Below are 243,793 nucleotides of genomic sequence, written 5' to 3'. Positions count from 1 at the left end.
TGGGAGGGATTTCTCATTCTGCAGCCTGGAAGGTATTTATGAATGGCCATGAGTTAGGCTATCAGTTTGTCAGATGTTATATAGGAATCCCCAGAGCCGAAATGGAAGACTGTAGAGATAATTTGATCCAACTACCTAATTTATAGATTATATTAATCTTCTATTGTGGTGCAACAAATTCCACGAATTTCGTGGCTTAAGAAACACACATTTATTTGACTTACAGTTTCTGTAGGTCAGAAGTCCAGGCATAGAGTGACTGGGTTCTATACTCAAAGTCTCATCAGACTGAAATCGAGGGGTCAGCTCAGGCTGTGATTATTGGGGCTTGGTGTTCTCTCCTCAGCTCATAACTTGTAGGCAGAATTCATTCCCTTTGGTTGTAGGACTGAAGTTCTTCTTTTCCTGACAGCTGTCAGTCAGGGACTACTATCAGCTACTACTGTTCCTTGTTATATAATCTAACATAATCGTGAGAGTGTCTCATCATATTCACAGGTTCTACATATACTCAAAGGAGAGGGACAGGGTTGCTGGGGGTCAGCTTGGCCATCCTGCCTACTCAGTAAGTTGAGAACACATGGCCCAGAAGACAAGTAGACTTGATTTGTCAGGAGCACAGGGCTTACTAGAGACAGAACTGGATTGATGGCTGTTCATCTTGCTGCAAGTTCATCTCTCTACTTGTGGTCTCTATAGATCAATGCTTCAACTTTTTATATCTAAAACTCAATCATCCTGATTTATAATGCTATGATAGGATACAGTTGGTCATGAGTGACACAAACCCAAATCAAACTGGCTTAAACAGAAAAGAGCATTTTTGGCTCTTAGGATCAAGTATCTTTCTATGATTCCAGGTCTCTCTGGATCTACTTTGTGGTTCAGTGTTCCTCCATGTTGCCTTCATCCCAATCTTTTCCTCATTTTGATGGAAAAGTGAATCACCAGAACTCCAGTCTTGGATTCTACCAGCTAACAATGCCCATTATTACCACTTTATTTTTAGGAATACTTTTTAATAATGGTTCCAGTAAATATTCTGGGGCTGACTCTCATTGTACCCGTCTGTGTCAATATCCATCTCTATACCAACCATAGTGACCACCGGGATAGAACACCCTGACTGACCAGCCTTGAACATGTACCCTAGCACCAGGGGCTAAAATCAGCACCTGTAGAACCAAAGGAACTGAAAACAAAAAAGGCTTGTTTCCCAAAGGAAAATAAAGGCGCTGTTAGCACAGGCAAAAAATGGATGCGAGGTAGTCAAATGCTACCAAATGCCTATGGAGGGCTCCCCCTAGTGGGATGTGGCAGAGAGTGACAGCTGGGGTAGGGAAAATAGAGTAGAATGGATTGATCGTTAAGCCACCAAAACTGTGTTTAACAGAGAAGTAAAAAGAGAACCAGTACACTAGCCTTGGTTAGCTTGAGTACCTGAGTTCAAGTCATGGATCCATCATTACAAAGTATTATTCATGCGAGTCATACTACCTGAGCCTCTTTCCTTTTCTGTAAAGTGGGGCTACTTGCTATGCCTACCTCATATTTCAGTCATTGCAAAAAGTAAGGTTCGAAAAAACAAACCAAAACACGGGAGAAACTGAGATTTCAAAAGGGCTTGTATGTGCTGAATTATTAATTCAAGTAAAATACTAAAATTTGCAATAGGGTTATTCCTTGAGCCTAAGCCAACAGGATAGTATTTTTCTGGACACCTTTTTTTAAAACCCTTTTTAAAAATCATATGTCACCAGGGTAATGGCTTTGGCAAGCTCAGGCCTAAGAAAGCTGGAACTTTAGCAACATGGAAGAAAAAGGGAGGAAAGACAGAAAGCTGGGCATATCTAGTGAAACGAGTCTGCATGTGCTCATTTCCAAATAATACATTCATTCTCGTGGCTGTGGGAGACTTTGGGAGATGAGGGAGTATGCAACTCCTAGTCAAGATATATTAACAGTTGATGGCATGGCTACAGGATATCTGTGTGTTTGCTGAAGGAACACAGCCAGTAGCTGGGAATGTTAAGATCAAGGTTCACATGTGCAAATAGGCATCATAAAAGGCAGAACGTGGAGTACCGATATTCTTCAAGATTGAAGGGCTTCCAGTCAACATGGTAGAGTAGGTTAAGGCTGTGCTCACCTCCTCCCACAACCACATCGAAATTACAACTAAACTACAGAACAGCCATCATTGAGAATTACCTGAAGTCTAGCTGAATAGAAGTCATATAACTAAGGATATACAGAAGAAGCCACATTGAGACGGGTAGGAGGGCCGGAGACACGGAACGGGCTGGTCCCACACTCATGTGTGGTGATTAAAATTTGAGAGAGATATCTCAGCTGAGGAGATCCCTCCTGATGAGCAAGAGGGTCCCAGCCCCACACCAGGCTCCCCAGCCCAGAGTTTCAGTGCCAGGGAGAGAAATACCCACAACTTCTTGCTGTGGAAATCAGCAGAGATTGTGACTGAGATGGAGGATTGCTGGAGTCCCAGAGGTTCCTGTTAAAGGGCCCACACACAAAATTACTCACTGACAGACTCACTTGCTCTGAGCTTCAGTGCTGGGTCAGCAACTTGAAAGGCATCCGGGACATATGGGGAGGAACTGAATTGCCTACCTTCAGGGTGAGGGCTGGAGGGGTAGCATTCTTCCAGACAGATGTGCTGGCAGAAACCATTGTTCCTTTGTTGAGCCTCATCTAGCCCCTCACCTATCCTATACACCTGTCCTATATAATGCAATATAATACTGGGTATTATATTGTATTATATTATATTACATTATATTATATTATATACCCAGGTCTTATAGTAAAATAAGACCGGGTCTTATATTAATTTTTGCTCCAAAAGATATTAATTTTTGCTCCAAAAGATGCATTAGAGCTGATTGTCTGGCTAGGTCTTATTTTCGGAGAAACATGATAGCAGCTCTATCTAATACATAGAAACAAACTCCAGGAGGCAGCCAAAATGAGGAGACACACATATTCCAAATGAAAGAACAGAACAAAACTTCAGAAAAAGAACTAAACAAAATGGAGACAAAGAATCTACCAGATGCAGAATTCGAAACACTGGTTATAAGGATGCTCAGTGATCTCAGTAAGAACTTTAATAAACAGACAGGAAACAGAAAAATGGAGAGATAATATATAAAAATAACCAGTCAGAAATGAAAAGTACAATTACTGAAATGAAGAATACATTAGAAGGAAAAAAACAGTAGATTAGATGAAGCAGAGAATCGAATCAGTGATTTGAAAGATAAGGTAGCAGAAAACACCGAATCAGAATAGCATAAAAAGAAAAAAAAAATACAAAAAATGAGGATAGTTTAAGGGACCTCTGGGACAACATCAAGCATACCAATATTTGCATCATAGGGGTAACAAAAGGAGAAGAGAGAGAGCAAGGAATTGAAAACGTAACCTGGCAAAGGAAATAGACATACAAGCCCAGGAAGCTCAGTGAGTTCCAAACAAGATGAACCCAAAGAGGCCCACACCAATACACATAATAATTTAAATGCCACAGGTTAAAAACAAAGAAAGTATCTTAAAAGCAGCAAGAGAAAAGCACTTAGTTAAAGGGAGCTCCCATAAAACTATCAGCTAATTTCTTAACAGAAACTTTGCAGGCCAGAAGGGATTGGCAATGTATTCAAAGTGATGAAAAGCAAGGGCCTACAACAAAGATTACCCAGCAAAGCTATCATTAAGAACCTAAGGACAGATAAAAATCTCCACAGACAAGAAAAAAACTAAAGAAGTTCATCACCACCAAACCAGTATTACAAGAAATATTAAAGGGACTTCTTAAGAAGAAGAAAAAAAAAGATAAAAAATGTGAATAATAAAATGGCAATAACTTCATATCTATCAATAATTACTTTAAGTGTAAATGGATTAAATGTTCTAATCAAAAGACATAGGGTGACTGAATGGATAAAATGAGAACCTTACATATGCTTCCTACAAGAGACGAACTTCATATAGAAAGACTGAAATTAAAGGGATGGGAAAAGATATATCATGAAAATGGAAACGAAAGCAAAAGAGCTGGAGTAGCAATGCTTATACCAGACAAAACAGACTTCAAAACAAAGACTATAATAAGAGGCAAAGAAGGGTCCAGTAATCCCAGTTCTGGGTATTTATGCAAAGAAACCCAAACCATCCACTGGAGAAGATATATGTATTCACATGTTCATTGCAGCACTATTTACATCAGCCAAGATATGGAAGCCACCCAGGTGTCCATCAATAGATGATTGGATAAAGAAGGATTGGTACATATCTATACAATGGAATATGATTCAGCCATAAAAAAATGAAATCTTGCCATCTGCAATAACACGGATGGACCTAGAGGATATTATGCTAAGTGAAATAAGTCAGAGAGAGAAAGACAAATACCATATGATTTCATTTATATACAGAATCTAAGAACAAAATAAATGAACAAACAAAACAGAAACAAACTATAGATACAGAGAACATTTTTATGGTTGCCAGATGGGAATGGGTTAGAGGAATGGGTGAAAAAAGGGAGAGGATTAAGAAGTGCAAATTGGTGGTTACAAAATAGTCATGGGGATGCAAATGATAGCATAGGGGATATAGTTAATAATATTGTAATACTATTTATGGTGTGAGATGGGTACTAGATTTATTGGGGTGATCACTTTGTAAGTTATATAAATGTCTAATAATTATGTTGTACACCTGAAACTTATGTATTATTGTATGTCAACTGTAATCGAAAAATTAAAAAATATATATTTAAAAAAACAAAGAAACAGAAAAAAAAAATTGAAAGACTTATGAAGAACTCCTGCTTATTTAATAACTGTATCCTAGGCTCCTCCCATGTAAAGGGTTGGGTAACACGGTAACTATGGGCTTGTCTTCTGTAAGGCGGTGGCCTGGGTTTGAATCCTGAAACTGGTGTGATACTAGGAAATGCACTTAACCTCCCTTCATCTCAGTGTTCCTCATCTAAAAATGGGGATTATATTCATAATAATACTACTGACATCACAGGACTATTTGAAGGATTAAATGAAATAATATTTGCGAAGCACACAGAGTACTTCCTGAGACATAGGGCATGGTTAATACATTTTCACTGTATTTTTATATGTGAAGGTCTCATTATGAATATATCTTTTATGCCTTTGAGTTTTAGTTCTAGCTCAGGAAACATATATTAAACAAATAATATCACCGATAAGTGTTTAATTACAATAATGACAGACGTTATGATGGAGACATTAAGGGTATGACAGAGCAGAAAACAGGAGACCTACCTTCATCTGGAGATCAGGGAAGTGACATACACCCTCATACTTAGAGGGTAAGCAGGACTTGGCTAGTGGTGGAAAGTGGTTTCCGACAGAGGGAACAGTTAGCACGAAGGTTTGGAGGCATAAAGGAATTTTGTAAACTCTAGTAATTGGAAGAGGGCCAATTTGGTTGGCGTGGAGGGGGAGACATGATATTAAGGAGAAATCATGCCTTGTGCACCTCATGTGAAAATGTGAACTAAATATGTAGGGTGGGGTCAGATTTGGTCATGCAGAAGTGAAGAGTTACTGGAGGGAAAAAGACATGGCATTAGAGGGACCAGTCTAATCAAGGCCACAGAGAGAGGGACAGTGGGAACCATGAACCAGTTAGAAGTTAATTTTTGTTAACAGAGAAGGTAGAGAGGTGATAGCTAGGTATAAATAATATGGTAAAGAACATGGGGGCAGATGATGGAAGGCACTGAATTCTGAGCAGAATGGTTCTGACTTTGGTGCTTCGGTATGCAACTTAAAACCCTCCAGGTTTTGGATAAGTAGACCGATGGGTAAGAGTCGTGTTTTAAGCATATTGCCCCAGCAGGTTTGGGAAAGAGTAAGAATGAAAAAGGGAAGAGAGAGGGGTACAGGGAGGGAGGGGGAAAGAAAAGGGAGAGAGAGAGAGAGAGAGAGAGAGAGAGAGAGAGAGAGAGAGAAAGACAAAATGGCATATAGCATTTTTATTCAATTCAGAGATGCTCATAAAAGCCTAGATGAGAGAGGCATGGAAGGCTAGAATGTTGCTCATACATAGTAACCACTAAGTAAATATTAATTCAACTGCTTTTAAAACAAAATAAAAATAGCTCTTGATTGGTGCAAAATGCTGTGTCATATAACAGCACAGTTTCCCTCCTCTTAGCTCTTGTAGCATTTCCTGTGGACCCTGCACATGCCAGCTACGTTCTGTGGTGCATGGTGATTATTTAGAGATAAGGGTGGATCAGCAATGGGCTGCAGACTCCTAGAAGACAGACACCAGGGAAGATATTTATTTCTGAATCTTTCATACCACCTTCATTCAGTAGGCACTTAACAAATGTGGGCTTCTTTCTGCAGTTCAATCTGTTCTGAACCCAAAGGACTCCAGATTAAGGGATTTTAACTCCTTTGAGATTTGACAGGAGTAGTAAACTTAAGCTTTTGAGACAGTGGCAGGTGGCTCAGAGTCCTGCACAAATAGGGCTAAGTCTTATTTTTATTTCAGGAGGGGGAAGTGAAACTTCTATTTCATCACTGAACATTTATATGTATTTATTGTCTACATCTAGAAAAAAGACTGTGTACCTGCTTTTTGATTTCCCTGTTGGCTTCCAGTTTCCAATTTCTTAAGCTCAAATCTAAATGAAGCAACCTGTAAAATCTCGGGTCAGGCTGGAGGCCATAAAATTCATCTACTCTAGAGTTTCTGAAGCTGGAGGTCCAAGAAGAGACATCCATGAATGAGATTGGCGAAGAGGGACTCAGTGAAATGCCACACAAAATTTTGTGGGTATTTTTGTAACTATATTTTTCAGAAGAGAGAGAGTCTATAGAAATTGTGAAGTTCTCAAAAGGGTCTGTGACTCTGAACATATGATCCAATGCTTATCAAACTATCATAATGGGAAGACTAAAAGGGAGCCATGACTTTGTCTCATGAAATGTCCTTGGGAAAAGGTCCCATTCCAATTATCTTCCAAGATCTACTGACAGAAAGTTCTTTCTTCAGTCTACCCTAATCCTTGGCACCTCCTCCCCATGCAGGCCCTTGGTAAATTCAGTGGAAATAGCAAACAGCTGCTCACCAACACCCACCCCAAAGAAAGAACAAGACATTTCTCACATATCTCAAGCTGCCTTAAATGTGCTTTCTTTGGCAAAGAAGAAAAAAAAAGAAATATATTTTTGGCCTCTAAACCTTTTCCCACCGTGTGTATTTCTGCAGAAATGTTATCCATATGGTTTCGATAGCTTTCTCCATAAGTCATTAGGAATGCTTTGAACTGAGAACTTTTCTGATGACCACGGAGTCTTTGGAGACTTTTTAAAATGGCCCTCATAGCCTTTCCTTCATAGAAACAGGGACATTAAACTGAGTCAAATGCAAATGAACTAGCACCTGGAAAGGGTGGAGTTTTATTCTAAACTCAGAAACCATACGACTTGGGTAAGTCTTATCTGTCCATGCAAAGCTTTCACCTCCTCCTCCAGGGAAAAGAACTGGTAAATACTCCATGGGTACAGAGGATGCAATGGTCTCAACCATTTAAGTTGGTATTTAGGTTTGGTTGTGGTGACCCCATTAAATTGTAAGCTTTTCAATCACTCCAATGCTTCTGCATTATTTCCAGAGGATGTAGTGAGGATTTTGGATGTAGTCTTTGGTGTGGAATTCCTGAGTCCATCACCTACCCGCTGTAGTTTAGCATGCTACTCACGTTTCCCAAGCTCCAATTTCCTATGAAATGGGATAGTATTACCTATCTCATACCTCACAGCATTTTGAGAATTATAAAAGATAATATAGGGAAGCCCCAAATGAAGTGCCCAGTGTGTGGTAAAAGTTCAAAAAATATCTCTCTCCTTAATCTCTTTTTCTTTATCTGACAGTAGTTGGAACTTGGAAGGGTTCTGTGTTTCCTGAGGGAAATATTAGCTGTGTGGGATGGAGGAGAGGATGATAAGAAAATGTTCCATAGAGTTAAGTCCTCTCTTTCTAATTCATCTGGACCACAGCCCATCTTGGGGGACTGACGAAGATAGCAGAGTTAAGAGGAATTAGTCTCTGCCTTGGTCGTCCTGTGAAGCTGCGTAACTAGGTAATTTCAGACTGATTTCAAAACTACATTCCTAGCAGGGCTCCTGCTGACTGCTCTCACTCAAGGAGGGATGATGGAGAAACGGAGAGAAAGGAGGAAAGACTAAAGGAAGGGTTGGGGTAGTGAGAGACAGAGAGAAAAGGCAAGAGAGAATGAAGGAGGAAGGAATAGGAGATGGCAACCTAGGGCTGCATATTGAAATGGAGGAGAAACAGCGTGTGTGGTGAACATATTTCTTTGTGGTCGAAATGAAGGTCAGAACTGTCTCAGTAACTACTGCCCAGGATCTAAACCTGGGCCAGAAGCCGAGGGAAGGAGAAAATTGTCCAGGCAAAAAGGGAGAAGTTTCCACTAGGCAGAGAGAGAAACCAGTTGTGGCTGGAGAACTGTCCGTGGTGCTGACTACCCTTAGATTGCATTAGAGGGAAGGAGAGAGAAGCAGAAAGGAACTTTGAACTGGCTACTGCTCCCCTCTCCGTTCCCCCTCTCAGTCCTGGACTGCTGAGACCCAGGGTCATTCCGATTAGTTCTCTCTTTCCTCCTCTCTTTCCCCCTCCATCCGTGTCAATTAAATAATTTTTCTCGAGTTCTCAATTCCTCACTTAGTAATTTCTCTTCTGTTTTGTTTCAAGATTCCTCTTCTGATTAATTCAGTAGCCCCTAGATCCTTCCAGGCCTCCTTAGTTATCACGTCTCTCTCCCATGACCTTTCGAATAATAATGACAATAACAATAGCAATCATAATTACAGATAACATGCTTTGAGTACTTACTAGGTGTCAGGGAGTATTCTAAATACTTTTACATACATTAACTTACATTTAATTCTTACACCAACCATGTGAGATAGGTAGTCATACTCTCCTATTATACAGATGATGAATTGAGGCTTTAGAAATAAGTAGTATGGCCAAGATCACATAGTCACAGGATTCCAACCCGGCAAGACCCCGCACTTTTGCTGAACCTGGGCTCCTTTAAATTTCTCATCACTTTTTCCTTATGGCTCTCTGCCCCTCCATCTGGTAGCTTCAGCGATGCTACCTACCGTTGCCTAAGCTTCCAGGGACTAGGAATTTTCATTGCTGGTTTAGTTTAAAATTTAAAAAGGATGCAAAATAAGCAAACATACTGAATGTGCACTGTGTGAGATTTCAGATTGTGCTCTGGCCTGCTTTTCTGCTTTAGGGAGACCCCCCCCCCCCCCGCCCAGGTCAGCAGCCCCAGCCTGAATCTCAGGCTAAATTCCGAGTTTCCGACTTTCTATGTTAATGCCTTAGCACCTGGAACCGTCGTCCCTTCCCTGCCTCTGGTTTAATCGACAGAACTTTGCGTCCTCTCAGCTTCTCACTTCTACATCCTGCCCACGTAGAGAAGCACTTGCTTAATTCTGGGAGGTTACGTGGGCTCATGCCTACACATACAGAGAAACAAACGTCTTAAATACTCATAGAGAGGCACCCAGATACAAACGGACCCACACGGCACTTCCAGGCAAAATCACCCTCGGATAGATACACACAGACGCACAAGCAGCCGCATACCCAGAAACGCTCAGATACTTGCGACACAGGCAGCTACAGAAACACTTAGCAACACCGCCATGCGGGGCTTCACAGTGCCTTTGGGTGCTCACACACTGAGACACGCCACCCTATCCTCAGACCCACGAGACTCCCCAACGGCTCAGCCTCAGCCCACCCCTCCCCGCAAGGAGGCCTCCCTCCTCTCCTCCTCTCCCTTCTCCTCCTCCGCCGAAAAATGTACAAAACACTCCTCAGAATAAACCCCGGCTCTGGGCTCCTCCCTCCCCGCCCCCGGCTGTCGCTCCCCCATTCATTTTCGCCCGTCGCCGGGTAAGTCCCTCCCCCTGTGTAGCCCGGCCTCCGCTGCTCCCCGCCCGGAGACCGCGGCGCTCTTGGACTTCCCTCTCCATTCGCTAGCCGCCTGGCTCCGGGTCCCCACGGCTGCGAACTGATCTGGCGCGGGGGAGGAGGAGGAAAGCGCAGGCGAACGAACGAGTGAGAGAGGGAGAGCGAGCGAGCGAGCGAGCAAGAGCCAGAGCGAGAAAGCCTGGGGGCAGAAGGAGTAGTGACTGCCTTCGGTTGCTGGGATTCATGCCTGTCCTCGGGACCAGCCAAGGGGACTTTACGGCTGAGTATGAGCCAGGCTGCTAGGAGCCAGGTACCCCCACGCCTGCAGTCCCCGCGCCGTTCCCGGTATGCGAGCTGGACGCAGGGCTCTCCCAAGTTCCCACCGAGCCGAATAAAAAGCGTCCGCCCGCAGCTCTCCGCCAAAGACGGACATTGACTCCAGGTAAGGCGGCGCCGGGCGCAGCGCCCGCGGTCCATCTGCCCTTGGAGACGGCCCCGGGCCGCATTCCGGGTGCCCCTGCCCACCCCGCCCCCCTTCCTCCCGGCTCTTCCCTCGCCACCCCCGCGGGCTCCAAGTCCTCTCAGATTCTCGGGAAGCAGGGAGGTCTCTGTATTTTGGGGTGCGAAGGGTTAAATGCGGGTTTTAGTACGTGGCCTGTGTGCTCCCGGCACGCTCCCAACGTGTGTACCGTGGTTGGAACTTGATGTGGTGCTAGTGTGTGTTTGCGTGTGAAGCGTCGTCTGCGTTTGATGTGTGTTTGTGGTGTGTGTGTGTGTGTGTGTGTGTGTGTGTGTGTAGGGGAGGGTTGAAGAGAGGTTCTATAACCTATTTAAGGTGCGATTTGTGTGTGCATGTTTGTATGTATGTGTTTGTATGTGTGCGCTTGTGTGTCTTTTTAATTAGGTCTCTAGCTTACACGGAATGGGATCCTTTACTATAGGATCACGTAGCCATGGGGAAACTCACTGTGGACTTCCTCTTGGGGCTCTGGGATTGGGGTTTGGGGAGGATTAGGGAGATAAGGAGGGCACCTTATTTAGCCCAATATTGGTACCCTGGAAGGAAAATTCCTCCAAAGGATGGAGACCTTACCACCGTTTAATATGAAAGAGAAATGGCCAAACCTTGAGGCAATGAGACACTGTCACTTTAAATTCCACACTAGGCAGACTCCAGGATTCTGATGGGAATTTGGAGTCACTGGGCAGTGGGTGACAGAGAAAGGGGGAAGCCAGCGGTGAGCTCCTTACCTGAGGCTTGACAAGTCTGGGATAGAGCTACCCTGCTTCCCAGTTTGCAATTGAAACAGCGTAACGGCACATTCTGCTTCTGGTGATTTTGGGGAGGATATGGGCAAGTTTGCATGGATCCCCCTAAAGGAAAAGGAGAAAGGGTCCTCAGGGACTTGCTCATCTATCATAGTTACACAGACTCTCAAATCCCTACAGATTTCTTTTGGGGGAAACGCTGGGTAACATGGAAGGAGATGGATGGGGCATTTCCCTAAGACAGATTCCTTCTTCCCTTTCCCATTTTAGACGGGCTTGGGAAGCCTTAGGAAATCTTTCCCGAAACTGTGCCTCCTCATGGCTCCCCTGGAGTTAGGAGGATACTGAGAGAAGGCAGAGAGGCAGTGTGTGTGTGTGTGTGTGTGTGTGTGTGTGTGTGTTGCGCGTTTCAGTACTGAAGGAGACCTACAATTTGGGAATGGGTTGTGGGTGGGGAACTCACAGCAGGATATGGCCGTAATTGACTTAAACTGCTGTCCTGTGGATTTCCACCTCACATCTCTTGCTTGGCTCCAAAATACTGCCGAGGGCACTGGGGTAGTGGGAAGAATCTCGGTAAGGAACAGAGTTCAGGTCAAGTCCCTCTTCCCTCCACCTCCTAGGAGGCTCTCTTGGTAAGCCCCATGCCCCCCTGGCTAAGTCTTGCCAGGCTTGGACTATGGGGCTAGCCATTGATTTGATTCCTGGCTTCCTCTTAAAGGCTTGCCCTACTCAGCAAAAATGCTGACTTTTACTGCTGTTCATGGCTTCCAGATTCGGCAGCTGTTACTTTTCCAAGGTAAGAGGCAGCTGTTCATTCCGCTCTCAGGCAACAAGGCTGCGGGAAGAAAAGGGCTTAGATGCTGGGACACAGTCTCTTGTCTACCCTAAATGGAAAGTGGCCATTGAAAAGACCTTTTGGGAAAATAAAAGTAGAAATATCCTTGTCTTAAAAAATATTTATCTGCATATATATATATATATATATATATATATATATATATATATATACATATACATATTCATATTCTGGGGGAAATAAAAGCGAACGTGTTTGCAGGAACCTACCTTGGCCGTGGGTGATGGTGCTACCTACAGGCACTTGCAGACACACCATTCTCTGGCCAGAGGCTGATACCTCAGACTGAAGCCTTCAAAAGGACCACAAGAAACCTGCTTCCAGAAACTCACATCAGCCAAGTTCATTTTGGGTGGGGGTGTGAAGGCAGAGGAGGAGACCCCGATGTGAGGTACTGCTCTCATTGTCTCTCTTTCAATTCATAGCAAATCAAATCAGGAAGGAATATTGAAAAGCAGCCAGGCAGGATGTGGTGGCCCAGAGAAATGATAATTCCCCCCGATTCTCTAGCGAGTTGGTGGTCTGCCGGGGCTAGAACCCGAGACGCCTGACACCCAGATCAACATCCTTTCCACTCTGCCACCCTGTCCAGGACCTGTACATTGTTCTCCACCCCTATCCTGCCACTTTGCTCCCACCCAAGATAATCGCTTGTCTTCCCTCATCAAACTTTTCATTTCAGAGATGCCTTTTAAAGCTGCTCCATCTGGAAACATGACCCTGGAGAGAAAGGGTCCAATGCCTCAATCAGTCTCCTCAGTAGACACGCACACGCACACACACACACACACACACACACACACACACGCACACACCAGACATTCTTTCTCCAGTGTCTTTAGCAGGGACCCAATGCTGACTATGACTGGTAGAGTCCAGCAGAGCACCTGAACTATACCTGAGCTCTTTATTAAAGAACACCGTACTTTCCATAGGGCCAAGTGTGCACCCATCCACCGATGCAAATACTTCAGGCAAATTCATTTATTTATATTAACGAGAGTCTTGTCCTTTACAATTATCAGCCTCTCAGTCACAGGACCATGTGCAGCACACATGCATGCAGCATGCACTCCTCCAGACATGTGCACACACAGATCCAGAAACCTTTCCTACTGGCTGTACTCTCCAAAAGGGAATTGCGGTCTCCGCACCAAATTGTGTTCCCCTAGATAAAGGTATCACCCACGTGAAGACCGGGACTCAGAGTGACAGGGAAGGAGAAATATAAAGCCCTACGAAAGATAGGCTTTTGAGAAGTCAGAATCAGGCCCACACTCAATTTGTACCCAGACTTCTAGATGGGCATTTCGGGGTGCAGGCGAGCACTGAGAAAAAAATGGGGGTTTCAGGCCCATCTGCAATAGAGTCTTTTCCTTGCAGGCTTTTCCGGGGCTGGATGGCACTTCAGTTCCCAGAAGGGGGAGCTGTGACTCCATTTCAACCAAGGAGAAACAGCTCGGAGATTCCACATCAGTTACTGTGGCCCGTTGAGTTTCCAAGGCCCAGCTGAGGCCACAATGTATTTATTTGAAGCAGTACAGGTGGGGACCTTAAAAACACTCTGCCGTGGTCAGTCCAAATAAAACATCTTCTTGGTGCTTGCAAGAGTTTATGCTATTGACCACAAAGTCTTCTATGTGTCTGGAAAGGTCTTTGCACAAGGGGCTTTCAGTTGTGTAAAGAGACATTTTCTGATTTGCATCCTCTAGTTTGTCCCCTTCTGGTTCCTTAGACAAAATTGCCGATACGTATTACCTGAACAGGCCACTTGCCCTTCTCTCCCTGCATCCCCCTTGCTAAAATCCAAAGATTAACAAATTGGCCCTGAACTCCTGGAAATCATGTCAAAGAAAAAAATGGGGGTCATGTAAAGGGGATAAGCCTTCAAATATCATTCCCTCATTGTTTTCCATTCTCATTCCTCTGCAAGGAATACCTTTATCTTTCCTCCATCTCCCCACTTCAGCCTCTACTTTTAAAAATTATACCCGTATTTCAACATCCAGTTCAAATGACCCTTCTAAGAAGTCTTCCCCAAATCTTATTTTGGAATGAATCCCTTTCTCCCTGTTCTTTCATGTAATTTTCTCTGAAACTCTATTTTAACTTGTATCTGTTTGCATTGTTTTATAGCTCTGCAGGTATATGTCCAGATTCCCCTTTTCCATATGGTCTTCTTAGGAGCGTCTTTTTATCCCCAAGGACTAACACATAGTAGTTGGTCTACAAATGTTTGCTATTGCTGTTTTCCAGTCTCAACAGAAGCCGTAATCAATCTCTCTCTCTTTCTCTCTCTCTGTCTCATAACTGTTTCATATTCACTCAAAGCAATGCATTCTTGACTTCAAAACTGCACCTCCTATACTTACGATATACGGATACCAATGATGATACAGACAGGTAAAATTATGTCCTACTTGAAGTGAGCATTGCCCTACTGTGTTCCAGGTCTTTAGTTTTGTTCTCGTTTAATCTTTCTTCTCACCCAACAAGGCAGATACAGCTCCTTTAACAGGAGAGGAAAGTGAAACTCATTTTGGCTAGGTCACTGGTCCAAGGTCCCATAAACATCAGAGAGAAGATAGGAACCTAAGTCCTTCTTGCTTAAACATCTCTGCTCTTTCCAGTGTACCACTGACTTGATAACCACTGTGGATGGCCAACAGGGTTGAGTTGGTTGTTCACTAGATGCTGGGGACATATATTAACTCTTTGAAATGGATGTTATGGAGGAGTCAGGGAGTCACTGGATCAAAGAATCTCAGTGTTTTCAGGAATTTCAAGAATCTCAGGTTCCTCAATAGCCAACCCTTTCTCCTCATTCTAGAATCAATAATCCTTTTTGTAATATCCATAACACATGGCCACTCGGTCTCATTATTAATGCTTTTAGCAACAGTGAACTCATTACAACACCAACCAGTGTATGCTGTATAGAAAGAGCTTTGTTAGAAACTTGACCCTAAGTCTACCTTTTATCTATGAATCTCTGAAATCACACAACACAAGAATAATTATTTTCCAATTATGGGCTCTTCACGTATTATGGGAGCATGAGCATATCACCACACGTATTCCCTTTAAGACTAGACGGGTACATTTTCACAGCCTCGTCTCCTGTAACATTTGTTAGGTCCCCTCATCAAACAGGATGTTATTCTATGGGCATTATCTAGTTTATCTCACTTTTAGGGTTTGAAGCTACAAAAGGTGGAGGTGATCTGAAATCGAATGAGGATTAAAAAGGGACATTCATTCATTCATTCATTTATTCAACAAATATTTATTGGGTGTCAATTATTTTTTTAAGCATCACTCTAGACCAATACTGTCCAATAGGATTTTCCGTGATAGTGGATATGTTCTCTGAGCTGTCAGGTATGGTAGCCATTAACCACATGTGGCTGCTGAGCTCTTGAACTGTGGCTACGTTACTGATAAACTGCGTCTTTAATCTTATTTAATTGTTATTAATTTTCATTTCATTTACATCGTTATATGTGACTAGTGACAACTGTAGTGCACAGCACAGAACTAGACATTAGAAATGTATTGTGAACAGGTTTGCATGGAACTCATAGTCTGGTGGGGAGGGATGGGTAATAAATGAGTACACAAATAGATAAGCCCAATAAATTTATATAATAAGTAAATGTCATGCAAATAATAATCTGGGGTAATAGGCTAGAAAGGAATGCAGATGGTATACCTTTCAGATAGTCAGGAAAAAAACTTCTCTGAGGGGTGAAATTGGTGCTGAGATTTAAGTAGAGGGAACCAGCCAGGTGCTTATGTGGGGGGAGAATGTTAGAGGCAGAGAGAAGAACGAAGATGAGGTCACTAAACAAGCTTGGGCAAGCTTAGGAAATGCAAGGGAGAGTGTGGCTGAGGCTTCTGAATGAGGAAGAGAAAGTCATGAGATAAAAATAAGAAAGGTAGGCAGGGGCCAGATCCCAAAGACCTTGTACAAGATGAGGGAATGGAAAGTCAGGGTATCTCCTTCAAATCAAGGAGGTGCCTTGGTTTGAAGCAAGTCGTCTGAGGACGGAGCTGAGGAGAGTTTGGAGAGTGACAGACGCTCATCATCAAGTTCTCTCGAAAGGTTTTCATCACGTCCATTTTTTATCAGTCATTTCAATGAATTAATCGAAGCTTCATCGGTTGTCCTGCTCTGAGTGCTGCAGACGCTGGAAATACTCAAATCTAAAGGGAGAGGGAGAAACTGCAGGAGGGAAGATAGATAGAAAAGGAAGAAGGGAATGAATATCCAGGGAGAAAGTAATTGCACAAGTCGGTGGGAAAAGGATGAAAGCTGAAATCATTTTGGATCAGCAAATATTTATTGCATATCTTGTCGGGGAAAGGCCTTGAACAAAATGACTGAGGGGGCATGGTGATGCATCCTGCTAGATGCTGGCAGTCTAATAGAGGCATTCATAAATAATGGTCATTCACAGTAGACTGATACTTGTCATTTCAGAAGGTCCGTGAGAGTTTGGGGGAAGTGTAAGATTAGAGTACGATCACCACAGAGGTGAGGGAGGAGGAGGAAGATGGCCTTTCCATTTTATATCTTTTCATTTGGTATCTCTATTAATCCTAAATGTCATGTAATAAGACTTCAGGGGCTCAGGGCACCTGATTCGAGTCCTGGTTCCTCCCACTGGATGTCTGGACCACCTTCTGAACACATCTGCCCCTCTCTGGGCCTACCTTCTGCCAATTGAGGTGGCCTGTCTCACTGCAGGGTTTTGCTCAGCTCTTTGGAAATGTTGCATGATGATTGTAAAAGCCGAGAGAGACACACACAGGTTGGCCAGGCTTCTTCATAAGGTTTACACATCCTCCCCCAAAATGAACAAATCTGAAAGAAGCCATACCTCAGGGCACAGATGGTGGCTCAAGACAGGGTGACTGAGTGGGATGGACACGCTGTTATTGTAACTCTAAGTATCAGAGTGATTGAACGGTAGCAGGAAAATCACTGTCCTTCTGGAACACAGCAGCCTAAAAAGGCTGCCTGGAAATCCGTAGACAGTCCTTCTTACTGAGGGGGCAAAGAATACAATTAAGAAGATAATGAAGCTGAGGAAAAGTGAAATTAATTTCTTTCTTTTTTTTTTTTTCATGTGTGGGTGAAGGGGATCTTTGTCTCTCAAAGGAGCTATCTTTTGGAAATTGCAGGTGGACTTAAGGAGAACAAACTAAATAGACTGAGTGTGAGAAAGTTAAGAGGAGCAAATTACCCGGCCTGTCTGCTCTCCTTCTGAACAAATCCCATTCTCCATTTGCCGAGATTTTTCTCACGGGTATAGAGCTGTGTACAAGGATGTTGGGACCATCTTGGGAACAGCGAAGAGACTATATCCCCCCAAGGGTGAGGAGATAGATTCATAAGGCAATTAACAAAAGCAAGATGCAATCATTTTTGTGTAAACTGCTAAGGTCGCAACAGCAGGGCTCCAAGTAAATGACCCATCTGAACAGCTAGAACCCTTTGTAAGGGTTAACCCAATGCTGGCCTGGAAGAGTTCCTGAGATATAATTTATTTCACATTTTAAAGGTCCTGCAGATGAGCCAGTGGGAACTTCTGTGAGAAATAATGGGACCTGCACATAACGCGGAGCAGCTGAATTACAGATTACAAGCTGCTTCGGGTGGAGGAAGGGCAGACATCTAGGATATGATCGCTTTTTAGAGAACCTACACTTCCAAGTGGTCAGTTCTCAAAGCTCCATTCTAAGAATTAGCAAGCCACAAAAAGAAATGAAACTCTGGTGCACTGTGGAATTCCTCGAGATTCCAGAAACCTCAAAATAAACCTTCTGAGAGCTGTGACAGAGACATCTGCCTTAAGTAAGTATGTCTCAGTTTATATGGTAGTGGATGAGCGAACGTTCTCATGGAGTTTGACGGGCTGTGAGTCTATAGGCACCCAGGGCCTGACCTCCAAGGAGCCTTGGCTGGCACTGTAAAAACATCTGCATAGAGCACCGGGGCCATTCAAAACAAAAATGAAAACAGCTTTTTGGTATGTTTAGGAATGTAGGGGAAAGACTGAAAAATAGATTGCCTGGCGGGGGCGGTGATATGTTTTTTCTGCTGGGAAAATATTTGGAGGCATAACTCTTCAAGCTGAAATGGTCTTCATCAGATGTCATTGCCAGAGATGGCTGAGACAAGGGAGAGCTGAGAGGGATCAAAAAGTGGTCATTGATTCTGAATGCACATCAACGGGACAGCATCATTCGAAGTCCAATGAAACCTTACAGGTGATTCCTGAAAATCCTAGCAGATCTGCCACAGTCCTACCTGCCCTCTCCTCTCTTTCCTGACAATGGGAAGTCAACATTTCGGCAGAGCATAGGGTAGAATTTGAGGGGTTTCTGGAAGGATCTTCACTCACAATCTTTAGAGATGGCTGAAAGGTCACAGTTACAAAAACCATTGTTGGAGTGGGGAAGTGCATGTGCCAAGCGTGACATGTATTCTTTGTGCTGAAATGGGTGTTTGGCATAGATCCCTTGTTCAATATCCTCATCCAGCTTGTGCACAGGTGGTACATCCTGCATTCTAGAGGTGAGGAAACTGAGGCTCGGTGCAGTGATGCCACGTGCCCAAGGCCACACACTCAGTCTGTGATGTGTTGGGGGTTTGGACTCTTCCTGTCTGACTTGAAAGTGTAGTGGATGAAAGCTTGGATGCTGGAGTGTGGATGGCAGCTCTGCCACTGGCTAGTGCTATGACCTGGGCCAGATTACCTGACGTTCCTGTGCCAGTTTCCTCATCTGTAAAATGCCGATGATGATAGTAATTCTTCATAGAGCTATTGTGGGGATTCAATGAGTTTATATGATAGGTGCTTTGAACGATGCCTGACAGGTCGTTAACATTATATACATGTTAACTGTTATTACTTTTTATTATTATTATACTGTGTTGCTTTAGAGGAAATGTTGCCCATGACCCCAGGTATGTTCTCCACCTGGAAATATCCTCTGGGAAAGAGACTATTACCAGGTTGGAGGCACTACCTTGCAAATGAGCTTGCTCAATCATTTTTACCAATCGCTCCCCCCCCACACACACACACGGGGCAATGTGATTGATACCAACAGTTAGTTAGGGGAAGAGATTGAGAGAGTGGAAAAGGCACAGAAAGATTTCAAATGGCTGAGCTAAATTTCTTTATTGTTTCTATTACTATGGGTCAGGAACCAGATACAGATATAGGATGGTGCCCATTGGAGCTAAACGTTATCTTTATCACAGTCCAGTTCACCTTTCTCTCATTTTTTTTTAAAGATTTTATTGGGGAAGGGGAACAGGACTTTATTGGGGAACAGTGTGTACTTCCAGGATGTTTTCCAAATCAAGTTGTTGTCCATTCAATCTTAGTTGTGGAGGGTGCAGCTCAGCTCCAGGTCCAGTTGCCATTGTTAGTTGCAGGGGGCGCAACCCACCATCCCTTGCAGTCAGGGGTTGAACTGGCAACATTGTGGTTGAGAGCCCACTGGCCCATGTGGGAATCGAACCAGCAGCCTTCGGAGTTAGGAGCACGGAGCTCCAACAGCCTGAGCCACCGGGCCGGCCCCTCATTTTTTTATATAGAGATTTTTTTTCTCTTTAGCTCCGACTGCATCTGAGTTGGTTCTAGATGCCCTCTGCAGCCCATGTCACTGTACCTCTTGATTTGGTTTTCTAGTCTAAGTCCGGGATATTCAGTAAGTGCCAATGGGAGAGCGGCTGATTGACAGACACCATGCTGCTTGCTCTGGGGTGAACAGTGTTACAATCAGCCTTTCCTTTCCTACCCCTTCCACATTGTTATCATTTATTTTAGCAAGTGCTCACGTGTCTTAACATGTTGTATCTCACTTACCCTTTACAGTCACACTCTGCAGTTGGAATTATTCTCCCTTTTCTCCCGATGAGGACCTTGTGGCTCGGAGATGAAAGGATTTGCCCCAAGTTATACAATAAGTGACAGCATCAGGTCTCAAATCTGTATCATAGCACACAAAACATAGCATTCTTTCATGGAATTGCCCTCCTTCCATCCACGCCTCTAAGGCATTGTCCAGCTCCTAGCAGCTCAGTGGCCTCCCCAAAATCAAGGTTGATTATTGTTGTTCCGTCTGTATTGTCTTAGTCAGGTCCATTGGTGCAAATCTTCAACATTCTGTCCTGTAATCCCTGCCCTCAATCCTGGTCTTGTATACGTCTAAATGAGGAGGGCATCTAGGTTATATGTTTCAGGAGACATTATAAATGGCTTTTTAAATCTCCTTAATAACCTGCATTTTCCTTTGTTTCCTTCTTTATCTGTCAGCATCACGAATATCTTCCCCTATTCCAGTGCTTTCTGGTTGCCAACTTCATAGCTTCTTAAAATAGCAATTGAACTTCACAGTGACTCGGCAGGAAACCTTAGCTTCTCAGGCTTCTCTGTACCCTTAAGTTCTGGAGGTTCAAGTGCTGCTGAAACCAGGACCAGTCGTCATACAGTAAGCTACTTTTTAACTCTGGGCCAGAGCTGAGATCTTACTTTTCTTGGGAATGGAATCACCAAAGCCATCTCTGGTAACGGTAGCTCTTTTAGAATCAGCTCAGGAAGTAGCAGGTGGAAGTGACATGAATTGTGACAGCCAGGTATTTCAAGAGAAAATATATATGTATGTATCTAATATTTCTACACACACACACACACACACACACACACGTATGAAGCAAGGGATATGAACGTGGTGGAGAATAAATAGGGAGAAGAACAATACAAAGAAATGTTCAAGGCAGAGGTTTCCTTCCCTATTAGTGGAACACGAGCCTAAATACAGTCATAAAATCATCTACTATAAATTCGAATGTGATTGTTGGTGGGACATCCAGCTAAAAATGGAATGGGGGACACACTTGGCCAATAAACCTATAAAAAACACAAAATATTCAGGTTCCCCTAGTACTCGAGTAAATGAAAATAGCAGTGTGATGCCATATAGCATCCTCAATTTTGTCCCCCCTTAATTCCAGCATCTAGTCTTGGCAAAAAGACAGTCTTGTGTGGCATTGGTGAAAATCTATATTGAATGCAGCCTTTTATGAAATGTGACTTTCATTCTTTCATGTAACAAACAAACAAACAAGCAGGCAAACATTGTTTATCGAACACTTATTCTGTGCCAGACGCTGTTCTATGAAGGCTGTAAATATAGCAATGAGCAAAACTGACTTGTCCCTGCCTTCTTGGAGCTGAAATTCTAGTGAGGGAGAAAAGAATAAATAAATAAACCGGTAAACGTACAGGGAATCAGATGAGGATAAGTATAAGAGAGACAGCAGGTGGCATCGTGGGGGAGGGCTTCTGTTTTGTGTAGGTGGGAGGGGAGCCCCTCACTGAGATACTGCCATTGGGGCAGACATCTGTAGGAAGTCAGGAAGAGAGCAAAGTGGCATCTAGGGGACGAGCACCCAGGTGAAGGCAGCAAGAAGAAGGTTGCTGAAGTGGGGCTGCAGCCTGTGAGTGAAAGGAACAGTGAGGAGACCAGTGTGACCGCAGTGACCTGTCAAGGGGAAGTAGCAGGAGAAGAGGTGACGTTTTAGAGAGAACAGGGCTCAGCTCTCCATTTTCATATCTGACACTGCCATTATCCCTCTTTCTACTTTTGTTAAAAGTGCAAATCCTTCCAATTCAAGAAATTTAATTCTAGAAGTAAATCCATTCTATGTGTGCAGGTGTGTAAAGAAGGAACTGTATCAGAATAGGGAAAAAAGAAAAAAGAAACAACAGAAGAAAATGTGTAATGGAAGATCGAAGTCGTTAGGAATGGAGGAGCACTTTTATAAGTTAGAAAGTGGAATGATAATAAGGAACGTGATCTGTAAAGTGGGGCTACCAGCAGTACCTCCCTGACAGTTTTGCTGGGAGAATGGATATCACATACGTAAAGCACTTAGAACATGCCTTGTATATAGTAGGTGCTCAATAAATGACACTCATGACATTTATGAATATGGACATATTTTTATTGAACTATTAAGTTAAAAATATATGATGTATAAAATAGTATGTATAGCATGGCTATTTTATAAGACACACCTGAATATTTGAATGGTTATCTTTGGATGACAAGTTGGGAGTGAATTTCATTCTCCCTTTTATGCCTACTTGTATTTCCTAATGTTTCTCTAATAAATATGTGTTACTTGGGTAATTAACATTTTAATAGTAGGACATGAAGGATCAGTGACCAATTCTTGGTAAGAAAAGGACCCGAAGCAGAGGCCCATGCTTTAAAGCAGTTTGCTAAATTTCTAAGCCACTTGTCCTAAATCAAATTTAAATAAACTCAGGTGTTTTTTTTATTAATTTGACCTTCACCTGAGTAATAATACTCACAAAAATTAAAAACGAATGATAAGTGATTTATACTTTTGAGTGCACATCTATCACATCCTTAAAAGAAAAAGCTGTTCTACCTTGGTATCACCTAGAATCATTCCATGTACCAGAAGTAGCTTCATGATTTGGAAAGCGTAGCTTTAGTGGCTACCACCTTGGAATCAGAAAAGTTCAGTTCTGACTGTATCTTCATTTTAAATTTGGGGAAATTCCATCCCTTCTCTGGACCACGCCCACTTCCCTCACTTGTAAAATAAGAGCTTGACATTCATTGGTGGTTCTAAGTAACCCTCCCAGGCTCATCACAGCAGGTAGGGAGGAGTCCAGCAGGTGACAGGAGATCCGTGTCCCCAGCTCATCTCTACATCAGAGCAGCTTCACTGTACCTGCTCTGCTTTATTACTCTTTTGTATCAGATTTGAATAAGGGGTTTCAAGGCTTTAAAATATTGACTTGAAATCATTGGCTTAAACTTTAAATGGTGTCTAATGTGGACTTACACATGGCAGATTTTGCCCTAGATTATGCCATTGACTGAGCACTTTGGGAAACCATGTGTAGTAATGACACATCCCCCAAAGGCTTAGTGCGAGGAGAAGGCATAGTTAGGTGGTGTCTTAGCCATCTTTGGGATCCCAATGCATGGCATATAATTGCCATCAACAGATTAAATGAATTCAAGAAAGTATGAGCTATATTCAAGTCTGTCTGTCATAGAAATCAAATGTTCCGTAAGGAACCTCAGAAGTGAAAGCATGCTAATTTCAAGTTGCCCCAGAAAGGTGTGGGACAGGCAGTGGCATTGGAAGGAGGGACCTGTACTCGTAGAAGTGGGAAACGTGGCATTCCAGGTGAGGAAATGGTAGACACACACCCATGACTCCCAGCTTATGTCTGTTTTACATCACAGAACCATAGCATGTGAGAGCCGAGCTAGAAGGGTCTTAGGAGCTATCGTATCTGGCCTTCTTTCTTTTTTTCAGATAAAAAAGTAAAGCTCTGATGGGGAGAGTCATGGCATAGGCCAAAGTCTTTATTAGTAGGGTTGCTAAACCTCGAACCCCAGACTCCTGACTCCCAGACAGCAATTATTCTATTGGCAGAGCATTTTCATTTCGTTTTTCTATGGTATACTAGTTCTTCTAAAACTCGGAGGAAACTATGTTGTGTGGTCAAATAAATTTGGGAGATGCTTCATAGTCTACCCTCTTCTTGCAAATCATATTATATATAAGCAAATTCAAGGTTCTGACAACTTCTGTAATAAAGGGAACTTTTAAAGTCTAATTCAAGCTTTCTCAAAGTTATTTGACCACAAAATTTCAACTTTCTATGTTTTTCATTTAAATCTTATTAAAATCCTATGTAGTTTACTTTAGGAAACTCAACACTAGACAAATATATCTTCCATAGAAAAAATAAGAGTATTATGTGCATGGGAAATTTATATATAAGCAATTCTGATGGTCCACGTTATTTCAGAGATGATGGTCATATTAAAATTTTTATCAAAGAATAGTAAGATGGGCAGTTGCCCAGATTTATTGTAAGTTTCACCTTCCTCTTTCCCTTTCTTCAGCTTTTTACCATCCTACTTTCCTGATTTTTTTCTGTCCTTCCTTATTTCCTCTCCTCTATCCTTCTTTCAGTGTATTCCTGCTTTCTTCTCATCCCTTTTGCCCAGTTTTTTGATAAGTTGCTCTGATCCATATTCATAGCAATCTCTGATTAATAGGACATTTTTTTTTCTGATCTGAAGCTCTACTCATCTGATAAGGAGACAGATGTGCAACCTGAGGTAAACAGAGTAGCTGCTGCTGAAATTGGAGCAAACACAGCATGGTAGGGAGCAGAGAGGAAGTCTGCCTGTGTGACATATGAAGGCTGAGTAGCCAACTGGATAGATGGAGGGTGGGCATTCCAAGCAGAGTGGGAGAGGAAGTGGTTCCGTGTGACGGGAGAGCACGCTATGGGATGAAGCTAGAGAAATAATCTAGGGATGAAACCTATAAAGCCTTGGACCTCAAGTAATCTGTGTTTAGAAAATTGTTGGTAGCTCTTAAGAAAAAGTTTGACTTGATTAGATCTGAGATTAAGAAAGACAAGTAGGGCGGGAGGAAGGGAAAGGGGGAGTCTGGTGGCCCTTTAACAGGTTGTGGTAATGGTTCAGATGAAAGATAGAAAATGTCCTTCTAGGCTGGGGCAACGGCGAGGGAGTGAATGGATTGGAGAAATACTGTGATGGTGGGACTAGGGAGGAAGAAGGGTTAAAGTTGACTTCCTTCAAGGTTAGGCCAGATCTAGGCCTGCTCTCTCTAAATAGTGCTTCCAGAAGCAGCAGGGTCTCAATTATCTCACTATGGGCTGTGAAATTCTAAAAAAATAAATTCTCAAAACAAAATTAAGTTTAATTTGCTTTAATTGAAAAATAAACACACACCAGGTACAGCACTCTCCAGAGAAGGAGAAAAAGCTAGAACGTGAAATGAACAGTTGGGTGTGGTAGGCCCTCCATTATTGGAAATCCTGAAATGAGAATTTGTACTGATTGAGAAAATGAATTCAGAGTTAAATTCAGGAATAGAGAGTATAGGCCTTCTCTCGAGACATTTGTTTTCTTAATCTCTCATGAAATTGTTATTTGCATTATTATTAAGAACGTGATAATGCAGCTATGGAATAAAGAAAGGGGCACTGAAGTTGGGGTCAGAAAATTTAGGTTTGATCCTTTCTCTCTCACTTTAATTGTGTGATCTTTGGTAAGTTGTTTCATTTCTTAGCCTTAGGTTCTTTGTCTGTAAAATGAGGTCAATAATCCAGACACCACTGGATTCTTATGAGGATTGTATAATTAACATGCATGGACATTCTAACGTCCTATTAAGAGATGATGGAGAAAGAGGAGGAGGATGAAAGAGGAGAAGGAAGAAGATTAGAAAGACGCAATGGAAAAGGAAGAGGAGGAAGAGTGAGACTAATTGACTCATTCGATCACACATTATTCATTGAGAACCTTCTAGGCTCAGGCTTTGTGCTAGATGCTAGGGGATAAAATGGCAAGCAACAGCGGAGCCTTGCCTCTGTGGCACCTATATTCCTGCGATAAATATTCTCAATCTCTAAGCCATAGAATGGAGTCCAGGAGGAAGACTGGGCTAAAGGAGTGTTTGGAAAGCCCTGAGACGTGTTTTAGGAGCTCGTACTGGGCATCCTTCTCTCTTTTCACAGCCACTCTGCCTTACCCATTCATGTACAGGTACTCTGACCCTGACTTAACTTCCTCCTGTCTCATGGAGAAGAGTCTGATATCCACATTTGCATCCCGGTGTTGGTGGCTTGGAATTGTAAGCTCCAAGTATCAGATTCTTATAGTATTGGCATCTTAGAATCATAGTGGTAGACTTTTAGGCTCTCTTAAAACTGGGAATCAGAGAATCTTAGAATAATAAAAACTCAGAGTCAGAGTCTCATAGACTCACAAAATGTTATATTCATAGAATATAAAAATAAACTCTTAGTACCACCAAATCTTAAAAATCACAGAATCATGAAATTAGACTCATTTAGAGAGAATGGCATTTTATGATTACCGTATCTGGTCTACCCTCCTTCCCACTCCATGGAAAATACTAGTTTAGCATTAAAAATACAAGCATTCTTGAGAATCTTGATACAGGAAAAAGGTGGCCATAAAGGAAATACAATGCTTAATAACACTAATGGTGGATATATTGGACAAGGGGCCCTGACGGTAGAGAAAGGTGGAGTTTCTGAATATTATAAACGTTCTTAGTGGGGTCATTGTTGATGTTACTGATATCTAACACATTTATTTTAAGTAATAGAAAGCTTGAATCAAATTAGGAATTAATGACTTTGTTCCCTGACCATGCCATATAATTCTTTATGTTGGCCAAATTTAGGCATACTGTCATTTTAGAAAATAGTCCCCTAAATACTGGTCTTCTTTCATTGGACTAGAAGGTCCAGGAGGTTAGTAGTGATATGACTTCTATAAGGTTCCCGGAAAAGGATTTTGCATAGTTGGGCTTTTCAGGAATTTCGCCTTGTTGTCTTTTCCCTTAGAGCTTCCTCTTTTATACACATGGTAAACTATTGTTTACCTGTGTCCTTGCTTACGTTTCCTCTGAAGTATCGGCTTATTTTGCCAAGACTTTTTTCTTTTTCCTCAAATTGTAACCTGGCATCCATTTTGTGTGTAGCAGTTGTTTCCTCCACCTTCTCTCCCAGGACCTCAGATCCGGTGGCATGCTTTGACTGTTACAGGAGGTACCTGGCTTAAAGAAGTATGTAGGGTGTGGAGGGCTCTTTGCTTTATACCATGGAAGCTGTGTGTGTGTGTGTGTGTGTGTGTGTGTGTGTGTTCACACTCAGGCTCCTGGACATGTGGGTATGCATGCATTCTTTTTTTATATGCATTCCTTAGCATGTATGGGTGTGTAAATATATCAATAGATATAAAGCAAATATGTAGGCACCAGCTACAATGATAATCATCCAGCAAAGCAAATCTGTGTGATTGGTCTTGGGAGCCAGGGGAGTGTGGCCGGTGTGAGCTGCAGGGGCAGAGCATCCAAGAGGATTTGAACCCAGCTTTTCCTGCCATGTGCTTTCTTCCCTTCCCTTGCACTTTCCCTCACAGTTTCCTATGCTGGGGGTTTTTCTCAGGCTAAGATCTGAACCCACATAAATCTCAAGCAGTCTGACACCCAGCCAAGCCACATAAACATTCTAAATTCATTGCACTGACGCTCCAAGGGGCTGAAATAGAACTTTGAAATTTTCCTTCACTTTTAATTAAAAAAAGATTTAGGCCAACCCTGGGTTCCCAGTTCTATTTAACTGCAACTGCTTTTAACTGTTGTTGTAGTTCTATTGTTGCAAATGTGACGCACCAATCCATCTTCCTTGTAACGCTTCTCGATTTCTGCTCCATCTGTTGAAGAGAAAACATTTGCAGAAATCTCTCGGCTTCTCTCCAAGGGCTAAAACTTCAGTTGTAGCAACGAAGGAAGTACAGGAAATGGGGTTGGCCATCAGTGAGATCAGGAAATTGGCAAAATCTGTTTTCAGTATCTTTTTGATTATCATTTCCCCAAACTAAAGATTCTCCCATGTGCCCAGCCAGTGCGAATGTGTCCCCCTGTGTATGCTGGGCACCCCACATTTAGGTTGTTTTCACTCTTCTTTATGATGGAACCGTCAATTCTGTTCACATTATTGAGTGCTGCCTCTCCTAAGCTGGATCCTACATTGGGGTTTTTCTAATAAACTATCATTAGTTCTTAATGATAAGGACTGTTTGTTGTGGAAGAAGCGTTGGACTCGGCCTTGGGAGACCTCAGTTCAAGTCCTCACTTTGTCCTGTTTTAACCTGGCAAATCACTCAAACTCTCTGAGCCTGGATTTCTTGGGAAAGCCCCAGCATGTTGTGAGGATCAAATGGTTTAATTAAAACACAAATGCTCTGCAAATTGTGAAATGCTGCACTCTTGCTATACATATCAAGTCATGCTGTGTCTCTGTCAGTTCATTTTGTTTGTTCATTTTTCATTTATTTATTTCTGGGATGTTCACTGATGAATGCTATGCACGTGGGTGATACTGACATGAAGAAGGCAAAATCCATACCCTCTAAAAGCCCCCATGTGTGGCAGCACAATAACCGTTGGCCTAGAATCAGGAATAGGCTGTGATTTCCTCTTCCTCAGAATCGGGGGATTCTTCAAAGAAGGGATGACCTTGAACTGAATATTAAAGAATAAGGGGCTTATTAGGTTTGATATGGAGGTAGGGTAGAGAGAGCATTCTTGGCAGAGGGATTGGCTTGGGGAAAAGTAACAGAGGGGTAAAGCAGGTTGGAGCATGCTGAAAATATCTTCAGGGAATCTAGAAAGCACAGGGAGGTAGGCTGGGAAGAGGCGTGGAGAGTGACGTGGGTAATAATGGGATACAGTGACAACAGCTAGTATAATAGTTGACGTCTAGAGGTCAGAGGGAGCCATTGATAGATATAATCAAGGAAGTAGCCCAATGTGATATTGTGATTTATAATAAGAAATACATATTTGGTCTTTATCCCCATTTCTGGCACCAAGCTCCTAAAACCCTTGGAATTTCCTAAGTGATGAGAGTGAACAAAGTGTCTTTTGTTATGTCTGTGAATAACTTTTGGAAAGCATGGATGGGAGCTGATTACCAGTACAACCAACCCTGTGATTAGCAGGTTGGCACTTTCAGCCCCACCCCACTGACCTCGGGAGGGGAAAGAGGCTGGAGGTTGAATTACTCACCCATGGCTAATGAGTTAATCAATCATGCCTATGGAATGAAGCCTCCCTACAAACCCAAAGGACAAGGTTCAGAGAGGTTCTGTGTTGGTGAACAAGTAGAGGTGCTGGGAGAGTGGTGTCCTCCAGGAGGGCATGGACGCTCTGAGGTCTTTCCCCATCGCTTGCCCTATGCATGTCTTCTATCTGGCTGTTCTTGAGTTGTATCCTTTTACAATCAATCAATGATCTAGTGAGTAAAAGGGTTTCCTGAGTTCTGTGAGTTGCTCTAGCCAATTAATCAGACCACAGAAGTAGGTTATGGGAACCTCTGATCTATAGGCAGTCAGTCAGAAGCACAGGTAATGACCTGGGCTTGAGAAAGCCATCTGAAGGATTGTGGAAGGGACAGTCTTATGGGCCTGAACCCTTAACCTGTGGGGTCTGATGCTCTTTCTAGGTAGATAGGTCAGAATTGAGTTGAATTGTAGGACACCCAGCTGGTGTCCAATCATTGTTTGTTGTTGGTGTGGGAACCCACCGCCCTGGCACACACATTGAAATAGGGTCTCACAACACCCAAAGACGCAATAATAATGGTAGCTGTCTCTTACTGAACACTTAGTCTGTTTGTGCCAGACACAGTGTTAATGATTTACATTCATCATTTCATCAAGTACTCAAAACATAAGATGCAATGGAAGAGGTCCAATTTGACTGATGTGGGAACGGAACCAAAGTTAAAGGAGTTGACAAGAGCTACCAGCGTAGGTAGTGGGCCCCCCAGCTTGAGCCCAAACTGGGTCTGTCTGCCTGTAATGTCTGCTCTTAAGCTCTTCACTCTCCAGATTGGCATTTTAGGAATATCTGGGTAGCTCTGGAAAGGAGCTGGGAAAGAGGGAGAGGCTGAGCAAGGAATAACTGTGGTTACTTTGAGGGGAAAATAATCCCTTAGAACTCGAAAAAGAAGTCAGTCCGGTGGTAGAATTCCAGGCATAATTCCCAGACTTCTCAGGGAGACGTTTTGGAGCAAAGAGAGGAGTGTGTGTGGCCAACTGCTGGGTTGACCTCAGGGCGCAGATGGGAATCTGGGAGGAAGTCAGGCCCTCTGGCTTCTGTTAATTGACCCTGGTGGGTTCTTAGGCGATACTTCACTTTTCTGGATAATGTCATGGGAGCTCCCTTCCTTGGCAATACACTTCAGAGACAGAGCCCTGAAGTGAAAAGGCCGTAAAACAACCCATACGATTTATGTTTTTGTCCTTCTGTAATTACATGTTTATACCATTTTAAAAAATTCTTGCAAGGAGATATATAGAATCACAAGCTCTGTGATTTGAAATGTCTCTGAGATGTGTAGCCCATTTCTAAGTTCGTGACTGCCAGTGGCCGCACCCATTCTATTCTAGCTCCACGTTGCTCTATCACTGCCGTCACTGCCTGGTGGGCTTTTCTTTTCTGCATATGCCTTTCTGTGCTAGTCTTGTAGATTGATGGCTCTCAAATGCTGGTCTAAACTTTGTGTCTAAATTTGACAAGCAATCTTTTATTTTGAGATTATGTTTCTGGGTAAAATGTATGCTCTCTTAAGAAAAGCTGGTAATAGTGATTGCAATTTCTGTTTACTTAACTGCCCTTTTCTAGAACAAGAACATGTGGATAACTTCACGTTGGTCCAAAAAAATTGGTTTTATAAATTCAACTTGGCTATGGAGTTTGAAAAGTTGATGATGATGCCATGGGCCGCACAGAATAAGTCTGTTTCTTATTCCACACTCAACTCCAGAATGCTGTTATCAGATCTTAGTGTATTTCATCATCTCCTGTAATACCTTGGTAATATATTTTCCATTGTAGGTCATCATTAAATGTGTAATAAAGTAAGTGAATCTCCAGGTAATCAAAAATGTACCATTTCTGTGTTCAGAGCTGCTTGATATAGTGAAACGTGCACATTTGTGTAAAAACATTTCAATCTGATATGAAGCTTATAGTCAAGACTTCCGAGTTGAGTAAGCTTAGTGGTTCAAGGCTCAGGCTCTGGAACCAGACTGCCTGGGTGTGAGCCCACTAACTAGCGGTAAGACTTCAGGCAACGTACTTAGCAATGTACCATCGCACTTACCCTGTCTGTAAAGTGGGTGTAATATTAGGTTGGTTCAAAAGTAATTGCGGTTTTTGCAATTATTTTTTAACCTTTTAAACTTTTGCACCAACCTAATAAAAGTCTCATAGAGTTGTTGTGGAAGATTACATGAGTTTATCCAGGTGAAGATTTTAGAGCAGTGTCTGCCATATAGGAAATGCTCCATAGATGTTAAACTCTCATCATTAAGACTTACATGATCAGAAATGATGGACTTGGGAGCCTAGGATCAGAAGACCAGGTGTACTCGTATGTTTTCTTCTCCACAACTTATTAGTTGAGTAAACTTGGAGGTCACCTAACCGCTTTGTATAAAACCAAATTCAGAACTAACAGAAAGACTTCAGAGAGAGCTAATGTGCATAGGAGGGTGAAGTTGAAAAAGCCTCCATAAGAACAGACCTTAAAGGATGCTCAGGTTACTGCTCTACCCAAGGCAGTGGAATGGGTGCCCCAAAGGTAAAATAGCCCATGGAAAAGAGTTACAGCCACGGAGTTTCCTCTTTCTGGAAAGTTATTTGAAGAACTAGTAAGATTGTTTTTGTAGGGTAGGGGATATTGAAACTATTGCAGTTGATGGGACAGTGTAGTTAATGGGACTATTGCAGTTGATGAAAATTTCCATTCTCCCAGGAATTTACTACCATGATGAAGACCCTTCTTATCATAAGGGAGTTGAGGAAAAGATGAAATTAAAGTTGAAAATGGAATTAAGGGAACTCAAGTTGTTAGAATGGTGTTCAGGGTCGGGAATTATTATCAAGTATACTTAGGATGGGGTCAATCTGGAAAGGACTTCTGCATGACGTGAGTGGCATCAGATGTGTGTTTGTGAATATTCAATGAGACAGAGGTTGGGGGTGATTCTGGCTCTCTGGATTTTGCTTGTTGCCAGAAATTAGACTGCCATCTGGATAATACCTGCCTCCAAGATGTTGCATGGATTCTTGCTGATTTTCAGAAGTTTTCCACAATGCCTTTTGTTTATTTTTGTGCAGAGAAGAAAAATTGCTGGAGCATTAAGGTTATTAGAGGAGACTGGTCACGTGGAGTGGGGCCAAGAAGTCTGAGGCTCTGTTTTTTTATGTGCTTGGGGGAGCTTGGTAAACCACAGCAGGGACTGAGTTAAAATACACACACACACACACACACACACACACACACACACACACACACGCACACACGACAGGAATAGAGCATGCTGAATGGATAATCTGATTGAGTGCCCCTTTTAGCAAAACAAAGGAATTTGCACAATTGGATGGTAGCTGTACTGTTTGAGGTTGAATGTGTGGCCAGAAACTGGGAGGTGGGGAAAGGTTCATAATCTCAGCCCTGATATCAGGTGAGCATTTTAACTAGAGCATCTTGGAAATCCATCCATCAGCTCACACATTCACCTCTTCATGCAATGAGCATGCATGGAAAGGCCTCTCTTTGTGCTAGAGGCTGCAGTTAAAATTATAAAGTAGATATGACCCTGCTCTGGAGGAGTTAAATCAACTGATAAATATATGGTATGCACCTACTGTGTGCTACACGCTGGTGATAAAATTAACAGTATGACCTTTACTTTTAAGGGGCTTACAGTTCAGGAGAAAGATTAATATTAAGCAAACAGAGTATAATATGAGAGTGATAGAATATGTATGTGTATGTATGTATTCCAGATAATAATAGTAATAATAATAATAATAATAATAATGTGTCTTTATTAAGCATTTGCTATGTGCGAGGCACAGTACCAAAACACTGCATATGTACTATCTCAAATAATTCTCCCTTTCAGTCTCTGAAGTAGGCTGAATACAGTTATTATCCAAATTTTACCAGTAAAACAATGGATTCAGGGTGTTAAATAAACTGCCCACCAGGGATGGCCGGATGGCTCAGTTGGTTATAGAGCAAGCTCTGAACAACAGGGTTGTCAGTTCGATTCCTACATGGGCCAGTGAGTTGCGCCCTCCACAACTAGAAGAAGACAACGAGCTGCCAGAATGGCTTAGTTCGTTAGAGCGCGAGCTTTCAACAACAAGGTTGCCGGTTCAATTCCCTCATGGAATGGTGGGCTGTGCCCCCTGCAACTAATGGTTGAAAACGGCAACTGGACTTAGAGCTGAGCTGCACCCTCCACAACTAGATTGAGGGACAACGACTTGGAGCTGATGGGCCCTGGAGACACACACTGTCCCCCAATATTCCCCAATAAAAATGAAAAACAATAAAAATAAAAATAAATAGCCCATGGAAACAAAAGAATAGAAACAGAATGAGGAACAAACTGAGGTCCTGACTCCAATGCCCTTCCTCTTAGCTTCTCTCCATCTGTCCCATCGCCCCAACATGCGGTAGGGACTCTGGACGCAAGGTCACCCAACATGATTGGGTTCTGAGATGGGGCGGAGGCAGGAAAAATGCTTGCTGGGTACTGTAGGTCTAGTAAGAGTTCCTCAGGAGGACACGTCTGGGTAGAGCATTTCAGGGAGTAGGAACAACGTGGCGGTCGGAACCATCCCAGAGCATGGAGTAAGAATAATGAGCTCAGAGTAGGTTGGTTAGGGCAGCCAGGGAGTCTAGGCAGGGGAGGAGTATTCCAGTCCTTCCACTCCGCACAGTCTTGGGCAGGTAACAGTGTCTCAGACGTCAGTGTCTGCCAGGGATCGCTTACTTCTCAAGGACCCCGAAGGAGGAGGATTCACTGACCTGAGAAGAAGCCACCCTACTGAGTAGAGACAAAGAATGAGGAGGCAGGTCTGAAATGCAGGAAGATGGGCTTGGAGGTTTAAGGACTCCTTTTCAGGGCAGGGCGGCTTTCAGAGAGTACTGTGCAAGAAGAAGAAACATTTCGAAAACAGCCATATCCATCAAGTTCAATGTAAATGCAGTGAATGTGATAAATGCCGGTGGATGAGTAGGGGAGAAAGGCTGCGAGGTGCCCAGCCGGGAGAGGAGCAGTTGTTAAGTTCAAGGTTTATGACTTCAACATGACCCAAATAGCCAGCTTTCTCTTCCTGATGTGTTTTTAATCGGATGTTCTTCTAAAATTCACCCTTCACTGACTCTATAGCTCATTCCCCGGAGGCAGTGCAGAGCTGTCTGTTTGCATCTGCTCTTCATCCAGCTGTGGGTCCTTCTTCCGTCACACCTGGTGGGTCACATCATGGACACAGCACAGCAGCTTAAGCGTCATTGTGCTGAATGACTAAGGAAGCTCGGCTTGACACTCTGTCCCAACAACAGGCACACTTCCTCTGTTCCAGGCTCTCTGCTAACTGCTTTCCATGCATTAACTGATTTGATCCAGGAAACAGCCCCGTGTATTATATTAACCTCTATTTTATAGATATGTAAACTGAGGCAAAGAGAAATAAAGCAACTTGCCAAGGTCACATAGTTAATTAATGGCAAGCCTAGGATCTGAACTGGGTAGAAGAACCTAGCATATTGTTTGCTTGATGCATAGATTTTTCATCACAAACAGGGGCAGTTTGGGGTAGTGCTTTAATAATAGTCATGTTTGAGGAATAAGAGTGAAAGTAAGTATAAGGGCATCACAAATACCACTGAGTTCGTTTTCCTCACAAATCACCCGTCACCCATAGGTGGGGTCTTACTGGTCTCGAGTTTAGAGGTCTCTCAAGTACTGAACATAGTAACTCTGGGTCTATCTCCAGACTGGGATGCAAATGCAAGTAAGATTCCCATTTTGTGGATACACGAATGGAGGCGCACACAGGCCGTGTAACATTCCCAAGGTGATCGTGGGAGCTGGCAGCTTTGGAGTTTAAATTGAGGCTGATCTGGTTCCAAAGTCCTTGTTCTTGCGTGATTGTGTGTGTGTGTGTGTGTGTGCAAGCCGTTCTCCTTGCCTTTGTCTGTGTTCCTTTGTCCCTAAAACAAAGGAATTGGATTAGATCAATGTTTCTGAAATGTCAGTTTTTCAGGTATGACCTTAATTTCTGCTCTCTTTTTCATCCCATCTGTACTGCTTAACATTTTCCCTTAAATTAATCTACTTGTTATATAAATGCATACATTTACAAAGGAAACTCCCTATCACTACAACCAATTTTTTTTTTTAAGAAAAACATTGTTTGCCAAGCAGATGGTAACTAAATAGATGGTAGCTGCACAAATAATACAATTAAAACAAAAACAGTGCAATGACATTGTAATTTATAGTCTCGTTTATATGTTCAGCTATAGTCTTGCCTGTCTGGGTATCTAATCTTTAGGCTTGCCCTCTTTAAATAAAAAGGAATGTTTTTAAATGTTTACAGAGCAGCTAAAGTCATAGTAGCACCAAAATGTGTCTTTCTTTATAACTTAATCAGGATTGAGAGAGAGTTGAAAAGGGAATTTTTTTTTTTTTTTTCACTATCTGACTTAATGTTACTTTATGAAAAACCAGGTCTCCACTTAAAGGCGTGTCTCTCCCAGCCAGTGTAGACAGCCCTGATTTTGTGAAATTCCAGACCTGGGGATCTGTAGCATCTCCCCAGCTCTTGCATATTTTTAACTCTAAGAATCTTTTCAGCATCCTTCAGCGTCCTCAGATACTTAGAGATCCAGTTTGAGAGAAGTAGGCTTGACTAGATGGTGAAGTGAAAGGTATGAGTCTACACTGAGATATAGAAGAAGGAAACAGGAGAGCTGTTGCTAGTCTATGGCAATACTGAAACACCTAGAAGGGAGGCAGGGATCAGAGCCGATAAAACCCCCAGCGCTAGAAGTTTGTTTCCGCAGTCACCTCCTCCCATTCTAAACTTTTCACTCTTATCATTTTGCCTTGATGCCCATGAGCTTCCAATTCTCTGCGACCCTTCCCATGATTCTTACCTAATTGTTTCTCCCTTTGTCACCAGAGACAAATTGTAAAAGAGCTGATACCAATTTAAAAAACTATGTACGTGAGAGTAAATGGGATCAAACATATGGTGATGGAAGGAGAACTGACTCTGGGTGGTGAACACATGATATATAGATGATGCATTACAGAATCGTACACCTGAAACTTATGTAACTTTACTAACCATTGTCACACCGATAAACTTTAATTAAAAATTCTGTAGGAGGAATTAACAAGAATCACAAATTTATTCTCTCCCCATCATTGGTTGGGCATTTGTCATATATATCATTTCACTACCTCCAAACAACTCAGCGAGGTAAGCGGGGGTTAGCGTCTCATTCGACACTTCAGAAAGTGAGACCTGGAGAGGATCAATTAAGTCCCTCAGCTTCTGAGGCCTACAGAGTCTGACAGTCTCAAAACCTGTGCTTTCTTTTCACTGTGATGTGTTGGAGATTTCCCTGCACTGGGGAAGAAGCAGATCTTGGACTGGGGACCTGTCCCAGCACCCCGGGGGTGGAGCACACTGTCACACCTCTCAGCTCAGCCTTTCTTTGTTCACTGGTGGAGGGATGATGCTAATGAGATCTTACACAGGGATTTGAGCCCCTTGGGGGCCAATTAACTTCACTTTACTTCAGCTGCCAGGGACCTCAAAACTAAATCCAGATCAATTAGCTCTTCCCAGGTGTCTGGTATGTCTCTCCCTTCACTCATTTGAACTATTCTTTGTTCCATTTTTATTTTTAATTGTCCTGATTTATATCTTATTTAACTTCGTAATATCACTTTAGCTGTGTCTGGGGGGTAGATGGGGTATGAATTCTAAATAAATAAGTGAAATCACTTTAGTGTCATCTCTGGAGAGGGAAAACAGCTCAGGGATCCTCTTCTGGATGAAAAGCCAAGTTGTTTCTGAGAGGGTGGTTTAGGGAGGTGAATCCTTTCCGGAACACAAGGGCACTCGGGGAGGGGCCAAATCTGGCCCACCACCTGTTTTTGCCAATAAAGTTTTATTGGAACACAACCAGACACATGTTTACTTATTGTCTATAACTGCTTTCATGCTGCAATGGCAGAGTCGAGTAATTGAAACATGGACAGTATGACTCATAAAACCTAAAATATTTATTACCTGGCCTTTTAAAGAAAAAGTTTTCTATTCCTGATCTAGAGGGAAATAAGATTCGTAGAAGGTCCTATCCAGGTAAAAAGAGGTAGAACGCTAAAGTTTTTTTTATCTCCCCCTTTCATTTAGTGTCTCATTTTTCCTTTCATCCCTAATTTTTTCTTCCTTCTCTTTCTCCCTTTCTTTCTTCTACTCTCTTATCCTCCCTCCCTCCTTTCTTCCCTCCCTCCCTTCCTTCCTTCCTTCCTTTTTCCCTTCCTCCCTCTCCTCGTATTTTGAGCTGAAAGATTCTTTCTAATCCAATCTTGTCTATTTAAGAAGAGGACATTGACCTCTAGAAACTGGAAGTGACTGCCAAGGTAAGGTGGCCAGAGAGTGGCCCTGAAGGGACAACTATTTCCCAGTTGGTGTTTTCTTCCTGCGTCTTTCACTGTGTACACAGACCATGGTTAAGAGTGAAGAGGAGACAAGAGATATAAAAATACAGGAAAAGCGTTTAACACAGCGCCTGGTACACAATAAGTGGTCAGTGAAGCTTAACCGAGTTCAAGAAAAGCCCGTCTATAACTGCAGAGGCAAAAAGCACACACTGCAATCTGAATGCCAGAAACGAGTCAGCGCCTTAGAAGTTGGTGTTTCTCAAGGTAGTAGCAGGACGACTGGAAAGCCTCCCCTGTACCTTCACACCACTCCCTGCATCATGGCCACCTCTGAGCCCACTTTAAAAACTGCTACCTTAAACTAATATTCTTATTGCGAAAGTGGCGGAAATTGAGTCTCAGAGAGAGGACTTAACTTGCCAAGGCTGCACAGTAAAGTGGGGAACAGTCAGGATTAGAACCCAGGTACTCAAGTTCCCAAACACATTTTTCCACTGCAAGATTCTGTTAAGTAACCATGAAATTGTGGCATACGTTTTAAGGAACAATCATATCTCTTCCTAGCTATAGGGTTTGAGAAGGGGCGGATGCAGTCAGGAGAGGCATCCTGGAGGAGGCAGGGCTTAGTTGGTAAAACAGGCAGGAAAAAAATGTTCTACAAAAACAGCAATCTGTTGGGGTGGCCAGTTAGCTCAGCTGGTTAGAGCGCGGTGCTCTTAACAACAAGGTTGCCTGTTCGATCCCCACATGGGCCACTGTGAGCTGTGCCATCCACAACTAGATTGAAACAATTACTTGATTTGGAGCTGATGGGTCCTGGAAAAACACACTTAAAAACAAACAAACAAACCAAAAAAAACAACAACCCAGCAGTCTGTTTCCCAAAGTGTTAGGAAATTGGACTTACAGTGGTTACAGGATCTGTACTGTTGTATGGCAAGACTAGGGAATTAGGTTAGATCTAGTGTGTTTAGGCTTGTGTGTTTAATTAAGATACTTGGACTTATCCTAGAAGCCCAGGGCCACAAATAGATGTATCTATTGGCAGGTGGATGTGTTGTATTTGACCCTCATCACAGGTCAGGGGTGGAGAGATGATTTGTCAGTGCTTAAAAAAGGAGAGCTTTCATATAAAAATCTAGATTCCCTTCTGGCTTTTCCTGAACTGGCAGCCGAGACACGTCATTCCAGTATGGAGGCAGTCTGGTGTCCTGGGCTGGGTCATGTGCCTGTTATTTGTCACCCTTCTCCCTTTTTAAGCTCTATACCTGGCCATTTCATTCCCTCATGTTTATGGCCTGGACTCTAGGTTTTTGAGTTTACATTTCCTGAAGAAATGGTGATACGCTACAAATTCGTCATCACTGATATGATGAAATCAAGGTCAGAAACTTTATTTACTCATCAAACGTTTATTAAGCATCTATGTCCTGCAAGGCTTTAGAAGGGAAGGATTGAGTTCAGGAGATAAATTAAGAGGCTGGTCCAGTGGTTCAAATGAGAGAGGATGCAGTCAGCTTAGGAATAGAACCACCTGGATGGGGAAGAGGTGGGGCCTGTTCCTTTGATCCTCATTGTCTCCTTTTAAAGGCGAAGTGGCCTAATCCCACTTCCACAGAATCAGGTACCTGTCCTCTTAGACTCCTTCACTTGGTTTCTTTTATGTTACATTCATCCGAGAAGAGGGATCCATCCTCTTTCATTCTCATATTCTCTCTCCCTCCGTCTTTCTCTCCTCTCTCTCTCATCTAGTCAAGTGGGCACATCCCATCTGGTCCCTATTCCCTGCACCTCACCCCAGGCATACAGAGTAGATGGCTGTGAACCTCCAAGGGTGCGTATGTGCCTTCCCAGACCTGCCAGGAAGAGCCAGGCTGGCAGCCTCAACCTCAGTGAGCCGTCTTTTCAGATCAATACAACTGCTTTGTCTCCGTGTCTGCATTTGTCTGCAGCATTCCTGTTCCCTCTGCTCCCCAGCAGGTGCGCTCTGCTGCATTTCCTGCCCACCCTCACAGCCCACCCTCTCCATCACCTCTCCAGTGTTTCCCAAAGGCCCAAATGTATGATTGCTTTTAGAGCAATGAGTTGCCAAATTTTGGGAAGTTGGCTTCACTGGAAATGGTCCTTATGCTAAAACAAAACAAACCTTACAAAAAGGAAGGAAGGAAGGAAGGAAAGAAGGAAGGAAGGAAGGAAGGAAGGAAGGAAGGAAGGAAGGAAGGAAGGAAGGAAGGAAGATGCCTGCAGGAACGGGAAAGCATGCTTAGAGTAGTAAAAACTGTATGCAGGAGAAGGCACAGAAACTTGGTCTTTACCCTTGGTTTCTACCATTAACTAGCTGTGGGACCTCGGGCAAGCCTTGGTTTCTTTCTTTAATAAAACGAAGCCACTAGACTTGATCCTCTTTAAGGACCATTCAACCTGAAATATTTCAGAGTAAGAGGAGTACATTTCTAACGGGCTATCTTTTCAACCTTTTCATGGCACGTGTATGGTGATGCCAGTAAGACACCTTGGTGTGCAGACCAGGAGACTTTTTCCCATTTATTTCAGCCTTAGTAAGAACAACCACCCTCAAGAGCAGTCAAAGCTCACCTGAGACTCAACAGAAGAACTTCCTGACTGCGTGAGAGCTTAGTGGTTCTTCAGGAAAGCCTTTTGCCTTTCCTATGAATCATCAGGGGTAGTAAAACAGACCGTGGTAAGATTCTGCACTTCCTGGTGAGAGCAGGATAGATCGGATGGCACCGTTGGGCCGTTCCCCACTGTAGGGGAGTGTTGATAATCTCACAGAAAGCCGCGTTTAGGTTTATGAATGTCAGTTGCTTTATCCCCTAACATGTTGCCTGACGTGTGACAGGTGTTCGAAAGTACTTGTTGAATGAGGGAAAGTCACTGGTATTTGACCATAGTATGTCATGGAATCCTGAGTCAGAAAGGCCCTTTGAGATCATTTAAAACCTCTGACTGTTTTCTTTTTGTTGTTCTGCTTTTGTTTCCCATCTCTTTGTTAAAATTCTGACTGAGATAATCTATTCTTCCCCTAAGTTCACTGAGCATTCTCATGACCACTGTTTGGAAGCCTGCATCTGGTAGATTGCTTGTCTCCATTTTGTTTAGTTCTTTTTCTGGAGCTTTGTTCTTTTCATTCATTGGGGACATGTTTCTTTGTCTCCCCATTTTGTCCACCTCCCTGTGTTTGTTTCTATATGTTAGGTAGAGCTCGTATGTCTCCTGATCTTGGTAAAGTGGCCTTATGTAGTAGGTGTCCTGTGGGGCCCAGTGGCACAGTCCCCCTGGTCACCTGAGCCAGGTGTTACAAGTATGTCCCTTATGTGGGTTGTGTGTGACCTCCTGTTATAGTTGAGTCTTGACTGATGTTGACACATCAATGGGAGGGATTGACCCTCAGGGTGATTGGTTGTGAGGACAGGACATAACGATAGTGGAGGAGCTGTTTTACATGGGCTGACCCTACATAACACAATTTGCTTTAGCGGGGCTCTGGTGCCTGTCCTATCTGCCCTTTGGGTGTGTCGTTTGTGGTTGGGTGATGCTCTGGTGTGGTCTGGAGTTGTCCACCAGGTGTATTGATTCTGTGGCCTCTTGGGAGGGGCTTCCTGTGCCTTGCCCAAGGCCACTTGGTATGAGCTACAAAGTGATCTGCAAATGGCTATTACTTGTGCTGGGTATGAAGGTGCCTGGGAGAGGCTAAGCTGTAAGCTGAGGCCAGCTGCCGCTCATGCCAGGCTTGAGGATGCTTAGCAAGAGGTGTGGGGTATGCTGATGCCAGATGCTACTTGTTTAGAGTTTGTAAACCTTTGAGAAATTTTAGGAAAGTCCACAGCCTGAGCCACAACAGGTCATTTGTACGGAAAAGCCACTGGAAGCTGCTTGAATGGGCCCGCAATTTGCATGGGTCAGTGTCTCAGGGAATCATCAGGGTGGGGTGAAAGTTGTTAGCCGGATTGATGCAGACTTAGATATGGTGCCTGTTTGCCCCTAAAGGCTGGGTGGTGGGAGGGTTCAACAAAGGAACAATCGCTTCTAACAGCACTTCTGTCTGAGAAAAAGCTGCCCCTCCAGCCTTCACTCTGAAGCCAGACAATTCAGTTCCTCCCTGTATGTCCCTGGTGCTTTTCGAGCTGTTGCCCCAGCTGTCGCTCAGAGTGAGTGAGTTTGTCCGTGAGTAAGTCCATGTTCAGGCCCTTTAAGGGGAACACCTGGGACTCCAGTTGTCCTCCATTTCACTTAGCCCCCACCCCTGCTGGTTTTCACAGCCAGAAGTTATGGGGACTTCTCTTCCTGGCACTGGAAGCTTGGGCTGGACAGCCTGGTGTGGGGCTGGGACCCCTCACTCCTCAGGGATGGGAGGACTACCATAGCCAAGATAGTCCTCTCGATTCTTACGTGCCACACTTGGGTGAGGGACCAGCCTGTTCCGTGTCTCTGTCCCTCTTACCAATCTTGACGCCACTTGTTCTTTATATCCTTAGTTATAGGACTTCTATTCAACCAGACTGTTGTCTACCTGGACAAACAGAGGTCCATGGACAGGATGAGCCTGACCCAGATCACATGGTGAATTAGAGACGAAGCTGGGACTGGAACTCAAGCCTCCTGGTACCTAAACCTGTGCTTTTCACACTGATCAACTCTCATTGCAGCCCACATTGTAACGTGGCTCAGTCTTAGGTTAACCATTTCTAGAGGCCCTTGTGGGTTTTGTGTAAATGATCTGAGCCCTTTGGGGGAGGCCCAGCTGGCATCTTCTCTCCTCCTCCTGGGCTGGCTCTTTCTGTTGGTCTCTGTCAGAAGAACATTATAGTTTTCTCCCTGCTCTCCCGCAGCACACAGCCACCCCATCACTCACTCTAACAGAGCCTGCTGAGCTCCCACAGTATATCTGGAAGCCATTTTCTGTTTGGAAGTCAGTGGCGGTCAGCCAACATTTCAGTAATATTTGCTTTCCTAAGGCTTAGACAAATCAAATCCATTCACTTCCTCAGATTCAATCTCTCTCGTCTGGCACAATTTCCCCTCACCAAGACAAGCCAAAATTGAGCATGGTTCTCTCTGCTTCCTTCCATCCCTTCTTTTTGTCCATCAGTTCTCCCCTCTCTCCTTCCTTCTCTTCTTATCTCTCTAGTAATAAGTAAGGTTCTTCTTTATTTCACCAATGTAGAATCATAACCTGAAACAATATTAAATTTGGAAGAAATTTAGGAAAACACCTAAGCCAACCTTTCTGATGCTAATAGGTACAGAGACCAAGTTCTAGAGGTGTGGGGTTATCAGTTACCCCGTCTTGCTTCTGCAGCGGTATTAGGCATGGGCTGGAATTTAGGCAACCTGACTCAACCTAGTCCAATGTCACTTAAACCTCACGGGTTTCTCTCCTTTAGCCTCCATAAATAACCTTGCTTCAGGCTTTATCTTTGCTGATTTCCCCAGGGCTGGGGTCTATCCAGGAAAGAGCAGGAGACTATGTTTGCACAAGCTTAGGCTCAGGATTTCAGTTTCCTTGTCTATGAAGTGAGGACTCAGTTTCCCCATCCTGCAGTCACCACAGTGTTGTTGTGGGGACTGGATGAGGTCACGTGCCCTCTCAGTTGTAGAGAGCTAGACGTATGCCTACCCTGCTGCTTGGTGTTACTGGGCCTCTTCCTTGGGAACGTTCACTATTCCAAAGTTGGGTTTATTCTATAATAAGCATTTGGGGCATCCTGGCAAGGAAGCAGGGATGATATTTTAGGGCAAGGGTCTTTACAGGAGCTCTCCCAGTCATCTAACTGCCTACTGTGTGCTAAGCCTCCGTCCCAGCAGGGACTCAGCCCTCCTCTGGGACCATATTTAAAGCTGCCTCTGTCAGGTTGTATATCAGCTAGAAATAAACCAGTCCTTTCCTTTGGAGTTTCACAAAAATGGATCCTTTGGGTCAAAGGCTCCTTAATCTGCAAAACACAAGCTGTTTGTGTGACTTGAGGCCTCAGCAGACTTCCCAGGCTTGAAGGGGCTTTGGTATGGAAAAATGGTTTCTGTTTTGAAGATTAAGGGTCCTTTCATCCAAAAGATGCTTTTTTTTTTTTTTCTTCTTTCCTCAAGGTCCCAACGAAACACTATGTTCCTTTATGGCTTAAAACCTGCAGCCTCCTTTTGTATGCATAGATGGGTTAGGTTATACTACACATTCGCAGCCTGTGAAAAACACCCCAGTGAAGCTCAGTGCCCTCTTTCTTCAGGACTAGCTCTCCTCTCCGATTCCCACTGTGGGCCAGTCATCCCCACAAATGCATTAAATCATTTGGGAGTGTTTTAAGACTACAAATTCTGGGACCTCACCATCAGAATTTCTGATGAAGTCTGGAGGTGAAAATGCATTTTAAAAGCAGAGGATGCTTGGGACTCACTAACTTAGACACCTGGCTTGGGGACCCCAGTCCCCAGCTCACGGACAGTGTGGTGTGGTGGTTAAGAGCCTAGACTTTGGAGAGACCTAGAATCAAATGTCAACTCTGACTCCTAGCATCTGTGATGTGACTTTGAACAAATTACTGAACTTCACTGACCACCAGTTTCCTTACTGCCAAATTAGAATAGTCATATGACTTAGTGTGTCTGTTAACTACCCTCCCACCATGCCCACCACCAATTCAGTGGCTTTAAACAACTGGCATTTATTATGACAGCTCGTGTGTCTGTGGGTCAGTGAGAGGCCAGTGGATGTAACACAGTCGCACTGAGTAGGCTGGGCTGCTCTTAGTCCCACAGTTCAGCTGGGGCTCTGATCTAAGCATGGCTGACAGGCATGTTAGCTGGATGGTCTGCTCTACATATTTTTCGTCCTCCTTCTGAAACTCCACTCACATCCTTCTTGTGGCAGTAGAAGTGCAGAGGTGAAGCAGAAACCCACAAGGTCTCTTATAAATGTAGAGGCTCAGACCTGGCATTCTATCACTTCTGTCTCATTCTAATGACCAAAGGGAAATTGGATATGAGCCTAAATGCAAGGAATGGGCACAATATTCTACCTCTGTAACAGGAGAGCTAGAAAGCTACGTGACAAAGTGCCTGATTATTGGGAAGGGTGGTGATTTGGACCCATCCATCTACCATACCTATTCCATAGGTAGGTGTGCAAATCAACCAAAATAATATTTGTAAAGTTCTTGACCAGTTTCTGTCATACACTAAATGTTCATTAATTATGTTCACCATGACCATTATTATAGTAAGGAGCTCCAACATGGTGGCTAGAATGATGCATCCAGAGTTCCCCAATCTAGCGGCAGAGACAAGAAAACAGATGTTCAGAGGGGTGAGGAAGCTTTCTCAAAAATCACACAGATGGGGCAGGTGGAGCCCTTAGAAATCAGACACTGTGATTTTTCATTTGGGATTTGAAAGCTAACAGGAAGTACACTGGTTGTAGCTTCACGATACTTGACGTGCCAACAACAGTGAGGCATTTCTTAGAGTTAATGGCCTCAGATGATCCCACCCACGTCCCTCCCCTGCCAGGACGGGGGGTCTTACACTTTTGTGTGCACAATATTCAGCATTTATTTAAAATGCAGATCCTTGTACCTTTCTTACTAGAGGTTGCAATTCGATAGGTTTGGTGATGGGTCCTGGAGGTGAAATATGCATTAAGCATCTCTAGTGATTTTGTCCTAGGTGGTCTGTGGCATACTTTTCTTGAAACCTGAGGGCGTCCCAAAGGGAGGGAAATCCTGAATCTCTTGCATTTTTGGTTGATTCTCACATTGATAGGACTGGAAATCTGGGGCAGGTGAGAGCTCTAGGATCTGTGGGGGCTTAGAGAGTGTTGGAAAGAGACAGTGGTGATGGAGGAAGACAGACTTGGCCATGCACATGTTTACTGAGGAACGCCCATAGCAGCAGGAACGTCCCAAACCAAGAACAACAGGCGAGTCAATGAAATAACACTAGTTGAGCAAATCTTATGTATATATGCAGGCATGTGTTGAAAAGTTGCTGTTCTCTGATAGGGCTTTGTGAGTTGCTAGCAGTAGAGAACCAAACTCACGCTGCATTAATGTTAAGTAAATAAAACAAAAAAGCAAAACAAAGCAATACACTAGCTGTGTGAGACCACGGGTAAATTAGTGAACCTTTCTGGCCCTTGTTTCCTCTCCCATTAGATGGGAATAATAGTCATACCTCCTTCAGAGGAATGTTTGAGGACTAAGTTAGTTACATACGTTTTATTAAAATAATTTACTAGTGCTACCGTGCTGAATGTTAATCTTCTCATCTCTGGAATAAGAGGTATAAATCCTTGCCCTATGTATGTTAAATGTGGCTCTAAGATCAAATGGGAGCTCAGTGCATTTTCAGCATGAAGTCTCACTGGAATGCAAGGATGGAATGAGATGTGCCTTAAGAGATTGAGGGTGAGAAAGGGCACCCAGTCTCCAAACAGACCACATTTTCCTAAAACTGTAATTGCAACCCAGCCCCTGCTTACACACTTCAGATGTCTGTCTCCTGCCTTCTGCCTCGTGTGCCATGGTTGTCATGAACAAGCAGCAGTTGTAGCAGTCCTTTTAATTCACCATTTTAAAAGCACTGCATAAAAGAATGAACCCATTGCACAAACGTAGCAGAGCTCGAGGAGCTTCTATCCAAATGCATCCACCAGGAACCTTTCCACTGTTTTCATTAGTGACCTGTTGGAAACATCAAGCCAAGGGTCAGAGCTTTTGATGAGTAAATGCTGAAATTTAGGTTCCGATGGAAACTTAAGTGTTTTATTTATTTGCTCCACTGAATATTAAGAATAGATTAGCCACAGGGAAGAATGTGGAGCCATTAACTCAGCAGAACCCTGTTTATTTATTGAACAATTATATTTTGAGCACCGGCGTAATGCCAGCTCCTGTCTTTGGCACCCTGCTCTAACTCCAGACTCTTCAGGATGCTTTGTAGGGCAAGCAGCCTTTTCTTACCCATCTCTGTGTCCCATGCCACATCCAGTTTAGTGATTTTCACATAATCAGTAGGTTAGCATGAGTCCATGCCTTTTGCTCACACTAGTCCCACTACCTGAAATGCCTTCCATTTAGTCCTGTTTTCTCCCTTCAGGTGGAAATCACGATGGAGCCATTAGAGTCCAAGTAAAATCTCAGAGCCCCTACGAAATCTTCTGGAACTGGCTCTGTTGGAGTTACTTTTCCCCTCTCTTGTCCCAACAACACTTTTTCAGGTGTTTGATAAAACTCAATCCATCGTTTTGCAATTTGAGGTAGAAGGATTTATCTCTCTTACCAGCTTATGACTCCCTAACACCATGAACACATTTGTATTTTTCTTTGATTTCTCCCTGACTGGTAGTTTGGCCTTCCACCCCAACCCCAGGCCCCATGCCATTCTTTCAATCAGTGCTAATTTTCTTTCTCTTTCATATTTTTCTTCTCTTCTTTAATTCTGTATCTTCTTTAACTCTTGCTTCATCTCCTGCCACTCCCTTCCTCAAATTCCCACTGCAGTAACTTTCAAATGTTTATAGAGTTTATGTTCGTACCACACTCATGCATTCCTTTCACATGCTTTTGTCCTGGTCTGTAAAGCAGGCCCTGCATTTTGTCACCTCACACGTGCTTCTTTATCTTCTAAGGCCTTGCCTGGATGCCACCTCCAGGAAGCCTTCTCAGAGACCCACAGAACACTGGGTGTACCCTGTCTTTGCCCTATTACATTGCACTTAAATTACCTGTTTCTTTGTCTCCTACTCTGGGCTATGAGAGCTAATTAAAATAGTAGGAAGTCAACTCATATTTGTTGAATTTTATCAAACTGACCCAGAAAGACATTCAAAATGTTAACTTTACTCCCTTTTTTGAAAGATCTCCTGCAAAAACTACTGATAATTTGAGGGAAAGCTTAAAAGGCAGTTTCCCTTTTTGAAATTCACATTTCTAGTTTAGAACTTCACATTTCTAAATGTGGCTTCAAATGAAGTATTTAATGATAATGCTATATATAACATGGATATATTGTTAATTACAAAAGAAAAAATAGTATTTAGGATCCCGCTAAAATCACAAAAATAAGTATTCCACATATTTCAGTTTTCCTTCAGAGTGCCATGGCCTTTTTAGATTCAACATTTCCAGAAGTTTCACACCTCAATTTGACTTACCAGCCATTCTCTTCGTTCACATCTTTACAGTTAATTTGTGGTTGTTCATGATTGTCAAAACAAAACAAAAAACGACAACTAAAGATGATGTGGTTTCTTAGTGTGTTAAAGCACTGAGTCATAGAACTTAGAATTGGCTCAGGGTGAAGTTTAATGCTGCCTTTTTTAAATAACGTGATGTTGAAACAATAACCAGATTTCTTTAGAAGAGTCCCGGTTTTATTATCTGCAAAATAGAAATGCTGCTATCTATGACATAGGATTATCCTGTGGATTTAATGTCATAAGGCATGAGAAAGTCTGGCATAGTTTCTATGTAGCATATAGTAGGTGCACAGTATTTTTTACCCACTCTTATTAATACATTTAAAATATAATGGGATGCCTTAATAGCCTCTTGTAAAGTTGGGAAGTGAGGATTGCAGGAAGTGGAAACAACATAAACAAAGGCAGGGAGGCATAAAGTTTATAGTGTGTTCAGTCAGAGCAGTTGGGCAGAGAACAGAGTGAACTGAGGGCAGGAAGTGGAAGAATAGAAGTAGGAAAAGGTGACTATACAAAGGATCCAGCTCAAAAACGTTGAGGAACGCAAGACTAAGAGGCAGGGCAATCAATAGGAAATTGTTGAGTTTGTTAAATTAGGGGAGGGTCATAGTCATGTCTGCATTTACAAAAATTGCTCTGGAAAATAGAGTGGTGCTTAGAATGGAGGTGGTGGAGATATATGAAGCAGGAAAAGCAGTAGGAAAATGATTGTGATAGCCCCAGTGAGGGAAAGCCATGTTTTGCATGACAGATATCAAGAGTGACTGGGCTTAGAGAAGATGTCTCTACGGTGAAGTGTATGAGGAGGGAATGAAATGCAGGATTCTGCTGAGGGTCACAGAGAAGGTAGGAGGAGGGAGGCTAAAGTTGTCAAAAGAAGTGGATGAACATGAAAACAAAGTAAGTAGACAAGACGTGGAGAAGGTGGTGATGGTGGAGATGGTTTAATAAAGTGGGGGGTTGTGGGGGACTCAGGAAATGTCCTAGGCTTCTACTGGCACGGTTTGGGAGATTGTGTGGTTCACTTGAATGGGAAATACCAGGAGAAGAGGAAATTTGAGAGAGTGATGATGACTTTAGTTTGGAATACACTGAGTTTAAGAAGCCTATGGGATTCCCTAGAGATATTGAATATGTGGTTGAAAATAATATAAAATATACCAGTTATAGTGAACACTCATTCTGGTGGTTTCTAGACTTCTTTTTGTAATCACAAACATAGCAGTAAAACTTATTTCATGATGTGCCTCCCTCTGAATATATGCATATGAATTATTTACACATATTACCTTCACTGGCCATTATCACAATTCCCCTGTGCTCCCGTGTTAATTTAGAGCACAGATCAGCATTAATAGCTGCATATGTAAATCCGTATTTTAATTAGCCCTCTTGATCATCTTGAATTGTTTTGGCCAGTTCTTGACAAATGTCATTAGACCCTCGTTATTTTGGTTTAGGATTGTACTCTGGCTGATCCCCTGCCATTTTGTAGTGCATGGTGGCTTGAATTGTCATCCACAATTTCCTTTTAATCCACTTGCCCATTTTGTGAGAGTTGGTTCAGTTAAATCAGATAATACAATTCTAAACTCCATATCACCAGGCACAGAAAAATGCAAGGCACCACTGGGCAAAAGTGAAGGGATCATGGAGCCCAGCCTCTTCAATCTGTAGGGTCTTACTCTTCCCCCTGGTGTCTCTTGTGACTGTCTGACATTTGGGCTAAGTGTTGAAAGTAGGTAATAAACATGTACACTAGAAGTTCTGATATTTTCTTCCTGCTCTGTGTGCCCTAACAAATAAATTCTAATTGGAATTCATGGGACTTTTGCACTGAACTGGGCACTGTGTTAAGTGTTTTAATAAATGAAATTTGCCTTTCACCAAATAGGATTCACAGAGTAAGATCAGAAAACAAAACAAAACAAAACAGAACAAAACCCCTTGGTTCTTGTTTCCCACTGTTTAAACTTATTCTTGGTTCAGGAATCCCTGGCATTTGTATGAAACTTACAGCATGTCCATGATTCTTTTAAGTTGCATTCAACATTTTTTCTGTTCACCTATATTCTTCATGTATAGTCTTGGTTCAGTAATTAGTGTGTCTAGTTAAGTATAACAAATCAAATTTTATTTAAAGTGGAAACTTCACTCTTCCTCCGATTCTCCTGTCTTTCCCAACTTATGATTTTGCTGTATCTCCTCTGTCTGGGTAACCTTAATCTGGACTTCTTCAGGGTGCAGGGTTTGATCAAGGATGGAGACGTAAGGAAGTAGCGAGAGTCTTCCTTTACTATTGCTTTTTCGGCAACTTAACCTCCGTGCGTGCTCTGAGGACTTGGCTAGTGCTTAGCGCTAATGTTTTTCACATACAGCACTTTTGGGGGTATCTGGAGCTTCTCTTTTTCTCTGGTGTCTCTTATCTGTGACTCCTCTGATGAAGGAAAATGAATCTCTTTTCAGCTGCTTGCCTACCAGTCATTCCTGAGATCCTTGGTAAGTAGCAGGGTGATTCCAGTTTCCTTTTCCTGGGATCCCCTTTCCTTCCAGGTTAGGATCTAGGGCAACCTCGCTTGGCTTTCCCTAGCGTATGGACCACCTGCCATCCATGGGAGAACATTCCTTTTACACGTGAGCTAAGTAGTTACTTCCAAAATTGCAGCCCTTACTCTGTCACCAAGTCTCAGCCTGCTCCTCTCTAGATTTCCCTCCTTAGAATTCTTTTCTGTGATTTCTCCCCTGTGAGTCAGACACCAATATGCTGTGTTTCCCCAACCCTCTGGGGACATTTATCGTGTTCTTCGAGTGGTCTTGGAGCTCGAGATAAGGGACTTCTACCCCGATTCTCCCCCTGAGTTATTTGAGGACGGGCAGGAGGATTCATAGTGTGTTGTCAGTTCTCAGTCAAGCTCCATTCGTGGTCCCAACATTTGACTCTTTGTGTCATCCTGTGGCTCAAAGGTTGAGAATCTCAAAAAGTGCATTTGGGCTGCCTTTTTGGAAATCCTGTGTAGTGATCATCCACCACTGTTTAACATACGGTATCTGTTGTCTTGGGCTTTGGTTGAAACTGAGTCTAGAATAGTTGTATTGAAAATCCTACTGAATCCTTATCTGAACCCTGAGAGGTACTCGTCCTCCTGTTATTGCCCACATTTTACAGATGAGGAAACAGGGGCACAAAAGGGTTTATTTAATGTGCTTAGGGTCACCCAGCTTTGTAGGTGTATGTCTGGTGAGAAGACCCAGGAGATCCAGGGTTAGAAGTGGAAGCCTGGCTGAGGTCATCGGGCAGAGCCTGGCGTCAGAGGCAGGCGCAGTGGGTTATCTCAGACTGGGTGCCCCGCCTTCGGGACCGTGCGGGTGCGGGATGGAGAAGGCATTTCCTTCCACTCTCTGACCCAGAATGTGGGTGATTGCCCAGCATTCCATGCAGAATTAGAGACGGAGCTTGGTCACCCTGCTGCTAGGCTCTTCTCTCTCATCTCTCATCACTTCCTCGTGTGTGTGCTTCTCTATGTAAATACTTGACAGCGGCAACAGCTAGAGAATGTGCTGTCTGTGGGATGAACCTGAATCCCTTATTACCACTGCAAGCTGATTACAGCACGGTTCAGCCGAGGGCCCCACATGCTTCCGTGCTTCAGTCCAAGTCAGCTGCTCCACGACCGTCCACCAGGGCACCCCCAGCAGTGGGCCTGTGCCTCACAGAAGGTCACGGGGGCTCCAGGACAGCACTCAGCATAGAACCAACCTCTCTTTGAAAGGCTCTGAACCCCAGTAGCAGGCAGTTCTCTTTATGAATTTTGGAAAAACAACAGTTCTGAAATGCATGGCAGTAGCAGATATCCAGGGGCTGTCTCTAGGATATGAGGATTGCGAGATGTGGCCCGTGAGGGAGGGAGTTTTTATTCGTAATGTATTTATTGAGGTTTGTTTATTGATTTTGAAGGGAGGAAGCAAGTGCACAGTGGTTCAACCAAACAACTGTAGGGGAGTGTGAACTGGGTTCTCCAAATGTTGATGGAAATTTGGAAATGGCTGAGCACCTGCCCAGGCAGTGTCATAGAGCTGGAAAGCTTCATTCTAGCCCTGCATTGTCCGATGAAATAGAATACCATCTACATGTGTAATTTTAAAGTGTTAGCATTCGCAGTAAAGCAATAAAAAATAAACAGGTGGAATGAATTTGAATATTAGGTTGGTGCAAAAGTGATTGCGGCTTTTACAGTTATTTTTAACCTTTTAAACCGCAATCACTTTTGCACCAACCTAATACATTATATTTAATCCAATACATCCAATGTAGTCCTATTTCAACATGTAACCAATATAAAATATTTTACATTCTGTTCCTCCTACGAAGTCTTTGAAATCTGGTGGGTGTGTATTTTATAACTCACAACACATTTTGATTTGGACTGGTCACATTTCAAGTACTTGATAGCCACACGTGGTCAGTGGCTCCCAAACTGGACAGCACAGCTTCAAATTTGCCATTTGCCAGCTCTGTGGTGTTGACACAGTGACTTAAACTTTCTAAACCTCAGTTCCCCTCCCCAAGTATATGAAGCGGGGACCATAACATCTCATGATATTGCGACGAGGTCACAGGTGTCAATCACGTAGTGCATTTCCTGGCACATAGTAAATGCTTAGTTAATACACAGTTTTGTCCTCAGACTGACTTTCGTGGTGGTCCTGCCACATAGTAAATGCTCAGCAAATGCATGATTCGTTCCTTAAACTGATTCCCATGGCAACTAAACTAAGCATCGGGAGCCTTACATGCAGCTTGACCTCCGAGTATATCCAGAAGTATACCTCTCTCTCTTTCCCTTCCTTCCACTGACATTTCTCTCCCCCCAGGTGTCTGCACCACTCACTCCTTCAGGTCTCTGCTGAAACACCACTTCATCAGAGAAGCTTTTCCTGAACCCCCTGTGTGTAAACAGCACCCTCACGCTCAGTTCCCTCTTACCTGCTTTGATTTTCTTCAGAGCACTCCTCACCATCATAGATACACCGTAGTTACTGCTCGTTTGTTTATTCTGCCCAACCCAATAGAAAAATCAGCTCCCAGAGAGCCCTGGCTGCTCTGTTTACTATTTAATTTCCAGCTACCTGTGTTCATGGATGGATGAATGAATGTATTAAGTATCCCCAATGCTTTGTCCTTAGCATTTAGCACCAAAATGAAATGTGCCATTCTTGCTTGATGAGGGAATGAGAGGAAAAGAGAGAAAGAGAAATATGGGTGATCAAATGCCTCATGGCCCTTCTTCTCACTAAAACCGCTGCCACCCCGTGTCCTAGCCTGGGCACACACCCCATCCCTCTGCCCTCTCCCACCCTGAGACTTGTTTTATGCCACGTGCTCTGCTGGCATTTCCTTTCCCTCACCTCTGCTTAATAAGACCTTACATGCTATGTAACGCCCTGCTCAAATCGCACCTGTTCCACAGGATCCTTTTCAAATCTCTTGGTTGAAAACATCATCCCTGGCCTCTATTTCTCCATTGGACTTTTGTCTTTTGTTATAATACTTATGACAGCATATTTCATATTAAAATTCCTCACGCGTGGGTGTGACTCGCGATAGTTTGAACCTCTGAAGGGCAGGACCTGATTTCATCACTTGGGTGGGATGAGGGTGGGGATGTAGTGGCAATTATGTGACTTTGTAGTGAGATTTACATGGGTTAGAATCCTGAATCTAATACTTCAGGACTGTGAGCTTGGGAAAGGTATTCTTCATGTCGTAAGGTGCTCATCTGTGAAATGGGATAGCTGTGGCCACAAAAAAAAAACCCCAAAAAAACCTTTATTAACATCTGCTCTGTACTGGGTGCTTTGGCTGGTACCCTCAGAACAGATGCAAGATCCAGGCACAGGAGATGCTCGGCAGGTCCTAGTCATGTGACCCTTACATGATCCTCAGTCTCTAGAACAGTTGGTGATAATATGGGCTTGTCTACAGAATGAGAGTCACGGTCTCTGTCGTACGACACCATTTAGGCAACTTATCAACTAGTCCTGTTCTTGCCCAACGAACTATCCATTTCAATGACAATGCACCTTATAGAATCTTTTATTTTCATTTTTAACGTTCTGTGGATTATTGTGATCTTCTTAGTCAACAGAGATGTAGTCAAATATCTTCCATGAAGCACTCATCTCTACTTGCTCAAATGTAGATTGTTTCTCAGGCCCCAACAACAGAGAAGTTTCAAACACAGCTGCATATACCCATTGCCCTTTTGAGACAACGTGGCAGAATGAAAACTAGGAGCTAGAAAACAGGAGTCTAGCCCAGTCGGCCACTCAGGTCATGATATGTTAAAAACAACAACAAAAACATTACATTAGAGCAGGGTTTAACTTTTGCACCATTGCCCTTTGGGTCCAATGTTCTTTGTGGGGGCTGCCCTGTGCTTTGTAGGATGTTTAGCAGCATCCCTAGCTTCTACCCACTAGATGCCAATAGTACCCCCTCAGTCATGACATTCAAAGAGGTCCCTTGAGGGTGGTGGGACAAAATGGCCACCACATAAAAAAAATGCTGGATTAGATTTTTCCAATTTCAGCTAATTCTAGGACTGTAGGCTGACAAATTGCTCTCTTGCACACACACACACACACACACACACACACACATGCACACACACGCATACACGCATACACTACAGTTCCATGTACAGCTTCATTCCACTTTGGAAAGCTGCAGTGTTCTGAATCCTGTTTCCTTGCAATCAGCATAACAGCCAAGCATTCTCTCACAGGCCCCCGCCCCGCACCCATTTACAACAGAAGTCATGTGGAAGGGCTGTGTGGGTGACACGCTGTGATTTCAGTGTGTTAGAGCTCCCCACTGGGATCTCTGAACAATCGCCTCCATCCCCTGCTTGCCACTCAGGTGGGCTCCGGCAGACAGTTCTGGCAGCCGTAGCTGTTCCAGTTCTACACTCAACATGTAGGGCTTTGTTTTAGGCTCTGAACAAAACTTCAGCCCCAGCTTCTGACAGCCCACTCCTCTGCTCACATGCCTCTCTCCTTTAACCCCTGACAGCTGGGGCTTGTACTGCCAAGCAGATTTCTGCAGCTACTCATAATAAATGATGCAATTGGGCAACACAGGGAGACAATCAGTTGAGTAGGAAACTTCCATCTTTCTGAATTTCTGTTTTCAGTTTCATTTTCTTCCCATCTCCTGTTGGAAGAGTAGACAAATAAGGTATCATATCTCTTCGTCTTTATACATATTTTTACACTTGACAAAATGTTTTGTCCTCGCCACATTTTTAAATGGTAGCAATAAAAATTTGAGATCTAGAGAGAGAGAGTGTGATTATCCAGAATTCCTGAGCCAACCATATATAGAAGGAGTCTCTTAGAGGCTCTTGCCAGTTAAAGGCTTATAGCCCAATGAGCAAGGCAGACGCAGACACAGAAACAATTAAGCATAATAAAAGCTAATAAGTACTAACATGCTTATGCAAAGTGAGCAAATAGAGCAGAGAGAGAGGATCCACTAACACTTTTTGAGAGGAATTAAAAAAACAGAAATGATCTTGGAGGACTGACTCAGATGGCTACCTAAGGATAACAGGATTTGGCTGGGCGGTGGGGACAGTATGAGCAAAGGCACTCCCAGCAGGGACTATGCGGTCATCGTCCATGCCAACACTCACCATTATCCCTGTCCTGGTCATCAATTCCATTTTTTGAGCACTTACTAAATACCAGGCACTGGGTGGGACGCTTGACATCAATTGTGTCATTTCATTGTCACATTAGTTCTGGGTGTAGATGCTACTGTTGACCACATTTTACAGAGGAGCAAACTGAAATTGAGAGAAGTGAAGTGACCTGCTTGAAATCGTACTGTTTATAACTGATGGAACCTGGATTCAAAGCTACGTTTCAATATGGAGTAATAAATGCTCTTCTAGAATAAGTGGGGGTGGGAGACACAGACAGTGTGAGGCTAGTAAGTAGAAGGCTGATGAAATGATAACGACCAAGTATGTAAAGGCGTGGTCGGCCTTGTGGTCCCTCTCCTCTCCTCCCCACAAGCAGCCTGTACCTGGGCTCTCCCTGCGTCATAATCATCTCTCCAACATGGCGCCACTGTGCTATGCTACCATCCTCCATAATGAGGGGGGCAAGAGCCCACTTCGTTCCTTGGCCTTAGTTTCCCTTCTGAACACCAGGGAACGCTGAGGCTCGAGGCACTGACAGGTGAATTCTCTGGTCATGTTTCCTTGGGGTGAAGGAGACATTTCACCGAGTCCTATTGAAGTAGACGCTAACGAGCTCCACAAACATTTGTAAGGTTAGTCGTGCTCATAGTCCATCCTATGACTCTATGCATTCATGTGATAAGCAAAAGCAAAGTGTATACATGTATATACTCAGTAGGTACATGTCTATGTGAGAGGAGGAGACAAAGGAAGTCCCGTTGACTGTCCTTGTCATGAGAGGCAGGTTGTTTGTGAAGATACTAGGTAGGACAGACACTTGAGTTGTGTGTCCACATCCCTTACTGGCTGTATGACACTCTGTTTCTGCGTTCATTCATTTCATTCATTCTTTCAACACATCTGAGCACCAAGTGCCAAGCTGCAGGCACGTAAGCCCGTCCTCTGTTTTACAGATGAGGAAACTGCTTACGCAGTTCAGTAGTTGATACATGTTTACATGACATGAATAGCGAAGCAGAATGCCAGCTCGGATCTGCATAGATGCCTTGCTCTTAGATGCTCTGTGCTGAATTTTGTAAACCTTAAAGCATGCTACCAGTGTAAGGTAGTGTTATGAAAAGGTGTTAATGTCATTTTTCTTTTCCTTTGTCTTTCTCTCTCTTCCTTTTATTTTGTGTTTTCTCTCTCTCTCTCTCTGTCTCTCTCTCTGTCTCTCTTTTTCTCCATAGGACTCCACAGAATGGAGCAAGAATGAGAGGAAAAAGGCCGGCAGAAAAGCATGAACTGGAGGTTTGTTGAGCTCCTCTACTTCCTGTTTATATGGGGCCGTATCTCAGTGCAGCCCTCCCACCAGGAACCAGCTGGGACAGACCAACATGTCTCCAAGGAATTTGATTGGCTCATTTCAGACAGGGGGCCTTTCCACCACTCCAGGAGCTACCTATCCTTTGTGGAAAGACATCGTCAAGGATTTACAACCAGATATAAAATATACAGGTAGGACCTGGGTGGAGCTAGCCCTAGCTTTTCCTTCATACAATGCATTCAGGGGTCAATCATTGTTATGGGCCTTGCTATATGGGGGGGGGGGCACCTGGGCCAAGGGATCGTGATGCTTCAGCAGGCTGTTAGTCACTTTTTCACCTTTTTTGTTTTTGTTTGTTTTACTTTGCACAAGAGAATAACAATGACAAGGTGAACAAATAACTAATATTTATTGAGTACTTATTGTGTGCTGACCAAGGTACTTGGTACTTTGTATATACTGTCTCATTTAAACCTCATCATAACGATCAGAGATAGGTTCTATCTGTTGTCTCCCCTTTATAGATGAGGTCATTGAGCTTCAGCTAGGTGAAATAACTTGCCTAAAGTTACATCGTCAGTAAGTGGTGGAACTGGGATTCAAACCCTGGGATTCATCTATAGTCAAAGTATTTTGAGTCAACCATATGAAGTGTAGGTAGTGTTGTTTTGCAAATGCTGTTAGTACACCCAATATCCTACCCAGATATGCATACCTTTAGAAACAAGTCTAGACACTCAGTGAGCAACCTTTTCTTGAGCATATCTGAGCTAGCCCATTGGAATTCCGTTCATCCTCCAAGGACTTAGCCCCAGGTTCTTTCGTCTTTGAAACCATCTTAGATTCTCCCCATTCAACTTGATACCTTCCCTTTGGTATATCTATAGCTGTATATACTTATACCTCTTTAGTTTTAAACCACGTGGCATTAGAATGCATTCTTGTATTTCTTTCTTATCTAACTGGAAACTCTTTGAGGGCAGGATATATACAGAGGGTGCCCAAAAAATGTATACACATGTTAAGAAAGGAAAAAACTGTATTAATTGTAATATTCAATATATACCAATAACAAAAGATGAATGCAAGTCACGTTTGACTTCTGCAATGACAAGAGGTGCTCAAAGTGGTTACCATCAGCGTCCAGACACTTCTGATTATGGTGAACTCCTGCTTGAGCATAGATAACATCTCTTAAAATGTGTATACATGTTTTTGGCACCCGCGGTATAATTCATTTCTGGATCCCCAGAATGATTTTTGTTCTGCATTGTATCATAAGCACATAATAAATGTTGTGTACATGAATGAATTGGAGAATGCGAAACACTCTCTAGAGGTTTAATCTTTGTCTTAAGGTCAAGGAAGAAGGGCAAACCCGAACACTTCTGGGCCAGTTAGGGTAGGAACGCCGGAAAGCGTGGTAAAGGAAAGAACCTTGGCCCGCAGCTGGGAAGGCATGGATTCCGGTCTTATGTCTTCTATACATTTGATATGAAAATGGGCATGTCTCCTTTGCACATTTTGTGGTATTGTGGACTGGGAATGGGTGATTCATGAAATCTCTACCAGCTGCAAATGACTCTGATTCTGTGTTGAATATTCAAATCCTAGTTTAAAGTTGGCCCACGAGTGACTGAGGTCTGGCAATGGTTCCGTTTGTACAAGTGTTTACAGATGAACCTTCTGTGAGCCTTGAAGTTTGGTAATTAATCAGTGTTATTGGGGAAAGGTTCTCTGGGCATGATGAAAACCAGGAACACACAAAGGAAAATGAATACGGGGTATGTAAGGAAAGGGAAAAAAGCACAAGGATGAGAAATATGGGGCATTTCTTCTTCAAAACATAAGAATATCAGAATTTCAAAAATATTTAATCTTATTGATTAGAAGAGTTACCCCTTGGGAGAACTATTTCTATATCACCCAAGAATAGTATCTACTGAATCTCAAATTTGATCCTTAACATAGTTTCTGACAGAATACAGCCATCGCTGTTTGTAAATATGCCTAAACCAAACATGGCAGCTCACTGATTACTCAACAGAACACTCCAATATCAGAAATCCCTGGTACCGGGAGAGATACTGGCTTGACATGTTGAGTTTAGGGGAAGAGAAGAAGTAGTAAAGATCTAGATATTTTATTCTGTTTGTGTTTTGTCAAAAAATAATAACTTCTTGATTTTTATATGTGGCTTTGTCTTCCATTTGAGCCTCCTCGTCCCACCTTACGGTTGGGATTCCTGGGGCTCATATTTCAGTTTTTAAAGTCCAGAAGATGATCGGCTTCAATAAAGGTATGCAGCTTAGAAAAGGGAGAGCCTAGACTGGAAACACATAAATATGCTAGAACTAAAGGCAGCCATTCATTGTTTAAGATGTTTCTTAGCAACTGTTGTATGCCTGAGCCTTCTAGCCACTAAGGATAAGCTGGATATAAGTAGTGCTGATATGACATGGTGACGGTTGTAATGGAGTTTTGTAAGAGAGCATTCACCCATGTTAGAGGATTAATACGTGTCTGCGATTGCTGTTGAAATAACCTAGACTTAAATGGATACCCTGAGTAGAACCACAGATACCACAGAACCACAGAATGTTCAGCAGTACCAACCCTTTACTGAGTCTTAGGATGTACTCTGAAGGGGGGAGATCATTCAGTTATCACAACACCCTCTGGGAGAGGAGCAGCACCTTCACATTTTATGGATAGGAAAGCCAGAACTTGGGGCAGTGAAATGCGTTGCCCTCGCTCATCCATCTGGTGAGGAGTAGAACTGGGGTTCAAACACAGGGCTACCTGGCCCAAAGCCCCCCCTTTCACCCACTGTCCTGCTTGGCTCCTTCAGCACGGTATCCAAACGTAGAGTGTTTCAGAGCTCTGCGAGGACTCTTCCAAGCCTATTCCCTCACAACCACTTTGTAAACATTTTGGGGGTAGTTTTAGAGACACTGAACAGTGAGTTGCTAATGAGGTTGGGGATCAGGATATCTGGATACCAATTCTAGCTCTCTAGGCACCGGGCTTGTGACATTAGGCAAGCACCCTCCTCTCCTAGATCTACTGTCCTCAGCTTCCCAGTGAGGAAATGGAAGCTCTCCATGCCTACAAGCTTGATGTAGCTCAGTGGTCATGGAAGAGAAGGTTTGCGCCTTCTGCTTTTGTGTGCAGGCTGCACTTAGGCTTTTTCTTTCTTTTCTTCTTCTTCTTCTTTTTTTTTTTTTTATGGCTAAAACAAAGTTTGCAATCAGCCTACAAGCTGATTTCTAAGCTCTTTTCTAGCTCTAAAATTAAGTATAAGATTTAACTAAGGTCACATGGTTAATTAAATGATGGAGTTCAATCTAGAAGTCAGGCCCTTGGTCATCTAGTTATTTCTTCCTTCCTTTATTTAATCCTCAAATAATTATTAAGCACCAGCTACAGGCCCAGTACTGTTTGGGGGCAGATGATACAATGATGGATAAAACAAACATGGGCCCTGCTCTCATAGGAGAGACTGCTAGTAATTAAACACGCACACACACACACACATGCGTGCGCACGCGTGCTACAAAGTAAAAAGTGCAGGATAGCATAAGTGGGACCCCATTAATATCATATACATTGATCTGGAGCCTATTATGTGTAATGAGTGGGTGGGGATCCTATCACATTTCAGACATGAACATGCAAATAAGTATCTAAAGACACGTGAGCCCATCCAAGCCAGGTTTGGACCAGAGTAAAAGGCAACTAGGACACGCTCATTGGGGCGGTTGTCTGACACTCCTCATGGCGTACTGCTTTGTTGAAACACTAAAGCATATCCACCGGTGATTTTCCGTGTGCCTTCCTGTGTGCTGACGTGGACATAGCATATTAGAAACTTGACATTTGCATCATGAAAGTCAGGATTTACTACCAGAATGTGCCATATTGTCATATGCTAGAGGGCGAGCCTCATTGAAATTCCCTGGGCTTCAAGCTTTGGCCAGTTGCCCCCACCCTGAATCCTGGCCTGAGCCCTAGGTGATCTGGAAGCTTTAGAAAGAAGCTGGGAGGGCGTCTGCTGTCCTTACTGAAGTGGGTTAAGGCTATCTTCTTCCTCATGCACATGCATGAAGAGGCCAGTTTCAGCTCATAGAGTCCTGGTGGGGAGACGCGCCACAGGCAACAATGGGAACCTTTCAGATTAAATCCCAGCAGAAGTTCTCTCCCATGTTGGCTCACCAGTTAAGCAATACTACATTGTTGCCCAGTGGTTGGCACAGAAGGCGCACGCTCCATCACTCACAAGCCTGAGCTGACACGTGGAGGCTGGGGGAGTTTGCTGTGAGAATCTGCCGCTGGCAGCAGCAATGATCTTGGATTCAGAGAATTTGGTGCTTGCTCAGCTCGTCTATGTCCTTGATACATGATTTGGGCCAAGGAACAAAACTTCTTTGAACTCCTGTTGCCTCATCTGCAAAATGAGAGTGTGAACTGAGGTGGTCTCCAAAGTCTTCCCATCTCCGGAACTCCATAATTCTGTGAAATGTTGTCATTTAAAAATACAGCATAGGTAGCAGAGAGGACTCTGGACTTGGAGACTGGAGACTCAGGTATTGTTTGTTTTGGAGCCGCTTTCTAACTTTGTCATCCTGGCCAAATTCGTTCATGCACCATTCACTCATTCATACTTCCATTGCTTTGGAACTTAACACCAATCATATGCCGTAAGCTGCGCTGTGATTTGGTGATAAAGAGACAAGCAAAAGTACACAACAAAGCGTGCACATACAACCCACAGTGTCCACCCCCTCCTTCACCAGCCTCAGGGTTGGGGGTGAAGGATAGAGAAAAAAGAGTCAATAAACAAATATACATTATTCCATGGGTAGGGATGAATGAGTAACTGCTCAGATACCCAATTTCTCTCCTCTGTAGGAAGGGATACTGATGTCTGTCCTACGTGCTAGGTCAGACGAGATAAAATTTTGAGAGAATGCTTTGTAAAAATTGAAATTTTCATACATCTGGACTATTTTTCATCATGGTTCTATATCACCATTCTGACAAAATCATTTATTTTTAACTTTCTGTGACTCTCATCCATATATTAGTCATTACGTGCAGCCAATCTGCGAGGGAAATACTGTTTTTGTCCATATTACGAATGAGAAAACGAGAGGCTGAGCAACTTGTCCACGTCACACATCTGGGAAGTGGCTGAGCTGGGGTGGGGATCACAGGCCGGCCTTGGACACTCCACAAGATGAGCCCTTAACACTGTGTTCCTGACTCTTCCTGGTTCTTAGCTACCTGGTTTATTAGCAAAGGCAAGAGACTTCTTTTGACCAGGGACAAGTCATAACCTCTTTGACACTCAGTTTTCTCATCTGTCAAATGAAGGTGTTGTGAACTGTCTTGTGCGGTTGTGGTGAGAAATAACTTAGCTCTCCACCATATTGAGCTTGGAGTTTTGCAGGAGCTGCAGGCATCAAGTTCTCTCCTCTGCCTTAGAAAGCTGATTGCATTGCTAGAAATTATTTCTTTTCTTCTCATGTGCATTTAAGTCATTTGGGTCCCAAGGTGTTTCCTGTGTTTCCACTACCTTTTTGTATTTTCTTTTCTTTCTTTCCCCTCCACCCCCGACTTTGAGATCATTAGTAGTTGCTATAAATTTAGCAATGATTTCAGAGGTGGATTTAATAGGAGAATGGTGGTACCCTCTGCAGACTTTGGTTCTGGAGAGTCAGGGCAAGGAGAGATACTGATAATGGTGGTGCCTGTGCCTTAAGGGCTGGTTTCACACTGAGCATCTTGCTCTGCAGGTTGCCCATCAGCTGGTTTGTGGCTCAGGTGGTTTGTGGCTTATGATGCATCTTCCTCTGAGCCTTAAATAAGTCTCTACAAGTTGGGTGTAAATCAAACTTGGTAAACTGAGTCTGATTGCCTGTCTTGCATATTTATTCCAGAGTTGCATGCATCTCAGCTTTAATCTGCTATGCTGATGGTTCCTTCCTGTGTTTCACAAAAATATCTTAGTAGGTTTTGTGGTAGAGCTACTTGGCCAAATGAATGGGGCTGAGGAGGGGTGGATGGTTCTATTGAGATAAAGGGGACGTGGTCCTTATCTAGAAACCATTCAAGTGTGTGTATTGGGCACCTGGGTGTGCCAGATACTATGCCCTGGGGAGAGGATGACGTTTGAGGTAGACAGGTCTCCGCCTTCAAGGAGCTAACAGAAATGGCGGTGAGAAAGAAGCACAGCCCTGCATCACTCAGGATGCTTGTGGTTGAACTTGAAAGGAAACAAGCAACCTCTGGATTCCAGGTAGAATCTAGATATCACGTAGTGCAAAAGTTGTCTTTCTCTTAGGGTGGCTAAAATTAGTCTAAATTAACGTTTCTGAAAGTATATTACATGGAACTCTAATGTGATGTTAAAGGTGTTTTCTGGGGAAAAGAAAACGATCCCATAGTCAAATTAATAATAATAGTAACAACAATAATAGTTGCTAACATTAAAGCTTATCAAGTACTTCCATGGGCAGGGTGTACATAAGTTATTCCAGCTCATTGAGCCTTCTGACAGTCCTGTACTTCAGGCATCGTTATCATCTCCGTTTCCATAACTTGTCCAAGGAAAGAGAGCTCATTGGTGGTAAGTAGGGTATGTCACTGGCAGGCGGATTCCAGGCCCTGCATGTTTACCCGTGTTATGTTGCCGCCCAAGTGACATAAATAAATTTGTTTGGGAAACCAAACAGAGCTACACAGGGCTTCTGACCACAGGGCTTTTCAAGATCTTTACTAGACTATTTAACAATGTTTGACCAAAGCTCTTTGACCATAAAACCTTTTTTTCTCAGGGGGATTTGAATTCTGGAGAGCAAGTTTAAGGAGTCACTGGCTGGACCTAGCTTGGGCAACTTGAGTATTGCTTCTTTGGATGCCAGCCTATTGTCAAAGCACTCTTAAAAGGGCACCTCTTCAGCCTGGGAGGCTGGCACCCCCTACCTGTTGAGCTTTTGCTTTGAGCGCTTTGGACTAAATCTACCTCCTGATTTATGATTAAAAGGAAATGTAATTAGTAGCTTCAGTTTTCCTGTTACAAGTAACAGCCTTATCTTTTTTTCCCTCTCCCTTTTTGTTTGCTGAATTTCTGCACTACTATTTTTTTTTTCCTGCACTGCTATTTGTTCTTTTTTTTTCTCCTCTACTATGTCTTATCCCTAAGTTTGGCGTTTCACCCTGTGGCATAGGGATAGAAAGTTCCCCAGAGGCCAGAGCCGCAGTTGAGGAGTAAGGAAAGGCCTTGATTGAGTCTGCGAAGAAGGGGCTGCACATTAGAATCTCCTGCAAAGGTTTCAAAGAATCCCAGTGCCTTCCTCTGGTATTGGGTTTAATGAGTCTAGGACAGACATGAGAACACCGAGCTAGGGCGATGACTGTCGATCAGGATACTTTTCTCCATAAGGGGACATTTGGAAATCTCTGGGGGCATGTTTCGTTGTCACAATTGGTGGGGGGTGGTGCTGCTGGCATCTGATGGGTAAGTCCAGGGATCAGGGGAACTGCTACACGTCCTACACTGCACAGACAGGCCCTCTGCAGCCATGAATTATCTGGCTTACAATGTCAGTGGGGTAGAGGTTCAGAAACCTTGCTCTAGACCAAGTATTTTTGGGGAAAAAACAAAAAGAGGTGGTGGGGAGGATATCAGAATAAATAGTCTTGGATTTTAGTCTTCATGAGTTTGAGTTGGAATGGTTGAAATATAGGCACCAGTGTTATGCCCAGATTCCCAAAGGGTCTGGCTACGGGACCGAAGGGGAATGGATTTTCCATGGTTTTAGAAATGGCCTCAGACAGGGGGGCAGTTGATGCATTAAGGAAGGTGAATCGATTGTCACTTCCAGCAGCAGAGAGGCAGCATTTCAGAGACACTAGTTCTCCACTCCAGAAAACAGTCTCCATGGCTGCAGAAGACCTGGGAGATCTGGTGAGTTTCTCCTCCTCCTTCTTTAGGAAGTAAGACATTTAGGCTTCATTGTGTAAACACTGCCTGAGTCATTGAAAACGAGTTTGGAGCAAGTGCATTCACAAATACTTTTTATTCCTTTTAGAGCATGCCCTTAGGCTCAAAATAAGATGAAAACAGGACGATGGCCCATGTTTGTGGTTGTAGATGCCACTTAGAGGTTGGCAACACTGGTGAGAGCCAAAGCCCTGTGCCCTGCCCCTATCCTATCCCTCATTTAATCCAAAGGTCTGGTCAAGGTCTCCCCGGATAGAGAGAGATGGGGAGAGGTTAGGCAGCAAACATTTCCCCGGCCACTTGTTGTCAAGTCACAAATAATCTTCCATGTTGATTATTTAAAATTGATCTTCCCCTTCCAAAAACGATCGTTTTATTGCTACCAAATTGGTACCTGTGCAGTACTTTACCTCTTTGCTCCCATGCCATTACTGAACTGCCTTCCATGAGCTGCAAACCTTGGTTGGCTACAGTCTCCGCAGAGCAACCCTCCAGCTTTAATCAGGAGCAATGTCTGAAACTGAACTGGCTTGCACGCCTCCCTCCTATGGACTGACTGGCTGACACAGTGTCTTTAAACCAATACAAGATATGGCCATTGTTATAACTGGGGAAATTAGGGGAATGGAGACAAGCCCTTGGGGCTTCAGATTCTATTGTCCAAATCTTGGCCACGGAAGGAAGAGAGGTACTGGATTTGTGATCTGGAGCACTGGCAGCTTACTCGTTCATTTGAAAAATCTTTACTGCTCTCCAGACTCCTACTAACCAGGCTCTGTACTGTTCCCTGGGATAGGAAGAGGAAAGCCTTGATCCCTGCCCTCAAGGAACTCTGGGTATTTTGGGTGAAAAGTTCTCTGATTGGGCAATGCCCTGGATGCTGCATTTGTGTGGGGGAGATCCTCAAAGTGAGGAAGGATGGAAGGAAAAGACAAATCTAGGAGGACATCCTAAAGGAAGGAGTGTTGAACTCAGTCTTCAAAGAGGGTTAGGATTTGGTGAGAAGACAGTAGAGATAAAATCAGCCCAGGGAGATTGAGTAGCATCTGCAAAGGCAAGGGGGCAAAAGAATTTGGAATGGCAGATTGATTTTAATTAACCTTCAAACTCTAGTTACAGGGTATTACTAGATAGCTATTTAGAGCACTGTTTTTTGTTTGTTTTGTTTTTACATTTTTTGGCCCTAACTCATGCTAAAAAAAAAAAATGCATTTTCCATTGGCGTTCAATAAACCTAGAGATATGTGATTGAAATGAAAATTCATGAAAAAATACTTAACCTTGCTATATGTGATGCATCATGATATTTTATATTGTATTCCATTCCAATATAATCTATTCCTTTCTGAGTCATTTATTTTTAAAAAATGCTTGTGCCTACCAACTAAATTGAATTCAGGCTCCACTAATGGGGTGGGCCTTACAGTCTGAAAAGCACTGATTTGAGACTATGTTGTGGTCACGTTTTGGCTTAGGAAAACCGTACCATGTTTGACTAGCAGTGTTTGCCATGGGTTAAGCAGATTGGAACCTGTGTCTTATCTGATCCAGGCCACAGGAAATCAATGGCAGGTTTGAAACATGAGACTGGCATGGTCTGACATACATTTAGAAATACTACTCTGGTGGCAGCATGAGGAATTTGAGGATGGGAGTAAGAGGGGAGAGTTTTTAGAGAGCCATGACAGTAATTAAAGGGACAGGAAGCGAGTGCTGGACCCCAGACAAAAGCAGTAAAGATGGAGTTCGTTAATTCCCAAGTACCACTCAGTGCCGCCAACAGAGCTGTTTGGGGTCCGCATCAGACAGCTCTCTTCCTGGGCTGCATCCAGGCTTACCTGCCCCGCTCCCATTCTGGGTACCTTGAGGCAGGATGCATTTTGCGTAGAGTTCTGCAGTGGTTGGATACCTTTGTGTATCTCATGAAAGGAGCCAGAATGTCCAGGCTTCTGCCTCTAGGCAATTTCTTTCTCTCTCAAGGCCTTCCTTCTGGGCATAAGAACTACTGGGTTTCATTAGCAGTGACTTCCCAGAATGGCTTGGAGGAAGGCTTTGCATTCCACCCTTTATCTACACCTGATTTGTCCCTGCAAACCTTGATGGAAACTTCCAGCTGCAAGTCGGTAGCTGAGCTTATGTGAACCCTAAAACAGTCGCTACAGCTCCATAATGAAGTACAAGCCTTTACACTCAGGCAGACCTTGGTTTGAGTCCTGGCTCTGCCGCTTCCCACCTACTGATCCTGGGCATGTGTTACTTAAACTTTAGGACCTTCAATTTCTTCATCTGCAGAATGGGGATACATTTCCAAGATTGTCAGAAAGATGTCAGAAGATAAAGTATGATGGCATTTAGCATAGAGCAAGTGTTTGGGGCCTGCAACCTGAACAACTCTCAAAGCCTTGGGAATTCAGCAGGAACTCTGTGAAGGCTTGCAGGAGACCCCCGATAGCAGGCAGGGAGCTGGGCCTGGGTGCAGGCTTGCTCAGGTGCCCCACGGAGCCAGCATTGCTCCATTCTTAGACTAAGGGGACATTTGCCAGGAGGAAGATGGAGAAAGAATATCAGAGAGAAGATTTCTGATGCCCTGGGGCACCTGGGACAGGAATCCAGAGGCCTCTGTACAGGCAAGGTGTCCTCAGGCTGTCAGCCTGCATCGATTCGTGTAAACAGTGCACGTCCTGTGATTTGCAAGCGCCTAATTTATTAATCAGCCCAGGTGATGGGAGCCGTCTGCGACGCCTCATCTTCCAGCTCCCGCTGCACGCTACTCGAGAGGTTGTCTTTGATGTCTGACACTCAGAAGACACGGGTCCCTCAGGGATGGCTTTTCACCCAAGCCCCTTCACAGCAATCAGCTGCATTTCGGGATGGGGTGTGTCTGGGTGGTGGGAGTAACTCCGCTTTTTCTCAAATTACAAATTACAGGCGTGTGTTGTTCAGAGAAGGCAGCAAGGTGCAGCCTTCCTCCTGAGCACCTGTGACAGCCTCTCTGTGACTAGTGTGACACGCAGTTTTATATCACGTGGTGGGTGGTTTGTGTGAGAAAGAAGGAGGTGAATACAAATGATATGGACGTCTTGGTGCTGCTAAACTGTTGGGGATTGTTGGGTTTTGAAAGGAACTGCCCACCCGTGCGTTAATTCAACAAATGTTTGTTGAGTCCCTATCGTGTAAGGACTACATCAGCTTGTGATGACACCAAGGCTTTGCTGAGCTGTGCCCCCCAAGAGGACTGTACGGGAGCTGGGCAGAGGCAGAGAATACGCAGTCGAATTGGAACCTCGCAGGAGAAGTGTTGGGAAAGAAGTATAAAACGGAAGAGCAGTGCAGAGAAGGGGCGCTGACGTGGCTCTTGCAAGGTTAAGGAAGGCTTTTTAGAAGAAGAGGTTTTTTTTTTTGTTTGTTTGTTTGTTTTACAGTAGAGGTCTGAACAGTAAGAGTTAGGCAAAGGAAGGAAGGAAGGAAGGAAGGAAGGAAGGAAGGAAGGAAGGAAGGAAGGAAGGAAGGAAGGAAGAGCTGTGTGTGTGTGTGTGTGTGTGTGTGTGTGTGTGTGTACGCGCGCGCTGAGGTGGTGCTCAGAACGGGACAAACATATTCCAGGGGCTACAAGTTAGTCACTGTGAACTATAGGCAGAGAAAATGTCCCACTGCTCACTGGAGAAATCCGTAGGGGGTTAGGTCATGATGGGGCCCAATGTGTATTGTATAAAAGAGTTTGAACCTCATCTTCAGGTGGTGGCCCCCACATTTTCTCATTTCAAGAGGCTCTTAATGTCTCATTGATGTTGTTATGGTTCCTCTAGGCCAGAGGAATATTGATTATTCTATTTATTAAATAGTTAGGTCCAAATAATTTAATGAAATATTTATGCCCCACTAAGTTAGGGGCCATTTGAGAAATAATACATGCACATCTAAAGGAAAACAAACAAACAATGGTTTTATTTTATTTGTAAATAACCACAGTTATTAATTCTCAAACCATGCAGTTGGATCCTGCCACCCTCATTTCTTATTCCTCATTAATTTTTCTGTAGTACTTTGTAATTGCACCAGCTGCTACATACCCAGCTTCACTGCGCTGTGCCATCGTTGAAAGGACTGCAGTGTGTGTTCATGTCGAAACTGTGAACGACCTCAAGTTAGTAGTTTTTGTGATACCCAATACATGTCAAGTGTACCTTATTTCCCTGGAACATTTGTAATATCCCATGTGCCTCTGTGAGTTTGCTGTGCTCTGCAGGATCCTAACACACAATGTAGGAACCAGGCCGCAGGACAACAGGGAGTTCTTTAGAGGATTGGGCCCAGTGATAGTATGTTCAGGTTGTCCTCTCAGGAACCTCATTCCTGCTAAAAAGGAGAGAAATGGATTGGTGGGGGAAAGATGGAAGAGGGCGCAAAATGTATGGCAGGAAAACAGAATGCAATGGCAGTGACCTAGGTGAGAGAGGACAGTACCTTGGGCTAAAGAAACATCAATGCGGATTTGAGATACTTTTATAAAATTGTATTGAGAAATAATTATAGATTGGTAAGCAGTTGCAAAGATAGTCCAGAGAGGTCCTATGTACCCTCCACCTGGTTTTCCCCAAGGGTTAACACCTTACAGAATTGTAGTATATCAAAACCATGAGCTTGAGACTGGCTTTGACAATAGATGGGTTTGTGTAGATCTATGCCATTTTATCACACGCGTAGATTCATGTAATCGCCACTGCAATCAAGACGCAGAACAATTCGATCACCACGAAGATGTCCCTTGTGCTATCCCTTTACAGTCGTCCCTCTCCCTTCTCCTCTACCTTCACTAACCCCTGGCAGCCGCTAATTTGTTGCCTATCTCTATGATTTCGCCATTTCAAGAACACCGTATAAATGAAATCATAACTTGAGATACTTCAAGGAGATGGAAGACTCAGTATTTGAATACTCTTTTAGGTATTTGAATATGAAGGTTGAAAGAGGGAGGACTCAAGACACAAGGAACTTGGCAAGATCATACCTTAAGTGATAAATCACTGGATCTAGATTAAATAGGAAAAGGAGGGGGCCATTTTTTAACTCGGTCAGCGAGGTGGGTGGTGGTATTTTTCATCAAGATATGGAGCCCTGGAAGGCAAAGGAACTTTTGGGATGTTGTGTATGTTTGAAGATGATGAGTCAGCTTTGGAAATGTTGGAATGTTTGGAAATTTAAAGAGACCTGGTAGACAGTTGTTTTATAAATGGTTCTGACTCTCAAAAGCAAGAGCTTGGATTAAGATATATATATATATATATATATATATACACACAGATATATATAGATACAGTATTCAGACTCATCACATTAGTAGTGGTAATTGTAGATATCCCCTGGGGATGTGTTCACTCATGGAGCAGCCTCTTCAGCATGTGCAAAGAAAAGCACTGAGAAGCTGAAGAATGGCCATTGGTAAAGGAGGAAAATCAGGGACATTTGGTGCCATGAAAGGTAGAATAAATGAATGTTTAAGAAGGAAGGTATAGGTAATCAAAGACCGTGGTTTCTGATATATTACATAAGATTAGAACTGAAAATAGTATTTTATACTTAAATCTTGACCTTGGCAAGAGCTGTTTAAATTGAATGTTGAGGACAGAAGTCAGATTGGATTGAAATGTGAGGAGCAAGAGAGTAGACTTTTTTTTTTTCCTTTAAAGGAGCAAAGCTATGAAGGGGAGCAGAGAATTGAAATAAAGAGGGTCTTTTGGTTGTTTTTCTTTGGTTTCTAAGAGGGAAGAGATTATTACGAGAGGGAGAGACTATACTGAGGGGCAGAGTAGGCTTATTTTTGATGAAGCACTTTTTCAGGAAGCAGGGAGGGAAAAGACAAGAGCACATAAATGGAGGGACACCTTTCAGATTAAATAGGAAGGAATAAGAGAGAGAGAGGTGTAGGTGCAGATAAAATCTATTGATTTTACTTATGGGGGTTTGAAGGGACTTCCGATGGCCTCTGTTCTTTTTGTGAAGTAGGATATGAAATCGATGGCTGAGGAAGGGGTCATGCAATAAAGATTTTTACTGTTTGGAGATACTTTGAAATCGTTAACCTGCAGAACAATAGAAGGATCTGATTAAGGAAATGTAAGACAATGAACAGGAAGCAGTCACGGCTCCGATAATGTTGGGCACCTCCAGTTTATAACAGCTATAGTCGGTGCAGCTGGGATATTATTCTCAAAAAGAACTGAAAATTTGAGGAAACAGCGTGGGTGGTGGATGTGGGTTCAAATGGGGTTGGGGTTTGCCAAGTGGGTGAGATGATAGGACAGTTGGGTAAAGGAGTTATAAGTACTGGCTAAAAATAAACATAGAGATGGATCATTGGACCTAAGTCAATCCAAAAGGAAATGAAGACAGTAGATAGTGGATGAAGGGAAAGGCAATGATCATGGGCCCAGAGGCCTTGAAAAGGCAGGGGGCTGGTGTCGTGATAGACGAGTCAGAGACTGGAATGTTTTAACACAATATGTCAGGTAAGAGGGGCTATGGGAGATGTGACACATTCTTGTTCTAGGAGTGAGTAACCATGGCAGGAGGTAAGATGCTGGAAGAGGGAGAGGGTGAGGGTCTTTGAGATGGAGGAGGTCAAGGGGCTAAGATGCTGAAGGTATTGGGTGTTAGGCATTTGAGGTGAAGACACAGTCTGAAAATTAGGTGCTGAAGCATTCAATTAACCTAAAGGAATACCTTGGAAGTTGATTATTGAACACAAGGAAGAAATGAAGGAAGAGGATGAGGTAGAGAGCTGCAATCTCCAACAGAAGATTTGCATTTGAGCTTTTTTTTTTTCTCTGGTCTCCATTATTAGATCTTTGAATGATGACCTATTCTCTCAGAACCTCAATTCCCTTCTCCTCAAAGAGGAACTTATAATCTTTACCTCCCCCACAGAGCTGTAGAGTGTGATGCTCAAAAGAGAAAGTAGAAGTAAATGTGCCTGGTAAACCCTGCACCTTACTGTAAATATGGACCCCTTGTTCCTGTTTATAGGTACCTGGGACTGACTTTGGATTCCTTCCACTGTTCTGATGGAAGACAGTACTTCGGAACCTAATAATTGCATTTGAATGGCCTAATTTCAGAATATCATTTTAGGATAATAAAGTGAATGGCATCTATAATATTGGAGATGGACCGTTAGATGTCCTGTCTTTTAGATGTCCAGAATAAATGTTCTGGGTTTATGTTCTGGGTCAACATAAACCCAGACAAATTGACCAATGAAAGGGATAACTTGTGCTTCAACATAATGAGCTCAATATTCTTCTGATTTACAAAAAGGCACAGGGGCACCCAGGCCTGGATGCTTGTCAGCAAAAGGGAAATGTGGATCATATTGCACTTCCTGTAGACAGCTCAGAGTTCTCACTCTCTAATAGCTTCAGCTCACCCTGCTTTTAAATAATAATAATAATAATAACAACAACAACAATAATAATAGAAGGGCAAGGAAAGAGACTAGGAGAGAGCAGGGGTTTTTCAAAGGGAGAATGTTCAGGAAGTAACTCCCCCACCCTTGATGTTGCAAGTTGAGCTGAAATGAATAGACTAATGGGGAGAATTCCAAAATAGAATCCAGTTGGAATTTATTCCAGAACCAAGAGTAACGTTAACAAATAAAACAAAGCACACACAGAATGGAGCTAATAAACTAGTTTCATATGCTACTGAGTATAGTAATAGCTAAGTAACCTAATAGCCTGATTAAGTCATTTGACCCTCACAAGAACCCTACGTGACAGCTACTACCTTTAACCTCCATTTTTCAGATGAAGAAATGAAGGTTCACAGAGGTATTTTGCTCAAGGTCACACAGCTGTAATTCAAAGCCTGACAATGTGCTTGTAACCACTGGCTCCAGCCAGTGCTGGGGCGGTGAAGGAAGAGCAGCCCTGGGAATCAAGGAGCCTGTGTCATACGTTATTCTTGACACTGAATCACCTTGTGACTTGAGCAAATTTTCCTTCTCTAATACCCACAATTCTCATTTCTCCGCTTCTGTGTATTCTCCTCCGTTATTTCTTCCCTCTTTCCACTCTTATTCTTCCTGCTCTTCTTCCTATTCAAATATACCTCCCTCCATAGGTAATGCTTTGGCATTCACAAGGCACTTTTCCATAGGTGGTAGGTAATGCTACCCCATTTTAAAGATGAGGTAGCCAGAGCTCTGAGCACCTGAGTGATTTGTCCAGTGTGATATATCTGCTAAGTGACAGCACACTGACTTGTATCCAAGCCTTCTGACACACCTTTCAATACCTATTTTAACTGTCCCACAGCTGCCATTTTGTTGGCTGAGCCTCTCTTATCACTGGTACCCAGTTTAGGTATATCATTCATGATGTTTGCAGCACTTATCAAGGGAGAATGGAGGGGAGTTTTTCAAACATGCAGTGCTTCCCCTTGTACATGCAGAAGGATTCAGAGGTGATATTTGAAAGAAGAATGAAGCATATGCAGTTCTTATATGATATGGTTCCAGGGGGTCCCTTGGCTTCTCAAATATTTCATACAATTAGCTCTCATTGAGTGTCATTCCCTGACTCTGGGAAAAAAGTATTTTTCCTAAGATTATTTTCTTAAAATTAGCAGATTGATGTGATATCATTAAAAGCAACCAACTCACCACTCTTTAGGGTAGAGATCTTTTTGTCTCTTACTGATGGGGGATGGTGGACAGAAGATGCATAGCTGTAGCTATTATGCCATTTTATTTCAGTCTGGTCTATAGTTCTCTTCCTTGTTTTGGATCTTGGTCTTTTTGCTGAGTACCACCCACCTACTTTTGGGAGACAGGCCAGGTGAAAGACATCGTTAGATGTCTCAACTTCAGCATCTACTTGTCACTAGGTGTTGGGTTTTCAGTAGTGACTTGCAAGGTTTTCTGTCAAAGAGAAGCCGAGAAAGTAGCCCCTGGCACTGGATCAACATATATCATGTACAAGAATCTTAAGAACTTCTATATATATACAGAACCTGGACTGTGGATCAGAGTTCCTAGTTCCAGAGAGAGAATTGGAAGTGGTTACTGGAAAACAGTCTTCCAGGTGAGAACTCTTTTAATGGCCAGAATTGCTAGAAGGTGGAAGGGAGAACCTTCATAGAACTGAGGGGCAGTCACTCTCCTGTCACTAAAATGATTGTAATTAGTGTAGTTGGACCAATGAGACTGTAAGCACAGGTGGAAAATTGGCTTCAGTGAGCACTGATAGCCTTGACAAGCTAAGGTTGCATAATTACATCTAAAAGGGATACTTTCCTGTCATTGTCTGACTGGAGAGAGCACCTTTTGTCTAATTTTTATATGGAACCTGTTGTATGTGTGGAGTTCCTGAGAGTCTAATTAACAATCTAGGGGACACTCCTACTGTATTTTTGACATTTTATCTCAGTCTCCCTAGGAGCCTCTCCTCTTGGAGGTATCAGTGAAAGGCTGCTCTTTCTTCTACTCTCCCTGGGTAATCAGACTCAATCCCATGTCTTCCATTATTATCTACATTCCAACAAACTCCCAGATATCTATGTTCAGCTTTCATCTCTCCTCCAAACTCCAAAATCCTTTTACTCAACTTCCAAATGGATGTTTCCACTGGACTTTTTCATGAAATCTCGGAATCCTCATTTTCCCCATTCTCTACCAATCTATTTCCCTTCCTATGCTCTCTCTTAAGTAATGGAGCCATCATAAGTCAAGGGTCCAAGCCAGAAGGTTGGGCAGTATTCTTGAGTCATTCCTCTCCCTTACCCAATAATAGTAGTAACAATAATAATAATAATTTCATAGTAACTGCCAATATTTGAGTGCTTACCATGTTTCAGACTCTATGTTAACCACATTACATGGATGCCATTGCTTAATCCTTCCACTACCCTGTAACTGTTGCCCCATATCATAAACGGAGGAAATGAGTAGCTTGTACAGTTAGTAGGTGAAGGACTAGGGTTCAAGTCCCCAAATTTGCGTTCTTAATCTCCTTGATATACTGCTCTCATATCCAATTAGTCATTCCCTCTCTTAACTTATATATGTCTTCCAATTCATGTACTTTTCCCTATTGCAGCTTTCTCTTTTCTATCTTATTTCTCCATTACCTCTTTCCTAAGGTGGTAGTTGCAAATTTTGTGCATTCTTATCATTTAAAAAAAAGCCCATACACCACATATTTGTGTTCATTTACATATTATAAACATGTACTAATATTCATTAGTAATGTTCATAATTATAGAAGCACAGACATAGACATATTAAAAGATATGGAGGAATAAATATGAACAGTTAAATTAAAAAATATTTTAGTTTATTGCTTAATAGTGTGATTAACAGTTGTGGATAGATATAAACTCGAATGTCAAATAGTGTTTTTGATTATTTTAAATTTAGGGGAGAAAATTGGCAGATACGATTGCGTCATCCTGATTTTTTAGTTTATATGATGACCGCTGAAGTACTTACCCCAGGTACAGGAGAAATATCAGCTCTATCATTTTCTTTTGCTTGTATTATTGGTTTTCAATTGGAAGTTTCTTGCCAGGAAACTGTCAAGGCTATTCTTTCATATTAGGAGGGTTGACTTAGTTAAAACTAGATGAAGAATTCACAAATCCCGCTTGACTATGGACATACTGTGTTTCCCCGAAAATAAGATCTAGCTGGACCATCAGCTCTAATGCGTCTTTTGGAGCAGAAATTAATATAAGACCCGGTATTATATTATATTATATTATATTATATTATATTATATTATACCCGGTCTTATATTAAAATAAGACCGGGTCTTATATTAATTTTTGATCCAAAAACACATTAGAGCTGATGGTCCAACTAGATCTTATTTTCGGGGAAACACAGTATAAATTGCCATAGATTATAATAAGCTGAAAACAGAAAGAAGAGCCTAGGCACTACTGCCCACCCCTCCTGGTCAGATACTATATAAGAGCTTCTTCTAACATCTCTCTGTTCTCATATTGGATAGTGACATGTAGACCTGTGGTACTTGGGCTGAGTCATTTCAAGTTAATTTTGTGTATGGTGTCAGGTAAATGTCAATGTTTATATTTTTCCCATTATGAATATCCACATTTTCAGTTCTAGTTGTTGAAAAGACATTCCTTTTGCCATTAATTGCATTAACGTCTTTCTTGAAAACCAGTTGACCATTGATGTGTGAACACTGTATTTTATTCTTTATACTGCACTTCCTTGATTACTCATTGGGCATTTGATTGGGATTTTGCTGCATCTGTATATAAATTTAGAGACAACTGGCATCTTAACGACATCAAGTCTTCTGATCCATGAACATAGTTTATTGCTTCATTTATTTAGATACTTAATTTTATTCAATAACATTTCACTGTTATCAGTGTGTAAGACTTATATGTACTTTATTAAACGTAATCATGTTTTTGAATGGCATTATAAATGAAATTCAAATTTTTATTTTGCTTTCTAATATTTTCATTGCTAGTATATAGAAATATAATTAAATTTTATATATTGTGTTCTCTAGCCTTACTATCTTCACTAATTACTTCTAGTAACTTTTTTGGTAGACGCCTTAGGATTTTCTTCATATATAATCACACCATCAGAAGAGTTTTTACTTCTCCCTTTTATTTCTTTGTTTTGCCTTATTGTACTGGCAAGAACCTCAGGTAAAATGTTCAATAAAAGTGCTGAAAGTGTAAATCTTTGCCTTGTTACTGATTTAGGAGGGAAAGCATTTATTCTTTCACTGCTACATATAATGCTAGCTAGAGGTTTTTTTGTTTATGCCTTTGTTTCTGTTCTGGTTGAGCTTTATCTGCTTCATGTAAGTTAATATTTTTAACCATATTGGGGGAGGTTTTAGCTATTATTTCATTAGAAATTTTCCCCATATTTTTTCTTTTGGTACTCTGATAACGTCTCTTGGACTGCTTGTTTTCAGACATGTCTCGGACACAGTTCATTTTCTTCAATCTTTTTTCTCTCATTTATTGTTTATATAATTTCTTGTGATATCTTCAAATTTACTTTTTTTTCTGCCATCTCAGTTATGCTGTTGAACTTATGTCATGAACTTGTAAATGTTCTGTTGAGCTTATGTTATGGACTTTTAAATGTTAATCGTTATGCTTTCCCATTTTTTATATATAATTTCCACTTACCTGTTGCAATTCCCTGTTTATTCACTGTTTCCTTTATAATTACTGCTTTGAGATCATTGTCTGGTAAAGACCATGTCAGGGTTTATTTGGAGTAAGTTTCTGTGGTCTGAGTTTTTCCCCCCTTTTTATGGATTACATTTCTTTTTTCTTTGCAAATACAGTAATTTTTAGTTGAAAATTGGACATTGTCAGTAACACGATGCAGTACTTTGGGATTATGTTGTATTTTTCGGAATATTTATTGTTGTATGCACTTAACTTGCCTGGTCTTATTGCTGCAACATTTGCTTCCGTTGTGGTCTGCAGGTGCTAATATCCCTGCTTTGCTTTCATGACTTCCAGCTGCTGCTTTAGCAGCTTGGTCCCCTGCAGCTCTGCTCTGTACCTATGCAATTCTGTGGTCAGCCAAACATGTGGGGTGAGACTGTGCTCCAGTTTGGAGGGTTTCTCTCTCTTTGATTTCCTTGTTTCTAAGGATTCCGTCTACCCGTTTGATTTTCAGCTCTTCTGCCTGCCTTTGGCTTTGTCTTCTGAAACTTCAAGCCCATAAAGATGAAAACTTTGCCATTTAAACTGTGCAAATTAGGATATGCGTTTCGTTTTTAAAACGCAGCAATCTTACAGACCTTTCCCTGTCCAATCCTATAACTGATGGGTGGATTCTTTTCTGTTCTCTGCCATCTCTTTCACCAGCTCCCCTTACACATGTGTCCTTTTGTCATCATCAGCAGGTGATTGGGGCAGAGTTTTTAACTCAGATTTTGGTTCTCACGCCTTTTGCAGTTCTCGTGCTACCAAGACTCTCCCTTATAATTTTCTCCAACTCTTCCATTGCTGACCTCTGTTCTCTGCTGCTCCAAGCCTGTGAGGTTACAGATTTTCAGCACTGTTGCCTCAAGGTTGGGAGCACCCTCAGGCCAGAAAGCCATAGACTTGCAATTCTTATCTGTTCCAGTTGCAGTTTTTCAAGAATAAACTTTCCTATGGCTTCTGTGTGCTTTCCATGAACTTTAAATAGCTGTTGTTGTGTTTCTTTTAACGCTTATCTGGCTTTTCTATTATCTGTAGGAGGTTTTGCTTGACCATTTTTCTCTGATGCCTCTACCAGAAGTTCTTAATTTACTTGTTTAGGGATCTCTGTAGATAAATCTACCAGTGGAGGAAACTATAGAGTGTAAAGCTTGGGCCAATAACGAGGCTCTCAGAATTCCCAAGGCAAGATATAGTAATGGCTTGGACTAGGTGATTTGAATGGAGTTTGTGAGAAATCATCAAATTCAGGAGGTTTAAGATGAAAGGATTGTGCCGAGTCATGTGATCCATCAAGGATGGAAAACAACAGTCTTCTGACTTATGTCAGTGGGTTATTGGTCAACGCTTGGGTTCTTCAAGGTTTCTGAGTTGATGAGAACTTAAAATGAGTAACTATTGGGACACTCAGCACTGTTCAGACATGATCTGTGGAGGTTGGGGCTCTGGATAAGATTGTATCCTTAAGGAAGCTTCGCAGCGACTAATGGAGACTTTTAGACATGTCTCTTCTCACTTTCAACATATCAAATGGGGCATCAAACACGACTCTTTCTGATTTACCCTTTTTGTCCTTATTTCCATTCCCGAGCCCTAGTACACACCATCAAATTCTCTCAGTCCCATAGGTGCAATAGTCTCCTCATTAGATCTCTCCCTTGCACAGAACAGCTAGATTTCACTGATTTTTCTAAAACGAAGGTCAAACTATACATTCCCTCTTCTCTATCATCTTTAGTGGCTTCCAGGACTGACAGATATAAAATCCAAGTCCTCTAGGTTCACCTTCCAGTTATTTCCTTACTATTGTATTTCTTTACAAAGGCAAGGCCATATGGAGTTACTTATCACTGCCCGAATTTCATTCACACTGCTCTGCCTTGTGCCTTTTGTCATCCTGTTCTTTTGCTCTTTCTCTTTTCTTCGCCATCCTCTGCCTTTTAAAACGATATTCAGACTTCAAGAATTGGTTTACATGACATCCCCACTTTGGTGCCTTCACCTCTTTTCATTTGATTCAAATGTTTTATTGAGCATCTACTAGTGCCAGGCTATGAGACTGAGTATGGAGACTCTTCCTGTCCCTCACGTAAGCTGTCACCAACTCATGGTGGGATCCGGTTTCAGATTTAACACTTTTCTCCTCCAACGCCTATTACGCGCAGCCTTTGTTTCACCTTTGATGCATAACACCTCGTAGGCACTCACTGGTTGTTGCTTAATTAAATGACTGCTGAAAGGTATTGTTTTCCTCTCTCTATTGTATTCTCACTACTCTTTTCTACTTCTCATCACCACAAGGATTCTATTGGGTGATGAGGTGAAGGTTCATGTTCTAGCCATCCATTCTTCTCCAAAGCATTTGACATTATGTTTGCATGCATCACGTTGCCACTTTATATCTGACAGATGGAAACATTATCCCAAAAAAGTGGAAAAAAAAGTACGGAGTGGCAACTGTCACCTCTTACATATCTGGCCTCCTAGAGTCACACACTGACAACATCATTGACAGTGACTTATTTATAGAGAGCCACTTTGAGGTTGAAGTCATTTGTCCTCCTTCAGTGAATCTCTTCAGGTGAGGTGAGAAGAAGGAAAGATGGTGGGAAGAAGTCCTTGCATACAAATAGACCAGACATTTAACACCCACCCACCCATCTGTTCTGGTTCTGCAATGGAATATGTAAACCTTGGCCCAAAGACAAGATATGTTTTTGCGTGGCCCGTAATGAGTTTTTGAAAGGAAAGAGGGGCTTCTGGGGGGAAAAAAAAAAGATTTCAGTGAAAAATCCAGATATCTGTTTTTTGTTTGTTGTTTGTTTGTTTCGAACATCGATAAATCTGATAAATCTTTGCCATCATTTGTTCAGATTAATGGTGGGCTGGAAGTGTGTGATGGTTACTCCTCTCAGAGTGGACAGTACTCAGCCTTTACCACTAAGAGAGTGTGGTGGGTACTTCCACGCTTGAGCATTACTTCCGTGTCCCTGAAAGCCTTTGAGACCTTGATTACCTAGGTTATTTATATCGCCTTATTTATATGTCTGTTTCTCTGATCTTCAGGGAACAAGTCTAGTGCAGCAGGCTCAGTGTTCTGATATATGTCGCCAATTGAATTATCATAACTACTGTACCATAGAGATGTGACTGTAACCTTTCTACTGATGCGCTGCTTACGGCCCAGAGAAGTTAATGAACTTGTCCCAGGTAACACAGGAAATAATGAGAGCTAGGATTCAAACCTAGAGCTGTCTACTCCCAGAAGAGTATGTGGAATAAAAGTAAAAAAATGTGAGCCATCTCTGAGCAGGGATAATGAGGACATTCCACCTTGCAATGGTATATTAAGGATGTTATTCAAGAAGTGTTCCTTGGGACTCGGTCCCTCTTATGAATGAAAACTCTCAAAAGGGAGAACTTAAAACACCATGTGTGAATTATTTAAAACTAAAGTGCTCTGTACCCTGTAAACTGAGAGTTTGGGATAATCCAAGATTGGGTCCCCAGAGAGGAGAGAGAAATCAGATGAGATTTGTTCGGTGGTTTTTTCCCCCCTCCTATCTCAAATTTCTCTCTGCCTTTGATTTCCTCAAGGTGAAATCGACCAGACAATTTGGGTACTTGGGGGGAAAAAAATACAGCCAACCACGTTAGTGCAATTCAAGTGTTTGAAGAATCCTAAGTCCTGGAAAACGGTTTAAATTCTGTCTAGCACGTCTTTCTCATTTTCTATTGAATAAACTGAGATAGGAGTGGTTAGATGACTTGATCAAAATTATGCATGTATTAATGACAGACACAAAGCTAGAACAGCCTGTCCAGGAATCCCCCGATCCTGTTGTGTGGCCTCTTGTAGCAGGTTTGTCTGTGATCTTTCAAAATACCAAACATCACTCTTTGGACATTTAAAATCAGAGCCTTTTAATGTCGATCATCTTGTCTACCCAACTATGTTTCATAGATGCAATGGCTGTACCCTTTATTCTTTCTATTTCCAGTCCATAGTAGATTTACGTTAAATTTGATGGCTGTTTGTTAAAAATGATGATGGTGATGACGTTCTCGATGCCCTCAGCTATGCAGAGAATGTATTATGTAAGTTGGGAAAAGTTACTGGTGATGTTGGCAATGAAGAGATGAGCGATGGCAATTTTGTTGGTGGTAACAATAATATCGGCAACTGGTGCCAATGCTGCTGTTCATATTAATGATGATGAAGATGATGGCAGTGACGGTTTTGAAGGTGCTGCTAACTGGAGGAAGATGAGAAGTATTGCTCTGTTTCCAGGTAGCTCAACTTTTTGCCCAGGCACGTTTGTGGTTCTGTTTGAATCCATTTGGTTCTCCCTTCTAGTACAAGCTGGATCCCACTTCTAAAAAAAAAAAAAAAAAAAAAAAAAAATGTGTCAGTAGCATATTACAACATAAAATCAGAAGAAAGACCCTGCTGGAGCCTCTGGGGAAGTGGTTTCTTCCTGAATGATACCAGAAGCCACTACTGAGGCACCAGACATCCATTGGGGGAGGGACACAGAAAGCCTGGTGGATAGTCAGAGAAGATAGAATGGGTCAATAGGAAGGAAGGGAGGGAGGGAGAGAGGAAAAGAGGAGGGGAGAGGAGAGGAGGAGAAGTATAGAGTTTGAGACCAAAAGACCTGAACTTGAAGTTCTCTCTGTGGTATTTATCTCTAAACACAAAACGTCAGCAATCAGATGAGTAATTAGATTAAGGTTTAGAAGGAGTCTGAAGTATCTAAATTGAAATTGTACCTCTACCACTTATTACGCTGCTGTGTGAAGCTTGGGTAAATCAGTTCACTGCTCTGAGCTTCAGCACTACCCTACCTATAAAATGGGGACATTCTTATTGATCTTTCCCACTGGTGAGGGTTAAATGTAGGTAAGTCACGTTCCTCGGTGCCTGCCACACGCATGCACCTCTTTCATCTCCTTCATTCCCACTGTCATCCCTGTTCTATTTTGAACGTGCAGATCCGCTCTGCTCCAGCCCCACGAGAACCAAGACAATCTTTCTCACTGGTTGGTTTCATGTCCTGATTTCAGTTATTCTCTACAACTTTTTTTTTTTTTTTCATGTTTGCAAGAACGTGATTAGTATGTGTAGAAGTGGCTGGTGCACTTCACACTGCAGCAGGAGCTGAGACAGAGCAGAGGCTTTGGGAGCTGTTCCATGCATTTCTCAATGGCAGGCAAAGATGAACCCAGGACAATCTAAGCTTTGCTTGTTTCAAAAACTCTCATAAATTAACGTAAAGATGCTCTTTTTCCTCACCAGCCAGAGGCTGGGCGCGTTGCAGTAGGCAATTAATCTTGGCTGATCTATATTAAATATTTATCTGCTGAAATGAACCCAGTATTGTAGTGGTATTTTTCATTATAGGACTTTATCATTTCCGAAGAGATTTCCATGTGCCAGCTCTCTTGTACATATTAAACCCAAATTTCCTGTGGAATGACACATCTTTCTTGGCGGTAACCTTTTCAATCCATAGCTAGCTGCTGTTATGTTGGAATTCATTAGGTGATCAACACATTTATTGAGAAGGGAGGAATGGAGCAATTCAGTATTTGCTTTCCTATTAAAACTCCCAGGGGACAGGCTCAGAATGTGGAAACTGGTGTCCCTATTCAGCAGCTGGTGATGAGGGGGCCAGAAATTGAGATCCGCTCCCTAGAAAGCCCTGGGGAAAGGGTGAGGAAAAGAGTCGCTTTGGTAATAGTCATTACAATGCCTTCCATTTGAATAGGGTCTTTTTCATTCATTTCCATTATCTCACTTGATCCTCACAGCCAACCCAGAAAAAAGGTGTGAGCATCCCCATTGTAGAAATGAGGCTAAAGGTCAAAAGTTTTTGTCAAACGCCGAGATGGGTCACAGCTGGGACTGGAAATCTGGTCTGCCGATGGCTGATTTCAGGACTCTGGCCTGTACCACACTGCCTCCCACAGGGAGAAGAGAGAAGTGCAGCTTCATTAGCCATTGGTTCCGAATGTGAAATCTGCTGTTCAAGTCACTGGGTAGTGTGCAGTTCATTCGATGTGATGGTCAGCCTCTCGCTAAGCAGTGCCTTAGAAAGCACAGGCATTTCCAAGTGACACTAAAAGAAAAAGAAGAGTCATGGAAAGTGAGCGAATAAAGAATCAAGAAAGGGGTGGGAAGGAAAGAAAAAGAAGCGATCTTATGGCAGGCTTTTCAAACGTCAATGAGCGTTTGTTCACATCAGCTCAGCATCCTTTTAAAAATGGAGATTTGGAGTCTGCAGGTCTGGAGTGGGACCTGGGATTCTGAATTTCTAGCCAGCTCCCAGGCGACGCGGAAGCTGTTGGTACACGGATGACAGTTTAAGCAGCAAGGAGGTGAGGGACAGGCCTCAGGAGGAAGCAGGAGGGGTGGTAGCATCAGGCTTCTGTGTAACCCTTGGCCTAGAATATCTGACCAGTAACGTGTTGTTTAATTCCAACCCCCCTCCCTTTTTTAAAATTCTAGGGCTAAGCTGAAGTTCTATGAAAGTGGCAGGTACTTTTGTGATCTTTCGGTTCAGTGATTCTTACACTTTAGCATGCACCGTAGTCACCTGGAGGGCTTGCTGAAACAGATTGCTCACCCCGCTCACAGAGCTTCTGAGGCAGGAGGTCCGGTGCAGAGCCAAGGCTGTTGCATTTCCAGCAAGTTCCCAGGTGATGCTCCGGCTGCTGGCACATTCAGCAACTTGGAGGACCACTGTTTTCTTTCAACCCCTTCATTTTAGAGAACATCATGGGAGGCCAGAGAGGGAAGATGGCTTTGCTTAGTTACAGGACCCAAGACGGGTGGAATCAGGCCTCAAACCCTGTTAATGCCCAGTCCAGACCTCCTTCTGCTTTTCCGTAGCTCTGTATTCTTGGTCAGGTCCTAGCATCAATGCCTGTCCTTAAAAAGGTTTAAGAGGAATCTAAGAAGTGGTGGTCAAGAGAGGAGGATGACTCGGGCCGTTGTGATTAATATGACCTTGAAGAGAAAAGAACCCGCCTTCTTCCCAGGGGCAGAGTGCTTTTGTCTCTGTGGTCCACATGGAAACACACACACAACTGTGAAAGGTAATCTATCACCTTGCTCTCTCCTCTCCCCTGTGACCAGCTATTACTCTCCCCTTGGTTTTGCTCAACATGAAAAAGGTTATTTCTGGGCAAAATTAAATTGGGGAGTTTTGAAAATAAAAGAACAACATTCTTGTTCCTCACTCCCCTTTTGAAATTCCTTTCTCTTTCTCCCAAAGGTTATAGCTCCCGGAGTTACTACATATTGAATTTTTAAAAGGCTTTTCTGTAACAATGACAGTCAAGACGGGCTTATTCTTCATTGCTTCCGTTCTTTGGTTTCTCTTTTTCTTTTATCCATTTTTCTCTTTCCTCTCCATTACTTTTCTTTTATGTTCTTCCCTCCCTCTCTCTATTCTTCCTCTTCTTCATTCCTCCTGTCCTGGAATCTGGGTGTCTGAGCTCTAAGAGACCCTCATTCATCAAATCCAACTTGCTATTCTCCCAGGTAGAAAACCAAAGTCCAGAAAACTTCGTTTCCCTATTGCTGGACCTTCTAGAAGGGGCATAGTCAGGATCTCAGTCCTGCTCAGCTGCAGGGCCGTGGCTGGGCCCACGTGCTTAGTACCTTCCCACTATGGATTTCAACCATTTTCCATCTCAGCACTGTGCTCAACTTTAGCACACTTCTCAACAATGACATCTCTTCTACGTGTAGCAATTCTCAGGCAAGGGACACGGCTGGCTTTAGACCCAGGGTGAAAGTCTTATCAAAACTATTTAAACCCTTAGAGGATGTGGAGAAGCCAACGCTTTCAGGCTTTGTTGATAGAAGTGCAAATCTGTATTTTGCAGAACTAAACATGTCTATGCATTATACTCTGTAATTCCACTTTAGGATGCATCCTCAAGAAATACATACGTTGTGTACAGAGGTCTGTACTTACAACATTTTCTGCAGCATTATTTGTACTAGCTAACAAAGGACAAAAAAAAAAAAAATGGAAACAGCCTTAATACCTATTACGAAGGACTGTTCACATCAATTAGGGTGCATCCTTCTTATAATAGCACAAAGCCACAAAAAAGAATAGAGAAAATTTATGCATACTAACCTGGAAAACAAATATGATATATTGTCAGAAGAAAAATAAAACAAGTTATACACGACCTGATTTTTTGCTAAAAGAAAAATTATGTGTCTGTAGGCACAGATGCTAGATTTATATAAGCATAAGTAAAAGAAATAAAAGTATGAAAATCTATAATGAACTACTAGAATGATGGATGATTTTTAATATTTTTCTAAAAAGAACTCCCCCAACCCAGTCTTCACATTCCTTGGCAAATGCTCATTTATTCCCACTTGCCAGGAGAAAATCCCATCCAGGCTTAATCTCTCTCTTTCCCCTCCCTCTTGCACGCTCTCTCTGTCTTTGTAGCTCTCCTTTCCTCCTTCCCTCCCTCCCTTTCTGCTCATATGCACTGTGTAAATGATTTTTGAATGCTTACATCAATGCTAAAAGACCCACAGAGGAAGAACACTAGTATCCCGGTACTTGTTCCACAAAGGCAGGCTGATTGATTGCAGATTGCAACCAGCTCCAACTTTCTGTCCCAAATGACGAATGAAGAGCTCTTAAAAACAGAATAAAATATCCCAGATGAGGAGAACTCTCTCTGCCAGGCCAGGCATGAAAGGCAGTGAGCAATGGGAACCGTGTGTAATTCCTGACCTATCGGTAGCCTGTCTCATTTCTACACTCAGGGAACCAGTGTAAGCAGTCCTGGCTGGGCTCCTTAGCTTGGCACTCAAGGTCCCTCCAGCATCCATCCCCAAAGCACAATTGTCTCCATCACCTCCCTTTCCTGCATCTTCGGGCTGGGGGCTCTGAGTATGTTCCCATTTCCTAGGCAGCACTCTGGGGCTTTACTTCTGTTTCCTCCATCTGTTAAAATCCTAAGCAGTCTTCAAGGTCTGGCTGACTGCTTCCTTCTCTGTGAAGTCTTCTTTCATACTTCCCTGCTCTTTCAGAATTAACAGACCCCAGTTGCTCTAGTATTAGAGCAGTTATTTAATGTTGCATTGTACTAAACTCAGTCGGTGCCCACTCCTTACCCCAAATTGTTCTGGAGGACAGGAAATCGTGTGTTTTTCTTTGTATACCCAGTGCCTCCTCATGCATAGTAGATGTTCAGTGAATGAAATACAGGATGAATGTGGAGGAAATGATTAGGCAATACATTAAGCAGGGAGAGTCCTGGTTCAGTTAGACCTACTAAATAATTACTACTGAATTTCCACTGGGCTTCATTCAATAACATTTCAAAATACTAGATGTTTTACTCATGCTCTCACTATCTCAAGCCAATGCATCTTTTTCGTTGTGTGTTACCACATGTCCATAGCTCTAACATTAATTTTCTCAACATTTGCCTGGGTTCGAAAACGTCTCTCCTGAGATCATCCACCATTTTCCTTATGTTGGACATTTTATTTTATTGCCGTCTTTTCAGAGTTATAACCGAGGCTGTTACGATCCCCTTTGTGCATATAGCATTTTTCTTCTCTTTGAATTATTTCTTTAGGATAGAGTCCCAGGAGAAGGATTATTAGGTCAAAGCATATGAACATCCTTAAAAGCCTCATTAATTTTGACCCCACTAATTCAGAATTTGTGCTAATTTGGGCAGGTAGTGAGCTTTCTCTTACTCTCTCGTTGAAAGGAAAGCTGCTAAATAATAAATTGGCATGGACACAATTTCTAGGATGCTGTTTACATTATTTCATGCAAACATTTTAAGCATTTTTGTAGGGATCTTTTCTTGCATATGGTATGGATGTGTTCATTATAATGTATTCACATCGGTTCCTTTGTGCAGCCGTAATGTCAATACTTGGTTAACTAATTCCCACCCTTTTCTGCACAGACCTTGGCCACCTCTGAAGGGTCCCCCACTGGTTTTATTCAATACGCATGTATTAAGCACCTGAGACTTGCTGGGTACTGTGTTAGGTGCTGAAGACAGTGGTAAACAAGACAGGGCCCTTGCTCTCCAGGAGCTCAGGTCTTTTAAGGGAGACTGGCAGAAAAATGCAGCGTGGTGGGTGAGGGAAGTGGCGGCTGGACCTCAGAGGGGCACCTCTCAGAGCCAGGGTCCAGGGCAGAATTCCCATGGTTAGTCATATACCAGAGTTGAGCTCTAAAGGAGTGGAAGTTTGCCAACCCAAGACTTTATATGGGGGCACATGTGGTAGTTACTATTTACTAGATGCTATGTTTTCAGTTATTAAATTACTCAACCTTCTTATGGATTCAGACTGAACTTCCCCTAAACAGCCTGAATTGGTGTTGCTTTATTTCTCTCCTCTGTGATGAACATTGGGAAGAAACAAAGGGGATCAGAGTTCTAAGCTTGGCTCTCTTATTGATTTCCTCCGAGCCCCGGCAAAGCAATGGATGTGTCTGCACCTCAGTTTTCTCATCAATGATTTGGAAATAAAGTATTATATCTGTTTCCTTAGTTATACTCATAATACTCATATTTTGAGTCTAAAAAAGCCATTGATGGAAAAATGCTTTAAATTAAAAAAATATGTATGTAGGGTAAATGCTTTTGTCTTATTCAATTGCTATAGGGCCTCCCCTCAGCTCTTCAGGAGTCCCTCATCCATCTTGTTTGAAGCTCCCCATTGGAGCAGAGTCACAAATATAATCTATGGAACATGAAAATGGCTTCCTAATAAGCTCTATATGAGGCCAGAAAAAAAGTGCCAAACAAAATCAGCCAACCATCAGCCAGGGACACAGCACCACCTCTAACTATGTGAGAATGACTCACTGCTCAGGGAAATGTAGGCCCCACACGTCACCCATGTCCTGGGTGCAGCAGGGCTGTGGAGGGGAGGCAGGGAGGCTGAGAGGGGACCCATGGGAACACCTGGCTGGAGTCAGGGTCCTGGGAGGGATATACGATGTCATCCATTACAAACCCTGAATTGTAAATATAGGAGAAGGTCCCAGAGAAGGAGAGTAACGGGGATAAGGTTTGTCTCTCCCTGGCCCAAGCACTGGGGAGAGGAACAGTGGGCAAAGGACACAGGTGCAGCTTGAGTCATTACGGATTAGGATCTGGGCTGAGGAAGTCAGGAGTTGACAGCTCCTGGCAAGTTCTTTTTATTTATCCCAGCTTTATTGAGATAAAATTGACAACTAAAAATGGTACATATTTAAGGTATACAATGGGATGTTTTGATATATGTACACATTATGAAATGATTACACAATCAAGATGTTAACATATTTATAACTTGGTATAGTTACCTTTTTTTTTATTTGTTTCTTTTTGGTGAGAACAATTACTATTTATTCTCTGAGCAAATTTCAAGTGCCCTACACAATGTTATTAGCTGTAGTCACTGGGCTCTACATGAGGCCTAGAATTCATTCATCCTTCATAACTGAAGCTTTCTACCCCATGGCCAATATTTCCCCACTTTCCCCACAGCCCCAGTCCATGGAAGCCGTCATTCTACTCTCTGCTTTTTGAAAGTTCTTTAAGCAGAGGTTGGTGACTTCTTTTGAAATATATCAAACCGAGAGAGTTGGGGAGTAAGTGTGGAGTGAAAGGTAGGATGGGCTGACCTTTGTCCCAGATGCCATATTCTGCCTTGAGAGGTTGCTTGTATGCGTACATTCCTGGGAGCCTTTCTCTTTTTCTGAATAGTCATAACCTTTTTGTCCTAACTGAAGATGCAAGGCACCTAACTCTGACCATACCATTCATCTGTATTAATCTGTATCATTCAGTTGGGGCCTTTGAAATAGCTTTGGAGTTTTCCTCTAGTTCAGTCCTGTTAGGCTCTTCTCCTGGAATCAGTGGTGTGCCTGTAGTGTGTGTTTGGCAACCATTAACAATGTGTATATTCTCCCCTACAAAACCTCTGTTGGTTAGTACTTGCCAACCTCCATGGTGCAAATATTCCCATGATCAAACCACCAACTTTATGTCACTAAAGGTGGACTTAGGAAAAGAGCCACACAGTTAGCTTTCAGGAGCCAGTAAGAGCTGACTTCTGCAAACCAATGTCTAGACCTGTGTTCTCAGCTTCCTTTACGCAGCTTTCACTGCATCTTGTCTATTGCAGAAATGACTGCATCGGGAGAAGAGGAAAGAGGGAATGGAGGGAAGGACATGAAAATAAGGGAAAAGTAATGACAGGAAACAATTCCAATGCCCTTCAACAGGTGAATGGATAAATTAATGTGGTGTATCCACAGATAATTATAGAGGAAATTAAGAAGCAAAAATATGTAAATTTGTACATCTGCTTTGGAGAGCAGTTGGGCAGGAGCGATATCATGTACAGTGGGCAAATCCTCTGACCCAGCAATGCCCTCTTAGTACCATCCCTGGAGAAAACGTGTGCCCATATACTGGGGGGCACGGACCGGGGTGTTCACTGCCAGGTGATCTGTAAAATAACAGTGAAGACAGTAGACGTGGCCTAGATATCCGACAGGAGGTTAACACATAAATGCATTGTGGTTTACTGATGGTGTAGAACACTCTGAAATAATTACAAAGAATGAAACACGACTATTCTTACTGACATAAAAAGTTCTATAGGGGTTTTGTTGGGACATAAAAGCAAGTTACAGACCAATCTACATAGTAGTGTCCCCCACATATATTAAAACACATACGCATGCATGTGAACATACAAAACAATACTTAAACATTTTTAAGAGTATATTTATATACCTGCCAATATAAATATAAAAATCAGGAAAGTTTTGCCATGATAATGGCAATTATCTATAATTAAAACTTCTTTTTTAAAACAAATAAATTACATGCACATATTGGTTGGGTAATTAAACATAAATGAACCGTCATGAAGAAATATTATGATGGAAACTTATGGACCTTGTTTTGGATGTGTTTAGAAAAGTACCCAATTAAGATTACTGCTGTGGAAATTTCAGGAAAATGAGTCCTCCAGTGAAATTATTTTGTCTGGCTGCCGTGAGGGGGGAACCTGAAAGAGAAAAAAAAAATAAAGGAGACAAGGGATAAAGAAAAAGAGTAAAAAAGAAACAGAAACTGGAGGAGAGGGGAAGCGGTGAGAGAGGAAAAGAGCAAAGGGCAGATGTCAGTGAGAGATAAGACAGGGAGGATGGAGAGAGACAGATATGGCTCTGTTCCGCTGTGGGAGGATTCCCTAGGGAAGCCGGGGTTCCGTCACAGCCTTCGGAGTTACTAGGCTGGATTCTGAGATACCTTCACGCTCGTACCATATAGAATGGGCCCTGGGGAGAGTACACTCCATCAAGATAACAGGTGCCCAGAGACTCGCCGCTCTTGCCTTGGGATTCATGTAACCAGCAAAAACTCACAAAAATAACCCTGCAGGTGTGACTGAGGATGTTGCAGAAGATCTCACGGTATTGTTGGGTGGACCTGGTCACAAGCACCCCGTATGCTGCCTCGGATCTACTCAATAGTTTGTCCATTTCAGGATTCGTCTTGGAGCATCCATCGTATTAAGACTGTGCATGGGACCTCCCTACCTCTCTTCTTAGCTTATTAGAATCATTTAAATTCATCAGTCAGACTAAAGTACCTACGTGGTCCTCCTGGGCTCACCACATATTTCATGAGCAACTACTGTGTGTCGGGCACTCTGCTAAATGGACAGAGGGGACGGAGATAAACAGACTTAGGTTAGAGCCCTACCGGTGTCAGCTCACCGTCTGGTGGGAGTAAGGAATATATACATAACTCAAGGTAGGACAAATCGCAAGGAATATGGGGATGATTTGACATTAACTAACTGCAGTGTTTCCTCAATGACTGGAAGGGGTCCTATTCATTGGAAATTGGACTTTTATAAGCCTAAAGTATTTATTTAAAAAATAAGTGAATTTTCTTGTTAGATATGCATTATGAACTCCAACCATCTATTAGCAGGACTCATGTAATTAAATAGTTCAGGTACACAAGGTCTGGAGTCAGACAGACCCAAATTCAAATCCCAGCTCTGGTTTGACTTAACGAGCGACCTTGGGCAAGTCACTTTCCTGTCTAAGTCTCCTTTTTCTTGTATAGAAATGGAGGTAGGATTTAACCCATGGAATTATGATGAGCATTAAGTACTGTAATTATGTAACATAAGTAGCACAGTGTGTATGTGTGTTTGTATATATATTACATATACAGAGAGTGCCATAGAGGGCGCCAAAAAATGTATACACATTTTAAGAAAGGAAAACTGTATTAAAATAGTAATATTCAATATATACCAATAACAAAAGATGAATGCAAGTCACATTTGACTTCTGCAATTACAAGAGGTGCTCAAAGTGGTTACCATCAGCGTCCAGACACTTCTGATTACGGCGAACTACTGCTTGAGCAATGCTGACCAAAGTGTCTACTTGTATACATTTTTTGGCTCCCCCAGTATATTTTATATATACATTGTATGTGTACATGTATACATGTTTGTATACATACTAGAGACATGCATGTAACATATACATATATGTGTTGTGTGTGTATGTCTCTATCTAGCTATATCTGTATCTGTATATTTCTATATCTATATTTACATCTACATCTATATCTATATCAGCTATATCTATCTCTGTATCTAACTTGGTTAGAAGACCTTATCCAAGATAAGTGCTGAATTTACTCTCTGTGACTTGGAGCCACCCACCCCTTGATGCTTTATGATTCTGACAAAAATCATTTACCTCTCTTGAGTCCCATTTATCTAATTTACAGAATGGCTATGCAATTGATTCTGTGCATATGTTCTCATTTGAGCCCTGGAACTGACCTGTGAGGTAGGAAGGGCTGGAACTACCCCTCCCATTTTACAAAGAAGGACACAGGTGCACAGCAAGTTGGAGGGACTTTCTCAGGGTTGCCCAGAAAGAGACTGTGGGCTCCTGCAGCTCTGCATACGGCCTCTCCCAAATCAGGGCCAGCTGGGGTCTGGTCCAGGGAAATGAATCCAGGCCCATCTAGCTATATCCATTGGCAGAAGCACGTGGGCTCTCAAAGGTTCTCTGTAATCCCCACCAAATCCATCTCTTAGTTGCTGTGGCAGAACCATTGAACTCTGTTTACTTTTCATTTTGTTTTTCCTACTAGTTTGCTTCTCCCTCCGGGGCCATCACATCCCAGTGTCCTACTTTCCAGGGCTGGATCACTCAAGGCCAGAGGAGGGAGGTGGCTTTCCCCTCCACCCTCATTCCCTGTGATGTGCTCTCTGTTTCTCTGAGCTGGGAAACACCTGCCGTTTAGAGAACACAGCTGGTGGATGGGAGGAGCGGGGAGAGCAGAGGTTTCCTTGGCTGGGCAATGTGGGGAATGACTCAGGATAAAAACAGAATGTGATTGACTCAGTAGGCTAAGTTGTCAATCACAGTCACTGTTTGCTTTTCGCTGCCTAGCCTTCTGCAATCTGTCTAGGCATCCAATATCATCTTAGTGAATTTGCATTGTGACAGCTTCAACTCGATGTCAGGCCCTGAGAATATAGAGGTAGAGGTGGCTTGTCCTTGGGAAATTCTTCATCCAGGGGTAATATAAGCCATGGACAAACAGAAGGAAATAGTTGCAGAGAGATTTGGTCTAGCTGGGCGACCTTTGACAAGTAACATAACTTCTCTGAGCCTGATAGTTTTGCATCTTCATTGTGGCCTTTTGGCTGAAACAGTTGAGCAAGACACTATTTAAAACATGGCTCAGAAGAGGTGGTCAGTACTTGGTATTGACCAACGAGTACTCAGGAGGTGATCATGGGCACCGATTCTGGCTAGAGAGGCAGTGTGGATGCTGGCGGTCTGGAAGGAATCCTGGAGGAAGTAGGTAGCGCTGTGCCTGGCCTTGCAGGGTGTACTGGACAGAGTGGGCCAATCCTCGCATGCCTTTTCCACCCCTTTCCTTCCCTCCCTCCTTGCTGTTTTCAGTGCAGCCGCCATGCCTTGCTCACAAGTCTCCCCACCCCGGAATCCCCTTATCCCTTTTCTTTGCTCACTCAAATCCTCACCACTCCCCCCAAAAGAGCCAAATCCTGCCCTTCCATTTGCCCATCGGAATTTCTCTGGCCTCATGTTGGATTCAGGTTAAGAATCACCCAGGGTTCGCGCTCATTTGTTCTCTAATTGGTTCAGAAAATCATAGTTGGCAAGGACTTCAGGGAAATATTTTTCAAACCTTTGATTTTATAGATGGGGAAATTGAGGCTCAGAGAGGAGATACCACTGGCCCACGTCCACAGAACTCTTTGGTGATAGAACCAGAAATAATAGGATCCTAGATTCACTGTGTTTTCCAGAGTGTTCTGAGTTTTGTCTCCCTATGTAGATTACACATTTCTGGAGAACCTGACTTATTTTGTCCTCCCTTTGTAGTGGGTGCTGACAGCTGCTAGAACTGCGCTCAGGAAACTGCAGCACCCGAAGCCTCTGCTGCAGGTGTCACTTCACCTGCTCCTCGGAGGGGACCGGGAATTTCACAGGCATGTTTCTCTCTGGTTCACATTCTCTGACCTGGCAGCTACCTCAAAGGACAGAGGACCTACACACCAAGGCTTAGCTCACACTACTTTCAGTTTTACTTACAAACCTGAGTGAATATCACAGAAATGCAGACCACCCTGAGTTACTGAGTGAAGAAGACAGGGTGCTAGTCCAGCAATAACCTTCAAGGAGAAGCATCTGCTTCTGCTGTGCGGCTGCTGCCCGAGCCAGTTTGGCCTCCGGGGAAGCTGGGCTTCCATGAGTGATGCTAGAGCAGAAATGGTGTGGAAAGAAACTGCAAGCAGCACGTTCAACACACACAGGACCTGTGTCCCTTGTGGGCCGTCCCTGCGACCCCCCTTGTGCCTGGGTAGCTGGCTGGTCGGGACTTGCAGGGGACGTCCCTGCGGCGTTTTCCACACCGTACTGGGAAGGAACAGTTTCGTCTGCTCTTATGAATTCAGCACTGGTCATTTTCACACTCATTTCAGCACGGACACCCCAGTCGGCCCCCTCAACAGGATGTCACTTTGAAGTTCAATATATATTATTACCTTCTAAAATCACTTAATTTTGAAAAATATTTTTGAAATATTTCCAAGTGTCAACATTTTTGAAACATTAAAAAAAATGCAAGAAAAGGAAAATCAACAATGGTATGCTCTTTGCCTAGATTTGAGAATCATTCATGTTTTGCAATGTCTGCTTTCCCTTTCTCTCTTGCTTTCTCTCTCTCTCTCTCTCTCTCTCTCTCTCCCCCCGTTTCCCTTTCTCTCTTTCTCTGAAATAATAGAAATGCAGACATCATGCCACTCTCCCTACAATATTTCAGCACACTTCTAGCAATAAGGCATGCATAAATAATACATAAATAAAAATTTTAATATAAATAATACATACCCCTATAAATAATAAATATATAAGTTTTATAGTATAAAATAATTATACCACTAAAACCCCTTAGAAAATTAATAATAGTTCCATAATACAATCTAATAACTAATATACATTTATTCATATATGCTCAATATTCTCCAAGACTCTTTCATTACTGTTTTTCCTTTTTCTAGGATCCAATCAAAGTTCACACATCACATTTTTTTGTCTCTCTAATCTCTTTTAATATAAAATTGCCTACCCCAGACTTTATTTATGATCAATTTTAATGTCATTAACTTAGTGAAGTTTCCAGAGCAGTAGTTACAGAGTTCCCATTCTGGATTTGTCTGATTGTTTCCTTCTGGTGTTGTTTAATTGGCCTGTCTGTCCCCCGTACTTCCTGTAAAATGGAAGTTAAGGCTGGACGCTTGCTTAGATTCAGGATACACCTTTTTGGAAGGAAAACTTTGTGGCTTATGTGATTTGTCATCCAGCCTACATAGCCGGGCTCTTCCATTTCCTCTCATGACATCACCTCCCCTAGAATGTGTGGACTACTGGGCACAGATGCTTCAGGCATTTGGGTGTCCCAGAGGTGTGTGTCCCAGGGACTGAAGTGAGTGAATCCTGCCCCAGAAGAGGAAGCACTTGAGTTCCTAGACTGTAAATAATTTCCATCATCTCTGTGACCCTAACCACCTGTCCCTCCCATTGCTCACCCACCCATGTTACATGTTCATTTCTACTGAACACAAAATCTCAATTGCCAATGCCTTCAGCTGGACGTGTTTGTTACACCATAGGAATTCTTAATACAAATCCCCATTCACCTTCCTTCTCAATTGAGGGTGTACCATTTTCCATCAATATTTATACCGAGGGCCTGTCATAGGCTAAGCTCTGGGGATGATGCAGTAAACAGAGCAGTCCTGGTGGTCCCTGACATTCCAGAGCTTACAGCCTAGTTTTCTGTATTGGGTTGAATTTTTTGAGAGTGTGCATTGGTCTTTTTGCCCGTTATGTCCCTAGCACCCAGCAAAGAGTTTCCTGGGCAAGTCATGTTGGCCACCAGCTGGAGCAGCCTGAGAAGTTCACACCTATGCCCTTTCTCTCACCCAGGATTCGTCAGAGTCATAGATTTTGATGAGAAAATGTGTTCCCGGCTGGGGCCTTGGAGGAGTAGGTATCGATCAACCTGTTCTTGAAACGGTCTCTTGTGTTCTCTTCTCTTTTGTCCTCACACGTACATATATCCTGTCCTTGCAATGGAACGGGAAGGTCAAGACTGGGTGCAGCTGTGGAGCAGAAGTGGGGAAAGGTGGCCTTCAGATCAGCTTTGGTTCAAGACTGTTCATGTTGATCTGGCTCAAGTATCAACCTTCCTCACAGGGACCAGCTGCGTTCACTTCCGTTGAGAATAGAAGCTCCACAGGTGACAAAGGCTGCAGTCTCTGGGAAGACTTCCTGATCTAGGGCAGTGTTTGTAGACCCCAGTATCCCCGGTCAAATATTTTCTTAATGTCACCCACTTACAATCACTCTCAGCCACTGGTGTCCACAGATTGAATGAATGGATGAAAATCAATAAGCCTTTTACCTTATGATTTCATCTGGTATCTGTCTCAATTCCTCTTCTCTGCCTCCTAGGTCCTCAGTAACATAGTTTATATGGAGGTTGTCCCAGCACCTCTCTCCACCTTCCAGGTGTGCGGCTTTCTGTGGTGGCCGTACTCCCAGTTCCCATTGCCCCTGGTCTTCCTGTTTACAATCTGCCTAATCCAAGGAGATCGTGAGGTTTGGGTTTAGCTTCAGATGTAATGCATAAGACAGAGTGGGTCTGAGTTTCCCACAATAACTCCATAACCTGGCCTTCCAGAGGGATCGCTGTCTCTCTCTCTCCCCCTCCTTCTCTCTCTCTCCAGGTAAGCAGGTAACTGGAGTCTTGAGTAGCTGTAGGAGAGTTTGTGCCACCAACTGGGGCAAACCACAGCTCTTAGCTAGTCTCTTGCAGACCTTCTTTTTGATGGAGAATGTGCAGCCAGAGAAAGCTCTAAATTTGTCATCTCATTATGTGATTCTCCTATTTGTAACTTTCATTGCTTCTTCGTTATCCTCTACATGAAGCCTAAACATAGGAGTTTCAGATCCCTTTATGATCTACCCAGTATCGGTCATCATTCTGGCATCACCTCTCACCATGTCCGCCCAGCCCTCCACCCTACGCTTACCTGATCACCTCTAAACTTTGTTATTCCCTTATATACGTAGTGTTCTCTCTCACCTTCGGGCCATCCCCTCTGCCTGAGATACTCCTCATCCTGTGCCCCTGGTTAAATATTTCTTCAGGTATAGGTCAGATGCCACAACTGTATAATCCCATTACCCATCGTACTTCCCCCAAGAAAGACCTTATCATATTGTAATATAATTTATTTTATTTATTAGAATTATTTATTCCTTACACTTATTCTGTCTTCCTGATAAGCTGTAAACATTGCGAGGCAGGAACTATGCCCATTTTCTCCCAGCCATATCAACACCAGTCTCTACTGCGGTTCCTAGGGAAGAGTAGGCTGTATTGGTTGGTTGAGTACATCTTCACTCAGATAATTTTTGAAAGTGAGTAGGGGCAGGGGTATCAATAATATTTCCTACCTAAAACCATCTCCCAAACCGAGATTTGTATACCCAGCTGTACTCGGGACATCTCATCTGGATGTCAGATAGACATGTCAAATATATCATATCCATACCTATACTTTTGATTACTTCTCCCCATTACAAGCCAAATCCATCCTGTCCATAGCTTCCCCATCTCAGTTAATGGAAGATTCATATTTCCAGTTGTTTAAGCCAAAAACCATTTGTTCTTTCTTGACTCTCCCTGTTCTCTCACATCCCTCATCTAATCCATTAGGAAATCCTACTTTTACTACTTTGAAAATACAGATCCAGAATCTGACCACGCCTCACCTCTTCTCCTGTCCCTCCCCGGCTCACACTACTGTCTTGGGTTGTGGCTCTGTGAGTGTTTTGTTCAATGATCTATCTCAAGTGCTTAGAACAGTGTCTGGTGCTTAATAGATATTTGCTGAATGAATGTTTGCATGAATAAATGAATGAAAAATTGAATGAGTAAATGAAGAGTGTGAAAAAGTAGAGACAGCAGAGAGTTCAAAGTCACACGTACCTGGAGTCATTGTCACCTATACAGCTTCAGTTTCTGCATTTTAAAAATGGAGTAAATAACAATCTCTACCCATAGCGCAGCCTTGGGGATTAAACTCAAGTGTCTGAAATGTGCTTTGCAAACAGGAAGGCATTGTATAACTGTGAACTTAAAAAGGGGGGAAATAAAGAAAAAAGGAAGAATAAAGAACAGAAAGAAACCATGAAGTGTAGGGGTGACCAGCAGGGGGTTATATGGGCAAACTCCCACAGTCCCAAGGAAGCACTGAAGGGGACAAGATACCAGCAAAAACGAAGTGGAAGAAACTCAGGCTAAAAACGCTTCATGCCTCTGAGGAAGGCCAGGCTGAATCATTCCACACGCATGTATTACAAGGAATCTAGAAATTGCAAGTCATCGCACTCAGAGTTGAACTGATATTGATAATTTCACAGTGTTTGATGAGGACAAACCCTGCATGTGAAAGAATTGTAATCCAGGGTCAGGAGAGGTTCGGGTGCCTGCTTTGGGAATGCAGCGGAGGGAAAGAAAACGATGAGAAGATAGTACCCTTTGTGAGCACCTCTGTGTGGCCGGCCCTTTATGGACATTTTCTCTAATAGGATCCTTGTGGAGGAAGGACCTTTATGATCCCCACTTTGCGGGGAAACAAGCCCAGAGAATTGATGTGTCTGATGCAGAGTCACATAGCTGATTGGAAGCCGTATTCGGTCTTGAACCCCATTCTGATTTGATTTCCAGGCCCACCCTTCTTCTCTCATATTTTGCTTTGAGTGGAAAGCATTAGGGAAGCTTCCATAAATGAAGTAGGATTTTATTTTGGTCTTCATGGATGGGATTTGGACAGATGGACTCTTTCATGTGTTCAACAAATGTTTATTGAGCACCTCCTAGCTCTGGGTACAGTTAATAGGCTCATGTAATGACCCAACCTGTGAATATAACAATGTGCTTGTCCTGACGTTTATGCTGTGGTGGGGGAAAGGACTGAGACCTGGAGAGTGTATAGAGAAAGATACTGAAGTGTAAACCAATAGATGAAATAATTGCGGACAGGGACACAGTTGTCATAAATAAATGGAATTGAGTCATGGGATGGGGGCCAGTTTAGCTTTGTTGGTCTGAGATTTCCTCTCTAAGCTGGTGACAACTGAGTTTTGAATGATGAGGGGACGGCACTTCGGATATCTGAGGGAAGTGTGCCCCCTGTGGGCTGCCAAAGCACCCAGACCTATTTGGGGATTGAACAAGGCCTCTGTAGTTGGGTTGCAGTTAATGGGAGAAGGATGGCAGAAAATGAAGTTGGAGAGGTAAGCAGAGGTCGGTTCCTACAAGCTATGGTAGAGAGTTGCGATTTTACGTTAACTGAAATACGTGCTTTACTCAGTTTCTCTTTCATTGATCTTCCTTGTTCGCTTGGATCACCTTCTCAGTGCTTTTGTTGGATTCTTCTCTTTTAAATCTCTGGATATTTGAAGCACTGGGGTTCTTAGTCCTTGTTCTCTATATATGCCCAGGTTTTGATGATCTCCTCTTTTCTTATTTGTTCTTGTGGGCTTATAGAATCCAACCTGACGATTCACATTTATATCCCCAGTCTCGACCTCTCCCCTGAACTCCAGACTCAAACACCCAACTGTTTAATAACCTTCTTAAATGCGTCATATTAAAACTGGAATTGTTATTTTCTCCTTTCTAATGTGCTCTTCTACCTATGTTTTCACTTTCATTTAAAGGCATCACTACCAACCCATTTTTTTATACCCCAAGCTGAAAGCATTCATGACTCTTCTCTTCCTTTCACACCCCACAGTAGCAAATCCTATAGATTTTACTTACACAATACATCTCCAGCATTATTGCTATCTTGACCCACCACCACCCTCATCCAGGCCACTATCAGCTTCCATCTGGACCACTGCAGTGACCGCCTCATGCCATCCCTGCTTTTAAGTATGTCCTATCCCTACCTTCTCCATAATGGAACCAAAGTGGTCTTTCTGAAACTGAACTCAAATTCCGCCACCTTTCTCAGACTCCACCAATGGCTTTCCATTATATTTCATACAAAATCCAAAGTCCTCATTCTGGTTCACCATGACCTACTTCAGGTAGCCCTTGCTATCTCTCCAAACAGGCCTTCTTGTCATTTTCCAAATGCTCTAAGTTTACTCACAGCATGGGACATTTTGCATTTGCTTTTCTCTTTGCCTGGAACAGATCTAAGTCTCCTTAACTTCATTCAGGTCTCTTGGTCATATTTCATTAGAGAAGCTTCCACTGCCTCCATGTAAAAATGAGCCCTGTCTGTCCTAGTAATTTCTGTGCTCTTACCTTGTTTTATTTTTCCATGAGACTAAGCATTGTCTGGCATTTCATTTCATATTCATTGGTTTATTTATTGACTGGCTGTCCTCCTGGAATATCAGCTTAATGAGGGCATCTGTTTGCCCTTTTACTGCTGTATCTCCTGCTTTTAGAAGACTATCTTGAACATTGTAGATGTTCAAATACTGTTGGAGCAATGAATGAATAGGTGGAAAGTCAGGGATCCAACTGAGCACGAGAGCAATACGGTCATTTTTTCCTCAGTTATTTCAGAATCTACTCTATGCCAGACCTTGAACTAGGTGCTAAGAATACCTTGAACAAGCTACTTTTTTTTTTTTTTTTTTTCTCACGAAGAATGGATCATGTGGCAATGGCAGAAAGAAGTAAACAGGCAGTTTTAGGACAGGGTAATACATACTTTAATTGGGGTAGTGCAAAGCACTGTTGGTGAGTAAGAACGAACCAGATGAAGTGTGTGTATGCGTGTGTGTGTGGGGGTGGGGTGGGGGGGTGGGGGGGGCGGTCCCAACAGATAGGAAAGCCTCTAGGTTAGAATGGGTTTGTACACTTGATGGAGCTGAATAAAAAATAAAACTGTGTACCTGCCGGGACCAGGGAGAGGTCAGGTGTCAAGAAGAGCTGAAGGGTCGTAGACAGGACAGGTCATGGAAGAAGACATTATATTCAGAATGAAGAGCTCTGGGCTATATTTCACATAGTGGCCAATTTCTAAAATTTCATTAAAATGCCAGGAAAAGGTGAAGTTGGGTGCTATTTGTTATGAATGGTTCCACAGAGCAGTTCAGTTTGATTGGAGTAAGGATAGGGTCATAGAGGAAGGAACTGGAAATTTGAAATTCAACTCTGGTTATAAGGAGTCTTGAATAGGAATCCAGAGAGTTTTCTATTTATTTTGCAGACAGTGGGGACTCGTTGACGGCTTCCCAACAAGGCGGAGGAGATGGCATACGCCATCCCCCACTTAGAGGAGAGAATTCTGGCTATAATATTGAGGAGAATTGTAGGGTTGTCAGGGTGGAAGCAGGGGAACCAGGTGGGTGGTGTTTGCACCTCCATGTGTCTTGGCTAAGTACCGTGTTTTATTTAATTCCATCAGAATCCTTTCCTACCAATCTTTGGACTTATTAGGTGTACTACTGATTGGAAAAGGGAAAAATGAAAGCACCAGGGTGTTACGGATTAATTCCAAAATTTCTCACTCCTGAGGCTTAAATTGCTACCTTTGCCTACACAAGGAACAGGGCGTAGTAATAAATAGAAACAAGAAGTCACTGAAGACCTGGGCAACTTGGAAACAGAGTCCTAAGGTAACTTGCCAGATTCCAGGGGCTGAGCGTTGGCAGTGAAACAGTCTGGTTGTGGGGGTGCCTAAAAACATGAGTTCTCAGTACTGGAAAGGAGACATCTATTCATAAACTCACTCGCACGGCCTTGATTTATTTAAGAATTATTTATTGGGCACTTTACAAGTTCCAGGAATGTACTAGAGCTGAGCAAAAGAGGCACAGTCCCCGCCCCGTGGAGGTTACTGTCTAGAGAAGGGAATGACAGCAAAATCATCCCACAGCATAAATGTCAGCTGTGTTCAGTGGTTCGCGGGACCTGAGCTGGCTGGGGGAATCAGGGAATGTTTCCTGTAGAAGTGACTTCCGGCCGAGGTCCGGTATGTTGGAAAGAAGTTTACAAGGAGGAATTGCAGGAGAAAACTGTCCAAAGCAGAGCCCTCAGGGGCCCATCACTCCCGAGGTTCTTAATTTTACTATGTAGAAGCATCACACGGGAACTTGTTAAACAGGCATAGGGAGAGACACCGATTTGCTGAGTTTGAGGGAACTCCTGTTTCTGTGTTTTAACACGGATTCCCACTGAAGTTTGATGCAGGTGGCATATGGGCCTCAGTTCAAAAAGCACGGATAGAATCTGCACCTGACAGTTTTCAGACTGGCTCCTTAGCCTGAAGCATACGGCCGTAAGAGGAGGGGTGCGGTTCTGCCACCATCCATTCCCAGAGAAGTTCTACTTATATCTAATTCACCTGTTTTGCAAAATGTTTCTTGGAATATTACCATTTGTGTTTTTCCCAGCAAAATGCAAGTTCTTTGTCTGTATTGTTCACTTCTGTAGTCCTAGCACCTAAACTAGAGACAGAATCATAGTAGATGCTCCAAAACAAACAAAAATACTTATTTGAAAGAATGAATTAATGAATTAGTTGTTTCATATCCAAACACAAGTTTAAAGTCCAACTGTCCATTTTACAGATGGGAAAAGTGAAATCCAAGGAGGAATCACTATTGTCTAAGAGTCCAGCTTATTGTGGTGAAGTGTCCAGTCGATTTAGGATACCTTTGCTCGCAGTTCAGTGCTTATACCTCTAGACCAGGGGTGTCAAAACTGCGGCCCATGGGCCAACTGCAGCCCACAATCCATTATTAATTGGCCCACAGCAAATTCCAAAAATATATGTAGTTTACTTAAATAAACCAGGTGAGGCAATACGTACTTCACCTTGAGTGAGTGGCCTGGCTGTTTGTGTATTTTGCCACATATGGCCCTTGGTAAAAACGTTGAAAAAAATTTTGACACCCCTGGTCTAGACCCAATGTCAGCCTTTTAAGGAGGCCAAAATATTGGCAGCACCTTGCAAAACATGCAAGAAATAAGCAAGAAATGCAAGGTAGTTTAAGAACAGTTCATATATGGTGTGCCAAAAAAATGTATACAAGTGAACACTTTGGTCAACATTGCACAAGCAGTAGTTCGCCGTAATCAGAAGCTTCTGGACGCTGATGGTAACCACTTTGAGCACCTCTTGTAATTGCAGAAGTCAAACGGGACTTGTAGTCATCTTTTATTGTCGGTATATATTGAGTATTACATTTTAATACAGTGTCCCTTTCTTAAAATGCGTATACATTTTTTTGGCACCCTCTGTATATCGATGGACTTGAGGTTCCTAATGGGCAATTAGCTTGCTAGACAGAACCTTGGGTTGAAGGTAACCCTAAGTTGGATGTGATGTGCACATAGTGTAGCAGACAGTTACCCCTGGCTGGGTCTTCGAACCTGAGTTTCCTCATATGTAAAATGGGGGTGATTGTAACCACCTCCCAGGGAGCTTGTGGATATTAATTCAAACCAGCTGGCTCCTAGTAGGTGACCAATATATATTTATGGTTAGGCATATGGAGCTGAAGAATCGAGCAGGTCCAGTGTTGGAAAATAGGTATTATTTGTGGCTCAGTCTATGAATTTAGGTGGATAAGCATCTACATATGAGAGAGAGGGATTGGGCTCTTCTGGAAAGTACCAAGTGAGCTTGCAGAAGAGTGGTTGCCAGGCAATGGCTTTCTAGGAAGTGGATGTTGAAATGCCTGGATGCCCAAGGAAAGTGACATTTGGTAGTCCTTTGTGGGGACACCAAAAAGGAGGAACTAAAGAATCATTTGATAGAGAGGAACCATTTTTCTACGCTTTACAAGAAAGAACAGAATTAAAATTCAGACTCTGGGGAGATCTACGGGACAGAGCTACGGGGCTGACCTCTCTCGCTGTGCTTTGAGGTATCATCTAACTGACTCAGAGCTGAACAAAAAAAGCTATGTGGGTACTCTCCTCCACAGTGCCAACTATCACCCTGGTGCTGCCTAGGTGAATACAATGGTGACTGGTTCCTGACTGGAACATTTCCAGTTCACTTGGGCACTCAGAAGACCGTTTCTAATGTCCCAGACACATTTTTCTTTCCTGAGACTCTTCGGGCCTCCTAACCAGTAAATACAGCAGCAACAACACTTTCCAACCACCGTGTGGGTTCTGAATTCCTCCTATAAGCATCTCTATCAATCAGTAACTGAAACTCTGCTTCCATATCTTCAGACAGGGGCCTCCCTACTTCCCAGGGCAGCCTGTTCTATTCTGATTAGTTCTGACAGTCAGAAAGGGCTCGCTTTATTGAGTGGGGCTTTGCTTTGCTGTCAGTGCTTCGCTGTCATTCTGGTTCTAGCCCTTGGAGCCATGTTTTCACGGAATTACAACCTATCGGGTTGTAGTGGTGTCTTTCTTTTCTTGTGGTGTTTGGGCAATCCAATACCTCTGCAAATGCCTTTGACTCCCCAGTTGGTATTTTTTCCCACCATCGCATACATTAAATCAATCACCTTGTTTAATCATCAAATCATAAATTCCACTTGAAACATGTTCATTTTTTTTAACTCAGGTGTGATTTGGTTCTTTCTTTTTTTTTTTTTTTTTTTAATATCAATTCCTTCTAATTTATATTTTAATACTGACTTTACTTAGGCTTAGAGGTGCTCCAAGCATGCTGTGTGGGAAAATCCTTGTTTTCTAATTCGCTTGGGCCCAGTAGTTTTCAAATATTTTTATGGCAAGGAAATCTTTTTGTTTCAAAAACATACAGAATTTACTGATCTGTCATTTGAGTAGCTCAATCTATAAAGCTTTGACTTGGCATCCTTGATTATTTCCTTAAAATGTATTATTTGACTGGCCAGATCAATGGGATAAATTAGGGTCAGCAAACTTTGTCTGTAAAGGGCCGGATAGTAAATATTTGATTCTTTGTGGGGCCTACAGCCTCTGTTGCAACTATTCTACCCTGCCATTGCAGTGTGAAAGCAGCCACAGACAAAACATCAACAAATGTGTGTGACTGTGTTCCAGTAAAAATGTATTTACAATACAGGCAGTAGACAAATTTGGTCTGTGGGCTATCATTTGCCAACCCCCGAGTTTAATTATTTTTGAGGACTTTGATACATTTCAGTTAAGGGTAGCTTTAGATCCCCAATTCCTGATATAAAAGAAAGTGAATGTGTGTTGAATCAGTTGAAGAAAATGTTATTTCCTAACTAGTTTAGAGCAAGGATGGGGGCTTTCTCCGCAGGGAAACAAACAAAAAAACCTAGCCAGGAATGTGGATTTAGGGGAGGCTCTGAGATGGCAGCACACTGGCTAATGCTGAAATATTTTTACAAGAAAAAAATTGGCAATTAAATGTAATATTACTTTCTGGGGAAGAACTTGTCCATTTGTCCCCTAAAAAGATGCACTGTGGCAGAGGGAAATGAGCAGAAGTCCGCATGTACATGAAGTGGATTTTAAAAACCAGCTCTGCTACTGACAGCTGTGTGTCCCTGGGAAATCTGTCCCCCCTCTCAGAATCTCCGTGTTTCCATCTAAAGATTGAAGGCAGTACGAAGATGTTATCTGTGGTCCCTTGGAGCTCTCAAATTTTGTGATCTGAAAGAGAAAATTCATATAATTGCAATGTTTAATGGGATTTATGATAATTGGAAAATAATTGCTGCTCCAAACTTTTATTAATCTATATTTAGTTATGAGTCATGCTTTCACAATAGATGCTTTGGAAATAAGCAGAGAGACAAATCGAGTAAACAGAATTTTAAATATTTTATTTATATGCAGTTTGTGTAATCCCTGGAGCCCAGGGGCATATTAAGATCACTTAAAATATCCATTAAAACTTATGTGTTATGCTACAAACTCCCCTTTTAGAATGCCTTGCCAAAGGATAAATAGGTAACATTTATTGAGTAGCTACTACTGCCAGATTAATTGCATTCATTACGCTTAATCCTCCCAGCAACCCTGCAAGGTAAGTACGTGCTAGGATTCCTATTGCACTGCTAAAGAAGCTCAGAGAGGTTGAGGATTTTGCAAAGGGCAGTCAGCTAGTGAATGCCTTTCTGCTAGGATTCAAAGCCAGGCCTTTCTGACTTTAAAGTCTGAGCACCTCCCATGGTGCCACATCTCTGGAAAAGAACCTATTTTGTGCTCAGTGGATGAGTGTTTGTTTTTCCTTGATATCCTATATTCTGTTCTTCTGCAGAACACAGCAGGTGGCTCCTGGTAAGGTGGTTTGGGTGAGGTAACACCTGTCCTTCACTGGTGTGGTGACACCAGAGTGGGCAGAGGAAGTGGGAGCAGGAAGAAGCAGGGAAGAACCCAGGCAGGGTATCCTGAAAGCTGAGTTTGTGTCCTACTCTGGCATGGGTTTGCCATATGGCCTTGCTGGACCTGGGCCTCAGTTTCCTCTACTAGTGATGGGGAGAGCAATACTCTCCGTCTTCCAGGTTGTCAGGAGGATAGTGGATCCGATGACAGGGTTTTGTAAAGGACCAAGTGCACTACAGACTCCACAAAATCAAGATAATGACATGGGACAGTGGGTCAGGAAGGAGAACACCGGACGTGAGATCAGGAACCCAGAAGCTAGTCCCTCTTCCCACCAGTGGTGCTGTGGCCTTGGGCCTCTCTCTGGGCCTCAGTTTCCTCATTTGCCAAATGACAATGATGTCCTTGGCTGATCTCTCCAAAGCCCTTCCATTCTGATGTTTTGGATTCTGTATGGCAAGGCAGTGAGGCAGCTCAGGTGACTGAGGGCAGCTCAGGTGACTGAGGGCAGCTCAGGAAACTCCGGCCACTCCGAATAAAATAAACCAAATGCATTCTAAGTTGCTTCCCCGATGGTAAATTACCATGACCCTATGTGGCCCTCTGTCCTCAGTAATGGTGCTCCATGAAGAATTTAATTTGCTTTTCTGAAAACGGTCCATTTATATAAAAGTTGGGTTATTCCAAGTATGCTTGTTGTGTTTCTATTTTTCCCTCTCAAGTTTCTACTCAGTAAGAAGCAGGTAGCTCCATTCCAAAAGTTTCCCCTGGATTAGTTGCCCCCATTTCTCTGAACTTTATTCTCAGAAGAGCCTTCAGAACTGTTGCTGGCGTTGGTGTAAGAATAAAAATACTATTACTTAAATGAACACATCTGGAAAATAGAAAGGCTTATATGCAAATTGTAAGCAGGGATTATTTTAGTCTATAAAATTAATTCAATGTCTTCGCTTGCAATTAAAATAAAACTATTAATATTTATAATCATGTTTCAAAGATAGGTTTTTGGGGTTTTTTTTTCTGCTTTTCTTCTCCTCATCCCTCTGGGGTTGAAATGCCCCAGAGATCCACTGGATGCTAGGATCCGTCAGCAGCTCTCTCACTAATGCTCTGGGGCGTGGAGGCAGACAGGGCATTTGCAGTGGGCACCCTACTTGTTCAGACGCATCATTTCCACTTCACAGATGCCCTTGGGTTCACCTTTCCCAGAGCTGGCTGGGGATCATGTGGGGAGAGACAGACAGTGGCAGGCAAGAGAAATGCTCTCTCTCTCTCTCTCTCTCTCTCTCTCTCTCTCTCTCTCAGCTCAATGATTTCATCGCCTCACTATCCTCTGTGTTAATTTGCTACTAACATAACTGAAGTGGCCCCAGTGGCCCCAGCCCCCAGCACCTTGATACTCAGAGGCTTGTTTTTATTCTACTTCCAAATGATTAGTTGAAACAACCAATGGGATAAGCCACACAGGAGTAAATAAATGCAGACATCCAGTAACCGGAATCAGTCATGCTTTTAATAAACATTTATTAAGGGACAGTGTCTATAAAATATGTTTAAATGTACTCTTGGATTAAGACAGACCACTAGAGAGCTACGTATTTAGACTGTAGTATGTTTGACTCTCATGGAATTGCTTTGCAGGGTGCTTTGGCATATGTGCTAGGCTCCACTGAGTCAATCAAACAGTGGAGTATTATTGAGAACATCACCCACCAGCATCCACTACATCCATTTGTTTCTTTGAAACGATGGGGGATGCTTGTGTGCTATCATAGCATCCCAGAAATGTGCGTTCTCTAACAACTTTGAACAGCTGCTCTGTTATCTACTTGACTACATGGCTGTTTTGAATGTGGTCCCCTTTTTCCTTTGGCTGCGAGGAAGCTCAGAGAAATTGATCGTCCACATCTATCAATTTATACAATTTTTTTTCATGCCAATTTTAACCCAAAATTTAAATTATTTTTCTCTCTTTATTTTTCCATTTTTCTATATTTTTAAGTCTATATGTTATGTGTGTTTTTGAAAACCACCTCCAGCTGTTTCTGCTATGAGATCAGATTTGAGTAAAGAAAAAAAGAAAAAAACAAGCGGCAAAACGTGTTCCTTAAAGAAGAGGAAAGCAACCCTTCACTTTTTCAGAGGTCATTTATAACCTTGATTATCTACAAAACAATGGAGGAAACTCACATTTATCCCACACTTACCGTGGACCTACCACTTCTAGAGATGCTCTCCACACAACCCTGAGCATTAGAAATTGTCATCATGCATTTTACACATGACCAATCGAAAAAGAAAATTTAAACAATAAAAACATTATGAGGTATGATCAAACAATATGGTGGATGTGTAAATTTAAAAAAAAAAATTATAGTAAAAGACACATTGCCATGAATCCCCCTCAAAAATACTCCCCTTCACTTCAAACATACTTATCCTATCTTTCTTGTTACTTTCTGAAGCAGTTCTGGAAGTCTTCTTTCGTGAGTGTCTTTAGTTGCACTGTCATGGCTGCCTTGATATCCTGAATCATTTTGACTTTGGGGAAGAACCAGAAGTCACATGGTGCCAGATCCCATAAATAAGGTGGATGAGGACACACCATCATGTCTTTATTTGACAGAAATTGCCATATACCAGGAGCAACATGTGACACGGAACGTTGTCATGATAGAGGATGATTTACGGATGATACACTTTAAAACACACTTTCTCTCAACCGTAGCTCACACCCAACTGACTGCACCAAGCAAGTTGAAACTTGTCACACACTGTTACTAAGGTTCGACGAGCTGCTTCCCGTATTGAAGATCCCTGCCTTTCTGTTGGATGGCACTCGGCAGCAGCCTTTACCATATTTATTGATCACAACAGAAAGCCTCACACATCGCTTCTAGTATGGCAATTTCTGTCAAACAAAAACATTATGGTGTGTCCTCATTCACCTCATTCACTGGATCTGGCACCATGCAACTTCTGGCTCTTTTGCAAAGTGAAAATGACCACAAAAGGTAAACATTTTGAATCGATTTAGGGCATCGAGGCAGACATGAGAGCACAACTAAAGACACTCATGAAAGAGGACTTCCAGAACTGCTTCAGAAAGTGGCAAGAACAGTGCGATGAGTGTGTTCAAAGCGAGGGGGAGTATTTTGAGGGGGATTCATAGCAATGTGTCCTTTTCTGTAATAATTATTTTTTAATTTAAATGTTCACTGTATTTTTTGATCATATCTCATATGTGTTCCCTATGCAAACAATAATAAAAGACACCAACAGAAGCTTACAAGTGCCCAGACCCTGTTACAATTTACAAAGAAGTTATCCAACCATTATTTTACTGAACTCAGTACAATTTAGAGAGATGCATGTTTTTAGTCTTCATCACACATATGAGGAAATAGACTTGGAGGGAATTTATAAACTGTTGATCCATTTCTTAAATTCAGACTCACTACTTTTAACCTCCTTCATAAGAATCAAATCCCGGCTATCCCAAAATTTCTACCTACTGGTGACTTTAAAAAGGTATGATTGTGCATTTTCCTCTCCCACCCCACTCTGCACCCGCTGTCACCCAACTTCCCGTTGTAGCCTCTTATATAACCATGGCAACAATGATGGTACTGATAATACTTATTGCTGACTTTTTATTTAGGACTTATTATGTTCTAGATACTGTGCTTCATGATTTAATATAATCCTAAACCCATCCCTCTAAGGTAAATACACTTCCCCTGGATCACATCTGCATTTTATAGATTATAAGCAAACTCGTCCACAATCTCATAGCTAATTGGTGGAAGAGCCAGGTTTTAACCCAAGATATCTACCTCCACAGCCCAGGCTGAGAGATACAGAGCTGAAGACCATCTCATATAATCACCTTATTTCCCAGGAGAGTAAACACCTTCCCAAGGGCACAGAGTCAGTCCTCCTGCCTGTCTCACTATCTTTCCTCCTTCAGTGAAACCTCATGCTCAGTGTGTCATTGAGAGAGAAAGAGATGAGGGAGGGAGGGAGGGAGGGAGAGAGAGAGAGAGAAAGAGAGAGAGAGAGAGAGAGAGAGAGAGAGAGACAGAGAGAGACAGAGACAGAGACAGAGACCCTATAAAGGCAATGCTAAGCGTCAGACATCATTTTCCCTCCAGCCTCATCTTAAATTCTACCACCCTGGCTCCAGGCTTCATCCTTCCTCTGCCTCTGTCATCACCAGCCTCTCGTCTTCCGCTCCCCCAGTGGGATGGGCCTTCCTGCAGCCACCCCATGCCTTCCATCCAGGATCCTTTTTTAATCTCAGTCTAATTGGTTTGCCTGCCCTGCTGGGATGCTTAATTGGGCATAAGCATATTCCACAGATACTGTACCATTGTGAGCTCTGCCTTTTCCTCCAAGGAAAATTTGTTTGCTCTGTGGGCTCAGAAGGAAAGACATATTTTATGTTGCACTCAATTCACTGAGAACTCGCACAAAATTGTTCCTGGGCCAGCAGAACAGTTAGGCAGCATGACAAGCAAGGCTTTCTCACTGTCCTTTATTTTTCACTTTTCTGTAAGGTGGCAAGTTGCAGTAGAAAGGGCACTGAACTTGGAGCCCTGAGCCCTGGGTTTTGATTTCAGCCCTGCCAGCCCTTTGCTGTGTGATCTTGCACCAATAACTCAATGTCTCTAAAATTCAGTTTTCCCATCCATGAATTGAGTTAAATTTGATGACTTCTATGAAAGAAGTCATAGGGATGCTTTTAGAACAGGAGTCCTACCCTCTGTGGGCTAAATCCAGCCTGACACCTTCTTTTGTAAATAAAGTTTTATTGAAACACAAACATGCTCATTCATTTATGTATTGTTTATGGTGGCAAAGCCTAAAATATTTACTATCTGGCCTTTTACAGAAAATAAAAAATTGCCTGCTCCTTGCCAAACCTAACATAGCCTTTCAAGATCTGTTGATTCCTTATTTCGATTTTTTTTTTCCTTCTATCACCCTTTCTTTCATCCCATCTCATTAAGCAGGCCTACCTCCTTGATGTTCCCCAAACCTGGCAAACACATTTCTACCTCAGGACCTTTGCACCTGCTGTTCCTTGTTAGATCACTCTTCTGACAAGTGGCTCCAGGGTCTCTTCCTCATTTCCTTCAAGTCTCTCCTTAAATGTCATCAAATCAGGAAGGCTTTTACTGCTCCTCTATATAAACCACACCCTCACCCCACCCCTGAGCATCCTGACCTCCTTCCTCTGTTTTATTTGTCTTCATAGGATGTATCTCCCTCTGACATGTAGCACACTTGTCTCTTTATTATCTGTCTACTCACCTGAATGTTGACTCCTTGGTTGCGGGGCCTTAATTTGTTCAAGTGCTATGTCCTCAGATCTGGAATAATAGTAGTAGGCATTCAAATTGTGAAAACATAAATCAATCATTTCAGCTGTAATGTTGTCTAAATCTACTTCTGAATAGATCTAGGTACAGTAAAGCCCTTGTACTTAAGTATATCTTCTTAAAGAATATAAAACTGTAGAATCCGGTGACTATTCCGATCTTTGCGCTAACGTCCCTGTGATGGTCACAGTCACAGAAACTCATTCTTTGCAAGTTTTCAGTCTGGATTGTTGGCCAATCAGAACAGAGTTCATAGACTGAAATCCAATAACAAAGTTTGGCATACAAGGCCCTTCATCATGTGGTCCCTGCCAACCTCTCTGTCATTACCTCTTATCGTTTGTATATCCGTGCACGCGCACGGGCACACACAACACACACACACACACACACACACACACACACACACACGTGCATGCATCACTCTCCAACTATCTTATCCTTCCTCAATCCCCTCCATTTTTGTACATGAAGCTCATTCTTCCTGAAACATTCTTTTGCTATCTTTGTCCAAATCCTTGTACAGGAGAATTCTTTGACACATCTACTCCCACCACAGCCCCTCTTCCAGACTATGTCAGGGACCCCCGCCTTATCTGATCCCTCTGTGATAAAACGACCATCGCAAATAGTACACCATAGTTTAATAGCTTTCCTAAATATCACCTTTTTTCCCAGTAAGATGGAGCAATCCCTTTGGGTCAGGAACTCCGTGCTGTTGAACAGGCAGTGCCTGGCACAGAGGCATGCTTCCTAATAACACGCCCCAGTGACTGAGCCCATCCCAAGAGCCTGCCATGTGCTCAGCAGGCCACCAGCATCCCTCACTGAGACTTTGCATCCACCCTGTGAAGGACTAACTGGAAACCCAGTGTTAGCTTCCTCCCTAGTTTTTTCAAGGAAGCAGCACAGATGGCAGGCCCTGTGTATACAGTGTGAGCATCAGGAAGCTGTTAAAAAAAAAAAGAAAGAAAGAAAAGGCGTTGAGTCATGGGCTTATAATTTGGTGTGGGGGGATCACATTATTCCTTTGTATCAGCACTGGTTCTACTATGGTTTTTATATTCTATCAATATCTACATTAAAAGAGGGATTTAAGAATCAGGATACCAGTTTTCTACTTTTAGCTCTACCACTAACTAGCTGTGTGACTTTCAACATGTTACTTAACCTCTCTGTGTAAGTACTTGTTAGTTTTGAGGAATGTAGGCATATTCACTTACAAAAAATAGTAACCCAAGGTTGTAAGTTATACATAAAAGTGGTATATAGGTGATATGGTTATATAATATTTAACATAACATGTGTAAAATTATTCATCTATTAAATGGTATATGTCTATGGAAATATATGTGTATGTCTATGCATACATATAATTCCATAACTAATGTATATGTAATTTTATAAGTTTCAGGGATAAGCTGATGAGGAAAGACTCTTTTCCTCAGAAATAGCTGATGATTCTCCTTGCCTTTTATCGATCCTCTAATGCTGAGTAATAAATTACTCCACACCTCAGTGGTTTAATACCACAGTATTAATCATCTCACAGTTTCTGTGGCTCTGGAGTCCGGGCGTGGCTAAGCTGGGTGCCCCTGCTCTGGCTGTGCTGTGGTCATTCAGAGCCCCAGTGGGAAGGGCCTGCTTCCAGCTCATGCATGCGCTTACTGTTAGGGTTTCATTTCCTTGTGAGATCTCAGTTCCTCAGAAGCTACTGGCCTGAGGCTTCCCTCAGTTCCTCTCTCTGAGGATCTCTCCTTAGAGCCTCTCATAAATGGAGGTAAGAGAGAGGGAGAGAGAGACAGACAAGGAGAGAGAGGGAGAGGGAGAGAGAGAGTTGCCATATTCCATAACCTAATCACGAAAGTAACATTCCATCCCTTTCATATTTTATTCATTAGAAGCAAGTTGCTAGATCCATTTCCGCCCACACTCAATAGGAATGTGAACACCAGGGGTCTGGGGTCATTGGCGGTCATGTCACAGACCACTTACCAGAGCTATAAAATTCTCTTCAGCTGCCTCGCACATCCCCCACCCTCTCCCCATGTCTGGTGACCCCGCTTGCTCCATCTTGTGTCCTTTCACACCGCCTTCTTCACATACTCCTTCTGTCCTGCTCAGCTATTCCCATAATGTATTATATACCCCCCTCACTCACTCTGCTCCTCCCCTTTCCACTGTGTGTGTGTGTGTGTGTGTGTGTGTGTAAAACAGCATTTCTGTTTATCTAAATCCCACACAAATTTCAAAACTATAGTTCAGATATGACATCCTCTCCGAAGTATCCCCTGGAGACCCGAGAAGTCTGTGTTCCTTCTGCATCCTGAAATCCTTGATTTTGAATGCACTAGAAACGTCTTCTCTGCCCTGCCAGACTGTGAGCTTCCTCAGGATGAGGGCTGTGACGTGTCCATGCCCCTCCTGGAGACATCATACTTGATGGGTGTCCTGCAAGAATTCATTGAGTGCAGCCGACTGACTATTTAAGCACCTGTGGTATGTAAGGTACTGCGCTCACTTGATTTAGAATCTGAACTGTGTTATGAATGATGGACAGAGATTCCTTTAGCAGGTACAGACCATCAGCTCTGAGACTTGGGAATGTATTTTAGTTTGAAAGCTTTCTTCAGACCGACTTTCCTCTGCATCAGGGGTCAGACTCCACCACTGAATGACCGGGGCATATTCTGGTGTGATTCTGCGTCCTGCTCCGGGCCCCTTCCTTCATTTGTCTCTCCTATCTTGTGGCAGGAGAGAGAGACCTTTTCATTAAACTCTGGTTCCCATCATTTATCTAGGCTGACCTTGCAGTCCTCATGGCTGGTCTGTTTTTCTCAAGGGACCGGGAGCTTGTAATTCAGGCAGGTCAGGGGGCCGGCAGTGCTGAGGGAGCTTCGTCTTTGGTAGGAATGGAGGTCATTTTAAGCAAAAGAACCTGAACCAAGGCCCTTTACGTTTCTACTGGTATTCTGTGTGCGTGCTCCTGGTGCATCGTCCATGAACCGTTAATGATGTACATGTCTGGGAATTTGAGAGGAAACACAATTATAAAACTATTTTTCACACTGGATCGGTGCCTGGCAATTTCCAAAGGTATTTTCACACCCTATGTTTCATGTACGCTGTGCACCAGCAATAGGAAATAGATAATGTTATTTGGATTTTACAGATAAGAAAGGTAGGTCCAGAGAAGGGACACACTCTGCCCAGGTTCACACCACAGTTTGTGAGAGGCAGCGTGAGATGCTGAGTTGAACTCCCAAGGTCGGTGCTCTTGGGTGTTGATCTCCTCTCTCACTAGTGAAGGGAAGAATGGAAATTGGAAAGTCCCCCACATGCTCTTCAGACCACAGCTTAATTTCTTCCAAAGTGTAGTTGCCCAATGAATGCGTGTTAAAATTTTGAATCGAACTTAGCTCTGGGCTTATTATTGATTTTGTGATTGTCTTAGAATAGGTCTCGTTGCTTTGTGCCTTAGGTCTTGTCCATTGTTACATAGACTGCCTCCCTCCCTCCTTCCTTCGCTTCCTTCCTTCCTCCCTCTCTGCCGCCCTCCCTTCGTTCCATCCATCCATTCATTTATTTACTCATCCAGCTAGCATCCTGATAAGCCCCACCGTGTAACATGCACCATGTACGTAAGAAGAGTCCATCTCTTTGGTATCATTCACAGGGTAGTGAGAGAGATGGATAAGCGCCTAGACAACAAAGATTTTTGTATCCCTGATGCTCTGTCAACAGCATGAGAGCACGGCTGTGTCTGTCCAGTTCACCACAGTATCCTGGGGAGGAGGACAGTGCTCAATAAATATTAGTTGGCTGAAGAGGATTGAGAGCTCCAGATATAAGTGTCACTTGACAAATAGTAAAAATAATTGTAGTCATTCTCTCCCATCTCACCGAAGGGGAGATGCCTGGCTGGGGTGGTTGGGTGGACTTTGGCTCAGGGATAGAGGTGGTAAGTTGAGGAGTCTCGCTCATTTCTCCTGCCCAGGGAGTTTGCCCGTTGGAAGGTGAGGAACACAGCCATCGAGAGGAGAGACCTGGTCCGTCACCCAGTGCCCCTCATGCCGGAGTTTCAAAGGAGCATCCGCCTGCTTGGCAGGAGACCCACCACTCAGCAGTTCATCGAGACCATCATCAAAAAGTACGGCACCCACCTCCTCATCTCGGCCACCTTGGGAGGTAGGTCAGCAGTCACTGGGCCAGAGCCTGGTCATGACGGGGTCTGGGATGGGGTAGAGGCTGGGATGCCCTGGGATCAAAGCTCAATGAACATCTCTGCCATCATACATTATTCCAAAGGGTATGTTGCCAGATAAGCCAAATTGTGTTGGTTCTTGTGGTCAGTTGTGGACAGTTGATCCTGTTCTTTGGGGCAGTCTGACTTGACAGCTGACTGACTTTTGTGGAAATCTGGCTTCCCCTTGGAATTAGCTCAGTTTGTTGGGAATGCTTAACCTGATGTTAAATTAGTTCCCTTTGGAATGTAGGCTAACCTGGGGGAATAATTAAACTTCACATATTGTTTAGAGAATTTCTTTTGTTTATTTTAGTCTGCTCTAGGGCCTGATAACATGAGGTTGGCAGGCATTTTACAGATAGGGTATCATTTGTATCTCACATGGGCTTGGAGTAAGTTACTAGGAAAGCAGACTCAGTGTCCCACCCTGCTCAGCCTTACCCATCCTTCCCCTCAAGCCCAACCAATCTTTAAGGAAGTAAGGAGAAGAGGGGAGGATAAAAGGGAGGAAAGCAACCAAAAAAAAAAAAAAAAGAGAAAGAAAAGAACAAAGGAAATGGTAGAGACCAGTGCATTTAGATGCTTATGGGTCCTGCCTGCATGCGTCGTTTTACATTATCAGCTATAATCCTTTGGACATCAGTTTTCTACCACAATGACCAGATATGCTGAAATTTGAGGAAGCCCCTGTGGTGGTGGAGCACCATGCCACCTGCTCAGAGAGCTGCTAAGTTGCATTTGGATATGACCCATGGCAGCTATAAACAAGATGGGTGTATTGACGGAGGCAAGGTGGGTGGACGGACGTTATAACAGTTGATCTTCTCCTGCAGAGGAGGGATGAGCACGATGAGCTGGAGGGATTAGTCCAAATTTCATGGAGGAAGTGGCAGCCTAGCTTGACAGGAGTTGGAGAGATGGCAGGAAGATACAAAGCTTTCTAGGCTGAACACACAGTGTGCATTTTGAGGAAGATCAGATTGGGAATTTGATGATGTGGGGAACATGGATGGAAACGTTGGTTTGGCAATTCGTTCATTTTTACAATAATAGACACGACTTCTTGAGTATTTGCCCATGGCCGTCTTTAGTCCTCAAAACTGCAAAGTAAGTCCAAGTATCTCCATTCTATAGAGAAGGAATCAGGAGAGGTGTGGCTAGTAAGTGACAAAGCTGAGTTTTGGAGGTGTGTGTTTTATTCAATTTGTTTAAACAGAAGCAGTTAACCCTAAATTTATCATTTAGGACTTTCTGTCCGGAAAGTCTGCGTGGCTTTTGACCCAACACACCAGTCATCTGTTTAATCGACTCATTCACCCACTCACTCATGCATTCCCTAAACCAAGCAACGTGTATTTGTTGCTTGATGCTCGTCAGATATTAGGTGAAGAAGGACTTTGAATGTTAAATCATGGAGTTAAATCATTCTATTGTAAAGTAAAAATGGAATCAGGCCTACAATGAGTGTTGCATTAACCTGTCCCCTTTTCTTTGAATTTCTCCTACTTCCCATTTCACCTGGAAAAAAAAAAAAAAAAAAAGTGCCCAATTCAGTTCTTCCATTAGAAGCTGTGTTCTGTCCAAGTCTCTGGAAAACCCAAATAACAATGACCTTTCTTTTGCAGTGAAATATATTTTTAATAATTTCTCCAAAAGGCGGGGTGATGAATTTTTTCCTGTCCTGTTTTTACAGCACGACATTCTACAATATGCACAGTTTTGAGTTAAATTCTGGTGTAAGACAGCAGGTCCGAAATGTTTCCTCAGTGTGGGGGGGCGGGGAGAAGGGGGAATATTTACTGTTGATTGAATGTAATGTGCCAGACACCGTGCGATGTCCTTCTTACATCATCGTTTAATTCATTTTTTCATGGAAAAAATGTTTCTTAAGGTCCTTTTCATGCAATGGGAAAGGAAGGAGGTGGTAGGTTGTAGTGAATGAAAGCGCAGCCTGTAGAGTTTGATGGCCTGGTTCCAATCCTGCCTTCCGCTCATCACCAGGTTCGCGTCACCTTGGCAATCCTCTAAGTTTCCTCTTCTATAAATAGAAATAACTATAGTTCTTCCTTAACATATATTGTGAAGATTAAATAAAATGTGCATTTAAAGAGTTTAGAATAGTGTTTGGCACCTAACAAATCATTGCTAGTGTTGTCATTCTTAATATTATTATTGTTATCATTTAGTGGGGTTATGGAATTTGGGGACTCGGGATGAAAGCGCATTCCTACCACTCCCTAGACGAATGGGAGACATTGAGAAAGTCACTTTTTCTGTCTGGATATCAGTTTTCCCATCTAAGTATAAGGAGGTGCAGAAAATTTTATTCACTATACTTTTTCCTAAGGAGAACACTGTATTCATTTAAGAGAAGCACTTTGATAAGCTGTTAGAGATGTCAGGTAAGTTCCTAAGGGCATACTCAAACAACAAAAGATGACCTGTAAGCTGTCATATATGGGACAAGTAAATGCATTTGTATGGCTCCCGAGGGAGAAGGAAGAAGAAGGAAAGGCAGTGAGAAAGAGGAAGTGGAGCCGGTGGGAGGGCTGACAACTAAGGCATTTCCGGGGGATACTCGAATTTTTGGTGAAATCTATTGACCTCCTAAAATGCTTGGTATGCATAGTTTACTTATGGAGGGTGGTGATGGGAAAAATTGGGGGTCTAGAATGACTGGAATACCAGTTTCCCTTAGTCCCTTGTAAGGTCATATTTTGAACCAAAGGAAACACCTTGGAGCCTGGGTATCTGTGTGATGTGTGTGCTTACGCTTGCGTACGTGCATAGACACATGTGTGCAAATCCACTCTACTTCAGCGTAAGTTAATCTATACGTGGACAGACACACACACTCATTGGACTCATGCATACGGGTGCAATGTACACATGTATATGTATGTGTGAGCTTGCACATGGATGTACATGTGTATATTGCATGAATATCTGTGTATGCATGTGGGTTCGTGATTTGTACTTGTGTGTATGTCTGTGTGTCTGTTCACTGTTCCCCACCCTGCATTTTGGGACATCGCCCCTTGGCCAAGAGGAAGGCTGAGAATAAATTCACGGGGCTCAGAGGAAAGGATGAGGGATGCCCCAGAGGCCTAAAGTTCAGACATCCCCTCCCCTATCTGGAAGTAGTATCCCCTATTGACTCAAAAGGTAATGTGATCAGCTCCCATCTCACCCCGCATCCCTGTGTGTCTGAGTCCCACTTGTTGCCCTCTGAAAGACGCACAGAGAAACAGGCAAAGCCCCTGGAGGACAGAGCCTGAGGAAGGACCTGTGGGGGCAAAGAGCCAATTTGCAGGAATGCCCAAATGGGAAAGCAACTCTACACAGAACATTCTCTTAATATACAAGAAATCGAGTCTTAATAATGCAGCAAGAAGTCCATTAACCCCTCTGATCTAAGGTTTGCCGCTGCCAGTTCTCAGTCCAGAGGGAACTGGGCTTCTTTCACCTTCTCTTTCATAGGCCCCTTGGAGAGCCTGAGCTGATTCTTGGAATATTTATTTCCTCTGCTGCTTGCCTCTAACTTCTAGCATATTTACTTATTTAATCATTTACCTTTCCACCCGTCTGTCTATCATCTGTCCATTCAATCATGAATCCACCCATCCACCCATCCATCCATCTATCCACTTATCCTTCAAACAATCACTGAACATCCGCTCTTCATCTGATCTGGAAGAAGCACTGGAAACATTGCAGAGAAGAATCCAATTGAGTCCTGTTCCCCGAGGCCACCAACCATCACCCCGGAAGTGCTCAGTGGGCACACTTGGCCATTGGCTCCCCTATTGCACATCAGGCATGTAATCACTCCGTGACTCTAGAATGAGGACAGTATCTTATTCATTTGCTTGCCAGAGAGCTCTGCACGCACAGTGCACGCATGCTGAACTAAACTGAATGGGCAAGCTAGGGAATGATAGCGGGAAGGTGATGGCGTCTCTCTTGCAGTGGGTATGGTCGGGGAAAGCTCACCAGGAAGGTGATGGCTGAGCAGGTTCTGAAGAGTGCCTAGGAGCATGCCAGGTCAAGGACAGAGCAGGGGGAGAGAGAGGAGTTGACATTTGAATTGGGCCCAGAAAGCTGGATAGGATTTAAACAGTCAGACATTTAGGGCAGGGACAGAATGGCATTCTAAGCAGAACACAAAGAGGCTGAGGAAAGCCTGGGAAGGAAATTGGTAAGAATAAATCATGGAGGCAGAAGGAATGGTTTGGATAGAACACATAGAGAGAGAGAGACGGTGTTGAAAAGACAGAGTGGAGGCTGCATGTGGAGAACTCTGGCAATGGAACTCTATGTTCTAGAAGCAGCCGTGGAAGGATCTGCGGCACAAGAATTCTCCTGTGGGTCAGGACTGCACCACTCCCTGCGATAACCACTGTCCTTCAGAAATTTAATTGCTTTTTCTCTTCAACTGAAAAAAATCATCAGCATTCTAAAGACATTTCAGTTATCTTAGATATTAGGCTTTGGTCCTCAAAAAGTATTGGTAATGTTAGTTTTCTATCCTATTGTATTGGGCTGACTAGATGTAAGCGTAACTCTCATCCAGTTGATACTGTGCAGTCATTAGATAATGGTACTTAACGCTTCCATAGTGCTCACTATGTACCAGGCAGGGCTCAGGCACTGTATGTAATTAACTAATTTAATCCTATGACAACTGTGTGAGGTAAGGACCGTTAGTGTCCCCAATTTTACACAGGAAGAAGCTGAAGCATGGAGAGGGCAAGTGACTTGCTCATACAGCTAGTTCAAGTCCCGGCAGTCTAGTTCCAGAGATGGCTTTTCACTGCTCTCCAAATGAATTTTGATTACTGCAATGAACCAGACACTGACACCGGGGCTTTACATGTAATGATTAATTTATTCTTCTTAATAACTCTATGGAGTATGTGCCGTCCTTCTCCTAAGATAGTTAATGTGTAATCTGAGGAACTGAGAGGTTAAGAAATGTCCCCAAGTTCACAGCTTGTGGAGGGAGAAACCAGATGTACAATTATCAGATTCTATTAGTAGACATATGTGGAGCTTCCCCTCTGCAGGTCTGGTGAAACGTCTTGTTATCCAAAATAAAATAAACCATAAATTTATACGGTTATTTATTTATGCATGTCTTTCTAAAGAAAACTTCATGGAGTAAAATGTAGACGTTTACATATTCCTCTCTCTCTCTCTCTCTCTTTCTTTTCTTTCTTTCTTTCGTTCTTTCTTTCTATTATCTATCTATCTATCTATCTATCTATCTATCTATCTATCTATCTATCATCCTCTCTCTCTCTCTCTCTCCTCTCTCTCTTTAGCCATCCATCCATTCATCCATCCATTTGTCTGTCTAGGAAGGGGTAGCAGAAGAGAAAGAGAAAGGAAAGGAGGGAAGAGGAGAAGGGAGAGATGAGAAGAGGAAAAGGAGGAACTGGAGGATGAAGAGGAAAAAGGAGGAGGGGAAAGGAATGGGAAGGGACCATCTATGGCAAATTCAGCAATTTATGGAAGAGGCTGAACCTCAAAAAGAGGAGGTGAGCCATAAGATGATGCTGGTGAGAACTATTGAAGTGGATTAGTAGGGGTTGGACTTGGTGACTAAGTTTTTCCATGATCCTTGTCTTAATGGAGGTTGGTGCTCACGGCCACTTATGGACTAATTCTCTTTCATTGTGTTTTTTATTTTCAGAAGCAGAAGGAAATTTGGGCAAAATTATTGGGAGGTTTGAGGGTATGTGCAGCCTCCAGGCCCTGAAGCTATTCCTGCCACCCCAAAGCTGGACAGGCTGCCTGAGCTTCTTTCCTTTCCATGCAGGGGAGGAGGCCTTGACCATGTACATGGACAAAAGTCGCCTCGACAGGAAGTCAGGGAATGCCACTCAAAGTGTGGAAGCTCTGCACCAGCTCGCATCGTCCTACTTTGTCGACCGTGATGGCACCATGAGAAGGCTCCATGAGATCCAGATATCAACTGGAGCAATCAAGGTACGGCTGGCGGTGGATTGGGGTGGCAGGTTCCTAAGACAACAGCATTACAGGTGTTCTGAGAGTCAGTGGGCAGGTACGATCTCTGACTTCATACCCACCTACCTAACAGTACCTCCTGCCCACCGTTCTGACTGATGCTGTCAAGTGTCCTCTAATAGCATGGACATCGTCATTAGGGTGACCATATGTACTGATTTACTGAGGCTGCCCTGGCTACCGTCACTGCATAATTAGCAACAATCCTCTCCTCCACTCTCAAAGTTCTCCTGTATAGATGAGGTTCAGGCTCCCTTCCTCTGTGAGGAAACTGATGCAACAATGGGTAAAGGATTTCCCTCAAGGTCACAGAGCTAGTGGGAGTCGGATTATGATGCCTAGGTCAATACTTTTTTTAACACCTGTGGTTTTCATTCCCCACCCCCATTTTACAGATGGAAACTCTGAGGTCCAGGATCATATAGGATTCCACAGATAGAGAATACTTTAACAGGGATAGAATTCTAGTCTCTAGACCAGAGGTCCATGAATATTTTCTGTAAAGGGCCAGATAATAAATATTTAAAGCTTTGCAGGTCATATGTTCTCTGTTGCTACAATGCAATTCTGCTGCTATAGCACAAACATTAGCCACAGATAATATGTGGGTGTAGACAACAAGTGGGTGTGGCTGTGTGCCAATAAAACTTTATTTACAAACACAGGCAGTCTGTCATGCTCATCTACACTCATGCCAGCCAATTGACCCAAGATGATAGAAATGCCCTATATCTCTTCTGGCCAAGACAGTAGCCACTAGACATATGGGGTTATGGAGCCCTTGACCTATGGCTACTGAGGAACTAAATTTGTAAGTTTATTTCATTTTAATTAATTTTAAGTTTAATAACCACACTGGATAAAGCAACTCTAAACTTTCAGTTCAGTGCCTTAGAGCACAAGAACTTTAAAGAAAACAGATTCCATTTTAGATACAATAAATTCAGGGATTACCTTTATAAAAAGACTAAGGGAAGACATTTTTGATGTAATGGATTCGTTCTTCTGATGGTTTCAATACAGAGGTTTTGCACCTCAGATTTTCTTAAACAATATTATACCTGCCCTTTACTTCTCAATCTTCAGTCTAATTTTTTTTCTTAATAAAATGCAGACCTGGCCTTTATTAAGACTTTCAAAGATATTACTTAGGAAAAAAATAAATGTATGTGTGTGGGGGAGGGGAGGCAGTGTCCGGGGAGATGCAGGCAGATGAGTCAGAAATTGATCAAGGGAAGAGAAAAATGTGGGAGGGAGAGAGTTACTGGGGAGGGAGGGAGGAAGGAGAGAAATAAATCCGATCAACAAACCAAGAGCCACTTAGCCGAGAAGAATCGCCTGTATTGGGGGATTGTGTTGTTGGGGAACGTGGCACAGAGAGACTGATCTTTATGAAGCCATCAGAGTCAGAGAGAAGCGAAGGTCTGGTTTTCATTATCACCAAATGGTCCTCTTCCCACTGGATGGGGTGAGGAATTGAGATATTGAAGCCCTGTCACAGTGCAATCCTCTTTTGTGCATCCTGGAAGCGCAACCTGCCTCCTTATGAAGAATTTCTCAGAGAAATTGCAGCGAAGCCGCTCAAGAGCCCATTCCTAGAGTAGCACTGCCTTCCACACTCAATCTGGGACTTGGCTTTTTCTTGACATTTCTTGATACTACCTCAAGAGCTAGCTGGCTGGAATGGGCCCCATTGCCAGCTTTGTTTAAGTAAGACACACAGCTGACCCACGTGGGGCAGTTTTTCCCATGGTTTTCTTTTCCTGCGTATCTTTGGCAAAATTACTTGGTAGTTTTGACTCTCACTCAATAATACTGATGCTATAATAACTATGTAATTATTCTGTTCACAAAAGAAAAAATGATATAGTCATCTAACCACTACCCTGTACACCTGAAACTAATATAAAATAATGTTGAATGTCAACTATAATTGAAAAATCAAAAACAATAATAAGAAAGTTTTTAATTAAAAACATTTTTAAAAGAATAAATTATCTATTAAAACCCCAAAGCTAATGATCCTGCATTTATTTACTGTTCCCTAAGGGCTAAACACTTCAAAAACATGATCCCTTTAGCTATCGAGGTGGGTGAGAGTATTACTAACATTTTATAGATGGGGACATTGAGGCTTAGAAAAGGCAATTACTGATCCAAGGCTTCACGCCTGCAAAAAAGCAGAGCTGGCTTTTGGAGATGCCTGTGGCTGTTCCCACGTCATCAATTCCCAAAACAGTCAATGCTGTGTCTTTATAGTTGGGTGCAAATCTCAAAACAACCATACAAGTGCCTGTATTAACTAATGGGAAGTGAAAGCTAAAGGGACGAAGAAAGCTCTTTTCATACTAGGCCATTCCTATTTCAAGGTTATCTTTTCTGAATAGCTCTTGCCCTATTGTCTACCACCTCAATTATTCTAAGACAACGTTTGGGAAACACACCTCCAAAGGACTGGGGTGTTTTGTTCTGCGGCGGTGCTGATTGTGTTCCTTGCAAAGCTTTCGTTGGGGGGAAATGGGGATAATTTTATTTTTCTTGCCTAATAGTAGTAGTGCATGCGTACTTAATACAATTTATAGAGGCTTTTGACACTGAGATGCCCATTTTTGAGCATACGCCATATGCCAGGCACTTACACCCATCATGTCTAGTCTCACAACCTTCCTGGGAAGGATTTACGAGCTTCAGGTTGCAGAAGCTTAGAGAACTGAAGTGACTTCTTTAGGTCACAGAGCAAATAAATGGCGCAGCCAGGATTTCACACTGAGTCTCCTGAGTCCAAAGCCCATGCTTTGGAAATATACTACTATACTGCTTCCACTTTTTAGTTCACGTAATACTTAAAGTGACTGTATGAAGTGAGTACCACAGGTAGAACCTGACATTCTGCTTCCAGTCTGTGTGCTTGATGGGCCTGCTATCTTGTCATCTGCTCGGTGGCAGCCAGGCCTGGTCCTTTGCACAGGCAGGATGCTCAGGAAGTAGCTGGTGGCTCAGGGCAGGAGACCGCTCTGTTGGCTTTGCTCCGCTGGGGGCTGACTGCAGAGTCCGTCCGAGACCAGGGCGTCTGTCTCATGACTGTCACCCTTGATGTACCCTCCAGGTCACAGAGACACGCACTGGGCCTCTGGGCTGTAACAGCTATGACAATCTGGACTCTGTGAGTTCCGTCCTTCTGCAAAGCACGGAGAGCAAACTGCACCTTCAAGGTAGGGTTCTGGTGGCAATGGTGGGACCAGAGGGTGGGGGTGGGGGTCGGAGGGGAAGCAGCGTGGGAAGAAGGCATGATATGGAAGGAGAATGCAGAAGAAGAGAGAACTATGCAGGGAAACCAGTGAGAACTACCAACATGGAAATCAAAACAGTCACGATATAATGTCCTTTTAAAAATTTTAACATATGCAGGACATTAAATTCATGGTTATTAATTAGTATTCAGATATAGAACTAGAAAATGTGAGCTTTAGCTGATCATTTTGATGAAAACATCTAAACGGTGTTATTTTATAGATGATCCAGGTCTCATATATATTAAAGTTTCATATAATATCATCTGAATTTCCTACATAATAGAGTTTGATTTTCAATGTGTTTTGGCAGGTGTTATTTGAATTCCAAGAACCATAGGGGAATTTATGGAATTTTGGGCCCTATGTAATTGTCTTTCTCCTTATTTGTTAATCACTCATAGTCTTCAATATATTCCTATACACATGTGTACGTGTATGTGTATGTGTGTGCTTTTAGCAGAGTTTGCAAATCAGAACACTCAGGGCTGGCTGGCCTGTAGAGAGACAGATGCTCTTAGGCATTGCTACTGAGACTGTAGCAATTATAAGGATTAATTTGTTGATATATATATATAGATATAGATATAGATAGATATTTGTATTCATTTAATGTCTATTATATGTCAGGTTCATGTTAGATGCTCCATATGTACTCATAACCACAAAGAAAATACGCCCTTTAACATAGCAATTTTATCCTTATTAATTCATCATAAAGAGGAGAGGATATTATAGGGGAAAATTGATCAGGCTTTAAGTACAGACAGTTCTGTTTTAAAAAGCATAATTTATAATAGAAAAATAGACAATGTAAATATCTAAATTTCCCACATGAGGAGACTACATGAATTAATGTAGCATCCATACAACATAGTATTAGGCAGGTACTAAAGTGTTGTTTATAAAGAATTTCCAAGCATATGTGACAATGATTTGATATAACGTTAATTTAAAAAATGGATGGTTTCTGATTGAATGTATGGCATGATATTAACAATGTAAAAGATAAGGAAAAGTAATATTGCAAGGAAACACACCGAGATGTTAAAAGAGGTTTGGATTGTTAGGTTATAGATGATTTATTTTGAGCTTCCAGTTCCGTTTCTAACTTTTCTACAGTGATCATGTATTAACTTGATAGTCAGAAAAAAAATGACACGCTTTAACTTTGAGCAGACTAAAAATGTGACCCTCTAGAAAAGTATATGATAAAGGTGATTTTGAATGTCAGTGGGAGGTAAGTTGGGTTAAGATTGGCAGCTAGAGCTAAGCAGAGCTTAATATGACTTTTGCATCCTTGGCAACTCTTTGATTCAGGCTCCTGTTATAGAAGATGGTTGGAAAATGGTGCAGGGAGAGCTTGGAAGTGTCACTTGGGAGCAATGAAGGGAAATGCTCAGGGAAATTCAGGCCAAGAAAGTGGTTTAGTGTTAAAACAAAACACAGCCTCAAATACATGAAGAATAACCCTACCCCCTTTAGTAGAGAAAAGAAGGGACAGATGGGTTTGGTGATTCCTCATAAGAAAGTAGATAAAAAAGACAGATCTGCCTTGGGTGTGCCAGTAATCTTAATACCCACAGTGACCCTGCAAAGTGCCAGCAGGGTTTCACTCCAGGAAGTTTAGCTTCAGTCTGCATTTCATCACCCTGCTGTGCACATTGGAGGTGGAGAGACCTGTGAGTTATAATTGGAATAAATTTAGAAGGTTTTAACAGGATGTTACTAGGAAGTTATTAAGATCTTAGGGACATTTAGAGGGTGATTTACCACGAAGCTAATGAAGCTTGAGGTCCGGGGCTCCCTCACCATCTAAATCCTCAACTTTTCTCATTCTAAGTATTCACTTTCATATCTAATTTTTGAATTCCTTTTCTCCATAAGCAACTAAAGTCTAAGTCTCAGTCCTCCAAAACCCGGCTCTGCCATTGGTTACATTACTAGAAATATATTATCCACAACAAAGGAGGTAACAGCTTGTCTTGTTCTAGATTGGTCAGAGCACACCTGGAGGATTGGATTCAAGTCTGAGCGTCACACTTTAAGAGGGTCATTAGGAAACTACAGTGTGCCTGAAAGAGGTTCCCTTATGATAAATAGCTGAAGAAGGTTGACTTGGAACAAAATGACTTGATACCTACAGGATTGTCTTGCAGAAAAGATAGTCAACTTCGTTAATATGGATAAAATGGGCTAACTGTACTGCTTACAGAAAACTACAAGGACCCCAGCTTTTAACTGACATAAAATAGATCTCAGTGTAAACTCAGTATAAAATAGATCTTCTAATGCACATTCATACCCAAACCTGGAATGGCCTGCTGAAGTATGTCGTGACTCTCTGTCATCACAGAGTTACACAGAGGTGGCATTTGGTATGAATGGTATAGAGATTATTTAATCATTATTCCATTGGGTGGGGTGATTGAAGTAGGTGGTCTTTAAGTCCTTCTCAATACTGAGGCCGGGATTTTAGGAACACAATGAATCACCACGTCTTTCTTGAGACTGACTATGTGCCAATCCACTGTCAGACTGTGGGCACCTGAGCACAAATCAGTTCATTTCCATTCACATTGTAAGGAGTCATGTTGGCTGTGAGCTGGGCCCAAGGATACCGGTGTAAACAAAGCCCAGTTTCTACCCGAAGGAAGTCTACACTCTGTCCAAGAAGACAGACTTAATCCATAATAAGCATAATGAATTTTAAGGGAGAAAAATCTGAGTGTTTTATAGTACTGGTTAGTATGGGCACTTAACTTACTAGGGAATCAGGGACGTTTTCTTGCTAAAAAAGGTGCACAGGATAAAGCCTGGAGGATGAAGACCAGGGCAGCGTCATGGATATGGAAGCAGACAGAAGAGCCCTTATGAAGAGGCATTCGAGGAAGTGAAAAAGTCTTAAGAGATTAAAGCTGAAGCATCAATGCTAAGAAAGAAAAAATAATCCTTCCAATCCTGGAGGGCTTCCGCAGCCCAGCATAATGAGTTGAACATCAATATAAGAGTAATGGGCACCGTAGAAGGGTTTTATAAAAGGAAGAAGCACTAATAAAGTTAAAAAAAAAAGAAAAAAGAAAAAGAAAAAGAAAAATAGCACTGGGAAAAAAAAAAAAAAAGGAAGAAGCATGAAGAGGTTGATATTATGGAAGATCACTCTGGCTTTTGTGTGGTCAATTAATTAGAGAGGGGTAGATTAGAGGTTGGTGACCAGGTAGAGGCTATTTCAGTACTCAAGATGAAATGTCACCAATTTAGACATGGAGGTAGCAGCTGGAATTGAGAAAATTGACCAATTTTAGAGTTACTTAGAAGGCATCATGGCCAGGATTTAGTGAAAAGACCATGAATACTTTAGATCTTCGAGTGACTGGAGTGCAGGGATGAGATAGAGAGGATGGACAGGAAAATACATATGACTCAAGGCAAAATGTAATATAATAGAGATAATAAAAGTAATACATACTGTTATGGAGATCCAGAAAAGGGGGTGATTCATTCTGTCTGTCTCGGTAGAGGAATCAGAAGGAAAAAATAAAAATACTGTCTGAGGATGAATAATCTTCTGGTGGAAGGTTAAAGAAAAAAGCTTCTTAAATAATAACACAGAAGAATATCTCATGACTTTTCAGTAGGCTAATATTTATTCAGTAGAATACAAGAACCACTAAGTATAAGAGAAAGACTGATAAATTGGACTACATTAAAATTAAGAATTTCTGTTCATCAGAAGCTGCTGTTCATAGAATGAAAATGCAAGCTCCAGAGTGGAAGGAAATATCTATGATATATGTATCTGACAAAGAACTCTTGTGCAAAACATTTAAATATCTCCCAAAAAACAATAAGAAAAAGACAGACAATCCAGTAAGATAAGAAAATGGGTAAACGAGATAAACAGGCACTTCACAAACAAGAATATCCAAATGGCAAATAAACATTTGAAAAAGGTAATTAACTTCTCTAGTCCTCAGAAAACGTCAATTAAAATCACAGTTCAATGTCATACCACAGCAATCAGTCTGGCTCAAAGGAAAAACACTGACAATATAAGGAGTGACAGCATGGAGCAGTGGGAACTTCCATGCATTGCTGGTAGGGGAGTAAATGAGTACAGCCACTTTGGGAAACTCTCTTGGCAGTATATACTAAAGAGTCAATTTGTCCGTGCCATCTGACCTAGCAATTACAACTCCTAGAAATATGCCCAACAGAAATGTTGCGTCTATGCACCAAAAGGCATGACTGTTCATAGCAGCTTTATTCAGAATTTCCAAATGGAAGTAGCCCCAAATGCCCATCAACAAGAAAATGCATAAATACATTGTCCTACATTCACACGATGGGCTACAACACAGAAATGAGAGCAGAGAAAATATGTACCCTTTTGTGCAACAATAGGGAAGGGTGTCATGGAGATAATGTCGAAAAAAAGAAGCCAGACACAAATGAGTAGACGTGGTATGCTTCCATTCCTATGCAGGTCAAAAGCAGTGAAACACAAACACATGGTTATAGAAGTCCGCAGAGCATTAATCTATGGGGAGGTGGCTGAAGGGAGACAAAAGATGTTTCTGGAAGTATCGGTAATGTTCTGTTTCTTAATCTGGGTGGCAGCTCATGGGTTTGTTTACTTTGTGGAAATACATAGAGCTGTACACACATGATGTAGATGCAGATGTTTCTGTGTGTATAATACACAGCTATTAAAATTGTATTTAATAATCTGCTCCATCTTGACATCCTCTGAAAAGAGAAAGCATGAATACAGCAGGGACATAAAAAAGCAGGAGGTGGTCCAGCCCAGCCAGAGCCCAAGCCGCGTGGACTGAGGCTTGAGGAACCGAAAATAACAATCGATTCTATTTATTCAGGGCTTCCTTGTGTGACGGGAACTGTGATCGTTTATTTTGATTATATATATATATTCATATATTTGTTTTTATTTATTTTCAATTAGATTTATTTCTATTATACAATTGTCTTTATTACATTTGTAATCCTCACGTCATTGCTATGAAAAAGGCATAAATAGCATCCCCCATTTGTAGGTGAGGAAACGGGGGCTCAGAGAGGTTACTCAGGAGGAGATGAAGCCGGAATTGTAATGCCAACAGCCTGACTTTGAAGCTTCTCTGTCCCTCTGCTGATTCCCGTGACTGAGTCTGGGAGGCGACAGTCTGCACAGGTTTATTTTGGTAGATAGACGGTGATATGAACGGCACTCTAATGATATTTACCTGGTGATGTTTCATAAAATGTTCACGAAACAGGGCAAAGGAAAAGGGAAATAGGAAAAAGAAAGGGGAGGATTAGAGGAGATGAGAAACGAGAAAGAAAGGATCATGGAAATAATCAGGGGCTGTTAGTCCAAGCGACAGGCGAACTCGTAGTAATAATGCTAATAGCATAATGGTCACTTCTTATTTTTATACTTATTGCTTCAGGAAGCCCATGGAGTGTTTTACTGACATTGTCATGTAATTTAACCTACTATCCATCTGGTGAGGTATACAGAGAGCAGCGCTCAGCCTCAGTCGCTCAGTGATGTGGAAAAGGATGCAGAGAGAATATTTTGCTGAAATCTAGGGATGATCCAGAAATGTATTCATTCACACAGTCACTCGTTTATTTAGCAATATTTACTGAACATGAACTGTAAGTCAGATATTGTTTTAAGAGCCGGATATGCATCTGTGAATAAGCTAAGTCTCAATGATTTTGGAGCTTATATTTAGTATGTGGGGGGGAAACAGATAATAAACAAGTAACCAAAGAAATACACATTCTTTAAAATCAGAGAGATAGTGAGGACACAGGTCAGCTAGACATGTGTAGACCATGGAAAAGACCTGCGATATTACTCAGGATGAAATAAGAAGCCATTGCAAATTCAGACCATGGAGTCGCTTGACCTGACTCACATCTTAAATGAATCACTGTGGCTGTTGAGTAGATCAACGGAAAGAATACATATAAGGAACCCAGTTAGGGGGCTATGGTGTTTATCAAGGTGAGAGAAAATGGTGGCCTGACCGTGGTAGTGGCAATGAGGGTTGTAAGAAGTGACCAAATTATGGATATGTCTTTAAGTAGTGCTGACATTCTTTGGTCATGGATTGAGGAACTTGTGAAAGAGAAGCAGAACATGGTCCCCATGTTTCACCTGAGCAACTGCAATGATGGAATTCCCTTAGTGATAGGGTGAAGACTGGGGAGGGATAAGTTTTGATGAGACATGAGAAATTGGGTTTGAACCTAAATTTGAGAAGGCTATTATATATACAAATGTCTTATGCTGCACAGGCATTTGGAAAGTCAGAAGAGAGAAGCAGAGATATGAATTAGCATAGAGATGATATTTAGTGGTGTGAGATTGGCTAAGATTACCTTGGGAGAAAGTGTAGTTAGAGAAGAGAAGGAATCCAGTTATTGAGCCATGGAGACTAATATTTGAAGGGTTGAGGTAATGGAATGATAATGAGGATCAAGGAAAGCAAGCTAAGAAGCAGCTGGGGAGGTGGGAAGAGAGCCAAGAGCGTGCAGTTTCCTAGAAGCCAAGTAAAGAATGTTTCTCAAAACAGAGATCTTGATCAACTGTGTCAAATGCTGCTGAGGACTGAGAACTGAGTAGGGTTTCGCAACAGATTGGTCTTTGGCGACCTTGACAAAAGATGGTTCAGTGGAATTAAAGGAGCCGAAAGCCTGAGTTGAATGGCATCTAGAGACAACGGGAAGAGAGGAAGTGAAGGCAGGAGATACAGCAAACTCTACAGAGGAACAGTGCAGTAAATGGCACAGAGCAGACGGGAGGTGGACTCACTGAGTTTTTCTCCTTTTTTCTTGTAGAAGCAACAACATTTTTATCTGCTGATGGGAATTATTATTCAGAGAGGGAGAAGTTGTTTCTACAAGCAAGAGGGATTATTTTAGGGTTAAAGTTGAGCAGGCAAGAGGGAAGCGGGTCTTGGGAATGACTGGAATTACTTGCCTCAGATAAGAGCTGCTCCTAGTTCGTCCATTGTGAAGGGCGGGGAAGGAGAACATACGGGCCCAGAGGAGGGCACAATTCATTGGGGGATGGGGGCATTTTCTTGAACTTTTCTTCGGATTACTTTTCATAGATTTAATTTGCACCTGTGAAATTAGAATGTTTCTTATAACTGATGGTGTGTCATAGTTTAACTGGCAGGCATCTTTTTTTCCTCAGTGTACATTAAACAATGGTATTCTTACAATGAATGGCATCTCAGAGTCAATGGCATGTGACATTTTTCTTAATGAAAAGAGGAGTGAGGTCACTAGCCTATTCTCAGCTTCCCAAAGAGAAAGATGGGCTGGAAGAAGGTAAAGATCTTTAAAAGATGGGCGGTTAGGCAGTGAGGAGACACGGGTTGAAAGACGGATAACACAAGGCTTCATCCACTCTCTGCACCTCCAGACAGGGCCACCTGAGACTGGTGTGTCCTGAGAGCTTCCTTCTAATATTCGCCTTCGAATGGCCCATTTCACTTGTTGATCCCAAATCATTTCTCCTCCTCCTCCTTCCTCCTTCCCTCCCTTTTCTTCCTACTCCTCTTTCCCCCTCTTTTTTCTTTTCCTCTGTCTCTGCTTGAAACTTCAGCTCCTTCCAAACTGAGCTCATGCACCCAGGATCCCTTAATGCCTCAAATGGCCTCTGTTCTCTCTTTTATTGAGTTCAGTTCAGCTTTGGATGCCCAACACAAATGGCCGTTAAGAATCCTTCCTCCTCCTCCCCTGCCCTGGGTCAGCTCCTCCCCTCATCATCCCTCCCTTCCTAGACCATTGCAAAGATTGCCCAACCAGCCTCCTCGATTCTGATCGCTCCTGCTGTTCATCCCCGTCACAGCAGCGAGTATGGTCTTCTTGAAATCAAATCCAATGACTGTCCCTTTCCCGCTTCCAACCCTTCACAACCTCTGTAGAGATTTTGGTATAAAATTTACATTTCTTAACTTGGCACCAGGCAACATAATCAGACCCCTGTCTAACTTCATATCTTTGTCTTATTACATCATCCAACATAACCCACCCATATGTTTACTCCAGGCCTATGGGAGTCTTACATTTTACTGCAGCCATCTTTTTAGTTTTTATTTTGTAGTGCTTTGCACCTTTGCACATGTCTCTTAAATTCCTGGACTTCCACTTCTCCCAGGAAAGTTTTTCTTACCTCCTCTGCCCAGGTCATTGGGCATCCTACCCACCTTTTTTCCTAGGACTTGTCACAGACACACACACACACACACACACACACACACACACACACACACCATTCTATTACTAATCTAACTCCCTGCTGAGGTGTAAAGTCCTCGATTGTAGGGACCTTCTCAATCTCCAACATAATATATAGAACCTGGTATATAAACTGCTCAGAAGATATTTGTTAAATGAATTTATGAATGAATGAATAAATAATGAAATGAGTGAATCACCCAGCACATCGTGAGCTCTGCTTTCTCTGAACTCTTACACTTCTCATTCCACATCATACTGGATGCAGTTCGACCTACCGACCATTTCCTGAAGGCCTACTGTGTGCCAGCCACTGTGCTCCCTAGCATGCATAGCGTTCTTCAAAAGTTCATGTGCCTTTTCTACAGATTTTGATGTTACAACTTCCAGGCGGGGGCTGTGCCCCTTAATCCTCTGACTACTACCTCTTCTGAGAAGCCCTTGTAAAGACCTTTTTTATGGTATAATGTTTTTGCTCATCTTGCAAATATTCATTTGTGTTCCAGTTTTATTTCTTCTCTTTAAGGGAGGGATTTTGTATTTCATCGTTTTCAACACAGGAACTCCAGATCTACTATTTGCTGAATGGAATTTTGTATATGATGTGACACTAGAAGGAGGGAGACCAGGAGGAGGGGGGAAAAGGGAGAAAGAGGAAGGGAAAAGGCAGTGGGAAGAGAGGGAGGGAAGGAAGAGAAAAAGATGGAGGAGGGGGAGAGGAAAACAGGGAGGGGACAAGGCGGGAGGAGGGGGAGGAGGAGGCTGGGAAGAGAAGTAGCACCAATAATCCTTTTCCTCAGTAGCCAGGCATCATACATGGAGCGAAGGTGATTATTTTCAAAATCAGCTAGCCATAGGCAGTAGGAGAGGCATGGAGAGTGTCAAAGTGTTTCAAAATAACATCTTTTTAAGCTGCTGCTCCTTCTTAGACATCGTGCTTATGTCCACGAGCCAATTTGTCTCTCCCACCAACTGAGAGACAGGGTTCATTACCCCCCTTATACAGATGAAGAAACTGAGGCTCAAAAGGTTAAACTCTCTTTCCCAAGGTCCCGCAGCTTTTGCTTCCTAGTCGCCTGGGCTCCGAGGCTACTTGGCTTCTCCAAGGGAGCTCTGAGTCAGCACAACACATTCTAGATGTGGGTAGAATGCTAATACATCCCTGCCCGACATCAGTGGCAGAGGAAGAGGGCATGATCAGGTCTCCTTTTCATAAAGCCCGCTCCTCTTTCACACCCCCCGTCACGTCTTGTGGCCTTGTGGTCCCAGGGAGGAACGTGAGTGATTGTGGCCAGCGTCCGCTCTAGTCAGCAGCCTGGGGACGACTCCTCCCTAGGAAATACCAAGGGTCCCAGGCAATGGCTTCTGACTGAGGCCATTCTTGTCCAATTAGCAGGGGCCATGAGGCACCCGTGGGGATCCATATTTCTGCCTTCCCATGGCTGTGTCCGTGAGGCTTATTGGATAAAAGAGCAACCTCTTCCTGCCAAATGGGATTGCTGACTTCCAGCCACCTGGTGGCATCCAAATATTGGTTTTCCTTTATAAGCCAGGGAGCACATTGTTCTCTGCATTGTGAGTGGAGAATGGGGGGTTCCTCTTGGGAAGTGGATTGAACATGTGTGTCCATGAAAGACTCAGTCAGAAAACAAATAGAGTAGGGAGGATCAAGAGAGTAAATGTGACAGTTGCAAGACCTTGGACGAGTTAATTAATGAAGGCTCTGAGCTTCTCTAATCTGCAAAACAGCAATCAAAACACCTCTGCCTTGGAACCATTGTTCAGGAACCACCTGAACTATAAACCAAGAAGGCTGATATAAAATAATAATCATAGCTATGATTTACCGGTTAATACGCATGTGTTAATATAGAGCTCATTTTTTATATCAGTATCTCATGTAACCCTCAACAAAGACACAGTTTCAACATTTGAAAATTGAAGTTAACTGTCGTAGGTGACAGAGCAAGAATCTGAATCCAGGTCCCCTCAGTGCCAGTGGTCTTAAGCTGGACAACACATCGTTTCTCAACCTGGAACATATAGATCATAATCCTGATTTTTGTTAGAGCAAGTAGTTATATAGCCCTTTCTGTGTGCTTATAGTTTCTGCTGTTACTTTAGAAAGTCTGTGATTTTCCTAAAATAATTTGCCAATTTGTGTAGGTGGGTGGATGTGCCATTTCCATAGCTATTCTCATACTCCCCAAAGGATCCAGAACCAGAAAAGATCAAATACCTTTCTAGCAGGCGATTACTGAGGCCTTGCAACATTCCAGGTGTGCATGACTATAAAAAGCACGGCTTCTGACCTGGGGAAATCTGTAATCATTTGATGACTCAAGACTCAGACTTTTAAAGAAAGAGGTGGAAATTCTGATAGGGTGTAAGCTGATGTAGAGAGACGGGATATCAGAGCACTTACCTCTTGGTATGCAGTTGCATGGAGTTTTACTTTTCAGTAAACTTTTGGCCTAGTATACAGTATGGAAATCGTGACTGATAAACGGTCGCTGTGGCAATATGGTCTCCTGTAACAACCACGTCTCATTCAGTTCTTTGCTGAGCTCATTGATTGTACCGAATCCAGACATCAAGGTGGTGAAGACCAAAATAAATCACTCATGGAAATTAATTCACTGATGCTGGGTAGACATGGTACCTGTTTATTTTTTAAGATTGTTAAGTCAATCCTTATTTTTTCTCTCACAATTCATCTTCGTCAGAATTAAGCTCTCCTTTGACACTGCAAACAAAGCACTTTTGATGTACCTTTATTTTATATTCTGGATACATTCTACTTTGTCTTATGTGCACAATTGTTTGTATTTGCTGCTAAATTGTAATTCAGATCCCATATCCTTTTTTTTATTTGTTCATTATTTGCTTCTCCTTAGTTCAGGGTTTAACTGTTAGTAGGTACTCAATACATATGCACTGATTGAAATTTACTTGAACGGTCCAGTCAATTTGTTTTGAATCTTAGTTTTTTTACTGTGGTAATATATACATAACATAAAGTTTAATGTTTTGACTATTTTGAAAAGCACAGTTCAGTGGCAGTAAGTACATTCACAATGTTGTGTCAGTGTCATCACTAATTCCAGACCTTTTTCACCACCCCAAATGGAAATTCTGTACCCATTAAGCAGTCATTCCCCATTCCACCCACCATCCATTCCCTGGCAGCTAATGATCTTCTTTCTGTCTCTATGGATTGGACTATTCTGAATATTTCATATAAATGAAATAACACAATCTGTGTTTTGTGTGTGTGTCTGGCTTCTTTAATTTAACAAAGTGCTTTCAAGATCCATCCATGTTGTAACATGTCATTTTCTTATAGCTGACTGAATTTCATTTTATGGTTGTACCACATTTGTTCACCCATTTGTAGGTTGATGGACCCTTAGGTTGCCTCTACCTTTTGACTGCTGCTGTGAACATTTGTGTATACATTTTTGTTTGAAGACCTGTCTACGATTATTTTGGGTCCATACCTGAAGAGTGGAATTGCTGAATGATATGACAATTAAATTGTAAAGGGTGTGGTGCAAAAACGAGTTTATTTCATGGTAGAGTACATTATTACATGGTTCACTTCCTCTGAGAGGACTGTCAGTGCATTAACGTGTGGCTGGCAGCACAGTCCTGGGGGAGCTATATGCTTCTCATCTAGTGGGCAATGCACTTGGCACTTGGTGATTTGCTTTGGCCAATGCAATGTGAGAAGATGAAATGCATGCCTCGTCTTAGCAGACACTTTAGGAGACATTGCCTTTGCTTTGGCTCTTTTCCCTCTGTTGTATGAATGGCATGTGCCTGAAAAAGGCTATCCCTTCAGCCTAAATCCAAGATGAAGACCTCTGGGGCAGAGTCAAAGCCAAGGCAACATGAAACATGAGCAAGAAATAAACCTGGGTGGTTATAAACCCCTGAGATTTTGAGGTTATATATTACCACACAGTAACTGAACAAAAGCTCAATAATCCTGAAGCATTGGATTAAACGACATAGACCACACTTATTTACTTACTACAAGCCTTCTCAGTGCCTTAGCTGTGCTAATGTGTGTTATGAGTCTCAAGAGGTGGATTAAATACAGAGAGTTCACTGAATGTATTCAATCCTGGATACAGTTGCAGATGTATGATTCTGTGACCTACAACTTGGCAAATGCTGGACTATGTGTACCATTTAGGTTCAGTCCTATCCCCTTGCACACTGAAGTCAGAAAACATGTCCTTGTCATTTTCCATATCTCTAGCATCTACTACAGCACCTGGCTTAATAAAGTGATGAGTGAAAGGACTTTCCAAATAGTTGCTGAATTGAGCAGTTTAATTTTTGATACCTACTATGATCTGGCATTGTGCTTGATATCATTGAAAGAATGCAAAGAAACTAAAAGAAAAGAAAAGTTGAAAAACAGCTGTAGTCCTCAAGAATCATACTTTGTGTCTATGGATCTAAAATGAAAAGTGCACTGAAATTACTGGTCAAATCCTTTAGTATCATTGATCTCTTAGGATGTTCTATGGATCTGTGATATTTTTATTTTTTTCCCTCAGATGTTTCTGAGCACCTGTCTCTTTCACTACTGAGTTGAAGTTAATATAGCTTCGGGTTTCAAGCTGTCATGTAGAGAAACACAATTCAGGTCCTGCTCGTGAGGGACAGCTCTAGAGGGGTGGGGCATGCCCAGCACAGAGCAGAAAACCCCCGTCCTCTCTGAAGCATATTCTGTCCAAGTTCACCTTCACTCAAACATATTTTCTGGTGCCCATTAATGTGTTAAGTGACAGGGAAATGGGAGACGAATGAGACTTTGCCTTTTCCGTTCAAGGTGCTCACAGACCAGGAGGAACGTGCACATAAACACACATAATACTATGTGATCAGTGTCCTGTTAGAATTTTAGATATGTGCGAGGTGCTTTTGGTTTCCCACACAAGGAATGCCTGAGATTGCCACAGGCCTCCAGGGAAAGCAACAGAAAACAGGGTGAGGACAGCAAATGACATTAGCTGAACAACTGTCTTGTACTAAGACAGTTATAACGTGTTATATCATTGATTTTGTTTTCCAATTCATTGAGGTATAATTCACATCCAGACAAGTTCACCCTTTTGAGGCGAACGGGCTCTAACAATTAGACAAACACATCCAGTCATATAATCAAGGTACCACCACAGTCAAGATAGAAAATAATTCATTTAATTTCTATGCCAGCCCTACCATGAAAGCTTGAACGAGGAAATTGAGAATCAGAGAAGTTAAGCCTTTTAGTCTTAACTTCCCAAGGACTTGTGGTTAGTAAGAGCTGAGCCAAAATTTGAACAAGAGAGAATTTGGCATGACTGGTGTTACAGGATACAGCAAGAGACGGACAGGTTAGGGAAGAATTCGGAGACATCAGCTGATCTCGGGATCAGGCCACTCAGAGTCTTATAGGTGTGAAATCTGATTTTTATCATGCATTCTATGAAGAAGCTTTTGTTTAAGTTGAATCAACCTCTTCTTACAGCTTCGAGAGTATCTTCATGTTGAAATTTTATGAAATTTAATTTTAAAAGTATATTGGCCTCTTTATCCTCGGTGATGTCATAGTTTAGACTATGTTCTCTTTTTTAAAGTTAAAATTATCATTTAGAATTTTTCCTGCCCCCAATCCCTTTCATCAGTCTACAGCTTCCTCTATTTTTATTTATTCATTTATTGTCTATCTCCCTCATGAAAGATAAATTCCATGAAAGCAAGGATTTTGTTTCTCATTCCCTGTCTTTTCTCCAGAGCCTAGAAGAGTTCCTGGCGCATAATGATCACCAATTGATCTTTGCATAATAAATGAATGAACAACAGCACAGAACAGACTCACAGAAAATCAAGAATCGTAACGATCAATTAGTATAAGGGCTGGCAAACTCTTTCAGAAAAAAAGCCCGTTGATAAATATTTTAGGCTTTGTGGGTCACGATTGCAAGTATTCAACTCTTTCATTGTAATATGAAGGCAGTTATAGACAATAGTTACACAAATCTGTGTGGCCATGCTCCAATCCAATTACCTCACAGCAATAGCTGGTGGGGTACGTTGGCCCATGTGCCATGGTGGCCCTCTCCTCTACCTGTCAGTGTAGGCTAGGTTGTGCTGTGCTAACAAGCAACCCCTGAATCTCAGTGTTTGGCAACAGTAAATGTTCCTTTCTTATTGATGATTCCAGATGGGAGGGGGCCACAAGTCAATTATGATTCTGTTCCTCTGCTGGCCTGTATAATAAGCACTGCTGTTCTTGTGGTGATGGGAAAAGAGAAACTGATAAACCCATATGTTGGTTCTCATAGCTTCATTTTGGAAGTTGCACACATCACTTATACCCCCATTTCATTGGCCAGAACATATCATATGAACCCACCTGAGTTCAGAAGGAAGGGGTGTGTGATTTTTTTTTTTTTCCAAAGGAAGGACTCTGCACGGAGGGGGACAGAATATGAGTGAATGAAAACCCAACTTACCGCATGCCATTTGGACCTTTGGTTCTTTAGAGCATTCTTACTATGTGAACTTTCAAATTCTGCATGTACACGTCCAGTGATGAAGGAGGAGTCCTCTACCTACTAAAGCAACCTGTTTCTTCGCACCTCAAAACTTCTGGTCGTTAAAAAGATGGTCATTGTATTGTGCTGAGTTTCACTGGCCTGCATCTTTCATGCAAGGGTTCCAAGTCTACCTACTCCTTCAGATCCTGCCGAATAGATGATGGTATGTGATAACAGAAAAGGTTACTCTCTCCAGAAGGCGGAGCCAGAACCCACCCACTTTTCCCCCAGGTAGCTGCCTTTATTTCCTAGAGAACAAATGACCCATCACGGAGACAGGGCTGAACTTCTGAATGAGATCATAGCCTTTTTTGCCCTTTCTGCACAGTTTCACCCGGTGAATTATCGTCTTATTTTCATTCCACTCCAATGAGCTGTCAGCGATGGATACTGTAATTCACAGCAATAGAAACACAAACAGATGGGTAATTGACCTGCTTGCCTTCATTACACTGGAGTTCAGAATGGCTGCTGAAGCCATGAAGTCCTTTGTCTGCCAGGCTGAAATCCCTGGGCTTTCACACGGAAGGGGATCAGAATGACTTTTTGCAGAAGGTTCAGTCCTTGTTGTTGTTCTCCCCTCCTCGTGCTTTTCAGAAATAGACAGAATCTGACAAGCAGAACTTAGCAGGTACAAGACAACAGCTGGGACTCCTATCGTGCTTAGAGATGTCTGCAGGCGGCCACATCCTGACACAAGAACAGGAGAGGAAAATATTTATACTCAACCAAAATAGAAACTAACCTGCTTTTTTCCTCTCTTCCTCTTAGCACTCTATGAGAGCGTGCATTTACTATCTAATGAAATAGGTCAGAAAAGAGCAAATCTATCAAAAATAGTCTCTGTTAAGTAATTAGGATTTAGAATAAAATAAAGCCAAGGAAAAACGCACAGAAAGATAGAGATATGGTCCTTGCCTGGAGCCAGGCTTGGACTGCTCAAGGTGTTCACACACTAATCTTTGCTCAAGGTCTGCCCTCTGCATGGAGCACAGTGGCCGCCCTTCACCTATTAAGATGTATCCATGTTTCAAGACTCTACCCGTCTCTCCCACACACCACCGAGTGTTCCATAACTATTGTCTCCAGACTTACGTTCTTTCATCTTCGTAGTAGATCGGACTCATTAGATATTTGAAATATATTTATTAAGTGCAATGTTTATTAACTATATTTATTAAACATAGTCTGGTACTATGTACCAGACATGATGCTACTTTTTATGTTTTAATTGTCAGTGAAGTCCTTTGTCTCTTGCCATGGATTCTGGGCTTTAGTTTAGGATCTCCAAGTAGCCCCTCTGTGTCCTTATAAGGTAGGAAGGATCTCCTCCAACAGTTCCCTTTGTTGAAGGAAGAAGGAGGAGGCTAGAGTTCCTTTCAGCAAAAGAACAGGATCCTAGTCAGAGGTACTGTTGGACTACAATCTTCGATCTGCGGGGCACCATTAGCTTTGGTGGATTGGGTCTTCTTTTCCGGACATTAAATGTCCCCCAGCCTCACTGAGCATAGTCACCTAAACCCGGTGCTTGCTTTAGGCTGTAATAATATTGACAGTGTAAGATCTCCAGGGATGCAGTATAGGGTCTCCCTGAAAGTTGTTCTGTTACTTTAGCGCCCCCTAATGGTTGAAACTCAACCTTTTTTTTCTTTCTTTTTAATTTATTGGGGTGACAATTGTTACTAAAATTACATAGATTTTAGGTGTAGAATTCTGTATTACATCATCTATAAATCCCATTGTGTGTTCACCACCCAGAGTCAGTTCTCCTTCCATCACCATATATTTGATCCCTCTTACCCTCTGTCTTTTCTTTTTTAAGGAGGGCACAGCTCACAGTGGCCCATATGGGGATCGAAATGGTAACCTTGGTGTTATTAGCACCACGCTCTATATTAGCACCATGCTCTAACCAACTGAGCTAACCAGCCAGCCACTCTTTTCCTTTTTTTTTTTTTTTGAGTCTCAGGTATACTTCCTGCCTGTAATGGGCATGAATCCTTGATTTTTGTTATTGTATGTAATGCTATTCCTCTATTGAGTTGGCAGATCTCCGGCTGTGTCATTCTTCCCTTTAGCGTTTTGATCTTCTCTTAGGCACCAGAACTCTTTCTTCTCTTCTCGAGGGAACCTGGAAGCAAACAAACAAAAACAGATGCACCTTAATCAGAAAGGAAGGTGATTGCTAAGTTGGTTCTTAGTTGGAAGGAGTCCTCCTGCCTGAGACCTTTGCCCATGGCGGTTTCGTCTTCCGGACTGCTCTTCCTGTGGCTCTCTCACCCCCTAATTCCTGTTCCTCCATTACGTCTCAGCCTAAATGCCTCCTCTTCTAGGAGCCTCTTTGATCACTCCATTCTGGGTCACGTGTTCTTGCTCTGTGTTCCTGGAGCAACCTTGTGCTTCTGGTAGAGCACTGGTCTCACTCCATCAGGGCGTTGTTCACACGTCTGTCTCCTTCCACCACTGTGAGGTCTGCAATGGCAGGGGCTTGCCTGCCGTATTCACCTTGGTATCCATTGCAGAGTGCCTGGCACATAGTAGGACTTAAGCAATAGTGTGGAAAGAAGGGAAGAGAGAAGGAGAAAAGGAAAGAGGGAAGATGAAAAGGATAAAGGGAGGGAAAAAGGGAGGGAGGAAAATTCATTAAAGTACAAACAATAGAGTGGTAAATAATGAAGACCTATAATAACTACTATTAAAAAGAAAATGCACTCCTGGCATCTTTCCTACTGGCCCAAATGGAGCTACTGAAGGAGCATTTTTCCAAGAAGGGCTCAAGTTGGATCCAGGTGATGGATTATGTTCTGATATGATGTAAATGGAGGAACTTAACATTTATTGAACACTTAATTATGCCAATGTCTTAGTCTGCTTGGGCTGCTGTAACAAAATGCTGTAGACTGGGTGGTTGAAACAAGAGATATTTATTTGTTACAGCTCTGGAGGTTGGGAAGTCTTAGATCAAAGAGCCAACAGATTCCGTGTCTGGTAAAGGCGTGCTCCTGGCTTGTAGACTGCTTTCTCACTGTGTGCTCACGTGGTCTTTCCCTGGTGTGTGCTCATGGAGGGAAAGGTGGAGAGAGGAGGAGGGGGAGAAGGGGAAGGGGGTGCTTAACTCTCTCTTCCTCTTCTTATGAAGGCACTAATCCTATCGTGGAGACCCCACCTTCATGACCTAATCTAACCATCATCACCCCCCAAAGGCCCCACCTCCTAATACCCTCACATTGGGCTCAGGGTTTCAACATAGGAATTTTAGGGAGATGCAAACATTCCGCCTGTGACAGCCAAGTTCTTGTTTAAGTACTGTTTATGCCTGTTTTCCCCTCACTGACTTCTCACAACAGCTCTGGAAAGTGGTTATTGGGATTTTAACTTCACAGGCAAGGAAACTGAGTTTCCGAGAGGCTACGACATTCCCAGAGGCCACTCTGTGCAGGAACACTCAGCCAGGATTTTGTCTCGGTTTCCACACTTGCCCACTAGAGAGGTGGAAGGACCATCGTGTATTTCAGAACTCAGTCAGACTTCCTGGTATTTGAGTCCTGAGTCTGTCCCTTTCATTATGGAGCTTTGGGCAGATCACCTAACTTATCAATTCTAACATCTTCCAAATGTAATGGGGCAACTCTTTCTTTCATTGGGATAAAAAGGAGGATAGTTTTTGCATTCCACAAATGAGAACCCAGAGCCGGTGCTGGGCTTGGCCTTTATTTACACTCTGGGGGTCTGCAGTGGACAGACAAGGCCCTGCCCCCGCTAAAGCCCACTCTCTAATGGGGGAGATGGGAAAATAAACATGAAAACAAATTAGTAAGATACTTTCAGTAAGTAACGAGTCCTATAAAGAAAGTAGAAGAAGCACTTTAATTAGTGTGGTCTGGGAAGGTCAGGATTATAGGACCAAGAAGCCATGCAGAGATCCGGGAAAAGAATATTCTAGGCACAGGAAGGGCAAGTGCAAAGGCTGTAGGAATGATATGACTGGCACACGGAGGGATGGAAGAAAAGGCAGGATGCCTGGTGTGTTCTGAACAAAGAAAAGAATATTAGAAGAGGAAAGAGGGAGGCAAAAAAGTAGAGCTATTCTACCTTGTGCCAGAGAGAAGGAGAAATAATATCTCAGTCTGTACATAAAATACAAAAAAAATATTGTCAGATGTATGTGTTGAAGGTGATGTGGGAAGAAGGACTAAGGAAGATGGGGCACAAATCAGGAAAAGAGAATAAAGACGACGTGGGTGTTCCCACAGCTACATTACCCACTCACTCTGTGGAACACTGAAACATTTCATTTTAAAGTATCAGGTTTTTTTGTTTCTTTTTCCCCCCCAAAGTATAATGAGATTGAAGGGAAAATATTCCATATGTTCAGCGTGGGTGCATTGGTGTTCCAAAGAAACTCTCAACTAGTGCCTTCCTGGATTTTTGTGACGCAAAATTTATATGCTTGGCCATAATGGTGGCCTTTCTCTTTCTCTCTCTGATTTTCTCAGTGTTTCCTTTCCGTGTGTGTGTGTGTGTGTGTGTGTGTGTGTGTGTGTGTGTCTGTCTGTCTTTGGGAACTATGGCGACACAATATTCCACCCCAACCGGCAGCTGTATATCTTTCAAACAGTGGATCTACAAGCCAAATCCCCCTCCAAATTATTTACGACTCCCATTGAAGTGGGCAGGATTCAGGCACCCATCGCGGAGGTCAGCAATGGCCTCTTTGTTGGACACAGGTCATCAGGAGATGGCTCTGGTGGTGACTGCTCTGTGAACCTCCGCTGCTGTAGAAATGGTTATGTAACTTTAAACAGTAATGACATTTTGCAGAAAAGTGCTTTTTAATTGCTATGTCTTCATTATTCTCTTTCAAATTTGCCCAGGAGATTCTGCCTCAGAGACAGCTCACATGTTCTGAGTTTCCATTTTTAAAGAGCAGCTAGTTTTGTGTTTCAGCTGCTTCCAGAAACCCCCCAACCCCAAACTTCATCTGTTTTCGGTTGCATTAAATGGGGTAGGTAATATTGCCTTTTGTATCCTTGCCAAACAGAGAAATGATTTGACGCAATTTTCTAAAAATGCTCTCCCCGAATTCCTTTTGGGCTGGGACCAAGAATAGAATATTTTATCCCCTACAAAAGGGAGAAAGAAAATGATGAGCAAGCTAGAAAAACAGGACGGAGAGTGTAGTCTGTAGAGTTCCTTTAAGCAACAGAAACTTAACCCCAATCCATAGACTCAGATGCCTATAGGGGATTGGGAGCAGCAGCTAAAAATAAATTTTGCTTTGGAAGTGAAAATGGTGATACAGATAAAGTGACTCAATAATGCATACTCTGAAAGAATTGTAGACTTGGTTTAGAAGGGACTTTATTGCTTGACTTGTTTTGCACCACCTTTTGGTATTTGTATCATACCCGCCCCCCCCCCCCCCGCCCCGTACAGTACATCCTTCTGAGTATTCGCTCAAACTCACATGGACCCCTTCCTCACAGATGTGGAACTCACTCAGTCTTGCAGTGGACCACTGCCCAAGCTACTCAGCTCTATCTGTTAGAGCACCTTCCGTGCATAGTGACATAGGCTCCACCTTCCTGAATAGCCCTCCCTTCATTGCCCGTTCAACAGGCATAGGATTCTCAACCCCATTTCTCATGAAATTTCTCCGAATAGCTAGAGACTGCCTTCTGAGTATTATCTTCTTTTGATTAAATACCCACAGCTATTGTCCACTTATTCTGAAGGTTCTGTTGAAACTTTAGAAAACTGTAATCAAAAGAGTAACCTCATCACCATCATCTTTATCATCAAAACCAGGCATAACTGCCATTTATTGTTTGCTTGCGCCATGCCAGGAACTCGTCTAGACAATCTGCAGGAATTCTTTCACTTAGTCCTCTTAACGACCTTCTGATGTGGGTAGTGAAAGTGTTTCCATTTTATAGAAGAGAAAGTGGAGCCGTCGAGAGGTTGAATAACTTGCTTGCGGTGACTTAGGTAGTGAGAAGAAGAGCCTGACTCCAGCGATGCCCCGCTTTTAACTACCTTATCATGGTTTCTTACCGTAAGGCACGCTGCAGGCACCATCTTCTTTCCCACAATGCCCCCTCTAACATAGCCTTTCGTCTTAGCTGCCGTATGAAAACAGGTTGAAATGATGGCGCTTCATTTTTTTTAAGAAAATAATTTGAAGGTGAGAGAGGAAAGATAAAAATCTGGAAGCAACTGTGAAGTAGAGAGAGAGAGAGAAATGCTGAGCTTATTCAGCAGTTCTCTGATGAGTAGCATTAGGGGGTGTCTCTGAAGCATGAATGATAAAAAAAAAATAATTAATCCAAATAACCCAGCTCTCTTTTACACAGTGAGTAGTAAAACCATTATGTCCATATGCATTGGTGGCTAAAACTGTTAGCAGCTCCAAATGAGGTGGAGAGAAATGTCCCAGGTAAAAGTGTGTTAATGAATTAATTTAGCCCAGAATTATCCTATCTGGGCACCATCGGCAATAGCTTGCTCTGCTGACATTTCAAGGGTACAGCGGTAGTGCTCACGCCCAGATAAATCCGTCCCCATCAGTGCTCTCAGGATTAAGGCTTTGCTTAGTCAAGTATAGAGAAAAGATCATGAGATGTGGTCAGAGTGCTCCTTCTATAACCACCGGCTCGTCACATTCCCTCCGTGGGTCTGGCTTCTTTATTTTTAGAGCAAAAAAGAGAAAATTAATTCTCTCTGATGTCATTCTCCACTGGTATTTTTTTTTTTTATGATACCGTGATCTTATTAAATTAGAGCACTCTTCATATATCATTCTTCCCCTTGAAATGTACCCAAGTACCCCCATGATCCACAGAATGAAATCCAAATTTTTTAGCAGACACTGGCATCTGCTCTTCTCTAAAACCTATTCTCCTACAGCACTGCACCCCCGCCCATCGAAATTCGTTTCATTGACCGGCAACTCCCAGGCACGCTGTATCTTTGTTCTTGCTGTTCCTCTCTTCAGAGTGTACTTGCTGTTCTTTTTACATGATGCTCACTTATTCACCTTTCAACCAGCCCAAGTACCGTCTCCTGCACAAAGGCTTGCCTGCTCTCCAAGCAGTGTCATTTGCCGTTTTCTGCTGCCCCGTTGCCCGGTGTGGCTGTCTCTGCTTCAGATCTATAAAGCTGTGTTATTATGATGTGTGTTTATGTCTATCCTTGCTGACTACAGTGTAAACTCCCCAAGGGCTAGAATCATGTCTGTTGTTGTTGTGTGTGTGTGTGTGTGTGTGTGTGTGTGTGTGTGTGTTTATCTCTATAGACCTAGTGTCTAGCTCATGACTTAATGCTTCATAATCATTTGAAGAAAGGAAAAGGAAAGAAATGAAGGAAATAAGGCAAACCAATAATCTCATGCTTTGAATAAGAGTTTTCTCCCCAGATGGAAAAGGTGGATTTCAGATCTTCTTCTAGCCTCAGTCCTAATGTAACAGAATAGAGATGCATTTCAGAGATGGCCAAGGTCATGACCTGAGATGTTTAAGGAGAAGCGGCACCACTGGAGGCCTAGCGGATAATGCCCTGCCTGGATCTAGGCAGGCCCGGAACTATTTTGGTATAATACACCGGGAAGAAGCTCGCCGCTTCAGAATCCCACGCATCACCTTTTTAAATTGTTAATGAAACACCTTTTTTAACCTTTCTGTTTCCCCTTCTGGCTCTTCTCAACCAGGTCTTCAGATAATCTTCCCTCAGTATCTGCAAGAGAAGTTTGTCCAGTCGGCCTTGAGCTACATCATGTGTAACGGTGAAGGGGAGTACGTGTGCCAGAACAGCCAGTGCCGCTGCCAGTGCGCAGAGGAGTTCCCCCAATGCAACTGCCCCTTCACCGACATCCAGATCATGGAGTTCACGCTGGCCAACATGGCCAAGTCTTGGGCCGAAGCTTACAAGGACCTGGAGAATTCAGGTACGTGCCTCACTTAGTACTGCTGCACGAATGGCCCTGAGCCACGTCTGGAAAAGGCAACTGTGTGACTGCTGTGAGGGAATATTCACCGACCTCCCTACTCTTTCACTTTGGAGGGTTCTGAGCCAGGACTAGGGGCTGCCATGGCGTTGGCACTCAATAAATCGCCGCTGAATGGGATCACGGATAACATAGTCAAGTTTGTGGTCCAATGATGCATTGTCTCTGTGGCACCCAGAAGACAGAGAAATAGCACGTAGGAAGCCTCCAGAGAAGGGACAGTCAAAGGTGCTTGTATTGGCTCCTGAGTCTGTGTGTCCATCTAGCTCTCTAAGTAAAAAGTGCACGTCCATGTGTAAATATGTACACGTACATATGTATGTAGATATTAATAGGGATATCCAAAGACTCCACAAGCTGTCAACGCTGGAAGTCCCTTTTCAGGTGACTTAGCTATTCCTGCCTTTCCTGGTTAAGAAAAATGAGTGTCAGGGGAGGAAAATCAGCTACCGGAGCGTGAGGTGTGAAGTTGGAGCTCGGCCCTCAGGCAGCTTCTTGTTCATGGGAAAGCCAGGCATTCATCATATAACCATGCTAGGGACTGTGACATTTTAATCATACGTGGGTAAAGAATGAGAAGCCACTGTGAGCAAATCATGTCATGGCAGGGTTAATGTGGTCGGGAGAGTCAGGAGAGGCCCCCCTGAGGGACAGCGGAAGTCAGAGTTCCTGACCGTGGTGGAGAGATCAGACGGTGAGTGCAGGCCAACCAACAGGAGGCCATCCCAATGTCCTAGGAGAGAGATGACGGATGTGGGGGAGGGCCATGGCACAGGCAGTAGAAATGGGACAGCTGCAGCGGTATTTAGAAGAATGAATTAGCAGGACTGAAGAAGAGAAGGGTATTGCAGTGAGAGCCACGAACTTCTTTTAGGTATGTCTGTTAGACAGTTTGATGGATGTTGGTGCCATCCACTGAGCTAGAACACCCTGGAAGGTTTGGAAAGAAGACTGTGTACTCATTTCTGGACACGAAAAGCTTGGAAATCTTTGAGACTTCAAAGAAGAGATGCCAAGTAGATACTTGGCTTATAATATGTCCTCAGGTATCTGTTAAATGAATGGACATATTTATAGAACATCGCTGCTTTTAAAACAGCTTTATGTTCCCTAAATCTATTACACCAGCCGCATTAAAGTAAGTAATGATATTCCTATATTGTAGAGGAGGGAGGGTGCCAAGACCCAGTGTCTTCCCCAGGGTTACATACTTAGTACACGACAGCGTCTGTAATGGGATCCCGGATCCCAAACCCAGTGCTCGTAGCAGCATTTGTAACTTATTAATTCTACTTTACCCGCCCCCCCCCCCATCCTCAATTCCCTCATCTGGTAAATGAGAAGACATGTTTATGTGTTTAATATTTGAATTTATTTAAATCTTTAGCCAAGAAACCCTTTGATCAAACAAAATCATACCTTGGAGCCACTGTGTACCACAGATAAAAGCTGAGCTCTATTCAGCTGTGTTGGAAAACTGCTGGTTTCCACGAACTCTTGGTTCCCAACCAGCCCTGGGCACACACGATGCTTCAGCTTCAGTGGAGCTGTGGATGCCTTACGAACCTGCACCCGTTAGTCCCTTTAAAATCCTGGGAACACATAAAAGAGAGAGGGTCATGATGGAAATGTATTGTGACGATTATTTGGCCTCAAAAAAAATTTATTTTTGAAAAAATGTTTTTGCAAGGGGATTGTACCAGTTGTTTTAAAGCAGAGAACGTAGGCTGTATGCACAAGCGGTAGGGGTCTTTAGCATCTAATCCTTATTTCCAAGGAAGAGAAACCACTTTGAGTGGGCGGGTGGGTGAGGAAACACAGAAAGTGGAGATGCTGCAAAGTAGGCTGAATAGGTCATGGGAATTACTTGTGTCCCGCTTTCTCCTCGTAAGAGCTCATATACGCTTTATCCGTTTGAAATGTTTTCACCCATTAAGGCAAATCCATCCACTCATACGTGTCTGCGTGGCTTGTGCATGTGTACTTTCCTCCTTTTCATTTTCAGCTCATAACCTAATATCTTAGCACCAGGTAATTTGGGTGGATTAATGACCAGCCAAAGATAAAAGCCGGTGTTGATTCCTTGATGGTGCCAGAGTGTTGGTGGTCAGATAGGACTTAGTTTACACCCATGAATGGGGGTTGTCTCCTTTATTGGGAGGGAACCCTTCTACTTTTAGTCAAGAAAATGAAATCATTTTAACTTTTAAATGGTGTTTTCTTATCTGACCCAAATTCCAGTTCATTGAAAGGACTATTATCTCCTTCGAGGTCAACAGAGCTTTACAAGATAAGCTGCAGATCTTCCGTGTAAGAAGGGCCGGACTGGCCAAAGCAGTGGTCATTAGGGCCAGTGCCCCGCCTCCAGCCCGCTCACTGAATAAATCAATCATGCAGTCCTGTGTTATCCTCTGCATCTTACCTTCCATCGACCACGTTCTATACATCGGGAGCTATGTAGGCAGATGCAATCCTATGTCACCCTCTCAACATTTGCATTAGATGCTATTATACCTGCTTGACAGATGGGAAACCTGAAGTGTTGAGAGAATAATGGTCACACAGCTGTTGGGTGGGTGAGATGCGATTTCAACGCATGCATGTCTGTCTATAATGAGGTGTCTGGGGTTCTCTAGGAGTTAGAGATCATTCCCCTCGATGTATGTTTCCAGCACCTTTTGTTCTTTTCCCCGTACACTGATCCTTGTTATGTGTTGAGAATAAGCACGATATGCTAAGTAAGAGCATAACTTTCGGAGCCAGTCTAGAGTTCTAATTCTATCATCACGCTGTGTGACCTTGGCAAGTTAATTAACTTCTCTGTGTCCTAGTTTCTACAAAAAGGGGCGTACAAGTACCCACCTTATAGGTTTGCTATAAAATTACTTATATGTGTTAGGTGTTTAAGACCGAGCCTGGTGCTTATCGAGAGCTAGGTAAGCATTTTTCAAAATAAAATGAATGCCTAATGTACTTGAAATTTCCTTGTAAGTTTTATAACGTGAAGTGAAAATACTAGTCTCAAGATACATATACAGAGTGTGACAAAAATATGTATACACATTTTAAGAAAGAAAAAATTAAAATTGTAATACTCAACATGTACCGGTAACAAAAGATGAATACAAGTCATGTTTGACTTCTGCAGTTACAAGAGATGCTCAAAGTGGTTACCATCAGCGTAATTTTAATAGATTTTTATTTCCTTTCTTAAAATGTGAATACATATATTTTTGGCACCCTCTGTATATGTATTGTTACTATATATATATTTTTCATTATGTATGTAATCTACCCTGTTTCCCCGAAAATAAGACCTAGTGGGACAATCAGCTCTAATGCGTCTTTTGGAGCAAAAATGAATATAAGACCCAGTATTATGTCATATCATATCATATCATATCATATCATATCATATCATATCATAGACCCGGTCATCTGAAGATAATTTTTGCTTATATTAATTAATATAAGACCACGTCTTATATTAATTTAGATGCATTAGAGCTGATTGTCCAGCTAGGTCTTATTTTTGGGGAAACACAGTAATCACTTCGCCTTTTCACCTGCAAAATGATCAACCCCTTAATTCTTTAAGTTTCCCATTAGTTGAAGGGGGGCATGGCTGGGGTGGGGAGTAAATATTAAATCAGAAAACAGCAACTCAGGTTTTAGTCCTTCCTCTTGTCACTCATGGGCTGTTCTACCTTCAGAAAGTCATTTTCCCACCTTGGACTTCAGTTTCCGTATATGTAGATCTAGAGAGCTAGCTGATATTCCGAAACTCAGCATCACAAAGTGAGGCAGAAACCTTCCCCCAGCTGACCCACAAGTGTGTCCCCATCTCTTAAACTGGCATTTCCCAAGATGGGACATGCCGTACAATGGTACACGCTTACAACGTCTCCTAAGACTGGATCACATAGTGGAGCGGCTGACCCACCTGGATCTCTATCAAACCTGCAGATTCCATCAAAGAGAATGTTTCAGTCGGTGCTAATGTGTCTTTAACGACTCTACCACTTGCTACTTTCCTGCATTTCAAAGTAAGAGCAGGGACAGGGGTTTGGTCGTTTAGCGGGTGACAGTATCTGGCTAGAATTAATTAACAATGTTTGCATCATCCTTATTTTAACCGCTTTATTTTGATAGCTCCCATTTTACTGAAGGCATAGGATCATGGTTTTCTACGTAGAATTGGATAAAAATGTGGTTTAACTGATCCTGAGTAAGTAAAAGCACAAGTGATATGTGAACATCGTTATCAGGTTGCAGTCAGATGACAGAAGCTCGGAATGCCCTGTCTGCAACACGGATGCAGGATGTGCATTCCCTCCTGCGGCCGCACGCTGGAAGTGCAGTGGCCTTTGCACTGCCTGCTTGCAGCAGAGCAGGCAGTGCCGTGTTCCCTGGGCCACACACAACTTAGTTCTGTTTGCTGGCCTGCTGTACTGGTGGGTGGGCAGCCTCAGGTGGCGGCTGTCCTGCTCATGCCTCCTCTCCCGACCTTTGTTTCTTGCTAGATGAGTTCAAATCGTTTATGAAGCGCCTGCCCAGCAACCACTTCCTGACCATTGGGAGCATCCATCAGCACTGGGGCAACGACTGGGACCTGCAGAACCGCTACAAGCTCCTGCAGAGCGCCATGGAGGCCCAGAGGCAGAAGATTCAACGCACTGCCCGCAAGCTCTTCGGCCTCAGTGTCCGCTGCCGCCATAATCCCAACCACCAGCTGCCTAGAGAGAGGTCAGTGCTGGCACCCCAACCGCCTCTGCAGGCTCGGACCTGTGCTAGCGTGCATTCAGTTGTTTCCGAGGGCAGTGCAATGCAAGTGATGCATTGCGAGGTGCAGGACCCATCGTTTTTCTGGATTGTCTCGGGTTTCTCCTCTACTGGCCCTGGCCACACTGGATTGCTCATTGTTTCCTGAATATACCCTGAGCTTTCGGCCTCTGTGTTCTGTCTGATCTATCTGATGAAGAAGGGAACTAATACTAGTCCTGACTGTTATGGGACGTGATGCTTGTTGCTTACAATGTGTTATCTATTTAATTATGAAATTACTTGGAAAAGCAAATGTTAGCATCCCATCTTAATGGTGAAGAAACCGGGTTAACTAATTCAGCAGTCAGCTGTTCACTGAGGACCTTTGATCAGGGCCAGGAGTAGAGTGACGCAAACAAGGCACCTCCCATGGAAAGTGTAAGGGGCACTCCCGCTCTGGGTCATGTGAGTGCAGGGTCCTCACCTGGGAGCCAGGACCTCCTTTCAGGCCTGGATGTCTCCTTGGCCTCACGCTAGTCCCAGCCCTGCTCTTCATATAGTCTGATGAATGGTAGGGAACATGGGGTGAAAAACACAGACAGCTGTGGCTTCATAGCTCTTAGGGTTGGTCTGCTCTCTCAGGGACCCCCAGGGAAGAAGCTAGTCTTCAAACCCAGATCTTTCAGACTCCACCTCCCAGGGCCTCTGTGCGTTGCCCCTGGGGTTTTCTGTAGTGGTGGACCCAGGATATCCCGGATGGCATCACAGGAGAGCAAGTATGCAGGTTTGAGGGCTCTCCACCCTGTGTCTGCCAAAGCAGCGGAGCTTCCATCCGTTTCATGTTTGGGCATTCCACATCCAGTATTATTTGGAAAGAGATCTATCTACTCTTTAAAAGATTGAGGCTAAGTCACATTCACTCAATAGATTCTATATCAGCCACATATTAATATATATGATTGCTACTCCATTGAACAGACCAGAAAACTGAAGCTCAGAGAAGTCAAGTGGTTGGTCTAAAACTACAGTGTAAGTCAGTGGTTCTTAACTGGAGGTGATTTTGTCCCCAAGGCACATTTAGAAATATCTGAAGACAGCTTTGATTATTGTAACAAGGGTGGTGGTGCTATTGCATAATGCGGTCCCCCCAGCAAAGTAAGTGTTGCTGCTGTAAGAGAAATAGACGAGATGTCCCCTGACTCGATGAATCTACATGCTGTGTTCTTAATCACCATGCTCCATGGACACTCACAATTTAAAAATCACTGGACTAATCTAAGCAGTCTCCCTCCATCCAACCACCCCCATCCAAGCACCCATTTTTCTTTCATTTTTCTGGACCCCAAATCAAGTACTGCTTCCTTCATGAAGTCTTCCCTGGTTGCACCAGCCAAAGGCTCCTTATTTTAAGTTCCCATTAATCTAAAACTCCTGCCTCCATCAGCATATTTTTCCTCCTCTTGCCCATTATGAAACCTCTTTCTTCTACACTTGTCTGTGCTCATCCCTGTTTTCCCCATTCCCTCCAACTCTGAGCCCATTGCTTTGCACCAAGTATGTGATCATTATTTTTTATGAATCACGTAGAATTCCTTCTGGCAGTGGCTTACTTGTTGCAATGCCGCAGAACCAGGGACTGAGAGAAAGGGGTCCAGTCACAAAACCCCTTCTTATCATCTGCAGCAGATGCCCAAGCTGCCTCCATGAATGAGTGTCTGAAGTAGATTCCATCTAGACCCATCCAGCATCTGTTATGTGACCTGTCGCCCTGAGAGAACTGGAGGCGAACACAGTAAACAGTGCTGTGAAAGAGTGAGGGGTTCTGTTGGCAACCAGGGAAAACGCCCCATACGGATATTAGCTTGCTAGGGCTGCCGTAGTCAAAGTACCACAGATTGAGTGGTTTAAACAACAGCAATTTATTTTCTCACAGTTCTGAAGGCTGGAAGTCCGAGATGGGGGTGTCACCCGGGTTGGTTTCTTCTGAGGCGTCTCTGTGGCCTGTGGGTAGACATGTTCTCCCTGCGTCTTCACATGGTCTGTCACTCTGTGTGTGTCTGTGTCCTGATGTCCTCTTTTTATAAGGACACGAGTCCTATTTTGTTAGGGCTCACCTCAGTGACCTCATTTTAAATTAACTCCATCTTTAAAAACCTGATCTCCAAATAGAGTCAGATTCTGAGGTCCTCAGGGTGAGGAGTTGAACATAGGAATTTGGGGGTAGAAATAATTCAGCAAAAGTTCTGTAAAAGGGGGCCTTTGATCAGACCTGTAGGTGAGGAAGCTGCATCCCCAGGCCTGACCACGCTGAATGCAAGTTGGTGGAAAAGAGTAACCATCACGTGGCTTTAAACAGATACCTGTCTCTTCAATTTTGCTGGTTGTCACATCAGAGAATGAAGTGGGTCCAAAGGCCTAAAGACACTGGGTAGACACGTTTATTAAAGGTGAGAAGAATGTCTTGGCATAGAGCAGAGCACCACGGCTGTTTCGGGTCTAGGGACACCTCAGGGGGGTTCCAGAAGGAGAGGAGCTAGACAGGCATTGGAAGGGAGGAAGGAGGGTGATGGTGCCCTACCATTAATTAGCGAGCTGTGTGACCTTGAGCAGGTCACTTCACTTCTCTGAGCGCAGGTGTTCACATACATGAACAAGCGCTCTTCCTGTGCAAGCCATCAGGTGCAGACACTGGAGGTGTCCTGCAACCACCAGGACCTTCAAAGGAAGAACTTGCCGTGTTGCCGTCTCTCATCCTGAGATGAGAAAACTTGCCCTAATCATGCCGTTCCTCCTCCACTCACCTGGAGAGGACGTCTGCAATTCCACCTTGGCACACCACTCAATTATGTTCAGTTAAGGAGTGTTGACTGCTGGGTAGTGGGGGTGTGGGGAACAGAAGGTCGGCTCTGGGCTGGTTTCTCTGAGGCTGTACCTTCTTGCTGGCTGTGGGCTTCTTTCTGACATCTGAATCGAAGGCTTTAATGAGTGTTTCTCACACCAGCAGGGAGGACACCTCCCTGCCCAGGACTAGTGTCAGACAGAGGTGCTAACACTGGGGATCTCGGGCCACCTGAGCTGAGCAAGCTGGAATATGTAAATGAACTGCTTTCTAGGCTGCGATTTGTTGGCACGCCAGACTCCGTGGGAGATGAGTCCACCAAGCAGATGCTGTCACTGCTGCATGTGTCACAGGGACTTTTACTTGTGTCACAGAGAGGTGGCATTGTGGAGGCTGGGGGGGAGAGGGAAAGAGCTATAGCTGCACACAGACCGGGTCCGAATCCTGGTTCCATCATTTACCAGTCAGGAGGCTTTCTAGAAGTCCCAGCACCTCATTTGCAAGGGGGCATGATAACACTGGCTTTGGGTTAAGTGCGGGAATTAAGATTTTAAAATTTAAAAAGCTTAGGAAAGTGCCTGACTTAGTTAAAAGAAAGTAGAAGAGATACTAAGGTGAGGGAGGGAGAGTTGTCACTTGGTATATGTATTCTAAATGTCAGGTACTGTTCTAATCATCTTATATGAACTAACTAACTTCTTCCATACTGCAACCTTATGAACGAGGTATTCTTGCTGTCTTACTATTCTTATTTACAGATAAGGGAACTGAGGCACAGAGAGTTAAGTAATGTACCCAGAATCAACAGATATTCATTATTTTGTTAGTACGTCCAAGACATGTTTACCTATAAAATTTAGTGAGACGTCAAATACAGATCATTAGACCTTTGTTTTGAGGCATATTGGAAACTTTATATTGGGCTGGAAGGCACAAGGGGTGTTCTGGTTATCAACTGATGCTAAACAGTTCACCCCAAGATGTCAGTGGCTCAAAACCACAGTGTAGAATCGTCTTTCATGGTTCTGTAGGTTGACTGGACACAGCTGGGGGTGGGGGGGTCTCTCAAATCGGTGCTGAAGTCATCTGGGAGCTCAGCTGGCTGGCAGTCAGAGTGCCTACAGGGGCCCTTTCCGTGTGGCCTGGGCTTCTTGCAGCACGGCAGCATCCTGAGACTAAAAGGACACTGTAAGCCTTCTTACAAATTAGCTTTGGAAGTCCAAGAGCATCGCGTCTGTCACGTTCTATTGGCCGAAAGCCCAGCCCCACATTCGAGGGTGTGAATACTGACAGGTGTGGGTTCCCGAGGGCAGAGGGAGTCTTTGGAGATTATATATTACAGGATAAATTGAGTATAATTAGAGCTGCAGGTGACTATGCTATATGCGGGCAAAGAAGCTTCACAATAATAATAACAATCACAAAACAATAACAATCAATTACTGAGCAGGTATTTATAACAGGCAATGGAGCTGGCTAACTAGAAAGATTCTAATCGGGCAGCCTGGGTTCAAATCCTCGCATTGCCACCTGCTTACATTGTAACGCTGGGGAATTGACTACCATCTTTGAGCCTCAATGTTTTCATGTATAAAAAGGGGCCAATAGTAGGGCCGACGTCCTAAGGCTGTTTTGGAAATTCAATGCTGTAACCCACATGAAATGCTTCGAGCGGTGCCTGGCACATGGAAAACACGCCCTCCATGTTAGCTACGTTTCTTATTGTGATTTTTACCAGGCACTGATATGTTGCTTGTCAATTATTGAGCCCACCTTAATGCTCAGTGAGCGTGAGTACTGAGGAAGGTGACATACAGTTTTTTCTTCTAATCCTCACACTATCTGTGTGACGTTGATGCTCTTGGACTTGTTTTATCCATGAGGAAACTGAGGAGGCAGAGATGTCAGTCACTTGTCCAAGGTCACAGGGCAGGGAAGTGGCAGGACTGGCGTTGTCTCGCTGACTCCTTGCTGGGCTCGGGGGTCAGGAGCCCTGTGCAGGCTTGAAGCCGTGTGCAGCAGCGTGGAGAGGTGGCCGTGCTTGGACGGGGCCCCTGCTTTGAGTGTGTAGTGATGCCAAAGGCAGGGTTAGCTCATCAAGGTCATGGGGGCGTTGGCGGACCAGGATTCCAGTTTTATAGTGTCTCCTATGGTATGCTGAGATGCAGGAAATGGCCCGGTCGTGGAGCCCTGAGTCAGCCCCAGAGCCCAGGCAGAAACCCAGGCAGACATATCAGACACATCTGTGGTTAGAGAGATGAGGTCAGGTTCAGTGAAGGTCAGTGCAGCCAGCATGTCCTGAAAGCTTTCCCCGTGTTAAGCTCTGGAAGCCCCCAGATCAGTAAGACTCATCCCACCCTCAGGTTCAACACTCGTTAGGATGAGGGCGCAAGACTCTTTCTAAACCACACCTGCCAGGGGATCCAACACCCAACCAAAGGTTTATTGGGTGCCCATTGTATAGAAGGTTTTTTGGGGTCCCAGGAATACTGCGGTGGATTTCTTTTAGCCTGTGCAGGACCTGGCCCCAGTGTCAGACCATGGCACTGTGGTTGGGTAGGTTGGGGAAAGACGGGGGACCCACGAGGAAGGTTTCTGTGGGTTGTTTCCCTCTCAGGACATCCTTATGTTACACAGTTAAAAAGGGGGAGAGATTGGGAAGTGGGCTCTGAGTATGTTCACTACTATTACATGGCCTGAGACTTTGTGAGCTGTGGTTGTGTCATCTGTAGAGCTGGCATAATAATTTCTTCCTCCTGCCTCAGAGGGTCTCTGGCTCACCTGAGATGGGGTCCAGACGCACTTCGTAAACTCCGCGTGCTCTCTGCAAGGAGGCTCTGCAAGCAGGATGAACGTGAAGCCAGATTCATCGGGCAGAGAATGAATGGGGCCGAGTTTAGGTTCAAGACAACGTTTAATAGTTAACACTTCTAAGGCATTTGTCGTGCCGGTATTGTTCTACCCACTTTCCCCTCATTCAAGCAGGTAGGACTAACTCTTCCCATTTTTATGAATGGAGAAATTCAGGAACGGAGATGTGAAGTGACTTGCTGAAGATTATACAGCAAATAAGAGGCAGGATTCAAACCCAGGCAGTCCTTTCCTGTAACCTCGGGTGCTGTTCTGCCTGGCCCTGAGGCAGGATGATTCAAGGGAGGCAGGATGATTCAAGGGGAAGCCTGAGGAAACACTGCATTGTGGTGGAAATCACCTGTCCTTGCAAAGGAGGGAGGGAGGGAGAAAGGAAATGGGGGAGAGAGAGCAAAAAAGAAGGCAGGAACGCGGGGAGAAAGGGAGAGAAGAAACACAAAATCACCGTGAGCGATGCTGAATTAGCTGACTTTTGTGCAATTCCATAAATGTTTGCTAACCACCTGGTCCCCCAGCCCTGTGCCAGACACTGGAAGGCATTTGAAAACACAAGCAACAGGGCTTTTGTCCTCAGGATGTCATTGTCTAGCCTCAGGGCATGTGAAAAGGACAGTGGTTGGAATCAGGGGTCCTGAGAAAGTCGTGGCCCTGCCCTGTGTGAGCTGTACTAAATCCAGGAGGCCTGGCACCTACTCCAGAGAATCCTGATGCAATAAACGCACTTTGCAAGGGTGGGGTGCAGGTTAAGTACTGAATGATTGCACCTCACCTATTGTGTCACCTTTTATCCGTTTTCTTTATGGAATTCTGAATTTAAACGCGTTTTGGGAAAATAAGGTGACTTTCTTTTCCTTCCCTCCCTTCCTTCCTTCCTTCCTTCCTTCCTTCCTTCCTTCCTTCCTTCCTTCCTTCCTTCCTTCCTTCCTTCCTTCCTTCCTTTTTTTCCTTAAAACAATTTGGAAACAACTGGGCTTAGTTTCTCTGAGGTCCTTCTCAACACTGGGAGAAATACCACTAAGAGAGAATGAGAGTGTTCAACTCCAAAATATTGGCAGAAGGTCAGTAATTGTATCTTGGAGCAGCATTGCTTTCAGATGATGCTAATTAGCCCATTTTAATAAGTAGTCTAATAGAGTTCAAACTAAGATCTTCTTTCCCCCAAAATTCCAATGGCCTTTTAACTAAGTCTCCCCAAATCTAATCACTTTCCAATCTACGTTCTACAGGGCAGTCAGAATTATTACTTAAGAATCAAATTCTATCTTGTCACATTCCTGCTGAAAACCTTGTGGTGACTGATCACCGCTCTATGGAAAAGGAGCAGAAGCTTACGATGACCTATAGGTCCGCCATCTTCTGGCCCCTGCCTGCCGCTGACTCTGGGTTGCACACCTTTTCTTAGCTCTCTCAGCTGCAGCCCCACTAATCTCCTTTCAGTTCACTAAATGTGCGTTGCTCCCTCCAACTCTACTGGCTTCACAAAGGCTGTTCCTCTACCTGGAATAACCCTTACTTTTCCTTCATTGAAGTAGCTTCTACCTATCCTTCAGAGCTTAGCTGAAAAAACTGTGTTCAATGAATGGACAAAGAAATTATTTTCTACTTGGAATGAGGTTCCAAGGGCATGTTGACGTAACCTTTTAAGATTGTGTCCATTGCCATAAAAATAACCTGCAGATGTCCTCACATATATTGTGTACATTTAGATCGTCTTCCCCATGCACAAGGGAAGAAATGAAGGCCACAGGGAGTGACTTGTTTAAAGTCACTCAGGAATGTGTGAACAGACGACAACTGACTAAAAGTCAGGCCCTCAGATGGTGACAGTCCACCCACCCACTCCTGAGCTGCACAACGAGTTGAAGACAATCTCCTTTTGCAAAAGGAGATTGTCTTCAACTGACCTCGATCCAAATCCTGAAAGTATCTCTTGTTAAGTCTGTTACTTGGAGAAATGAACCCTACTGAAGAAAAAAAAAATAAAAGAGGACAAAAATAGACATTTCTTGGAGTCTATTAAATTCAATGAAATAAGAAAAATTCCTCTCACCAAGTTGATGCTGAACATCATTGTGATGTGGTGTTTCTTCCCTATATCCTATCACCTGATTTTTGTAGAGGGTATAGTGTTGTGAGATAAGCAGGTCCATGGAGCCTTAACTTGAGGAGCAGGCAGGATAATTATTGGCATTTTCCGGTGACTCTTGGACTTGGTTTATTTTTACTTCTCATATTCACATGGCCTTGACCTAACAGTCTAGGCCTTAGTCAGGCACAGTGTAATTATGCATTGTTGAGCTGAAAATCTCTTGGGGGCATCCACCTCATGCTCCAATCCTGGGGCCACAGCTTCTGAACCTATGTGAGCTTTCAACATAGTTCCTGCTCCTTACAGTGTTTAATTGGTGTCTATGGAAAGTTTCTGGCTACCAAGATAATTGTTATCTCTATTAGGATGACCCTCAATATCCATGCTGACTTTGATTCTTCCCTCTGAACCATATACTTACTTGCCTCTGGATTTCACCTCCACAGACTCCTGCAGTGGGGCAGGCAGATGTGACTTATATTTTATTAAACTGAAGTCAATTTTAGTTTATTAGACTGACAGTTTCTGCTCTGCCACTTATTAGATGCATGACCTCCAAAAATCTCTTCACCTGAGTCCTCTGTTTCCTCATCTATAGGATCAAGATGATAAGAGTAGCTATCCCATGGAGTTTATGCCCCAGTCAGTTACATAATATATGTGAAAACTCTTCATAACCTGTAAAGAAATGAGCATATACAATAATAATACAATCAAGAGCACAGCGGTAGTGGACCCTAGATGTTTGATGAGGACACTGTTTCTGCTTCCAAGAAACAGATGTTTCCATTAGAGAAGAATCAAGCATGAGCTCAACAAAATGTAATAATATAGGAGGGAGGCAGTGAAACTTAAGATACCTAAGACGTCAGATTCCGGAGTCTGACAGGCCAAGGTGAGTGACTACCATCTACTAGCTGTGTAACCTTGACACTGTGCTAAGGTACCTGAGCTTCAGTTTCCTAATTGGAATGGTGGAGACAAAAATAATACCTAACTTCGGAAAACCAATAAAAGAATACATAGTTAAAAGTCAAAGTTCAGGGCTCTTTCACAGACAAATTAGAGGCCAATAATTTGTCGGCTAATAAAAAAAGTTCAGTTAAATAGGGAATCCTAAAATGTATACTTGCTGCAGTATATAAACACATTTTATTTTAAGTTAAATATATAAATATATGTTCCTGGGTCAGCCTTTTCAAATAAAGCCAACATCTTTTTTGAGCAGGTGGGTATATTCTATTTGACATTTTACTGGCTTCCTTGCATAAACCTGACCAATGATACTATGATATTTCCAACTTTGGTTTATTTAAAGTAGAACAGTAGATAAAGACTCTTGAGAAACAATCTACATATTTGTAGAACTTTAGGAACCCTTCCAGTCTTTCTCAGATACTCCCCCTTTATTTAAATGGATGGGAATTTTTTCAGCCACTGGTCTTTGTCGATATTTTTTCACAGAATTCAAATTAGTTTCCACAGAAAATGCTTGTATTTCATTAATTTATTTGACTTTTAATTTTGTGATTAATAATAGCAAATGCAACTGGCATGGACAGGTTTGGGAACACACAAAACTGACTTTCCGTAGGTGTGTCTGTCACGTGGAGGGAACAGAAGCAAGCTCTGTAGGATCATTACCAACCTGCCATGAGTATTCAATGAGCTGTGATCATCACACACCACAATCACCTGATGGAAGGGAGAGTGTTAGGTGTGTGGCAGTCACACGCGAGAGCTCACCCTGAGACAGAAGTTCTTATTCCTAGTAACTTGCCACTATTAGTTGAGCAACTTGCAATTGTTACATGGTAAGAAAAAAAAAAAAAAAAAAAAAGATGATAATACTTAACATTTATTGACCATTTATTATGTACAAGGCATAGTTTTAAATGCTTACATATTTCCCCATTTAATCCTTACAGCAACCCTATAAACACATTCTGTTATGCTTTCTGCTTTCTAAACATTGAATTTGAATAGCAACAAAGGTAAGAAGAGAGAAATACATTCCTGCTGGGAAAGCTAGAGAACCCCCTTCCCTCTTTGCCTGGATTACTCTATTCATCCTTTAAATTTCAGATCAAATCCCCATTTCTTAGGGATGCTTCTCCTGGCACACTGGACCCCGTTAAAACTGTCCTGCAATATGTCTCTACTGCATCCCACATGGTGTGTTTTTCTAACACTTGGCACATTTGCAATTTCATCCCAGCCTTCCCCTACTTGATCCCAATTCCATGAGAACAGGGACTCTTTTTTTTTGCTTCCCACCAGCACCCCAAAGTGACAGGTAAAGTGCCTGGCACCTAATGACAGCATTTGCTGAACTGAAGTGAGGGAGCATGTGAGATGGGAGTTGAGTGACAATGACACTTTGAACTTGGGGTGGAGAGAATGGTTTTCCATTCAAAAAACAACACGTACTTACAAAGCATTGAATGTGAGATTAATTGTATCCAGAAATGGGAAAGCAGAAGTCAGAGTGAGCACATAAATGAAGATTGAGTACATGGCCTTTGAAGCCAGATGATCTGGTGTTAAATGCTGATGAGCTGGACGCTCAGTGTCTTCTGGCCCAGATGTGTCCACATCTGTAAAATGAGGATAATACCAGTACGTTCTCCACAGAGTTACTGTGAAGATTACCCAAGGTACATATGCAGAGTTCTTAGCCTGTAATAAGTGGTCAATAAATACTAGCTCACTGTGTAATTGTCCTTATTGTTACTGAATAAGATTAGTCCCGTATGTTGAGATGAAACTGTGGAGGGATTGAATACCTAGTTGTGGAGTTTGCATATTATCCTATAGGTGTTGAGTAGCCATTGGGGTAAAAAATAGAAGGAATGCTATTAGTAAGTGCTCTCTGGTAGCCATTTGAAAGATGAATTAAAAAAATCAATGGAACCTCTTCTTCTAGGTGTAAAAGGATTCCCTGTTTCTTCCCTGTGCTGCCACGAGCTTTACCACCAATGTGTGGGTTACAGTGGTGGTTCTCAAACTGGACTGAGCACCACTGCCACCTGGAAAGCTTTCTGAGCACAGCTTACTGGGCCCCACCCCCAGGTTTTCTAATTCAGTAGGTCTGGGATGGGTCCTAGTTCTTAGATGATACAATGTTGCTGGTCTGGGGACCACACTAAATTTGGATTAGAAGATTCTCCTCACTGCCGTGAATAGTATGGTCTTACCTTACTATACATGCACTTGGTAGAGACCAAGCAAAAATGAAGTCCCTCAAATGAATCCTGTAGGATATTTCCAGGGGGAGGGAAGAAAGGAAGTAGTATCTTTGGTTGAATAAGTTTAGGAAATGTTGAATTAAAAAAAAAAAAAAAGTAGAGAAGGGGTCAAGTATGCATGCTGTTCAATTTTATTTTTGAAGTTTTCCAAGAGATTGTATTCCTCAGTACACAGCCATGGAAAAGAGTGATTTCCCCCAAAGGAAGAGGCGATAACCCAGGCTTTGGTGTGGTCCCACAGGCTGTGCTTCCCTCCGGTCACTAGAAATCCTCATCCTTCAGCCAGTCTTCTTTGAGTTGAGTTTCTAACACTGATTTGAACAGGTACGAAATACTTTGTGTCCCAGCAGGTACCACTGGGGCTGAGAGCTGGTGTGACTGCCGAAAAGCAGCTGCCACAGTAACAGTGGGAAGGTGCTCATTCTCTGTTATCTAGGGAATGAATTTAACCATTTGGCTTAGGTATGTTCGTCAACCTTAAAAAAATAAACTATTACTACCGTGTTTCCCAGAAAATAAGACCTAGCTGGACAATCAGCTCTAATGCGTCTTTTGGAGCAAAAGTTAATTTATTTTACTATGAGACCGGGTCTATGATATGATATGATATGATATCAGGTCTTATATTAATTTTTGCTTCAAAAGACGCATTGGAGCTGATTGTCCGGCTAGGTCTTATTTTTGGGGAAACACGGTAAGACAAATACCTCATGCCCAGGTTAAAGTTTCCAAAGGGCTTTCATACCAGTGATTTTGTCTGATCCTTATAATAACCTGTGAGGCAGCTGGAGCAAGGATTGGTCTCCCCATTTACGGGTGAGATGATTACGTCTCAGAGAAATTAATGACCCACCGAATATTAAGAACCAGTCCTCCTCTGCTGCCACCTATGTAGGCGCCGTCCTTTGTTCTTGTCAAAAGATGTTTACATGAATATTTATACGGATCGTCATTCATTCATCCATTCAGTCCTTCATTCAACAAATATTTAATGATCAGCTACTACGTTCCAGGCATTATGCAAGGGTTAGTGGTGGAGTGGTGAACAAGACAAAGGGTATTGCTATTCCCAGTGAGCTTGAAATCTAGTAGATAAGAAAAACTTGGCACCAGACCGGTCCTGCACCCATGCTCTCTCTACTTTAGGAATCTGAGGTTCAGGAAGTTTAAATAACCTGAAATCACAGAATCATAAAATGTCATAGTTGTCAAGGACCAAAAATATCCTCTGATCTATTCCTGTCATTTCATTAGGGGAAGTGTCTTGGCCAAAGTAACTATCTTAATTTTTTATTGCTGTGTAGCAAATTAGCACAAAGTTAGAGTTAAAGCAACACACATTCATGATCTCCATTTCCATGGGTCAGGAGTCCAGGCATGGTTTAGTTGGATCTTCTGCTTACATCTCACAGGCAGAAATCAAGACGTGGAGGTTCTGGGGAAGAACCCCCTTGCAAGCTCATTCAGGTTGGTGTCAGAATTCACTTCTTTGTGGTTGTAGGACTGAGGTCACCTTTCCCTGGTTGGTTGTTGCCGGGGTTCACCCTTAGCTCCAGTCCTTGCACATGGACCCCTCCATCTTCAAAGGAAGAAAGATGCAGCAAGTCCTTCTCATGGTTCAGGTCTCTGAGTTCTGTTTCTCCCAACAGCCAGAGAAAACTTTGCTTTTAATGGGACACATCTGACTAGATTAGGTCCACTTAGATAATCCCCCAATCTTTAGGTCAGCAGGGGATCAAATATGTGGTGATGGAAGGAGACCTGACTCTGGGTGGTGAGCACACAATGCATTACATAGATGATGTATTACAGAAATGCACACTTTTACTAACCAGTGTCACCCCAATAAATTTAGTAAATGAAAAAGAGAGAGAACTCTCTCCTGGAAGTCCTATCATAGTCACAGATCCCATGGATTAGAGCTTGGAAAATCTTGGAGAGGCAGGGGGCAGTTTTAGAATTCTGCCTGACACAGTAATATATGGGGAAGAGCTATCCTGAGTTTTCTTTGGGGCTCGTGGTATAAAGTAGTTTGAATATCTATTGCTGTATAATAAATTGACCCGAACTCAGGGGCTTAAAGCAGCAATCGTTTTATTATACTCATGATCTATGGGTCAGGAATTGGTGCCAGCCTTGGCTGGGTAATTCTTCCGTTCCACATGGAGTTGTCTGAAGGCACTTGTTGGTAGTCAGCTGGCAACTGGGTGGGCTGGAGGTTCCAAGAGAGCTTCACTCACATGTCTGGTGCCTTCACAGAGATTGAAGAAGACTGGACTCAGCTGGACAGTTCTCCCTCTCCAGGGTCTTTCCAAGTGGTGGCTCCAGCAGGGTTGTCAGATTGCTTGGAAGTGGTTTCAGAGTTCCAAGAGGGAGTTTTCCAAGAGACAGAAGCTGCTGGTCTCTTGAGAGCTGAGTCCGTAAACTGTGTCAATCTCTTCTGCCGTATTGTATTGGTCAAAGCAGTTGGAGACTCTGCCAGATTCAGGGGAGGGAACAGAGACCTCCCATCTGATGTGAAAGGGTCTGTGGCCACCTGCCACTCATAGTATGTTTACCATTTGCCTATTTCTCCATTGTAATACACTTTAGTACAGAGGGGACTGCGCTCTTCAGAGACCTTGTGAGGAAACATTTTGTAATATAAAATTGCCCTTTAGAACCCTTGTCAATTAAGACTGTCATTTAGTGGATTTATCTGAAGGTTTACACCCCTTGCTACATGCATGTTTTGTTGTTTTATTGTCTTGGAAGCTGGTTCGTGGGAGTGGATGTTCTATAATATTATTTTATTATTTGGTGGGTATATGTATAGTGTGGGTATCAAAAGTGGGAGGGATGAAGATTCTGCCAATTTCTGAGTATTCCAATTATGGAATAATTCCAAGTGTGCATTCTGGAACCACAGAAATAACTGCAGGAAATAACCACTGGACCCACTATAAGGACCTGAGCTAAAATCAATCCCCTGATCTCCCTAAACACCTATTCTGACTGGGGGACTTCAGTGACATTTTGTGTTTCCTGGATTTAGTATCAGTTCAGAGCCAGTGTCCAGTAATGCTGGAAAAGTGTCCTTTTCCCCAGTGCACAGTCACCCAGGTAAAATGCTGTTGGTCCCTTTGGGAGAGGCTGGGGGGAAGGTGACCCGTATAGCTGTATGGTAGTGTGCAGATCTGGTTCTGGTTCTGGGCTTCCAAGTACTACTTGTGTGACCTCAAGCAAGTCACATAACCTGTCTGGGTTGTTTCCCATGGACCAGGCCTTGTCTTAGCATCATTCAGATCCAGGACTCCAGAAATCCGCCATCCCATACCCACAGACAGCTCCCTTTGGAGTATATTGCTACTGATAGTCCCTGACCACTGGTTTGGGAGGGAGGTTTGGTGGCGATTTTGGGGCAAAGACCTATTCTAAGTGTGTCTTAAATTGTCCTATTAAAGAAGAGGTACAAGCCCACAGATAGCCCCGGGCTAGCCGGGGGCAGTTGGCTGTCAATCACAGAAGCCTCAAGTGCCCTCCCACCCCTGGGGCAGTGAAACTTTTATCTAAGAACATCTTTGGCATTTGTTCTGTATTTATGGGGGTAAAAAGAAGGCAGTCAGCGAGGCTGAACTCCGCAGCCACCCAGGGGTGTACAACCTGGGTGCAGAGCAGGGGGGTGCGTGCCAGCGGCTGAGTTTCTCTGTGAGTGATGTGCAGAGTTTGCGCAACGCCACAGTACTAGTCAGATCTCCATTCCTCCCCGTTTGTTATTCTGCGCTTGTAACAACTAGGGTAATTGACTCACTCGGCTGACGTAAGGCAAGAAAATAAGCATCTCCAGACCCTTTTTGTTGTTTTTAGCCTTTTTTTTTTCCTCCCTTGGGGATCAGAAGTGGCTTCCTGTTCGGAATAAAATCTGGAGGCTCAGAACATTGAGTCAGAAATAGAACAAGGTTCTTACAATTTCTGTGGATGGCTCTCTCTTATCCTCCTTCACAGCCACTTCCCAGCCCTCCTCCCCCTCTCCACCCTCCCCTGGGCCAGCAAACCACACATGGGTGAGTTATAATCATAGTGATGTGACAACTTACTGGTGACCTTCAGGAAGTCACATCGCTCTGAGCCCAGTTTGTTATATTGGTAAAACGACATTCAATGATAACCTCTTAAGCCAACCTAGGACACAGAAAAGTGGTCAAGATCAACATTAGAGTCCCAAACAGAAGAGCTTTAGAACGTTAAAAAGTGATGTCACAACTGGAAAGTTTAAAAGTGATACAGAAATCTGAAGTATTGCTGCCTTAATAATATTATTCTGCTTGCCTTTAAAGGATGATTTTTTTAAGGTGTTTTATGGAAGTAATACTGATATATAGAAAGTGAAAACATCATTAAGTGCACCGCAAAATGAATTCACATGTGTGACCAACAGCACCCCGATTTTTAAAAATAAATGAATAAAGAGGGCTCATCAGCACTGCAGAAACCCCTGCTGTGCCCCTTTTCTGGGCACTAGGAACCTTTTCTCCCAGGAAATTACTCCTCTCCTTGCTCCACCCTCTGGAGCGCAGTTTTGCCTCTTTTTGTTCAGTATGGCCTCTTTTGTGTCTGGCTTCTTTCACCTTTTCATTCTTTGATGCGATGCCTCCACGTTGTGTTGTGTAGTTTTGGCCCGTTCATTCTGAAGACTATTCCGTTGTCTTTGTAGAAATCTCTTGTAATGCTGGTGTCACTTGCATAGTCTCCAGTCTGGGGCTATGACCTATGGTGCTGCTGTCCTACACATGTCTTTGGGTGACCTTCCGTGTGCGCTTTTGCTGGGTGTATACCAAGCCTGGAATTGCTGGGACCTAAGAGTGTTCATAGGTTCAGCTTCATAGATATTTAAGTCGATACTTCCTGTTTTCCTGGAAATTAGCTGAACCGATATTCTCTCTCACCAGGAACACAGGAGGGTTTGGATCCTTCTGCATCCTTGCCAATACATAGTGTTTCCCATCTCTTCTGTTTTTATTTTTATCTGATTTTAGTCATCCCGCTGCAGTAGTATCTCACTGCAATGTTAATTGGCATTGTCCTGATGGCTAATGAAGTAGAGTTTCATGCACTAATTGGCCTTTTGAATATCCTTTTATGAAGGGCCTATTCACATCATTTGCATGTTTTCCCTTTTGGTGATCTGACTTTTTCTTACTGATTTGTACTTTGTTAGGTTTTTTTCTGGGACCAAGTACATTTATTAAATAATTCAGTGAGAACCTTCTCAAGATAAATAAAATTTGTGATAATTGCATCTATTCTGGTTTAAAGAGACCCAGAAAGGAGTGGCGAACCTCAGGCAGCATAAATGCCTTTGACTAGCCCAGCATCCAACCAGTTCTGGAGTTATTTACGTATCATAAATAAATACAGTCTTTGATTGGCTAGAGGTATTGCAAATACATTCTCTAATTAAGGGTTGGCTTTTCACTTTTTGCGTGGTATCTCTTGATGGATATGTTTTAATCTTAATACATCCCTATTAATCATTTCTTTTTCTTTATGGGGAGCTATGTTAACAAATCTTTGCCTCCTCCAATATCATAAGGATGCTCCCCTGTGTTTTCTTCAAAAACTTGTTTTGCTGATGTTGGTATTATTACTATTTACTTTTCACATTTAGACCTGTAATCCATCTGTTAATGATTTAGGAGGACAGAAGAGATGAAGTGTCAAGAAGAGGTTTTGTTGTTGCTGTTTTAATATCAATATTCAGCTGACCCAATAACATATATTGAACCATTTCCCTGGATTTTTAAATCTATAATTACCTATTTCAAAAGGACCATTTTCTAGGTGAGCTCAAGAGGAACACAGCAGTTTTTTGATGAGGACACTGCTCCTACTCTCTGTCGGAAGCTTTGTATACATTGTCTTATCTGATCCTCCAAACAAACCTGCAAGTACTGTATTATTACTCTTTCAGGGGTTGAGAAAACTGAAGCTTAGAAAAGACAAGCAATTAGCTCAAGGTTAATTAATGAGTAGCAGGCCTATGATTCAGTACGCAATTCTTTCTGACTCCATAGCCCACGTCTCTAGTTCTTTCTTCAAGCATCGTGGTGACATTATTCATTATACTGTGGAGGGCGAGTAATGGGTGAGAGTAGGATATTAAGCTATAATCAACTGGGCTTTCTAGTAACCCAGAGGAATATTTTTACCTGGAACATTTATAAAACACAGCTATTCTTTGTCCTCAGTGACAATAATAGTTAACGGTCAGTCGTAACCTCCTTTCACTGCAAACCTCCCAAGAGCTTTGCATGTTCAATTCTAGTCCTGAAGACAAAACGTAAGGTAGGTATTACGTCCCCATTTGACAGATAAGGAAACTGAGGATCAAAGAGGTGAAATGACTTATCCAAGGTCAAATACACCAGGCCAAATAGTGGTAGGGTGGTGTCCAGCATGAACTTAACTGACTCCCACATCTGTGCTCACCCCCACCTGACTGCCCAGATCACTGACCTAGAAAACCATTACTGTACCTCACTGTTAGCCCATTAGACTCAATGAGCCCCTTCTTACTTTCTGAGTCTCATTCTTCTGCCTAACTACTGCCCGGGAAGAATAAACCACTCTTGCAGCCCTCCACCTGGAGAACGCTGCTGCTCTTAGCTGTTCTGTCAGCTTTAAAGAAGCTTCTGGCTCCTTCCTTCACTTGTCTCCAGCACATCCATGCCCCAAAGCCACAGCTGAATTTGAATATGCAGCTGGTGTTGGCTGTCACCTCCTCCTAGACACAGAATTGTGTAATTACAAAAATTGTTTCATAATCCTCCCCAATTAAGCTCCTGACAACCTAATTTTAAAGACTCCTCTATTGGATTTTCACATTGCTGTTCTCCCCCTTCCTCCTTCTGCACTTTCCCCATGCCCTCTGCAAGTAAGACCTGTTGCCTCCACAGAACCAAACTAGAAAGCATCTTCATCGTGGCAAGGGACCACAGAATTCTTGTCTTGGTCTTTCCTTCCGTATTGCACTGAGGCTCTGACGGCATGTGAAGAGCTGAGAAGGAGACGGGAAAACAAGTTATTTAGGCAATGATAGACACTCAAGAGGGAAATGATTTAAAAGCTAAATATTTATCTGGGAAAAATGACGAACACAGAGTGGGTCTGATGGCCAGTTATAATTCATACGAGCATATACATAAACCAAGGCTTCTTTCAGTTAAGCCCCAAGCACTGTCACCATCGATGTATTCTTCTCTATTAGCATCATTCCTTCAAAACACACACACACACACACACACACACACACACACACACACAGAGTCATACACAGCACACCCAAAATACAGTGCATCATCAGAAACCTACAAACAATTGTTTATCTTCCCAGTCTAGTCTATGGCCTAGAGAGTATATATTTTGTGGAATCTCACAAAATTACTCAGACACCCATTACAATGTCAAGCAAATGCCAAGGAAGAAGCACAGGGCATAAATAACAGAATAATTCAGAACTCCATTTTTTTTTTTTTTTTTCATTTCCTCTCCACTTTTAAAGAAACACCCATGGCAGGCAAATGGGAATTATGGATTACAGTTTTCTATTTTAGCCTCGATTTGTTTTTCCCCCTCTCTCTCCTTGGCACAGATTTGTATGATCTTCCCTCAAATGCCACTGGCCCCACACTGCATTCCTGTCTTAGGCAAAACCTCCAATTAAAATCAGCAGGAGGTTTGCTTGAATTAGGAATCCCAGCCTGGGCCCCCCACCCAGGTGGTTCTAAAAGGGAGATGTGTGCCTTTGAAAGCACTGATGGGAAGCCCTGGGTGGTATAGCCTCTGTCCTCAGAATGACTAGTGACTCCATGCTGTGTCACTGGGAGACCTGTCATGTTGCCAGAAAATCCTGGCTGAGGCAAAGACAAGGCCTGCAGGGGAGCAGTGTAGGTGTCTGCATGGCCTGGAGCCTAGCTTCTCCTCCAGTCTGGGTTTTAGAGGGTCGAGGAAGTACGAGGAAGAACTGTGGGAGCATTGCATTTAGATCTAGAAACCCTGAGCTTGAGTCTGCTGCATCCATGCTGTGTGAGTGTGGGAAAGTCACAGTCCCTCTCTGGCCTTCACCACCTGCATCAGTAGATTCGAAATGACCAGGGAGTCCTGTCTCATGGGCTTGATGGGAGGATCAAGGCATGACTGTCATGATGTAGAGAGCACTCAAGAAACGTGGATCCTCCACAGAAGCAACGGAGTCTCAGTGTTCAGGTCTGAACGTTTCCGAGGCTGCTTCTAGATTTCTGCTTCTGTGCTCCAAGCGGTTCCTTGTGAGTTTGTGGGTGCTTCCCAGTCAGCTTTAGAAATAAAAATGCATCTCCCTGTCCTCCCTTCCTTTCTCCTTTCTCCTTTCTCCCTCCCCTCAGCCCCCCATCAGAATGAATTGAAATCCCATCCAACAGAAAGATGCTGATTTAGAGGTATTGGAGTTCAGCTGTGGCTGCAAACGGACCATGCTCTGGGTCCCCAGGGACAAAGGAGAGCATTTTAAAACGTGGTCCTCACCACCTCGCACTGCCTGCCTGGCAATAGAGCTGTGTCAGCCCTTGGTGAGACCCCTCCCACTCACCCTCCTCCAGTTGGCCTATTAAGCTGCTCTTCTGTCGCTGGGGTTGAGGCAGGCTGTCACCAGGTAGCCTGGGAAATGGTATTTATAGATCGCCGTCCCTCCTACCCCTGGTCCCCAGCCTCTCCCTATGCACTTGTTGGTGAGCTCCAATTATCTGTGAATGGAAGAGAGGGATCCTGGCAGGTCCAGAGGAAGCGAGGAATGTGATAATAGGCCCTTCACATGCTCAAACTTTCAGTATTTTTCCATTATTCCAATTTATTGCCTTTCTGCGGCTGGCTTCCTTCTTCTTGTTTGCCTCATTGTGATAATTTTACATTATAGTACCTCGCAGGAGGTGTGCCGTGCTGGAGTCACAGATCCTGGTATCTGAATGTGGGGTCATCTCAGACAAGTTTTCTCACTTCTCAAGGCCTCACTGTCTTCATCTGTAATGCAGATGGGTGGTTATACATGCTGCTGCGGGGTGGGAGGGGCAGAGCCTCCAGCATAAAACCTGGTATACAGTGGTGCTCAATAGTTGTAAGCATTGATTGCCTTGGCCAATTTAGGGTGCTGCCTGCTCCTGAGCAGCACAGGGCTTCTGAATATCAGTGTCACCACTTACAGTACCAGCTAGAGATGGAGAAGGTATAGGAGATTGCAGTCCTCATTGTTGGAAGTTGCTTGTGTTAAAAACAGACACATAAAAAAACCCCAAAAAAACCTGTAATGAGCTTGTTTTTCTGGTTTTACTCTTCTCAAAAGTATTAGAAAGCAAAGGAAATTTCACTGACCTTGGGAATCAGGACTCATTGGTAACACTGCTTCCCCTCTCTGCACCCTCCACCTCCACCAAATACCGCCTCTCGCCTCTCCAGAAAAGGACTACTTGCCATCAAATGGTCCATCCAGTGTCCACAGTCCCTGAATCTGTGAGTTACGGCAATTTAAAGCTTGGCTGAATCTCTTTGCTGCGTCCTACCCACTCTAATTTCATTCCATCACATTCTCTCTCCTCATTTGCCTCCTCCTGCAGTGCCCTGCCTGCTCATACAGGTCCGGCTTCTTCACTTCCCCCCCATCTCCAACACCATGTCCTTTTCTCCTCTTACCACCCTTCCCAGGCTCCACCTCTCTCTGTTTCTCTCGACCCTCTTTCCCTGGGCCTCTGCTGCCAGCCCCCACCCCCTGCAGTCTTCTCGCTGTATCATTAATGCCTTCTTTGATACAGCCCACAACCTCATGATTATTCCGAGGTCAGGAGATGCAGGTGCCATGCCGCTCACTAACGCGCCTCAGAGGGCCTCTGTCCCCAGTCCCTCCTGCTCGACAGGGCTGGAATCCTAATGTGCCACTGGCCCCGTTGCTTGTTGCAGCATCACCAGGAACTTTCATCTTTTTTATTTCCCCCACGGAGGATTCTGAGAGTTCAGCCACAATGAAGCATTGATTCAAGGAGTGGGGGCTGCAGTCCTGACAAAGGACCCCAAAGATGAGACACGAGAAAGGGGGTGCTCTGCGGGGTTATAGAATGCCTTGCAGATGGGAACAGAGGAGTTCTAAATGGGGTACTGTCCTGTCACTTGGAGAGGGAGTGACAGGGGCAAGTGTGGGCCATTTGAAAGAGGCATTTTGAAATGACGCTGTCGTCAGATGGAACCGCGCAATCAGAGACGTGTGGCGGGTCCCTGCAGCTCACAAAAATATCAGATGACTCATAGCCAATATTCAGTCAATGTTCTGGTTGGGGAGGTGGGAGCCTCATAGCTCATTACTATTCCAGCTCCGTTTCCTGAAGTCTGGGCCTGCTGCTGTTCTCCAGGCTGTAATAGGATTGGTCTCACGCAGCAAAGACTGGGGGGAGGGGGTACTGAAGCTGTGTGGGTGGACGGTATCGAAAACTAATACTGCAGTCCAGAGGGGAGAAGAGGAATTGGGTTTTCTTAATGAAAAAGAAGAAGAAAAATATTAATTTTGTTCGTTTATTCATTCAGCAAACATTCATTCATTCAGCAAACACTAATATGGAGCCAGTCTCTCGGCTAGATGCTCAGAGAAGACGGCATCTCCCCCTCTCGAGCCATAGAGCGTGGAGGGGAAACTGACAAGAAAACCAGGGGTTTCAATATAATGTTTTGAATTTTGTAAGGGAGGTTTTATTGCTGGGGACTGGATGGTTCTGTGGATTTAAAAGGCAGAGCAGTTTCAAGGAGAGCACTAATTATTCCTCCATTTTCTCTCAGTTGATAAGCAACTCATTTAAAGCAAAGCATCCTGGGAAGCTGTTTCAACAGTATCCATTTTCAAATGTCCCATATGACAAAATGGTTTTCCTCAAACTCCAGAGAGATAGTGAAATCCCTGAGAGTGTCTCAATACCTTCAAAGGAATAGCTTATTCTCTGGGATAAGAGTGCTTATTATTATTACCTTTCCAATAATTGCTCTATGCCGGGCTCTGTGCTAAATGCTTTAAATATATTATCTCACTCAGTCCTCCCACCTACCACATAAGATGGGCCAATATTCTTCTCATTTTGGATACAGGTACTGAGGCTGAAAGACAAAGCGATGTATTCCTGGTTACAGAACTGAGCTCTTTGAACTCCGCCCTGCTCGGGCCGACACAGGTGCTTTCCCTATTAGAGTCTATCACCGACCTTAGTGTTCTTGGCCTTGACCATGTGGCTTGATTGCGGACATGACAGAGTAGATGGATTGCTTCCTACTATAGCCTGTACAATGGAAAAAGGGCTTCTGTGCCCGGCATGCTAACGTGACTGTGAACCAGTGCCACCACCATCATCGTGACTATCAACATCACCACTTCAGAAAGCCTTTCTTGACTCTTGCTTGACGTTTAAGGAAAAAAGCCAGAGCCATGAGCCAAGAGACTGCTCTCCTCAAACACAGCTTGGCTTTTCGTCCATCTTTTCACCTCTGAGCTCCTATTGCTGTGTCTATAAAATGGAGCTGACAGTCCCTTTGCAGGAATAACAAGAGCTAACGTTTATCGAGCCCTTAATAACTACCAAGTCTGAGGCTAAGCTTTCACATAAAAATTCATATAATCCTCACGACAGCCCTATGTGGTAGGGATGATTAGGACGGTGAAGGTAACTGCCCAGCATTACCTCAGCTCATATGTGCGGGAGCCAGGATTGTAAGCAATCTCGGACTGACCTGAAGTCCAAAGCTATTTTCAGGGTGTTGCTGTGAGGCTCAAGTGAGAAAATGGGAGTGAATATGCCCTTACAGGGGAAAAAGTGCTAGACACATGTAAGGGATTATTCGTAGTGTGGAAGACAGCCTAGGTGTTGTGCACAAAAATGAGGAAATATGAGAGGCCGCTAAGCTGACTGCCTTACATATTTTTAACTATTCTGTTTCTTCTCATCCGATTGAGTATCTGTCTTACTTGGAATGATTCACTGGAGGGAATCTGGGGCCCGGATTGGCTATTGTTTATAAAGGTGTTGAGGGGCCGCAGGGAGGGTGACCTAGAGATACATGTTGTGATGGAAAGGCCATTGAATTGAGAGTCTGGAGCTCTGGGAAAATGGGGGTAAAACATCTTTCCTCCATGATTTGAACAGCCATTGTCAGGATCATGTAAGATCATCAGCATGAAAGCACTGCACGGGCCTCTAGAGTAATATAATGTATAAATTGTTTTCATTGACGTTGTTGTATGTTTTACAACCTTGTGGGAGGACCAGTGAAGAAGGCTGAACCATCTGATGCCGGATAAAGGAAATAACCCCTAAGTTACTATCTATTGTTGATTTTATTTTGTTGTTATCCAGCAGGGGTGTTTGAGTTTAAACACTTTAATTTCCTGAATCAAACTTCTTTGGTGCTAATGTAAATGGAATCATAGAGCTAGAAGGACCCCAAATAACAGGTACCCCAACGCCATCACTTTACAGATGAAGACACCGAACTCTAGAAGGGTGAAGGACGAGATCATATAGCAGGTCTGTGGCGTTAGAAGGACTGACGTTGTACCTCTTGTAACTTACACTCAGTGCCCTTCCTGTTGTAAGGGGTTAACCCAGCCCCTTTATTCGTTGGGCGTCTCCACTTTGCATTATCGGTGGGATGACCATCCCTGCCATCCTACCCACGGTGCCTAACGTTCTCCGTTTTCCCTCTACCCCCCAGGACAATTCAGCAGTGGCTTGCTAGGGTCCAGTCGCTTCTCTACTGCAACGAGAACGGGTTCTGGGGCACCTTCCTGGAGAGCCAGAGGAGCTGCGTGTGCCATGGCAGCACCACGCTCTGCCAGCGCCCCATCCCCTGCATCATCGGCGGGAACAACAGCTGTGCCATGTGCAGCCTGGCCAACATCTCGCTGTGCGGCTCCTGCAACAAGGGCTACAAGCTGTACCGAGGCCGCTGCGAACCACAGAACGTGGACTCGGAGCGGAGCGAGCAGTTCATTAGCTTCGAGACCGACCTGGACTTCCAGGACCTGGAGCTGAAGTACCTGCTGCAGAAGATGGACTCGCGCCTCTACGTCCACACCACCTTCATCAGCAACGAGATCCGCCTCGACACCTTCTTTGACCCCCGGTGGCGCAAGCGCATGTCCCTGACGCTCAAGAGCAACAAGAACCGCATGGACTTCATCCACATGGTGATCGGCATGTCCATGCGCATCTGCCAGATGCGCAACAGCAGCCTGGACCCCATGTTCTTCGTCTACGTGAACCCCTTCAGTGGGAGCCACTCGGAGGGCTGGAACATGCCCTTCGGAGAGTTCGGCTACCCGCGCTGGGAGAAGGTCCGTCTCCAAAACAGCCAGTGCTACAACTGGACTCTGCTGCTGGGCAATCGGTGGAAAACGTTTTTCGAGACGGTCCACATCTACCTGCGCAGTCGGACTCGGCTCACGACCCTCCTGCGCAATGAGACCGGCCAGGGCCCCGTGGACCTGTCCGACCCCTCCAAGCGGCAGTTCTACATCAAGATCTCGGACGTGCAGGTGTTCGGGTACAGCCTGAGGTTCAACGCCGACCTCCTTCGCAGCGCCGTGCAGCAGGTCAATCAGTCCTACACGCAGGGCGGCCAGTTCTACTCCTCGTCGTCCGTGATGCTCCTCCTGCTGGATATTCGGGACCGAATTAATCGCCTGGCCCCTCCCGTGGCCCCGGGGAAGCCCCAGCTGGACTTGTTCTCCTGTATGCTGAAGCACCGCCTGAAACTCACCAACAGCGAGATCATCCGCGTGAACCACGCCTTGGACCTCTACAACACCGAGATCCTCAAACAGTCGGACCAGATGACGGCCAAACTCTGCTAACCTGGGACCCCTTGCCACGCACTTTCCCTTTTGTTGTGCAAACGTCACAGGACAAAACAAAGCAACATGAAACCAACAAAAATTTGTAAACTGTAATTACTATTCGAAGAAAAGGAGGAAAATCTTCGTCCGTTGGAAGCGAAAACGTTCTAGCAACTGTATAAAACCGTGGGGCATGTTTGTTATTTCTGTACTCTGTCATGAAGAAGGGTCTCGGCCATTGGAGGGGCTTGGAGGGAGGTGCTTCTTAGGCCTCAGGTGCTGTATTGAGGGGGAGGTGGGGGAGAGCATATGCAATGAATTGTAAAGATCTCTGCTGTGCAGGTGCTAAGATTAAACACTGAAAAGAAAGAGAGATATATGTAATGTACAACCGACACTGCCATTTTTCCTTGTGGGAGGAAATGGACATAGATAAAGAAGATATTTCTTCGGTTATGATTTCTTCCCTCTTTCTGCTTAATTCCTTGTGGTTCTTTTGACTCCTTTTTACACAAGGGTGGGGATGCAATGACAGCGCTATCGTATCCATCTAGCTTCTTTCATGCTGAATAAATGGAAGCTCATTAAAACTGGACAACAGTGGGATTGGGGAGAGAGGCATTCACAGAATCACAGGGCGTTAAAACAATGAGGAACCTTAGATATGGGCTGTGGGACTCCTGGGTTTAGTCTGGGAACTAGAAATGGCATGCCCCTGGCTACAACCATTACTGCCTGATTAAGGGTTTGAACCCCACCTTTTGAGTCCCTTGGCATTGCTTCTCCTTTTAAATCATGCTGCACTGTGGTGTTTTCTCCTTCAACTCAACTGCCAAGGGACGGACTTTCAGTCTTAAGTTTTTTTCCTTTTCTTTTAATCAAGAAACCCTTTTCACCTCTTTCTCTAAAAAGAAATGCTTTGCATATTAAATTTTAATTTGAATAAAAATCAATGACCAAAGCAAAATAAAACAAGGTAGGTTTAAATATTGCATTGGTCTGCCAAACCATTTTCCCCGAGTACCTAAAAAGTTATTCTTTGATTAACTCAGAATACACTCACACACATACACACACACACACACACACACACACACACTAATATTGCCATTTACGTGTTATCTATGAAAGCTGAGAAGCCTTGTGTGGGGCTCGGGGTTAAAATGAAAGGAGAGACTCAAGAAGAAAAACTCATTTCAAAGCACTCCTGCAGAGGACTGGGGCAGATACCATTCAGTCGCTAAGAATGATGTATGCATCTTTTTGCTAAGGTGGTACTTGCTAGACATGCTTCTGAGTATCTGGAAATTCGTTTCTGTATTGGCAAAGAAACAGATCACACATCTTAGGGCTGGAAGAGAAAATAGAACACCTCTGGTCTAAACTTCTGCCCAGGACAAATAGCCTCTTCAGCGTCTTAGGGAGATCACCACTGTTGGCTGACTGGACCATCTCAGGGACAGGGAGCTAATTAGCTCCACCTTACACTTTCTGTGGATTCCTCTTTCACTGAAAGGGAGCAATAGTGCTCATTCCAGCTTGTGTTACAGAGCAGATCCAATTCTTAGACAGTCCTTCCATACCCTGACCAGCTTTTGCGTCTCTTCCAGCCACTGCTTCCACTTGAGGAATGTGCATTTCTCTCTCCCAGTAATGCTAGCCTAGATAAAATACAATGAGCCTATCTAGAGTTCACCAGAGTCTATGATAATGTGACTCAAAGAAAACACTATTCCCACTATATTTTAAGATGAAAGAAGGAGAGGGCTTCAGTGCATAACAGGTAAAGAATTATCTATTAGGTTGGTGCAGAAGTAATTGCGGTTTTTGCAAATTTTTTTTTAACCTTTTAAACCTCAATTACTTTTGCACCAACCTAATAGTTTATTTAAGTGTGTGTATAGAGGGTTGTTTTTTTTTTTTAATGGTAGTAAATTCCAACTTTAAAATTCCAGTTTTTAGTATGAATTAACATAGTTCTTTGGACCTCAGATTTTGAGAGGATTCAGTGTTGATTTAGGTTGGAAGTTCTTCCTTCCAGGGGTCACATAGCGGCTATTCATCGAGCACAAGATTTTGTAGAAGGTCAGTAAATAATCAAACATCGCTTCAACATGAATAGAGCATGTCAGGACATCTCTGACATGAATGGACCATGTCAGAAAAATGAAGATTTATAAGGAAACGATCCATGCTTTTGTGCCACTCATAAATTGATGAGAAAGACAGATATGAACCAATTAAAAAAGAAACAATAATTACAGTATACCATGATGACTGCTATTGTGGGGTTAGGCACACAGAAAGGAGCCCTAAAGAGGTGTTTAACTCTGCTCATTGGGTTGGTAAAGGCATTATATGGGCAAGTTCATTTTGGGTGTTGAAAATGAATAGGACTTGCGCAAATAGGAAGGAGCAAAGGGCCCAGGAACAGCGAATGCAATAGCACAAAGGTGGAAATAGGCATGGTGTACCTGAGGGTCAGTTAAAACGATAGTTTTAGAAAGCTATCGTTTTAAATGGTAAGCCGACCGAGGAGAGTGAGGAGTTTGTATGGGAAGTTGAAAGGATCATCCATAATCTTAATGAAGAATGAATTTAAAACTGATCATCTCCCAGTTACCTCTCTTCCTCTTCCCTTTCATCTCTACATTCCAAGCACTTCCAACAATTCACAATGTAATAACCCCCTGTATTTGCCCATCACTTTATATATTGCTAAGCAATCTTCATATGTACTGTGTTATCTAATCCTTATCACAATTCAACCTGAGTTCTTCCCCAGACTTCAACAACTGTGTGTGCATGTGTGTGTGTTTGTGTGTGTGTGTAGGAAAGGCCCCTTTCCTTCATCTTGAAAATACTAACTCCTTTATACAAAGAGAATACAGCAATGTCTAATGATTGAAAAGGTCAGGGAAATAGAGAAATTTTCAAGGCGAGGGAAAGATTCAGACATCAAAATATTTATTCAAAGGTGAAAGGAAAATACTTTGCTATAAAAGGACATGAAGTTCTGTGGATTTCCAAATGTCTCCTGCTTGGGTCGGGCCCTTTGAGCTAGCAAAGTTCCCCTCCAGGTGGGAGGAAGAAAAGCCTGAAGGCTTCAAGTGAAATTTTAATTCAATTAGTGTCTTACCAATTTGATGCAGCAACCAAGGACCTATCGTGTCTGATTAATATGCTGATGCTAAGGCAGAAGAGTGAACAGAATGCCCATTTGGATAACGCCTGGCAGCAAAGCGTGGCATTTCCATGGAAACCACAGAAGGCCATTAATTAGCTATCAAATAAAATTATTGGAAAATTCTGGACCCTGGCATATCTGCCCCCTTCAAAGAGGAGGCCAAGAAGAGGTCACACTAACAGCAAGGCTCCCTCCGGTGACTTAACATCATAGCAGCACAGAGACTACAATGTTACCAAGTAGAAGAACTATTAGGAAGTAAAACAAATCGACACGATAGAAGGAAAGAGGCTTTGGGATTATCCAAGTCTAAGAATATAAGTTTAAATGTGGAGTACCTTTTTTGATTGTCTATGCTGATAAAATAATCTCAATGACAAACATTTTCTCTTATTCTCTTTGCTGTGAAAAGAAAAAGAGGAGAAGAATATGGATCCACTAGATGGTGATAAATGATTGGGGGACGAGATCTTAGAGTCAAAAGGTGAGGAGTGATTAACCTCTAAAATAACAGACACAGCTTGTATAACTTTTAAATTAATAGGGAAATTTTTAAATTATAAGAAAGCAGAAAAAGAGACAAGAATCATTAAAATAGCTGGACACACAAGGATGATATCAGAACTTACCACACAGATAATTACAATAAACATAACTGGACAAAAATGATCATTAAAAAGACAGGTAATCAGACTATACGTTATAAATTTTTTAAAAACAAAGGAAAAAAAAGGTTGAAAGTAAGAGGATCGATAAAGATATACTAGACACATATTAACGAAAAGGACATTGATGTAGCACTGTTAATATCAGTCAAACAGACTTTAGGGCAAAACACATTATTCGGTTTAAAGATGGCCAATTTACCAGGGAAGGTGGAGAGAAGAGCGGGTACATAGAACCATAGACTTACAGGGCAAGAGGGGTCCTTAAAGATTTACACATCTTCAACCTTCAGAGATGAGGAGTTACACCAGAAGTTATTCTACACTGAGTTTTGACACTGAGCATGAGCCTGGTTCCCCTTTCACCATCTCAAGCACATTTTGGCCCAGGATCACATATCAAGTTACGTAGTTCCTAGAGCAAAATCCTGTCCTCAGGGAAGGCAGTTTTTAACATAAAGATAGTTATCTTGATGGAAATGGCAGTGATGGTCACTTTAATAAAACCTAACATATATGGAATCCCAAATGTGTTAAGTAGATACATTATTTGTAGGTACTAAGAGAAAGAGGTCTCTAAACTGGAAAAGAGCGTGCTAGGTTAAAGGATGAGCAAGAATGCACTAATAAGTATTGCATCACCAGTAATTAGAGAGTCTGGTTCACTGAACCTGGTACAGGGGTATGTGAAGTTTAAGAACAGAGTGTCCTTGTCAGTCAATTCAATTCTGGAGGCTGGAAAGTCCAAGATCAAGGTGCCTGCAGATTTGATGTCTGGTGAGAATCCATTTCCTGGTTCATAGAGGGCTATGTCCCCAATGTGTCCTCAAATGGCAGAAGAGGCAAGAGCTTCTAAGGGCACAAATGCAATTCATAAGCACCCCACCCTCATGACCTGATCACCCTCTTCCTCCTCACAGCCTCACCTTGAAGGTTAGGATTTTAACATATGCATTTGGGGGAACAAAACCATTCAACATACACCAGTTAAATCAGGGAGAGAAAAGCCTCCATGCAATAGCTTAGAATAAACAAATGAGCTTCATGCATCACAGGTTGAGCTGCTCTGACTTGAGTATCTGACCTCTTCCCCCCAAACTTCCTTGTCTGGTAGGTGACCCCCACAAAATTGTGTTGGTTCCACCCAAGGGCCACTATTTCCCTAAGAATGAACAGGAGCCCCTACCCAGTCAAGTTTTCAGTCTCGATAAAACTTTTAAATGGAGTCATTGACCCCAACAAGAAAATGACTTTGATACAAAATGTAAAGGCTTTAGAGCTGATGAGAAGGGCTCGCCAGCCAAACTGCTGGTCTACATTTCCGTACCAATGTCAGCAGGACGCTGTGCTCTCTCTGTCAAGTGAGCCCTGCAGCCTTAACCAGAGACTGAAGCTTGTTCTGACTTTGCCACAGGCTTACACGACTGAGGAAACTGTAATGGTCTTATAAATTAGAGAATGGTTATAAACACTGCCAAGGGATTGCTAATTATATGGTATTAATTATATAACACATAATTACAAATTAATAATAATATCACCTAATATTTTGTTAGTGTGCCAAAAGATGCAGAGCTTAAAGCTTAGACCCAAGAGCCAGGTTTTCCTGAATTATTAGGCACCTATAGAACTGGAATTAGACCTCAAATTTCCCAGTTCCCCGGTGAGTGATTTAACCATCACATTCAACATCATTCCTGACGTGGGTAACTGGTGGCATAATTGTCCTGGAGACAGGGGCCAGTGATGAGAGCTCATCCCCTGTCTACCTACGCAACTCACTGAGATATTGAATCTCTCTGTGCTTCAATTGCTTCTGTAAAAACAAGGTTCTTAATAGATCCTCTCTAATATGGTTATGAGAATTAAGGACGTTTAAAGAGCCTGGAACAGTGACTGGCATATTGAAAGCCTCTCTGTTTGTTAAATAAATGGCATAAATCAAAATATACTTTAGATAGATGTGCAAATTATCTCAATAGCTATAATCAATCGAGCTCATTTTACAGACCACACACTACAGTAAGGATTTCATGTGAGTTACACATTTAACTTCATGGCAACCCATTGAGGTGGGTCTAATCATCACTTCAGCTTTTACATAGGAAGAGTCTTAGAAAGATGAAATAACTTGTCTGTGGCCACACAGCTAGTGATGGGCTTACAATGTGTCAGTCTCCAAAATCAGGTCTCCTAACTATGTTACAGTTTCCCCAGTAATTGCAAATAAGTCGTCTAACAAAGTGATCTGTAAGAATCACCCAGACCTTAAAAGACACCTGGCACCATTCTTTTACTACATAACTGTCATGCAGGGTCTCTGGTCCCGCTCCCCGTACAAGAACACAGGATATAGTGAGGCCAAAAAGGAGCCATAGATAGGGGAGTCATACCACTATATTCTCGCTGGCGGCTGTGTTGGAGACACAGGGAGCAAACATCTGCCACGCCAGTATCCCAACAAGGGATCTTCCCACACCCTAGTCTTGCTGGCGGTCAGGCGAGACACAGGAAGTAGGATCCACACGATCCACAATTCGCTGTCTGGTTCTCTGCCTGCCAACCAACCAACTAACCACGGCAGTTATATCAGTGGCTAACTGGCTAACTGGTTACAGCTGATGGCCAACTAGCCACAGCTGACGGCCATCGACTACCTGAGCCAGCACCTTTCCACATGAGGCCAAGAGCATGGAAACTGCTCTCTGGGACTCGGTCCCCACAATAACCATTAAATTCCTCTGTGAGCCAGAGTCACGGGTATCCAAACAGCATGAAATGTTCTGACTCCTGCAATCACAGAGCTTCCATAGGGACCCAGGAGGAATGAGCAGTCTAAGATAGATGCTCCATCTGCAAGAGCAGAGACACATAATCCAAATACGTCTTATACTCCTTCTCTAAAAGCTCAGGGAAGCCTCCTGGCTCCAGGGAGGAACACCACCTCTTTGGGCAAAATGCTGTTGACTCTTCTCTGGAAAGCAGAGTACTGAGGGAATGAAATGGGCAGGTGGGGAGCAGGCGATGAAAACCATAGTCTTTCATCATGGCTGCCATCCCAAGGGGTGGCCTATGATCCCCAGCCGGGCCAATTCCCACAAAGTGGTTGGAGCTGGAGCCAGTCTGATCCCAGGTTTCTGCCCATCCGATGGAGACTCACACAGCTGGAGGGGATCTTGAGAAGGAGGAGGGAGAGTGACACTCAGGGGGAGTGTGAAGACGTCTTTTTTATTGCTTGTTCAGCTTCCTGCTATCACCCAATTTTCTCAAACTATTTGCATCTCCCTTATCTCAGAAGTCCCAGAATTCTCACCCACATGACCCAAAGCAATTTTCTTTCCCTTACAGGGGCATGAAGACCCCCTTGGCAGAAAGGCGGAATGAATAAACTATGTTGTGATGAAAGGATTTTAAGTGTTTACAAAAACACATCACCTGTACGTGTATTTTCTCATGCGATGTCTATGGAAAGAGGACTATAAATGCCCCTTTCACCTTCGAACCTTGTAAGGCCAGCCAGGTCTTAGGAAGTGCGGTTCAGCACACATTTCCAGGAGAGGAAAAGACGGCATGCAGTGTTCACCGCACCCTTGTATGTCCCAGTTACTTACCATGTGTCTAACTCAATCTTCATAAATCCCTAAGAGAGAGGTGTCATTATTTACATCAGACAGGTGAGGAAACTAGAACATTGAGCTGTCAGGTAACTTCAGTTCAGTGTCACTAAATTTACTTATTTAGCACAAAATTAAGTGATAAGATGGAATGGTTGGCAGCATGAGGTTTAAGGCCTGAGGAGGTTATTCTTGGTCCCCTTTACAAACTCTGTGACCTTGGAAAGTTCCTTAATCTCTGTGTACCTCAGATTCTTCGCTTGGCAGGTGGGGAGAAGAATAACACCCGTTCCATCCAGTTGCCAAGAGGATATTTCTTTTGCCGTATTTCCACCATTGACAAGTTTCGTGCAGGTACCCTGCTTAACCTCCCTGATACATTGTAAGCACTCCATACAAGTGAGCTTTCATACTTCCTTTGGGCCAGGCGTGGTTCAAGGCTGGGGCTTGAAATCGTGGCCCCATGTGCCCGTCGGCTTCTCCTGTTGCATCTGTGAGTCCTCTGAAATCGTCAACAGCACAGGAACCAAAGGAAGAGTTAGACAAATCTCTGTCTTCCAAAAGTTTACAGGCAACTAATGAAGACACACATATTTGAAACCCCAAATAAGGGCAGGATACAATCAAAGAAGACATCATTTTTAAATGATAAAAATCAGAATCAGGGAAAAGGAGAACAAAAGCCGGAGTTTGCAAGAGAACTAATGAAGACATGCAGCTCCAGTGACTGTTCCCAGGGTCCTCTCTGACAGAGCCTGGTACAGCCTCACCCCATTTCCCGGCAAGCGGGGATGTTGCTTAGCAACCTAGCCCAGAACAGCAGAGTGAGCTCTGAGCTGGTGCATTAAGGCTGCTACTGCAGTCCAGGAAAGGACCAAACTTCCCCTTGAAACCCCGCCTGCAGCACAAGGGACACCTGCAAATGGGGAGCACCTGGGAGGAGAGCCTTCTGAGACATTAGGTTGAGCAGAAAGGCAGACAAATGGGGAAACACTCAGTCTAAATTAGTCGGAAAATATAGATTTTTTTATTTCTGTCAAACACTGCAGAAACTTGATGTGCCAAGACCGCTTTGCCAGGCTAAGGGCTTGGTGAGTGAGTGGGCCTCATTGAATGTTGATATGGCAATTGAGGCCTGTAGGACATGCTGGTTTGCAGCTCATGTAGCCACCTCTCCCAACAGTGCAGCCACTTGATTACCACCCACAAGTTCAATCTCAAAGTAGATCAGAAAAAAAATATATTGTTTTTAGACAGTAGAGATTGAAGGTGTTAGAATTCAACTGTATATTCATTCATTCAACAAATATTGTTTTTGAAGTTTACAGTTTAAAAAGGAAGATAGGCATTAGTTTTGAAGGAGGGGGTACCATAAGATGATGTGGGGGCATGTATAGCACGGGCCCCTGACCAAGATTGGACAGGAATGGGGGAAGGTCGTGGAAAGCACCAGAAGAGCTGATGTTTAATAAAAGTATTGAATGAAAAGTCATTGTTGAACAAAGAGAGGAAGGAAACACTGTTCCATGTGGAGTAAACAGTTCATGCCATGGTCCAGTTCTGCTGGAGGGAGAGGTGGAAAGGGAGAGGGAGAGGGAGAGGGAGAGGGAGAGGGAGAGGGAGAGGGAGAGGGAGAGGGAGAGGGAGAGCTGGGGATGGGAATGTGGAGGAGGAGGAGCAGAAGACAAGGGTATTATGCAGTCATATAATGAAGGGTCTTGCAACTCACATGGGGATTCTGGACTTTATCCTAAGAGCAACTGGCAGCCATTGCAGAATTTCAAGCATGACGACATGTGATCAAATGTACCACAAGTATCCAGTCAGCCCTTCTGCTATCCCACTCTATGCTGGTATCCCAGTACCTGGGCATTGATCTTGAACTCCTGGCTTGGTCTTCTGTCTAGTTCCCTGAAGAACGGAGAGTTTTCGCTTGAACTTGAGGACAGGTATCGTCCATTTACCTGCCTCCCCTTCTAACTCTGCCTGTTTTAAGACTCTTGCCCCTCCTGCCTCCCCCATGTACCACTATGGCTTCCTATGATGCTATTTGATTGGATGACCTCCTGTCACTCACAATTGCTTTCTGCATCCTGCTGTTACCTGGTAAAGCCCACTAAGAGGTCATCTTCCCACAGCCTGCAGCAGCTGCGTCTGAATCAACCACTTGCCCAGAAACTGATCCACCTCAAAGGACTTGTCTCATACCAAGTTTGGGTCAGCCTAGTGATGCAGCAAGAAATCCGTCTGGCCCACCACCTCTTTAGAATAGTGGTTAAGGGCACAAACTCTGGGATCAACTTCCCTTGGGGGTAAACAGTGGCCTCTACCAAGCCTTCGCTGTGTGACCTTTGTCAAGTTAGTTCATCCCTCTGAGTCTGGCTTCATCATCCTTACAGGAAGATATGAGCACCCACCTCGTGGGGGCTGCTAGGAAGGTTCAAAACGACTTGTGGAGAGAAAATATCTAGAATAGCACCTTCCACAGAGTAGGGGTAAAATATTTATTCCTCTCTATTCTTCCTCTGCAAGTGCATTATCTGCTTACACTTCTGATTTGATCCTTACAATGACTTCCTAAGATTGGAAGATTAAAGAAGATTATGCATATAAAGCACCAGGTATATAGTAAACACAAGAAAATATCAGCTATTATTATTAATTAGTATCATTAATGAAGCAGAATACCCTGACTGAGATATTAATTGTGTCTTATTTTCTTGACTACAGTCTCATCAGAAATGAACAAGAAGTAACCATCCAGCCTGACTGTCCTTTTTGTGCATTCACATGTACCCCCACCACATGCATCATTTGTCCCCTAAGGGCTCTTCTCAACCCTTGAGAAAGGCCAGCTGCTCCTTTGGTTTCAGAGGCTACCCGGTCTGCTTGTCTAGGTGCCTTGGAGAATGGACACCTGGTGAAGGCTTAGGTCACCTTGTGAAGACTCTGAGGCCTGAAAGGATCCTGTGAGTGACCTCAGTGTGGCCCTTTGTAGAAGCAGCAGGCAGGAATCCTCCACAGCATCTGCAGGTAACAGTTGCTAGGTAGTGGTCAGTAGAGACCAAGGACCAGGCCTCTGACTCATTTTGCTGGAATCGTCTGTGCACCTGATTAATTCAGTGTCCAAGAGAGGGTTAGAGGGACCCTCTTAAGGAGTGCGAGAGTCATCCTGCTAGTCAGGTAGGTAACAACACAGAAACATGATTAAAAGAAAAATAAACGTAACGTGTCTAGCATCTGTAGGTTGTGGAATAAACCAATATCCATTATATCCAAGTAGGCAGGACAGCTATGGAGTCCCAGTGTTAGAGTAAGGTCCATATTTACCTTGACCTTCATTGCGCCCTGAGTACTAGCCCAGCGCCTGCACCAAGTATGTGTTCAGTATTTGTTGAGTGAAAAAGCAGACTACCCATGTGCTGTTTTCTCTATTTCAACCATGCACAGACAGAGGCTCAGAGTAGTGAAAGAGACCTAGTCAAGGCACACAGTGACTCTGAGTCAGGGACAGACGCAGGGTACCTTAGTCAGTTGGGGCTTCCATAACAAAATATCTTAATGTGGGAGGCTTAAGGAACAGACATTTATTTCTCACAGTTCTGGAGGCTGAGAAGTCCCGGATTCTGTTCCCAGTGAGGGCCTTCTTCTTGGTTACAGATAGCCATCTTGTCTTCACATGGCGGAGAGTGAGGGCTCGAGGCTCTTCTTGTAAGGACATGGCTCCCATCTTGGGAATGCCATCTCATGACCTGATCTAAGCTTAACTACCTCCTAAAGGCCTTACCTCCTAATAGCATCACATTGAGATGTAGGGTGTCAAGAAGTGCATTGTGGGGTGCGTAAACATTTAGCTCGTAACACAAACCAGGAAAGAAAAGATTTCACTTGCATTCCAGGGCTCTACTCAGAGCCTATGTAGGTATTTAACATCCTTTCTCCGGAAGCATCTGGTTCAGGATTCTGCCTCGTCCAGGACACCGGATGGGCAAAATGATCTAGTACGACAAATCCTCTTTCTCTCTGTCCTCTGGCAAAGGGAATTCACCATCTTCTGTGATCATCGAGCTGGCAACATCAATCTGGATGTTTGCTAATGACGCTGACCTAAATCTGTCAGGTTGCAAGGAACCCTTCACAGCAGCTGGGATTGGCTGCCATGTAATGGTTTTACCGAGGACATTACATGGAACTCCCTAATAAGCTGATTAAAACATAAACATTTTGAAGTCTTAATATGTAAATTTAAGACATCTGATAGGAAGCAAAGAGAATGGAAACATCATGCTGAGTGTAGAAAGCGGGAATCGTGTTATATCAGAAGATGCTCATACTTGGATTGTGGCATATTTCTCACGGTTGCCAGAGCAAAGGTCTGGCATGATGATATTCTCATTTAAGCCTTTCCTTGGTTTGCTTTGATACCAGTTCAGCACATGAGGATAAAGTCATAGGTAAGCAGTGGGCCTCCCTACGCTGGACTGACTTCTGACTGTGCCTCATAAAGTAAGACCCATACATTACTTATGTGCTGACCACTGAGCTGTAGGTTGATATCTCTAATTCTCTAAAGGACTCTGAAAGAAAGCTAGGCATAGCCATCCTCATTTTAAGAAGAGGAAACTGAGTCTCAGGAAGTGTGTTTGCCTTTAGAGTTTGGAAGCGCTGGAGTCGCACCAGCTCTCATACTGAAACTCGTGTTATTGAAGTCAGGCATTTTCTAGCACCTCTCAAGCACCTACTGCATGCTTGGCACTGTGCTTAGATGCCTTGCTGCCTCAAAAGGAAATGGTGGATCCTCCCCAGTCGGAACGCTTTCACAATATTCTTTAGGATAGCCGTCTTCCAGTGGAAATATGGGCCTCATTCTTTCTAGGACTTTTCCACATTAAGACATTTAACCTTATAGATGAGGCTCATAGTTAGTCCCCCCTTACTGCGGTTTTGCTTTCCACGGTTCAGTTACCCATGGTCAATTGTGGTCTGAAAATATTAAATGGGAAATTTTGGAAATAAGCAATTCTTAAGTTTTAAATTGCACGCTGTTCTGAGTAGCGTGATGAAATCTCGTGCTGTCCCTCTGTCCTGTGGGGGATGTGAATTGTCCCCCTTTCCAGATTCCCCACACTAATCACCTGTTAGTCACATGGTAGCCATTTCAGTTATCTGATTGGTTATCAGGGAGAGAAAGACCATATTCACATAACTTTCTACAATATTGTTACAGATATTCCATTTTATTATTAGTTATTGATCTCTCATTGTGCCTAATTTATAAATTAAACGTTATCATAGGTGTGTATGTAGAGGAAAAAACAAGAGTATTAGGGGTTCAGTACTATCCATAATTTTAGGCGCCCACTTGGGGTTGTAGGACCTATCCCCCCGCAGATAAGGGGGAGGGCGGTGCTTTGCTCCAGTACTTATAATTGACCATCACACAGGAAAGCATTAACTTAGCCGACCTGGGCTGCTCACACTCTGTTCATTTCCAAGAAAGGCCTGTCTTCATGACTGGCTCTTGGCCAACTCCCAGGAGATGAGCTCTGAGCACTTTGAATATCCTGCCTGATAAAAATGTTTGTGTATGCCTTGGGCCTTGGGCCATGCGGTACCAGTTTGACCAGATAGTCGCTGCTAGTAAATGTGATTTAGGGTAAATGTCTGTTTTTGCTCTGAAGACCTGGCGTAGGAATAGCTGAGGTCAGCCACATAAACACTGCAGGCCTATATAACTGATCCCAATAAAATCCCTGGACACCAATGCGTGGGTGAGCTCCCTGGTGGCAATGCTTCACCATGTTGTCACATGTCACTGCTGGGATAATTATGGATGTCTGTACAACTCCACAGGGAACAGGTACCTGGAAACTTGCATTTAGTTTCTCTTGGACTTCACCCTATGTATGTTTTTCCTTTGCTGATTTAAAACTGTATCCTTTTGCGATAATAATCTGTAAAGTGAGTACAACAATTTCTGAGTCCTGTGAGTATTTCTAGTGAATCACTGAGCCTCAGGGTGGTCTTGGGCAACCCTGAAACAACCATCCACTTATCCACCCATCACCTTCTTTGTTCCTCATCAAACATCAGAGAGCACCTGTATTGGCATATCTGTTTCATGCTGCTCAATGTCCTCTGCATTTTAACCCATGGAGATTGGGGTGGCTAAGCAGTTGAAAAGCTAAATATCATCTGTCACACAGTTAACGGAAAGACTGGAGGATATGGTTTAGCTGTGTACCAGAGTTACACGGCATGTTACTGGACAGCCACAGACCTCTCTCCTTGAAGATAAAACCTCTAGCCCAAGTGTTGGCATGTTGGACAGAAGACCAGTGTACTACTCTACAAGTAGACAGATCCCAGAGGAAAAAGGTCACTCACTCTTCCAAATGCAGCCATTACAACACTCACTCCATTATCACGTGAGGAATGAATGAGGAGGTGGAAAGTGGCCTGAAATGTGCTTCTACCATTCTGCTTGGGATCAGTGAGCCAAGGGGAAAAAAGTTTCTTGCATGTTGCAGGAAGTAAGTGATGCTACCAGGACACTAGAATTCCCAGTGGTCCTTGAGGGGATGTTTCTTCCAACACCGTTCTCATTCTACATTGACTTCATGGCAAGCACGGTGCTTTTAATTGTTGACTTCCAACTCTCAGGGTCTCAAAGGTGCAAAGTACTGCAGATGTTTAAAATGCAAAATACCCTAAGTAACCTTTATTGAAGTTAATTAACATCATCTATTTAAGGAAAACAACTCCCCTCCCTTCAGACCCAGGACTATTTCCCAAAGCCCATACCTGATACTTAAAATAAGCATAAACCTTTAATTGAGCTCAAATTGCTCCACATCATGTAGGAATGCAGCCAGCTATTGTGTGTCAACCCCTTTCGAGCCCTATTTCAGCTCTCTTCCCTTTTACAAACTATAAAAGCTATTCTGAAATACAGGGGTTCTGTGTCTTAGTTTCAGTCCTTTCTTTGTTATTAAATAAACATTCATTAAGCATTAGCTATGTGTCATATGCTGTTTTATTTTCTGGGGATACAACAACTAAGTCTTTGCCTCAGAGGGTTTACTCTCAGTTTTATGAAGTGGGGCATGCTCACAAATAATGCATGAATGTATCCCAAGAACAATGACAGAAGTATTTGCAGGAGAAAGTCAAGGTACAGATAACAGAGTGGTCCATTTCTGAGTCACTCATCTCTTAGTTGCATTGCAAAAACATCTATTCTTTTTCTACCTTCCCCACCTCCATTTGCTTCTTTTGGCTCCACTCCCCAATTATTCCCAGCATCTTCTCATGATCGGATTAGGGTCCTCAGTATCTAGATCCCTCACTAACCATGATGGTTTAAACCACATGCTCCATTGAACACCAGCTTTGTGCTCAATCTGCACAAATGCCACTTAGATTCCAGCAGGGCCTTCCTTGCGGCCCCCTCAAGGCCTTTTGCTGCAAGGCTCTTGCTGACAGCCCAAATTGTACCTCCTGAGACCCAGTACCTGTAGGGCACATTCTATGGCAAGCCCGTGTCCTGGAATGGCTTATCCAAGCTGAAACACAATCCACTCACCTCCTGGTTTCAGGGCAAGAGTTAAAGCCTTCATGCTCTCTCATTGATTTCTTAAGGTATGCATCGAGGGGGCACTGGGCTGTTGCATATTTTAATTTTTACTGTGTTGTTCTTGCATCCAAGGTGATTTTATCAGGAGACACACAAGCTTGAAGAAGCTGAATTAAATACAGGCAAACCTCATTACTTCAGACTCCACTAATTCAGGCTGGATGGAAACATAACATTGTGTTATCTAGAAGTAAAAAGATTTTCTAAATAAATTAATGGTGGAAATAAGACTGCAGGGAATGGAGAAGTTTTCACTTTTTTAAATGGCAGTGTTCCCAAACATCTTCAGGGATTCCAGAAGGGCCATCAACATATAAACAATTTCCTTTGTGTTTGTTCACTAACGCTAAAGACTTGTTCTTCAAAGAATAATTTCCTATTTGTAAATGTTTCCTTTAGTTAGTCAGTTGTAGAGTTGGAAACCGATAAGGCTATATATCTTTCAAAATATTCATCAAATTCACTCCCCTCCATAATGCTAAATATATTATAGACATATTGTGCCTACACATAAATATATGTGTGTATGCATTAAAAATAACAATGGAAACATCTTAAAGCAAAGTGGAAAATTTATGGTTGGTAGCATTAAAGGTGATTTTTATTTTCTACTTCATATTTTTAAGTATGTTCTGTAATGAACTCTTATTTTTATCAACATAAAACTGTAAAAAAGTCAATAACATTTTCTAATGTTTAACATATCTTTTTCCCCAAATAGTTTATACAAAATTGTTGGGGAAGGGGAAATCCCACCCTCTATGCCCCTGGAGTTCTTAAGGCTGAACGAATAATAACATTGACACAATGCCAGATTACGGGGCGGGGGGGGGGGGAGGTGCAGGGGGGAGGTGCGGGAATCCTACCTGCACACGGGAGATCATAAATGATGCTCACTGAAATGATAGAAGCAGTCAGCGTTTTATACTTTTTAGAGAAAGAAAATAAATTGTGATGATTGACAGGACAAAGAAACTTAGATTTTAGTGCTCATTCATAAAAAAAAAAAATTGAACAGAAGGAGGGCTTGGAATAGTAAATTACTAAAGAAGTAATGGGGTTTGTTTCTATAGGCTTTGGATCTCTGAATTCCTTCATCTGGTAATAAGGATGTCCCTTTCAGCCCCGCCGGAGTAAGGAGGGCAACGTTCACACTGGAGATTTAGCTCCTGCATCCAAGGAGACAAAAGAGGGTCAACATGCCTTTCTAGTACAGGTTGTTTTTCAAGTATTTAATTCAAAATCATCCATATGCCATTCTGGGCATATTTAAGGGCTGCCTGCCCGGGACCCCAGCCGAATAAAGTGGAATCATCCAGCATTTATGAATAGAAGGACTTGGTAGGTAGAGTGAGAAGCTGGCCTACCCCACGGCCATAATTTATCTTCTCGCCATCCTTGTTGGAGGCACCTGGGTCCTGAAATCAGCTTAGACTATGAAGTGATCCATGATGACTTCCCATTTTGTATCCGCAATCATCTATTATTCAATGGTCAGGACTGTGTTCCGTGAGGAAAAGTCGATGCTGCCTTTCTGTGTGTTCTCCAGGAACTCGTAGGGGTCATGGTCACACACACACACAGCTCACACACAACTTAGTAGACGTGTGATCACGCCATGCCTTGTAGGCCATAGCGAGAGCTAACTACCTCCAACCGAATTCTACCAACGACTGGTTACCATTACAATCACTGCAGCTGTATCGAATATCTCACTTGTGCCAGCTCGTTTTCCATGCATTTTTCCAGACAGAATTTACTTTTCTTGCTACAAATAATCACAGATGGATGCGAAGGGATATCAAATAAGTTGCCCAGGTTCCCACAGCTGATACATAATAGAGGCAACGTTCAAACCCAGTCAGCCAGCGCAAAGGTCCTGCCACAAACACTATGCGGTCCTGTCTGCCACACGCCTGAAAGCCAGCTCGCATGCTCATCATCTCAAATATCTGTCTAGACTGTGGAGTGGGAACTCTAAGGGGCCCTAAGTGTTTGCTGGTCGTTCTTGAATTTCAATGTTTGATTCTTGAGATAAACAGGGATTTGGAATAACCAGAGAACTCCATTTGAGACTGGTATGTATTTGCAGGCTCAGAGACAGTACATCATCTAGCAAGAGCATTGGACTAGTGGTCAGACGTTTTGAATTGTGAGCACGGATTCTGCTATTAATTAAATGTATGATCTTGAGCTTTGTGCTTCCTCCCTCTGAAAGCTCAATTTTCTGTACAATGGTCAACATATATAGCTGATGAGGCGACTCAATGAAATAAAGTTTTCTTTTTATTGATATTTCTAGTGCATAGTATCTTCATCTTCACGCCCCGTTGCTCCTCGCAGGTGTAGGTATGCAATGCAGAATTCTCTGTATGCCATACCCCATGAAAAAAAACTTTATCCACTAGAGTAGAGTGTTCATGTGCAGGTTCTTTGTCTTTTGTCTACAGACCCTACTCATTTCCAGAGTTAGTTAAGTCTGCACTCCCTCCCCACCAGCACCTTCACTGGGGCTGTTTCACACATTTGTAATACAGTTAGGTTCTCTTGTCACAGTGTGCATTCCTTCCTGAAATGATCAAACTTCTAAATGATTTTTTAAATTTGCATATGTTAAGGTTTGCTCTATGTGCTGTAAAGTTCCATGGGTTTGACTAATGCACGATGTCATGTACCTGCCATTACAGGATAATACAGAAGAGACTCACCTTTCTGAACATTCTCTATTAACCCTCCCTCTTCCACTCTCCCCCTGGAAACTACTAATATTTTTAATGTCTCTAAAGTTCTCCCTTTACCAGAATGGCATATACTTGAAATCATATAGTATACAGGCTTTTGAGACTGGATTTTTCACTTAGCAGTATGTTTCATGTTCATTCATGTCCTCAATGGCTTAATAGCTTATTTCCTTTCTTTCCATTCACCTATTGAAGGGCATCAGAAATGTTCCCAGTTTTTGGTGACTGTCATACAGCTGCTATAAACATTCATGTGCAGATCTATATGGTTATAAGTTTTCAAATCAACTGAGAAAAAGCCTAGGTGCACACATGTTCAATTGCATGGCAAGACTATATTTGGTTTTGTAAGAAGCTGCCAAACTATCTTTCAAAGTGGCTTTACCGTTTCATTCATAGCATCAGCAAAGGAGAGTTCCTGCTGCTCTGTATTCTTACCACCATTTGGCATTGTCGGCGTTTTGTATCAGCCATTCTAATAGGTATGTCGTGGTCAGCCAGCCTTTAAGCTTCAACTGTCCTGGGTCACAGTGCCAACAGCCAGGAAGTGGAATTGGCATTATTGGCTCTAGACAGAGGTGTGGGGGGTAGCTGGGAAGGTGTGATGTGAGGCAAGAGATGACTTTCCCCATGAACATTCGATAAACAACTGCACAGGGTTGTGTTATATAAAATCCTCACTCACTAGACGTCTGCAAATTAAACTGGTAACAACTCTGATCTGATGCATCTCTTAGGCATTGCAACCACGCGCTTTGAAGGGACCTCTGAATTCATCTCCGGCACACCACTTTGGAAAACACGTTTGCTGCTGGATCATCTCTGTAAACTTTCCCACATGGCATAATTAGCTGAACAAAGATAACCAGATCTAAATCATTTCCTAGCAAACTATGACCATGTAGGGATTCCACAGAGACACAAGAGACTTAGTCTTGCAGAAACAGAGAAATCGGTCACTAAGGAGAAGAGTGACCCCTGGGAAGAGGACACAGCAAATGATTAGAAGAGAATAAACAAATAATTAGAATTCCATTATAAAAAAGAAATCATCATGAGAAGTTTTTAAAAAGAGTTAAGACTTCACTGAACACCAAAAACTATGTTATGGAGGGCAGGTTTAGAAAAATAACGTAAAATAACATGAAAAAAAAATAAACAGTAAGTGATTAGAAAGAAAAATATAGCTATGCAATATAGAAGAGAGTAACATATGGATGATTAATGTTCCATTAGATAAAAATCCCCAATATTTTTATAATGTTACAGAAAAAATGTTGAAATAAAGAAATACCTCCTAAAGGCATTCTAACATACACATAATCCCCTTCAGTGAGGGGAGTGAGGAAGGGAGTGGCTTCCGGTTTTGTCTAGGCAACATTCAGTGCTAGCGGACTGAAGCAATGTGTATGAACAATGTCTACCAAGGTCCAAGGGAAAGGAAGTGTGACTCAAGAATTTTGTACCATACCAAATTGGTGTTCAAGCATAAAGTCAACCGAGAGCCATTTTTATATGTGGTAGAGCTCAGAGGAAATGTTTCCCATGAGTCTTTCTTAAAAAAAAGACATGGTCATAAAATCCAGTGGACCAAGAAATGAAGCAAAATAAAATGCACGGAAAGGAATAAATATAGAAACAAAGTTCTTAGGCCCTGAATTTATTTTAATGTAGAACTAAGGTTAAAGAATTGTGAGGATTTGGGTTACCATACAAAACGTAACTGCTATAAACCATGAAAACACATGTGACAATGAAACAAACAAAAACTGGAAGTGGGAACATGGGAGGTGGAAGGAAGTGTGTATGTCTGAGTGTGTGTATACATGTGCTAACTTTTAAAAAGTTTTCATTGTGGTGGGAGGATTCTATAAATATTACTTATATTTGTTAAATTGAGAAAAAACATGTTTGGATACCTTATTACTATCAATGTAACAAATAGGGTGTTGTTTTTAACTGTCAGAGAACTTTCCCAAGTATCAGAAGGAAATCAGAAATACAAAATTAATCAAAGAAGCACATATACAAAAGCAAAACATAAATAATCTAATGGGCACAAAAACAAAAAGTTAACAAAATAAAATGGGAGAACTAAAACAAAACCCAGACATCTTATTTAATTACAATGAGATAAACCCACAAATTATTTTTGAAAACCATCATATTGATTCAGAAAACAACATAGAGTTAGAAGCAATAAAAACAAGTGCCTTTGAAAAATTGCAAAATGCTGAATAAAGGCGTACTATTCAAGCAAAAACAAATGAGGGATTAAGTTGCAAGCATAAATTAAAGTCAGAGGAAAAATAACTAAATAAGACAAACAAAGGTACTTTATAATGCTACAATGATGGAGAGTCATTACCATGGATTTTTATGTTCCTAACATCACAGCATTGACATTAAGAAAAAAATGTAGACAACGTCAAAATTTGTACATAAAAACAACATTGGTAAGGCTTCTCAATTAAACTCTCAGATTAAGAATGACACATCAAAGAGAAGGAAAAAAATGGATGAGATATTGCCTAAATATCATAATCAATGAATCAGGTAAGGTATTATCAATGCGACACAAAAGTATAGCAAATACCCATTCTTTACAAGTGCCCACGGACTACTTACATATCTCAATCTTGTATTTGTTTATTATTAAAACCTCAATAGTTGATCACAGTAGAAACTGAAAGATGATATTTTCTGATCATAATAACATCATAATGGATTTTCAAGGACAAGGACAAGGTCAGAAAACCCTCCAATCCCACCTTCTTCTTTGAATGGCCCCAGAACAAAGAGACAAGCACAGCTAGAATTGCTGAATATCTAGAAAATAACAATAATGAAAATGCCATAGGTCGAGCTTTATGTGAGAGTTATAATTATGCTTGGAGAACAATTCATAGTTGTATGCACATGACTATATAAAACAGCATGAAAATAAATGAATTAATTATCCAACTAAAAAGGCACAAAATGAAAAATAAGAGGAAAGCAAAAGGTGGAATTAATAAGTGAAATCCATAATTAATGATTTTGAAAATAGAAACACAGTACACTTAATAAATAAAAAGACACGGGGCTGTTTTGGAGAAAAAAATAGATCGTCCGTTAACTATTGACTTAAAAAAACCATATGTGTGTTTGTATGTGTTGCACGGAGGGGCAAGGTGACTAGAAATAGACAATATTGGTACCAAAATCAGACAATTAGGATAAAATAGGAAAATGCAGATACATCATCTCTGAGTATTGATATAAAAACCCTAAATTCTTAGCAAATAGAATCCTTCTCTACATGAACTAACACATTATCACATTATAACCAAGTGGAATTCTTTTTTCCCTAAGAAGGAAAGAACTATTCAAGATTAAGTATTAAATTAATATTATTCAGTATCTTAATAAATCACAGGAAAAGAGACTCAACATGTGGTTATCTCAATAAATATTGAAACAGATAAATGTTAAAATTTATCTATACTTAGTTTTTTTGATGTTTAATGAAACAGATGGATATTTCCTTAACCCATGTCAAACAAAAAGTTACTAATTTTGTAACAATAGAACGGTTTCCATCAAAATCAAGAAAGAGACAAGGAAAATACTGTGTTATTATGTAACGTTGTTCTGGAAGTATTAGCCATTGCTAGAAAAGAGAAGAAAATAAGACCTATAAAAAAAGATGGAAGATTATTATCAACACATAAAATGATTATATATCATTAAAAACTCAGAGAAATGACAAATTATTAGAAGAAAATTTATAAAGTAATTGGTTAGAATTGTTGATAAAAATCCAATAACATAATTGTTAATATAAATTTAATTTAAGAACATATCTCACTTATAAAAGTAATAATAAAGATTAATTTTCTAGGAATAAACTTAACAAGATATGTATGGGGCATACATGAAAAGAAATTGTAAAACTCTACTGATAATCATAAAAGAAGTCTTTAGTAAATGAAAGTACATACCTTATTCTTGTATGAGAAAGTGTAAATGATTTAAAAATCAATTATTTAATCTAAATATTCAATGTAATCCTAACAAATATATTAAGATACAATTTCACTTTAGAATTTGAATATATAACTCTAAAATTCATCTGGAAAATAAGCAAAAAGAAATTGCTAGAATAATTTTGAACACGAAAAGAAATGAGAGGGGCCTACCACCATCGCATATGAAAATGCATTACATATGCAATAAAATTACTATTCTTACTATAGCAAGAATAAACTAACAATTAATGGAACATGATAAAAATTCTCCAAATAGGCCTAAATGTCCATTAAACAAATGGATTGTTATAGAGCTTCGAATGTGAGGGAGAAATATGACTTATTAAATAGATTTTTTTTGGACAACAGGCTGGCCATTTGGTGTGAGCAGAGGAGTGAAAACTAAATCCCTTTCTTATTTTTCACATCAAAATAAATTCTATATGGAGCAAAGATTTAAGATGAAGTGTGAAACTATAAATATATAAAAGTATATCATTAAAAGAAATTTTCAGGTGGGAAGGCCTTAGTATATTTGGCTTAAAAGCACAAACTACCAAAATACAGGTTATTAGGTACACATACATAAATAATTATGTGCAATACTTATAATAATAACCAAAATAAAAAAGTAAAACATGAAATTTTGACACTCAACATGCAGGAAAAGTGGCTAATTCCCCTAATGAATAAGGAACTCTTACCAATCACTAAGAAAAAATAACTACATTGACCAATGTGAAACTGGAAAGGACATAAACAGTTCACAGAAAAATTCACTCATGTACAGACACACATGAATAGGCAGTAAAGAAGCATCAGACAAAGATTACCAAAATTTCTCATAATTAAAGGAAAGTAAATTAAAATACCAACTAAACACCTTTTTAATTTATCATTTTGCCAAAGGTCAAAAAATGTTAACAAGTATGTAGGGAGACAGGCATTTTCATGTACCTGATGGATACGTAGATTAAAAGTCACTTTGACAACCTCAACCAACGTTAAATACATACAGATTCTTTTATCCAGCAATTTAACTTCTAAGACTTCATCCTATAGGCATGTTGATCACATATGTGTAAGAATTTTCTCTGAATGTCCAAAACAGACTAATTAAGATACATCCATTCAATGGGATATTTTACAGCAATTCAAAAGATTAAGAATTTTCTTATATACAATTACAAAAGGATATTTAATCCACATCAAGGGAAAAACAACAAAATCAATGTACAGAGCAGTATATAGTATGATCTCACCTGTTTGAAACAAATTAAATAAACAATACACACATTTGCTTGTGCTTTTCAACATTTCTGGAAAGATTCACGCGCACACACACACAAACAAAACAAAACAAAACAAAACAAAAATAAACAGTTCATAGAGTAGTATTCTTTAGGGTGTGGTTATAAGGCCGACTTTTCAGGGAGACTTGGTTTTCATTATTTTACCATTAACTATTAAAATTTTCACCATATGCATGCATTTCTTTTTTAATAAAAGGTTTAAAAGACAAGATGGACATTTATTTCTATGAACAAGTGAGAGCTAGATGACAACATTATTTGTAAAAAATGTTTTATAGCCTACGTGAATCAATCTACAAGTATATAAAATATAGTTCATCTTGAATAGAAAGCACTAATAGATGAATTATAAAATATTAGATGGTGGTTACAAGATTAATCCATGGAGGATTGCAGGTGTTAGCTGGGGTTCTTCCCCATCAGCAAAATACACATGATCTGTATTCATCTATTCAACGAAACAGTTGGTTTACTTTCATAAGCCTTCATGTCACCTGAAGATGGGGATAATAATAATAATAGTAACAATGATAATTACATTAATATCTGCCTCATCAAACAATTATAAGGTTAAATAAGCAAATGATCATAAAGCTCTTAGCACAGTTCCTGACACAGAATTTACTTATAATATATTAGCTATAATCGAAACGAGCAGAAAAAATAAAAATGACAGCCATCCTCTCACTCTGGGATTAGATATGAAGACATTACAGAGAGGGAGGGAGACAGGGAAGGAAGGAAGGAGGGAGGGAGTGAAGCAGAGAGAGAGAGAGAGAGAGAGAGAGAGAGAGAGAGGATGCCATGTAAAGATACAGATATACCTATTTATCTTCTAAACACAAAGTGGGATTCATATTATTGGGAAACCTACTTCTATGCTATTAGCAATATGCTGCCAATATCTTTTATATCAATAAGTACACTTCTATCACCACTGCTATACCTTAGTTCAAGCTAATATATTTTCTGCCTGAACTTTTGCAACAACCCCCAACCTATCTCCCTGCCTCCATTCTTTCCATGTTCATGTTTCCCAACTTCACCAAATTCTCCAAGCATCCCCCATTGCCCACAGGGTCCAACGCCATTGTATTTGACACAAGGCTTTGCGTGATCTAAGCCCTTGCTTATTGGCATGGCTTTACCTCACATCACACTCTTCCACAAACTTTATGTTCTTGTTACACCTTATGCAGCAGAGCAAAGTACTCTAGCACACGCCTTTCCTGGGGGCAATATGGCAGAACACACATGTGGAAAGCACATCATCTTTGGGTCTAGACCAGGGGTGTCCAAACTTTTTTCAACGTTTTTCACCAAGGTTCATATGCGGTAAAATACACAAACAGCCGGGCCACTCACTCGAGGTGAAGTACGTATTGCCTCACCTGGTTTATTTAAGTAAACTAAATATATTTTTGGAATTTGCTGCGGGCCAATCAAAAATGGATTGCAGGCCGCAGTTGGCCCGCGGGCCACAGTTTGGACACCCCTGGTCTAGACTGACGTACATTTTTTTTTTTTTTATTTCCAAATGTGAAAATTTGACATGTAATATTTTCTAAATTTAAGGTATACAGTGTGCTTCTTTCATACATTTATGTATCATAACATGATTTCCATTGAACCAATATTTATCACATTAAATCATCGCAGCACAATATTGTTGTCTATATTCGTTATACTGTGCATTAGATCTCTATGGTTTATTTACTACTTGTTATAAGTTTATACCCTTAAAACACTGTCAATCACCCTCTGCCCCAATCCCCTGGTAACCATCATTTTACTCCTTTTTTTTTTTTTTTTTACAGGTTTTACTTTTCTGGATTCCACATATAAATGACACCACACCCTATCTGTCTTTGTCTGCCTGACTTATCTCATTTAGCAGAATGTGATCAAGGTCCTCCATCCATGTTGTAGAAAAATGGCAGGATTTCCTCCTTTCTCATGCTGAATAGTAAAATTCCATTCTTTATATATAAACCACCTCTTTTTTAAAATCTATTCGTCTGTTAATGTTTCCATCTTTGCTATTGTAAACAATGCTGCAATAAACATGGATGGGCATGTATTTTGTTGAAATCCTGTTTTCATTTTCTTTGGATGTATAGCCAGAAGTTGACATGCCAAATGGCATTTTTAAATTTATGAGAAGCTTCTATATTGTTTCATAGACCAACCTACGTTCTCATCTTGATTTCAACATCTCTTGTAGTGTGATTGTATGAAATCCACTTGACTTTATTTACCAACAAAATTTGATTTTGATGAGACAAACTTGTCTTGTTTAAACATCAAAGTAATTATTGGGTATATAAGCCAAACACGAAAAGAATTACAGAAAGTACTTTCCCCACCTAGTAATAATTGACTAAATATTTTTGTTTTGTTCTGTTTTGTTTTTTCCCCCCTTAAACAGCTGCAGTCTGTCTCACATCTGGACTTTTCCCTTTATTTCCACAATAAGCACCTTACTTAGTTCCCTTGTTAACCTACCTGGATTATTACAACAGCCTTTTAACTGCTCTCCAAATCTCCATCTGATCCCTCTTCCTTTACTTTCTTTTAGATTCATCTTTCTAAGAGTTTTTCTGACCAGGTTGCTCTGCTGTTCACAGGTCTTCAATGATCTCCATCACCTCCAGACTAGCTCCTATCTCTTGTCAGTACACTCTTTCTTCCAGCCCTATGGAATCCCATTTCCCTACCTTGGTCTGTGCACCAGCATTCCCCAGTCCTTTCCAATGCCTCTACCTGTACTCAAATTGCTACTTACTTCCACAATGTCTGTACTCTAACCATTGCCCTTGGGGACATCACTCCTCTTTCATGCTCAAATGGCCAACCCTTCCATGAAGCTTACTTGGCTGCAATTGGTTTTCACTGTTTCATATTTGCCAAACACTATTTGTGTGTTTCCCACATGTCTGTTTTATATTCTGCCTTTTTGGAAATCTCTCCTTCAGGAGATCGGGAGCTCCCTGTGAACAAGGGGTATACCAGGCGTCTTTGTACTTTCATCACCTGGAACCACAGTTGGACCACAAAGGAAACGGAAAAGAATGCTTGTTAAATAAAGTGAGTGACTAAATGGCCCGCACGCATGAATTCAACTCCAACTTACTACTAACCTTGTATAGTAGGAATATAGGTCAATAATGGTTTTACTGCTGTTTTATTGTATGGAAGGGGTAATAGTATTAATAGCTAATATTTTTTGAAACACTGATTTTATGTTGGGCATTGTATTAGACATTTTATATCTATTATCACATTTCATCCTAACAACCCAGCTAGGCTCATTTCACGATCCCTATTTTACAGATGAGAAAACTGAGAAGTTAAAACCTGTCCTGCCTGCCTCTGGCACATATATGCTTTCCCATTATAGTACATAACCTATAGACATAAAGTATATTTTTATGGCATAGCAGTGACGTACCAGCTTCTGTGTCCGACCCCTTACATTTGTTTGTTTTTATCATTATGTTTCTTTTAGGACACAGGTTCCCTGAGGCTAAATGATTTTCTCAAGGTCGTTCACCAAGTGAAGAAACAAAAATTAAAACTCATATTTGTCTGGCTCTAAAACTTCTAGGCCATAGATTAGACTGTACGGCTGCCTTAAAAGACATGCCATAAACTATTTTATCCCACCAAATGAGGTATGATGTGATCATTAATTTGTTAGGCTGTTTCCTGAGGTTCATGTGGGAGCAAGTTAAAAGACTAAGTGTGTAAGAACCAGCTTGCCAGGGGCTTACCACGCAGATGGTACCATTTGGATTCACTCCCATAAGCTATGGAGAGACACTAAATAATTTTAGCAGAGGCATACACAAGTAGGAGAGAGACCCACGGGGAAGCTGTTTCAGTTGTGACAACCAAAGGAGATGGGAGATGGTGGCGAAGGCAGAGATGAAGGAGAGATGACTAAGTCAAGAGATATTTAGTCACGGGGATGTGAAATACAGTTTGGGGGATATAATCAGTAATGGTGTAAAGATTATGCAGGGTATTAGATGGGCACTGGACTTACTGTGGGGATCACTTCATAGCTTATGTAAATGCCTAACCACTGGGCTGTACACCTGAAACTAATATAAATTATATTCCAAATATATATATATATATATATATATATATATATATATATATATATATAGCCACAGGATGTAAGTACAGTATAGAGAATATTGTCAATGGTAATATAATAGCTATGTATGAAGTCAGATGGTCAGATGGGTGGTGGATTTGGTGGGGTTGGGTTGTCACTTTGTGAGGGGTGTAGATGGCTGATCATTGTGTTGTTCTGTACACCTGAAACTAATTAAAAAACACACACACAAATAACAAAAAATAAGAGCTATTTACAAGGTTGTCTACTTCACAAGTTTGGCAATTGCCTCTTGAGCAAACTTCATGCCACAATGTGAAGTTCCTAACGATTTCCAAGTTAACGGTTAAAACCAAAATGAAATTTGTGGTTCCTAGTGCCCAGAGGCCTACAGTTAATTCTGTCACCATTACTGGGGATAAGAGGCCCTCTAACAAGCAAAACGATGCTTTCAGTTCACCGCATTATTATATCACTTTAAAAGATGCTGAGGTACAGCCACTCACATGGGTATACGAGAGTCAGTCTTTCCTTTGTGAAGGGATCAATAGCTGTTCTACCAGCAAAGGCTACAAAGCACCTTTTAAAACTAATAATTGTGGAAGGTCTGAATCCTTCATAATAAAATCTTTAAAACCTTTATAAATTTTTTCTGTAAAGCCATTTTCCTGGGGAGACCTATAATTACTAAAAGGCAAGATGAGAGCATCAGCCCATTTCACATAAACATGGCCAGTACGAGTCTCAGCCAGGAGAGCTGATGGTAGAGAAATAAAACCCAGATGAGAAAAAGAACCAGGATCAATTTTTCTTCCCAATGTATTTTATTGTATACAAACGATAAAGCATAAACAGCCTCTGATTTCCCACCAGACTCTGATATTTTTTTCTTTTTCTAAAAAGACTGTGGCTAACACTGAATCTCAAATCGTATCATTCAAACGTACATGCCACATTCATCCGCCACACATTCTGCTGCAGTTAACCCTGTTCTCATGTGACTGCTTCGTATTTTTCCTGAATTTAAAATCAGGCATTCAGTTACCATTCAGAATCTTCTTCTCTCTTTGATCTCTTAAAAATTATAGTCATGGGGGTAATTATGCCCCTCCAATCTCTGCTCAATAGACTGGAGTGTTCTTTGTTTGTTCAAAAAGCAAAGCAAAGAGACTCTGGTTCAACTCAAGTTCACCCCAACTATCTTTCCAAGCACTACTCCTGCTTTTAGCAAATGTTGTTGAGGCTAGACTTCCAAGAAAGTCTCACAGGACTTGGGCAAGCCTCTTTATTTCAGACCACAGGGGCAGAAGAAGAAACAAGAGGCCAGACAACTAACACTCTGTGTGGCCTGGGCAATCCATGTCATCACCTGCATCTCAGTTTCCTTATCTCTAAAATGAAAGAGAAGGAACAGAGCTTGGAGACCAACTAATTTTAATCTCCTGTTACAATCCTGTTCAATCAATAGTGACTGGAAGTGTGGCCTAAATTCTGAGGTGGATTCCAGGTGCAGGAGGAAAGAGTAGCATGACTGACCAGTGACGTCTACCAAGAGTGCGGCCTGTGGTAAGGACAGCATAAGTGACAATATCTGGACATGCTTAGGATATGGTACATTCAGTTCTTGCATGATTCCTGTTCCCTGTTAGAAAAGAGAGCAAAAATTGTATCTTGGACTAAACATGAAGATTCAGGAGTTGTGGGAAGGTGAACTCAATATTCTAGAACAAGACAACTAAACAGAGATTAAAAATAGAAGATTATCCAGAGGCAAATTACTGGTTATGAGACAAGAGAATGGGAGATGAAAGTAAAGACAAATATGTGCAGGCATATAAATGGGCTGAAAACTGAGATAAGATCTGTTGTCTGCACGTGGTTTCTCCCTGATGTGATGCTTAAAGGACAGCTGTGTATAAAGGCTCAGGAAAAAAGAAAAAAATCCTGATGTCTTTGAATCAAGAATTCTATAATTCTACCACTTGAGCAAACAGGAGATATTTCATGACATTCAGAAGTAGCTCAATAAAGGAATATTAAACCAGACCAGGGGTGAGCCCCTCCTCCCACAGGACACATGGAACCATTTGGAGATAAGTTTGATTGATATGACTGGGGGAGGGGAGAGCACTGCTGGCATCTATCATAGAAACTAGAGGCCAGGAATGCTGAGAAACACTCTACAGGGCACAGGATAGCCCTGTATAACAAGTAATTGTCTAGCCCCAAATGTCAACAGTGTCCAGCCTGAAAGTCCTATCCTACATGTGACCTCTTATGCCAGAGACTCCACTGTTCACCCACGTACTTGTTCTCCTCTTCGTTAACCTACATCTAGGCCATGTTTCCTTGCTGTCCTTTAAAGTCAGGTGTGGCCATGTGAACTGAGTTTGGTTCAATGGGATGTGACTGGAATGTACATATGACACTTCCAGGACTAGCCCATTGATAAACCTCCCATTGTCTCTTTTCCCTCCTGCAATGGCTGAATGGAGGGTTCTCCTCTGACCTGGAGGAGGGAGAACACCCAAAATGCTGGAAGTCTGGGTTCCTGAACGACGGTGCAGAGCAGAGCATGCCCTCAACTCCTGATTCTCCACATTGGATTGGACTGTACAGGAAACTTGACTTTAAACTCTCATTTCATGAAGCCATGGAAAGTTGAGGGCGGTTATGTTATACGCATTCGGCTACTTTGAGTAATGCATCTAAAATCTGCCCTATTGGACTGTGTGCTATGCTCTAGCATGAAAAGCACCTCAGCATATTCCAACCTCTGTCTGTCTGTCCCCCTCTCTCTCAACTGTCTTGTGCATGGATCCATGCATGCTTTACGGACTTCTCTTTCATGGCCTCCATTCCAAGTTTAGCTTCCCTATTCTTAGGAACTCATTTTTTCTTCTGTTTTATCCCTGTCCAAAGCTGTTGTCTGTCTACATTAGTAGCTACACCATCACAAAAGCAGGAGCAAGGGGATAAATGTCTCCCTGTTATGTATCAGAGTTTATGGGATCCCCGAAGCATCATGATTCCATAAGCAAATATAGAATCCTTAAATTATTTTAAATGTAGAAGGAAAAAAAATATATGAAGCACTACGCTAGGCTCCCTGGGTCATACAAATGTGTTATATGTGATGCTTGCTTTCAAACAATTTACATTCTGGTAAAATAAATGAAAAACTAAAGAGAAAGCTAAGAGAAAAACATTATAAGAATAAATACATACCTTTAGAACTTCAACAGAAAATACCACATGTAGTTAGAGACTTCAGAAAAGGGTGAATTGAAGCAATGTCCTTTCAGAGGGGTTTCGGGCATGGGTAGGTTTTGACAGAGGAGCCTGGTGTAAGATATGAGGCCATTGAGACACGAGGACACGAGGGGACGGCAGGAAGTCCAATTGCCCACCTAGAAGAGCACCATACAATAAGAAAAGAATGAGCCACAAAGGAAATCCAATGGCATTTCTTTTTTTAAGTAGCCACACTAGAAATGTGCAAAGAAACCGATGAAATTAATTTTCACCATACATTTTAACTCAGTATATCCAAAATACTCTTATTTCAACATCTAATAAGTATATAATATTATAATACTGAGATATTTCACATTTAGTGACTCTAAGTCTTTGAGTTCTGGAGTGTATTATACGTTTATAGTGCATCTCAATTTGGATTAGTCATGTTTCAAGGGCTCACTAGCCCCATGTGCCTTGTGGTTATTATAGGGGACAGTGCAAAACTATAGATGATGTAGGTTTAAGGGCCTGGATTTTGTTCTTCTTAAAATCACCCACATTTCCCAGAGCATACTCTTTTGCACAATGGTGCTCAATGAAGTCTATTGGGAAGAATTATTTCAATAAACACTTCCGTGAAAGACACAGGTTTATGAAGCTTCCAAGACAGACTTTTCTGCTGTGATGTACGAAAAGCTGATGTACTACGGAAGAAAGTCTTAATTGGTTCCCCCCATCACCTTTTCTAAATGCCAGTCTCTGATTCTTGACTTTGACATTTTAATGCCTGTTTTCCCGTCTCCTTAATTACATGAGACATATTGCAGGAAAGTCACCAACATCACCCTGGGACAGGGGGTCTTCACATTCTCAGACTCTTGTCAGCAACGTCACCAACTCTAAGCCCTGAATGTCACCTGGGTCTTCCGGAGCAAATCCAGTTGTCCCATAAGTTACTTTGGACAACTTTAGAACTTTTGGAAATGCTGGGTTATCCTTTAGTATAACCAATGTCTGCAATTTTTAATTTTTGGTTTTGGTTCTGTTTCTTTTTTTCCCCCTTTTGACCCCAGTGCTTTTCCAATCACCCTTGTCTTTTCCAATTCCCTGCAGCTCCTTTGTTTCAGGTGCTCATTGCTCACTTGAGTTCAATAACCTTCAAAATGACCTCCCGACTTGAGTCTCAGCCACCTCATCCGTTCTCCTTACTGTTGCTTGAATGTTATTTTCTAAAATAAATTGGAGTGTGTTTTTTTTGTTTGTTTTTTGTGTTTTTTTTCCCCAAAAGATCACCGCTGCTTCTACAGAGGTCTCAAATTAGTTGTCAGAGGACTGATTTTGACTCTTAATGAGGTTTTGTTTTATTTAGCTATGAACTGTGTTTAATAATAATCATTAAAAAATGATAATACTTTGAGATTCCCTATTGAATTCTCCTCAAAACCACAATGACCTTAGGGGCACTCAGCCTCCTTTCTACCATGTTTCCCCGAAAATAAAACCTAACCGGACAATGAGCTCTAATGCGTCTTTTGGGGCAAAAATTAATATAAGACCCGGTCTTATTATATAATAATATAATAATATAATATAATACAATACAATATAATATAATACAATATAATATATAATAAATATAATATAATATAATTTAATACTGGGTCTTATATTAATTTTTTCTCCAAAAGACACATTAGAGCTGATTGTCCGGTTAGGTCTTATTTTTGGGGAAACAGCGTATGTGCTTGAAAGTTCTGGTCTGTGGCACTAAGCCCAAACTTCTCACATTCATAGCTTTCAGTGAACTGGTCTCAGATTATTTCTCACAGACTTACAGCACATTATACTTCTTTGATGCTATGTTTCTTATGCTTCCTGCTCCTAAACTGGAAGGAGTAAAAGCTGAAAAACATTTCAGTGATTGCTAAGCACCCGGTACTGTGCTTCAAATGCAAGGTTCACGCGAATTCCCAACATTAGCGCATGAAGCAGGTGGCTTTTGTAGAATAAGAAATTAGTGCTACATACGACCTTGACCACAGGGTCGTAGAGCTGGTACATATCAGAATGGGATTCCAGTTCTGAACAATATCAGATTCCAGGGCTCAAGCAATCAAGCCTCCAACTGTGTTTTAACACCTCTGTTAACACCTAGTTTTACTGATGGCCGTCCATCTCCTGGAGAGATCATTACCTAGCCTCCAGGTAGCAGTACTTTTCTCATCCCGCCAGGCGCAGACCGAAGGTGACCTGGCTCATCTAAGAAGCCGTCTCTGACATGTCCTGATACAGAGATCATTCCTATTCACTCAGTCCTACAGAGGGACGAGGCAAATGCTTCACGGATACTGTATTTTTACATTGGTAGCTGTTTATAAGTATTCCGCCTACTTGCTCTTTGTGAGTCACTCTATTTCTTTGTGTCTCAATTTTCTTTTCTTTAAATGGAGATTCTAATAGTACTTATCTCACAGTGTTGTTAGGAGAAAGAAATGCCAATGGGATAATACATGTAGAGTCCTTAGAATAGTGCCTGGAACACAGGAAATGATCAATACTGGTTAGCAAGGTAGCTATTCTTATCCTCACCATTTTTGCCACTCCATAGAGTATAAAGGAATTTGCATTAGACATCTCTCTACCCGCCGTTCCTAGTATCACATCTTTTACCCAGTAAGTGTTCCATGAGTGTCTGCTGAGCTGAAAATGGTGAACTGCGATTTCTTTCATCCCTCTTGGACTTCTGCTCTGTCGAGCTTCCTGCATCTAGCAGTGTTCTGCTTCTTTGATTTCGCATGAATCTCTATGTTTTAGAATTCTTTGTTTTAAAATATCTCTGTCTGCTCATCACGAATCTGCTAATTTGTCAGTTTATTCTTTTCTTTTTACCCCCCTCACTCTCTCTGCTCTGCTTCTGTTCTAAAGGCTGAAAACAAATGAAGGAATAAAAGGGGTTAGTTTCCATTTCTGTAGCTTACTTTCTAGTGGATGAGAAAACTGTATACAAGTAAACATACATACACTGGAAAAAGCAAACAGTGTCAGATGATAGAGACTATGGATTAATGGAGAGAGACGGCTATTTTAATAAGGTGGAAGGCTTCTCTGAGGAGACCTGTATGAGGAAGAAATCAAAGAGCCAGGCAAGAATGTTTCCAGGTAAATGGACATCACGTAAAAGGTCCTGCATTTGGCAATGATTTGGAGTTTACCAAGAATAGCAAGAAAAGGCTGCGGCAGAGAGTAAGAAAGTGAGGCTCACAAGGTTGGGGATGCCAGTTCATTTATGGTCACACACTAAAGTACGGACTTCTTACAGACATCTGGGTTTCCACTAGATACAGACAGTGACATGTTTCAATTTGCACTTTAAAGGGACCACTGCGGCTCAAGTATAGTGGGAGAAGGGGAGGAGGACAAGAGAGGACGCCGGGAGAACAGTGAGAAGGCACTGAAGAATTGCAAGTGATGGTGATGGTTGGATGGTGATGGCGATGGTGGGCAGTTACGGATATGGTGGGATGCATTTGCATTTCAGGTGCAAAAATTATCATGGAACTCCTCAAATATTTATAAAAGTGGGGAGACTAGAAAAATAAATGTGTATGTAACTATTACCCAGTTAATTAACATTCTATGCTTCTCTCTCTTTTTATTTTCCTTCTGTACTCTTCCTTCCTTCCCTCTTCCTCCCCTCCCATACCCTCCCCGCCCTTCTCCTCCTCTTCTCTGTCTTACTTTCTTCCTTCCTACTCATTGCGGGGGCTGGCAAGGCCCGATAGTAAATATTTTCAGCTTCGAAGGCAGAAATGACTTTTCCAGTGATTCAATTCTGCCACCAGGATGCAAAAGTACCCCTAGACAACATGTAAACGAATGGAGTCGGTGAGTTCCAACAACACTTTATTTATAAAGAAGTGGTAGCTGGGTTTAATCCATGGGCCATAGTTTGTTGAGCCCTAAACATATTATGTTTACCAGCAGTTACTTCAGTAAGTATCTCGAACAGATCAGAACTATCTCTTCCTCTTCTCCCTCCCTCTCCTCGTGGTTATTCTTCCTTCTACATTACTATTATCAGACACAACAGAATTATGAAGTACTTATTGTTACCTAATATCTAGTCTGTGTTCAATGTTCCCCATGGTATTAGAAATGTTTGTGTTTTACAAGTTTTGTTTCCCCCCGAATCATAAACCACATAAAATTTGCACATTGAATGAGGTTGAGCCGTCTCTTAAGAGCACTTTAACCAATAACAGTGTCTTTCCCTCTTTATATAGTTAATTAAAATGTTTTTGTTTGAGGTATAATTTACACACCTCCTAAGAGCACCCATATCAGAACCTCGCAGACTATGAGCCAAATAATTTCCCGCCACATGCTTCTGCCTGGTCAGTACCCTCCCAAAAGGAACCACCATTCGACTCTTCGTAGTACAAACTGGTTTTGCCTGCTTTTGAATTATTTGTAAAAGGAAACTCTTCTATGTCTTATATTAGCATTTTTATTTTTTCGAACGCTGGATCTTTTGTTATGTAGATATCCCCCACATTCCCTATTGGTCTGATTTGTATATTCAATGTCATCCACACATCCCTCTATCCCCTATATTTCCTAAGATCCTAAAGTTGTATCTAGAGGATGACTACAGACAGGTTCACAGATGGTGACCGGGACTTCCTACTGCATCCCAGGGAACACATGGTCTGGTGGTCACTCTTCAAGTGATGTTAAGATTGGTTAGTGTATTCTGGTGCTGTTTGCATAACTCACTAAGTTCCCCATCAATCTCTTACCTAATAGTTTTAACAGCCACAGAGGTGTGGTACCTTAATCAGTATTGTTTCATTAGAGTAGAAGATGGTTTAGAGAGTGGATGGGCTGGATGGGAGGAGAGCAGAAGCAAAGATTTCTAAGTTACGCCACCTTTCTAAGGTGAATGTCAGCCCCATGAACTGATTAGGAGATGACATGACTTTGAGGCAGGTAAAAAAACAACGAAGATTTTCATTTTGGAAGGTGATGCATTTGAAATGTCTGTTAGATATTCAAGTTGATTTATTGAGTTTAATAGATAAGTCTCAAGCTTGAGAGAATTTGTGACTATCTAAATCTGGTAATCTCCAGTGATCTTTGAAGACTTGGGATAAAATACAAGCCCCAGAGGGGGAATATAAATAGTGAAGAGATCTCAAATGAAGACCTCTGTGCAAATGCTGGTATACAGTGTGTGAAAGTTTATCTTCAAGATGGAATACACCTTAGAAAACCCTACCCTAACCTTGTGATTTTACAGCTAGAGAAACTGAGGTTTCAAATGGCAAAGCAATATAACACTTGGATTAGACAGAGAGGATATGGAGTCAGAAGTATCCTGCTTGGCCATTTACTCACTGCAGGACCGTGGATAGCATGGAGTTTTTCAGAGCCTCAAGTCTCCTAGTAAAAGGGCTTTGGCTAACCTAATCAAATAGCAATTGTTCATTTGTTTGGCCAATTCCTGACTGTATTTTAAGGTTCAGTACAGTTCTCTTATCTCTGAAAAGCTTTCTGTAACTTTCTCTAACCTCCTTGCCACTGAGCTCTGCTCCCCTGGCATCTTGGAGTGCACCCATCTCAGCATTTCACTGGAACTATCTATCGGGAATTATTTGATCCTGTAGACTGAGATCTCCTTCAGGGCTCAGGCAGCCTGATGTGTTCTTGAAAATAGAGACCCTAGTGCTTTGGCACAGGAGAGGTGCTCAGTAAATAATGATAGAAGGAATAGCAAGTGAAAAAAGGACTGGGATAAAGGAAGGAAGGAAGGAAGGAAAGAAGGAAGGAAGGAAATGGATGGATGGATCTCTCTTATTAGAGGGAGTTTCTTAACTCTAGGGGCATTTTCTTATTCATTTCTGTATCCCCAGCCCTTATCACAGAGTGATAATCACAAAAATAACTCTACTGATTACAAAAAACAAATCAAAAAAACCAAGTTATTATAGGGTCATTATTATTGGCCAATATTTTATTTTACACACGATTTACAGAAACTTTTTAAATGGGGTAATTTTCTAAACTGACTTTTTCAGATGACTAAAATGAGGCCCAAAATGGTAAAGTCACATGTTCCCAGTCATTCGTTAAAAGCACCAGAACAAGAATTTATTTCCTTCAAGTCTCCAAAATAGTTTCTTTGGGTCAAAACTGGAAAACGTTTGTTGGATGAGTGACAGAAGTTACAACTCAAGTGACTGGAACACAGTAAGTGCTGCACCAATGTTAGCTAATATCATCACTGATTTTCTATTCATTCCTGAGTAAGGCCCCTCACATTCCCAGCCTGTAATCATTTTGTAGCTGTTCGTACTCGTATCTTACTAAGGATCATCATTCCTACATTTCTGTTTTATCCTTTCAACTTAACAATAACCGACTTGTGTACTGAGACACTGTTGTGTGTCCTAAAAACACTATTACGTCTGCCACTGTTTCACCTCTAAGGCCAGCTAAACAGTTGGTGCTCCATAAATGCTTCTAAATGGATTGGTTGATTTTCAATTTAGAGGCAACTTTGTGCAGAAGAGGGAACTTTAGATTGACTGTAGAAGGGTCTAGTCTGGGTTTAATCACCAGCTGCACATGGGGTGGGGACCACGAGAAAGCCACGTAAACTCTCCATGCTTTGACTTCTGGTCTATACAATTGGGATGAGAGTCTCTGTCCCCGTAACTCTAAGGGGTACAGTGGTTCAAATAGGATAATGCAAACCATAACATGCAGTGCAGATACAAGGGTTTATTATCCCATTTAGTCTATCCCTTCCCACGACCCGCTGCATATTACCACCTTCTCATTTAAGTGAACACTCAATACTCACCAAATGATTTTCCCGAAATCAATAATATAAACAAAGAAAACAAGATGATCTAGTAAAAGAGTCTCAGGAAATTGACTTTCAGGATGTGTGTACAGTATTGTCTTAGAACGGTAGGCTGATATAATATGCCACTAACTCTCTAAGTCAGAAAAGAATTTACCAGAAAGCTTGCAACTAAATGCATTTTCCACAATTCACTCTACTGCAGCAATTCTCGGGAGTTGATGCCATTAATACTCCATTTCAAATTAAAAAACATATGCTCTTTCCTCTCTTAAAAAAAAAAAAAAAGGAACATGGCTCATTTTCTTTCCTTTACAAAAACAAAAGCTTTTAAAATGAGAAAAATTCCCTCTGCTTGTTAAAACAGCCATCTGAATCTGATTTAGTTAAGTGTCATTCTTGTATCTTCTTATATTACTATTATTGCTGGTTGGAGAAAAACGCATAAATACAAAGAGAGGTTTTAGGAAAGGTCACACAACGTCTGTCCAGTTCATTAATCCCGGAATCTTTGCCTTATCTCCATGTTGACACTTAAATTGACTCTTAACTCTGAATGGAAGGATTTGAAATAAAGCTAGAGGAAATATTTCTAATTATTTATGTGTATCTTGTCTATCCCCTCCCTTAGTTTTATGATGGTGGTGGAGAAGAGGTATTAAGAAACTTTAAAATGAAGAATAGCTATTGCAGTTGGCATTTATATGACCCTCTATTATGGTAATAATTTTTATTAGTGATTTCTCATGTCGGTTCTGGAAGAGAGATTGGGTAAACTCAGTATTCAGAGTGCGTGAGCTCCCCATATGCTGTTAACTCTCATATGATGGTCACAAACACCAAATGCCATGCCATATGAAACAGGCACAGGGCGGGGTTCCCAAACCTGCAATGAAGATCACTGGAGATGGCGTGGCCATTACAAACGCTAGAGACGTTTGAGGATTAATCTCCTGAAGATGGTTCCTTTGAATTTAGGACACAAGAAGCAGGAAAGAGCGTTGTTGATAATGCTCTTGAATGGCCTGCACTGATATTACCAACTGAAGTCTGATGACAAAGTAGCTGTGAGAAAAGGGGCTGGGGGGCAGCTCTGGCCATACAGTTAACCCAGGGACACCACAGGTTTGAACTGCGAGCATCTATGTATGAGCAAATGTTTTTCAATGCATATTGTAAATGTATTTTCTCTCCCTTACTATCTTCTTAACGTTTTCTTTTCTCTAGCTTACTTTATTGTAAGAACATAGTATATGATACGGATAGCATACAAAATATGTGCTAATCAACTGTTGATGGTCTCGGTAAAACTTCCGGTCAACAGTTGGCTATTAGTAGTGAAGTTTTGGGGGAGTGAAAAGTTATACGCAGGATTTTGACTGTGGTGGTTGCCACTCCCAACCTGCATCTTGTCCAAGAGTCAACTGTACATACTTATGCTTGAATTGTGGGGTGAAAAATGGTAAATATTCCTATATCAGATGAAGAATCAGAAGATCAGAAGACACGGATTTCAGTCCCGTGCTCTACAAGCCACAGACCGCGTAACTTGGATCTTATCTCTTACCACTTTGGTCCTCTTTTTGGTCACCTACAAAATGGGCACAGTGATTTTAGTCTCTCAGAGTCATCCTAGGGAAGAAAGTGAAATTGCCAAAATCGGGCAACCTGGGCACACAGAGAGCATTCTAAACAGAAGGGGAGGCGTGGCCAAAGGCAGTGGGGGACAGTCCTGACGTGCACGATGCAGAGGCTCAGTTTGTGGCATCTGGCAGGCCTGAGGAGGGCAGTGAGACCTAAGCTGGGACCAGAGCACAGAAAAATGGGGAAATTGTGCCAGGGACTTTGTGGCAATGAGACGAGAAGCCATGGCTTGGCTTCTTTTTTTTTCTGGTTCTTTATTGGTTTGTTTGTTCATTTTTGGTAGCAGAGAAGTGAAATGTTAAGTGGTTTTGAAAAAAATTTAATCTAATTAAGTAGAATGGATTGGAGAGGAACAAGAATAGCAGGGAGACCAGTTGGGAGACTTTTGAAAAATGTGGTTCAAACCAGTGCAATTGGAAAAGAAATGGAAAGCAGTAGAGCACTATAGGGGAGGAAGCTAGAGTTCTGTATGCAGCCCTTGTCTGCATGATGGATATATACAGGCGGTATGTGTTATCTGTTATAATTTCCTCTGCTGGGCTGTCCTTTGCAATTTGGAGATGACCCCTCTGATGGTGATTACTGTGTTGTGTGCAGCTGTGGCTGAAGAAAGTGACTTGAGGGAACAGGATTTATCACAGGAGTCAGAAGGCAGCCTGTGAACACAAGTCTGTAAGGCAGACTCAGGCTTTCATTCAATAACCTCCCCTTCCCTTCCAAGCTACCGGCAGCCTCCTCTTGCGTTCTGTGTCCAATATCCCTGTTCTCATGAATGATAGAATCCTAGAAGGCGAGGGCTCCAAGGCAAGGGCTCATAAAAGGAGAGTTGACATAAATATTGGCAAACATTGGACTAAAAAAGAGTGTTTAGAGTGGCAGAGATTTGGGTTCAAATAGTGTTTCTATTACATACTCGTTCCATGAATGCAATAGTTCTGACCTTAGGCGAGAATCAAACATCTCTGGCTTCAGTTTCCTCACTTGTAAAGTGGGTGTACAAATGTAAAAATCACATATATTATTGTAGGTTAATAAGAAACTGCACATTAAGCATTCAGCACATGCCTGCTCACAGAATAGAAGCCAAGCAAACGGGAACTATTCTAACGAGTTTGGAGAATTTTGTTTACTACACATTTTTCCCTGTTCCTCTCTCTCTCTCTCTCTCTCTCTCTCTCTCTCTCTCTCTCTCTCTCTCTCTCTCTCTCTCCCATAGTGACATTAATTACCCTGAAAGATGTCGCCCTCCTTAGATAGCACCTGTCCAATTTGGATACCAAAGAGGAACCATCCTAGAGAGTAGCATAGTTAGTATGAGGTAAAATTAGGGAGACAGGTGACATAGAGCCATTGCAGACTCTACTTTAAGAAGCAACTACTAGCGAGACTAGCTAGATGGCACAACAGTCTGGGCATACCATGATAAAGATCTTGTGAGTAAAACATATATTTTAAAATAAAAGTTACAACCTCAAAGGTATAGTCTCAAAAGAGAAAGTGTGTGAAGACAGAAGTAGTTGATTATAGCTTACATTGAGGTTGATTCTCAAATACTCAAGTCTACTGGTCGAAGCCAGTAGTTTTCAACCTGGGGGTGATGTTACCATGAAGGGGACCTGTGACGATGTGCGGAGGTATTTTTGTTGGTACATCTGGGAGGGATGCTACTGACATCTAGTGAGCCAGACATACCACTCCTTCAATACACAGGATAGTGTTTCCAGGGGAAAGAATTATCTGGCCCTAAAACGTCAATAGTGTGATGAGAAAACTTGCTTTAAACGAATCATAGTCATTTTTCCTTTTGGCCCCTGATGGGTGAAAAGCACACCAGCCGAGGGGTACATCACATTCTGTTGGCATCTGTCACTCATCTGGGAGTCGGCATCCTTTCTAAATTGGCTGAAGGAAAGAATGTATTTCAAGACTGGGAATCTTGTCTGCCTGCTTTAACGTGAATAAGGAAACAGTGCCCCATTTGCTCCTGGTCACAATCTCCTGGACTTTAGAAGAATAAGTCTGAGGATGAAGCATCTATTCCAAAGAGAGCAGAGAAGAGAAGTGGAGATAACTCAGGTTTGTTGAATCTATTCACCTGCAAATCTACTCCAGTTCTGGAAATTTCATGATGTGAACTAAAAAAGCGCCATTTTTCTACATGTCGGTTTACATCAGTTTTTCTTTTTTACGCGCAAACATAATTCTCACAACTAAAACCCTGAAGAAGGGATCTTCTGCTCGCTCAGGAGTTTTACCTTCTTTTGTGGGTCCTCTGGCTTGGAATGCAACAGGGTCCTCGCCATCCACCCCTCCAATTCCGCACCCTGGCCTACCAGTCACAGGCAGGTCTCCTTCCTTCAGGTTTTCATGAATGGAGCTTAGACCCATTAGGATTTTTTTTTTTTTTAAGTAGTACTTTACAATGCCAAACAAGCACAAAAGGAAAACAAGCACAGCAGAAAAAAAGTGATATTGTCAAATGAAACTTGTCATAAAGTCTCCAGCCCCAAAGGCGGTCACAGTTCAATGCAGTTAAAAAAAATGTTAAGCATCGATGCTCAAGTTTCTCTTTAGATCGAACGAATCTTTCGCCTTTTACTAAAAACACGTTAAGCACCTATTAAGAAACACTGAGGCCTCTGCTAAGGGCTAAGGCTACATTGATTAGGAAAGGCCAGATTCTTTTTTCAGAAGGTGTTCACAGCTCTTCTCGGGGAACAGAAGAGTGGGGAGTTCATGAGAGTGTGGAGGGTGGGAGCAGTAGTGACATAAGGAATAAGGGAGAGAAGCCGCCCAGAGGAAGTCGTGATTTAGCAGGTCGCGCTCCTGGCTTCTCCCTCTGTAGCTCCTGATCTGTTGTTTCTAGATGGACAACTCCATCTTACAATTCGTCTCCTAGAATTACCTCCCAGACACCTGGAGCCCTCCATGATCAAGAGCACAAGACAAACTCTCATCACGCCTTCCACCTATAGCTCATTCTTTTTGTTGCTTTCTGGTTTGAGAGACCGAGTAGACAGTCACAGCTGAATGACTGCACCCTGCAGGCAAGAACACCCATACCACACCCACATGGGTAAGAAAAAAGTCGGTGCACCTATGTTTTACTGCTACTGAAATTCAATGCAAAACAGCAGATGGTTCTGCAGTGTGAGAAAATGTGATTGGAGGAACAAAAACTATACAAACACTGGTGCAGGAGAATTGCCCCCTCACTGGCCCATCGTAGGAACCCATGGCAGAAGTGCAAGGATTGGTGAACAACCACCACAACAAAACCAGTCCTAAAGAAGACGTGCTAGGATTTCAGGACATGCAGAATGACAAAGAGGGCAGTATAACAAGGAATCTAGCTTTGGACTGGCAGATGACTTAGAGAGTGATTGTGTCACCAAGAATGATGGGCTGGGGTGAGAGGTTAGGAGGGGCCAGTTTAAGAGAATAATGACACATTTGTTCTTGGTCATATTGCCTTCAAAAATCTACTACGACTGCAGCCTGCTTTGCAAATGTTGTCATGTTCCAGGACTAACTGAAGAACAAAACACATGAGAACAGACAGAAGGAGGAACACACTCAAGAAAAAAGAAAGAAAAAACACAAGTTTTTCCAAATTCTACCTACCAGTGGTCAAAGGTATGGTGAGTTAGTATGTCTCACCTGCTTCCCGCCCCGACCATTTCTGTCAAGCATAAAAAATAGGCCAATTTGTCATTGTGTCTGCATATTTTCAGGATAAGAGTGTACTGTTCCCTTCCCTTAGCAGAGGTCATCAGGAAGAGTGTCTCCAAGATTGTCGGAAAGAAAACAAATGAGCAAGCCCAGAAATTGGAGGCGAGTTGCTCTGCTGTGGCGGGGGAAATGCCGAGATGATGACTTCTAGAAAATTGCATCGGTTTTATTCAACACAGGACTGTTTTAATCACTGCACCAAGGGACCCGCTTCAAGGACGGATGGATAATGCATGTTTCAGAGAGGCTGATAGGGAGATAGTGCGGATCCTTAAACGTCGTGGGCAGGCCTTTCGGCGAGCCAACGTCCTTGCACATCTGCTTGGAGTACGGGGCTCAGAGTTTCAAAGGAAACTTCAAGGTTTCCAGGGGGCTCAAAGGAGCACTTGAGAAGGCAGACTCCAGCTCTGGAGAGAGAGAGGAGGCACATTTTGCAAAGTCCAGTCAGGGCTTACCACTCTCCCACCACACACACGCACACTCTGCCCTGACCCACTGGGAAGAACTGGAAGACAGATGATTGACAGGCAGATGAACAGAGACCCTGACAGAGAGATTCACCTTGCTATATTCTCATCTCCACATTTTCTGAAACTTTCTTATGGAACTGACTCAGAGGCACAAGAGGGTGTGGAGGGATGGGGGCTTATATTTACTCCCAACCTTGTGAATTTAACGGAATGGGGGAGGTTTGGGCATTAAATCATCCAGGTTCATATCCCAGCTTTACTATTCATTACCTGGGCAACCCTGGGAAAGGCACTGAACCTCTCCACGTCTGGTTCTTCTCTTGCAAAGTGAGAGTAAGTGCTCCTATCTGATGACACTTGCAAACCTAATGCTGTAGAATATCAGTGGCTGTGACAGTTATCCTTCTTTTATATGTAGCGCTATTTTTTTAGTGAAGGGGGTTGCCCTGTGATGACAAAAATGTCACATCATCTCCCTGGGCCTTCGTTTTCTTCTATGTTAAATGTAACACTTTGATTAATGATATGCACAGCAATAATAATATTTATTTAAGGAGCTCTCGCTATATGCCCAAACCATTCTAAACACTATGAGGTCCGACAATTAAGTTCACGAACTCACCCTAGAAAAAGTGCTACATACCTCATTGCTGAATAGCACTATGGTCACCTTCGAAGTACTCCCCTTGGGAAGCTATGCACTGACACCAGTGCCTAGTCCACACTTCAAAGCAATTTTAGAACTGGTTTTCTGGAATGGACATCAGAGCTGTCATTGTATTACATTTGATATCCTAAATATCATAATAATGTCTTTCTTTCAATATTTCCTTTATCTTTGGGTAAAGAAAGAAGTCATTGGGGACCAGATCAGGTGACTAGGGAGGGTGTTCCAATACAGTGATTTGTCTACTGGCTAAAAACTCCCTCACAGACAGTGCTGTGTGAGCTGGTGCATTGTCGTGATGCAAGAGCCAGGAATTGTTGGCGAAAAGTTCAGGTCATCTAAGTTTTTCATGCAGCCTTTTCAGCACTTCCAAATAGTAAACTTGGTTAGCTGTTTCTCCAGTCGGTACAAATTCATAATGAATAATCCCGCTGATATCAAAAAAAAAGGTTAGCAACATTGGTGCAATAAGTTCGCAGACTTAATTGCCAGACCTTGTATATATACATTTGCTCAAAAATTAGCTTATGCTATACGTACCATTATTGTCCCCATTTTGATACAGAGAAAAATGAGACACAGGGAGGTTGAACTTCTCAACTCAGATCACATTGTTGGCAGAACAGAGATATGATTCCAGATGTTGTAACTTGCAGGTGACCTAACTTCTCTAGCACTTGCCTAATAACACATGGCATCAGAATAATAGGGGACCTAGAAACAGGTTAGTTGCAGGTCTATTTCTTGGTCCCAGGAATGCATCTTACTCTCCAAAAAAGTCTGATAATTAACTTAAGGAGAGAAGCCCCTGATGCCACACTGGCAGTTTCTCTTGGTGTTGATGCCTGCAAGAAAGGCTAGAAAAGGATTGTTTTGATTTGAGGAAAAGAAAAACAGCAATTTTTAGAAAAAAGCTTCTGAGGAGGGAGCTATAGGACGACACATTGTATCAAAGATGGAAGAGACAAGAGAGCCCGTCCAGATCATTTCTCTCCATTTCAAGAGGGTGAAAGTGAGATACCAGGAGGGGCGCCTTGGCCAAGCAGAGTACAGACTGGACCCTGCTGATTCCTAGGCTCGTGCTTCCTCACTTCCACCAGCTTAGCATTGAACTCAGACCTCCGTACACCACTGAGTCCCTGCTGTGCTCTTTCATGTGCATGGAATTTAAACACAATGACCAAAATGCAAATATGTTTTTATTTACGGTTTGGAAAGATTGACTTTGAATAAGGTGGAGCACCTCTATTGAAGCAAAGGGCTAGTTAATTGTTCAGTACTAGGTTGGGTATGCAGCAGGAATTTTATCAGTACTTCTTGAGTTAGACTGAACCTCTTGATGGCAGACATATGACTTTTCCATTCATCTAATTGTTCCTTCCATCTCAAGTCTTTCGCTGAGTCTGTGCTTTTAAGGACATAATTTGTTGTTCCTATTATCTGTGAATCTGCAAATGGATCATACTCTGTTTGAAGAGCAAATTGGAATAAAAAAGACTATATTGTGCTCCTATTACCCTGCCATTAAAAGGAGGCCCTAGCATCATTCCTGGCTCATAGCAAACTCCCATAAATATTAGCTATTAGTATTGCTGCTCTGGGAGGTCGTAAAGGCCTTTGGGGACAAACAATGACTAATGAAGACTCCCCAATTTCTCCAGGAAATCCCCACATAATGGGGAGATTATCATCCTAACAGAGAATTATAACGTATTTCAATTATTAATGGCAAAACCACAGAGATTTGTAAAAGACATGTGGATACTAAAAAAAGGGTAGTTAATTTTCCAATGCTGTTGAAGGCAAGTTCAAAGTAGATCTCATAGAGAGGAAATACCGAATAGGGTTTTGATGGGTGCATAGGAGCAAGGAAAGCTACTCCAATAACAGTAAACTGGAAAGAGAAAGCATGGGACTTGGATTATTCAGAACATTCAGGGAACTATAAATGGGCCATCAATCATTGAACACGTCAAATGAGAGGGTAACATGGACAGATTTGCATTTTAGAAAGATGACTTGCCAGTCGATTAGATTCTATCATAGAAAGAAAGAAGTTGCAAAGAAGAGTATTGGGAGGCTACTGAAATCACATAGATGTGATCCAGCAATCCCACTTCTGTGACTATATCAGAAGAAAATGAAAACAAGAAACGGAGAGATATCTGTATTCCCGTGTTCATTGCAGAATTATCATTACGCACAATAACCAAGAGATAGAGACAACCAAAGTGTCTGCCAGCAGATGATTGGATAAAGATATGGACCATTATGCACAAGTTATTATTCACATGTAAAGAATATGTGGAATAATATTCAGCCATGAGAAAGAAGGGAGTCTTGCCAATTGCCACAACATGGATAGGTCCTGATGACAGTATGCTAAGCAAGATAAGCCAGACAGAGAAAGACAAGTACTGCATGATATATATATATATATTTGGAATCTTTAAAAAAAAAGTTAAACTCACAGAAACAGTAGAAAGTAATGGAAAGGTTTGCCAGGAGCTGAGGGTGGGGGAAATAAGGAGACGATGGTAAAGGTACAAACTTTTAACTAAAAGATTAATATGGTCTGAGGCTCTCATGTATAACAAGTGACTGCAGTTGATAACATTGTCTGTATTACTGAAATTTGCTAAGAGAATAGAATTTAAATGTTCGCACCAAAAAAAAAAAAAAAAAAGATAAATATGTGAGGTAACAGATGTGTTAATTAACTAGATGGGAGTCCTTTCACAATGTAACATATATCAAATTATACATTATATCACAATGTACACTTTGAATATCTTACAATTTTATTAGTCAATTACACCTCAATAAAGCTGAAAAAAAAAAGGATTGTCTTTAGAATAGACTTCGGAACAGATATAATTTAGGTTTAACAGTTTATCTTGTGTTCATTTGAGTCTGGTGGATACTGTCTTGAACATTTAATTAGTGAAACCAAAAGACAATAAATGGAGAGAATCAACACTTAGGAAAAAAAGAAATAGCGTAGACAAGGGATAACACAGGCCTGGACAAATTGGCAGAAGAGGAGAGAGACAGGCAGAAATATAAGAAACAAAGTTAACAGGACTTGGTGAGAGGTTGGTTGTAGAAGCTGAAGGGCATGAGAGAGACCAACTCCCCTGGTGTAAGGAAGCCCATACTTAGCAGGCTCGTAGGCCCTTGATTGGGTCCCCATTCCTTCCAGCACCGGTATTCAAAGGCCCCTCCTCACACCTGCAAACGCAGGCTGTTCTCTTTCCACAGCTATGAATGGGGAGCTTGGCAAATTCTTTCTCCTGCACCTCTCACCCTGTTGTGTTTATCACTTGCGCTATTTGTCTTTGCTGAGTGAACATGACCATCTGTTACTGTAACCCAGCTATGAAAAAGAGATGCTTTTATTTTTCCCCGTGTCATTTTCTACTGCTTGGGTGACATCTCAAGGAAGAAAAAAGGCAGAAAGCAACAACAAACGGCACCGGTGATGAAAAGGGAGAGGCTAAGCTTCCATTCCTCACACATTTTTGCAACTAGCTGCGTAAAAGGCCCCACAAGATGGGTGGTAATATCAGCGCAAATACTCATCCAGCCGTCTGTACACATTGTGTCCCTCGCAGAGCCAATTTCTTACAGTGAAGGGTGTTTTTCTTCGTTTCCCTTTTTTTTAATGTGCTTTTTTTTTTTTTTAATCTTCTCGCCTGGCAACAAATGTAAGATTGTAAAAGCGTGCTGCAAGGTCTATAACTTTTCAGACTTTCTCTTTAACACCCGGTGCCTAAGCCCCGATTATTTAACCTGTCAACTAAACCTCTCTATAATACCAGCTCAACCTACTCTTCCCTCAGAAACTTCTCTTCCTCAGGTATGGAAAGCCCATGCCAAATGCAATTGCCTGTAATTCTCAGGACAAGCTACGTTCTTTAGCATATCTATTCCCTTAATCCAGAATATTCTTCTCTGACATCCCCTCTTGACTCTCAGCTCCAGCCCCACTGACCTCCATTTCATTCTGTAAGGGTACCGCGCTCCCTCCCTCTGCAGGACCTTTTCTCTACCTCACTCCCCATCTTCCCTTAACCCAGTTAATGCATATATCAGATGTCACCACCTGTGTTACTTCTCCCTGAAGAACCTTCACCATCCTCACTGGATTATATCAAGTCACACTGTATTTTCTTATTGCATAATATAGTAATCTATCATTGTGTGTGTGCGTGTGTGTGTATGCGTGTGTGTGTGATTATTAGATTAATGTCTATCTCCTTTCTAGACTATGCTCACCATTGTGTCTTCAATGACTAGCACAGTGCCTGGTGCACAGTAAGATCGCAACAATCACACATGGAAAAAATGAGGCACTAGAGGAAGGGATGCATTAATCAATGAATACAAAAATCTTACTCACTCATCATGGACTATCTCTAATGCCACCTCCCATATAAAGCCTTATCTTATATTTCCTCTCCCCCACGATCTTAAAACAAAAATGCTGAAAGTTGTATCTTAGTCATTTGCATATTTAGAATACATTTGCTGTCTGACCCTTGCGAAATTTTGGGAGGATGGCTTCTACTGCAATAGGGATGGTGTTTTTTTACTTCCTGGTTAATGGCAGAATCTAAAGGAAATTCTTCTCTGGAAATTTGGGCTTCCCTTTTATTTTCTGGGGTTAGACAAAGATATGGCTTCTGAAAACTTTTCTGGTCTTATCCATTAAATAAAGTCCTGCAAAGCACTTCTGAGGTGTGCTCAGACTCTATACCTATTTAAGTGCTTCAATTCAAAAATAAGGAATCTGTGATCCCAGAAAGAATATAAGTCATCAGCACCTGAATGGCAGGTCTCCTGACTTCTGGCCTAATTCTTTTTCCAGTATTCTATTTAGTGTCATATAAAACCAATAGATATGGCTGGAAAAAAAAGAGAGGGCTTATTTATTTCCCTCGATTGGAACACATTCCTAACATCGGACAGACAGACATTATTTATCTCAGATGGTGTGTTCCAAGTTTAATAAAGCAAAACTTCTTGCCAAAAACTGGCAGGGTGATTCTCTACAAAGGTGTGAACAATCACTAAATTAGCCACATCCATCACACACCGACATGTTCCTGGGATGACACAAGACTAAGAACAAGAGGTCCCAAATTTTGGTGTCATTAATAACAGAAAATGATTTTACAAAGCAGTATATTAATGGAAAGAAGTGCACAATTTGAGGTGTTGAAATTGCTTTGGAATCAGTACATATTTTACTTGAATACATATTTGTGGAAGAAGTGGTAATTGAGATGGTCTCAGATTCAATTTATTTTAGCAAGACATCATGGTTTGTTGGGGAAGAAATCTCTGCTTGACCACAGACATTCTGTGTAACCCTGGGCAAGTCAACTCTCCTCTCTGTTTCACCATTTTGTGAAATGAAACTCTTGGGTTGGCTTAATATGTAGTTTCTCCAAAAATAACCCAACATCTTTGCAGTTCATTTGAACACACAGTAAAGACCCACAATGTGAAGGGCACGGTACCTGGTGCTTTAGACACGGAGGGGAGCCAAGCATAATTCCTGACTTCAAGGTGTTCAGAGCGTAAAGAATAGGCCTGTTATATAAATAGCCCAATTAAATGAGTATAATAGAAAACAAGAGAAAGCTCAACTAGGCCATGTTAGAAAACAGAAAGAACTTAGACCGACGGGTAGAGAGGAGTAATTTTAATGGATGAGAGAATATGATGTACAAATCTTTGCTAATAAACTTTAAAATCTCTAGAAAATTATTTTCTAAGTAAATATGATGTAAGCATTTGTTGAAAGTCTTAAATACCCTTAAATGGATGGAATGTGAAAAGTATCCAAGTAATAAAAGAAACACTGCAGAGCCCACAGTGTTTAACGGAAAGGTTTTTAAATCTTGAAGAAACACAGTTTCTATGTAATTTTGATAGTTCTGAAGTACATAAAAAGGAAGAGATGCTTTTTAACTTAATTTACTAATTCATAATAAACATTAGTCTTATTCCAAAATGTGAGAACTACAGCATTTAATTTTCCCTACACATATACATGGAAACTAACATGAGGAAAGCACTATTAAATCAGGACCATGACTTCCAGTGATGGCCACATGATGACAGGTGATTTCTTACACAAATAATAACGATAAAAACTGGACAAAATTAATAAAAACAATCATTTGAAGACACTGCAAAATAACCAAATGCTGATCAAAACTGGAGAAGAGCTTATACTTCAAAGACTGCTACTGGACCCATAAGAACTGTGATGTTGGGGTATTCTTACCCAGGGTGCTGGCCAACATTCCCAGCTCTCCAGTGGCAGAAAAGTGGAAGCCCCCTTGGTGTCAGGTGTTATTGGGCAGGAACGAGAGGTTAAAGGAACAAGAAAAGTAAGAGAGAAACTTGAATTCATGGGAGTCGCAAAGAGGGTGAGCCCAATATCTATGTGAAAGTCGGCCCCAAACTTTGGCTGATCACAAAAATAATCAGATATGGAAAATACCCAGAGACATGTCTAAAAAAGCAACAGCTTAAAGCCCCCAAATCTGAGCCAAGATATCAGCTGCTACACAACATAGGGAGACATAATTCAGCGTGAGTACAACCAAGTAAACTGCCTGTTAGAACAGACAGTACTCAGAAGAACACAACACATTCCAGAATCTCCATAACATCTTATGTGCAATGTTCAGTTTTCACCAAAAATTACAGAATATGCAAAGAACCAGAAAGTATGGTCAATATGTAGGAAAACAGTATGGAAGTAAAACCCAGTTAACAGAAACTAAGTGTGTCCAGCTGTCGGATTAAGCAGGCAAAAATATCAAAACAACAGACATAAACGTATTCAAAGATGTAAGAAAAACAGGTTTGTATAATTAAAAGAAAATATAGTATTAATGAGTGAATAGAAATAAATGTTAGCAGAGAAATAGAAACTATGAAAAGGAATTTTTAAGATTCTAGATCTGAAAAGTGTAACAACTGAGATAAAAAAAAAAATCACTAGATGGGTTCAACAATAATTTGAAGATGGCAGAAGAAAAAATTGGTGAACTTGAAGAAAGATCAATAGAAAGTTTCCAATCAAAATAACAGAGAGAAGAAATAGTAAAGAACAATAAATAAAGCCTCAGAGACCTAAGGTCAATATTGAGCAATCTAACAACTGGACTTCCCAAATGAGAAAATAGAATGGGACAGAAACATATTTGAAGACGTAATGGTCAAAATGTCCCCAAATTTGTTGGAAAAAATATTTACACGTCCAAGAAACTCAATTCACTAACCCCCAAGAAGTATACAAATGAAACAAACAAAACAAAATGTAAGCACATGATAGTAAAATTGCTGAAAGCCAAAAATAACAGAAAAAAATTGAAAGCAGCTAAATAAAAACCACGTTACAAGCAGAGACACAATTACACCATTAATAGCTGAATTAGCATCAGAAAAAATGAAAGGCAGAAGATATTGGATTTAAATATTTAACGTGTTGAAAGAAAAACACAAACTAAAGGTATTATGAATACATTTTCAGATAAACAAAAACTGACAGAATTCATTGCTATTGACACAATTTAAAGAATTGTTAAAGGAAATCTTTCAGGCCGAAAAGAAATAATAGCTGATAATGACTTCTATATACCAGAAGGGATGCAGAACACTGACAGTGGTGAAAAATACATAAATTGTTTTTACTGTTTATGATACATGTAGTGTTTCATATTATGTCAGCTTAAGTCATCCAAGAATTAGACACCTAGATGGGTATAGATATGAAAGATTATTTTAAAGGCAATGTCTGTGAAGAGTGAATAAGGAAAAACCTTGAGTAGGCAGCGAGACCTCGACTACAGTACAGGTCCAATATCTGTGAATAGAGGGAGAAAAAATAAATGAGTTGAGTAGAAAGGGCCTCAGCCCACCATTCATTTCTGAGAAAATCTCAGCCCGCTGCCTCTCAGATAATCCCACACTGAGCAGCACAAGCCAGCACTGGTGTCTCCAGCTTGCTCAGCATTGGCCGTGAGCAGCTGGGGGAAGAATGGCCGGAGTGTTCATGGGAATATCACCTGGAGGTGTTAGTTAACGATAGTCCCACCAGCATGTACTCCTGAAGGAGAACCAGTCAATACATCTCCATAGTCGTCACACTTGATTCCTTTAAAGATATATAACTATTTAAAGCAAAAGTGATACCACAAGCATCATTGAGCATAACATATCTGTATAATATATAGATATAGATGTATACCTATAGGTATAGCTATAGGCATCTATACCATGTTTGCCGGAAAATAAGACCTAGCCAGACTATCAGCTCTAATGTGTCTTTTGGAGCAAAAATTAATATAAGACCAGGTATTATTATACTATACTATACTATACTATACTATACTATACTATACTATACTATACTATTATATTATAGACCCGGTCTTACCTTATAGTAAAATAAGACCGGGTCTTATATTAAGTTTTGCTCCAAAAGACGCATTAGAGCTGATGGTCTGGCTAGGTCTTATTTTTGGAAAAAAAAAACGGTTTCTCTATCAATCAATCTATCTATCAAACTATCAGTCTATCTATAATATATATAGCAAAATAGTACAAAGGATGGAAGGAGATATTTGGAAATTTAGTGTGTGTAGCCAGATCATCTATTTTTGTTTTAACCAGAATAAATTTAGTGTCAATTTGAAGTATAATTTAAATGTGCATATTGTATTTCTTAGATCAAACAAAAATAACAATGTAAGGAAATGTAGCCAACAATTCAGTTGTGGAATTCAATTGGTATACTGAAAAAAATATTTGTTTAGCACAAGAGTATAAACAATAAAAAAGTGGGAAATTAAAAGACAATTTTAAAATTGAGAGACCTAAATGCAACTATTTTAATAATTATATTAAATGTAAATGAACTAAACACTCCTATCAAAGGACAGAGATTATCAAACTCAATACAAAAGAGAGCTTCAACTGTATGCTGCCTATAGGAGACATACTTTAAACACAAAGACACAAATATGCTGAAATTAAACTTATAGAAATAGGAATTATGCACAGAGTTAATATAAGAAATCTGTAGTAGTGATGTTAATATTGGACAAAATAGACATAAAACAAGTACATTTATAGAGAAAAAAGGGACATTTCCTAATAATGAAAGTAACTGCAATAGGAAAATATAAAAATTATTTGTATATGTTTAACAACAATGTTACAAAATACATGAAGCAAAAAATGACAGAGTTGAAAGGAGAATAAAACAAAAATTATATTTGAGATTTCAATACTTTTCTCATTAACTGTTAGAATAAACAGAAAGAAATTTACCAAAAATATAAAAGAATTGAACATTAAAAATTGATTGAGCTTACTTGATGTTTCCAGAACATTTCATTCTAAAGTGAGACTACATTCTCTTCAAGCGCACATGGAACATTCATCAAGATAATTTTCTAGACCATAAGAAGTCTCAATAAACTTAAAATAAATGAATTATATAAAGCATGTGCTTTGATCATAATTATATGTGAAATCAACAGAAAAAAATCTGCAAGTTCTCCAAATATTTGAAAATTTAAATACACTTCAACCAATGGAAAAAAGAAATTACATAGGAAGTTTGAAAATATTTTAAATTAAAATATACATTAAAACACAACATATCAAAAGTTGCGAAAATATAGCATATCAAAAATCAGTGCTTACAGAGAAATGCATGGCTTTAGTTGGTTTATTAAACCAGAGGAAAAGTCTATAAACAATTATCTAATCTTCTGCCTTGGGAAGCTGGAGGAAGGGAAGAAAAGTGAGTCCAAATAAAGAAATTTTAAAGAGTGATATTTTTTTAAATGAGCAAATAATAGAGGTTCCAAGAGTTCAGAGTGAAGAAGATAAGAGAGGTTAGCTCACATACACAGAGAATCTACAGTATTCCTCAGGGCATTGGGAGTTGGAGGCAGGTGGCCATTGCTAGGTGGTCAAGAATCCAGCAGAACTTTTAGTCAACTAATGAATCTGAGGAGAAAAAAGAAACGCTTTTATGACTATCTTGGCAGCCACGACCTAGGACGTCAAAGATTCTGATGAAAAGGAAAATTCCCACAAGTGAGAAAAATTGTTGAAGACAATCCGCTGAATTCTTGAACTGCAGAGGTCAAGAGAAGAGCAAGCAACACGGAAGCCTTTTATGTGTTAAACAGTTTTCCGAGTCTCTCAGAGCTGACCAGACAAAACTTGGAGATCAGAAATCAGAAATGGTGAGGGGCTGTAGTAAACATCATGAAAATAATAGAACTCAGTATCGATCTATAGGTTCATTGCAACCCCAATCAAAATCCCAGCAGTGATTTTTTTTAAAGAAATTAACACATGGATTCTAAAGTGCATGTGGAAATGCAAAGCACCTAGAACAGTTAAAACAATATTTGAAAGCAAAGAACAAAGTGACAAAAGTTACACTACCTGCTTTTAAGACTTACTATGTAGCTTCAAATAATCAGTCATGTGCTGTTAGCTAAAGAATAGATTTATATATCAAGGAAGAGAAGAAAGTGTTAAGAAACAGACCCACGCTTATGTATGTTTAATTGATTTTTAGAGAAAGTTTTTAAGATAATTCAATGGAGACACTATTTTCAATCAATGATGCTTGAACAACTGTATATCACTATAGAAAAAGTAAACCTTGACCAGTAACTCACAAGTCACAAAACTGTATGATCACGATGGATCACATATGCCTAAACATAAAAGCTACAAATATAAAGATTTTAGGGAAAAAAAAACCAACAACAAATCTTTAGGATCGTAGAGTAAACATTTGCCATAATGAGGAAAAATAATGGGATTAGTGAGACCACCAAAATTGAAACCATTTTCTTTTCAGGAAAAAAAAAAGCGTTGAAAATAGCAAACATAGGAAAAACATTATATATACATACACATATACATACATACACACACAGATATATATAGTATATATATACATATATGTATATATATAAAACCTGACAAAATACTGGTATCAAGGATATATATGACTCTTCAACTCAATAATAAGACAAATAAAATTTAAAAATAAACAAAGAATTTCAATAGATATTTCATAACAGAAGATACAAAAAATAGCCAAAAGGTACATGAAAAGACACTCAGTAATGGAAGTGGAAATGCACGCACTCCTTTAACATTTGACGCCAAGTAGAACTAGTTTATGGTGTAGAAGTCAGGACAGAGCAGTGACGAGTGGAAGAGGTCACAGTGAGGCCTCTGACAGCTGATCAGTTTGTCGGAGTGCGGGTTCCCCATGTGTCGTCGCTGGTGGTTTCTGCACCTATGAAGTTACACTACGATAAAACTAGAAATATGCCAAGGCTGATTTTATAAAGTTAATAAGTTATTTTAAAGTTTGTCTGTAAGACTAAACCAACTGAGAATAAGCACAAAGTACTGAAGACGAAGAAAGAGAAAATATTTATATGCATTTGAGTTTGTAGATTGGGTGTCAGGACAACTTGAGTTTTAATCTCAGTTCGATTAGATAATGAATAACATGTCTCAGTTTCCTTGACTAAAAACATGCATATAATAATTATATCTATTTTACAGAGTTGTTTGAAAAAGCAAACCAGTTCTATTTTGTGGAAGTATTCGCATTGTATGCTTAAATACTGCATGTTGGCCATGGTCAGTAAATGAGACTACTAAGATAATAATAATGTTAACAATCACAACAAAAATAATATTGATATGAACCAAAATAATTTAAAATTAGAGTAGTAGTAGAGGGAATGGCTGATGGATTGTTTTTAAATGTTCATAACTGACCTGAGCATATATTTGAATCAATATATAATACTGGTAGCATTTCAAATCAATGGAGATTGAATGAATTGTATCATAAATCATTTTCAGATTCAAAGGCAGACAGTTAAAAGAGATAAAATTTTTGTGAGGCATACATGATAGACAAAGGGTGATATATAAAACCAATGAAAAAGGAAAAAAAAGATAAAGAAAAAAGCACCACAGTGGAAAGTGAATCAGGGGATCCAAACAAGACAATCACAAAAGAAACAATATATATATCAGTTCAATATGCAGAGGGAAATATACCTCACAGAAGGATTATGTTAAATCAACCAGGTATACGTTTTGCTTATTCAATTGCTATTAAGAAGCATGTGTTTTATTACCTTGGTGAGGAAATGGACCTCACTTTTGGGAGTACAAATTAATAGGATCTTTTTGGAAGACAATTTGGAAACACGTATCAAAAGGCTTACACCTGGGCATCTTCATTGATCCAGAAATTCCTCCTATCAAAATTTGTCAAACAGAAGTAATTGTGATCACACTCAAAGACTTAGCTATAAAAACTGCTTTCTTGTTTGTAATGTGAAACTTTTGGACAGAGCTGTCGTTCAAATAATAAGAGATTGTTTCATTCATCCAAGGAAATCCTTTTCAACATTGACACTGATATTAGGAAATATTTTTAGAGGCAGGAGATAACTTTTACAATGCACTCTTCCATGTCAAAAAGCCAATTGCAAAACAATATGGGAAGTATGATTATATTCTTGCAAAATAAACACTTATATGCATTTGGAGAAATGACTAGAGGTAGAATCTACTACAGTGTTAACAACAGTTGCACCTGAGTGGACTAAATTATGAATAATTTTATTTTTTATTCTGCTTATCTACTTTTTCAAATAGTCTTACAAAGTGCATATGTTACTTTACGCTATAAAAGAAAAAGGTTACAATATTTCAATGCAATCCATGTGAAGATAGCAGTACCCATAAAGTGCTCTAGTAGTAAAAACAAAAAGAAAAAGAAAAAGAAAAAGGGATTGATAAATGCTCTTGGTAAGGATATAGGTTACCTCTGAGTCTGGCAGTTAAAAAAAAAAAAAAAGACAGCACACAAAAATTGTGAAGACTCTTCCTCAGGCAAAGGAAACAGTATGCACAAAGAACAAGGAGGTTTAAGTCATTTTGCAGGCAATGCACAAAAATTAAATGTCGAAAGTTGCTACATCTCTGCCTTTTAGTTGGTCTGGATTAGAGGCGAACTTGGAGACATAAGCAGAAGTCAAATCATACTGGGTCCATCCATCAGGTGATGGTAAGGAGCTCTGATTTAATCCTCCAACAAGATGGAAAACCACTGAATTAGCAGAGAGCATGATCAGATCTGGGTGTTAGAAAACTCAGTCTGGCAGCATTGTAGGATATCAGTGGCATTACTGGAGAGCAAATGAAGATGAGGTACTTCAGACGCCATGCAATAGTCCATGCATCGGTGAGGGCATGCGATAAGGCAGTGACTAAGGTTGGTCTGAGAAAGAGTGTGAGAGAAATTGAAGGTATAGGCTTAACAAGACTTGATACTACCAAGATGTGGAAAGTGAAAATGACAAAAACATCAAGGAACCCCTACCACATTCTGAACATACGATGTATAGATGAAGTAATGTTTACCTTATTGTGCCTATATGTTTCCTACTTCTTAGACATATATGGAAAATATATAAACACACACAGTTAGTTAAAAACATTGATATATCTTTAAACTTAATCAAAACAATTAAGAAAAAGATTTATGGTAAGTAAGAAAGTGAGAAGTGAGAAGAACTGAAAAACACAAAATTAACCCAGATAATAGAAATCAGGTCAACCTTGTTTAAGCACCAAATAAGTGCTTTGGGCCAAGAGAAAATATAGTGACTCTATGATTCAGACCATTAAGAAAGAGCAGTGTTTACTTTTGTGTTAGCGTCTGGTTTTCATGTAGGACCACATTTTTTTTTGCCTTAAAAAAATGCAGTACTTTTTTATATCAGAGAATGCAACCTGATTTCTTCCCTTCTTTGTTCCATTTGTATTTAAAGTTCCTTTCATGCTTGTTGCTGCTTGCTAAGAGCGTAACTATAACATTATATAAGCTCTCGCTATAATCGTGACTTTTTTGTACTAGTGTGGAAGAAACAGTGTGGGCAGAAAGGCACTTTGGGCGGAGCAGGATGTGCAGTTTTGTTAGTCATGAGAGCTTCACTGGGTGCCTATAGCACCCACTCTTTCCACAGCTCTTGACGCAACAAATAGTATGTAGTTGCTTTCATCACTTTCTCCTCCATATGAGGGTATATTATATAAGATGAGACAGGGGCTTTATTACATAGATAGATGGAGAGAGAGAGAGGTAGACAAGCATGTGAATTTATTCATTCAACAAATATTTAGTGAATGCCCACTATGTTCCAGAGATAAACATGGTTCACTTGCTAATACAATGAAACGTGCTTGCTTCCTAGTCTCCCACACCAGTCCTACCCTGTTTCCCTGAAAATAAGACCTAGCCAGACAATCAGCTTTAATGCATCTTTTGGAGCAAAAATTAATATACGACCCGGTCTTATTTTATTATAAAACCCGGTATAATATAATATAATATAATATAATATAATACTGGGTCTTATGTTAATTTTTGCTCCTAAAGACACATTCGAGCTGATTGTCTGGCTAGGTTTTATTTTCAGGGAAACACGGTAACATGTGTCATGGCAATTAGCAGAGCTCAAAAATCAGCAATCACCTAAATGTGACCTGGATTTTGAGCTCGATCATTTGTCTCCAAACTAACTGTGTGACTGTGCACATGTTTACCACCGAGCCTTCTGTTTTCATGTGCAAAAGTCATCTGTGTTGAGGGTAGATGAAGTAAGCGGGTGGTCTCAATGCAGATTTCCTTATAAAGTGAATGCAAGTGGGAGGCAGCTGGTCGTGTCTCCAGTCTGCCTGGTGCCTGGCCTGCAGAGTTGTCATGTATGTGTATCAGAGGATGAGAGCGGGAAAGGATCTGGACATGGAAGTGTTTCTTATTGGGGGGTGGGGAGCCAAATGCCTGGTGATGCAGAGCACAGGCGATGGAGTCATCTCACACAAAATTGTGCTGTTAAAAGTTCTTGTCCCACTAGTCATTCTGTTTTGGCCAAATTACAGAACTTCTTTCTTCCTCTGTAAAGTGGAGATAACAGCTACCATTTATCGACTATGGACTATATTCCAGGCACCATGATGTAAACTTAATGACTCTTCTAACTATCCCTGTGAAAGAGGTAACGCCCTAATCTGCATTTCCTACACAAGAAAACGGAGGCCCCACAACTTGCCCAAAGCCACCCAGTTGGTAAGTGGTGAGCAGGCTGATTCCAAGACTCAGACACTCCCAGGCACTGCATGGCACTGCTTCTCTCTGGAAGTGATACGATGCAGTCATATAATGCGAAGGTATAAATATGAAAAAGTGCTATGGGAATTATTTAGGTTAAGAGGCAGTAGAAGTGCGTGGCTGGCACAAGAAAAGCATCGTTATTGTAATGCTAACTACCATTTCCTGAGCATATATAATAGAGTAGGCAGTAAGTTGGGTGCTTTATATATTTCATTTCATTAAATCTTCACATATGCCCTGCCAGGTAGTTATTACTATTCTTACTTTATGGGCTAAGTAAGTGAGAAGTTAAATAACTTGTTAATGTCCCATGAGTTAGTCAGTGGCAGAGCAGGAATTCGGACCTGCCTGCCTGAGGCCACTGTACTTCTGTCTTTGCCACAGTTCCTGTTTACAGGTGAAGAAGCAGAGGCAGGAAGTGAAACGCAAGCTGGGCACTGGATCTCAGTCCACGGTTCCACAATCGGGGGATGGCAGATAATAAAGCTGCTTCAGATGCAAAATGCAAACGAAGATCTGGACTCTTCCGTGCAGGCAGTGGTGGGCCATGAAGATATAGGCAAGACTATGACCAGAAATTGTCCCACAAACATGTCCTGAGAACTTGTGCGTCTGTCGTTACTGACGTTCTAACCACCCCAACCCCCAAATGCATTCTTTAACCCCTGGCAAAAAGCGTTCTCTGAATACAGTCCACGGACTGAAAGTTTACAGGATTGACCAACAGCACTTCTCAATGAACATCAAGTGATATGTGTATGTTACTGCCTATCACTTGCTTTTTCATCTAGGTTGTCATTTCCTGGAAAACCGGCATTGCTCTCTAGGTTTCTGTGTGTTAAGTGCCCATACACAGTGGGACTTAAAAAATGCTAACTATTGGTGATGTGATGGATATGGCATCATTTTAAAAGGGCAGCCTCATCTCCGAAGGAGAAAGCTAGGAGAAAGGGAGCAAGTTTCTGCTTAGTCAACAGTCAGGAAATCTGAACCCATCCCAAGGTGACCAACAGTGGCCAATGTGAGAGAAATTCTTCCCTACCCTGCACCCCAATTTCCTCATCTATCCAAAGAAGCCAACACTTCCTCTGCGGACTCTATTTTAAAAAGCAAGGAAGCAATGCTGAGCTTATAGGAAAGCTTTACTAATGGCCAGAAGATAGAAGCATGACGTGGGCTTGGACTCAGAATAGCCTATATTTAAATCTGGCTCCCTCTGGATGCAGGCTACTTGTTATAGGCTGAATTGTGTTCCCCCCAAACTCATATGTTGAATGAACCCCCAGTTACCTCAGAATGTGGCTGTGTTTGGAGATACGGCCTTTAAAGAGATAAGTAAGGTAAATGAGTTTATATGGGTAGGCGTTAATCCAGTATGACTGGTGTCCTTATAAAAAGAGATTAGACACACACAGGAAAGAGGATGTGAAGATGTAAAGACCACAACCTGCAAGCCAAAGAGGGAGCTGCAGACCTGCAGACACGTGAAACTTCCAGCCTCCAGAAATGAGAAAATACATGTTTATTGGTTAGAACCACCCAGTGTGTGGTACTTCGCTCTGGCGGCCCTAGCAAACTAACACGCTACCTCACTTCTTTGAGCCTCGGTTTGTTGTTGTTTAAAAAGGGATGAGCAAACGGAGCCTTAGGGAACTGTTGTGAGGCTTAGGTACGATGCATGTAAAGCAGGGACAGGTATTCTCTGAATGAAACCCGGAAGTTGTAGTGATGGCAGTAAGAGAGGCACGAGGGTTAGTGATGGGAAACATCTCGCTGACGCTAGCCCACAGCGCGACCGAGGGGATCGATGGAGATGATACTTTTGATGTGAAATATAAATTTCAACTTGTGGAGTCAAAGTGCCTGAGTGTGAACCTTGACTCCACCATGGACTGAAGATGTCATCTTGGTTATTCTCCATCTCCCAGGCCTCACTTTCCAGCCCACTAAACATAACTCATAGCCCCCCTCATTGAGTTGTTCAGAAGAAGAGGAATGGTTAACGTCATGGAGTACTTGTTAGTAGGTATCAGGAATGATCCTATGCCCTTTACCTCATTGATTAACTCATGTCAAGTCATTTAATACGCACAAAAGTCTGGAGCTTTGGTGATAGTATCATTAGGCCCATTTTGTAAGGAATCTGTTTCATGGAGTGGGAAAGTAACCTGCTCCAAGTCCTGGAGTTAATGAAAGGTGGAGTCAGGATTCAAACTTGGACCAAAAAAAAAAAAAGTAGGAATAAAAAGGAAAAGTAGGTTATCAGCCCATTAAACATGATCTTATCTGACTTTATCATTCCTTCACATTGTGTTATCAGTTTCCTCTTCAACCCTGAGGCAGAGTGGTCTCATTTCTACCTGGACTAGAATCTTAATGAGGAGGTGTTTGGAGACCTTTCCAAAAGCAATATGGTGGCACAAGCACCTGTGAGGAACCTCCTTCTCTTCCCAGATGCCCTGAGATACACGTTCACACTCTGATTTCTGAGCACATGGTTCTGGTCCCTTGTGGGCGAGTGGGACCATGGGACTAGGTCATGCAATGACAAAAACTATGTGTGTCACTACTGGGTTCTGAGCATTTAATTGCTGCTGTGAGACCCTTCTGACTCAGTTTCCCTTTGACATAGAGACCAGCAATGCTTGTGAGGCTGCCTGCGCCATGGCCGGGATTCTTGAGTGACTGACTGCCAGGACCACAGCAAGGCTTCTGATTCACAACAGACATGCAGCTTAAACGAGAAATAAGCTCCTGGTGATTTAAGTCACTGAGATTTTAGAGTTGTCTGTTACTACAGCATAACTCAGTCCACCCTGACTGATGCTCCCATCCTATTAGTTCATTTCAAATCTCCTGCTTTTTCCTCCTGGAAATCTTCCCTGTTTGATCACAGCCTCAACCCCCGAGGCCTTATTTTTCCTCCTCTGTTACTTTCTCTTTCTCCCTTCAATTCTATCTTTCTGTCCCATACAATTCTTTTCTGCAGCCCTCCTTACCCTGGGGTGTCTCCCTGGGGAAACGTAAGTATAATTTAATTTCGGGGCAGATCACTCTGTTTTAAATTAGGATAAGAATGTGCAACCAATCCTAGGTCCTGCTCATGAAATGCAGCCGTTTCTGAAATTCCAGTGAAGACTTAGGCAGTTTGGGTCACTCCCGCCACAGCATACACTTCAGACCTTATCTTCCCAATAATAAGGCTGTGTCATTCCATGACTGCTCCATGTGTACATTTAACAAGGACAAGAGAAGCTGGTGTGTCCCTAAAGGGCTTTGAAAATTCACTCCACTAGCGTGAAATGGGTCAATGAAAACAAGAAACAAAATTGAGGTCAGAGGCGTTCTCTGGAGAGATCGCAAACAGCATTGAGGAGTTCTCTATGCTCCTGTCCCCATGGGGGTGTGGCAGAGTCATCAGTGAAGTGGAAATGTCACTGCTGCATGACACCCCAGGAAGCATGGCCCCCTTTACCCAGAAGGCAACAGGAAGCTGTGAGGAAATCTTGCGAGCCAGGCTGCATCCATAACAGGCAAGATTGTTTGCTTCAATTCCTAATTCCATATTTGTAGCTGAAATCCCAAGGCTCTGTTCACTGATTATGGCTGGGATTTGGCTAAGGTGTAAGTATTTTACATACAGGAGTTAGATCTCATTCAAGATTATATTTCAATACCAAGCAGAGTTCATGGCATACAGCAAACACGTATGATTTTTGATGAATGAGTCAATGACATATGAATGTCTTAATCCATCTGGGCTGCTACGGTGTCAAAAACACCATAGACTGGGTGGCTTAGAAACTACAACCATTAATTCCTCACAGTTCTGGAGGATGGGAATTCCAAGATAATGGCATCAGTAGGTTTGATGTCTGGTGAGAACCTGCTTTCTAGACAGCTGCAGATGGTATCTTTTCACTGTAACTTCACATGGTGGAAGGGGCAAGAGAGCTCTGCCAGGCCTGTTGTATAAGGGCACGAATCCTTCCCATGGGGGCTCTGCCCTCACATCCTAATCAGCTCCCAAAAGCCCCACCTCCTAATACCATCACATTACGGGTTAGGATTTCAATCTATGACTCTGTGGGGAACACAAAGAGATAAAACTGCGTAAGTTGCTCTCTTCATCTCTCTCGTTTCTTCTCTCTCCCTCTCCCCACCCCACACCCCATAGCCCCTGCATTTACCACAGAGTACCCCAGTACATGTTCGTGCAATTAGTGATCTAGCCCTCTTTTACGCAGCAAGAGAAGAACGTTGCTGGGATTGAGCAAGGCCCAATCATACAATTAAACACTTTCTGAGTGTCGTCTATGTGACTGTCTTGTGTTAGGCAACAGGATTGGGACACCAATAAAGCAAGACTCTGCTATTCTCATTTTAGTGCGGAAAGCAGGCCTTCCCACAAGGGATCTCAAGGGCAGCATAAGTGAATTAAGTGTAGGGGCAAAGGAAAAAGAGGAGCTCTCCCCTAGAGAAGAGAGGGAGAGGGAAAGACGGCCTCCTGGAGAGGTTGACCCTGGTCTGAGGGTTGGATGGATGAGCAGGAGTTCACCATGAGGGTCCACCAGAAGAAGAGCTTGCTAGGCAGGGTTTATGTATCTTAACATTTGACCTTTCAAATAACCTAAATAACCTTGGGTGTATACACAGGACGGAGAATGTGGACAACCAGAAAATCTTCAGGAGAGGCACAGTAAGAACTTGGTTTACCTAAATCTTAACAAGATACGCTCTTCAATCTGGTTTGCTCCATCTTTCCAAGCTGGGCCGAGTCTCCTCCCCTCTGGGAAGCCTTCAGATTAATCTAGCAAAGATTTCTACCGTATGGGCTCAGAGTCTATGGAATATGTTCTCAAGCAAACTGTGATCTCGGGGAAGTCACCTTCAATTTTTTCACCTGCTAAATTAAGGTTTTAAGAACGCCCTTCCCTCCAAATCATGGTATAATTAATGACACAACACCTGGCAGTTCATCAACCTCTCAGTTCCTTCTTTTTTCTTACTGATGAAATGTTATGATAATAAAACTAGTCAACAGGTAAAATACGTGGAGCAGTGAGTGGCACATAGTATGCATCTCTGAATGCATAACCGTTATGATTCCTACACATCTTCCATCCATTCTTTAATAGCTCCACTCTGTGTTGGCAATGATAAAGATGCATGAGAGCACTTCTGATTACGCAGAACCTCCTTCCCACTCTGATCTCAGTTGTTAAAGGAACTGGTGGCCTGAGATCGTGAGTCTTACCTGAAAATTCTAACTCCTGGCCTGTGGTCCTTCAGTCATGGGCACCAGCCAGCACGCTTTTGGTTAAGAATGGAGGCTGGAGAATGACCCAAGCTGCAGGAGCTAAGCTCTTCGGAGCCCTCTGCCCACCTTCTTGGCTGGAAGACATCGTGGGGTCATCTGCCTTTTTCCCAGCAATGCTGGCAACATAGGCTTTCCTGCTGCTAAAACTATGCAGTTTGAAGTTCAAGGTGAACCAGATGCATTGATTTTCAACCTGGACAACAATGAGAGGGCAAATAGAATTCAGGGACTTGTACTTGGAGTGGAGGCAGGTGGGAGACCTAAGGTTTTATTTAAATAATACAACCTATTTTTTTAAACCATTGGGGTTTCTAATTGGTTTGATGGACTGTCATCAATGTAGATTCACCAGCCATGCCTTCTTGATAGGAAGATCACAGAAGTTTCTCAATTTGTGAGATAGTCCCTCTAGTGTCAAGGGGTGAACTATTGTTCACCTTAACCTTTATTGCTCTGGGGTTCTTTTCTGGTGAGTTCTTGTCCTTGAAAGTTATAGAGGCCTACGATCGAAAAGCATTCCGAAATCTCTCTTCTAGGGAATTCTGTAAATGGTGACTTCTGAACTAAAACTACACGTGTGATGTTCCTCCAACGATATGACATGGAAGGTGGGAGTACCACGTGGCTCTGAACTGTGTGTTCTACAGTGGACATACGGCATATTTTTATAATAAGGGCTGCAGAGACTTGAGAAATTAAAATACTGCAAAGAAAATAGCACATCGCTTGGTACATTTTGTGAATAAAAAATAAATGAAGATGAAGCCAGGCATCATAAAAATAATCTTGATAACTTTCCAAAGCTGAGAATCAACACCTATGGATTATTTTAGCCAGACAATAGGCTAGATACTATTCATAAAACACATCACATAATCCTCAGCAACTGGGAGGTGACAAAGAAAACAATAACCCTATTTTACAGATGGAGATATTGAGGCCTGAAAGGACTCATCAGCTTGCCTAAGACCACAGAGCTAGGAACTGAAGAAGGAAGGATCACACCAAGTCTAAAAGCTGATAAACGCAGACTCTCAGTCCTGGGACAGCCAGAGCTGGGATTCAGAATGTGTACAGTGGGAGTTTGTCCAGGGGGGGTCCTGGATCTCTGGCATTGGCATCACTTGAGAACTTGTCAGAAATGTAAATCCCCCGGGGGTAGGATTTTAGCAAGCCCTTTGTGTGATTCCAATGGCTACTATACAGAGGGTGCCAAAAAAATAAAAAAAAAAAAAAAAAAATGTATACACATTTTAAGAAAGGAAAAAAACTGTATTAAAATTGTAATAATATACACCAATGACAAAAGATGAATACAAGTCATGTTTGACTTCTGCAATTATAAGAGGTGCTCAAAGTGGTTACCATCAGCGTCCAGATACTACTGATTACGGCAAACCACTGCTTGAGCAATGCTGACCAAAGTGTCCACTTGTATACATTTTGTTGGCACCCCCAGTATAGTTTCTGTAACATTGGTGAACACATGGGCCTCAGAACAGCAACGTCAATGGCCCACATTCCCAGAACAGAGCTAGGTTTTGAAAGGAGGTTTGTCTTTCTTTAAACACATAATGTCGCACAAGAATTTTCTTCTCATACTATAAATGCTTTCCTATGTGAGTTCAGTTTTCTTAGCTACCAATTAAAAACAGTGGTCAGAGATGAAGATTCTAGAAATCAAAAACATCTCTCCTATTTATAAATGGTTTAGGGAATTTATTAATCCCTTTGTGCTTATAGTTCCTTGTCTGCTAAATGCCTGTTGGGGCTGTGACGGCAGTCAATAAGAAACTGCATGTTAAGTGTTTTTGCATGGCACTTGGCACAGAATACATGCTCAGTAAATGGTGAGTCTGTCATTGATATTAATAATAGCTCAGCCTCTTTCTCTCTAGGCAAAGCAGAGACTATCCTTATCCAATGCCTGGGGCATAGTAGGTGCAAAATAAATGTTTGGTCCTTTTTGTTCTTTCTAATAGAGGTTTCTTTTATTCTCCTTGACAGGCTAAGTACTTTCCAAACCGGTGTTTCGCCTTCTGGATTTT

General features: G+C 42.2%; 1 protein-coding gene and 1 long non-coding RNA gene across 4 annotated transcripts; one reads left to right on the top strand and one right to left on the bottom strand.

Moving 5' to 3' along the window:
• The first annotated feature begins 10,058 nt into the window (after positions 1-10,058).
• On the top strand, positions 10,059-177,697 carry BRINP1 (BMP/retinoic acid inducible neural specific 1). 3 transcript variants are annotated; one of them, XM_074330929.1, is made up of 9 exons: positions 10,059-10,477; positions 12,365-12,554; positions 56,509-56,776; positions 115,129-115,319; positions 121,199-121,368; positions 124,514-124,619; positions 147,264-147,500; positions 152,084-152,306; positions 176,119-177,697. In XM_074330929.1, the coding sequence occupies exons 3-9, from the start codon at positions 56,559-56,561 to the stop codon at positions 177,257-177,259; spliced, it is 2,286 nt and encodes a 761-aa protein (XP_074187030.1). In that variant the 5' UTR covers positions 10,059-10,477; positions 12,365-12,554; positions 56,509-56,558; the 3' UTR covers positions 177,260-177,697. The 3 variants fall into 3 exon arrangements, with proteins under 3 accessions (XP_074187030.1, XP_074187029.1, XP_019586755.1); XM_074330928.1 differs by lacking the exon at positions 12,365-12,554 and having other exon boundaries at positions 10,060-10,477; XM_019731196.2 differs by lacking the exons at positions 10,059-10,477; positions 12,365-12,554 and adding an exon at positions 37,324-37,342.
• Positions 168,968-173,073, bottom strand: LOC141571179 (uncharacterized). Its single transcript, XR_012495920.1, has 3 exons — positions 172,750-173,073; positions 171,974-172,638; positions 168,968-170,407 (listed from the first exon to the last, which is right to left on the bottom strand). It is a non-coding gene; the product is annotated as an uncharacterized LOC141571179 (long non-coding RNA).
• Positions 177,698-243,793: the final 66,096 nt, after the last annotated feature.

Source organism: Rhinolophus sinicus, linkage group LG04, assembly GCF_036562045.2.
Source record: "Rhinolophus sinicus isolate RSC01 linkage group LG04, ASM3656204v1, whole genome shotgun sequence".
Taxonomy (NCBI): Eukaryota; Metazoa; Chordata; class Mammalia; order Chiroptera; family Rhinolophidae; genus Rhinolophus; species Rhinolophus sinicus.
The sequence above is the reverse complement of the archived record's forward strand: the minus strand, read 5'-3'. Positions and strand labels throughout refer to the sequence as shown.

Bases quoted from the DNA above. Each gene is read 5' to 3' on its own strand.
- BRINP1 (XM_074330929.1), top strand. From the start codon at position 56,559: ATGAACTGGAGGTTTGTTGAGCTCCTCTACTTCCTGTTTATATGGGGC. The intron at 115,320-121,198 runs GTAGGTCAGCAG...CTTTCCATGCAG, and splicing joins CATCTCGGCCACCTTGGGAG to GGGAGGAGGCCTTGACCATG. The intron at 147,501-152,083 runs GTACGTGCCTCA...GTTTCTTGCTAG, and splicing joins CAAGGACCTGGAGAATTCAG to ATGAGTTCAAATCGTTTATG.